The 243793-nt window shown below is 42.9% G+C and overlaps 6 protein-coding genes and 1 non-coding gene across 7 annotated transcripts; 4 read left to right on the forward strand and 3 right to left on the reverse strand.

The window, feature by feature from the left end:
- Window positions 1–45860: 45860 nt before the first annotated feature.
- LOC117055709 lies at window positions 45861–51976 on the reverse strand. Its single transcript, XM_033165472.1, is given in 11 exon segments — window positions 45861–46148; window positions 46974–47031; window positions 47950–48102; window positions 48189–48288; window positions 48291–48368; window positions 48371–48385; window positions 48556–48625; window positions 49898–49914; window positions 49917–49995; window positions 50885–51017; window positions 51904–51976. Coding segments are annotated over 10 exon segments (810 nt in total). The 5' UTR covers window position 51017; window positions 51904–51976; the 3' UTR covers window positions 45861–46040.
- A 4476-nt stretch (window positions 51977–56452) lies between these two features.
- LARS2 (leucyl-tRNA synthetase 2, mitochondrial) lies at window positions 56453–116889 on the forward strand. The gene is given in 21 exon segments (XM_033165104.1): window positions 56453–56703; window positions 57142–57270; window positions 61129–61220; window positions 61808–61868; window positions 63631–63643; window positions 63646–63719; window positions 67349–67492; window positions 73960–74067; window positions 74465–74624; window positions 77592–77696; window positions 79673–79788; window positions 81366–81649; window positions 84932–85030; window positions 87143–87280; window positions 90125–90228; window positions 91549–91731; window positions 92689–92858; window positions 96689–96766; window positions 99059–99170; window positions 114546–114673; window positions 116199–116889. Coding segments are annotated over 21 exon segments (2712 nt in total). The 5' UTR covers window positions 56453–56469; the 3' UTR covers window positions 116379–116889.
- A 23686-nt stretch (window positions 116890–140575) lies between these two features.
- Window positions 140576–178714, forward strand: LIMD1 (LIM domains containing 1). Its single transcript, XM_033165338.1, has 8 exons — window positions 140576–142079; window positions 162757–162858; window positions 170419–170486; window positions 172426–172488; window positions 173447–173577; window positions 174260–174311; window positions 175836–175904; window positions 176920–178714. Exons 1-8 carry the CDS (start codon window positions 140600–140602, stop codon window positions 177058–177060), a joined length of 2106 nt encoding a protein of 701 aa, XP_033021229.1. The 5' UTR covers window positions 140576–140599; the 3' UTR covers window positions 177061–178714.
- Window positions 178715–181641: 2927 nt separating this feature from the next.
- Window positions 181642–215057, reverse strand: SACM1L (SAC1 like phosphatidylinositide phosphatase). The gene is made up of 20 exons (XM_033166365.1): window positions 214849–215057; window positions 207460–207557; window positions 205262–205336; window positions 204305–204432; window positions 203600–203749; window positions 202788–202847; window positions 201285–201318; window positions 199839–199940; window positions 197346–197431; window positions 196575–196661; window positions 195235–195303; window positions 195075–195154; window positions 193868–193966; window positions 191706–191844; window positions 191406–191475; window positions 191237–191309; window positions 189824–189917; window positions 186762–186854; window positions 183492–183549; window positions 181642–182151 (listed from the first exon to the last, which is right to left on the reverse strand). The coding sequence occupies exons 1-20, from the start codon at window positions 214884–214886 to the stop codon at window positions 182015–182017; spliced, it is 1770 nt and encodes a 589-aa protein (XP_033022256.1). The 5' UTR covers window positions 214887–215057; the 3' UTR covers window positions 181642–182014.
- A 337-nt stretch (window positions 215058–215394) lies between these two features.
- TRNAR-ACG lies at window positions 215395–215467 on the forward strand. Its single transcript has one exon. It is a non-coding gene; the product is annotated as a tRNA-Arg (tRNA).
- A 3214-nt stretch (window positions 215468–218681) lies between these two features.
- SNRPD1 (small nuclear ribonucleoprotein D1 polypeptide) lies at window positions 218682–224391 on the forward strand. Its single transcript, XM_033165200.1, has 4 exons — window positions 218682–218888; window positions 222066–222142; window positions 222980–223171; window positions 223878–224391. Exons 1-4 carry the CDS (start codon window positions 218875–218877, stop codon window positions 223952–223954), a joined length of 360 nt encoding a protein of 119 aa, XP_033021091.1. The 5' UTR covers window positions 218682–218874; the 3' UTR covers window positions 223955–224391.
- Window positions 224392–224480: 89 nt separating this feature from the next.
- Window positions 224481–243549, reverse strand: SLC6A20 (solute carrier family 6 member 20). Its single transcript, XM_033165201.1, has 11 exons — window positions 243368–243549; window positions 236011–236151; window positions 233870–233961; window positions 232788–233015; window positions 232000–232110; window positions 230090–230331; window positions 229383–229545; window positions 227997–228201; window positions 227406–227565; window positions 226996–227161; window positions 224481–225579 (listed from the first exon to the last, which is right to left on the reverse strand). The coding sequence occupies exons 1-11, from the start codon at window positions 243486–243488 to the stop codon at window positions 225451–225453; spliced, it is 1758 nt and encodes a 585-aa protein (XP_033021092.1). The 5' UTR covers window positions 243489–243549; the 3' UTR covers window positions 224481–225450.
- Window positions 243550–243793: the final 244 nt, after the last annotated feature.

Here is a 243793-nt window from a genome sequence, read left to right on the forward strand (position 1 = left end):
GGAACATAAGAACACAAGATCAGACTGCTTGAACAACGGATCTCTTATCTGAGAGCCTACCAGGCATGTCCAAAGTCCGTTTTGGGGGCCTAACCCAGCCCACCGGTCGGTTTAATCCGGCCCCTGTGGGAGTTTATTTCCTGGGGTAAAATCCTAAAAAAAAACTCAACAACTTAAATTCTAAAAAAAGGTTAACAACTTTGGCTGGCCCTTTGGTCAGCCCTCACAGCCCTTCACTTCATCAAATCTGGGCCTCTTTGAAAAAAGTTTGGACACCACTTAACGCTCAGCGGGAATTATTTAAGCAGAGTTTTCATTGAAACAACAACAAAAAAAACTTTTATTAAGCTTAAAATAAACTTCTTCTTAAAAATAGATCACATATAGAATACAGGCTCTTCTCTATACTGGCACACCCTCTGAGAGAAACTAGTCACCACAGTCAAGGTAAGTAACTCTCACAGCACTGAAAGACAACTACAGACTAGAATGGCAGTTATGGCAGTTAGACTCCCAACAGCTGTTCCTGCTCTCATGCGTCTTTGTCACATGACACCACTACAGGGTTAAAGTCAAAGAGTTCTAGAGAAGCAGAGAAGGGGGTGCTGGATACTGACCCCCCCACGCCGCTTCCGTTGGAAAAGGGGCGTGGTTTAATCAGTCCGGTTGCCCCACCCCTTCCCATTGTGCCATGCCCCTTTCCCTGCAAGGGTTCAGGTGGGTGCAAAATGCCTTGGGGGCCAGCAACCTTTTGGAGAGGGGTTGGGGGGAGGATGCAATGCCAGTGGGATGATGGAGGGGGAGATAGCAGGCAGGGAAGCTGCTGGGAGCAACCTCCCCCCCACAAAATGAAGGGAGGTGGGTGTGCAGCTCCCCCCACCCCAGCTCTACCTCTCTTTCAAATCAGAACCAGTGAATGCGGCGAAGGTCCTGTGTGAGTGTCTGGAGGATGGATGGCGGCTAACAGATTGAGGTTGAATCCTGACATGACATAAGTACTGTTTTTGGGGGACAGGTGGAGGGCAGGTGTGGAGGACTCCCCGGTCCTGAATAGGGTAACTGTGCCCCTGAAGGACCACGTGCGCAGCCTGACAGTCATTTTGGATTCACAGCTGTCCATGGAGGCACAGGTTAATTCTGTGTCCAGGGCAGCTGTCTACCAGCTCCATCTGTTACGCAAGCTGAGACCCTACCTGCCCGCGGACTGTCTTGCCAGAATGGTGCATGCTCTAGTTATCTCTCACTTGGATTACTGCAATGCGCTCTATGTGGGGCTACCTTTGAAGGTGACCCGGAAACTACAACTAATCCAGAATGCGGCAGCTAGACTGGTGACTGGGAGTAGCCGCCGCGACCACATAACACCAGTCTTGAAAGACCTACATTGGCTCCCAGTACGTTTCCGAGCACATTTCAGTGTTGGTGCTGACCTTTAAAGCCCTAAATGGCCTCGGTCCGGTATACCTGAAGGAGCGTCTCCACCCCTATTGTTCTCCCCAGACACTGAGGTCCAGTGCCGAGGGCCTTCTGGTGGTTCCCTCGCTGCGAGAAACCAAGTTACAGGGAACCAGGCCTTCTCGGTAGTGGCACCCGCCCTGTGGAACGCCCTCTCACCAGATGTCAAAGAGAAAAACAACTACCTGACTTTTAGAAGACACCTGAAGGCAGCCCTGTTTAGGGAAGCTTTTAATGTTTAATAGACAATTGTATTTTAATATTCTGTTGGAAGCCGCCCAGAGTGGCTGGGGAAACCCAGCCAGATGGGGGTGGGTGTATGTATAAACAAACAAACAAACAAACAAATATTATTTTGAGTATTCCGAATAGCAATATGGATACTATAAACACACACACATATATTTTTACATATATTTTCCAAACATCATTTAACATTGCTTCACATCTTATACAATATTTTTGGACCTCCACCAACCATGTCTAAAGATTTCCAATCTTCATAACTTGATCTTGTAATTTAATAATTTCACTATTACTTTTAATAACCTATAACCAATTATCATTATCCTAAATTTTCTCTGTAATATTTCATATAGTTCTGCTTACAAAACTTCCTGCAAACCTACTAGTGAAATTTTTTGTTTACAATTGTTTTTCAAATAATTCTCGAATTTCTTCCAATCTTCTAAGAACCTCTGGTCCCACCGGTTTCAAATTTTTCCTTTCATCTTGTCCAATTCTGTGTAGTCCATTAACTTCGTCTGCCACTCTTCTATCGTTGGTAATTCTTCTTGTTTCCATTTCTGTGCCAATAGTACTCTTGCTGCTGTCGTCGCATATAAAAACAGTTTTTTATCTTGTCTGCTGATATCCTCATCTACAATGGATACTATAAACACATGTAGAAATACAAACTTTTCCTAAATTTCAGTGGAGTTTCCTGCATTCCAGGGTGTTGGGCAACCTATTTCTTAGGTCATTTCTTGTCACTAGGTCCAAGCTTGTTCCAAGGCTCTAGGTTGCTCTTTTTGTCCCAGCCAGGCAGAGAAATGTGACAAGAGGCAGAGAGCAAGGAGTACATCTTTGTAAGAAGAAGAAAAACATATGGGCGATACACATTTCATGCCAAGATGGCTTGCGTTGTGAAAATAAGCAATTGCATTGGGATTTTGTCATAATGGGTTCAGATAAGTGTGAATTCCAATTAAGAGTATCCATGGAATAAATGCCTTAATTGGGTAGCAAATGTTTCCTGGCATTGTTCCAGGAATTCTCTTAAGATTCCAGCTGAAGTGCTTGTTTGTCATGTGCAGGGCTTATATTTCAAAATAGTTACTTTTTTAATTGTTAGCCCCTCTAATCAATTAAAAAAAAATGTGTAAACTGATCAGTCTCAGCAATCAATGGATTGTGTGTTGCAATTGGCAAACCTCATTATTTAATTACAGGTAGGTAGCCGTGTTGGTCTGCCGTAGTCGAAACAAAAGAAAAAAGAAAAAAATTCCTTCCAGTAGCACCTTAGAGAGCAACTAAGTTTGTTATTGGTATGAGCTTTCGTGTGCATGCACACTTCTTCAGATACACTGAAAGAGAAGTCACCAGACCCTTATATATAGTGAGAGGGTGGGGAGGGGTATTACTCAGAAGGGTGGTGGGAATGGGTGATTGGCTGATAGGTGTGGAAAACCTGTTGACGACTGTTAACAACTGCAATTGGTCTATCAATGCACCAAGGAGATTCATTCACCCACTGTCTCTCATTCACTTGAATGGAGAAACAACCTTTCCATGGACACCGGGATAGGAGTGCAGAGCTGGCCCCTTCACTGATGTGAATGAGGAAGTTAGATTGTGGTGAAACTTCAGGTGTGGGGCAGATTACATTGTTTACAGCTGGATGAGGCTGGCTGGGGGCACAGATGAACACACATACGGTTGCCTTTAGCATTAGCCCAAACAGTTATTTCACAGCTCAGATCAAAATCCAATTAACAATTGGTCTTTTCAGTCTGCAGTTAACGAAATAACTGATTTACAGTGACTAGATGACACATGCTTTCAGCTCTCATCTTAGTGAGTACCAATTTACACCTGTGCAAGTGAAAGAAGAATGTTTCCTTGATATGCCAGTGAAGGACAGGCTTAATGTAATCCATACAGCAACAAAGTTCATCCCCCTCTTGTTATGCAAATACCCCTAGTGATCAAGAATTGAAAAACAGAAAGAGAAAAACATGGCAGGGACAGATTTTTCTTTTCTCTGAATAGCTTGTTATTCACAAGGCACTAGCTGCTCTCCAAATGCACTATTAAGGGGGAAAGCGTGGTTATATAAGCTACAATAACTCACCATCTTTAACTTCATTTGTTTGCATACTGTGAAAGGCTGGGCTTATTATGGAGCAGCCTTTAATTAAGGCTGAGACAAGTTTACTCGATTTTAATTGCAAGTTTTTAAAGTTGTTGGTGGGGTTTTTTTTGCCTTGACTTTTTCAGTTAGCAAAGCAAATTTAGGATTCTCACACATTCAGTAATTTCCAACATGAATAATTACACTAATGAAAGTCCTAGGTAGGCTACAACGCACATTCTCACATTTCAGAAGTGCATTTGCTTATTTTACTAAACTGTTTGGAGTGTGACAGCCAGACAGCCATGCCTTCTTTTAGCATACAGTGGGCTTTGAGGATACTTTCAGGTGGGCCTCAGTGCTACTACCTGTCCAGTACCTTCTTATTTGCAGTCACAACCTCTGCATCAGAAATATTTTGGGCATCAAATGGCAGGACAGAATCTGAAACAAAGTTGTGCTTTCCCAAGCCCACATTCCTAGCATGTTCACACTCCTGTCTCATCAACATCTACGCTCATCAACATCTATCGCCAAGGATGTGCTCCACGGGGAGCTGGCTTCAGGCACCAGGCCTGTTGGCAGACCAACTCTTGTGTTACAAAGGGATGTGACATGAAGGCTGGCACAACATCAGCCCCACCGTGTGGGAATCCCTTGCAGATTACCACAGTGCCCAGAGAAAGTCAGGTCATGTATCCATAGCAGTAACCAGAGGAGGAATGAACATTGGGAGGAGCTCAGAGAGAAAAAACGCCATGATTCATTCGCAACTGCACAACTGAATGCCTTCATCTGCCCCAGCTGCAACAAAACATGTCTCTCCCATATCGGTTTCTGCAGCCACAGCAGGCACTGTAATTCCAACAGTTTGACTTCACCCCCAAAGGCACAGTCCTCCATTGTCTCCTGAGAGATAGATGCCAACCCACATCCTCTAGCCATGCCATAGCTTTTGGAGTGGCCAATACCATCACTAGCATCTCCTTGGATGCCGAGTCAAGGTGGCTTTGAGATGGAGAAGTTCAGGGCTGGAAAGAGAGTGGAAGAATGTTCTCCCTTCCCCCTAAGGAAAAGGACCAGAGAAGGCGTTGAAGGAAATTTGGAAGTGAGAAAAATGGTTAACAACAAACTCCGGGGAATAAAAACAAGAGAGGAAAGCCGTAATAGGAAGAAGACATGAAAGTAAAAGGACCAGGGAAGAGAACAGAATCAGCAGTTTTGAGGTGGGGAGCTGAGTATGAAAGAAAAATGGATGAAGTTCTTGCAGGAGATGGATAAAAATACCCTGAAAGGTGTGTGTGGATGGGAAGGGGAAACTGTAAATGAAAAAGTAGCTGCCTCTGGATAAGCAAATTTTACCCACAGCAGGGAGGCTGATATACAATACTTCCACAGCAAATGTCTTCACTTGACACCCTGGGCACCTTGGGTGAAACTAAGTAAGTTTGCTTGATTTGCCATGAGGAAAATGTTGTGGTAAACAATTTAGCAACGGGTGGCGCTGTGGGTTAAACAGAAGAAGAAGAAGAAGAAGAAGAAGAAGAAGAAGAAGAAGAAGAAGAGGAGGAGTTTGGATTTGATATCCTGCTTTTCACTACCCGAAGGAGTCTCAAAGCGGCTAACATTCTCCTTTCCCTTCCTCCCCACAACAAACACTCTGTGAGGTGAGTGGGGCTGAGAGACTTCAGAGAAGTGTGACTGGCCCAAGGTCACCCAGCAGCTGCATGTGGAGGAGTGGAGACACGAACCCGGTTCACCAGATAACGAGTCTATGGTTCTTAACCACTACACCACACTGGCTCTAGGGCTTGCCAATCAGAAGGTCAGCGGTTCGAATCCCCACAATGGGGTGAGCTCCCATTGCTCAGTCCCTGCTCCTGCCCACCTAGCAGTTCGAAAGCACGTCAAAGTGCTTCCAGCGGGAAGGTTAACGGCGTTTCCGTGTGCTGCTATGGTTCACCAGAAGCGGCTTAGTCATGCTGGCCACATGACCCGGAAGCTGTACGCCAGCTCCCTCGGCCAATAAAGTGAGATGAGTGCCGCAACCCCAGAGTCGTTCGCGACTGAACCTAATGGTCAGGGGTCCCTTTACCCTTTACCTTTAAAGCAGGATTAGAGACCAGTAGAAAGTGGTCTCCATAATGTCTAGCTGCCCAACTGCCTCTCCGCCCTCATTTTGTGACTGGTGGGCATCTGTAATTCTCCACTGCCTCAAGGGCGCCCTGTGGGTATAAAGTTTGAGGACCCCATATCTATTCCATTCCTTCCTCCCTGTGGTGTTCCTTAGTTCCTTCTGCAAACCCTGTGGCTTCCTTGAACTGGCCGGCGCCTTGAGTATGGATGGTGCCATTTTTGCTACATTAATCTAATAAAATGACGAGGATGACAATGACAACGATATCTGAATGATGTCCCTTTCCTTTCATGGGCAGAATACTTTTCCACAGAGAGCAGGTAGGGATCGGTCACCACTGATGTGATGCCAACTCACTGCCAATCACTTGGCAGAGGACATTCGACCCACCAGTGTAGCTGCTATGTTTAATCTCCTCTGCCAAACTCCAATCCACGGCGTTAGTATACCTGAAGGAGCATCTCCACCCCCATCATTCAGCCCAGACACTGAGGTCCAGCGCTGAGGGCCTTCTGGCGCTTCCCTCCCTGCGAGAAGTGAGGTTAAAGGGAAGCAGGCAGAGGGCCTTCTCAGTAGTGGCACCTGCCCCGTGGAACACCCTCCCATCAGATGTCAAGAAAATAAATAACTACCTGACTTTTAGAAGACATCTGAAGGAGTTTTTAATGTTTGATGCTTTATCGTGTTTTTAATATTCTGTTGGGAGCCGCCCAGAGTGCCTGGGGAAACCCAGCCAGATGGCCGGGGTATAAATAACAAATTATTATTATTAAATTATTACAGTGTGATATCACAGTTCTCTAATGACAGAATACGTTGAAGAGGAGGCACTTTATAAAGGAGTAGCATTAACTAGATAAAACAGGGTTAACTGATAGCAGGCGTTTAAGGAAATAGAAAGCTTTGGAGATCCGGGGGGACGGACCAGAATAAACTCATTTCTCAGAGCAAACTTATTCACCTAGTATGGATCTTTATATCAAATCACAGAATGGTAAGGCTCAATTATAATATGGAGTGGTATGTTATCAGGTAGTTGGAAATGTCAGAGGCCAGCTCTACATTTTAGGGGGCATGCTTAACCCAAGGCGTCTTGTTAAACTCACACAAGCAAAAACAGGAATTGACAATAATCCCCTGCATTTTTATGGCATATCAGCAATGCCTAATTAGTCCCTGTGGGATTTCCAGCGCACAACGAGAGCAAGGATATACTGACTTTATTGGTGCACTACAACAGAAAAAAATATAATCCAACAGAAAGATAAGGGCATAATTGGCCAAATGCTTAATAGAAATATTTTCCTGTTGCTTGTTGTTTACACAGAGAATACTAAATACATCGTGTCAGAACTTCTATACACGATATCAGAGATGCAAGGCAGGGATGCTGTGTTCAAATTTACCCGCCTTAGTACTTTCAATAAAACGTTGAGCTCGACTTTTCCATTTGTTAAGGGTTTCTGGGGATAAACTACAGCGTTCATAATTCTTGGGGGGTGGGGTGTTTTAAAGGTAAAGCATGTTCATGGCCTGCTGGTTATTGAAACAGTGTTCACATGAAATTATCCTGAGTCCTTCTCTATCCTATACAGGGCCAGCCCAGGACGTTTCGCCACTGAAAACGCTACTGCCATCCTGTCCTCTACAGCCCCCCTCCAAGACAACGGGGAGGGACGGTGAGCAGGATCCACCTGCGTCTCATGGTCTCGATTCTATAGCTTCTTGAGAACTCCAGGTGTTTGATCCATTTTCCTTCATATCAGCCTGCACTTGAAAACAATCTGCAACTAAGCCGAGGTGTGCATGTTTGAGATAGCCGTTGCACATGTACAGATGACAGCTTCACGAATAGGAGTTGGGGGCATGCCAGACCCTCCATGTGCCCCTATTTTCCAGGGACACTCCCAGATTTAAAGAAGCCATCCCGGTTTCTGATTTGATCCCAGAATGTCCCACATTTCCTTAGGATGTCCCTAATTTCATTGGAGAAATGTTGGAGTTATGCAAACCCCGAGCCAAGGAGATAAGCAAATTACAACCTTTAGGAGACATCTGAAGACATCCCTGTCTAGGAAAGTTTTTTGTTAAAAAAAAAAAAGTTTGACATTTTATTAAGTTTTTATTTATGTTGGAAGCCACCCAGAGTGGCTGGGGCAAACCAGTCAGATGGGCGGGGTATAAATAAAAAAAATATTATCATGATGATGATGATGGAATAGGATGTTCCTATTTTCATCAGAGGGACACGGGTGGCGCTGTGGTCTAAACCACAGAGTCTAGGGCTTGACAATCAGGTTGGCGGTTCGAATCCCCGCGACGGGGTGAGCTCCCGTTGCTCGGTCCCTGCTCCTGCCAACCTAGCAGTTCGAAAGCACATCAAAGTGCAAGTAGATAAATAGGTACCACTCCGGCGGGAAGGTAAACAGCGTTTCCGTGTGCTGCTCTGGTTTCGCCAGAAGCGGCTTAGTCATGCTGGCCACATGACCAGGAAGCTGTACACCGGCTCCCTCGGCCAATAAAGCGGGATGAGTGCCGCAACCCCAGAGTCGTCTGCGACTGGACCTAACGGTCAGGGGTCCCTTTACCATTTTCTTTATTTCCATCGGAGAAATGTTGGAGGGTATGGCATGCATGCACAGAGAATGTAAACAGGCAATAAGCATTGGGTGAAGACATCTCCGCTGTTGTGTACACTGTACAGCAATGTGTCTTGGAATGCAGAATGGGCTGCATTTTTAAACCACTAATGTGTGCCTAGCCCAATTCCCTCTGATCAAAGCTGCTTATTTTTTTTCTTTTTGTTGAAAAACAAGACTGGGACCCTGCTACACTTATGTGCATGGAATATGTAGTTCTGCTTAAATAATGGGGAAAAACCTATCTTCTCCCTTTTGATTGTTTATCAGAGTCAGCAGGATCTATCCTAGTGGAGAGAATTTAAGCCCTGTATCCCAAAGACTGGTGATATGATTCATGCAGTTAGCAACAGGGCCTTGGGATCTCTCGTGGGAGGGAAGGTGCAAAATATATGCAAGATGATTTCCACAGTTTATGAATACATATTTCAATACATTATTGCTTGCTCTTTAGAAAAAGCTCATTACGAATCAAATCATCATTTCTTATTTTTAAATCATCGCTCTCTTTTCTCTAGAGCTAAAGAATGCAGCTGACGATTATAGATTGAACAAGACCGTTTCTGGGAACAAAGGTGGGAGAGCCGTTTTTTTGTTAACCTTTACAGGTTTCTGTTCAGCACAATCCTTTACATCCCTACTCAGAAGTACTACTGAATTTAATGGTATTTGCTCCCAGGTAATTGTGTACAGCCTAACACTGCAATCCAATACCCACTTACCAGGATGTAACTGGGCCTTATATCTGGGCAAGCTTGTACAGGATTGCACTGGAAATGTATTATGCAATCTGGAAATGAGCTGAAAACCCCACCATTCCCACCCAAAAGCTATGCAAGGGAGGTGAGGCTGCACAGAAACATAAATCAATATTTTTTCTGCTGTTATGCCCTCAGCTCTGAGATGCCATCTCATGGCAATGCAGGAAAATAATTTCATTGCCACATTCAAATCTCTACTCGCCCATGTTAAATATCTGCTTCTTAGCCTAAATTTCCTCATAGGGTCATTAGGAAATCATGTTCAAGCATTTTGCACAATGTAAAGATTTATAGAAATTATTAATAATGAAACAATACTGCACTTGAGGCTTGACACTAATTTATTATTGATTGATTGATTGATTGATTGATTGGATTTATATACTGCCCTATACCTGGGGGTCTCAGGGCAGTTCACAGAATAAAATAAAGATATAAAACCACAAAATACATAATAAAAATAAAAACAACCACCCAATAGCCCACCTCCAAAAAAAAACCAAATTTTAAAAAGGCATAAGATTTATAAATCAGATCAGCCCAAGGCCTGGTTAAAAAGGAGCGTTTTTGCCTGGCGCCTAACGGTGTATAATGAAGGCGCCAAGCAAACTTCCCTGGGGAGAGCATTCCACAGACGGGGAGCCACTGCAGAGAAGCCCTCTTCTCATGTTGCCAGCCTCTGGACCTCTGGAGGAGGAGGTACACAAAGAAGGGCCTCAGAAGATGATCTCAGGGTCCGGGTAGGTTCATATGGAAAGAGGCGGTCCTTGAGGTACTGGAAGCATGATCATAATAAAGCAGCCTAAGGCTGTGTGCACATTACCGCTTACTCAGCCTTAAGCATGTTCCCACCTCTGGTGTTTGAAGCTGAGTACACATGAAGTTAGCCACAATCCAGAGGCATCCTGTAACTTTTTGAGAAATGTTCCTGTTGACACTTTAAGGAATTGGACTTTGGTACAGGAAATGAATCCAGTAATGCAACTTGAAAGATAGCACATGGGCGAGGGACAACCTTGCTGCAATTCAAGCCACTGTCGTGTATATAGCCTAAGTTACAGGAAATATGGGGGGTGCTGTGGTCAAAACCACTGAGCCTCTTGGAGTTGCCGATCAGTAGGTCGGCAGTTCGAATCCCCACGACAGAGTAAGCTCCCGTTGCTCTGTCCCAGCTCCTGCCAACCTAGCAGTTCAAAAGCACACCAGTGCAAGTACCGGTAGATAAATAGGTAACGCTGCAGCAGGAAGGTAAATGGCATTTCCGTGCGCTCTGGCACTTGTCACGGTGTTCCGTTGCGCCAGAAGCGGTTTTTTTTTTTATAAGATTTTTATTATTTTACCAAAAAACAAAACAGAAACAACATTAATCATACATAAACACAACAAAAAACATAATGCACAATCAAACAATATAAAACACAACAATACCATACAAAAAAGAAAACTTATACAAACCTTACCAATCACTTATCTTTGTTTCTCAACTTATTTTTAACTTCTTGGGGGGGACTTCCCCTGGTCCCTCCTCTGTCTTCAAAAACATATATACTCTTTAGGTAGCTTCATTTCTTTTCCCATTAACTTATACTCAATTTCCTAATACTCCTTAAATTTACTTAAACCAATATATTTCTTAACTTGTATTCTATATTCTATATCTTAAAACCTTCTTATACAAATAAATCTATCACCTCAAAATTTCTTCTAAACCATTATCACTAACCTTAAACTTCTCAAGCCGATTCTTTTATATATTTCTGCACAAATATTCAGACATTCAATTTAGCATGCTTAACTAAATAGTCCTTAAATTTCTTCCAATCTTGCGACACCTTCTCCTCCCTCTGGTCTCGGATTCTGGCGGTCAGGTCTGCGAGCTCCATATACTCCATCAGCTTCGTCTGCCATTCTTCAATTGTCGGTATCTCTTCACCCTTCCAGGTTCTTGCCTATAAAATTCTAGCCGCTGTCGTGGCATACATGAAAAATACTCTATCCTGACTGGGTATCTCTTCGTTGGTCATGCTCAAAAGAAATGCCTCTGGTTTCTTACAAAAGGTAATTTTCATTACCTTCTTAAGCTCATTATAAATCTTATCCCAGAAGGCCTTTACCCCTGGACATGACCACCACATATGATAAAAGGTACCTTTCGACGATTTACATTTCCAACACACATCCGACATTTTAGAATTCATTCTAGCTAACTTAACTGGTGTCAGATACCATCTATATATCATTTTCATTACATTTTCTCTTAAGCTATTACATGCAGTAAAATTGATACCTTTCCGCCACAATCTCTCCCATTCATCCATCATAATGTTATGACCCACATCTTTTGCCCAATCTATCATTGTTGATTTAACCAATTCGTCTTTCGTATGCCACTCTAGCAACAAATTGTACATCTTGGAAAGGTTTTTAGAGTTCGATTCGATCAGTTCTGTTTCCAGTTTTGATTTTTCCACTTGAAAACCAATTTTTTTGTCTAATTTAAATGTTTCATGTACCTGGTGATATTGCAGCCAGTCAGGGACTTGACTTTTGACTTGATCATAGCTTTTCAATTTAAATGAGTCCCCTTCCTGCTGCAATATGTCCATATATCGTAACCAACTTGCAGACATGTTTGGTCTCTTATAGGCCTTAGCCTCCACTGGTGATATCCATCTAGGAGTCTTTCTCTCCAGCAAGTCTTTATACCTAATCCAAACCTGATACAAAGATTTCCTGATTATGTGACTCTTAAAGGTTCTGTGGATTTTAACTTTGTCATACCAAAGGTATGCATGCCAACCAAACATATTATCGTGTCCTTCCAAGTCCAGCACATCTACATTCTCTAATTTAAACCAGTCTTTTAACCAGCAAAAGGCAGCTGCTTCAAAATACAGTCTTAAATCTGGCAGGGCAAAGCCTCCTCTCTCTTTAGAGTCTGTCAAAACCTTAAACTTAATTCTCGGCTTTTTGCCCTGCCATATAAACTTCGATAAGTCCCTTTGCCATATCTTAAAACAGTCCATTTTATCCAAAATCGGTATGGCTTGGAATAAAAACAGCATCCTTGGTAGGACATTCATTTTAATCGCGGCTATTCTTCCCATTAACGACAGTTTCAATCTTGTCCATATCTCCAGATCTTTCTTTATCTCAGTCCACAGTTTTTCATAATTATCTTTGTACAGGTTCACATTTTTTGCTGTGAGATTGATACCTAGATATTTTACAGATTTAACAAAAGTGAGGCCTGTGCCCTCTTGTATTCTTTGTATCTTTTCTGCACTCATATTTTTACTTAAAACTTTGGTTTTCTGTTTGTTTAATTTGAAGCCAGCTACACGTCCAAATTGTTCGATTAATTCCAAAGCTTTGGGGACACTGCTTTCCGGTTCTTGTAGGGATAACATCAAATCATCTGCGAAGGCGCGTAATTTGTATTCTTTCTCTCCCACCCTGATTCCTTTTATCTGTTTCTCTTTTCGTAACATATTTAAAAGCACCTCCAGGACCGTAATAAATAATAAAGGGGAGATAGGGCACCCTTGTCTTGTTCCTTTTTCAACTTCAATTTCCTCCGATATCACACCATTTACTATTATTTTTGCTCTCTGTTCTGTATAAATGGCTTTAATACCATTTAAAAATCTTTCTCCAACTCCCATCTTTTCCAAATTCTTTTTCATAAACATCCAAGATACCTTGTCAAAGGCTTTCTCCGCATCAATGAATAATAGTGCTGCCTCTGTATTTATGTTTCTTTCCAGTTTTTCTAGAATATCCACAATAATTCTTGTATTGTTACTTATTTGTCTTCCTGGAAGGAAACCCGCTTGATCTTTATGTATATAGTCTTTCAGCACTCTTTTTAATCTTGTAGCCATGACATTTGCAAAAATTTTGTAATCCACGTTCAAAAGGGAAATTGGACGATAATTTTTCATTAACATTCTGTCTGTATCTGGTTTTGGGATCAGTGTGATAAAGGCTTCTTTCCACGTCTCTGGTGCCCTATCTCCTTCCAGAATTTTGTTGCAAATTTCTTTCAAAGGCTGCGAAAGCCAATCTTTAAGAGTCTTATAAAACTTTGCAGTTAGTCCATCTGGTCCTGGTGCCTTTCCTAGTTGCATGTTCTTAATTGCATCCTCGATCTCTTGGGTCGAAATTGGGTGGTTGAGGATTACTAGTTTATCCTCTGGGACTTTTTGCAGACTATTTTGTTGCAAAAATCGGTCTATCTCTTCTTCTTTTATCCTCTCCTCCTTGTACAGTTGCTTATAAAATTTTTGAAAGCACTTTCTGATTTCTTCCGGGTTCTCCACTATTTTTCCATTTACTGCTAAATTGCCGATGACATTTGCCTTTTGTCTTTTCTTCAATTGCCAAGCTAGTAGTTTTCCACATTTATTCGCAGATTCAAATGATCTTTGTTTCATCATTTTCAATTTCCATTCTATATCTTGGTTCATGATTTTAGCATACTGGGATTGCAAGTATTTAATTTCCTTTTGAATTCTTAAGGATTTGGGATGTCCTCTTAGCTCTTTTTCTTTAGCCTTAATTAATTTCAACAGTCTTTCCATTTCAGCATTTTGTAGTTTTTTCTTTTTTGCTTTTTCACTTATGAGGAATCCTCTCATTACCGCTTTACTTGCATCCCAGGCAATTCTTTTTTCTACTTCCGAATTCCAATTGATTTGAAAATACTCCTTCATCTTTTTCACAGCTCTTTCTACCAGCTTGGTGTCTCTCATCAACGCGTCATCCATTCTCCATCTAAAAGAACCCTTAGAAACCATTTTGAGAGTTACCTGTACAGGATCCGTTGCGCCAGAAGCGGTTTAGTCAGGCTGGCCACATGACCTAGAAAGCTGTCTGTGGACAAACACTGGCTCCTTCGGCCTGAAAGCGAGATGAGCGCCACAACCCCATAGTCGCCTTTGACTGGACTTAACCGTCCAGGGGTCCCTTTACCTTTTATCCTTTTGACATGAAACAATGTAGACCTGCCACCTTTTCTTACATTGCCAGATGGGAAGCTGCTCAAGAGATTTCCGAATCCAAACTCAGCTTTTTCTGCATCTTGATACACCTGGAAGGTGTTCTCCAACCAAAACAAGGAAGTCATCTTGCTTTTCTGCCATCGTGCTTTTGTGGTGCTATGGCAGACAGCAATAATGCAATAACACTGGGGAAACATAACAGAACAACTCTTAAAACAGACAGTCCAGTATAAATCCCACAAGACCAGGACATCCCTTTTTTTCCTCTGAGAGCCCATTTTGGGTGCCATGTTTTTGTGCTGAGATATTGCATGGAAAAAGCGCTTTTGGGGGGGCAGCGATCTCACAAGGCAGCCAAAACACACCTTTTCAGGTGTTGTGAAAGAACATATTTTGGGGCTCCGTGATGTCTCACAGGTCACGTGACTTGCACGGACAGGAAGACACCTGTCCCAGTTTTGGGATTCAACTTGTTGAAGGATATGATATAGTATGTTAATGACATGTTGCAGAATATCCTCCCCCCCCAAAAAAAAACCCCTCCACAACCCACCAGGGCTCTTAGAGTCAAAGGAAACAGACAAATAAAAGTGTTCTGCTCCAACGTAATGGTTCTGTTTTGCATCTCTCAATGCTTTCATATGTGTCTTTACTTGCCAGTGCTGTGTATGGTTCTCAAATTACTTGTCCCAGCACAGAAAACAGATTGTGAACTATTGCTGCAGACAGCTTGTCCTTTCATGTTCTGCATCATGCAGAACAGAAAGTATTTGTACTTTGTGCCTGAAAGCGATAATCACTTTCTGATCTGCAGCTGTTCCTCTGAGGAGTTCATCCTGCTCCCAATTTCCCCCTCATAATGCTTAGCCTTCGAATGATGCTAGGTTGAGCAAAGCTCTCCTAGTACTGATCGGCCCATCTCTGTGACTTTGTTGTTCAAATTCCAAAAACACATGCTTTGCTACCCAGTGTGAAGGGGAAACTATGGCTCAGCGCATGTTTCGCAGTCATATTTTAGTGTTATATAAATAAACATTAGTGGGGGGAATATTATTGGGGGGGGAAGCAAGGCGATGGATTTTGTTTCAAAGCAGTTCATCGTTTTGCAAGGCCATTCATTGCATGGCTAGGACTTCGCTTAAAGGTTGAAAACAACTTGCTTCCGTACTTAGATGGCATCAGAAATTTACTAACCTCACGAAGCAGAATTTATGTTAATATTTTGCCAGTTAAAGCAAAGTTTATGCCATTAGCTGTGATTAGGCTGAATCAGCTCCGTTAAATGTGACTCAGTTATGCAGATCTCTGGATAATAGCGTCTGTGGGAGAACCACAGGTAGAAAATTATGAGAACTTGAGACATTGTTAAAGACCTTTGACTCTTCATCTAAGCCAATTAAGAGTTCAGTTTGAGATCTTTACTACAAAAGTGTTTTGAATGGTTTGCGTATCATATGTAAAGCAAACATATCATATGGTGCAAAAGTATATATACAAAAAGGAGAATTCCCTGGATGCCAAAATCCAGTTTTGGGGCAAGTACTCTTTGGTGAGAGAACCTCAGAAGACAATTAAAGTCACAAAATATGCAGCAAAGTAAAAGGTGGAGATATAGTTTCACTTTTCCCCCAGCATAGGAAACTAATACACGTTTGGTAAGTTAAAAATTGGTTTACTTACACAGGGCATCCCCAAACTCGGCCCTCCAGCTGTTTTGGGACTACAATTCCCACCATCCCTGACCACTGGTCCTGTTAGCTAGGGATGATGGGAGTTGTAGTCCCAAAACAGCTGGAGGGCCAAGTTTGGGGAAGCCTGACTTACAAGCTCTTCAAATGTCAGATTCATGTGCTTTTCCATACATCAGTCAGAAAAGTTGCATAGGCAGTAAAACTTAGCTCAGTTACAAAGTGGTAAAAGCTCCTAGATTCTTGGTACAGGAATTCAAGAGTGGCTGGTGAGAGCCATGCGGTTGAGCTGGAGCAACTAGCTCAAACCTTCTCACACACTGAGTTTCTCAGGTAGACAGGGGGACACAATAGGTTTGATTACCTATTTCCTCCCAAAGTAAGGGGAAGTGACATAGCTAAACCTGACAGGACTTTAGACACTGTGGTGTTAACCCCTTCATGCATTAACTAGACTTAAGCAAGTTGGTTATATGAGGCTGATTTCTGAAAGCCCAGGAACATATTTTGAAGTCCTTTAGACAATAATTCAAACTTGCATTGAGTGTATGATTCAAATGTGTTAAATAATGCTATTATTCAATTTCTTACCTTCTCTTCATCATAAAGTCCCCAGGGCAGGTTACAACAATACATTAAAAAACAACATTGAAATCAGTTAAAACACTTACTTCACTTGCAAAGCACACAATTAACATTTATCTCCTCCCCGCACCCATGTTTCACAACCACTTCTACATTCCCATTATGTTAGAATAAAACACACACACACACTTCAGTGTGCCAGCCTTTTTGTTAAAAAGAATCACTCGGGATGAGCAGCATCACATTTTAAACTCAAATCATAGCACCATTATGATGTCAGGAACAAAATGAAATTTGCTTGGGCTGCCCTGCTGGTAAAAAAACACATTTACTGGGGAAGAAGTGAGATTTAGCTATAGATAAGGATAGTCTTTTTTAAAGGTACAAATAATAAAATGAGCATTTTATAGCCATATACTGTACATATTTAGCCAGCCGCCCCCGGACTACATAGACTATATTTTTTACAAACGAGAAGAAGAAAGAAAGGATGCTGTGGCAAACAATGCCAGTCCTGGTGGGCTTTTGCAGGCTCAGGTGCTGATGTTGGACCTGTTTGTCACTGCTGCCATGTCATCACCTGCCACGTTCTGGATGTCCATAGGTGGGACATGGACTTTAGCCCAGAGGTCCAGTCTTAGTTGCACCACGGACCAGAATACGAGGATGCAGCAAAGGTGGTATATGATGGGCTGTAGGTGGAGTTTCTGGTCAATCGCAGGTAAAGCTTCACAGAAACATTGTTTTACCTCAGACAACATACCATATATACTTGAGTATAAGCCTAGTTTTTCAGCACATTTTTTGTGCTGAAAAAGCTGCCCTCGGCTTATACTTGAGTGAGGCGGGCGGTGGGGGCGGCGAGAAAGAAGCCCTTTCTCTCCGCTTGTGCTGCCACCTGCTCTCCCCAGTCAACCATTCCTTAAGAAGCGTACAAGAACAGCGGTTCTTTACTCTCCTCAGGCAGCTTGTTCCATTCCTGAACTGCTCGCATAAATGCAAACTTGCCAAAGGAGGAAGAGGAAGGAGCAGCCCAAAGGGCTGCTTTCGGGCTGCTCGTTCCTCCTCCTCCTCCACAGCGGCAAAGGTGAACCGGCTTATACTCGAGTCAATAAGCTTTCCCAGGTTTTTGTGGGAAAATTAGGTGCCTCGGTTTATATTCGGGTCGGCTTATATTCGGGTATATACGGTAGGTGAAAATTAGCAAAGATGTATAGAACTGCTTCAAGTGTTTGTTGGAAATGCAAGGAGAAAGAAGGCACATTCTACCACATGTGGTGGACGTGCAAGATAACAAAAGCATTCTGGGAAATGATATATAATGAGATAAAAAAGTTTAAATTAACTTTTGTTTTAAAAAAACAAACAGAGGCATTTTTATTAGGAATTATAGGTGCTGATATTCCAAGGGAGCAGAAAAGACTTTTTATGTATGCCATGACAGCCGCTCGGATGCTATTAGCCCAGAGATGGAAAGAATCTTCTCTACCAGAGAAGAATGGCAAATTAAACTGTTGGATTATGCCCAAATGGCACAGCTGAATGGGAAGCTCAGGAACCAAGAAGATCCAAACTTTAACAAAGAATGGGGAAAATCTTGGAGACCACTGTAGGCAGATGAAAAAAAAATAGCAGGATTGCAATAACACTTGTAATGTAGCAAGTACTATGGAGACAATGGAGTTATATCAAACTTAGATTATTTGAAAAGATGCAGTAGAAAAGGTTTAATAATAGGACTCATGGAGGGAAGGTGAGAAGTCCAGAGATTCGGAGAAATCTGTAAATGTGTATGTGTATGATTGTATTGCTATAATTTTATACTTGTGAAACCAAATTATTATTATTATTATTATTATTATTATTATTATTATTATTATTTAAAAAGAACATCCCTGCACTGTCCCGAAACAATCCTGTTCTCATAGAGGCCGATAGGAAGGAAGCTGGCAAGCAGGACCTGAGTGCAACCATAGTCTCGTCGCCTTCAGTTTCCAGCAACTCGCATTCAGAGATACCCTGCTTCCAACAGTGATTGAACTTGCAACTAACAAGATTTCTGTGCAACTAACAAATCTTTTTGCATAACCAACAAGAAAAGGAGCACTCGCAAAACTGTTTTCCCAGCACCAGACAGAGCTCAAAATGAACAGTACCGCAGTGCTTGTTTTATTTATGCATGTATATTTTATAGAAGCTATCAAAATTGCAACGTTTCACATATTCGTTGCAGTGTCAAAAGCACATCTTTTAAAGAACGGTCTGTTGCAGCATTATCCTATCATAGAATCAATTCATACCACAGCTGGCTGCGTGTAGATCATCCAAAGCATTCAGCAATAGCTTTTAATACATTTGGCTAACGTTTCTATATTGAACACACTTGAAATTCATCGTGGGCCAAAAAAGCAGACAAGGATACTGTTACTATCTTAAATCTGGGATGTGCGTGTTTTGGGCACACAGATTTTTTTCCAGATTAGATCAACAATGCCAGCTACAACAATTTGGCACCTTTGTGCAAATCGAACCTCCCTAACCTGGAATTGGGACGCGGGTGGCGCTTTGGGTTAAACCACAGAGCCTAGGGCTTGCTGATCAGAAGGTCGGCAGTTCAAATCCCCGCAACAGGGTGAGCTCCCCTTGTTCAGTCCCAGCTCCTGCCCACCTAACAGAAGCAGCTTAGTCATGCTGGCCACATGACCCGGAAGCTGTCTGTGGACAAACGCCAGCTCCCTCGGCCTATAGAGCGAGATGAGCGCCGCAACCCCAGAGTTGTCTGCGACTGGACCTAATGGTCAGGGGTACCTTTACCTTTAACCTGGAATTAGCATATGCCCTCCAACATGTCCCTGATGGAAACAGGGACATCCTAGTCAACAACAAACAACAACAACAATTTTATTATTCATACTCCACCCTTCTGACTGTGTTGCCCCAGCCACTCTGGGTGGCTTCCAACATATATAAAAAACATAATAAAACATTAAGCATTAAAAAAAACCTTCCCTATACAGGGCTGTCCGAGACACTTCTGATCTTACGTTGGGTGAGAGACATAGCAGGTGAAGAGATGGAAAAAAATGCAGTTTTAAAAAATATATTGGCTGCTTCTTTTTCATGTAAATGCTGCCTCTTTCCAGGCACCAGGCATCTTCTAAACCTCTTTTGTGTTACATTTATTTCTCAGCTCTGAATAAGGGTAGGAAGTGAGTGAGCAGCATTTTCTTTCTCTCCAGCCACCTCCTTCTGCCACCCTGCAGAAGGTAAATAATCTACATTTTCTCCTTGAATGCAAGAGATTCCCTGCTGTTTTAGAAAAGGGTGAGAGGGAAATGACAGAAAATGTGTGAAACTGTAAAGGTTACAGGAACGAAGAGCACAGGCATAGATGTTTAGGTCTCTTCATATCATATATTTTTTTTAAAGCATGGGAGCAGATCATGTTTTCCTTCCTGTTCCCCGAGTTGCAATAGCCGTAAGAGCCAGTTGTAAATGCATAAGATAAATGCAACATAAATGCATGTTGTAATCTACAAAACAGCTGCAGATCTCAAAACTTGCACTATTTCCACAACTGGTGTTTAGGGGTGGTCCACCTAGACTTCTATCTGGGGGCAATAATGGCAATGAAACAAGCTATATCTTTAACTTATATGCAAAATTCATCATGCGAAAGGCTGGACTGGATGAATCCCAAGCCGGAATTAAGATTGCCGGAAAAAATATCAACAACTTCAGATATGCAGATGACACAACTTCGATGGCAGAAAGTGAGGAGGAATTAACCTCTTAATGAGGGTGAAAGAGGAGAGTGCAAAATATGGTCTGAAGCTCAACATAAAAAAACCCTAAGATCATGGCCACTGGTCCCATCACCTCCTGGCAAATAGAAGGGGAAGAAATGGGGGCAGTGAGAGATTTCACTTTCTTGGGTTCCATGATCACTGCAGATGGTGACAGCAGTCACGAAATTAGAAGACGCCTGCTTCTTGGGAGAAAAGCGATGACAAACCTAGACATCATCTTAAAAAGCAGCTTTGTCACCTTGTCGACAAAGGTCCGTATAGTTAAAGCTATGGTTTTCCCAGTACAGTAGTGATATATGGAAGTGAGAGCTGGACCATAAAGAAGACTGATCACCAAAGAATTGATGCTTTTGAATTATGGTGCTGGAGGAGAGTCTTGACTCAGAGTCCCTTGGACTGCGAGAAGATCAAACCTATCCATTCCTAAGGAAATCAGCTCACTGGAAAGACAGATCCTGAAGCTGAGGCTCCAATACTTTGGCCACCTCATGAGAAGAGAAGACTCCCTGGAAAAGACCCAGATGTTGGGAAAGATAGAGGGCACAAGGAGAAGGGGATGACAGAGGACGAGATAGTTGGACAGTGTTCTTGAAGCTACTAACATGAGTTTGACCAAACTGCGGGAGGCAGTGGAAGACTAGTGTGCCTGGCGTGCTCTGGTCCAAGGGGTCACGAAGAGTCAGACACGACTAAACAACAAATATTCTGCTGGAAGCTGCCCAGAGTGGGGAAACCCAGCCAGTTGGGCAGGGTATAAATAAAATTTTATTATTATTATTATTATTATTATTATTATTATTATCATCATTATTATTATTATACGATTTAGAGGGAAGCCTGTGTTGAGGCTCTCAATGCCCGGAGCTTGCAGTCTTTATTACAGGTGTCAAATCTAGACTTCAGCAAAGCCCCATGCCTGTCTAACAGAATCCACAGGAGCCTGCTTAGCTTGTGCGGTGTCATTTTGATAATAAATAGACCACGACTGCTGACAGTTATCTTTAAACTAATGTAAGGGAAAGAGCTGGACACACGTCAATGAAGGAGGAGAGGGATCATCCAACAGAGAAGAGAAACGGGCAAAAATTGCATTCACTGCGAAAGGAGGACTCCCTGCAGAGAGATGTGATTTGCTGCCTACGCTTCTACTTGCTTGTTCTGAGATTTGGGTAGAATCCAGAGTAATATAATTTGTTGTGTGTGTTCTGTTGTGTTTTTTGATTGGTTTTTTTTTTTTTACAGTAGGCTCTACACCCCAGTGTGAAAGGTAGAGAACATTATAGATTTGTGCCACAACTCCCACAGAAACTTAAGAGAACGAAAAGGAGAGGTACTGAATTCATTAGACCTCAACTCCTTATCTATAGTAACAGAGAGAAAGACAACAGTGACGTGACTTGGCAATTCAAAAGAGAAGAAAGAAATGGTCTAAATAACTTGTACTGATCGTGCATACCCTCCAACATTCCTCAGGTGAAAATAGAGACATCTCTCTCTCTCTCTCTCTCTCTCTCTCTCTCTCTCTCTCACACACACACACACACACACACACACACATACACCAACTAAATATCCTCAACCCCATTTTGGGTTCTCCCCCCCCCCCAGCAGAGCATTTCCTATCAAACACCAACAGGACACAGGACACATGCTCAACAGTCCAGAAATAAAACCCTAAATTCAGATTTTATTTTATCTTATTCTCTGGTAGATTTACGAAAAGAAAAGCACACACCAATAAATGAATTCTAGAAAATGGCAAGATTAGGTGCAGAAGCACAAAGTCTTTAATAATAATAATAATAATAATAATAATATCAAGACTCCTTGCACCCGTCTTTGTTCCCACTTTCTTCCTGCCCAGAGCTGCCCTGCCCCCTGCCTGCCCCACAGAGCCAGTGCGTCAAATGGGACCGGGCCTCTGTGGCCACAGCCTCTCCTCCTCTTCACCCGATTTCCCACAGCCGCTATGAGCAGCCTAACAGAGGAGGCCAAGCAAGGCGGCTATGGAGAGGCCATGGAGAGGCAACAGGTTGTTCCCTTGTGGCAGCAGCAGCAGCAGCAGCAGCCCCATTGCTTGGGACAAAAACCAGCTCATCCTCCTGCTCAGGCTTGGCAGCGGTGGCACTGGCAGGGGAAATAGAGACATTCTGCGATCAAATCTGTGGCCCTCCGAACGTTGCCAGACTACAACTCCCATCATCCTGGCCCTTTGTCACACTATGACTAATGGAAGTTGAAGTTCAACAACATCTGGCATGCTACAAATCCCCAACCCCTGCCACAGTTGTGTTGAAATACAACCTTTTGCACACCTGGAGAATGCACATACAAATATGCCAGTCGATTCACATAATTTGCTCAGAGATAATCGCACTGCACGAAGCTTAACACTGCACGAAGCATAACAGGTAGATAGCTAAGAGCTTAGGTGGCTTCAGAGGCAGGGGCCTTGCGCCCCCCAGAATTTGGCGCCCGGGTGCCCCGCACCCCTTGCACCCCGGGTAAAGATGGCCCTGTCTCTTCTCTACTGCATGGAATACATTCATTTAGTTTAGAGCCATATTTCCCTTCCCTTCCCCCACCTCCAAATTAAAGATGTGCCAGAGAGATGGTTTTTAATCTGTTGCCTTGGAGTTTCATTTGATGCTTCCTGGATCCTGTATTATTATATGAAAGAGTAAATAGCAGCAACTATTTACTTTCTCTGTGCCTTCCATTATATCCGACACCTCTGCCCTTTCTCTCTAAAACAAATAAGGTTCATCTTTTGAGTCTCGCAAATGCTTTCCCAACCCTTGTAGTTGCCATTACTTAACTCAGAGTGGGTGGCGCTGTGGTCTAAACCACAGAGCCTAGGGCTTGCTGATCAGAAGGTCGGCGGTTCAAATCCCTGTGACAGGGTGAGCTCCTGTTGCTTGGTACCTGCTCCTGCCAACCTAGCAGTTCGAAAGCACATCAGAGTGCATGTGGATAAATAGGTACCGCTCCGGTGTTTCTGTGCACTGCTCTGGTTCGCCAGAAGCGGCTTTGTTATGCTGGCCACATGACCCAGAAGCTGTATGCCGGCTCCCTTGGCCAGTAATGTGAGATGAGTGCCGCAACCCCAGAGACTGGACCTAATGGTCAGGGGTCCCTTTACCTTTACCTTTAACTCAGAGCCACTCATCAGCTCCTATTACAGGTAGGTAGCCGTGTTGGTCTGCCATAGTCAAAACAAAATAAAAAATAAAAAAATCCTTCCAGTAGCACCTTAGAGACCAACTAGTTTTCGTTTCTTAAAGGGTTTCGAATGATAGATCGAAGAAATCCATTAATACGTGCTTCCACTTTTCATGCCCCTCAGGGGAAGCGAGAGAAAATAAATGCATGCAGTAGGACCCACACCCTTTTAAGGGTTGGGCTCAACCACCGTTTTAATTTCCCACAATGCCCCACAACATTAAATGAGAGTCATTGTAGGAAATTTAAGATGTGGTTGAATCCAGACATCTGAACTTTCAGAGTATTTTTTTGGAGGTTCTGCCTTTAAAATTATGGCAAATGATGTAACCGTTTATTAAATATTGGTATTTAAAGGAGATTATATATTTGTGATCTTTTCACGATTAATGTAATCATAAAAATTTTACAAAGAAAAGAAGAGCATTTTTAACCAGAAAAAAATCCTCTCAAATATCACACTTCCATAGTTCATATCCCAGAAATTAACAAAACACATCCAACCCTCAGCAAATTTCATATTCCTTCTGTGTATCTAATCAGTCAGTTTATCCATTTCTGCAATCTCCAAACATTTAAATAATAACCATTCCCAAGTAGATGGAGCTTTTGAATTCCACTTACATGGCTACACTGCTGCAGTAATTAACAAAATCTTAATTAAATATTTCAGATCTCCTGGGAGATCCTCCATCCAGTTAACAAAATCAGCACCAGAGAGTGTCTGAACCCGGTTGTTGCTATTATTGTGCAAGGGATGAGGGTGGCGCTGCAGTCTAAACCACTGAGCCTCTTGGACTTGCCGATCAGAAGGTCGGCGGTTTGAATCCGCCCAACAGGTTGAGCTCCCGCTGCCTTTCCCAGCTCCTGCCAACCTAGCTGTTCGAAAGCACACCAGTGCAAGTAGATAAATAGGTACCATTGTGGTGGGAAGGTAAATGGCATTTCCATGCATTCTGGCTTCCGTCATGGTGTTCCATTGCGCCAGAAGCGGTTTAGTGATACTGGCCACATGACCCGGAAAGCTCCCCATGTCCACTGAAAGAGCTTCAATTTCCATAAGTCCTTGGGAAGAGGGATTGACTGTTGGCGGGGGACCATTACTGTTGAAAGTGGGATGATACTGCTTTAAATGCTTAGCGCAGATAGGGCCTAAGTGAGGAGCTGAACACCACATCTTCACCCATTTCCCTTCCAAGATAATGACACCCAATTCTATTTCCCACCACAGCCTAAGCTTTCACCTCCATCAGCATTTTGTAGTTTTTGGCCCGCAAACCATTGTGTGTTATTATTTCCCCCAGGTTGTCAGCTGCCTGCCCTACCATACAGGGCCCAGGGTGTCAGACAAAATGATTTTTTAGTGAAAATAATGAAACCATGGAAATACCCAGCCACAACCTTGTTGGAGCATTCAACCCTGAGATTAAGAGTCTCATGCTCTACCGACTGAGCTACCCCAGCTGCTTGCGCATAATGGAAGAGCGCAGCAGAACAGCCCCTCTCTACTGTCTGTGGAGAGGTGCCAACCTTACAGCCCATTATGCAGGAAAACGTAGAGTGATGCCAATGAAAGCTCTTGCTCAAAGAAAGCCTTCTTGGTTTTTTAATAGCTGTGAATCAAAGGATGCCGTGGGAATCTACCCCCACCTACCAGAATACTGACGTGGGTGATTTTTTTGAAAATAGGGGCACTCAGGTGGGGTCTTCCGTGCCAGGTGTTGGGGAACCTATCCAAGAGTTGGCTCTGAGCACAGAGCACAGGCTTCTCATCTCCTCGAAGCCAGTAGCAATTTGTGCTGGCTACCCACCAATAAAAACCAGAGACAGAAGAGAACCTAGAGTTTTTCATCCGCCTCTGCTCCTTAGAATGAAGTGTTCTGTGAATGACGAAGCTGTGTACCCCCTTCCCCTCCCCGCACCATACCAGCGCTAGGTATGTGCGAAGGTTGCATTCGGATACCATCTGTGCTTGTCTCTCTGCAGTCAGAACCTCCCATTCCAACGGGGAAAAATCAACTCCCACATTAGTGCTGCTGCAAACAGTTACCGATGGAGCATAAACGGATAACTGAAGAGAGGCGAGGTTATTTTTATTCATTATTTTTATTTATACAATTTCACTAACTTTAAAGGTAAAGGTAAAGGGACCCCTGACTGTTAGGTCCAGTTGCGGATGACTCTGGGGTTGCGGCACTCATCTTGCTTTATTGGCTGAGGGAGCCGGCGTACAGCTGACTAAGCCGCTTCTGGTGAACCAGAGCAGTACCCACCGGAGCAGTACCTATTTATCTACTTGCACTTTGATGTGCTTTTGAACTGCTAGGTGGACAGGAGCTGGGACCAAGCAATGGGAGCTCACCCCGTCATGGGGATTCGAACCGCTAACCTTCCAATTGGCAAGCCTTAGCCTCAGTGGTTTATGTTGAATTGTTTGTTTATATTTTAAGGTTCATTATTGTTTCACAAGATCTCTTTAAAAGCCAGAGTAAAAGTCATGACCTAGTTTTACAGCTGTTAAGGTGTGTTAATTATTATTTTTTTCATAATCTTTTTATTCAGTTTTACAAACATACAATATATTTACAATTCATTGCTTGTTGAACATTTTGTATTTTGGCCTCTCTGGGCCAGGACTTCCCTCAAGCCTTCCATATGGTTTCCAAAAAAATTCTTTCTTTGTTTTTATATTTATTCCATATATTATTGCTTTGATATTCATAACTAACATAATCATTGCTTATTTCATCATACAATAATATTTATTCTTTACTACAAAGCCTCCTGTAATCCTACTAACGTACTTAATTGTGTATTTTTCTTCAAAGAATTAACAAATTTTTTCCAATCCTCAATAAATTTCTGATCTCGCTGTTCTCTAACTCTCCCTGTCATTTTGTCTAACTCCACATATTCCAACATTTTCATAATCCATTCCTCTTTCGTCGGCAATATGTCCTGTTTCCATTTTTGTGCCATTAGAATTCTGGCTGCTGTTACCATGTATTAGAAAAGTTTTATATCATCTTTTTTAATTTCTGTACATGTAATGCCTAATAATAAAGCTTCTGGTTTTTTTGACAAAATTATATCCTAATATTTTTTTCAATTTGTTACATATTTCATTCCAATAATTTTTAACTTTTTTACATTCCCACCACATGTGGTAGAAAGTTCCAACATTTTCTTTGCACTTCCAGCATTTGTTGTCACCTTTATGCATTTTTGCCAATTTTGCTGGAGTTATGTACCACCTATATATCATTTTGAAAATATTTTCCTTTAACTCATTACATGCTGTGAATTTCATCCCTTCTCTCCACAATCCAGCCAAATCTTTTATTAATTATGACCACATGGGTGATCTATATCTATTTTCTTCCACAGGACCCAAGGCTCAGTATAAGGTAGCATGCTATGTTCCTATGTGTTTGCTGCCAACAATGCAGAAATCATAGGAAAAATGTTCTGTAACCATAACTCCAGGAAAGCCCAGTTTAATGAGAAGGTTGACATGTTTATTCATTTAGGCTTAACTAGTTCCTGTTTTAACTAAGAAAATGTGGAAGGCAGCTGCAATATGTCAAGCAGCTGGAAACTACCCAACCAGAATTATTCCAGCTGAGAAAAGGTTAAGAATTTCCAAACAAAACAACTGCACTTATTTTTCCCCCTTTGTTTATTAGAACATCATATGATATATGCCTTTTGGCAAGAAAGAGCAATTTTACAATCCTGAAAGAAGAAGAAGAAAACATATATACAAGCGGTACTATTTGTACAAAAGGGAAGCTTTTGATGAATTCCAGTCCCTTTGCCACCTACTGTCACATTTTAAATTATGCAACAAAACTAACTAATTTTACTGATAAATTATCAAGGTATTAACGTGTGCAAAAGCAATTCAAATGCCTGCTCAGAAACCCTCTCCGGAGACTTCCCCAACCATTTTCAGTATTCCAACATGTACAGTCAAAGCCTGCTAATTAATCAAAGTGCCTCCAAAGATTAGAACACTGCACCAAATAGATGCACAAAGCTTGAGTAATTCATCCTTAGTTGTGATCTTTGTTTCCTTTTGATGTCTTAATTCCCATCCCTGCCAGTGTCACTCATTTTTTTTTAAAAAAGCTGATAATAGCTAGGACCCTCAACCTGCTCCCGCAGTGATGCTTCTGCCAAACAGAAGAGAGGAGATACCATTAGTGATTCCCGCACCCACCCACAGTTCCTTGTAAAGGTAAAGGGACCCCTGACAGTTAAGTCCAGTTGCGAACGACCCTGGGGTTGCGGCACTCATCTTGCTTTACAGGCCGAGGGAGCCGGCGTTTGTCCGCTTCTGCAGACAGTTTTTCCGGGTCATGTGGCCAGTACAACGAAGCCGCTTCTGGCAAAGCCAGAGCACGCACGGAAACGCCATTTACCTTCCCGCCGGAGCGGTATCTATTTATCTACTTGCACTGGCGTGCTTTCAAACTGCTAGGTTGGCAGGAGCAGGGACCGAACAACGGGAGTTCACCCCGTTGTGGGGCCTCGAACCGCTGACCTTCCAATCGGCAAGTCCAAGCGGCAAAATGGTTTAAACCACAGTGCCACCTGTGTCCCTACAGTTCCTTGTGCTCCCCCTCAAATCTAGAGGAGGAGCACAATAATAGATCCCTCCTGGGCTACTTGGGAGGTGGCCTAAGGTGCTGTAGGAGGAAGAACTGATGATAAATGTCTCCCCTTTCTGCCATCAGGATTCTCAGGTCCCCCTGGATCTTGGTTCTGCCTGTGAATCTAGTTAGCATCAAAGCCATTGTGCTCAGAATCACTACCATTAAGGATCTGTTTCCATGTGGCTTCTTCCCATGCAGTCAAGGCTCACATCGTACATTTAAAGCAGTATGATATCGTGGCGTCCGCACAGAGCCTCCGGTCATTCCACGGACTATTGACCCTGCACCACCACGGCTTATCTTTTCCACTGCCACCAACCAGGTTTGCCCGGTAATATATTCAAACTCAGTCAGGTTGTAAGGTATTAACAAAGATTCCAGTTTATTGTGAACGCAAACAAGTTTTAAATCCTTTGAAACACTGTAATCTGATTCACTCTGTCTCCCCTCTGTCTCTACCTCACTCTGACTCCTATGCCTCTCACCCACAAGAAACCAGCCAAACCAACTGTCTCTCTATTTCCAACTGTCTTCCAACTGCTTTTCCAACTGCTTTCCCCCCAAGTGTCTAAACCTCTGGCTAAGCCTTTTAAAAACAGGTAGGCTCTGCCTCTGGGCTTTTCCATTGGTCTACCTATTAACCCTTTCTTTCCCCCTGTACAGACATTTCCAAAAGAACGCCACAGATACCAATTTAAACTGTCATGGCTTCCCCCAAAGAATTATGGGAGCTGTAGTCTGTTAAGGGTACTGACAGTCAGGGGTGGCCCGATACATTTTGGTCCTGAGGCAAAAATGCCCCCTCTACCTACATCACGATGGCAGCCTTGAATTCCGGCCGGGATGGATAGGAAAGCTTCAGAAAGCACGTCTCCTTGAGGAGAATCACTTTCTGAAGCTTCCTTCCTACCTGGCGGCAAAGCTGGGTGGTAGAACATTTCCACTCTCAACACTTTAATTTCCGCCGCCTGAGGCAGCTGCTTCATCTTGCCTCACGCTTGAGCCGGCTGTATTGAGAGTTGTTAGGAGACACTCTCTTCCCCTCACAGAGCTACAATTTCTCTCTCCTTTTTAAATATTCTTTATTGAGTTTTACATTGATTAATTATATACTTCTTCCATTTGTTCTTCAAAATATGTTAACTTATACATGAATGTAAACCAAAATAAATCAATACTTCTTCGCACGTGACTTCCCTCCACCTTATTGCGACTTCTTACTTCTTTTTTTATCTTTTTAACTGTGTTGTTTTCCTTATTTCACTTCTCTTACATAATATATGTTATCTATCTGTTATTTACTTTGCAAACTTTAGTCAAAACACATCAAATATTTTGTTTTAACAATGTTTTCCCAGGTACTCCTTAAAACAGTCCCACTCCTTTTTAAACCTTTGGGTTGGTTGATTTCTAATTACTTCTGTCATTTTTGCTAATTCCAAATATTCACACATTTTTATTTGCCATTCTTCCTTCGTGGGTGTCCTATAACCTTTCCAATTTTTAGTGATCAGCATTCTTACTGCAGCTGTAGCATATAGGAACACCCTCCTTTTATCATTTGAGATATCAGTTGTCAGAATACCCAGAAGAAAGGCTTCTGGCTTCTTCACAAATGTTTGTCTAAACATTATTTTTTTAAAATTCCTCATAGACAATGTCCCATATTAATTTATTTTTATCACAACCCCACCACATATGGTACATTGTTCCTTCCATTTGCTTACACCTCCAGCATGCATTTGAGTTTGTTTCATATATTTTGGCCAATTTGCTGGGGGGTCATGTACCATCTATGTAGCATTTTCACAAACATTTCCTTTATTGTGTAGCAAGCCGTGAATTTTAAGTCTTTTGCCATAATTTTCCCCAATTGTCCATCTGGATGGAATAACCAAAGTCCTTTGACCATCTGAACATCAGCTACAATTTCTCAAGTTCTCTGGGAAGAGAGACTGACTGCTAAATCATTCTGGGAAGTGTGGCTTCCAGAAGGTAGAAAGGTTGAGCCAGACTCAGCAGAGGGTCCACCACCCTCACATTGCTACCATTTCCACTTTGCATAGATTATCCAAGAAGACCAGCTGCAGCTTAAGAGAATTCTCAGTTTCCTTGCCCTACCTCTTCCAAGATGGGAGGCCCATTGAGGATTTAATGTCCACAGGCCCTGCAAAAGCCTGGTTACAGCGCTGGAGCAGAACTTACCCTAACATTTGACTTTCTCACATTCCCATACCCTCCAAAATTTATCTGATGGAAATAAGGATGTCCCATTTAATAATAATAATAATAATAATAATAATAATAATAATAATAATAATAATAATACTTATACCCCATCCATTTGCCCAAGCCACTCTGGGCAGCTTCCAACATATATAAACACACAATATAACATTAAACATTTTTTTAAAAAATCCCTTTACAGAGTTACAAATGTCATACACACACACCCTGCCAGGATGGTACCTGGGGCGCTCTGTCCCCTCCATACGCCACTGCTACAGATGTCTTCTAAAGGTTGTAGAGTTACTCATCTCCTTGGCTCAAGGGTTGCATAACTCCAAACCCTTCAACATTTCTCCGAGGAAAATATGGACGTCCTAAGGAAAAGTGGGACATTCCGGGATCAAATCAAATACCGGGATGGTTTCTGAAATCCGGGATTGTCCCTGGGAAATAGGGACACTTGGAGGGTCTGCACTACCCATGACACTTTTCTCTAACCCTACTACTCCGACATTGCCAGTGAGCAGAAAAGTTCCTGAAGTGATGAGGAAGGAATATGAGGAGATGCATTTGCCTGTGTGCTCTTTGTGACAGTAAATTAGACACACCCCACTTTATAAGTGACAATTAGCCTGTTCTGACTAGCTAGGCCCTAACACTTCAAGAGTGGCTTCCTTACTTTCTTGTTACTTCCAATAACCAACTCTCTAGACACCAAATATCCCAGGTTCGTTATGCTTATACTCAGTGCTGGATTTACGTATAAGCTAAACAAGCTATAGCTTAGGGCCCTACTCTCTTGGGGGCCCCAAAAAAATTTAAAGGGAAAAAGAACCTGGATCTACATTTCCAAAATAGAAGATAAAAAACAAATAAAATAAAACCTACATACAGTAACAGTGTTTTGTGTTGTGTAGGCTCCTATGATATACATATTTTGTTGTGTGCAAATGGCTTTAGATACCTATTAGGTCCATGAATTACCATATAGCATATATTCAACAACAAAAAAACCAGCGACAATTTGTTGTTGACAAAGGACAGCTGGACATATAAAGGGCCCCATTACCTTCAGTAGCTTAGGGCCTCATCAAACCTAAACCCTGCCCTGCTTATGCTCCAGTAAAAAAGCCTAGCAACACACACCTTTTTACAGCAGTATATCAGCACAGCAAATAGCTGTAAAATCTTTATCTTTCCAAAAGCACATTAGCCTTAAAAATCACTCAGGTTGTTTGTTGTTTTTTTTAAATCCCCCTGCTGGAATGACACAGACAGCGAGAGCTCTTCCCACTTCTGCTGTACGTAATTGCTGTATGCAGCTATGCAATTCACTTGAAAACAGGTCACTCTTTGCCATAAGAATAACCAAGAAGACCTGTGATTATTTGAATGGACATAATGTATTTCCTCACCACTCTCTACCCGTAGCTCAACTCCACTCCACTTGAAAGAGCTGGTGGGAAAGAGGGTATAATAGCTTACATTAGGCTTCAGCCTTGGCGTAGTTTTCCCAGAAACTAAACATTGCTATTGTTGTCATTGCTATTGTTGCGAACATGCGCTGGATTATGGAGAAAGCTAGAGAGTTCCAGAAAAACATCTACTTCTGCTTCATTGACTACGCAAAAGCATTTGACTGTGTTGACCACAGCAAACTATGGCAAGTTCTTAAAGAAATGGGAGTGCCTGACCACCTCATTTGTCTCCTGAGAAATCTCTATGTGGGACAAGAAGCTACAGTTAGAACTGGATATGGAACAACTGATTGGTTCAAAATTGGGAAAGGAGTACGACAAGGCTGTATATTGTCTCCCTGCTTATTTAACTTATATGCAGAATTCATCATGCGAAAGGCTGGACTGGATGAATCCCAAACCGGAATTAAGATTGCCGGAAAAAATATCAACAACCTCAGATATGCAGATGACACAATCTTGATGGCAGAAAGTGAGGAGGAATTAAAGAACCTTTTAATGAGGGGAAAGAGGAGAGCACAAAATATGGTTTGAAGCTCAACATAAAGAAAAAACTAAGATCATGGCCACTGGTCCCATCACCTTCTGGCAAATAGAAGGGGAAGAAATGGAGGCAGTGAGAGATTTTACTTTCTTGGGCTCCATGATCACTGCAGATGGTGACAGCAGTCATGAAATTAAAAGATGCCTGCTTCTTGGGAGGAAAGCAATGACAAACCTAGGCAGCATCTTAAAAAGCAGAGACATCACCTTGCCGACAAAGGTCCGTATAGTTAAAGCTATGGTTTTCCCAGTAGTGATGTATGGAAGTGAGAGCTGGACCATAAAGAAGACTGATCGCTGAAGAATTGATGCTTTTGAATTATGTTGCTGGAGGAGACTCTTGAGAGTCCCATGGACTGCAAAAAGATCAAACTTATCCATCCTTAAAGAAATCAGCCCTGAGTGCTCCCGGAAAGGACAGATCCTGAAGTGGAGGCTCCAGTATTTTGGCCACCTCATGAGAAGAGAAGACTCCCTAGAAAAGACCCTGATGTTGGGGGAAATGGAGGGCACAAGGAGAAGGGGACGACAGAGGATGAGATGGTTGGACAGTGTTCTCGAAGCGACTGGCATGAGTTTGGCCAAACTGCGGGAGGCAGTGGAGGATAGGCGTGCCTGGCGTACTCTGGTCCATGGGGTCACGAAGAGTCGGACATGACTGAACGACTGAACAACAAAATTGTTGTCATATCCACTATATGGAATAAAAAAGCTGCATTGTAAAGAAGTGTGCATGCACACGAAAGCTCATACCAAGAACAAACTCAGTTGGTCTCTAAGGTGCTACTGGAAAGAATTTCCTATTTTGTTTTGACTATGGCAGACCAACATGGCTACCCACCTGTAATTGTAAATCAAGCATTTCATTTACCGGTATATTTTTCATATTTTCTGAAGTGTTGCTTATGCAAAAATAAAAATAAACATTATTTCCACCAGATACAATCCAGTCCAAGTTAAAATGTGGTTGATTTCAGTAGGAACATTGAGAACATGCCTAGCTCCCTCTTCCACTGAAATCATTGAGACCCAAAACTCTTTAAATCTGGCTGGATCATTTCATTTCACTTTTACTTTGTATACTGCCTTTCTCTATTAGTATACACAAGGCGATTTATAGCAACAAAATAGGCGACAAAATATGCAACCTTATAATCTGATCCAATTCAAAAAATCACAACTAAACCTATGATCAATAAACAGGGATACGGGTGGCGCTGTGGTCTAAACCACAGAGCCTAGGGCTTGCCGATCAGAAGGTCGGCGGTTCGAATCCCCATGACAGGGTGAGCTCCCATCGCTCGGTCCCTGCTCCTGCCCACCTAGCAGTTCGAAAGCACGCCAAAGTGCAAGTAGATAAATAGGTACCGCTGTGGCGGGAAGGTAAGCGCCGTTTCCGTGCGCTGCTCTGGTTCGCCAGAAGCGGCTTAGTCATGCTGGCCACATGACCCGGGAGCTGTACACCGGCTCCCTCGGCCAATAAAGCGAGATGAGCGCCGCAACCCCAGAGTCGTCCGTGACTGGACCTAACGGTCAGGAGTCCCTTTACCTTTACCTTTTATGATCAATAAATATAACTTCAAGTGACAATGCAGAAAATACCGCAATACATACAATACAGTGGTACCTCAGGTTACAGATGCTTCGGGTTACAGATGCTTCAGGTTACAGACTCCACTAACCCAGAAATAGTACCTCGGGTTAAGAACTTTGCTTCAGGATGAGAACAGAAATTGCATGGCGGCGGCAGCAGGAGGCCCCATTAGCTAAAGTGGTGCTTCAGGTTAAGAACAGTTTCAGGTTAAGAACGGACCTCCACAACGAATTAAGTTCTTAACCCAAGGTACCACTGTACCATGAAAAAGGATCAAATTGAAAAGCAAAGGCACACAACTTATAAAACTATGGATCATGCCCTCTTTTGAACTAACAACACAGCTCTCTCTCTATCCACTAACCTAGTGCATAGAAAGTATTTGCTCAACATATAACCATTGGGTTTTCCTGTGAGGTTTCTCGTTCTGTTCAAGATGTTCTCTCTTGGACCTTCATGTGTTGCTTCTGTTTCAAGCCTGCATGATCTGAGAGAGTTTTATCTGTGCCGAGTTCAACCATGGAGTTCCCAATCAGGTCCTTTGGTGCAGAAAAGTGAACTGGCTCCTCACCTTTCTTGCCTTTCTTTGTGCATGTGCTTCCTTCGTAGGGCCAGGTATAAAAAGGGTACCTACTGTGTTGAAAACTGCAAGAAAACCCGACTCTCTCAATCTCCAATCAACATGAAATATTTAAGAACATCATTAAATCTCATCTGCTCTTTCCGACAGCTCTTTCCACCTGACCTCGGTACAGCTGCGGTGTAATCAAATAAAAGAGGCAACAAGAGATAATAATTTAGAGGCAATTAGGGAGTTTAGACATGGGAAATAATATGAAGGAGGAACAGTGTGATTGGACTCGAAACTCAGGATAATAGCAAATTAATTCCCAGCACAGCAGGATTAGCGGAAGGATTTCAGGTATTTGTGGCTGGTTTTGGTGGGGTGAGATCTGTAAGCAGCATCCGAAATTAGCCAAGCACATGGCACATTTAGCAACTAGCACGGGTCCAAGATGCTAGTGTTGTTCCTAAATCTGGGGTGATCCGGCCTGTGTGAGCAATGGCCTATCACAGCAAGTCTTCCATTGGTTATCTAGATCCAAAGGGTCTCTAAAGAGCGGTGGGAACCAGAAGAGTGATACACGGCAAAACTGACGTCTGTCACATGGCAGTTGTCATAGAATCATAGAATCATGGAGTTGGAAGGGACCCTGATGATCATCTAAGTCCAACCCCTTGCAATGCAAGAATATGCAACCATCCCATATGGGGATTGAACCTGCAACCTTGGCATCGTCAGCACCACACTCTAACCAACTCAGCTATTCTCCAACGTCGCTGTTGCCACAGTGGTGTAACAAGGGTTACCAGGGCCTGGGGCCATATGGAGGGGAAATGGATGGAGTATAAATGCACATTCAACTGTCCAATGGCATCCACATCACCTAGGACAGGGGTCAGCAAACTTTTTCATCAGGGGGCCAGTCCACCGTCCCTCAGACCTTGTGGGGGGGCCGACTATTTTTTTTGGAGGGGGGGAATGAACGATTTCCTACGCCCCACAAATAACCCAGAGATGCATTTTAAATAAAAGGACACTTTCTACTCATGTAAAAACACGCTGATTCCCAGACTGTCTGCGGGCCAGATTTAGAAGGCGATTGGGACGCATCCGGCCCCCGGGCCTTAGTTTGGGGACCCCTGACCTAGGACGTTGCAACCGCAGAGATAAGAAAAGAAGAGTCATTCCGTTGTCTGTAGAGGTCACTTCCTGGTTTGCATGGAGAAGCTGTTTTCAACAGAGCCCAGCAATGCAAACATGCAGCTATATTGAGGCAGCACCAGGTGTTGAAATTTTGCGCCCCTAATAATTTTGAGCCGGGGGCAACAGCCCCTGTGGCCCCTCCATGTTATACCACTGCATACAGGAGACAACCCTAGATACACGGTGATGAAGTAAAGAAGAGAAAAGTGAGGCAGACACATGTATGAGCCAGTATTCAGGAAACTGTGGCTATAGTCATATGATAAGGAATGTTCATCCTAGTTACAGAATATCTTGCGCAGTTGTCTGGAAGAGAATCTCTCTTCCAGAAAAAGGCTGTCAAAACAGTTGTTCCCTCCAGCTGCACATTCCACTAAGGAAAAGACTTATTTGAATGTGGCATGAAATTCAATAGAGCCCTGTGAAGCATTGTTGGAAGGCCTCCACTAAAAGAAACATGGAATGAAGGGGTGCTTAATATGGCATTTCTAATAAAGTGGTTTTTTAAAATCCACATTAGCTTAACCGTAGCACAAATATCCATGCCATCCAAACCTTAGGTCATGTCCCTTTATTTCCAATATCCTCTCATTTCTCAATGCCAGCCACTCCTTCATCCACATTAAACAACAAGCTGCAAAATACAGATTTAGATTTGGTACACTCAATCCTCCTCTTCCTTTGCATCTTGTAATAAGTTTAACACGTGTTTTTCTCCCTTGCCATAAAAACCTGGATAAATCTTTTGCTGCTGTTTAAACCATAAGTCATTAGCTATAACAGGCATTGTTTGGAACAAAAACATCATTCTGGGCAATATATTCATCTTTATCACAGATATTCTACCCAGTGCTGAAGTTCTGCCATTTATGAAATGGGTAACAGTCATTTAATGAAAGCATTAAATCAGCCTAGTTTATTTTTATGCTGACAATTCCACTTATACAGTACCCGGATTTACTTTGCAACCAGACAGGTGCTTTCAAATCTAAAGTTAGCACAATGACCTTTTCCATACAATAATAAGCTCTTCTCCCTAACTAGCCAATTGCAATCAAACACCAGCAATTGTATCGACTTTCCCATGGGATATGAGCCCTATCATTCGCAAAAAAACCTCTTGCTTGAAATTTGCATTTCCCATTAACAGTTGGCAGCTTGAAGACAATAATAGTCTCCAACTTCAGCTGTTACCAAATAATACAGTAGCTGCAACTTAAGCATAGAATTTTATCGGGGGGGGGGGGCTAAGCAAAACAAGATAATAGCACTCCCATCTACAAGTAATAATGCAGAAGCAATTCACAAGTTTATGATTGCAATGAACCAATCTATAGTTTCCATTTTCTTCCAGCTTCCATGGTACAGGGAGGTGTTCAGACGCTCTGCCCAAGTGAAATCAACAGCTTTTATCTCAAGATTTCAGTCGCTATAATTACTTTTGGGCAACGCTAGAACCCAAATATCTACTTTGGACAGCAACACTTAAAGTCAGAACTAGAGAGTACTGTATAGTAGAGCCAAAACAAAACAAAACAAAACAAAACACTGCAGCCCCACTTTTGCTGCTCATCTAGAGATACTCAGCATATGAAAGCACCAATTTGAGATTTTCCTTTCACTTAAGCCACTCTGTTGTCTGCCTCTTACACTTTGAGCACCCAGTCACACAGGAAAATGAGCCCAATGGAACACCATGATGGAAACCAGAGTGCACAGAAACGCCGTTTACGTTCCTGTTACAGTGCTACCTATTTATCTACAGTACTTGCACTGGCGTGCTTTCGAACTGCTAGGTTGGCAATTCTGTCACAGTGTCCTGTTGCGCCAGAAGCAGTTTAGTCATGCTGGCCACATGACCTGGAAAGCTGTCTGTGGACCAACGCTGGTTCCCTCAGCCTGAAAGCCTTGGGGGGCGGGGAGAGCATACCACGCAACATTAACCACAATCAACATCTACCCAGTTGTGTGTTTTTATAAAAATAAATTATTTACTTTTGGGGAGAGGCACTTGTGAGGTTTTCTAGCCTTGGGTCCTGTGGACCCTGACAGTTGTGAGTGTGTGGCTACCATTTGCTGTTCTACCCCAAGCCTGCTTGCCCTGGGGTGGGGGTGGGGTGCAGTTTTTGACAGTAGCTATGTGTCTGCTCAACCCAATGTAGAGTTCTAGCACCTGCTGTGTGCGTGGTTTGCCGCAGCAAATTCAGTCTGGCCAGGAAACAGACGGAAACCCCCATCCAATTTAATTTCTCTGCTATTTGCTTTTCTCCGTTCTTTTACGCCACCCTGCCATGTGTACTTATCAGAGAGGGAAGGTTGAACTTTATTTAGCATGTCTACTCTCCTCTTGAAAAGGTTACTCTACTTTTATTTTCACTGTGTGCCGTGTGCCAATGCAGGTGGAAGGACGGGCAAGCCTGGTGGAAAGGTTCTCTGTCACAGCACGGTCGTGCCTTGGAAGTCGAATGCAATCCGTTCCGGATGTCCGTTCGACTTCCAAAATGTTCAAAAACCAAATCGTGGTTTCTAATTGGCTGCAGGAAGCTCCTGCAGCCAATCAGAAGCCACGGAAGCCCCGTCAGATGTTTGGGTTCCAAAAGAACATTCACAAACCGGAACAATCACTTCCAGGTTTGCGGCGTTCAGGAGCCAAAACGTCCAAGTTCCAGGATGTTTGGGTAAGACTGTATTGCCTCCCCTGCATTCTCAGCTCTAACCCAATCTAGATACATATATTTGAACCAAACCCACATTGAGTGCAGCTACCCCACTGCGCTAGGTATGGCTAGTCGACACGAGTGTATTTTATTTGATCCAGCCATTAAGCCAGAGGTTCAGTAAGTCAACCATCAATGCTGATGGTGCTGCATTGCTTAATGTCAGGTTGATGCACAGGAAGTTCGCAGCCTTCTGAGATGATCTGGCTGGCATGCATCAAGAGCCAGGAGGAAAGAACAGAAAAAGAGATGGGGCAGGAAATGGTGTGTGGGGCAGTCTTAATGGGGAGAAGGCCCCTACATCAGCCATCATCGCACCACTGCTCAGAATGGAAGAGAGGGCGGGTGTCCAATCCTGGCATCCAATGAAATCTGGGCATGTTTGGCAGGGGTGTTTAGTGTAGCAAAATCAGAACCAGGCAGAGGGTTTTCTCGGTAGCGGTGCCCTCTATGTAGAACACCCTCCCTTCAGAGGTCAAGGAAATGAACAACTATCTGACTTTTAGAAGCTATCTGAAGGCAGCCCTGTAGCCAGGTGGGTGGGGTATAAATAATAAAATTGTTGTTGTTGTTGTTGTTGTGCAAACAGTAACAGAGCAAAAGGAACAAACAGTATTTTATGCATTGTGGATTTTTGAGGGCATATTTACTGAGATCTTTCATAGATGCCATAGGAAATGGTGGCAGGTACACTGACACCTTGAGGCCCCTGGCTGGTGACCCAGTTTCACCTGAATAAAGTCTCAGTTCCTTAACTGTCCCATTTACCAATACGAAGAAAAGGATGAGAAGGGAGGCAGGATTACACCATGTTGCAAAATGCTTTTGTGAAGGAATGTGAGGATTTGTGATGGGGCAAGGGCAAAAGGGAAAGCTAAGATAAGAAGCAGAATATTATTATTATTATTATTATTATTATTATTATTATTATTATTATTATTATTATTATTATATTTGTACCTCGCAGGTGGCACTGTGGTCTAAACCACTGAGTCTCTTGGGCTTGCCGATCAGAAGGTCGGTGGTTTGAATCCCCGCGACAGGGTGAGCTCCCGTTGCTCGGTCCCAGCTCCTGCCAACCTAGCAGTTCAAAAGCATGCCAAAAGGTGCTAGTAGATAAATAGGTACCGCTCCGGCAGGAAGGTAAATGGCGTTCCCGTGTGCTGCTCTGGTTTCGCCAGAAGCAGCTTAGTCATGCTGTCCACGCGACCCGGAAAAACTGTCTGCGGACAAACGGCGGCTCCCTCTGCCACTAAAGCGAGATGAGCGCCGCAACCCCAGAGTTGTCTGCGACTGGACTTATCTGTCAGGGCTCCCTTTACCTTCACCTCAGCTATCTGACTGGGTTGCCCCAGCCACTCTGGTCAGCTACCAACATATATAAAAGCATAACAAAACATTGAAGATTGAAAAGCTTTTTAGTGACTGTTGCCACTAGAATCCAGAAAGGACAAAGCAGATGTAGAAAATCCCGCACCAGGATTCTCCAAAAGCCACTCTTACACTTGATATTCTTATTTGTGAGTGTTCATATACAGATGCCTCAAGTGACCAGCTGACCTTTTGATCTACAAACCAGTTACTAAAGATTAGAGAGCCAAAGCTCAAAGCTTAAGAAGCAGAGCTTGTCATGTTTGGAGAGATTTTCCTTTTCCTCCCTCTCCTATGTACACAGCATTTTCCATTCTTATTATGCATACTAGCATCATCCACCCCCCACTGTCAAATCCTTGCCTCTCAAATCCTGCTACTCAGAGTACCACTACGGTCATTCTGCGTCACCTTTCAGAATCCAGAAATTGCTTGACCTTTTTTTTTCTGTTTACCGTCAGATCGGGGATCCTGCATTCCCTGCCCCTGGTGAGGGAGGACCAGGGGCAGGAACCAGGAAGCTCACTGGAAATGCCATTCAAATGTATTAAGGCCAGCAAAGGCAGTTTGTCAGCTGTGCATCCCGGTTGGTACAGTTAACTATAGAGACAAAAAAATGCATGCATCAAAATGTGAATGATGACTCAAACTATCAATGAGCATATTCAAAAGTAAATACACTGAAGCCATTGTGTTTTGTGATTTGGGGTAAAAAGAAGCAGTGCAACCTGTTAAAGACTAAATATTCTTTTTTTCAGCTTGTGTTTTTTTTATTTTTCTATAATTTATTTTTTTTTGTTTTACATTTTACAATATTCATTTAAACAACCTGCATAAATCCCTGCATATTTTTCATAAACTAAACCATTCAGTATTCCATTATAACACACATCAAAACTTATTTACACTGCTGAATTTATCTTAGTACTGTCATCATTTTCAAGTGTACACAATTCCCCATGTATTCAATAAACATTTTCCAATCTTCTCTAACGTATGTTCTTCTTGTTCTCTTATTCTATGTGTTAGGTCCACAAGCTGTGCATATTCCATCAGTTTAAGTTGCCATTCTTCTTTAGTTGGGACCTCACTCATTTTCCATTTTGGGCTAACAAAGCATGGGCCACAGTAGTGGCATACGAGACCTGGCAATTTCCATCTGAATTATCCCCAATAAAAAGGACTCTGATTTTTCTGTAAAAGTACTTTTAAACATTTTTTTCAATCATTATGAATTATTTCCCAATACTCTTTTACCCTTTTACAGGTCCACCACATTTGATAGAATGTACCCTGAGCCTCAGAAATATTCCTCTTTGCTTGAAATCTCCTCTTTCCATTTCTGTGCATATAAGATTCTGGCTGCAAGTTGTCGCATACATAAAAAAATTAATTCGCTTCTTCGGAACCTCCGTCCCAATTATCCTAAGCAAAAAGGCTTTGGGTGTTTTGGGAATCACCAATTTAAACACCTTTTAAAATTTATTATATATCAGGGCTGCCATACGTCCGGAAAATCCTGAACATTGACGAAATTTGGTTGCCGAAAGTTGCATCCGGGTGGAAATTTTGGCAGCCGTTTAAAATGTCTGGGGAAACCCGGGCATATGGCAACCCATTGTGCAAATTAAATGCTTGTGTGCAGCATAGACCTTCTCATATACCCAGCACTCAACTGCCCTGGGCAGGCAGCCTCCGCCATAGGCTCCACTGCCGTTGTGGTTGACCTCTCCCACCGTCATATTCACAGAAGTGGGCGCAGCACATCCAGATGATTGGGAAGAAGAAAGGGAAGGGGATTGGGAAGAAGAAAGGGAAGGGTTAGAATGGTTAGGAAAGGTATGGGGTGAAGAAGGATTGTTTAAAGGGGAAGGGGGGGGAAATAGCTGACCATGTAACTCCGGGACCGGAGGGGAAAAACGGTGTAAGAGGATTGGAAGAAATTTAAAAATTATTTGAAATGATGTGAGTAAATACACATTTAAAATTGGAATCAGAGGATATTTAAGGTTACAGTAATGTCAGAAGTGAGATAAAATAGGATATAAGAAGTAGTTAGAAATGTGTTATGCTTTTTTTTTTTAGAATTAAGATTTGGGTTATGATTATTGTTTATAAAGATTAAGATTAGATGAGGAGGAGGATTTTACAATGTTATAAAGTTACTAAAGAAGATTAGAAATGAACGCAGAAGAGAGGATGTGAGGAGGTCCCAATAGAATGTTAGGAATAGGATAAGAATAGATGAATAAGTGTGTGTTTGTAGTTTTGTAGTTTTTGTTGTTGTTCTGTAATGTGTGTTTTGTTTTTTTGTTAAAATTTAATAAATTCTTATAAAAAAAAGAAGGTGCCCCACTTTCGACAGCTGCAGTGAGGCTGCAATGCAAAGATTGTGCAGGCAGAAGATCAGCAGATCGGGAGGAGGGGGTGTTAAAAAGAGTGCAGGGTTGGGACAGGGCATGACAGAGTGCAGATCAGGTGTGGGGTGGGAGGAAAAGGGCAGATCGGGAGGAGGGAGTGTTTAAGGGAGGGCAAAAATGTTGAAATGTTTTTTTTGGGATACATTGGAAGTCCAACAGATATCCGTTCCGGAAGTCCGTTTGACTTCCGAAACGTTCGAATACCAAAGCACAGCTTCCGAAAATCCTGCAGCCAATCGGAAGCTGTGGATCCCCCCGCTGGACATGCAGCTTCCCAAATAGTTCGCAAACTGGAACGCTGACTTCCAGGGTTGCGGCGTTCGGGAGCCAAAACGTTCAAGGACGAAGCTGTTCGAAAACCAAGGTACGACAGCATTTGGCAAAAAAAAAAAAAAAGTGTGTGGGGGGGTCAACAACTGTTGTGTCCAATTTTTCACTTCCTGAGATATGGCAAGCCTATTATATATAATTTCCCAGAAGACCCTGGCCTTTTACAGGACCAGCACATATGAAAAAAGGGACCCTCCCATCTGTTTTCATTTCCAACACGTATTTGATACAGTCTTATCCATTTGGCTAATTTATATGGTGCAAAATACCGTTTTCATATAGTTTCCTTTCAAAGTATAACAGGCAGTAAATTTCATATCCACTTTCCATAACTTCTCTCATGCATACATATCAATGTTATGTCTTAAGTCGTTGGCGCACAGTATAATCTTAACCAAATCATCTTTCGTTTCCATTCTAATAATAATTTATACATTTTAGAAACCAGTTTTTCCTTTACTCTCCATCAATTTCATTTCAAAGTCTGATCTTTATAAGACAGAGAACCTAAAGCCCTTTTCTGATTACCTTTTAAGAGTGTTGGATCCATAGAACTCACCCTGAACTCATCTGTAATATTAGACCAGGACCACAGGGAGAAAACTGAAATTCTTTCCTATAGGAGTTTCATCCCTTGTCTGAAATTAGAATAGTACCATAGGCATACAGGGTGACCTAGACCCTGTGACATTTTAGGAGTGGTGTGGGAGAAGTCCACGTTGTAAAATTAGCCTTTGGGGCCGTTAGACAGCCATTTGTGTGATGCCATGCCCTCCAGGGTAGCCAATGTCTGACTGACACCCAAACTACCACATTTGTCTCCAGATCTATGCCACTTCATAATCCAGAATCTTGGCATTCCATCCACAAGCTTTTATCGGGTGGCGCTGTGGTCTAACCCACAGAGCCAAGGGCTTGCTGATCAGAAGGTCGGCGGTTCGAATCCCCATGACGGGGTGAGCTCCCACTTGTTTGGTCCCAGCTCCTTGCCCACCTAGCAGTTCATAAGAACGTCAAAGTGCAAGTAGATAAATAGGTACCGCTCCAGCGGGAAGGTAAACGACGTTTTCATGCCACTGCTCGGGTTCGCCAGAAGTGGCTTAGTCATGCTGGTCACATGACCCAGAAGCTGTCTGTGGACAAACGCCGGCTCCCTCGGCCTATAGAGCGAGTGAGCGCGCAACCCGAGTCATCCGCAACTGGACCTAACGGTCAGGGGTACCTTTACCTTTACAGAAGATGTACAAGCACAAGGCATATTCTACTGTCAGCTTAGCTGTTCAGTAGGTCTTTGGATGAAGCAGTTGTGAAGAATAGGAAGAGGTAGCCTGGAGCCATCTGCTATGAGGCTGATAAGCTTTCGGTGCAAAAATCTTAGCTCCTATTGTCAGATCATTCTCACAATTTTGAAAAAAAAAGGAAACTTCATATAAAGTGATTGGGGGGGGTAGGAAAACCCAAACTATTTTTTGGGACCTAAGAAGATACATTTTCATCTCCCTGTACCAGATGACATCCATTCCTTTCAAAGTTAACTTGTGATGCAACTTTTGCAGGGCTAAAAGGTAAGAAAGCACATACTCCTGGCCTCATACTAATAAGCGAGAAAAGTTTTTTTTATTATGGAAATTAAGTAAAACCAGTACTTTTTAAAAGTATGCACAATTCACTTGGCTTTTGATACCATGAAGAGAGAACTAATAAGCTACCCTGTGAACAATGGAGATACTACTCAAAACTTTCAGGCATCTTAAACATTTACTATCCATTGTCTTCAGTCTAAAACACCTAACAGCAGGTAGCATGTGATACAAAAAAGCCCTCTCTCCTCATACTCTGGATTGATGTTGTCCATGGATGATGGGTTATCAATAGTCTGATGGTCAATAAGGCAGCTTCCTACGTAAGTTTACTATCATAAACAATGAAGGCTGCATTGAATTGATAGATATAAGCAGAATCCATTGTTAAATGTTTGGTTATAAACAGGAAGTTGCTGGCTTTCACAACTGTAAAAAAGAAATGTTTGCTTTTGAAACCTGTAGTAAGGTAAAGGTAAAGGTAAAGGGACCCCTGACCATCAGGTCCAGTCGTGTCCGACTCTGGGGTTGCGGCGCTCATCTCGCTCTATAGGCCAAGGGAGCCGGCGTTTGTCCGTAGACAGCTTCCGGTTCATGTGGCCAGCATGACAAAGCCGCTTCTGGTGAACCAGAGCAGCGCACGGAAACGCCGTTTACTTTCCCGCCGGAGCGGTCCCTATTTATCTACTTGCACTTTGATGTGCTTTCGAACTGCTAGGTGGGCAGGAGCTGGGAGCCGAGCAACGGGAGCTCACCCGTGGCAGGGATTCGAACCGCCGACCTTCTGATCAGCAAGCCCTAGACTCTGTGGTTTAACCCACAGCGCCACCTCAAAATAAGGTGTTCTGGAAGTCTTAGAGAGCAACTGTGACCTATCCTCGGGATAGGTCACAGTTGCTCTCTGTGTACCTCGGGTTTCGAACGTAATCTGTTCGGAGACTGCTCGAGTTCCGAACGTTTGGAAACTGAGGCGCAAAGGGCAGTCTGCAAATTTAATAGAGAAAATTGAGAAAAATAACATATACACTCAGCGGGAGCCGTTAGACTTCAGAGGCGCGTTCAAAAACAGAAGCATTACTTCCGAGTTTATGGTGTTCAAAACCGAAATGTCTGCCAATGGAGACGTTCGGAAACCAAGGTACCAGAGAGCCAGTGTGGTGTAGTGGTTAAGAGCGGTAGACTCGTTATCTGGTGAACCGGGTTCGCGTCTCCACTCCTCCACATGCAGCTGCTGGATGACCTTGGGCTAGTCACACTTCTCTGAAGTCTCTCAGCCCCACTCACATCACAGAGTGTTTGTTGTGGGGGAGGAAGGGAAAGGAGAATGTTAGCCACTTTGAGACTCCTTTGGGTAGTGAAAAGCGGGATATCAAATTCAAACTCTTCTTCTTCTTCTTCTACCACTGTACTTCCTTCAAATTAGGGTGCTAGGCCTTGACGCAGAACTGTCAGCTAGCAGATGGGGATGGAACTCAACAGGCTACGCAGTCCTTTCTGTTCAGAATATGGTGGCAGGAATGATCCAGTATTTGTTTGCTATTTAGTTTATTACTAAATTTGTTTATTACAAAATTATTATTATTTTCTTTATTACTACATACGAACAAGGTTAAAAGGACACAGTGTAATAACATTTATCTGGTTATTATCCTTGGATCTCCCTAGTCCATCGCTGCCAGTTCCAACTTGCTAGGTTCTCCTCATCTCTCAAAAGGAGCTGGGGAATGAACAACCAAGGGACGGAGGGGACGCAAAACTCGGTCCATACCAAGCTCTCCACTGGCCATCTGGGAAAGGATCCCATCCACCTAAATGAAAAGAAAAGGGAAATGGGCAAAAGGTTGCCATTCACAAATGGAACAAATAATACTCTCATTCTGACTCAAGGAAAACCACCATTTTATAGTTCAAAATCGGGGGAAATAAATACAGTAAATGGACAAAAGTACAAAGATTCACAAAAGTATGTGTCCCCTGCATCCACCCGAGAAAAAGCACTGATAATAATAATAATAATAATATATAATAATAATAATTTATTATTTATACCCCGCCCATCTGGCTGGGTTTCCTCAGCCACTCTGGGCAGCTCCCACAGAATATTAAAAACACGATAGAACATCAAACATTAAAAACTTCCGTAAACAGACTGCCTTCAGGTGTCTTCTAAAGTCAGGTAGTTGCTTATTTCCTTGACATCTGATGGGAGTGCGGGGGGAGCCAAAATTATACAAAATGATCGGCAAATGCAACCATAAAATAATTAAACACCTTATGGTTGCAGCAAGTTAAAATTCCGTAGATTGCAATTTTAACACAGAGGTCTTTCGTTGTTGTTGATCAAGGCTGGCAAATTATTTGCGTGTATAAATCTTTTGCTGAGTGTGCTGTACCCGGGCACATCTTAGTTGATGATGATGGTATTTGTATCTTGATTTCCTCCCTGGAACTCAAGGCCATGGACACGGTCCTTCCTCTTCCCCCTTTTATCTTCCCCCAAAGACTGTATGGTAGGCCTTTTCCTCCTAAGCACCCTCAGCATGGATCAGCTTTCTACCACCTTGGCCTCTCATCCTGCGGCTGCACAACTGCATTTGTCAGATGGGTGCCAGCATTGCCTGCCAGGGACTCACCCGCTCCGCATAAGCCTGGTCCTCTTGGGGCTGGTACAGCCTTTTTATCTCAAAGGTCCTGCGGAGAATGGGGAGGGTGGAAGAGAGATGTTAAGCACTAGGTGAGTGGCAGGATGTGACCTCACAGATGTATCCTAAGCTAACTCCCCTCTACTTAACAACAACCATTTCCAAGCAAAAAAAAGGGAGGTGGAGGAGAAGAGACCGACTTGCCATTCTGCACACAAGGTCTCAGCTGTCTTGTGAAAGGAAGAGGAGCCACTAATAAAATAAAATAATAATAATAATATTTATTATTTATACCCTGCCCATTTGGCAGGGCCTCCCCAGGTACTCTGGGCAGCTTCCAATAGGATATTAAAAAAGCAATAAAACATCAAATATTAAAAACTTCCCTAAATAGGGCTGCCTTCAGATGTGTTTATTTCCTAGGCATCTGATGGAGGGCGTTCCACAGGGCAGGCGCCACTGTCGAGAAGGCCCTCTGCTGGTTCCCTGTAACCTCACTTCTCGCAGCCAGAAGGCCCTCGGCGCTGGACCTCAGTGTCTGGGCTGAACGATGGGAGTGGAGACGCTCTTCAAGTATACTAAGGCATTTTCTGATCACTATTCATTTTATCTGCAGGACGTGCGCGAAATCCAAGCTTCTCCTGGACAATGCACAGTTCTCAAGTACCAGCATTCTCAAACTTTGCATAGTTCATGCATCTCCCACTGTCCCATCCATCCATCCATCCCCCAAAAACCGAACCAGAGGCACTTGATCGCTTTACTGAAAGAGTCAGCCTCCTTTATATTTCCCCTGCAAGCATATAGTTTGGAATAATAATAATAATAATAATAATAATAATAATAATAATAATAATAATTTATACCCTGCCCATCTGGCTGGGTTTCCCCAGCCACTCTGGGCGGCTTCCAACAAAATATTAAAATACAATTGTGAAAAAGGCAGCTCTTGGATTCTCTGATTCACCTCCTTCTGTCTCTAGAGACGTCTCCACCTGCAAGGAATGATGACTGAGACATACTCCCCCGAAGAAGGGTCTGACCCTGGGACAAAGTAGCCCGGTTTCTTTTCGTTTGTATTTGCAGGCATGTGGGACACGTCTTTGGCTTCTCCTGTTCCTGTGACGGTGAAACAGAAAAGGGTTAAAGGTGGAATGGGGAAGGGGGGGTCCACAGGAAGGAGAGGAGCCAGTGATACCACGCTACCTGAGCACACAGCTCTCACAGATGTAGTTGTCGGAGAAGCCATCAGGGACAGGGGCCGTGAGAGGGGTCAGGTGAAAGGGGACAATGTCCTTCCCATCCGGACGCACACAGAACCTCCGCGGAGCAACAGAGGAGCCCAGCTGGACTCAGGGTGGTACAGCACCATGCCATGAACCACACCCAACCATGGATAACATCTAGAAAAACAGGGGAAAGTAGGGCTGGCTTAACCTTGCGCATCTCGGCAGGCCTGCCTTCACTGATATTCTTCAAACCCCGTTCTGCAGAGCCTCAGATTCCTCCCACCAGCCTGCTTTTATTTCAAGACTTAAGTAGAGCCCCTTCCTTAAAAAAAAAATCTAGTCACCTGCTTTCTCTGCAGAGGGTTCGGTTTTTACATCCTTGGTCAGGTCCAGATGAGGGACTGTCAGAGGGGTCTGGAAGGGTGTGGGTGTGTGTTAAGAGTTAGTGACAGTTCAGCTTCACCCCTTCACTCCAACTTTATGCTTTCCCTGATCTCCTAAAACCATTCACCCCATTGCTTCCCCCATGACTAAAGTAGGAAATTCCCCCTTTTTCTTTACGCTGTTTGGACACTTATCAGTCCCTTTCTACTCCCTTCAGCTTGTTCCACCTCAGAGGTAGGGAGCCTTCGGCCTACGGGCCAATCCTGGCCCGCCAGGGGTTCAATTGGCTTGCAAGGCCATTTTCCCAAGCCACACCACCTGTCAATCAGCTGATGTACAGCATTGATGGGCAGTTCAATTCTGCACATGCGGCCAAAACTATGCTGGCCTTTGGCTTGGTGTTGCCAGCCGAGGCCTGCAATGGCACTGTCCTGAGTTACAGGTAGGTAGCCTGTTGGTCGCCATAGTAAAAAAATAATAAAAATAAAAATAAAATCCTTCCAGTAGCACCTTAGAGACCAACTTATTTTTTATTTTGTTTTGACTTGTCCCGAGGTTAACTCTGCAGATGAGCCTGCGGTTCCTTACAATGCACCTTGGAACCCCACAGAAGGAGTTTTGACTGATGAGCAGGATAACCCACCTGTCAATCATGTTAATCCTCTCTGCATTTGCTCCTAAAGAAGTGTGCATGCACACGAAAGCTCATATAAGAACAAACTTAGTTGGTCTCTAAGGTGCTACTGGAAATAATTTTTTATTTTGTTTTGCTCCTAAAGGTTTAGGTTGCTGCACACTGCCTGACCAGATGTTTTGCAAGGGGGGTGGCATATAACACTTTTTCCAGATAAAATAAACAAAGTCACAATGACGTCAGGTGCTTGACGGGTGGGATGTCTCAGTCAAGTTTGGCCTGTAGGGAGGAATCAGATAAGATCTTGCCCTAAGAGCCAAGGAGGTTCCTCACCCCCATGTTCTACCTTCACTGTTAGAGGCAGTTTGCCTCTGGACACCAGTTACTGGAACTGCAGCTTGGGAGATTGCTGTTGGACTCCGATCTTGCTTTTGAGTTTCCCATTGACCTCTGGTTGGCCATTGAGAACAGAGTGCTGGACAAAACGGGCCTTTTAGCTGAACCAGCAGAGTTCTTCTTATGTTCCATACCTCTAATTTTCTTATCCCACCCAAGAAACCAGGATCTTATTTCTAAAATAGACTTCTATTTCCCCACTCCATCCGTGGCCGATCTATGCAACATATGGATATCTGAGGCCCCGCCATCTTTGACCTGGAGCTACTTACCTCAGGATCGTGGAGAGTCATGTCAGCCTACTTGTTTTGTCTGCTCTCGGCTCAGGGTCTCTGTGAAAGGTTTTGAGCCTTTCCACAAGTTCTGCATTCTGGGCGGGACAGGTGGAGAAAGGGAAATAAGTATGTTTTAACCCTAGATCTGGGCCAGTTCCAGGTTTGAGATATTCCTGGGCACAGTGGAAGGCTTGCCTGGCAAGAGAGGCTGGTAGCACTGGGAGCTGTCAGCTCCCCACAATACCACAAATTTGAGGGCATTGTGGAAAATAATATGGCAGCTAGTTCCACCTACTAAGGACACCGAGCTGGGAAAAGACCATATGTCAGTGTAGGGCTGCGACACGGCATTCGGCTCCCAACCCCTATTCAATAATGCCAGGTAAATGATGCCAGCTATTCAGGGATCTTTGGGTTAAGGACTATTTTAAAATATATTATAACAGCTGCAAAACACAGGTGGTTTTCTAAGTGCTGCACATGAGCTAAAATATAAGACAGACCTTGACCACAGGTTCATAATTTAACAGACAGAATACCAAAGGAAATAAGGTATAGGTAAGAGGAAAGCAACCTTTGGAGTAGTTGCTCGCTGTTATTAGTTTACTACTCATCTTCCTCACACACATCTGAAGGTGTTGTACAAGACACAATAAAAACAACTAAAAGGCAGCAGAAATATTTAAGAAATACTGTAATGGAGATATATGGCCAAAACCCATTCATCCAGCTGGGAAAGCATGTCAGAACACAAAATGTTTTTAATTCTTAGCAGCTAGATATTTCTGCCATAGGCTGAGAGAATGGCTGCTGCTGCTTGTGAATAGACAGGGATTCCTGTCTATTTCCTTCATCACTGTTCACAATAAGGATATAACCAAACAGAAATTTGGAAATGTGCAGCCTCTGTTCCCACTTAGCTTCCAATAGTGGGATGAAGACAGGGCAGGAAGTCCGGTATGAACTGTGGTGGCGTCCCCTCACCTTCCCTGTAGCACGAAGCCCAAACTTCTTACACCATTTTTGCAATTCCGTCCTTTTCAAGGTGTTGTAATCGAAGGAGGGGGAACCGCACGAAGCGTCCCCCTTGACAACTCTGCGGCTCTGTCGAGACATCCTAAGGAGAGAGAGAGAGAAATAGAAGGAAATAGCATAGCCAGCCTCCCTCTCTCCTCATCCAAGGTGGCTAGCATAAGGCAGCCTTTCTCCAAGCTCAGGTCCTCAGATGTTGTTGGACTACCCAACATCCCTAGCTAGCAGAACCAGCGGTCAAGGGCATAGCCAGGATTTTTGCGGGGGCAGAGCCGAGCTATCTGCGATGTGATTGGTCAGTTAGTTAAGTATTTTTATTTATTTACTGGATCTGTCCCCCTTCACCTCTGTGGCTAGGCCCGTGGTTCCCAACGTGGGGCGCACGGCCCACAGGGGGGCAATTTGATTTTTAAGGGGGGGCAATTTGAGAATGAGCCTTTAGGCTTCCTCCACATGAATAGGAGTTCACTTTTTGAATAATAAGAATTATATGTCACAAGGGGTGGGTGGCATTAGGATTTTAGAGATGCTTAGGTGGGACATGGCCAAAAAAAAGGGTTGGGAACCACCTATGCTAGCAGTCGGGGATGATAGGAATTGTAGACTAACAACATCTGGGGACCATAGCTGTCAACTTCCCCCTTTTTTAAAAAGGGAAATTTCCTTATTCCGAATAGGATTCCTCGCAAGAAAAGGGAAAAGTTGACAGCTATGCTGGGGACCCAAACTTGAGAAAAGCTGGTACCATGGGCACAACCAAGATTTTGTTGTGGGGGGGGCAGAATCTTATATTTGTATTGATTTTTTATTGATTAGAAGAACTGCCCCCTCTTGGCTACGCCCATGGCTGGTATGAGGCGCCGCTGAACTACAATTCTCACTATCTCACTATACATATCTAGGGAAATGCGAGCCCCACAACACACCAAGGAGGAACAGCACATATGCTTCCGCCCCACCCGCCAACTCACCTGGTCGCGTCTCCCTCCGAAACGCTCCGCAGCGGCCGGAATCTCCTTTTTCAAAGCTGCGCGCGCTGCCCCCCCCCCCGTCCCGCCCGATCGTCAGCTGGCTCCCCTTGACCACGCCCCCTCGCCGCCGGCTTGCCCGCGCGCCTGCGCACTCGCGAGGGCCTCGGGTTGCCCGCGAGGGGGAAGGGCCAAAGATGGCGGCGCCCAGCCGGTCCGAGGCGTGAGGGCACACGCGCGGCCGCCCCTTGGCTGGAACTCGGGCACCAAGCCTTCTTGTCTCTTTTCTCCTGGGTAGGCCACCAAGGAATTTATTATATTATTATTATTATTGGACACTTTTAAAGTTGCGAGGCAACAACTCCACCTCGCCCCCCAAACCTTCGTCTGAAACTGGGCTGCGGTAAGGAGGGAAGCCCTGTGGGGCGGGGAAGGGAAGCGGGGTGTGACAGGTTCGTGTGCCCCGTTGTGGTACTGGAAACAAAATTCCTTGGCTGGGGTATGCGCTCAAGAGGGGCCTTGTTTTCTTTAGATATGTGTATGCCCCCTCTACTTGCAGCTTAATTCGATTTTTATTAATTTTTCATTAATAACACTCCAATATGGGCCACATCATTACAATATAAAATCATATCAAATCACAGTTCAATTTATAAAGCCAGTTATACATTCCAAATTAAGCAAATTGTGTGGCTTCCCGTATTCTGGTCTTCCGGAGATAATCATTCTTTAAGTCCTGCATAATAATCCAAATACAGCAATTCTGATCTTAATCCTTTCTTCTCAGCCACTGGTGTATCGGGATCCTTTGCTCTTCACGTGTGGGGCAGATTCTCTGCAATATAATAATTTATAATAATTTATTATTTATACCCGCCCACCTGGCTGGCTTTCCCCAGCCACTCTGGGCAGCTCCCAACAGAATATTAAAACATGCTAAAACATCAAGCATTAAAAACTTCCCTAAACTGATATGAGTTTTCCGCCTCGCCCCCAAATAGCAGGTCTTTCATTTGAGCCTAGGCTTAGCTCATAGAACCTGTGTTTCAGTGTTAGAGTTCATCAGCTATCCCTGGAGCCAGTGAATAATAATAATCATAATAATAATAATTTTGTTATTTATACCCCGCCCATCTGGGCTGCGTTTCCCCAACCACTCTGGGCTGCTTCCAGCACATACAAAATGGTCAAACGTTAAAACATCCTGACACAGGGCTGCCTTCAGGTGTCTTCTAAAAGTTGAGTAGTTGTTTATCTGTTTGACATCTGATGAGAGGGCATTCCACAAGGCGGGTGCCACCACTGAGAAGGCCCTCTGCCTGGTTCCCTGTAGCTTCACTTCTCATAGGGAGGGAACCACCCAGGGTGGATTTGATTTAAATCAAACTGATTTAAATCACGATTTAAATCACTAGTCAGTAAGGCTTGATTTAAACCACAGTTTTCTACATAAAGACTAATTCTTGCTGGTATTTAATATGCAAGTAGATGAAGATTTTTAGAATAACAACTTATCATATCATTCATATTTGGACAACTTTTCTGTTGTACTTAGGAAGGAGAAAAATATCATTACCTTAATAATAACAATTTAAATAGATTTATTAGATCCTTTCCACTCCAAACAATCAGAAAAATATTGTTTCTATTCTGTTCACTGAACTTCTTGAAACTTAACACAGAAGGGGTTGATTCTGTATTCATAGGTTTGTAGAACAATAGGATTAAGGTCTTTTTCTCAACTCTGTTCATGTTATAACATTTTTGCTGTGAAGAAGAGGCATGTGATCTCTGCTGAGTCAAATTCAGTTTTGAGAACTGCAAAAGTAAACCAAGCTTCTGTGATAATATCTTGTAGGCAGAGAAACTGCCCAATAATCTTACAAAAACCTCAGGAAGAACATAAATGACATTGTGAATGGATTCATGGAATTTATTTACAAAAACTAAACATATACAGCCTTATTCTACATAATTAAAAACAAATCTTTATTTCATGATTGAATAACCTTTGGATGGTAAAATATTTTCCCCAAAAAGCATTTTATTTTAAAAAATCCAATTTAAATCAAAAAAATCTGATTTAAATAAAAAAAACCATTTTATTTATTTATTTATTTTAAAAAAATCATTGATTTTTATCCACCCTGGAACTACCAGAAGCCCCTCGGAGCTGGACCTCAGTGTCCAGGCTATACAATAGGGGTGCAGACACTCCTTCAGGTATACTGGGCCAAGGCCATTTTGGACTTGAAAGGTCAGCACCAACACTTTGAATTGTGTTCAGAAACATACTGGGAGCCAATGTAGGTCTTTCAGGACCGGTGTTATATGGTCCCAGTCACCTGTCTAGCTGCCACATTCTGTAGTAATAATGACTTTAATTCAAGAGAGTCTAGTAGCACAGTAAAGATAACGACACACAGTGGTGCGTCCTTGGTTTTCATGGGCTTCACTAGATAATGTTATAAAAATTAGGTTCAACCCCAGAAGGGAGTCCACGAACCCGAGGGAGAGCCTTAGTAGGGCTCCCCTCCTCTCAAGAGCACTTATGAATAAATAGAGACGATACAGAATCTCCCAAAGCAAGGTGATAGCCCTTATAAAAATAGCTAAATTGTAACCCAAAGTTGGTAGCTAGAAATACACATAGGCAGAGGGGGGAAATCATAAACAGGCCAAAAGGCATTTAAATCCCAGAATCATAGAATTGGAAGGGATCCCAGGGGTTATCTAATCCAATCCCCTGCAGTTCAGGAATATCAGCTACTTCATTTCGCTTTTAAGTTGTATGCTGCCTTTCTATATTATTATACACAAGGTGGTTTACAGCAACAAAATAACAAAGAACACACCTTATTATAATAATCTGATCCAATACGGAAATTCATAATAAAGCTTAAGTTTAAAATGGAACATGTAAAATAAATACCTGTATTCAATAATATATTAGAAAATAAGCACACAAAAAATTCTCAAAACATCAGCAAATAATGAAACAGAAATTCACTCTTAACAATCACAGTAAATAATTACTAAACAATAACTGCAAGTCACAATGCATAAAATACCACAATACATTCAAAACCATGTAAAAGGATCAAATTGAGAAACAAAGATACGCAATTTATAAAATTGTTATTAGAGTATTTTTAAATCCCTGAACTCCTCCCTTCCCAGCTGCTCCTGCTGTTCTTAAAGTCATGGCCTGAGAGAGGCCGATGGCTCATCTGGACTTCATTGAGCGTTGGGGTGGCAACAGGGGCGTACCCAGGATCAAAACTAGGGGGGGGGCAAGCCATGGTCGTTCAGGTTGTGACATTTCAGCACGAAAAGGTGAATGAAACCAAAATTTTAGGGAAATTATATATAATTATAGCAGTGCTTTATTACGGTAGTTATTACAATTATTTGCTTGAATTTTTTTTAAATTTTATTCTAGTTACATGTCTTATACCAGGGGTGGCCAGCTCCCGAGACTGTGATCTACTTTCAGAATTAAAATCTGGCAGTGATCTACCCCTGTTTGTTTGGGGTTCAGCTCAAAGCTCAAAACGTCCCTCCCCCCCCCAAACAGAAAGCCCCAAAATGGCTGAAAAACTCAGTTTCCCAGGATCCTCAGTCCTCGCAGAGGAACTACTCACTATGCAAGGGAACTCAGTTTCCCAAGCTCCATTACAACAATGAATCCCGGCAAATTCAGAAACTGTTCCTCTCTCGCCAGCATGATGTAGCGTGGATACAAAAAGCAGGCAGACGAGGAAGGATGAGAACCCATTGGTTGGGGTCCTGCCCTCTGGAGAAAACAAGCTTGCTCCATCTTCCATGTGGCATTCCTTTAGACCAACTCCCAAGAGACTGTGATCTACTCACAGAGTTAAAAACAGGGTTCAGGTCAAAGTTCTTGAGCTTTTTTTAGGAAGGAGGAAGGCCCATTTTTGGGAGGTTTGGGTCAAAGTTGTTGAGTTTTTTTCAGGGAGGAGGTAAAATGTTGAGCTTTTTTTAGGGGAGCCCAGTTCTTCATCTTCTTTGGGGGGAGCCAGTTATCTACCAGTGATCTACTGCAAACATCCAGTGATCTACCGGTACATCACGATCTAACTGTTGGACATGCCTGCTTTAGATATTTGAAGATGGCTGTCATATCTCCTCTTAGTCTCCTGTTATGCAGGCTCCTCTTATCCAGGCTTTCATCTTTATTGCTTTATTTTAAAGAATAAAAACACATCAGTTTTCTTTCCAGAGAGGTTTCTTCATAATAAAATAGAAATAACACTGGCTACTATGCTGTCATACAGCAGCAAACAATATCACGGTTCTGAACAATAAGACTCAAAATTCATTTTCCTGCTTCTATGCAGTCTTAGAGAAGTTTTCATGTGCCTCTTAAAAGCACAGAGGAATGCAACCTCATCAGTCTGTTGAGCCTACTGTTGTCTTTAAATGTGATTGTTTTAAATCCTAGAAGCCTTAAGAAAGGTTAACACTATTATGTTAAAATAGAGAACAAGGTTATCCAAGTTAAGATCATTCCATTTGTTTTACAGGGCCTTCAAATAAGCTGCAAAAATGTGGTTCATTTACCATAGATGTCTCATGTGTCCCAAACACTGGAGAAGACAATTACATGGATCATTCAACCCAGTTAAGTGGGAGAAAAGGCTAATTCCAAGATTCATTCGGTCCATATTCAGCGAAACAGGGAAGTGGGATACAAGCTATAAAGTGGAGACTAGGAAGGAAGTTGAAAGCTGGTGGCATTCCAGAATAAAGGAACAGTTCGACCAAACTTCAGAAATAGATGTAAGGATTATGGCAAAATTGAACATGCGCTCTTGAATTCCTTTTGTCCCTCTGTATTAGGTGCTCTTAGGAAAGTTAATGACCGTATACTGCAGCACAGCTTAATGGACTTAGGATTTTGCCCATTGCATTAAATTTAATAGCATATTACCTGCTTCTCAATGGAGGTGTCTTTTTAGAATACTGTATTGAATTAAATTATGAGAACTTGTAATTTAATAAACAAAGATTACTGCTCATAAGAAAGGACACATCCTTTTTGTTGCTATTTTCTGATTTGCTGGTTAAAGTGCAGTCCTAACTTTTAAGATTTTTTTAAAAAATTGGGGGGTTGAAAACAAAAGCGTGATTTGTAAAAAAAATTAAATGTGGTTTAAAATTTAAAAAATTTCCAAGTTCTATCTTGCAGACTTTGTTTTTGCTTATCATTTTGTCTAGAAATCAAGGCCAAAGTTTTATGTCCTGTCAATGTTTCCATATCCTTCTGGGAAGCTGCATATGGGCCATGTTCGAGTCTACACCATAAGTGACACGATAGCACGGTTTCAGAAAATGAGAGGATTTCAGGTATCTGTTAACTAGATGGTTCTATTGACATTTGTTTGGATAATATTTCAGGTGCTTGGAAATGAGTGGTCTGTTGCTTTTGAGGAGTCAAAACACACTTAGGAACAGGCTGAGCCTCAAACCTTTATTTAATGACAAGCTAATCACACGTGGGTGGCACTGTGGGTTAAACTACAGAGCCTAAGGCTTGCTGATCAGAAGGTCGGCGGTTCAAATCCCTGCAGCGGGGTGAGCTCCCGTTGCTTGGTCCCAGCTCCTGCCCACCTAGCAATTTGGAAGCACATCAAAGTGCAAGTAGATAAATAGGTACTGCTCCGGCGGGAAGGTGAACGGTGTTTCCGTGCACTGCTCCGGTTCGCCAGAAGCGGCTTAGTCCTGCTGGCCACATGACCCAGAAGCTGTATGCCGGCTCCCTTGGCCAGTAACACGAGATGAGCGCCGCAACCCCAGAGTCGGACATGACTGGACCTAATGGTCAGGGGTTCCTTTACCTTTACCTAATCACAAAGCGCAAATTGGGAGGACCTTAACCACTCCAGATTATAATGAAATTAGGGACTGTGTTATAAGTAATTATTCAGCATATTCCTCGCTTCAGATTGCTTGTGGTGTTCTCTGCCTCTCTACTCCACCCTGGCCCTTTCTGCTAAAAGTGGCATACTTATCCTAATATACATCAACCTGGCCATATAACAGATACTTTCCTCTTAGGTAATGCCTGATTAAAAATCTGTACAATTTGCAAACTTGCCGTATTTTACAACTAACTGGCACAAGAGGGAGAGCAGGCAGACCAGGAGAAGGTGGCTTTGCACCATCCCAGTCCCTGCGTGTTCTGCTCTGCCAGCTGGCAAGAGTGGTGTTTGCACTGCAATAGTTGCTTGACCTGTGCATCATCTGGCTGCAGGTAACAGTGTTGTTGTCATTTGTAGTGGGGGGGGGGGTTAGTGTTTAATTACTAGCCGAGTGAATGCAGCTGGGGTTGGGGTGTGGTCCAGGACCTGCCTTAATATAACAGCAGCCCTGCTGCAGGCAGTGAGGTCAGCCACTTTGGGGAGATGCAGGGGCAAGGGTGCTTCATGCTGTCAGTCAGGCGATAGAACTGTAGGCTAGTCGCTGCGTGAGACAGTCCTGTGACTCTCAACCGGGGTGAGAGCCTGGCTGGGGGAAAACTTGGTTTGCTGGAATTCCCCCTGAGTGTGAGAGTTAGGGGGAAGAAATCTTGACTTCTTTGGGAGCATCAAATTGGAACCTGAGGTTTGGACTATTGCTTCCTGCAAAGAGAGGAGCAAAGGAGCTGGGTACAGTAGCACACAGGACATTGTAATTTATGCAAGACGGGAGACATAGCTTAGCGCAGGGGTCAGCAAACTTTTTCAACAGGGGGCCAGTCCACTGTCCTTCAGACCTTGGGGGGGGGTGCCAGACTATTTTTTTTTGGGGGGGGGGGAATGAATGAAGTCCTATGCCCCATAAATAACCCAGAGATGCATTTTAAATAAAAGCACATTCTACTCATGTAAAAACAACAAGCAGGCCCCACAAATAACCCAGAGATGCATTTTAAGTAAAAGGACACATTCTACTCACGTAAAAACACGCTGATTCCCAGACCATCCATGGGCTGGATTTAGAAAGCGATTGGGCTGGAACCAGCCCCGGGCCTTAGGTTGCTTACCCATGGCTTAGCATGTGCAAATGTGCCCTTTGTCTATAACAGGAATAGCCCACGTGGGTCCCTCTGGACATGGCTACACCATCTCTGACCCTTGACCATGCTGCCTAGGGCTGATATGAGTTTGAATCCAACAATATCTGGGGATCACCACTTTGGTTATCCCTGGTCCATGCTGACATTAATTTAGCCGATCAGCTAAAGGTTTTAGCCCTAATACAAATTCAGTAGACTTCCTTACTTGCAGATCTATGTTACTAGATGACGATGCCAGTTCCAGTAGCGAGGAACAGTGATTCAGAAACTGAGGAACTGGTGGGAGCATTCCATATGTTGTCTTCTACATTTGTATTCCTCTTCCCCTTTGCTGCTTACAAATTAGGAAAAGAACTGTCTCTGTAACTTTGCCCACAATATTTTATTACTTGAAATTGAAGCATTGACACCCTCGGTTCCAGCACACCCCTGGTCTTATTTGCACTCCCATCTCTTTGAATATCGGCCTGTCACAAGTTCAGCAAAGTGCATTTTTATAACGCCTTTTAAATCTATTCACAATCTGGAGCTAAAAGACAATGCTCTTGAAATGATGTCTCTCCACCCCCACCCCACCCAAATGTATCTTGAAGGCTACATTAGTCTCCATGGTAACAGATAAATACATCTGCTTCTGAGATTAATCTATGGATAATTGAGAGTAGGCTTGAAATGGTTTTTTTTCCCTAATGTATTTGTTTCAATACAGTTAACTCTACAGTAACAGCTAAATACATCTGCTGCAGAGACTAAGGAGTGGGCAGTAGTCCTTCTTACACAAAGGTCCACAGGATGTATTTATATGATATACATAAGTGGCCACAAATCTGGGCTTAGTGTTCTAGTCAGCCATTTTTGTACCTTGTATTTCCATTATCCCTTTCCAGGTCTTTTTGACATGTGCAGAGAATTCAGAAGAGGGAGTGTATTTTATGTCTTTGTCCCGGAACTTTACGGGTGTTGGACAGTGCTTCACTCCATCTATTAACATGAATATTTACCGTATTAAGACGCTAAATGAAAGCAAGACACTGCTCAGTAGAAGCATTGGCTAAGAATAACAAAGTCGGCATGCAACTACTGTTGGCACCTACTTGTGCAGTGGAGAAAACCTTATTTGTGAGGCTTGTGACTGATTTGTGACATTGCACTTTGAATGTTGCTCATTAAATACTCGTCCTCAGTCTCTTGCGTGTGTCCCGAAAAAAAAAAAAAAAAAGAAAAAAAAAAAAAACAAGTGTGAGATGGACGCATTAGCAAAGAAGGTCTACAAGACAATACTAATACTTTATACACTGCTTAATATATCAAGATCACACTGCAAATTTGCTAAGATGGGGGTTAAATACAATAGCTAAAGTCTGTTCGGGTTTGTCTCCCCTTGCAAATACAGGCAAAGTACTGCATAAACATTCCATTAAATCTAATATTGGTTTTTTTTTTTTAGCATAATCAGTGTAGGCTTGGGCCTCACAGCCTAGTGAACTTTTCAAAGACCTGGAGATGTGATTGCCTGTCCTTGATAAATAGTAATTAATTCCTGCTGGTAATTGCTCTAAAAGTTTAATTGTAGTTATCTAATGTGCTTTACAGTACTGTTGCTCTCTTAAAACATTCATTGTTGTAATAGCAAAGTCTTCAACAGTAAAGTCTTTAACAGCACCAATGTCATGTCATAATAGAAGTGTTAATAAATGCACTTTGCACTGCTGGATACATTACTTCGATAAATATATCTTTTAATTTCATATAAAACATATCTATTTTAAGTTATGCTTTGTACCTATTTTAAATCATAGTCGTGATGTGCTCTACCTCTGCTCTTTCCAGCTTAATCAGATCTAATTTAAGTCCAACTCCAACCTATTATTATTAGTTAAATTTGTATACAGTACCACCTTTTTTGGAGGGGTGGTATGCATGCAGAGTACACGAAGGGCAGGCTTGATCCTTACTAGATTTTTTTTTAAGTATCCTGTACCTTGCACTTAAAGCTAAATTGTTTGTGACAGGCACAGTCTGGATGATTCAATGAAACAGCAAAGATGCTGAATTTTGAAAAATGCTTCATTATTTTGAGCCCTGAAGGCGTTGCTAAATCCGCTCTGGAAAGTGACAAAGGGTGACATTTCTTATTTTTGTTACAGGTGATAAATCCAATGGGATGGGATGCATTTGGATTACCTGCAGAGAATGCGGCAATTGATCATGGCTCGCATCCAGCAGACTGGACACAAAGGTGTTTGTTTTTCTTGCTGCTTTACGCGTGTGTCATTTCTGAAGCAGAATATTGCTGCTCTTGCTCCTTTCCATGTTCTTTTAGCCTCTGCTCTACAGAAAATGCCCCAGGTTAGAGAGATACACCTAGCAATGTCTCTGTCATTAGAATTTGTCTATAACTGTGCCTGGTACCAACACCTAGGATTGCGCATACTTTCTCTGGCTCATCAGGTATTAAGCCAAACTTTCTCCAAATGGGATGGTACAACTGTGTGAATGCATGAGGAGCATTAGTTACACACTATGTATGTAGGAATTTGTAGCTCACTCTTCCCATATTGGACCAGAAATAATATTTTTTTCCTTAAAATTGTGTCACTCACATTAATATTAAAAATGATTTGGTTTAATTAATCTGTAATTGAAATGGGGTTCAGTAAGTAGCAATCTTGCAAAGAATTTTTATAAAGTGAATGGTGGATGGAACTCTGAGGCTGTTTAAGTTGACCCAGTGCAAGTTGGAGGAGTTTAGGAGCTTTTTCTTGGGAACAGTTGTTTCTGAAATTTTATTTTCTGTTTAAATATGGATTTTATTTTGTCTTTCAGTAATATTCGGCACATGCGAAAGCAGCTTGAAGCATTAGGCTTGTATTTTAGTTGGGATCGGGTAAGCTTTTTTTCTTTTAAAATGTATACTTCATGAAACTTAATTGTCTGTGCATTATTGAAGTGTGTGTGTTATAAGTGTTTCATATTGTTAACATGCATGAATTTGAAGTCAGTTTTAAGAAAGTTCTTCTCTAGGATGAGTTTACTTACTATGTTTGTTTAAACCTATTAGTTTCTTGTCTCCAAGTAACTTACATTGATAAAAATATACATAATTGCATTATACCATAGACGAGGGCAGGAATTGTGTAACACATTAATATTCCGTACAACATTTTGAAACACACACACACAGCAACCCCCACATAATAATGGTGGAAAATATTGGCAGCATACTAACAATAAACAGAACAATATACCCACCCACTCACCAGTGGACAAAAATAGAAATCAGCGTTGACGTCGCCTCCCTAGCCAAGGAGTCACGCTTTATGACTTACGATTGATTATTTGTTACACGAAGCACCATCAATGTGCATGGCCCTTTGTAGGGCACAAACAGACAGGTCCCTGATGCAAGGAGCTTACAGTCTCAATTCAACACAGGGGAAGCAGTGGAGGGGTGAGAGAGGTGGGGCAGGGCTAAAATAAGCAATATGTTGCAGCAGGGCATGAGAACTAGGGGGCTAATCCGTAATGGTTGGCGAAAACGTGGGCATGAGTGATAATGATGACAATGTTATTTCTTAGCCTACCCACTGTGCGCTGCACAATACGAGATTAACAAAAGGGGAGCCCTGCCGTCAGGCTTGCAGTCTAAATAAGCGCATGAGCAAAAAGGCAGAGTATAAAAAATGGCCAGAGAATCACTTGGTAGCTGATCATCTGTGTCACTGGTGAGAAGCTTGACTTATTTCCTCTTCCCTGAACCTAGAAATCTATTTGTGCTGTTATGCTTTGCTCACAAGTGATATCAAGACTCTATCAGAGTTGCACATTAGTAGGCATTGGTGGCCGGTGCCCCTTGGTGCTGGTAGAGCAGAAGGGCACAGAGGCCAGCAGTACTTGGAGCCAGAGTCAATGACAGGCAGAGCCAACTATTTCCTACCTACTGAGCTCTGTGATGTAACACTGAGACTAAGGAAGCTGACAGCCAGTGCCAAACCCCTTGAACTGAATGTAAGTAAAGACAGCAGTCAGTTGGAAGCTGGCTAATGACAGCTGAGGTTGGTGGGCAAGTGCCGCATTCACACCTAATGAAACAGTCTCCTCTGTTAGTGAATGAACCACTTAGATTCATCGAATTGGAGGGAGACGTCTAGACCTTCTAGTCCAATCACCAGCTTGATGCAGGAAATCCAGAGCTGGAGCATTCTCCCAGCAGGTGGCTCATCATTGTCTGGTTCCATTGTCACACTGCTCTTACCTTCAAGAATGTCGGACCAAAGTGTACTCTCTTGTCACATAAGCCCATTAAGCTTGAGAAGATGTGTCTGTGCTGCCTGTCGTAGCCCTATACATCGAGCCCAGTAATATAAATATGCTGTAAAGGCTTAACTGGCTCTGCCAAGAAACTTACATTGCCCCCTGCTCTCGAATTGTGAAGCAACAGTGTATGGGTTTAGGCACAACAGTGACAGATTGTGCCCATGGATTCCCCTATCTACTTAAAATGGCTTCCTTGATTTAGTGGGTGATATACAGGACTGCTATGTATTCATTAGAGTGCACATGGAATATTGAATCAGGTGGTCATTTTTGAATGAACCACTTACTGTTTTGAGGAGCCAATACTGAAATTGCTCTTATTCTGTTTACAGGAAATAACCACTTGTTGCCAGAGTACTATAAGTGGACACAGTATCTTTTTATTAAGCTTTATGAAGCGGGGTTAGCCTATGAAAATGAAGTAAGTTGAACTGTGTCGTCTTATATTATGGATATGCCTTTAAAAGCCTTGGGTGATAATTGCTTGTGTGGTGACTTTCAGACATACAGCTGTAGAAAACAGTGTGTGTGTGTGTGTGAGAGAGAGAGAGAGAGAGAGAGAGAGAGAGCGCAGAGTGCCTGTGGTGTTCTATGTTGCATAAGATGATTATTATTTCTATAATTTTTTCTACCCCCCACTCTCTGAATTACTATTTCCAAAGCAGCTAATGATGCAAATAAAACACAAACAAAATAATAATAATAATAATAATAATAATAATAATAATAATATAATAAAGCAAATAAAATAGCACAGCAGTAAAATTGAAGTTACCACAGAAAACCAATTTAACCAGAATTTGAAGGCTAGCATGTCCAGTAGGTAGGGACACTGCAATCAATAAAGCTTTCTTCCTGGTTTCTGGTGCCTCAACTTTGAAGGAAGATGAGCATCTGGAGGAGGGCATTGGCAGACATATAAAGATATAGTGGAAATAGATGGTCCTTCAAGCTCCTGGATCCCCAAGCCTTTAAATGTGAGCATCTGAAATTTGAATCAGCTTGGAAACAGACTGCCATCCAGTAAACTTGTTTAAAAGCTAATGAGAGATGATCTGACTAGCCAGTCCTTGAACTAACAGAAACCATCTCAGAGGCAGCCTCATGTATAATGCATTTCAGTAGTCAAACCCAGAGAGTAATGGGAAGCCACCTTGCTGTGCCTGGTTTAGTTCTGTGACGGTAATAGTAACCTATATTAAAGTGACTTTTGTGGGCTTTGTGGGATAATTTTTTTTCCCCTGTAGGAGACTTTCTGATTTGGCAAATGAATCCTTTCACTCCATGGACTTCAGTGTCCCAAAGGAGGTCCTACATTCAAAAAGCAATATTCTTCCATTGTTGAAATCATTGGGGGACTTTTTTTGTTAATATAAAGCTACAATAGTTTGGAAGGGAAGATATGCCAGATACATGCTGGTGTTTTTTTGCAAGGCAGGACACGCACATGTAGTCATTCCTGTTATAGGAGTCTGTCGAAGTGAGGCTTTGCAACAGGTCAATCTCATAAAACCTTGAGCAGTAGTGGGTGTAGAAGCCAAAGGCAGGATTTTTTCAGTCTGTCTAGGAATCTGATTGAGAGGCAACCAAAAAGACTTTTCTATACCGTGCTTCTCATAAAATAAGACGTGCCTATAAAATAAGCCATGGCAAGATTATCAAGCATTCAAAAAATATAAGACATACCCCAAAAATAAGCCATACTGCTGGGCGCAGTTCTAGAGGGCGCCAAAGAAGAGGAAGAGGCCTGTCGGGTTGGCACCCAGACCCAGATGTTGCTGCTGGTGCAGCCCCGTCAAACGCCCAGCAACCCAGCAAGAGCCGCAGCGCGCGCCGCCTGGAGCCACGAGCCAGCGGGACCCAGCAAGAGCCGCCTCCTCCTCCTGTTGGCTTCCGGAGGCTCGGGGCGCTCAGCGCAGCACTGCTGGGCGCGACCCGGCAATCCGCCTCCTCCGCCTTCTGCCGCAAGGGCTCGGGGCGCTCCGTGCAGCGCTGCTGGGCGCCGACCCGGCAAGTCGCCTCCTCCGCCTTTTGCCGCCGCGGCTCGGGGCGCTCCGTGCAGCACTGCTGGGCGCCGACCCGGCAAGCTGCCTCTTCCACCTTCTGCCGCCGCGGCTTGGGGCGCTCCGTGCAGCGCTGCTGGGCGCCGACCCAGCAAGCCGCCTCCTCCGCCATTTGCCGCCGCGACTCGGGGCGCTCCGTGCAGCGCTGCTGGGCACTTTGTCAGTACTTCAGCAGCAGCAGCAACAGCCAGTTCCGGGCGCCAAGCCGCAGCAGGAAGAAGAGAAGGCTTGCCAGGTCGGCGCCCACCGCCCCGAGCCTCCGGGAGCCAGCAGGAAGAGGAGGTGGCCTGCCGGGTCGGCGCCAAGCAGGGCCGTGTGCCCCGAGACAGCTGGACCAAGCAGCAACAACGCCGGCCGCGGCAGGAGGAGGCAGGTGCCCAGAACTATACGGTACTTAATAATAAAAAAGACACCCCCGAAAATAAGCCATATGCTTATTTTCTTAAGTAAAATAAATATAAGACGGTGTCTTATTTTTGGAGAAACACGGTAGGATGGCTTCTTTTTATATACACACATCTGTAAAGAGAAGAGTCTGTGAAGGAATGAGTTTTAGAAGCAAGTGTAAAGGATGATGTGGTGAAGCAGGCAGAGACTTAATTTGAGTGAGGGATCAGTCGTGCAAGCTCTTTTCAAAAGCAGAGTTCAACTCCGCAGCACTCAAAAGAGTTGTACAGAAATAACTTCTTCTGAGAGTATGCAGATTGCATTTGCTGTCCTCCATCACAGACTGGCTGCTAGCAAACTCTGTGACTGATCAAATCATACTATGCAATTTGTGACAGATTATTCCTCTGCTTTTTGTAAAAAAAAAAAAAAAAAAAAGTAATGTTTTAGCCCCACAGTGTTTTGCTAGCAAGTTGTCCAATGCCTAATTTGTCCAATTCCTTTTATTTATTTTTTAAGAACAGTAAGATACCCCTCTTCTTAGGATATAATTTTAATACCACTCTATTCTGTGTATATGTCCATCTATTGGCACCCTCTGGAACAGCATAACAGTATGGATTGCCATGGTGGGAAGAGAACGTCAGTGAGCCACGCTCCTCACGTCTGAGTAGAGCTTTAGCTCACACAATCAAGGCTATGGATCCAAACCAATGCTTTGTTCAGTACTGAACAGAGTGGGCTTTTAATAATACGTGTAACCTTTAATTTCCCTTGGAAGGCAAAGGTTAAGATGCTGCTGCCACGGGAGAGATGAAAGGTGGTTCTGTTCTTCTATGATACATTCCCATTCATGTGGAGTTGGTTTAATTTATATTGTTATATTATCCTGCCAGCCATCGGATAATGCACAGGAGGCTGTGCATTGTACAGTAGCACCATGATACTTTCTGCACAGGGGTAATGTGAACAGTGAGGTCATTCGTGGCTTCAAATATGACTCTTCTCATTTATCTGTTATCAGATATAGCAATAGAAATGCCACCCAAGCCACCAAATAATTTCTACATGACTTACCTTCTCTTCTTTAAAATGATTTATTAATTTTATTTCATAAAATTTATATATTTCCTGAATGTAGAAAACCTCAAAGCAGTTTAAAACATGCTGCTATACAGTATATTTGTGTGAGTAGTTGTATACAGTAAGGCAGCAACTTATTCTCCGGGGATCGCGCCCAAAGGGTGCAGCGGTGGGTGGAATTGCCAAACCTTTTTTTCTGGATGCTTGCCCACTTTCTACACATTTTTTATTTAACTTATGTTTTTGCCAAGTGTGTAAAGCTGAATGTGCACGAGTTAAATGCGTGTAAGTTGCAAGCTTACTGTATCTTCATCCAGTGAATAGAAACAAGCACATTTAAAAGGGCATCGGTGTCAATCAGCCAAACGCCTGGTTAAAGAGGAACGTTTTCGCCTGGAGTCTCAAGGTGTATAATGAAGCGTATGTGTACCCAACAGCTCTCTAATAACTCTGAATTTTACTGACATGCTTATTAATGCCAGAATTCCCTCTCAATTGATTCCTGGCATCTTTTTAGGCAATGGTTAATTGGGACCCTGTGGATCAGACTGTTCTTGCTAATGAACAGGTGGATGAAAATGGCTGTTCGTGGCGTTCAGGAGCAAAAGTGGAAAAGAAATACCTCAAACAGTGGTTCATTAAAACATCTGCCTATGCAAAGGTGTGAGTATAAATTATTTTGCAGAGGGGACCCTCCCTTCAAAGTATTTTTTCCAGATCAGTAACAGGCTTGTAGGTTTTGGTGGTGGTAAGATCATTTTCTCTTCCTGCTGTCGATAAGTGTGTGTCATTATAACTATGGTGCCATTATAACTACGCTGCCACAAAAATGGATTGAGTTACATCATTATAATGTAACTACAGCACCATTTAGTTTTGGCCTGTTTCACCTTTCAAGAACATCTTGTGATGTAAATGTGTTCAGCTGGCAGGTCACACTAACATAACTTTTAGTATAATTCAATCTCCCCACCCGCCCCATCCCCGGTTTGTTCTATTGGACAAAAACATCTTTCTAAGTGTGAAGAAGAGAAACTGAATATGTGTAATACATGAACCCTTTTAGAACTATTTTTCTTGGCAATATTCCCCCCCTCACTCTAACAAATTGGGAAGATGACTGCAAATACAAAATTTAAAATATTTTTGGAGTAAGAATTCCTGAGCGAGTACCATAAGCCCTGTCAACATTTCACAACTTTACTTACTTCTACAGCCTCTCCAGTGCTTTCTACGGTGATTTTAACAGTTAGGATATATGGGTGGTTTAGTCAATGTAAGAGCCATGGGCTGCAGGTGTGTGGCCTTTTTTTCTGGAACTGCTAGCCTAAGAGATGTCTACAAATCAAAAGTCCCCAGTTTCCAACACGATTCTGCCATGAACTTACTAGGGAGCCTTAAGGAAACCTCTTCCTGACTTATATTAAAGGGTTGTTGTAAAGATTTCAATAAGATAATGCATGTGAAGCTCTTTGAACACTTGAAAATGCTACATAGATCTTGTTAATGGCATGAGACTGCGTGAAGTTAAAGGAAAGCCTTTAGCACGTTGCTTACAGCCTTTGGTGCTTGCATCGTCTTGATATGTTACGGAGAATTCAGCTCAGTTATTTGTGTATATGTATCTGCTCTGTGTCAACATAATCTTCTCTTTACTGGTTATTTTATTTTTGCTACCTTTTGCTAAAGCCACATAAATTATGCCCAAGTAGTTATGCTAACTATGTGCAGTTTTACTGGATTTGGGTGTTTTGTTTTTCAGGCTTATTTTTTTTAAAGAGTCTAATATTAATTATGTATCTTAAGACCGTAATTATTTTGTTTCCATAGTTACAAGAATAATGTATGCAGAATCCTTGAAAAGGCTCGTACTTCATACGGGTTTCTGCTTGGTTGTACAGTATTTGTGTGGAAAATACTCCCATTTTGTCTTGAAATCTTAAGAGTGGCTTATTTTGTTGCAAACTCTATGGGACAATTTCTTTTACAGTTACACACACACACACACACACACACACAGAGAGAGAGAGAGAGAGAGAAGGGGTTAATGTGCATATTTCTGTCTAGCCCTCTGTTGTTTAACGTTGGGGGACACATCCTTCATTACTCCTCACTGCTAGTGGTTCACTTAGCAGAAAGTTGCAATCAAGGGTCTGAGTGGCTCTGCATTTGAGTGAGCAAGTGCTCTCTTCTCTGTTTGTCAGGTGTGGGGAACGTGTTTCGGTTGAGAGCTGTATTCTGGTTTTTTTTGGGGGGGTGCATGCTAGTGGTGGGCAGGGCCAGAGCCCAAAATGGGTGGATCACCCTGTTTTCTTTCTCACTCTCTGCCACCACATTCCTCCCCCACCCCCTTGCCACCTGCATCATGAAATTAGGCAAGGTATAGGTCATTAATTCAGCAAATCAAATAGGGCCTCGGTAAGAGAAAGGCATATTGTACACATTGAGTACCATTGCCCACTGGAGCCTAGCGCAAGTAGTTTTCTTTCATACAATTTTCATTCATGCCGCTTCTGATTCAGTTAACACTTTAGCGCCGTTGGGGTTAGCAATAACCAGGCTTGGAAAGTACAGTAGATGGTTGAGCTGAAAATGTACAGCAACTTTTCTCTGTTAGTGAGGATCAATATGTGAATGAATTTCCAAGTCTGGGAGACTAATAGAAAAGATCTAATTCTTGAAGAGCCCTTGGGGATGGTGATTTTATAGTACACTAAATGATATAGACCAGTAATTCCGACACAGTGTGCTGCTCTCGAGCTTTTTTGTTGTTGTTGTACAGTTTACTTTACAAAAAAAGTTGTAAAAACCATTATAAAAATAAGCTTCATCCCTCTTGTTGGTAAGATAAGAGGAGGAAATATAAAAGGTTAAGGTCTCTGCTCATTGGCTGTGAACTGTAGCCAAGGTGTGTCCTTGGTAAGGAGAGGCCACAATCCTAAATGCTGGTACAGGCAACACACTAAAGAGAAAAAATGACTAGAGTGGAGCAAAGTGACAGGTGAGTTCCTCTCCAGGAGCCTCTCTAGGAGTGAGGAATTGGTGCTGCAGTCTGGCTAAGTCAAGGATTGGCGAAATAAGTTTGCTGAAATAAGTAGGGCTTTATTTCACAGTAAACTTGGGTGGGATTGTGGCATACTGTAAATCTATTTAAATTCAGCTGTTCATCAATTAGCTATCTCCATGATATGGTAGCCCCATCTTGTGGAATGAAACCTGTAGTTCACCTCTTCTCTCACAGTTAAAATCGGACTCATAGCTCTTTGGCAGACCATGTGCTACAGGTTGTAGGTCAGGCTGCAGACTGTGATACAAAAGGTGACAGAAAATAATTTTCTAGGCTATCAGATGGCTTCACTTCATTGCTGCCTTACTAATAAATATTTGTGTTAGATACGGTATGGTGTTTGGAGTGATCATTTTTCTGATGCTCGCCTTGTATTAATTAGTTTTTCAATTGACCTAAGAAATCGATTTAATGTGATTACTGTTAAGCTTTAAGGCTGCATATATAATGCCATGATTGTGTTAAAATTCTTATTTTCCGAGCAGGCTTTTTAACTATGATAAAACTCCTTTTTTTCAACCTGGTGTTTAAGGAAAGGGGATCTTTGGTATTCATCTCTATGATAAATGATACCTTTTTCTCTTCCATAGACTTCTACTGCTCATATTGTTTACGTGGGTTCTCATAATGCAAAGATCCTGAATAGAATTTGAGATATTCACTTCTGGACACGAATCTTTTCTCTTTGCAACATCTCAGATCTGTTTTCAATCTAGGTCATCCTTTTGCTAGGTTTGCCCAGCTCTGTAATTCCCTCATCTCTCTGTCTCTTAGCAACTGGTGCTGTTGACTGCCACTTCCAAACAATATCAAAATTTCCTCTTGTGTTTCTGGATTCTCTTTAATGGATGCTCATCTTCATAAATTTAATCATGGGCTGTTCTACTGCTGCCTCTTTTTGTAACGCTCAGTTGTAAATGCAATTCTCGTTTCTTCACTGTTAATGTAAATATGCCTGTCAGATCTGAAAAGTTGGCAAAAAAAATCCCCAACTTTTAAATTGTTTTGTACATTAAGATACTGTAGAGGTTTTTGCTTTATTTTTCTGCTGTGAGTTACTGTTTCCTTTTCCTGATTTGTTTAACATATTTGCATTTGAATCTGTAAGATTGTTGCTTTTATTGTTGGATACATTTGTAGCCATACTAACTACTTTGGCCTCAGAATGCTCATTTCTAGAGCTTTTTTTATTCTTAAGAAGAGTCATCATCTCAGTGTTATCTTGCTAAACGCAAGTTCATTTTTTGACCTGCATTTTGTTAACCTCAACTCAATTGCCTTCTTCACTAGTGCTGCTTCCTTGCTATCCTTCCTTGAGATAGGCGTATTGACTGTTGTGCTTCAGCATCTACACAGTTGAATGGAGAAGTTTGCTTTGTAGTTCCAGCCATTCTAAATTTTGGGTATTTTTTTCTGTGGCCCAGGTCAGAGAAAACAATCCCAGTCTAGTGAATCATGAACTATCAGTCCAGTAACCATCCAGTAATGTGCCTGTACACTCCTTCACCCCTTGACTCATCCCAAGCTCTGGTCAAACTATCTTGATGTCTTAAGCCACAGTATTCTGTGACTTCTGAACTGTGGTTTAAGGTCTCCCTCAAAACCAGGATTCTGGTTTAATTGTCTGACTCATAAGGGATCAATGAAACCCAAATTTCCTGGCTTGTATGTCCTACCGTAGGAACAGCAACTGTGGTTTCAGAGCTTGGGCACATGAGGACAAGAGACAGTGGAAATGGCAAGGAAGTAGTATATGGACACACTGATTGTTACCAGGCCAAGAAACATGCTGTTTTTTGGGGGACCAGGACCATTAATGTGGCAAATACATTTTCATTGTGTAATAATGTATATTTTGAAAAAGGACAATCATGTTATTTCCATATTCTGTCCTGATTACAAGTTTGGCACTGCAGCAGCTAGTCATGAAATCTGTTCCCAGAGCAATATAGACTCCTCTCTTCCTTTAAAAAAAAATAAATCTGCATGTTTTAAGCCAACTTGCGAACCCATTAATATTTTGAAGCACCATTTTAAAACATGGCTTGTCTTTTTAATGAATGGGTCACTCCTAGCCTCAACGTAGTCTGTGCAGTGTTCTGACTTCTTGACTCACCTTTGCACATAAAATCTTGGTGTTGGCTGTGGCTTCTTCTGCTTTCACGTACCCCCTGCCCGATGGTGTGGATTGCTGTGACATTCGTTGTTTTCATTTCTGAGAACAAATAATGACTTGCTGTTTCTTTTGCTCTCTTGGTAGATTATGTGAGTGCTTCTTACTGTTGATTTGCTCTTAATGTGTGCTAAATTACATTGTAACCTTTAGCTACATCCTTATTTCTCCGTCAGACTCATTTCCTTATATTGAATCTCTGCTCCTTTCATTTAGCTAGAATTTTATTTAGTGATTTGTGTGGGCTTACTAAGCTCTCACGAAGTACTATTTCTGCTTCTTTTCTTTCCACAGGATTAGATTGTATGCCCATTCCATTAAATTTACCCCCAGCGGTCAACCAGGTGCAGACTGACTTTAGTGGCCAGTTTCGTGCTCCCATTAAAGAGCAGCCAATTGTCTGTTTTTGAGGTGTTTTTTTTTTAAAAAAAAAATGCTATAGGGCAATGATAGCCTTACAGTTGTCATCGGCGTACAGCTCCCATCAAGCCCAGCCATCGTAGCCCATCGCCATGGGTAATGGGAATTGGTACCCTCCAGATCTTGAGCGGAGACTGCCTCTGCTGTAAGGGGATGCCTCAGGCACCAAAAAGTCATGGACCATATCTTTTGCTCTTCTTTTGCTTCTTTCGTCATGTGTTTAATGTTGAATAGTGTCAGGACATTATTCAAATTCCTTGTGCCTTTGTGCACACCATACATTTAAAACACATGCACCTGTGCCCCCAAGGAATCATGGGAACTGCAGTTCACACCACAGAGCAACAAATCCCATCACCCTTAACAAACTGCAGTTCCCATGACTATTGGGGGTTAGGGGGTTGGGTGCGCTTTAAATATATGGTGTGTCTGGAATTATTATTATTATTGTATTGCTGACTGTATTCATGCAGTTTCTCATTGAAAATGTACTGCATTTGAGTGACCCTGGACATATCTGTGTTATTTCAATGGTTTCACTGAAGGCTACATGACTCAACTCATTTACCTGATCCTTATTCCTTTTATTTAACGGGCTTGAGTCTGAACTGCTTTGCCTTTTTAAAAAACTGTGCAAGGCAGGTGTGTTCCATATTTGTGGAGACTTTTTTGAGCAAGCGCTTAGTCTCTTCAAACTTAGGATGGCCATCTATAGAAGAACCAGGGGTGGGCAACCTTTTTTCTGTTGAGGGTCACATCCCTTCATAGATAATCTGTCAGAGGTCACATGTTGACTGTGGGTGGAGCCAGAGCAAAAAAATACATGGACCCCTTTTTTCCTACCACCCTCACCCTATAGGCTACTATGGGAGAGACAGATCACTTCTACCACAACTCTGAACTGATTGTTTGCAGGGGGCTGAAGGCCATATGAGACCCTGGGACCACAGATTGCTTTATAGCAGGGTGGCCAACTCTCAAGAGACTGTGATCTACTCACAGAGTTAAAAAGTGGCAGTGATCTACCCCCTTTTGGGGGTTCAGGTCAAAGTTGCTGACCTTTTTAGGAAGGAGGAAGGGCCATTTGGGGGGGGGGGGTTGGGTCAAAGTTGTTGAGTTTTTTTCAGGGAGGAGGTAAAATGTCGAGATTTTTTAGGGGAGCCACGGTTGTTCAGCTTCTTGGGGGGAGCCAATGATTCTATCAGTGATCTATAGCAGACGTCCAGTGATCTACTGGTAGATCATGATCTACCTGTTGGACATGCCTGCTTTATAGCATGCCATGTCCTCCATGCAAATTCTTGGTGTCAGGGGAAACAAAGCAAATCCCGCTTTAAAAAAAAAGGAGTGGGGGAATATTCCTTCCTGTCAGGTGGAGGATGTCTGGAGGAAGTAACAGAGTCAGAATGGGGCAAACATCTTCCACCTCATGTTTGAATACCTACCATTTTCTCTGTTATTGTTGCAGGCTTTGCTCGATGGTTTGTCAGATCTCCCCAAGTGGTATGGAATAAAGGAAATGCAAGCTCATTGGTTAGGAGACTGTGTTGGATGTTATTTTGAGTTCATGCTAAAGGTGAGCAATTCCCTTCTTGGTGATGAGATATTCTCGCCATAATCCGCAGGAGACTGAAAACTGTTAAGAGTGAAACTAGAAATGTTAGCAATTACATGTGGGGTGTGGGTGCAAATGAAGGCTAGGGATCCTTTAGTCTGCTAGGCTGTTTTGCTCAGGACACACACACACACATCCCAATACCGTAAGTGACATTGGCGTGGGGCATGTAGAGACATGGCTGGATTGCCTGTGTGGCCAAATTCCCCATTGTATTCTCAGATGTGGACTGTGGCTTTTGGAACTGATTCTGAAAAATGTATGCAGAATTCATAAATGCAAGCTGGGGCCTGCAAGTGAAAATTGTGCATGTTGCTCTGGAAGAAATTGCAGTAACCCTTTCCCTGTCTTTTGTCAGACTAATAATAATCCTACAGGAGAGACGATATCAGCCTATGCATGTGCACCTGAAGCCATTTATGGTGCATCCCATTTACATATATTGCCTAATCATAGACTGTTACATGGAAATAGCTGTTTAAAGGAAATCTTCCGGAAGGAGCTTGTCCCAGGAAAAGGTGAATCTTTCTTTCTTTCTTTCTTTCTTTCTTTCTTTCTTCTGGTAGTGCTTGATTTACTAAGACTAGACAGTTGCTTGTGTAGCTTAACACGATCAAGTTTGCACAAAACAAGCCAATTCATTTGTAATATTTTTTAAACATTGTAGTATGCCTTTTAAATATATGGCAGCAGCCTGATCTTCTCTGTAAAGACAAGTTGCTTCGACTGAGAAACCAGACTAGAATCTTAAGGCCCTTATCGGATTAGTATCTTGTAGCAACTGAAAACTGCTGAACCACCAAACTACAGAATTTCCTTCCAGGAAAACAACAAAGTATTGTGACACCTTGAATATTAAGAAATTGCTGTGGTGTAAGGGTTTTCCCCCCCTGCGGAGTCCACTTCAGCATATGTATATCTTCAGTTGACAGGGGTTTGCGTGTGTGTGTCTATGTGCATTAGCTTGCTCAAACATGCACACACACATGCATGAGAAAAGCTTTGCAAACAGCGAAATCAAATGGCCGTTACATGCAAGACATACAGTTTTGAGCCAATTCAGTATAAAGCTGAAATGTATATAAACGGAGCATAATGACCATTCACAACAGGAGCAAAACAGCAACACAGTCATCCTAGTTTTGCTCTGTTAATTAACACTTGCGTCGGGAGAGGAGACCGTTGTCTGAATTCAGTGGAATCATAATGCAGGAATTGTATGCTGGAGTCTCCTGTTTGAAGTTTTATTTGTTGAAGAATGTAGCTCCTTCGGTGGTGCCCAAGTGCAGCAGATACCGTGCTAGCGGCTTTTTGCACGCTTCTGGCAAATTGGCACACAGTGTAAGATCTGACTACCAAGAATCCCTGACTTCAGACTTGCAGCACCCTACAGTGTACAACGAGAGGCAGTGTGTGGCAGCAGTGAAAAATGCAAAATGCAAATTTAATGTTTGAAAGTAAGATGGCTAGTATAATTATGCCTTGTGTGAATATGGTGATCCTGCATTTGAAATGCTGTGCACACTTGCAGTTGCCCCATTGTGAAAAGTACGTTGTAAGGCTAGAAAAGAGGAAGCAGCCAGAACAGTTAGGGCGCTGGATGACCAGCTCTGTGAGGTTTTCGTTTCCCCATTTAAAGACTTGCTAAGAGAGAAGATATTAAAAGTATATAAAATTACGCAATTTTGGAGAAAGAAGAGGGAGGGTGGGCACAGTCTTCTTCAGCCTGTGATAATATAAGAACTTTGGACCATGCAGTGAACTTGATTTGGAATAGCTAGGGGACATAGGAAAGGAAGTACTTTTTAACACATAACCCACTGTCACAGAATGCTGACTATTGGCTTAGATTCCTTTAGGGGGGGCTGCAGACGTTCATGAAAGAGAAATATATTGGCAGCGGTTGACAAAATAGAGCCTCCATGTGCAGAGGCAGTATACCACCAAATACTGCTTGCTGGGAAGCCAAGACTGTTGCCGTGGTCCCCTGCTTGTGGGCTTCGCTGAAGCATCTGGCTGGTCCCTGTTGGGAAATGGGAAGCTGAACTAAATTCAGCTTTGGCTATCGTATTGTGGTTCTTGGGCCTTGGCTGAGAGGAGCTGCAACCTTCCTATTAGGAAATAGAAATAAATATAGGAATAATAAATATTAGAGTACATGCTTGTCTAAACAACATGATCAGTAGTAATTGATGAACAAGGGAATCTGAGTATTTTTTTTGTCCGCTTTATCTCTTGGCAGCAATATATCCAGTGGCGGAGGAACTGCGTGTGCCCTCGGCGCTCTACAGCTGGGGAGAGGCAGGGGCCATCTTGTCAAAAAAAAAACCCCCCCAGTGGCACCCAGGGTGGCCTGCCCCCTTCGCCCCCCCCACTTCGTACGCCCCTGAATATATTAAAGGGAAGGGTGGGCTCAGTAATAAATAATAATTTATAATTTATTACTTATACCCCACCCTTCTGGCCGGGCCTCCTCAGCCACTCTGGGCGGCTCCCAACAGATCACGATAAAACATGAAACATTAAAAACTTCCCTAAACAGGGCTGCCTTCAGATGTCTTCCAAAAGTCAGATAGTCCTTTATTTTCTTGACATCTGGTGGGAGGGTGTTCCACAGGGTGGGTGCCACTACCGAGAAGGCCCTCTGCCTGGTTCCCTGTAAACCTCACTTCTCGCAGGGAGGGAACATCCAGAAAGCCCTCTGAGCTGGACCTCAATGTCCGGGCAGAACGATGGGGGTGGAGACACTCCTTCAGGTATACTAAGGCCATTTAGGGCTTGAAAGGTCAGCACCGACACTTTGAATTGTGCTCGGAGAGGGGTACACCCCCCCCCCCCAGAGGGCAACTGGATCCAGGGAGACTGGGAGATGACCATCACACTCCTGTTGGCTGGAATAGAGCATTGTACAGTACCCTTTTATCACTTAGAAGTCAAAAGGGCATAAAATAGCAGCACCTAGTGAGACACCACTGAATTGCATTTCCCTGAGAGAGAAATTGCAAATGCCAACTAGTGTTCAAATGTAGAATGAGATCTCTTAAAACCAAAGAATGGCAGACAATTCTGCAAAATGAAAAGAGACAATCTTTCAAAAATGGCATAAGAGGGAAAGCTTTCCAGTACAATGACAAAATATATGCTGCCCTTTACTTTTTTTGTTTTTGCTTTTATTTACGTATTCATTTCCTTGCACAAATATTTCATGTATCCTTGGAGAATGGTAATTATTTTTTCAGGGGGTGGGATAATTGAAGCGTGAGGTTCAGATTGTGAGAGAAATCTTTCAAAAGTGCAAGAAGCTTTGTTTCCATCAGAAACTAATTAAATTCAGAATTATTGCTATTGATTCAAGCAGGCTGACACCGGATCTTCAAAGGCTGCTTCATTAGGTTTTTAGTAGCACAAGAGAGCAGCAGGCTCTCTTAGCAGTAAGTGAACACTCTTGGCACAATGTTCCTATTATTATGATCTTTTTTTTGTAGAGTCTCTTACTTCAGTGACAGCTCTGAACTTGCTCACCAGTCAAGAGATTCCTGTAGTCATTTCTGCAAAATCTGAGTTTGAAGGCTCTGTCGATACAAAAATAGGTGAGTACAGGAAACATATTGAAAAAATAAGGCTTATGCAGCTGAAAATGTAAAAGTGGTTGTCTCTGGGTTCCAGAAGCATCCATGGAAGGGAAAATAAAGGTTGATGTATTAAGCACTGCTAGGGTTGCCAGATTCAAAGCTGGTAAACAGTCATATACTTTAAATTTTCCATGCAGCTGCTTCTGCCTGTTTCTCTGCTCCTGATTTGAAGGTTTGCAGCTATAGAATTTGCTACCAGAAGATGTAGATTAGCCACCAACTTGGATGCCTTTAACAGGGATTAGACTAATGGGAGATAAGGCTGTCATGGGGAAAATGAGTTTTGGCATGCCCCTAAATGTCGCCTGCTGGAGACAGAGGGCTGTTGTGCTCACGTCTTGCTGGTGGACTTCCCAGCAGAATCTAGTTGGCTACTGTGAGAAATGAGATGCTAGCCTAGAGGAGCCTTTGGTCTGATTGAGCAAGGCTGTTGTTCTGACTGTTCTCCAGCTTTCAGTCGGGCACATGTTTTTGTAACATTTAGAGCAATATTACCCAAACTTGGGCTGCCAGCTGTTTTTGGACTACTAGTCCTGCTGGCTAGGGATCATGGGAGTTGTAGTACAACAACAATTGGAGACCCAAGTTTGGGAAACACTAATTTATAGTGTATGCTGTCCACCTGTTATAATTTGTGTCCTGTATAGAAGATTAGCTTGGTATGTGTCTGAGTTCATTTCATAAACTTCTAAGTTGATTTATTTTCAGTGAAATAGTAAAACAGTACTTTTCCATTTTTAAACAACAATCATCTAAACTTGTTAACCTTTACCCTCTATTTATTGTTGTTTTCTAACTTTTGACATACACAAGAATGTAATTTGAAGCTTTGAGCCAACAGTTAAAATAGGGGTGGGGAAACCTGTGAAAATCCAGATGTTTCTGGACTTCAGTTCACATCATCCTTGACCTTTGGGCACAGTGTCCAAGGCTAATGACAGTAAGAGCCCCCCAACATATGGATGGCCACAAGCTCCCCTTGAATTAAAATGTTATATTCAAAATGGAAAGTAATAGAATTAAATTAATCAGTACCCAAACATCAACATTAATTCTGATTTTGATGACTGAGATCCAAAAATTCTCAGGAGTGTTTTGCCCTAGGAGGTGTGGGTTTTGGATTTTATTTCATTTTTAAAAACATCTCACCGCCCCCTGCAGTATTGCAAATGTCTTTGAAGCTTCCTTCATTTTCCAAAGCATATTTGTCATACAGCATGGGGAGCTGCTCTGTCAGAAAGATGCATCTCACCCACTTTCCTTCATCTCTCAGAAGTAATGTCACCATGCTTCTTTAGATCTAGCCTTTGCTTTGCAGCAAGAGGAAAACGTGCAAATGAACACGTTGAGATTGATTTCGCAGCAGGAATTTAAAGTTCCAGTGCTAGCTAATATGGAAACCAGGGTGAGAAAAGAGAGGTTGCATCTTGGAATATATAGAGCCAAGATGTCAATGACAAATTCATCTTATCAATATGTATTGAATTGAATCGGCCAAGGGCTAAAGAGTCGAATGCAGAGAGTATTGTTAAATGGAAGAGGAATTGGGAGTCAGTTTAGATACGTTTTGATTTGGAAGGTTGATTTGTAGGCTGAAAGAAATAGAGAAACATGGGTTGAAGAGGCTGAAAGTATATGCAAGAAGTATATACTGTATTTTTCAGTCTATAAGATGCCCCCTATTTTTGCGACAACAGCCAATCACCAGTCCACCCTTGGCACTATCCATGTATAAGACGCCCCCTAATTTTTGACATTATCTTTTAGGAAAAAAACCTAGTCTTATACATGGAAAAATATGGTAGTTAGCAATGCTGCCTGAACTCTGAATCAGAAAGCTGTTTGATTGTATTTTCATTTAAAAAACCCAAAGGTGTGAGAGTCTTATTTGAAATCTGTTTAAGAAACGCTTTCATTTTATTTTCCCTTCCAAGGAATCCCTTGCATTAAACCAGCTGATGCTGAAGTTGCTAGGAATTTGGGTCTGTCATTTGAAGAAGTTATTGAAACGCTGCCAGATGGTTCAGAGAGACTGATCAACTCCAGAGAGGTTAGTGTGTTCCTGTGAGTTTCTGCTTCCTCATCCCCACTCCTCCATGGGAACGAATGACAGCTTTAAAACTCACACACAAACATGTAACCAGATATTTGATTTTTAAATACAGGTAGGTAGCCGTGTTGGTCTGCCATAGTCAAAACAAAATAAAATAAAAAATTCCTTTCCAGTAGCACCTTAGAGACCAACTAAGTTTGTTCTTGGTATGAGCTTTCGTGTGCATCTGAAGAAGTGTGCATGCACACAAAAGCTCATACCAAGAACAAATTTAGTTGCTCTCTAAGGTGCTACTGGAAGGAATTTTTTATTTTATTTTGTTTTGATTTTTAAATGTTAGGCAATTTTTAAAATGTGCATAACAGAAAATGAAAGTGAAATTAATATAGATGCAGACATATGTGGTTTAGTTTAAATCAGGGGTCAGCAAACTTTTCCATCAGGGGGCCGGTCCACTGTCCCTCAGACCTTGTGGGGGGCCGGACTATATTTTTTTGGGGGGGGGGAATGAACAAATTCCTATGCCCCACAAATAACCCAGAGATGCATTTTAAATAAAAGCACATATTCTACTCATGTAAAAACACACGATTACCGGACTGTCCGCGGGCCGGATTTAGAAGGCGATTGGGCCGCATCTGGTCCCCAGGCCTTAGTTTGGGGGCCCCAGTTTAAATGCTTCAGGCTAATCCACTTCCAAACTGTGCAGGGTGTCGAAACACTACATGGATTCTGCTTCATATAGTTGGCACCAGAGAAAGAACTGAGCCAGTGCTGGCAGTCTGCGCTGCTGGCTTTTACCGTAGTCATCTGATACATACTAATAGAAGAGAGTGATTAGTATGAAAATACTGAACTCTGCTTTAGCACTACATGTATGAGCTAGAATGAGCCTGAGCAAAGCCTTGGTCTTGCAGACTTTCTCCTGCTGCATAGCTGGAACCAGGACTTCTGCCGCATGCATCCTAAAATACTTTTCTGAAATCCAGGTTTCTTGTTATGTACAAACATGTTTAAAACAAACCCTTAAGTTGCAAAGCTTCATACTATCGCTGCTCAGCCACCTGCCCAACAGAGACTTGCTTTTATTTTTAAAACCTGTTTAGTGCAAGACCAGAAACAAATTGAAACAATTGCTCTAGGGCAGTCATTTCTAACTGGTCGATCGCTGTGCATCCCTGGTTGATCCTAGTTGATCGCCCCCCCTTCAAAGCTCAACAGTAGATCACTGCCAGTTTTTTTTTATACTGGGAGTAGATCGCAGTCTCTTGGGAGTCGGACATCCCTGCTCTAGGAGATTAAAATAATTGTTCCAGGAAACTTATCTGAAAATGCACACCAGACCACCATGCCCAAATCTAACAGCAGCTGCTGGTAGTGGCCTGATCATTAGACTGCTGGTAACTGAGAGGCTTCAACAGAAGATGAAAATGGAGAAAATTTGAGAGACTATTAGGACTTTGGATAGAATTCCATTCTCTTGACTATGGGTGGTGGGATATATACATAGGAACATTGCTGTAACTACCATTGTAGTGAGACTATTGGAATACATCAACATCTGTCGTTCTCAGTTCACAGGTATGAGTAGACAACAAGCGTTAAATGCCATCACTCAACAAGCCAAAAATAAAGGAGTAGGAGGACACTTAACAAGCAGTAAATTGAAAGATTGGCTGGTCTCGCGACAGCGTTATTGGGGGACGCCTATTCCTATCATTCACTGCCAGAGTTGTGGTCCTGTCCCTGTCCCTTACGAAGACTTACCTGTGCAATTGCCCAGTGTCACCTCCTTTACAGGAAAGGGCGGCTCGCTTTTGGCTTCGGCTTCACACTGGGTAAACTGCTTGTGTCCAAGGTGAGTGCACAATATTGCACGTTTTCTTTACAGCTTCTGGTCAGTAATTTGGCTGGAAGAGGAGTAAATTTTGTTTCATTTTTATTATTATTACGGTTAAACATTAGGTTGATGCTGTGGCTCCTGGTTTTCTTTTTTTAAAGAAAGAGGACAGAAGACTAAAGCTTAATTGTCCTACAAATCTGACTATCTCACCCCAGTGTACCTTTGTGCTATTACTTCCCAAAGCATTGCCTTCTGTGAAAGTGGAGAGCAGCCTCAGGTTATTTCCTATTCACCAGATCTTTTTATGCAGGAGAAAGAGCTTAACTCTAAAAGACTGTGTGTCTGTTTCTTCCTACTGCTAGGCTCAGTCATTAGAGGAACAGGGTTTTTCATTGGAGTGAAGGCATTGTCTTCCTCTTTATAGCAAGGTTAGCTGTATTGCTATTGGAAACGGAGTTAAGGCAAGCTCTGTGGGCTGCTTTTCCTTGGGAAATGAGGAGATCTTAGTTCACTTCTCTTGCATGAGTCTGATGCCAGGGCTGCTTCACATATTTCTTCTTTTAAGGGCAAGGTGGTGGGGTCATTTGTTTTAATTTGCTGCAAATAAAGGGATCCGGAATCTGCTCCTCTGTGTACCAAAAGATTATCTCTGAAACTGGGAAAGTTTAAAGTCACCTAGGACCACTGCTTTTGGTTTAGATCTGAGCTTTTTGTTATTTATGTCAGGCAGCTATTTGTATTAGAAAGGAGTTTTATGCAGGCCAGATTTAAGCCTTTTGTTTGCTTGGTTCAACAGAATCTAATTCAGATTTAGAGAATTATATTTTCATTAGGGAAACTAGATCTGTATTCTCCAGGGTCTGGTGGATGGCTAATGCTTGGTGGAAAGGATCAGAATTTACCCGTATCCTTGAGAGACTGTTTCCTCATCACACGTATAATGGAACATTGCTCTCAGCAGAGTTGACATGATGAATTCTGTATTGTTAGGCTGCCTTGTTGGAGCCGTTAAGTGATCTCATGTTATTCACACTTCAGAATACAGAAGCAGTAAACCTGTCACTTTCTCTGGACATTCAAGAGCTAGTGAATACATTATTTTTGGTAATGTGGTACCTCAGTGATGTGACTCAGAAAGACTCGTTCCATTTTGTTGCTGTTGCAAAAGGCATTTGATGTAAACAACTATGCTCAGGCAAATCTCAGCCAAGAAATTCATCCTAATAAATGTATCACTTCAGAATGGAGCCATAAGTACAGTCGTACCTTGGAAGTCGAACAGCTTAGTTCCTGAACATTTTGACTCCCGGAAGTGACTGTACCAGTTTGCGAACTATTTTTGGAAGCCGAACATCCGACAGGGCTTCCGATTGGCTGCAGGAGCTTCCTGCAGCCAATCGGAAGCCATGCTTTGGTTTTCGAACATTTTGGAAGTTCCCTTTGACTTCCGAGGTTCGACTGTAATCCCTCTTCAAAAATGTACAAAAAGGTATCACTTGGTGATTCCTGTGTTCAGCAATGTCTAGGGATTAAGAATTGGAAATTGATTTCAATGCCACGTTCAACTTAGGCAATTTTGAGATGATAATAATGAACAGTTACTTTGAGCACTTGCCTTTTCTGACCATTCCATGTTTATATGCAAAAGAATCACATGATGTTGACATACTAGTTTTTGTGCACTGCTTGCTTTTTACATGGTGAAGCCTTCAAACTCGTCATTCTCCTCCCTCCAGCTTGGCTTCTGTATTTGTGTGTGCACATGGACACACACATACACAAGTAATCTTTTAGCAACCATGTTCAACCCACATGCTTTTGGGAAAGAGGATTGCCCAGAAAGGATTCATGCAAACAGAGAGACAAACTATGCCCTGGCTACTATGCCCTGGCTACATATCCATCTGAAAGCTACAAGAATCAAATGTTGGCTTTCTTCTCTGCCTACAGATGGATATCTCACTCACACAGCATTTTATTAATTAATAAAGCTCAAAATTCTGTAACTGTGCGAGTAGTCTCTTGTTTAGTCCAGTGGATCTTGGAATCAAAGAATCATAGAATTGCAGAGTTGTAAGGGAGTCTGTGGGTCGTATAGTCCAACCCACTGAAATGTGGGACTCTCAACTGCATCATACATGACAGATGGCCATCCAACTTATGCTTTAAAATCTCCAAGGAAGTAGGGACCACCACCTCTCGTGGGAGTCTATCCCACTGTCAAACACTGTCAGAAGGTTCTTTCTGAAGTTTAGTTGGAAGTTTAGTTGGAATCTCCTTTCTTGGAAGCCATTAATTCGGGTCCTAACCTCCAAAGCAGGAGCAAACAAGCTTGCTCCATCCTCCATGTGACAGCCCTTTAGATTTTTGACTATGTCTAGCCTATCTCCAATTTACCAGGCTAAACGTAAGCTGGGGCTTAAAGGAAAAAGAGAGCCATCTGCTCAGTATTTTGAATGAGCTTGAACCAGACTAAGTTTGTTGGTGAGACTTAAAATACTTCATCCAGATCCAAACTAATTATCGGTGTATTGTAAATCTACACACAAGTTTATATCCTTATAAAATGATAGCAAATCTTGAGTAATAGCATTTACGTTCCACATTTTACGGTTGTAAAAGGCTTCAGTGAACACTCAGCTGGGAGCAAGCATCCATCCATGTACCCATTCTCAGAGGAATAGATTTCTGCAATTACTTTTGAGTTTTCAGGGACCCTACAGTGTAATGCTGGTAAAAGGTATAAAGTACCTTGGTGCTTGGGAAATCTGGAGGGTTGACAGTAGTTTGAAAGAATAAGAGATCACTAAATTGACTCTTGAAAGGTTCATTCATTATGATTCATTCATGCAAGTTGTAAGGCTTAGGACCAATTTGAATTCCTATCCATTCAGATTAACTGGGGGGTTGCTGGATTTGACAGTAGGAATGAATGAATCGACCCATTTTGAATTCTCTTGGTTTTTCATTTTTCCATTTCATCAGATGTAAGAATTTAAAGAGAGAGAGAGAAGGTGTTCCTGGTTTATTCATATTTCTGATTTCTCACTTCTGATATGATTTGGAAAGCAGAGACTTGTAGATCCCGCCTCTGCTGAGATCTGTGAGCTTTGACTTCGCATGCCCAGTTAGAAGCTTGGCTTATACAACAAGTGAGCATCGCAGATCTGTAGTTGACTGTTAATGAGGCTTCAGACTCATAAGGGATATCATTTAAAAAATCATGCAAACAAAGCTCCCCAGATGACTCCCTTCTATCTCTGCAGAACCCTAATAATTATAATTTGTGTTCCTCAGGTGCAAGCAGCCTGCAAAAAGGGAAACGGACACCATGGATACATTTGTTGATTCAGCTTGGTATTATTTAAGGTACACTGATCCTCATAATTCTGAGAGGTAAGTAATTTAGGCAGCCTGCATTCAAGCAGAATAGTATGTAATCTTATAAGCTGGTCCTGTTATTCATAGCTCAGCTTGGAAGGAGTGGCAAGGCTCTCCTGTAGATAATCCTTAAATTCATACTGAACACAATAAAAAGATGATTCCTGTGAGTGGTCTGTTGTTGTTCTGCCAGTGGTGCCCTTTTCCCAGTGTACAAAGGCGTTAGCCTGTTGGCTGTTTTTTAAGTGCATCACTTAGCTCATCTTCTGACATGGTGCAGTCCTCTCACCACCTCAGAATGCAATGTATTTGAAACCTTCTTCTTGTCAAAACCTCCCAGGATCTAAAGAGATCATCATCTATATATTTTTGCAAGTGGTTTTTCTGCCTGTCCTTCTTTCTGTCTTGTCTGTTCATAGGTTTTGGAATGTCTCTCAAGTTATCGTTGGCAAATTTGGTATGAGGGTTCCCAAGGTGGGGCAGCATTTTTTCTTCAATGTTGGGACACTGGCCACCGTTTTGAATCAAGATGGTCAACCAAAATATGACTTTGCCTGTTTTTTGCCATAGGTTCAGCTGCCTCATCACCAAACATTGTCTGTGTTTGGACACTAGGCACCATTTTGAATCAAAATGCAGACCAAAGTAATCCTAGTTAAACATTGGCTCCCTCCACAGGTTGATTTCAGCATGTTTCAGATTGGAGTTGGTGCATGTGCAGCCCTAAAACTTCAAATTTACACTATCCATTTAAAAATCAAAGCCATGTTTTTTAGATGGCTTTTAGAGTGATAGCTGTCTCACTGAACACCTACAGGAATGTTAAGAGTAGGAATCAGAGTCCTTAAGTCTAGAGTTAATCTGTTTAGAGGGTTTATCACACTCCTACTGTTTAAACAATTGTTTGTTTCATTCAGAGTAGAACCTTTACGTTACAACAGCTTTGTAGTTTTAAGCACATAAAGGTATTCCTACATAACCTCACTGACTGTGACTGCAAACCTGAATAACCCCAACAGAGCTATCTGATTGTAAACAGATAAAAACATCAGCAGGATTATTGTAATAACCTGCAGTTTCACAAGAGTATATATTTACAGTAGATAATTAAATGAGCAAGTTAAATGAATTTGGATATGCAGAAGATACTAAAAAAATAAAAAATTAAGGAACCGCAGAAAGAGGAGGAAGGAAGTCAAATTTTGAAATGTTAAATTGATTGTAAAACTAATGAAATGTATAAATAAATAAATAAATAAATAAAAACTTAAATTTAAAAAACCAGAGCTATCTGATACCCTTTGCTGTCATTCAGTTGCACCTAAGCAATATGAAGATTTGATTTTATAATGAAGTGTTGTTTGGATTACTACAGCCACTGAATGTTCAGGATGGATTTTGTTTTAATATAATGAAGTCATGTTGCCCCCTGCTGGTAGCATCCAAATGTTTACTCCTGTAAGCCATTCAAATCCATTTGTATTGATTCTTATTACTGTATTTTTCGCTCCATAAGACGCACTTTTTTCCTCCTAAAAAGTAAGGTGAAATGTCTGTGCGTCTTATGGGGCGAATGCATGTTCCCTGGAGCTGAATTGCCTAGGGGCCAAAAGGAGATCGTGCTCTTTTTTTAACAAAGAGAGAAGGGGGTGTTGAAAGGAAGCCGCTTAACAGCTGTTCAGCAAGTGATGGGGAGAGAGATAAGGCTCCCTTTCCAGCCCCGCCCCCTTGCCCAGGCCTCCATTGTTGAATGCAAAGGGAGGCTGTTTGTTTCCCCAGTAACATGTGACTGGCTGATTAGATTATCTGTCTGGAAACTGTAGAAATGACTGTAGGACTAGAAGCTGCAGAGCTGTGAGTTGGACCCCATAAAAATGGGGCTTTTCCTCTTTGCAAAAAAAGCTGCACCACTTTCAGCTGATCCTCAAAAAAGCAGGGCTTTTCCCTTTGCAAAAAAAAAGCTGCACCACTTTCAGCTGATCCTCAAAAAAACAGGGCTTTCCCCCTTTCCTCCTCTATAAACTAGGTGCGTCTTATGGAGCGAAAAATACAGTAATCAGAATCACTCTGACTTTCCTTGGTCAGCTATGCTTCTTCTCATTATGCATTGGTTGTTTTCTCTATTAGACCTTTTCACAAAGACTTGGCAGATCACTGGATGCCTGTCGATTTGTACATTGGAGGAAAAGAGCATGCAGTTATGCATTTGTACTATGCTAGATTCTTCAGCCATTTTTGCCATAATCAGAAGATGACTAAACACAGGTAAGTGCAAGAACAGTGGCAGGCTTAAGTGTAATAAAAGCTTGCAGGGGAAGCAAGGTCACTTCTCATTGTAGTTAGGCTTTGTACACCTGGTAGATTTTCTGAGAACTGAAGGTAGTAGTATTGAAGAGCTACCAGTACCCATTTTTCGATATTGCAGTAGTCTCTATAGCGCTTCAGACAGCACCTGCAAAACAACGGCAACAAAAACCGGCTAGCTCCCAGCAGCACTTCCAGGACTACTGGAGAAAAGATACATGCATCTCAGGGTAACTGTTCCAAGACCCTATAGCTAGTGTCTATAATTGCCTCCCATCCTCAGATACTGCCACAGAGCAGGTATTCATCTATTTTAAAGCGTTATTTTTATTTTAAATGTAAGTACTGGTGGAGAGCATTTCATCCAGGAGTTCTGTTCCTGGCCCCCACGTGCATCAGCAGAGCCCAAATAAACACACCTCACCCCATTTTGCCCCCACACCCCCTGTTCTGCCTTCTTCTGGGTCCTAAAGGACCTGCGCATCGGCGATCACGTGTCAGTTGGACGCTCCTGAAACCGTTGCCGCCTGTAATGCTGTCTTCCTTATTGCAATCATGTTACCAGGTCTGTATCATGTGACTGATTGGGGTGTTTCCTGTTTCTCCTTAAAAATAATGAGCTGTACTTTTTGGTCCTTTCCCCCTCCGCAGAGTATTATTCAATTCATGTCCTACGGGGGGGGGGGGGGTATTTGAGCCCCAGTCATTGTTGCAGTGAGATTTTGGCAATAGAAGAAGATGAGGCCAGAAGAGTGTGGGGTAGCAGAACACTATGAACTGGGGAATAGATAGATAGAGGTCCAAGAATGACTGCTTGAAGAAATAACGGAATAGTACATTGCACTACAGTATGGATAATATCTCAGAATAAAACTGGAAGCATGCTCCGCCCAGTATATGATCTACAAAAGCAGCTAGTTTGTGCTTCTACATGTGGCCATGAGAGGGTGCTGTTACTGTTGGTGAATAACTGAGCAATAAATTTAGGAAAGATGTTGTAGAAGGTGGAATTCATTGTGACTCAGCACTGCTTGCTTTCCAGACTTTTGCAGGCTCTCCTTTCCACATTTCCCCCTTCTGTTTCTCCCCACTCCCTCCCAAATCTCCCATACTTACAAAGATCTGTCTTTCTTTTGTTTCTCCCATACATGGTAAAATATTTTGTGCTCCTAACTAACATCTGCCCCTGCAAACAAACATTAACCGAAATCTCATCTTGTATCAACAAGGGAACATTTGTGAATTAACACGATGTCATCAAACATAAACGTTCCCTGAAAAATTACCTCTGACCAGGAGACCTGCCCATTCCCCCTCACCCTTCTTTGCTTAAGTTGCATTTCCCATGTATGGTAAAATGTGGCCGTTTCAGATAAACGTAATTTTAGTGGAGAGGGACTTTTGCATTGGGTGAGCTCCTGTCCTTAAGCAGACCACATCTGGAATGCTGTCTCCAGTTCTGGGCACAATTCAAGAAGGATATTGACAAGCTGGAACGTGTGCAGAGGAGGGTTACCAGAATGATCAAGGGTCTGGAAACCAAGCCTTATGAGAAATGGTTGAGGGAGTTGGGTATGTATAGCCTGGAAAAGAGGAGACTGAGAAGGCAGTATGATAGCCATCTTCAAATATCTAAAGTGCTGTCATGTGGAAGACGAAGCAAGCTTGTTTTCTCCTGCTCTGGAGGGTAGGACCAAAACGAATGGATTAAAGTTACAAGAAAGGAGATTCCGACTAAACATCAGGAAGAACTTTATGACAAAGCCATTCAAAAGTGGAATGGACTCCCTCAGGAAGCAGTGGCCTCTTCCTTCCTTGGAGGTTTATAAGCAGCAGTTGAATGTCCATCTGTCCTGGACGCTTTAGTTAAAATTCTTGCATTGAAGGGGGTTCCAACTCTACATTTCTATGATTCTGTGAGTCCCCTGGTAGAAACCAGACTGATTCTTTGGGGAATCTGGCTCTTGGGTTGCTGTCCCCAGGGCTTTGCAACAGCTCCTACCTTTCTTTATCTAGGCAGCTACCTGTTCTCTCATTCATTTAGAACATGTATTTATATGTATTTACAAACAGGTTGTGAGCTGCTTGGGGAGACTCTTGGAGCAGGTCACAAAAGTTTGCTAAAGAGCAATACGCTGAAACATATTAAAGCAACAGCAATACAAAATCAAATTTATAACAGAGCCAGTATTACAGTGGTTGAAACACAGTACTAAAACATAAGAATAGCCTTGTTGGATCAGACCAAAGTCCTGCCTCTAGCTGAGCGTTTTGCTCCCTAAGTGGCCAACCAAATACCTATGGGAAGGCCGTGAGCAGGGCAAGAGCTCTCTCCCATTCATAATCTTCAGCAGTTGATATTCAGAGGCAGACAGAAGATGGAAAAGGCTGGGCAAATTAAAAGGGCTTCTCCTTGCCCCAAAAGTCATTGTGCTTGGTACCAGGCAGTTTTCCCTAGGGAAGATATTCCAAATTTGGGGAACGGCCACCAAGGAGGCTTGATCTTCAGTCACTAACTGCCTCTCCTCCAGAGGCAGGGGACCCAAAGGAGGGTCCATGCAGGTTGTCTTGGGGGGGGGGGAGAGGTGGTCCCAAGCCATTTGACTGCCATGCTCCCTTTGGTTGACACATAGAGAACAAAAATAGAGTGAGGCCAGCTTTTTGAAGGAGATGGGTGCAAATTTCAGGGTGGCTCAAGATCTCTGCTCCTGGAGTATTCAGCCATCACCAAAACTTACATGTATTCAGTATGTTGAAAGTATGTTTCAACTGTTATTTTCAGCAGAATTTTTATTTGTCCTCTAGAGAGCCTTTTCATAAACTCTTAGTTCAAGGTATTGTCAAGAATCGGACTTTCAGGCTAGCAACAACTGGGCAGTATTTGAAGAGAGAAGAAATTGATATTACTGGTAAGTGAGTCTGTTAAGGGAATTGCATTCCTCTAGCTATATCCTAAAAATCAAATGACCAGTTTTGGGAAAGATCATTATTTGGCAGAGTACATAGAACTTGGTAACAATAGGTAGCTGGTTCTATCAATTATAGTGGTGGTACCGTGGCTCAAAAACCAATATTTGTTCTTACTATGCTGAGTTTCCCACAGTGAGATCACAGACCCCCAAGCTAGTCCATTAAACCTCTGAATAATTTCTGCAATATTTCTGTGGACAAGGCTTTCTCTCTAGTTTCCCAAATCTCACTGTATTCATATTAAGGGAAGAAATAGACTGCACACACTGATGCTAGAACTGAGTTGATCGGGGTTAGCAACCTTTTTCAGCCGTGGGCCGGTCCACTGTCCCTCAGACCATGTGGGGGGGCCAGACTTTTTTTTTTTAAAAAAAATGAACGAATTCCTATGACCCACAAATAACCCAGAGATGCATTTTAAATAAAAGGACACATTCTACTCATGTAAAAACACGCTGATTCCCTGACCGTCCGTGGGCCGGATTGAGAACACGATTGGGCCTTAGGGTACTGGAGTTGACTGTAACAATATTTGATGCTGTTTTGGTCAGTGGAATAGGCAAGGCTAAAATATATCTAGCAAGGTATTCCCAGTAGATGATTGTGGATAGCTGAATAGCATTTTATTTGTTTATCTGGAAAAGAGTACTGCATATTTTGGTCTGATGTCTGTGCAGGAGTGTTCCTATGTTTTATGTATGGATGAAGCAGATGTAAATTATTCGGGGTGTTCATGCATTGAACCGGAAGCGTGATAAGTGGAATTGAAACTCATTTGCTCTTCCGCTCCCTGCTACTTCCTTCTAACATCCGAAGCCCTGACTTACATAAAGGCATTGTTTTGTGAAGGACATTCACCGGGATGTTTGACAGATGTTGCTCTTCTCAGTCCCTAGAAGACAATCGCTTTGGATCAGGGAGAGCTAACCCTGGGGAGACCATTCCACAAACAGGGAGCCCTGGTGCCTTTAAGGATTATAGGTCAAAGCCAGCATTTTTAATTGAGCCTGGAAACTAATTAGCAGCCAGTGCCTGTCAGGCCAGGATTGGCGCTATATGCTCAAACTGTCCTGCCCCTGAGAGCAACCTGGCCACCAAATTCTGTACCGCCTGAAGTTTCAGGACCGTCTTCATAGGCAGCCCCACATACAACACGTTGCAGCAATCTAATTGTGTGAGAAGGGATTGAAAGCAACCAGTTCTTCCTTTAGTCATGTAGAGCAAAAGCAGTCGTTTTTTCTGTGTCGTTCTGTGTTTAGGTCCTGAACCTGTTCACATAAAAACCAAAGAGAAGCTACAAGTGACGTGGGAAAAAATGAGTAAATCCAAGCACAATGGTATAGAGCCTGAAGAAATGGTCCAGAAGTATGGAATTGATACAGTCAGACTCTACATCCTGTTTGCTTCCCCTCCAGAGCAGGACATCTTGTGGGATGCAAAGAGTAAGGCACCCTCCCGGCACCCAAATTCTTCTTTTGCCTTGATTTGTGTTTGTACAAAATGCCTTTGAGGACTTAGATGGTTGACAAAACTCGCGGACTGATCTAGGCAGTGCTTTTCACTTTGGGCAAAATATCTCTTTTGGGGGGGGGGGTTTATAGTTAAAGTGGTACCTTGGTTCTCAAATTTAATCCATTCTGGAAGTCCATTTCAAAACCAAACCGTTGCAAAAATCAATCAATCAATCAATAGCTGAACTGGGTTCAACACAGTCACAAAAACAAAGCAAAAAAGCTGCAAAAACAAAACAAAAAATTAGCAAAAATAGACAGACCTCAGCGTAACACTCAAAACAGAAGTGTGGCGCTCAAAACGGAAGTGTGGCACTCAGAACTGAGCACGTTCGGCTTCCAAAAAAAAGTTCGCAAACTGGAACACTTCCGGGTTTGCAGTGTTTGGGTTCCAAGTTGTTTGAGAACCAAGGCATAGAGCCCACATATGGGAGAGAAGCAGGATTGCACCCATGCTCTGGTGAGCAACCTGGCTGCTGAATTCTGCACCAGCAGCCTCTTATCTTTGTTCTTTGAGTTGCACCACTTGAAGCTGCATCTTCTTCTTTGACCTCTCTGGTGAGAGAGCACTTGTGTTTGTCATCACTTTACGTCAACGCTGGAACGGACCTTCTCTGTTAAGGCATTTCTGTCACTAGGCATTCAGCCTAAAGGGAAAGTACTTCTGAATATTTCAAATATAAAGTGTAGCTGCCGTAGCATTAAGGTAGTGAATTTATTTTACTCCGTTTGCAAGTTGTATGTTAAAGTATTGCTAGCTTCAAAACTGTTAAATGCTGACTCATTAAAAGGGGGAGGACTTTTTGTCTAACTTCTTTTTCTCCCTCTGAAAATGTTATCTTAACTCGTGCTAATGAAAACCTCTCTCTCCTGCCATTTTTCATTCAGCTGATGCAATCCCTGGGGTGGAAAGATGGCAATCTCGCCTCTGGAACTTAGCAACCAAATTTATTGAAGCTAGGAATTCTGGAACTCTGCCAAGTCCACAGCTACTGAATCAGAAAGAGAAAGCTGAAGCCAAGCGTATCTGGGAGCAGCAGAACATCACTGTCTCTGAGGTTAGAAAGAATTCTGGCTATTCTAAAAATGATGGAGTCATTTTTGTTTTTAGTGATGTTTTGTCCGTTGTCACACTAAGCTTTAACAATGTAATGTCCTTTTTATTTTAATAGAATATAGTGGGGAGTGCTATAACCCACTCACCCTCGTTACCGTTAAATGGATAGTGGTAATATGTAAGTTTGGACCCATCTTGATTCAGAATGGTGACCTTCATGCCAGGTTTGGTGACAGTATCTCAAGAGGCAGCCAAACCTATACCCCCAAATGGGTAAAGTCACACCAAAGTGATGTGTCAGTCTACCATCTTGATTCAAAATGGCAGACGGCATCCAAACATCAACAAAAAGTGCTGTCCCCACTTCAGAAACCTTTGTGCCAAGTTTGGTGACAATCTCTTAAGATTGAACCCATAGAGAACAAACAAATGGACAGACATGACAATTCACTTTCCAAAATATATATAGTAGATTAGTCTTCTGGTTACTTTTCTCTACTGCTTTTAAAACTCCCTCCTTTTTAAGCCGAGAAAAGTAAAATGTGACTCCATAATGGCATATCCCCAGATGTGAAAAAGCTAGAAGTGATATAAAGCAATATAGAAGAATTGTCTCTCTGCATTCATAAAGACTCAGTTGTTGCTCTGCAGGTAATATACCAATGTTACGCTCTATAAATTCCTTAAGTGCTTCCATTTCTTCTGTTTTGTGTGGCACAGCTTGAAGCACTGATAAAGAAACCAAGAAAAATTTCTAAAATGCTGCTGGATAGCGATAATCCTTCTCCCGCTGCACAGCCAGGCACACTTAGATCTACCATACATCATCTTTATTTTAAAAGCGGAAGATAAACATCTAGCAGTAGCTTCCTTGGAAGCCTACTCGGTGTTAATTATTTGAGACAATTTCCAGAGGGGTTAGTTTTCTTCACCAGAAACAGATTCTTGTGGCACCTTAAAGACCAACAAATTTATTGTGGCATAAACTTTCACAAACTAATATCAACATAGGCTTTCATAAACTACGGTCCACTTAGATTATGTCATAATGAATTTGTTAGGCCCTATGGTGCCACAAGAGACTGTTTGAGAAAAGACACAGCCATTCTGCCTCTTCCAGCACCTACTGGAGAACAAATGATTTAATAAGGCACAATGTTTTCACATTTAATACATTCAGCTTTCACTTCTACATCTTCCTCCGACCTGCGCACGTTATGCCAGACCCCACCCAAAAGGAAATCATTTGGTCCAGATACCTGTGGCTGTGGCATGGTCTCCTACTAGTGTGTGAAGAATTAAAGGGTGCCATACAATATAGCTTTTGGTAGCATAACATTGGATCTTGGCTGTATGGGCGAGACAAAACCATCAAGAAGAGATCTGATTCTTGAGGATGACAACAGTTCCAAACTACACTAGAAAGAATTACTGGTTTGATAAACTGAGTAAGGATTTTTCAGTGGTGAATCCTGAGGAGATGAATGAGCACCACCACCATCATTATTCATAATAATATTTATTCCCCAGCCACTCTGGGCGGCTCCCAACAGAATATTAAAAACACGATAAAACATCAAACGTTAAAAACTTCCCTAAACAGGGCTGCCTTCAGATGTCCTCTGAAAGTCAGATACAGTGGTACCTCTGGTTATGTACTTAATTCGTTCTGGAGGTCCGTTCTTAACCTGAAACTGTTCTTAACCTGAAGCACCACTTTAGCTAATGGGTCCTCTCGCTGCTGCCGCGCCGCAAAGTTCTTAACCTGAAGCGTTATTTCTGGGTTAGCGGAGTATGTAACCTGAAGCGTCTGTAACCCTAGATACCACTGTAGTTGTTTCTTTCCTTGACACCTGGTGGAAGAGCATTCCACAGGGTGGGTGCCACTACTGAGAAGGCCCTCTGCCTGTTTCCCTGTAACCTCGCTTCTCGCAGTGAGGGAACCACTGGAAGGCCCTTGGCACTGGACCTCAGTGTCTGGGCTGAAAGATGGGGGTGGAGACGCTCCCTCAGGTATATTGGGCCGAGGCTGTTTAGGGCTTTAAAGGTCAGCACCAACACTTTGAATTGTACTTGGGAACGTATTGGGAGCCAATGTAGATCTTTCAAGACCGGTGTTATATGGTCTCAGCAGCCACTCCCAGTCACCAGTCTAGCTGCTGCATTCTGGATTAGTTGCAGTTTCCAGGTCACCTTTAATGCGTAGAGCGCATTGCAATAGTCCAAGCGGGAGATATCCAGAGCATGCACCATTCTGGCGAGTGAGTCTGCAGGCAGATAGGGTCTCAGCCTGCGTACTAGATGGAGCTGGTAAACAGCTGCCCTGGACACAGAATTGACCTGCGCCTCCATGGACAGCTGCGAGTCCAAAATGACTTCCAGGCTGCGCACCTGGTCCTTCAGGGGCACAGTTACCCCATTCAGAACCAGGGAGTCCCTGATAGCCACCCGCCCCCTGTCCCCCCAAAAAAGTACTTCGTCTTGTCAGGTTTCAACCTATGAAGCCTATCAAAGATGTGCATTCTGTCAGTTTGTGGTTAAAGCCTCATGATTGTTTATGCCTATGTGCATATGTATTGTACCTATACTTTGTACCTATAATAATACATAATTTATCTACAATAATATATATTTTACACAAAATTGTACTTGAGGCTAGTCTGTAATCGGGAATCTTCTTATGAAGCAAGTCTTTCCAGGGAGGCACAAGTAGTTGTTTTTGACTGTCCAAATCCATGTTTGTGAACGTTTTGCTAGGATTCAAAGAACCAATTCAGGTTTGCCCAGATTTCTTTAGAGAAATTTTCTGTAGAAATTTGTCTTGAGAAATAGTCAAGCTTAATTAAAATGAAAATGCTATAGCTCAAGCTGCTTTTGTAACCTCCCTCCACTTCAGAATTATTTTGCACATTTGCTAGTATGGGACTAATCCTAGTCATACATTCTAGGTATATTCATAATAGTCGTTCATCTGAGATCTTAGGATGAAGGACAGATTATAAATACTTTTAATAAATAAGTATGAATATACTAATGTCTATAACAGAACTATTATGACTTTCATACAGATTGTCTGTTAAGATAGTTTTATGCAATTCATGCAGTTTCCGCTATCAGACTGCTTGTTATCCGAACACAAAGGATTATCCAAACCTTGCTCCACAAAGGGTTGACTCAGATATCCAAACAGCTGGGGTTTGCCCATTTCCTTACTTGTTTCTGTTTTGCTGGTCGACAGCAGCTATTTTTAGGCAGAAACCATTGGTAGGAGAGAGATTGGACATAACCATTTTTCTTGTTGGGCTCTTGTGAATTGGCTGCAGCAGTTTCAGGCAGAAAGCATGGAGAGAGGAAGCATGGATGAGAAATGTGTTCTGATAGTGGGACCTGCGTGTACAGTGGTACCCCGTGTTACGCATGTGATCCGTTCTGGATTGCGCTGTGTAACACGGGCATGCTTAACACGAACGCCCGGAAAAAAAGAAAAAAGAAAAAAAGAAAAAACCCAGAAGTTCGCGCGTTTTTGCACTTCTGTGCACCCGCGCATTGCGCGTGCTCTAGGAAGTGTACACAACCCGAGGTATGACTGTATATAGAACCAGTTCTGTAATAAAAAATGGATAGAAGGACTAATCGGGTCAAAAATGCGTTGGATCAATAAATTTCTATTTTGACTACTCCATTGCATTTCTACTTCCAGCCTTTATGCAGCACCCTGTTTATTTCAGTAAAGGGATTCCTAGACATTGTTTACCGTAAATAAGCAAAAATTGCAGAGGTGTAGTAAATTGAATTAACCAAAGAGAGAACATTTTTCTTTTGTGCAATTAGGTAACTGAATTCTTCCAGAATGATTTCTCATTTCATACAGCAGTTGCTCGACTGATGGGCCTCAGTAACACGTTGTCAGTGAGTATACCATGTAAATTATCATATTTTAATAACTTCTTTTATGGTACTGATGTGCACTACAGATCCATGCTTAGCAGCAAGCTTTTAGTTTTTGCATTTCCCTAAGATCATTTGTTTGGTCCCATCTCCTGCCAACCTAGCAGTTCGAAAGCACATCAAAGTGGAAGTAGATAAATAGGTACCGCTCCGGCAGGAAGGTAAACGGCGTTTCTGTGCGCTGCTCTGGTTCGCCAGAAGCGGCTTAGTCATGCTGGCCACATGACCCGGAAGCTGCACGCTGGCTCCCTTGGCCAATGAAGCGAGATGAGCGTCGGAACTCCAGAGTCGTCAGCGGTCCCTTTACCTTTAAGATCATTTTTATCCATAGTGCATTTTTCCCTGTTGATTTGGAATGTTTGAAATCCTCCTTTTTAGAATTGCTTAAATATGGCATTCCCAGTATCATGAAGACTAGTAATAATTAATCTAATATCTAACAAATCTTCACCCTTGTTAATATTGTAAATTAGAACATATATTACGGTCTGTTTTGTTTCCCCTACCTTGGAAAATAATTGTTTTGTTTTGCCTTTTGAAGAAAATTGAAATTTAACTGAGCTAAGACAGCTGTTGACTATATCACCTGGCAAAGAAGCTTTACTTCATCAGAAAGCAGTGAAATCTGTTCTTATTTCACTTTTGAAATGATCCTTTTGTGTTAACTGCAGTAGACACACACAGTGTTACTTAAAGGAGTCTGATGATGAATGCTTCTGATAGATCTGTAGGCAGCTGTCAAACAAGTTGTTGGTGTGATAGGATTCCTAGGAGGAATGTCAACCTGCCAACGAGGCTTTTCACAGGATGAGGGCTTGCTGTGCGGTTAGGTGGGAGACTATGTGCATTTAATAAATGGATTTTATTTCTTAATTGTTGCACACAACCTGCATACCTTGGCAGGGGGTTGGACTGGATGGCCCTTGTGCTCTCTTCCAACTCTATGATTCTATGATTCTAACCTCCTTTTGAAGCTAACCATTTGGGAACTTCACTTTTCCATGTACTTGGTCACGGCACAATATTATGCACCTGGGGAAAACGTGCGTCTTCAACCAATCAGAACTTCTCTTGCTATTCTTATTATTGAGTGGAATACAGTTGCAGAGTATCAGAGGCACCTATTGTTTTCATGTTAATTACAAGCAAGACAACTGTCTATTCCAGTCACTCTTTGAACTTTTTAATTGTATTTATTTAGGACTGGAGAGCACAACAGGATACATTTAACCACAAACATCTGACTGATTGATTAGTTTATATACAGCCCTTCATCCAAAGATCTCAGGATGGTTTACAGTATAAAATGCAAAAAAACCCCACAAAGTACATACCATAATAAAAACAAGAACAAAACCAAAACAAACCCATAATCCCACCCCCAGGTAGCAAGCAAGGCTATTGCCCTGCAGCAATGCCTTTCCCCTCTTCCTGTGCATTCTTTAGAATGGGCTTGTATATCTTCAAATCCCCACTTTGCCATGAAGCTCACTGGGTGACCTGGGGCCGCTTAGTGTCTCTTAAGCTATCCTATCTTACAGAATTATTGTAATGCTAAAAGGGGGAACCTCAAGCTTCTTTGAGCAAAGGTGAGATATAAATGTAATAAAGTAATAATGCCCAACAACTAACATTTGTTTTCCATTGCCAAAAGAAATGGTGACCCTTGGAAAACTCCCTCTCCTACAGCTTTGCATCTGGTTGTTTGTTTGTTTTTTAAAGGCTAACCCTATAGCTTTATCTTGGGGGAAAAGAGCTGTAATTCTGACAAAGAGTCCAAGCAAAGCACAGACCCAGCCAGAGTTATCCATCTTGTCTAGCTTATCTCTCTCATTTACAAATGGAATTTTGAATTTATTTAGTGCTACAGCAGTGAATTCCAGTTTCCAATGTACTTTTTGAGGCTCTAATCCTATAAGCTGATCTTCATAAGCATTCTCTGGCATCCGTGCAGAATCCCAAGGGCTTGCTTTTGCTGAATGCTTAGCAGTATCCATTAACTTTTCTGAATTTTCTGTATGCGTGCGCGTTATGCATATAGCTCTCTTTCTCCATGGTTTTGCTGGCAGAAACATTACGGCTGTCTTTAACATCTTACTGTGAAAAGGAAATACTGTTTTTCAAGGCACAACTATTAATTCCCCCCCCCCCTTTTACTTTCATACTGTCATTTTTCTTCATGAGTGGCTGCTTTATCAAGTGTTTACATTTTACAATCCATTTTTCTTCCTCCCTTTCTTTTTCCCCCTGCAGCAAGCCTCACAGCCGGTTGTTATTCACAGCGCAGAATTTGAAGATGCTTTGGCAACACTCTTTGTCATGCTTGCCCCGATGGCCCCCCACATAAGTTCAGAGATCTGGAAAGGTAACTTACCCAGTTGTGGACTTGTTTGTTTTTTGTTGCCACTGTGATGAAGAAGGAAAAAACTGCAAGGAAAGCTCTGCATTCATGACTTAAACCATTTGATTGTGCCTGAATGAAACGGTTTGGGGTTAGAGGCAACTAGTATCTGTGAATAATTGTCATGTTTAGCCTTTTTGACATAAGGGTGTTGTTCATAGTATGAAATCGTTTTAAAATAAACAAAAGATAGTGTTTGAATATACTACTGTGAAGGGGGACAGGGAGCAGGCACTCTCTGTGCAAAGCAGAGGTGTCTGTCCAGGAAGTCAGGTTGCACAGAGACACTGGGCATTGGAAGGATGCTGAGAGCATTTCAGAGCATAGCAAAGGCAGCTTTCGGGAGCATTTGCTCTCGGGCGCAGAGGAGGCAAAGAGAAAATGAGGATCATGAGGGGCAGGGGTGCCAACTTGAATAAAATATTGGGGGGGGGAGTGTTCTGCCAAGGGGCAGGGTTCTCCTTTTTTTTGAATCTGGATCCAATAAAACACACAGATGGAAGAAGAACACAAAAAAAAGTATGCTTTAATTTTCTAGATACAATCAGACAAACGTAGCGTACCTGACCAACGCCCAAACACAAATCTCCTCCTCTTCTGCCGCCCGGGGCTTCAAGAGAGCAGCGGGAGAGATCCCTCACACCAGAAACCCCACAGCACCCAAGACCTAGTCTGTGGCGAAGCCCCAATCTGTCCCCTCCATTCCCTTGCTTATATAGCTGACTTAAGTTTGATTGTTTTCACCTGGCTATCAGGCACCATTCCCGAATGGTCAGGGAATCAGGCACCTGAGTGTGGCTTGGCCAAGGTCATTGGCAGCTGAAGGTGTTCTCGACTAATTGCATCCTCCTCACAAGCAACCTTACTTTGCTAATTAGAGGAGGAAAAGGGAATAGGACATGTAACCTGACTCCTCGTGATTACAAAGATCTTCCGCGAGTTTCCACTACACTCCACCCCTTAACATATCCTATTTCCTTTTCATCCTCGGTGTCATTTGATTGAGTATAGCCCACATAGGTTGCACCTTTGCATACAGCTGCTTAATTTTAACAAACAAAAAACAAGTGAAGATCATGGAAATACATATAATCACCAAAACAATGATAACCGGATGCAAGGCCAGGTTCAAAATATTGGTCATGGTGGGACTCCATCCGGAGAATATGTCCCACCAATGATGCACAGTGAGATCCCCAACATCTCGCATCACCCGCACTAACTCTGCTCCCTCATGTTTAATTTTTAACATCATTCCTTTAATCAAATTTACAAAGAAAAAACTATACTCATGACTATCTATATGATCCCCCCTCAATCTGCCCTCTCTGGAATCTTTCCACCTAGTGATATCCTGCCAACTCCCCTGCGTTATCCATCGTTGGCCATTAAAATATTGGAAAGTGACATTCCATGTGATGGACCATGACAGCGTAAAATTATCATACGTCCATGGGATGGAGAAGTACAGTCGTTTGCCAGACATCATCCATGTCCCCTGTCCAGTCACATTCATACATCTGCCATGGATGCCGGGGAGCCATCGCCTTTGAGACAGAGCTGGTTGTTCACACAGCAGCAGCGTAGTCGTGTTCAACTCAGGAGGATTCGATTGATCATAGATGTGCGCACAGAGGCAGACTATTACCCACCACCACCAATTCATGGTGTCCTAGAAGCATATAATAAGAAAATTATTATGGCGTATTACAAAGAAATAGAAGAGTCATTATTCTCGCCGCTTCAGCTTGGCTGCATCTAAACATATGGGTGCAGTAGCATTTGCCAAAAGCACCCAGTAGGTGGCCCCAGGTCCCTTACTAACAATCTCTCCAGGTCTGTTTGGCTGATCGGGGTATACCACCCATACCTTCTGTCCAGAGGTGAGAGTGGTATCTGTAGATCCAAACTCTCCTCTCCTCCTGACAGTAGATGGAGGTGGACCTGGTGCTTCCTGAATATCGGGTACACTGATACGCTCGCAAATGAGTTGCGCTATTCGTTGTCCTGTTAGCAGAGATGCATCTTGAGTGCTGACATTATGGAGGAGCACCTTTACTTCTCCTTGGTAGTCGGCGTCCACCACCCCTCCTAAAACCTGCAAGCCTTTTAAGGCTAGGCTGGATCGAGGTGCGATGCGCCCATAGGTTCCATGGGGAACGGTGACCCTAATCCCCAAGGGTACTAGTACCTGCCCTCCGGCTGGTACCACCACATCCTTAGGGGTTATGAGGTCAGCCCCAGCACTATCGGGCGTCGCTCGGAGGGGTGGCTGGCCATAAGGTTGGAGTTTCCAGACCTTTAGGTACTCCACTGGTGCTGGCGCTGGCAAACTTATCATTCGTTGCAATGGTGTTTGGCCAGCGCATAGTGGACGGCTATTTAGTTCAAATTCCGCCTGATCTAGAACTTTACCCCACCCCTTCAGGGTATGGGTGGGGGTCAACTGTTTAAGCTTTTGCTTTAGTAACCCATTTAGCCGTTCTACCAACCCAGAAGCCTGTGGGTGGTGAGGAATATGATATATCCACTGGATATTCCATTCATTTGCCCAATCTTTTACCTCTCCCCCTGCAAAATGACTCCCATTGTCACTCTGTACCTGAAGGGGCGCTCCATACCTCCGTATTAACATCTCCAACCCCTTTATGGTGTTCTGCTGGTTCGCTCGTGCGCAGGGGTAAGTCAAAAGATACCCTGAAAAGGTGTCTACCATGGTTAATGCATACTGCCAACGTCCACATTTGGGTAAGGGCCCTATATAATCAATCTGCCATATTTGCCCAGGACCACTTCCCCGATGTAATTTTCCCATGGGTGTCTTAGACAGAGGCATCTGTCTCACCTGGGAGCACACTTGACAATTAGCGACCACTGTGGCAGCGGCACTCACTGAACATGGAATGCCTCTCTTGATGGCCCATTCTTTGGTGGCTTTGGCCCCCAGATGCCCTGCCTTGACATGCGCCCAGCGTGCTAATACCAATAACTCTTCTTCTTCGTCTTCTGGAGTAGCTGTCCGTACTCTTGCTAACCGATCAGCAGCCTGATTGTACAGGGCAACAGGTGTCCCTGTTGTATGTCCATCTACATGTCCAATGTGCATTTGTACTTTTGAGAGCATTTGATCCAGTTTTATCCAGAGGTCCTGCCCCCACAATGGTCGGTTGTGGATGCAAAAGCCATCCTGTTTCCACTTTGGAAACCATACAGTCAGCCCTTTAAACACAGCCCAAGAATCAGTATAGATATATACAACATCCCCTCCTTGCTCAATTGCATGTTCCATGACCATTAATACAGCCATTAACTCAGCATATTGGCTGGACTTCCCTTTTCCTCCTCTGGTCAGAGTAATTTGTTTTCGAGGATTTAAAGCGGCGGCACGCCAGACTCGCTCATTTCCCTGGTAACGGGCGGAGCCATCGGTGAACCAGACTTCGTCATGAGTAACCTGCTCATACGGGGGAGCTTCCTGTGCTGGGGGATCTTTAAGTTCTAAGCTAGGAATTTCTTGGATTTCTTCCCCTGTAGGAGTCACAGCCAACACTTGCTCCTGCAGTGCGCTCACCCCATGAGAACCAGGTCTAGCTCTTTCTGCAATATACCACTTCCACTTTATAAGGGAAGATTGTTGAGCTCTCCCTACCCTGGGACTGGTAGAATTATCATTCACCCAAGCCATGATAGGAATGGCTGGTCGTAATACAACAGGGTCGGATCCAGTTAGCCTAGCAGTTTCAACCAAGGCCCAATAGCATGCTAAAAGCTGCTTTTCAAAAGGGGTGTACTGAACGGTGGGCAATTTACGAGACCAAAATCCTAGGGGGACGCGCTTCCCCTGCAGGCTTTTCTGCCACAAGCTCCAGACTGCAACTTCCTTATTTGCAGAGACTTGTAACTCAAATGGTTGCCCTTTAAGGTAAGGACCTAAAGGAATAGCAGCTGCCACGGCCGCTTTGGCATCAGACAGAGCTTTCTCCTGCAGCTCCCCCCATTCAAACTGAGCCTTCTTTCGTGTCACGTTATACACGGGTCTTAGTATCTGGGCTAGATGTGGTATATGCTGTCTCCAGTACCCCATCAGTCCTACCAGCCGCTGGGCTTCGGTTTTGGACGTAGGAGCCTGGAGGGTAGCGATTACATTCAGAACTTTTTCAGGGATATGCCTCACTGGTCCAGCCCACACCACCCCTAGGAATTGTACCTGCTGAGCAGGGCCCTGAATTTTCTTGGGGTTGATCTCCCACCCTCGGGACCGCATATGGTCAATCACTGTTATTAACCCTTGCTGCACATCTTCTTCCGTGGGTCCCGACATAAAGACATCATCAATGTAGTGGGCTAAAAACAGGGCTAGGCTCAGTGTAATCTGCTGCAGGTCCCTAGCCACTAGCCCATGACATAAGGTGGGACTATGCAGATACCCTTGCGGTAAGACTTGGAAAGTATACTGTCTTCCCTCCCATGTAAAAGCAAACTGATCTTGCGATTCTGCATCAATTGGGATAGAGAAGAAGGCATTTGCTAAGTCAATTACCGCATGCCACACCCCGGCGTTCTTCTCAATATGTTCTAACAAAGTTACCATATCAGGTACAGCTACGGCCAGGGGCGGGGCATGTTTGTTCAGTTGACGATAATCTACCGTCATCCTCCATGTACCGTCAGGCTTTTTCACTGGCCACACGGGGGCGTTAAAGGGAGATGCAGCCGGCCTTAATATCCCCACCTCAAGGAGCCCTTGGATTGTACGAGATATTTCTTCATGGCCACCTGGAAGCCGATATTGTTTAACATTTACAGGCTTGGCAGGTGGTGGTATCTTGAGTGGGGTCCACTTGGCCCTACCTACTGTGATTGCTCTGACCCCAAAAACGTATCTTCCTAGCGGGGTATAAAACTCCCGACCTTGCAACAGGTCTATCCCAATGATGTACTCTGGTACATGGGATATGTAGACTCTTGCCCAAAAGGGGAGCGAATCCCCCAAAGCCACACGCAGTCTTACTCGGGTGGTGAGTTCTTCCCCATCCCCATACGCGTTAATATATACAATCTCTCCCTTATGTTTTGCTGGATTACCATATATCAGAGTGACCTCAGCTCCAGTATCCATGAGAGCTAACACTCGCTGCACATTTGCTTTGGACCAATGAATGGTTAAGGGAATGTGTGGGCGCGGGTCCCCAGGGATAGCCGTCTTTATTGGCCTCACCGCTGGAGCCCTGCCACACCCCTATCCAGTAGGTTGGGGTATTTCCCACCTATGTTCTGACAAAGAGGGGTACAGTGACTCCGGGGGTGGGGCAGTCGGCGTAACCGTGCCCCTGACCCGGGGGCCAGTCCCCTCCTTTTTAATTTTCCCTGCACATTTTTGCTTCCACAAGTTGTACATTTCTGCAGTGGGAATGCCATCTATATCTTCCTTGCGAACCCCTGCTTCCAATAATTCCAAAAACATCTGCTTCCTCGTCACCTTAGGGGTGGAGGATGTTTTATCTGTCCTGGTGAAGGACTTCTTATCAGTCCCTGACTTTCCCTTCTCCTGTGCTATTCGGGCGCGGGGTTTAGCGACATTTTCTCTCTCTGCCTCCCCTAATTGTCCTATCAAGAGAGCAACTTCACCAACAGGTCTCCCTTGGGCGGGGCCCAGCAGCGCTAACAATGGGCCACGCATATGTGAAGGTGCGCCCTTTAACAGCCGCGCCCTCATGCCGGCAGTGAGACGCTGACTCTCTGGTCCCTGGAACCCTTGCTGATAGATCCCAGCCTGCAAAGCCATGCCACGCAGCTGTTCTATGGCTTCCTCAATGGTTTGCCAGGGGCCTGGCTGTTCTTCCCAATCCATTGGGGCGGGGTATCTGGCGTATACAGCCTCTACACACCACTGAAATAGGGAACCTGTTGCACCCAAATTAGGCATGCGCAAAAACTGATTAACCAATGTATCACGAGATAGGGTCCCCAATTTTACCAACTCCTCCCCCGTCAAGTAAAGACTGGTAGTTCCCTGGTCCCACAACCTAACCAGCCATTGGCTCAACCCCTCCCCGGGTTTTTGCCTGTTTGTCTTTGCCATTTCCGCCAACTCCTGCTGAGTGTAATCCCGTACTATCCGGGTGGCCTGGGCCGCTTGTGGGTTACCTGGCGGTCCCTTACTCTTGTTGGTCACTAGAGGACGTGCCTCAGCAACCCATTCCTCTTCATTCCCCTCATCTTCTCCCTCTGTCCATTCTGACTCCTCATCACTAGAATCCCAAATGTCCCCACTCCATGTCTTGGGGTCCCATTCCCGGGAAGCAATGAGGGCTCTAACCTTCCGAGGGTTAGGGATACACTTCTTTCTTACCCGCTTTGGGCGTTTCATTTTAGCGAAGCGAATAGCCATAGTGGCAGCCCGCTCCTTAGCCAGTTCTTCCCTCCCCCGAGCGCTTTCTAGCACCTCCTTAAGAATTGCCTGCTGGTCCTTTAAAGCAGCGATGTCCTCTAATTGCTGCTGTACCTTCCTCTGAGAGGCTTCTAATTGCTCCCAAACACTCCGGAGCGCAGTGAGTAGGACCCATCCAAGCCCCCCCACTGTCTTCTGCCCCGCACCTTTCTCTATCCCCATTAGCTGCAAACACTTAGACACAGCCATAGGGGTAGCACCTCCAAACCCAGCCATCTCAGCATCCCATGACACTGGTGGGGTCAACTGGTTCAAAATTTGAGCCACTGGTGCCCAAGCACTAGTGCTGGGCCAACCAGGGATGTGGCTCTGGCCATCCTCCTGCCTAGGGCTTTTCTTCTTCCACCAGGGCATTGTCTCCAGATCCTGCTCACAGCGCCAAATGTTCTGCCAAGGGGCAGGGTTCTCCTTTTTTTTGAATCTGGATCCAATAAAACACACAGATGGAAGAAGAACACAAAAAAAAGTATGCTTTAATTTTCTAGATACAATCAGACAAACGTAGCGTACCTGACCAACGCCCAAACACAAATCTCCTCCTCTTCTGCCGCCCGGGGCTTCAAGAGAGCAGCGGGAGAGATCCCTCACACCAGAAACCCCACAGCACCCAAGACCTAGTCTGTGGCGAAGCCCCAATCTGTCCCCTCCATTCCCTTGCTTATATAGCTGACTTAAGTTTGATTGTTTTCACCTGGCTATCAGGCACCATTCCCGAATGGTCAGGGAATCAGGCACCTGAGTGTGGCTTGGCCAAGGTCATTGGCAGCTGAAGGTGTTCTCGACTAATTGCATCCTCCTCACAAGCAACCTTACTTTGCTAATTAGAGGAGGAAAAGGGAATAGGACATGTAACCTGACTCCTCGTGATTACAAAGATCTTCCGCGAGTTTCCACTACAGGGAGCCAGGTAAGCCATGCCCCGCATAAACGATCACAAGATGCGGTGCCCGGGCACCATTTGAATGGGCACACCCATCAACTTGGGGGGCGGACCCCTCAAATATTTCATGGGGGGGCGAAGGGACCTCATCCCTTAGGAGTTGGTTTCTATGATGAGGGAGGGAGGAGGAAGTGTTAGAGAGAAAAGAAGAGCACTAATTATTATTATTATTATTATTATTATTATTATTATTATTATTATTATTATTATTAATTTCTACCCTGCCCTTCCCGATCCAAAAACCGGGCTCAGGGCGGCTAACAACAAATGTAAGACAATGATTAAAACAACTTAAGAAACAGCATAAAAAACAAACATCCATGGGATCACCAGGGCTAACTGGCCGAGTTAGTCATGCTAGGCCAGTAGGGAGACCAGGGAGGAATTGTAATGTGGGGACCCAGAAGGGTTTCTTCAGAAAAAAGGGAAAGGGGGAAAGGAATAGGGGATCAGGCTAGATTAAAGGCCAGGCAGAATAACTCTGTCTTACAGGCCCTGCGGAAGGAGGTCAGGTCCCGCAGGGCCCTAGTCTCGTTGGACAGAGTATTCCACCAGGTCGGAGCCAACACTGAAAAAGCCCTGGCCCTTGTGGAGGATAATCTGGCTTCTTTTGGGCCTGGGACCCTTAAGCTATTGTTATTTGTGGACCTTAAGGTCCTCTGTGAGGCATACCAGGAGAGGCAGTCCCATAAGTACAAGGGTCCTAAGGGAGATTTGAGGTGAAGGAAAGGAAAGGAAAGGAAAGGAAAGGAGTGAAAAGTGGTCTGAGACTATGTACCACCAGTGGTGGGGCCAGTAAAAGAGGGGAAGGAAAAATGGAATGGGCAGGGATGCTGAATCATAAAAAGCAGGAGGCTGTCCAGTGACGAAAAGGGGGTAACAAAACCCTTAGTTGGGCCCTCAATAGAAGGTCCTTTACAAAGAAGGGACCACCTAGGGTCTGGGATCTTAGGTAGGGGAATGTTGACAACCACTTTATCATATTAATGTGAAGAGTGGTTCTTGAACAAACAGCAACACTGAAGCATCCATAAAATTAATACAGCCGCATGAACTAAACCAACAAATAAACAGGAAAGGAACAAAGCCCACATAAGAACCAGAACAGACAAGAGCTAAATTATGAACCTTTGTCAGTACGGGTCTTTGTCACAGTAAAAACGACAGAATCTGTTGGTGCTTTAAAGACTGGCACATTAGTTTGGCCTCCGCTTTTATTGAATATTCACTTTATCGGAGTGTGGGTTCTGGTCTGCAAAACTTTGGCACAGTAAATGTGTTAGTCTTTAAAGGGCTTTAGATTCTGTTGTTGTTGATGATGATGCTGATGCTGCTACAGACCAACGCAGTTATCCCTCTGGGTACTGTAGCTGCAGAAGTTCTTGCAAAACCCACGTTTTCCCGTTCTTTTGGACATCCCGGCCCGCCCTTCCCCTTCTCCAGTGGCTCTTTCACATCCATATTGGCTTGGTCTAATCATTTAATGTAATGTGGAAGCTCTGTTTTGTTGCCCCTTTGACTTCTCGGCGTCCCTTCAGGGATAGGGAAGTAGACCAAAATAAGTAAAAGAAAATAATGAAGTAGCTGTACAGGAAATATTGTAGTGTAAGAATAAAACATCTGTCTCCTTAAAACCCAGTGGCATAAATACTTTGCCTTCCGCATTAGGTAGAGACTTTCTTGCTGCATGTCAAGCACCCTCCTGGTGCACAGCCTCGATTTGTTCTGTCGTCCAGGAGTAGATGAAAAAACTGTCTCATTTCACGTCTTTTCTTTTTCTGGTGTTATGAGAACCACTGGTGTCCCACTCCAGCAGCTCCTTGTCTATGTGATGGATGTGCTGAGCATCTAAAACTCTGTGCTTAAGAGGGGTCCCAAGCACACATGGACCTATTTAATTGGAAGATCCTGCCACATCCATACACACCCATTCCATGAGTAAAATGGGGGTTATTCCCCATTTGTTGTCATCGGCCATTGTTGTCATCTTTGCTCATCACAAAATACATTTGAGATTGACCAGCTAGCACAAGCGATTTAAAGAGAAATCTTAAAAGAGGAATCTCAAATGGATTTTTTTGTGATGAGCAAAGATTACCCGTGACGCTAGCGAGACCACCTTAGAGAGGGAATTGTTTCGTTTGTGTTTTACGCCACCTATTGTTTTTCTCCTTCCTCCCATACATCTTCATCACTAATCTTAATGTAGCTTCTTTCTTTGGGGGCCCTGGTTTGACTGTATATTTCGAACAACCCACAGATCTTGTATGCTCTGGCCATGCAGAGGCAGGGGTGAAACGGGCTGAATTCGCTCAATATTCTATTTATTTAAATTTCTCAACCCAAGGATCCCAGGTCGATTTACAGTATAAAAACACAAAAATACACACCATCGTAAGCAACACAAACAATACCCCCTCCCCAGTTTAAAAGGCCACAGATGGCTTAAGTAGCCAAAGGAATTAACTGGTAGTTTCTGTGCCCCCCACTCCACCCTGCTCCCATGTGGAAAATGAACCCACCAATCTTGGTGTTCTTCTTGTGCAAGAGTTAGGTCACAAAGGGAATGGAGATGGCAGGTGTTAACAGCGATGCTGCAGGCTGGCTTTGCCTTTAAGGTAGCTGGGCACTTCTCAACATCTTTATGTATAATTTTATTTATTCAGAAATACTTATTTCACTCACATCAATCTCTGACTTTTGTCTTCGGGGTTTCTGGGGGGTTTTCCTGTTGTTATTCTGTCTCTCACAGCTACAATAAACCTACCATTAAAATTATGGACTGATCATTTCTTCGTCAGAGGGCAAACGGGCAAATTTAGCAGGGGATCAAATACTTCCCCCCCCTCACTGTATATAAAATCAGCCCATTGGTCCATCTAGCTCAGTATCGCCTATGCTGATTGGCAGCGGCTTTCCAGGGTTTCAGGCAGGGAGTCTCCCTCATACCTACCTGGACATGCAGGTGATCGATAACCTGGGACCTTCTGCACACAAAGCAGATGCTGTGCCACTGAGCTGACCTTTCCTTTGCCATGTGCTTCAAAGTGGTTTGTGCCTTTGAATGACACATGCCAGTCAAGCAGCTTACCAGTTAGAAGCACCTATCTTTTAATGCAAGAAGACAGATTCTTAGGTCTGTCTAGCAGTTCTCGTAGGAAATAACTGATCACTGCATTTGTTATTTTTTATTTAAAAATCTGCTGGCTGAGAGAAATAGCAAACAGGAAAGCATACACTGGCATTTATCCAATCTCATATTAAGTTCTTTGAACTGCCCTCAAGATAAATGACTTTTTTGTCTTCCTAGGATTTTGTGGCGGGGAAGTGTTTACTGCATAATTCTTACATTCCCAGCACATTAATAGGCAGGGGGCTATGGGAGTGCATTATGTTTAGTACTTATTTACCCTGAGTTCCCCTTGGCTGAATTATTTTTTAAGTGCTATAACGGCCTTTGAGGACTTATTTCATGTTACCTTTGTGTCTTGCTCTGTTCTAGTAGCCTGCCTTGAGCTAATAGTTTTTAGTGCCCCTTGTTATCCCTAGGTTATTAGGAGCTTCAAATCATATTTCAAAAAGCAGCCAAGCATAGCTTCTGCATAAAAAAATATTTTAGTTGCCCATGATAAGTGGGCCTAATATATGGACAGATTCCCTCCTCTGCTAGGAAGAAGGAAATTCTTCAAGATAAGCCTTTCTTTTCATTTTCTGGTCATGGTATGCATCAGAAGAGCTTATGTAAACCCATTATTGAATTTCCCAGAGTCCTGTTCTTACCTACCATAATATAGGGTTTAAGGCATTGTTGCTGGCATTTAAAACCCTAAACCACTAGGGGAAAGCATACCTTTCAGACCACCTCCCCCAGTGCAATCAAATCTTTCCTGAAATCTTAATTTTTAATTCTCCATTTTGTACATGTCTCAGTTTTATTTGTGGTAGTTTGTTTTGCTTTTAAACTTGTGCTTATCTAATTTTTAGAAATCTTACTGAATGTCACTGTCACATTTATATTTTTACAGTCGTACCTTGGAAGTCAAACGGAATCTGTTCTCGAAGTCCGTTCGACTTCCAAAACCAAATCACGGCTTCTGATTAGCTGCAGGAAGCTCCTGCAGATCGGAACAATCACTTCCGGGTTTACGGTGTTCGGAAGCCAAAATGTTCGAGTTCCAGGGCGTTCAATAACCAAGATAGGACTGTATTTCAATTGTTTAGAAATTTTTGTAATATTAAGCAATGATAAATAAATAAATAAATGTGTAGTTTTCAGCTAGAAAAAACTATGCAAGTTTTCTTAGTGATAGTAAAGCTTTTCAAGGAGGTTGACCATTTTGTTCAAACCGTAACTGTACCATTGTTCAATTTAGTTGTAGAAAAGTACTTGTAACCCCCAATCCACTTCAACCAGTGAAACTTGAGAGGTTTAGAGTGTCCTGATATTTCGTATTTTGCGGAGTCCAATTGTTCTGATAATCTACCTCAGCAATGTTTTCTCGTTTGCTCTTCGTGTCTCCTTTTAAATTCAGAGTGCTCCACTAGCCCACATGTCATCCCTTCTGCATATGCACTGCCAAAACATGTCACTCAGCCTTTTACTGCTGGCCAGAGTTCACCAGACTGATAACTTGGCAATTTGCAAACATGAACAGGATGAGGAAATCTGTTTCCTTCCTGGAACCTTGCATCTGAGTAACATTCAGACACCACATATAAGATACTTGACTGTTTGTGAAATAAAATATATTTTCTATCCAGATAAGGATGTAAGATTACTGGATCTGGAAGGCTTTATGTTATGCTAGGAGTCCCATCAAGAAAAGTTATCTTGCAAAAGATACATTAACAAGAGTGAAGTCTTCTTTACTTTCATTTAAGATTTTCCTGTTTGTTTTGTGTCGGTTATGTTGCCTCGCCAGTTTTCACAGTCCTCCCACATGTAGACACAACAAATGAAGGGCATTAGAAGTACTGTGCAGAGAATATATTTGTCATGTATATATCCCATATAAGTGATTTATCTGCTTTAAGTTCACACTTATTTTGCAGGGATGTGGGGCTCTGCTAAAGGTAAAGGTAAAGGGACCCCTGACCATCAGGTCCAGTCGTGTCCGACTCTGGGGTTGCGGCGCTCATCTCGCTCTATAGGCCGAGGGAGCCGGCGTTTGTCCGCAGACAGCTTCCGGGTCATGTGGCCAGCATGACAAAGCTGCTTCTGGCTAACCAGAGCAGCACACGGAAACGCCGTTTACCTTCCCGCTGGAGCGGTCCCTATTTATCTACTTGCACTTTTGACGTGCTTTCGAACTGCTAGGTGGGCAGGAGCTAGGACCGAACAACAGGAGCTCACTCCGTCGCAGGGATTCGAACCGCCGACCTTCTGATCGGCAAGCCCTAGACTCTGTGGTTTAACCCACAGTGCTATCTTTGCCTAAATAATAAAGAAAGTTCCCTTTGTGCACACTATACTGTTTTGCTGTGTTTGGTGGTGATTCTTGTTCTTTCTAGATGGTGTAAAAGCCCCTCCGTATGATTTGTGGCCTTGGTCAGAAAACTAGTTTAATTATCTGAATTCCCCCCTACCCGCAAAGAATATATTCTGTGGAGTTCAGTCACTGATGTTGTCCTTCACATTGTGAAGTTATCAAGTTCCTGGAACAAAACCCAACGTTTCAGCTATATCTAGGTATATGGAAGGAGGTTTTGGAATCTGGAAACTTTTAAAATATTTTTAAGAAGTTTGACAAGTGATTCCTATTTCTGTAAAATCTTTCTTTCTGTTGGTTTCAGCCAGGGTAGAGAATCTGTGGCCTTGCAGATCTCGTTAGACTACAAATCCCATCACCCCTGGAGCATTGGTCATGCTGGCTGGGATTGATGGGGAAACAATACCTGGAGGGCTACATTTTGCCCATCCCTGGTTTAAGCAGATGGAGCTGCTTTTGGATCATAAACAGTGCTCTCCTATACAGGTCTACTTCAAAGTAAACCCTCAAACACTCCCAGATATGTGTACAGTCAAACCTCGGTTCTTGAATGGCTCCGTTTTGGAACATTTTGTTTCTTGAATGCCGAAAAACCAGAAGTAAATGCTCCGGTTTTCTAACGTTCCTCAGAACTTGAACGTCTGACACAGCTTCTGTTTGAGTGCAAGAAGCTCTTGCAACCAATCAGAAGCCATGCATCCATTGTCAAACATTTTCGGAAGTCGAACAATCTTCCAAATCAGATTACGTTCAACAACCGAAGTTTGACTGTATAGGATTGTGACTTTTTTATAATGTTTATGAATATGGGAAGTACTGAAAACTCCATTCACCTTGGAGCTACGGATGGTAACGATGGCTTCTATTTGGGTTCCAAAAGTGAGAATTGGCACAGAAAAGCAAATAAGCTAAATAAACAGAAACTTCCAAGTTTTGAAAACAACTTTGTTTTAGCTTTCCTGCCCAAGGAATTCTAAGTGGCGTCGTTTCACAATTTTGTATAGTATGCCTTCAGTTAGCAATTCCTCGTCAACAAATCTCAATTTTGCAGTATTGCTATTGTCCCAGAGTTCTCCTCCTCTGAGGTTGTTTTTTTTTAAATGTTATATATCTGGATCCGCCATGTCACTTATTTGTTATTTTTTTCAGAAAGGTGAGGGATGGAGGATTTGTTATGTTGTGAGAAATCCCTGTTGAACAGGAAAATAAGGAGTGGCCTATAATTGCATGTTTTCTGCTTTCCCATGTAACCTGTGATGTCTAGGAAAGAACTGAGCTCATTTACAAACGGAAAAGTCCTAACCAGAAAGGGCCAGCAAGAAAAATGAATCACTGTTCAAGTAGCTTATTACTTTCCTTTACACTTTGAAAGGTTTCACGCATGTACTTGCGATTGAGACTGCTTAATTTTGCCACCTAAGTACATTGTTGGAGAACTACTCCACACAAAGAAGACCACGTGTTGTGGCTGCACAGAGAACTTGTTTCTAATGAATATTATCATTATGTTTTTGTTTTTATTGTTTTGGTTTGTTGCACACTGCCTTGGTTGAGTTACAAAAAAAGTGGTTTAAAATATTAAAATGGGTAAAATAAAATTGGCTGCCACACACACACACACAAACACACATCTTTTGTGTCAGGCTACGGACTCTGTGTCCAAAACCATTTCTGTGATTTACAAAAAGCTGAGTATCTAGCTTTTTGTCCAACAGACTGTGGTCATGAGCCAGCTAACATTAAGTAGTTCATTTCAGCACGACAGAAGATTAGCATGTGTCTAACTTTGACTGGATAATGCACTATATTTTGAAAGTATTATAGTTTTCTTTTATTATCATAACTGTCTCTTGCAGTGCAATCCTGTAAATATATACACAGAATATAGTCCCCATTATGTTTGGGGCTCACTCCCAAATCTATCTGTTATGCAGTCTAAATTAAGCTTTAATGAGTAGATATATTTGTCATGTTCCTTGTGTGCTGTGACTTCTAGTGGGGTGGTTTTGTTCTGTTTTTATGGTATCATGTACCATAATGTACTGAGACCTGCAGGTATAGGGCATATATAAATTCAATAAATAAGTAAATATATTAGATTGTTTTTAAATGTGTAAGTCACCTGGAGACAAGCTTCATGTGACAAGCAGCTAACAAATCTAAGATGATGATGATGATTAAATCTCCTGTCCCCATCTGTTTTTAAGCCCCTTAAGAATAGCATAAGACTATTTTTCTCATCTTCCCTTAACCTGTTGCTTGAATTTCAGACAGCAGAGCTTTCTTTGGTTTGTGATGCGCAATCTGGTACACATTCAGCTTACTGGATATCAGCAGTTCTGTGCTAAAACAAACTCCCAACGGTTCTGCTCTCTGGGCAGTGCTCAAACGGAGCAAGCAAACTGCGAAAACAAATGTTTCATTTTAAGTACAAGCAATCCATTGATGTTGTGTTTCAGGCTTGTCTCACGCTCAAAACAAACTTTGTACTCATCATCTCTGGCACATGGACGTATTGCAGCAGTCCTGGCCTACGGTGGACCCAAAGTCTGAACAGCTGCCAGAAATAGTGCAAGTCTCCGTTCTGGTGAGAACATGTACTCTTCCTTTGGTTGCGATCGTAAGACTTGTAAATATTCTTGCATCACCTATGGGGGGGGGGGTTAATTTTGCTGCTGTTAAGGCCCAGCAGATTGTCTTGGAAATAAACTCAGCAATGGCAGAAGCGTAGGTTTCAAAGCAACAGAAGCCCTTGCCTCAATCCCGCCTCCCCAGTTGGTTCAGTTAGTGATTACTCTGTGTTTTCTACTTGGAAAGTTAGAGCTGGCCGCCTTAATACAGAGTCAGGAATAGCTGGCATGGAAGGGCTGCAGCGTGTAACCACTCCTGGTGGCAGCATTTCTGCAACTTACCAGGACCATGTGGGGACTGGGCAGTAGCAAGGACGTACCAGTGCAGAATTGGCTCTGCCGGTGTGCTGACATCACCCCAATCTTGCCTGCTGCTGCACCAAACTGGTAAGCAGTAGTGATGCCACTGTCAAAGGACCAACACACCTCCTCCATCTCAGTCACTCCTACTCAGTACATTGGTCCACCTGGTTTAGTATTACCTGCCCTCACTGGGAATGGCTGTCTGGGGTTTCAGGCAGAAATCTCTCCCAGCCATACCTGGAGAGCTATTCCCAGCTTGGTTTGCGTACAGAGAGTTTGTGTAACACCACTGCACTGCAGCCCGTCCTTTTAGCAGCCCTAGATCTAGTTGATGTGACCTCGGGAGTGGAAGTGGCCCATACCCAGGATGGGACCATAATTCAGAGACATGGGGTGGGAGTTGGGCAGTGACAAGAGACTGTGTGGAAACAAGAGGACCTGATTGGGCCTGGGACATTCCTCCACTGGTACAAAACCCTACAGAGAAGTCTAATCACAGTCTGACATGAAAATAATTAGAGCAGAACTACATGACACGGAGCTGCTGCTACAAATGGTATTCCTCTGCCAAGTCCCCCCCCCCAAAGGCATAGATTCTGCTTAGACTGTGTTCCGATACCTGGTCCTGTGTTTACCTGCTCACATTGCACACCTTTGTTGCCACTGTTTGGGGCAGGAAAGTGACCTGCTTGGTCATGTAGAGGCACATTATTGGTGGGGAAGCTGACACTGGCGGTAGTTTCATGTATACAAACCAAGATCAGCTGGTGAAATAAAATCTTGTTCCAGATTTTGCATTTACAAAGCTCCACAAGTGTACTGACATTGGGCAAAAGATTCCGGACTAGATGACCCTCATGGCGCCTTCCAACTCTGTGATTCTGTTCTATGATTCATTTATTCCATAAGGCAGCCTCTCTGACCTTTTATGTGTAACTTATTTTTAAAACAAAACCCAGCTAGATTGGCTAAGTTAGCATAGGGCTATACATATGATAACATACAGGGACAAAAAGCAGACTGACGCAAGGTAACAGAAGTCTAATGAATGGATTGAAAGTTCTAAATAATAACTGAATTATTTATCTAGCAAATAGGGGTAAATGGACAAGAAACTTGAGGGCCCATTTGTAGACATCTCCTTTTGATTCTCATCTCTGTCTCCTTTTCGCCTTCCAGATCAACAACAAACCCTGTGGAAAAGTTGGTGTACCTCAACAAGTGTCCCGAGACGCAGAAGTAGTTCGTGAACTGGTTGTTCAAAGTAAGCTGGGGACTGAATATCTCCAAGGACGCACCATTACAAAGTTCATATTGTCTCCTAGAACTGCGCTTGTCAACTTCCTTATCCAGGAATAGTTGGTAGCCGTATTTTCTTAAAACTGCCTGTTTATCACTTTCCATTAAAGTGGGGAAAAAGAAACTCGGCCGTATTCTCCAACCAAGATGCTGCAGAGGGCAGAAAAATTAAAGCGCTGAGTGATAAAGAAGCAAAAGCTAACTTGTATATAATCAATGAACATGAGCACTTCTGCAAATATTTCTCTGGAAATCATGTACAAAAGCTGGCTTTTGTTTTTATCACTGTTGCCACATACAAGCAAAAGTGTTGCTGTGAGTATTTGGTGCAGGGATAAGCTGTAATGCAGTAAAATGCATCCTTATTCTTGTTTCCCTGTGCAGAAATATTTTGGGAGGGGGTGTTTTTTAAAATAAATAATAATGAAATATATTTTCAGTGTATTGTTACTGAAAGTAATGTACACTGTTGTAATCAATCATCCCTTTCACTGATCCTAGTGACAACCATTCAACTTAGTTAATCAGTCTCAGCATTCATAATAAAATGTGTTTTCTACTTTCTTGTTTATTCCGAGTACATCTTTGCTATATTTTCCACCAATTCCCACAGAGTTCACCAGCCTTAAACAAGCTAATGAAAATTAATTCTAGGCAACAACAACAAAACAACTCTGTTTAAATTATTGTCTCCATGTTTCAAAGCAGCATGCTGGTAGTAGATCGAGTCCCAAGTATTGCAGACTTGCCAAGGGACATCCATACATGCCAGTTTTGGTCTTTTGTTTAGCTCTGATTCTCACACAGATTTAGATGTTTGGCTAGAATGGAAGTTGTTATCTTGTCTGTGCACTTTATAAAGTGGAAATAAAAAACAAGGTGCCTTTCAAATACGGAGAGTCAATGATGAACTTCCATAGCATGTATAGCTGTTCTCTTGAACCAGTTCAGCCACTTGGTTAGTACAGTAAGTCAGTTGTTCTAGGCACCGGAAATTTCTGTAACAAAAAGGAACAGGTTTCCTGGCTTCACTTCTTTGCCATCTCAGTTCAAAGAGCTTAGTGTGCAATCGTCTTGGCAAACCATGAGTCACAAGTCAGCTCTCTGTCTTGACAATTTGGAAATCAGCCCAATAATGTATGGCCAATATTTATAAGCCTTTAATCCATGAACTCCAAAGGGCAAATACTACAAGTAGATATTATTTTCGGGGGGGAACCCAGTTAGAGCTATCAAAACCAGATTCTCACAGTAGCTGAATTTAAACAGCTGTTTACCTTGAACAGCATTTCAGAAGCTCCAGGAAACACAGACTAGTGTGTAGCCCAACATTGCCCGGCTGTTGCCGTGCCACAAACTTCAATATATTTACTGACCTGAGCATGTGTAATTAACCTTTTTGCATTTTGTATTATTGTCAGGAGTTAGCTCATCCTTCAGCATCTCCGGTCCAATTCCATCTTGAGCATGGCTCTTAAAGAATTATATTTGGTTTATTGACATTTTCATTTTAATGAAGATTTACTTAAACCTGTCGACTTGGGCATTCAAAAATCTGATCCAAAAGTCTCTGGTGTCAAAGTTGAGTCAACGTTGAAAAGGTGACCCATAAGCACAGGTTGCACCTGTTAAGCAGTGTATACCTAGTTTCATCTAGTTTCATTGAAGAACTGTTCAGCCTTTCTGTCTGGCTTATAGATAAGGAACCATAAGAACTAAGGGCAGGAGAGACCAGTTTCCAGTTGGACAACAGACTGAGCCAGCTGCAGTCTTCCTCACTTTTGGTGAGATCTTTTGTAGCTCTGTTTACAATTTAATAATTCTAAATATATATCCATACATACAAGTCGACATGCAGGTGTTATGCAAATCTCTTCTTTTCGCCTTCTTTTTTGACGATGCATAATTTGCCACCCTAATTTTAGCTGGAATTTAAATAATGTGTTTTTCACTGTGTGCATTTGCATACAGAAACTCAATTAGCCATCAAGCGTAATTGTTATAAAATAATAAGCCAGTCTTACATTTTGATTTATATACACTCTAGAACGGTGGTGATTTAACAAAATATCTTCACTGTTCGGGTGGGGAAGGAAAAAGGATCTTAAGCTGTCAGCCATCCAAGTGTTGGATGCAATCAGAATTATATAGAGAGAAATGAAACAAGGCTCTGCCCTTTACACTATTTAGAAGTAAATTAGAGGATCATTTAAAGTGTTTTATATCCCCCTATTGCAAAGGCTTATTGCAGGCTACAATATAAGAACAATAGAAATAAATATTAAAACATGCAGTATGAATAAAGTGCCAAAATTCCTGAAACTGAAAGTTAATTATAAACCCCCTTGATACATGTTGGGGGTTAAATTATTGGAGATGGGGAAAGGACTGGCTCTTTGTGCTATGGGAAGAATGGAGAAAGAATTGTCAACACCATTGTCAACACCATTGGTTGATATTGACTGCTATATATGTGATGACTTTTTCCCCTTGCAGATTTGTTACGGGTCGTTAGAATTGAGAATTGAATTTAGATCTGCCCTAAAAAGATAATTCCTATGCTTCAGAAGCCGTAAATTATTAATGGTGCTAAAATAACAATACCCCATTGTTACAATAACTCCCTCCACCCTGAGCTTATCCATGTGCATGGTTGTTTAAGCCTCTATTCGCACAACCAGTTTTCCCCCATTAGAAAATACTTCCCCTTGTGTGTAATCTAATATCTTGTTCACCATTCCAGGGGAGGGGAGGGGAATGCTAGACAAGCATGCTTTGCTTTCTCTGTCTCCAACTTGGAGTGAAAACAACAGCACACAAGCTATTTGAAAAGTTAGGGAATTTAATTTCTTTTTAGTAACCGTAGCAAATAGCCTTGTAAAAACTAATTCCCTTGGGAAGCTTCCTCCTCTGCCAATTCTCCACAAAAGGAGAAATGTTGGAGATGGTTGTTGGGGCCAAATAAGAGTTTGCTTTCCACTATAGGACGTTTCCCTAAACCCGGTCCTTTTTTTTTTGCAAAACCTTTTTCAATAATCGAAATAAACTTGGAAAGGGTGTCAATCAGCACTTTGGCAGTGCTTTGCCGAAAGTTCCAGAATTTCTCGCATGCTGTATTGTCCTGGGGCTTGGACTTGCCTCGTAAGCAGCACGCTTGATTAGAGAAGGCTGAAAGTTCACAAAATTGCCTTGATGCATTTCTGTTGTTTGCAGCACAAACAAGGAAGAGGGGTTGGGGGGAGGAGGGGCTCAACACCCTGGACTTACTGCTCCAAATGCGTGGAAGATAAAATACGCTCTCGGGAAAGAGGAATTATCATTGGCCAGTTCAACATTACCCCAACGTTCCTAGACCAACCTAGGGTCCATATAGATAGAAGCCTCCTAGTACACCTGGCTACTCAAGAGTTTCTCACAAGCATCTGATTGGCCACTGTGAGAACAGGATGCTAGACTAGATGGACCACTGGCCTGGTCCAGCAGGCTGTTCTTATGTTCTTGTAGGATGCAGGCAGAAGCAAGGTTGCCCAAAGAGGAGCAAAAGCTGGCTTGGAAATGACTAGGTGTACTCCTCACTTCTCGAGCATCTACCACCAGTATCCTAAAGAGAGGGCCGCGTGTGAAAAGACAATAATGCAATATGTACAAGGTAAGCTGGTCAAATGTAATGGTTAGTAGAATGATTGGAGAGACAGGCAACCACCAGTTCAGCCTTCACATCAACAGCCAACATGCTAGATGGCCTTACTAGGGTGTGAACACATCTGATGTGATTTTGGTAAATAATGCTCTGAACCAGGGGTCGGCAACCTTTTTGAGCCATGGGCCAGTCCACCATCCCTCAGACCATGTGGTGGGCCGGACTATTTTTTTTTGGGGGGGGGGGGTTGAACAAATTCCTATGCCCCACAAATAACCCAGAGATGCATTTTAAATAATAGGACACATTCTACTCATGTAAAAACATGCCGATTCCCGGACTGTCCACGGGCCAGATTGAGAAGGCGATTGGGCCACATCCGGCCCCCGGGCCTTAGGTTGCCTATCCCTGCAAAAAATCAGGGGAAGTGCTACAGAATACTACAGCTGCAATTTTAAGTGCACTTTCTGGGACATAAGTGAGTGCGGTCATACCTTGGTTTTCAAACAGCTTAGTTCTCGAATGTTTTGGCTCCTGAACGCAGCAAACCCTGAAGTGACTTCCGGTTTGCAAACTATTTTTAGAAGCCAAACATCCAACGGGGCTTCCGATTGGCTGCAGGAGCTTTGGTTTCTGAACATTTTAGAAGTCAAATGGACTTCCGGAACGGATTCCGTTCGACTTCCAAGGTACGACTGTACTGCATTCAGCTTTAAATTAAGGAGATCACAGATGCCCAGAGTTGTAGAGTTGGAAGGAACCACAAAGATAATCCATTCCAACCCACTGCATTGCAGGAATCTTTCACCCAACATGGGAATCGAACCCACGACCCTGTGATTAAGAGTCTCATGCTCCATCCCTTGAAGGGCTGTTGTTAAACCTGATTTGCCCATTTATTCACTCTTCCAAGATGGGGTGGGAAAATCTGTCAAATCTCAAAATATAAAGTATTTTTAAAAGCTGATTTTATTTTTTAAAAATCCAGAAACATCAAGGTCTACTTCCTACTATAGCAGCTTAAGAAATAAAAATAAATTTATTCTACTTTTTTTTAAAGCCCCAACAACTAGTATTAGCAATAATGTACCAGGCAAGTGACAAAGACATGTTAGCTTGTGATTAAGGAAAGACAAGTGGCCGTCAATAGAAATTACATTTTACAAGTGGGTCCTGCAACAAATTTCTGCAAAGTGTTCAGGATTTCAGCCACTCCTGAAATCCGTCTGTCCCTTGTCCTCCTTTCAGTATTCTATGGCCATTTGAGCATGTTCGGTTATCACTGAGCTGTTTCTAAAGTTCCCACTGATTTTTATTTTTTTAACAGTTTTAGGGATTCTCCCAAGCCTATTGCTCTTGGTCCATGGGTGATACCATTCTGACCACGTAAGCAGCAACACCCAAATCCTGAACATCAGAAGTAAAGGGAACAACAGTGGCCCAAAAGGGCATCACTGGTCTCAGCAAAGGGTTCAAAACTTCCTACAAAAATAATTAGCAGAATCTACCAGGAAATTTTGTCCGTGCTCCATTTAAATAACTACTTTTCTGGTGGATTGTGCTTTTTGTGTGTGGAGACCTATGGGAGTTGTGTGAAAATATCAAGGAAAACGTTAGCTCTAAAAATATCCTTTGCGTGGGAGGCGTGGTATCAACAACTGATCGGCACAAATCTTCCCAGGCCCCCAATGTATTAACAATGTCTCTCAAGTCCATGCGGACTGTTAAGTTGAATTAACAACAGGATGACAATGTTGCCTGACAGCCCTTTCAGCCAAGGACTGTTGCAAGAAAGAAATCACGGCAGTATGTTATTTACAAAATGTAGATAACACGGAATGGAATTGGCACGATTTTCCAAAACCATGTAATTCTGGGAAATGTTTAGCTGAATTCTCCACTCCCTCAGATCTATTCTATAAATTGGCATTTCCCTGAATGCCACAGATGTCAAGTTCAGCGAGTGCAAACTGGGATTGGTGGAGGAAAAGGATCTGCCCTAATGAAGTGATGGGGCTGTTAAGTGAGAGCCCAGTTGATCCAGCTGCTATTGTTGGCGGAAAGTTGGAACAAGCCCATGGAGAAGCAGAAAGATGATACAGGGCAAGTCTCAAAAGATGAAGCAGCTTGTTGCTTAGCGTTCAATACAAGGTTTCCCTGCCAGGAATGCTACCATCCACAGTTTATACAACTGGGTAAACAGTTACAGGTAGGTAGCTGTGTTGGTCTGCCATGGTCCAAACAAAATAAAAAATAAAAAAATTCCTTCCAGTAGCACCTTAGAGACCAACTAAGTTTGTTCTTGGTATGAGCTTTTTTTCTAAGGAAATGCAGGGCGTTCCAGGATCAAATCAGAAACCGGGACAGCTTCTATAAATCTGTATCAGTCCCTGGAAAATAGGGACACTTGGAGGGTCTGCATTTTATCCTCACAATAACCCTTTGAGGTTAGGTTAGGCTGAGTGATGGTTATTGGCTCAAGGTGAGCTTCATGTCTGAGTTGGAGTCTGAATCCTTGTCTCCCAAGGTCATAGTCCAATACTCTAATCATTACACTACACTGGCTCTTTTATTTTGCACTTCAGGTGTGATTAAACCCTGGAGAAAACTAGCACATTATAATGGAAAATGTCTAAATATAGCCCTTTTATTTGGAATAGGCAAAATCACAGTTCTTTTTTTTTTTTAAGAACATTGTTGGGGGCATTGTCATTGGGAGCATTTTGCAATGAACCTCACCCTTCCAAGAAGCAAAAAATGTAAATTTTCCTCATCTACAATTAAGAATTGAGGCGTTATAAAAGGCTTGTTCCAAGGTAGACTTTTTATGTTGCTTATACGAGAATAACTCAATATGATGATTCCAAATTAAACAGCAGTTGTTTGGACAAGTGCTTGGAGTTTAATTTATTCTGATGAATGTTCAAGACTTGGTTCTACCTCATTTGAACTCCAAATTGCAATCTGCCTGTGCAGATTGACAGAACTGCAGCTGCAAATGAGTTTATTTAGCAGTCGGAGGAGCGTGGCAGAGAATCCTTTTATGCCCAAATAAACAGGTGAAAATTGGTCAAGAAATTGCTCAAGGAGTAATCTGCCCAGTGATTGGAGCAATAGGAACAAGGCCTTAGAGCTGTTTAATGAGTGAGAGAATTGGCACAGTTTCTATAGTAATTTGGTCAGTGTCTAAGGTGGCCACTTAATGCACTGGAGAAAGAGAGAGAGATGCGGGGGGGGGGGGAGGGAGAGAGAGAGAGAGAGAGAATGCATCATAAAAAAGAGGATAGATATTTGCATAACATCTGCATGTGCTGCTTTATATGTATAACTTTCAATTTAGAAATAATTGCTATGGTAGATGCTTAAGCAGTGGATATACATCTCACCACAGACCCTTTTCCAAGAACAGTCCCAGATTTACAGAAGCCATCCTGGTTTCTTATTTGATCCCAGAATGTCCCACTTTTCCTTAGGGGGGTCCCTATTTTCATTGGTGAAATGTTGGAAGGTATGGAATTATGTGGCCCCGAGCCACGGAAATACAACCTTTAGAAGACCTCTGTATATGGAAGGTTTTTTTGAAGGTGACCCGGAAACTACAATTAATCCAGAATGTGGCACCTAGACTGGTGACTGGGAATGGCCGCCGAGACCATATAACACCGGCCCTGAAAGACCTAAATTGGCTCCCAGTACATTTCTGAGCACAATTCAAAGTGTTGGTGCTGACCTTTAAAGCCCTAAAAGGCCTTGGCCAGGTATACCTGAAGATGCTCCTCCACCCCCATTGTTCAGCTGAGGTCTAGCAATGAGGGCCTTTTGGCAGTTTCCTCCCTGTGAGTCATGAGGTGACACGGAGCCAGGCAGAGGGCCTTCTCGGTGGTGGCACCTGCCCTGTGGAATGCCCTCCCATCAGATGTCAAGGAAATAAACAACTATCTGACTTTTAGAAGAAGAGTTTGGATTTGATATTCCGCTTTATCACTAGCCTAAGGAGTCTCAAAGCGGCTAACATTCCCCTTTCCCTTCCTCCCTCACAACAAACACTCTGTGAGGTGAGTGGGGCTGAGAGACTTCAAAGAAGTGTGACTAGCCCAAGGTCACCCAGCAGCTGCATGTGGAGGAGCGGAGAAGTGAACCTGGTTCACCAGATTACAAATCTACCACTTTTAAACACTACACCACACTGGCTCTCTCTTTTAGAAGACATCTGAAGGCAGCCCTGTTTAGGGAAGCTTGTAATGTTGGATGTTTTATCGCTTTATTTATTATTTATTTATTTATTTATTTATTTATTTATTTATTTATTTATTTATTTATTTATTTATTTATTATCATCATTAATTCTGTTGGGAGCTGCCCAGAGTGGCTGGGGAAACCCTGCCAGATGGGCGAGGTATAAATAATGAAATTGTTGTTGTTGTTTTATTATGTTTTTTATATTGGTTGAGAGCATAGCTGTCAACTTTCCCTTTTTTGCGGGAAATTCCCTTATTCCAGCGCCGTTTCCCATTGCAAAAAAAGGGAAAGTTAACATCTATGGCCGCCCCCCCCCCCAAAGGAAGGTTGACAGCTCTGGTTGGGACCGCATTATTGTCATGAACTGGCAGGATGATGGAGGAAGAGGAGAAGGAAGAGGATCCTGGTGAGGGGTGTAGCTGGGACTGGGACACACCAGGGCAAGCAGGGGGCAGGGAAGGAAATATTCACTGGGTGACGGAGAATGGCAAGGGGATGGGGGTCAGTTCACAAGAACCAGAGCAGCAGGACTCATCAGCAGAGCCAGAGGGACCCCTGTCTCCACAAACACGGTGGGCTCTGAGGCATAGGGAGTGTGAGAAGGGCAGTCCAGGAGGTTGAGGCAGCCAAGGGCCTACAGCCCAGCTTCCTAGCTGGCCAGGTGAGGCTCGCTAGATCTGGGAGGAGGAATTCCTCTGCTGGATTAGGCTTGGGACAGGTGAGGGTCATAGGCCTCATCAAGCCCAGATGCTGCAATCAGCAAGCACAATGTAAAGGGGGAGCAGAGCGGAAGCGCTGTGTCTGCACTAACACCCATGTTGGTGGACTTCAGCTTGGATCAGTGCCGGATTAAACCCTGGGGAGGCCCCTAAGTGGTAAGAATCTCAGTCCCCCCCCCCCCATGAACTAGGAAAGCTTGTTTGCAATTTGCTTTCCAGGTCAAATCAGTGTTATTTTGATTTATTGTTGCAGGACTCCTAAAAGGCGTGGGGCCTGCAGGCTGCTGCCTATTTGGTAATCTGGCATTGGCCTGAATGCTCCAGGATTTCTGCAGGACTGTGCTTCAGTTTGGACTTTGGACATGTGGATTGACCCTGGACTGGGAATTTTCCACCAGGTAGACCAGGGGTTCAGTATTATTATTGTTGTTGTTGTTGTTGTTTGTTGAATAAGACACCCCTATTTTCATTGGAGAAATGTTGGAGGGTGTGTTGCCATAGTAAGCAAGAGTTTGCCCGCATGACCTAGGTGCCAGCGCTCTTCTGTCCAGGAGCTAAACTAGTGTGGGCTGGCCATGTTCCCTAAATTCACAATCTTATCTATTAATTTAGGTATGGTTTTAGCTGTGCTCAAGGCCGGGGTGGGGGTGGGGACACAACTATTTTGAGTGGCAGTGTGCATTTTGGAATTTTTTTTTTTTAATTCCCATTCCAGGCACTTAGCAACAGCAACAGAGTGGCTGGGGAAACCCAGCCAGATAGGTGGGGTATAAATAAATTAATATTATTATTATTATTTATTATTATTTATTGGGTCTATGTCACATAAGGGGTTAAACTTGGGCCCTGTCTGTCTTCTAAAGCAGTGTCATACCACTTTAAACAGCCATGGCTTCCCCAAAAGGATTCTGGGAACAGTAGTTGAAGGATGCTAAGAAGCCTTACCTCCTATTCCCCTCACAAGAGCTATGCAATTTTCAGAGTGGTTTAACAACCAATCCCTCTTACCAGGGAACTCCAGGAATTGTAGCTCTGTGAGAGGAATAGCGGCCTCCTAACAACTTCACAGCACCCGTAACAGACTACAGTTCACAGGATTCTTTGGGAGGGGGGAAGCCATGGTTTTGAAAAGAGGAATTGAGGGCCTCTGGGCCAGGCTTCTCCACCCATTCCTGTTGATTTTGGGGCAGGTCAGATACTCTCCTTCGCAGCCTTGATAAGCAGCAAAGAGCCCAGTGGCATCTGCTCACGTCTCGTTTTGCAATCCTTCCCTTTGCTTTTTATTCCATTCTTTGAAAAAAAAAAAAAACCACCACCAGTATACAGTGGTTCTCAAACGCCTTGGTACTCAAACATTTCAGCTCCTGAACGCCGAACACCTGGAAATAAGTGTTCCGGTTTTCAAACGTTTTTCAGAAGCCGAACATCTGATGCGGCTGTCGACTATTGTTTCCGGGGCGCCGGAATTACGAATTACGTTTGAGAACCGGTACCACTGCATGTTTATTTGTAGGCCGCTCATAACATATCATATGAACAGCAACAAATGTAACAATTCCACCCCAACACACAAATGAAGAACAATTACACATGTCAATAAATACAGAATATACATCCACGCAACGTAATAGAAAGCAATATAAATAAGCTAACAAAATCCTTGCTCATCTCCTGACTTCTCTCCTTAACAAACGGAAGTTAAGCATTTAATGTTGTTTATCCCATGCTTTGGAAAACGCTTTCACCAGAGATTTGACAGGCACCCTTGCTCTTGGCTTTCAGGCTTCTCTTGAGTCCTCCATAGCTGTTTACTATCTTCTTGAGAAGCCAGGCATTTTATGAGTTATTTCATACTCTTCCCCCCCCCCAATGGTTTTTCATGTTTTATTGTCTGCGTATAGTTGTACAACACCCTGAAATTTTACGAGATGGCAGTATATAAATGCTTTTTATAGATAAATAAATCCTTTACCCACAGCATAAACAATGCAACCCCACATTACATGCCAGGGTGAAGTTTTGGGGTTGTTTGGGTGGAGTTTGTTGAGTCCTCTGGTATGCCAAGGTACAATTTCACTTTGTCTCAGTGGCAACTGGAGCTAATAAGACAGAGCAATCACTTGGTCTTCAGGAAACCAGATAAATTCTTCAAATTCCTCTCTGGGAAAAAGGGTCACATTTGTTCATTCAAGGTTGGAATGAAAATATTGCCCCCCTCCACCGCAACCCCACCCCCAAATCCTCCTTTAGGCTGTTTTTTATTTTATTTTTTGCTCTGTGTAGATTTGCACTGTACATGAGCGGATAGATTATTTGCACTAATCAGAAGAGGATTTAAGTTTCAGCTAGTCACTATGGCAATCAGGGGGGAAATGTTTGAGTGAGACAAACAGGAGGAGGACCAGAAATAGCAGGGAGGTAATAGGGCTTCTGATTGTTGCGTCTTGAGGTCAGAGTGAGATTGTATACTCTGCTTCTTAAAAAAAAAAATTTTTGCACTCCTTATTTTGTAGTGGGGATATGAGCAATCTGCCAAGCAGTGGTCCCAGTTCTTTGCTTTAATGAAGCCTAAGAGTGGTCTACTTCCCATCTTACTTTAAACCAAGGGTAGGCAAACTAAGGCCCGGCAGCCGGATCCAGCCCAACTGCCTTCTGGATCCGGCCTGTGGACAGTCTGGGAATCACCGCATGGATCGGCGTGGGGATTCTGATCGATCGGCCTGTGCCAATTCCCCCGCGCGCACACACACACACTCTGCGGCGGCGCCTCTTCCCTCCCTCCTCCTGGCTTCTCCCCGCCCTGCCTAGAGGAGGAAGGGGGCTGGGCTTTGTTGAGCCGCAGTTGGCTGAGTGCCATTTTAAGCAGCCCCTCTCTGGAGCCAGCCCTTTCGTGCCAATCATCGTCCCTCTGCTGCCGCCACCAGCCCCTACCGCTCGCAAGGCACAGGTACGCGGCCACTGGGGCTCATCCGGTGCTGTGGAAAAGGGAGGGGAGAGTCGTGGGGGGGGGGTATTATTATTTTTTAAAATATAGTCCGGCCCACCACAAGGTCTGAGGGACAGTGTACCAGCCCCCCGCTGAAAAAGTTTGCTGACCCCTGCTTAAACCATAGCTAAAAACAGGTGATGGTTTAATGTGAATGTGCAGCATACTAGTAGCTGTCAACCCTCCCTGCTGTTTCCCAATGCTATAATAAGGGAATTTACTGCAAAAAAGGGGGGAAAGGTTGACAGCCACACTGCTGGAAAGTTCCCACTCTACTCCTCTTCCAGGAACAAGCAAGACTCTGGCTTGCCTTAATGTTGGAACCTGGTCTCAAGGTTCTTTTCTACATGGGAGTTTTGCATTGATACCTCCTCAAGGCGGGGTCTGTCCTCCTATACAGTCGTACCTTGGATCCTGAACGCCTTGCGAGTTGAACGTTTTGGCTCCCAAACGCCGCAAACCCGGAAGTAAGTGTTCCAGTTTGTGGGTGTTATTTGGAACCTGAACGTCCAATGGGGCTTCCATGGCTTCTGATTGGCTGCGGGAGCTTCCTGAAGCCAATCGGTAGCCGCGCCTTGGTTTCCGAACATTTTGGAAGTCGAATGGACTTCCGGAACGGATTCCATTCGATTTCCGAGGTACCACTGTACTTTGGAAACTATAATGGGCGTAATGATAATGCGTTGTTACAGCATTCAACCTGATCAGTCCCATTTAATCCAAGCCTGCAACATTTTGTTTGCTTGTAAGACACTTTGGGTTACCCTGGGCAAGAAAAAGCAACTAACAGTTTTAATAATTTCAAAATAAGAATTAACACGTTTTAATTGTGCAAACGTAAATATCCGGTAAGTGCTTGAATCTCTCTCGATATCCTTAAAGCAGTCATCCTAAAAGACGGAAGACTGGCAAAACTCTAAAACAGACTTCTAGGTCAAATGTGAAGCGATGGAGTGTTTTCTGTATTGTCTGTGCACGTATTGTTTTACCCATTGCTGATCTAATCCTTTGTGAACAGGAAGGAAACGTATTTTACATTGTTAACGAAGGCCAAGGGGGTCAGCAAGAGACAGAAAATAAGATGGCTGTTTCCTCCACACAAATGATGCAACCTTGCAAAGGTTACTCATTCAAGCTCTCTCCGCATGATATGTCAGATGGAGAGAAGGTGGAGGGGAGGGGAGGGGAGATGTGTAAAGTGGAGAATGATTCAAAGCAAACAAAAATAGAGGAAATGATTCTACAAGAAGCCAAGGGTTTTTTCGTGTGGGTGTGGGTGGCGGTTATTTTTTGCTTTTTTTGTTTCAAGGTGGGGCAAATTGTGTAACGCCACCCTTCCAGCAAGCCAAGGCAGTTTGCAATCCAATTAATGCTAGGTATGACCTAACTAAAACGAAACATTTAAAGAGGTCCGCTAATTTCAATGGGGCAGACGTACAACCTGGTCCTATGTATGCTTACACAGAAGATGCCCCATCATGTTTAATGGGGGACTCATTCACAAATATGTTTTTTTAAAGCATGACACACTTCTTTTAAAGGAATAATAGCCGTGGGGACCTGATCCAGCACCGATCTCACTCAGGTTTCCCACTGACAATTCTGGCTGCAAATGTGCAGGAATGAACAGCAACTGGGGTGGGGGGTATTCAGCAGGGAACCTATCCAGAACTGGGGGGGGGGCATGCTGGATTGGGGCCCCACAGTTACATTTCCTTGAAAATAAACATAGCAGCATTAAGCACCCCTTTTTAAAAAGCGGGATTTGTGCAATGTTTAATTTGACCCTTAATGCAAAGCAGAACTTTCCTGTTGATCTAAATGGAATTTAAAAGGGCTTACCTAAAGTCCTCCTCGAAGCATTTATATGTTTACATGCAGAGACATGTAGCAAAAGCCCAGTGGAGATGCTTTAGTTGGGAGAAACTTGAGGAAGGGGAAGGGGTAAAGATATATAGCCTGCAGCCCCTGTCACTCCAAACCAGCCTTTCCTGAGGCTGCTTTTGCTTTGGCTGGAATGTGCCAAAAATCCTGATTCAAACCTTCAATTTTAACCAGGTGGATATCGGTCCATACATGCAACACCGGCCAGCATCTAAGGAAGCGTGAAGCTTCAGGGTTGTTGTTTTCCTTGATCAACAGCTTGTCATGCTTTGACAACCTGCTTCTGAACGGGAGCAGAGTATCATTTTGCGATACAGAAAGGATGAGCATTAACAGTTCAAAGTTGACAAAGTTAAGCATTCCACTGGGCGTGCCCAAGCTCTTTGCAAGGTACTACGCAGCTTTCATTTTGCCCCTTGGGTGGTTGTATCCATGGTGCCGTAGCTGTAGCAGAAAGCACTTCCCCTCAGCCTCAAGAGAGGGTGATCTGGAGAGAGAAAGTCTGGAGACCTGCTTTTCCCCCAATCCCTCTTTCCAACCACTGCCCTTTGTCCTCTATCCCAGTTTCTTCTGGGGAGTTCCTGCAGCCTTTCAGGTGGGATGAAAGGTCTATGTGTGGTTAGAGGAGAAACTGGGTGGAATAAAGGCAAAGCCACCATTGGATATGACCCATCATAGAATAATAACAATAATTTATTATTTATACCCCACCCATCTGGTTGCGTTTCCCCAGCCACTCTGAGCGGCTCCCATCAGAATAATAATAATTATAATAATTATAATAATAATGTGATAAAACATCAAACATTAAAAACTTTCCTAAACAGGGCTGCCTTAAATGTCTTCTAAAAGTCAGATAGTTGTTTATAGCATTGTAGAGTTGGAAGGGACCCTAAGGGTCATCTAGTCCAGCCCCCTGCAATGCAGGAATCTCAGCTAAAGCATCCGTGACATATGGCCATCCAACCTCTGCTTAAAAACCTTCTGAGTGCGACCATTCCACTGTCAAACAGCCCTTATTGTCAGAAAGTTCTTCTTGATGTGTAGTCGGAATCTCCTTTCTTGCAACTTGAAGCTGTTGGTTCGAGTCCTACCCTCCAGAGCAGGAGGAAACAAGCATGCTTCCTCTTCCATTGTGACAACCTTGAGATATCTGAAGGTGGCTATCATGTCTCCTCTCAGTCTCCTCTTTTCCAGGCTAAACATACCCAGCTCCTTCAACCATTCCTCATAAGGCTTTTGCTTTCTGCTTTCAGCAACCACTCCCATAGAAAAGGCTATAAATAGCCCATAACGAAACAAGCAAAACCAAAATTAAATATCAGAGTAAAAATACTGCAATACACACTTGCGTGACATCATGTCACATGCTTAGTGTATCAATAGGACAGACTAGACGACGCTGGATTACAGTTGGAGGCCCTGATGATTAAAAGGTAATCTAGAAAAAATAGTCATGAGGGAGAAGATTGGGAGGAAAAGGTTTTTATCCTTTCCCCACATGGCATTTTGCTGTTATAAATTGGGTTCCTTGTCCACATAGAATCATAGAGTTGGAAGAGACCACAAGGGCCATCCAGTCCAACCCCCTGCCAAGCAGGAAACACCATCAAAGCATTCCTGACAGATGGCTGTCAAGCCTCTGCTTAAAGACCTCCAAAGAAGGAGACTCCACCACACTCCTTGGTAGCAAATTCCACTGCCGAACAGCTCTCACTGTCAGGAAGTTCTTCCTAGTGTTTAGGTGGAATCTTCTTTCTTGTAGTTTGAATCCATTGCCCCGTGTCCGCTTCTCTGGAGCAGCAGAAAACAACCTTTCACCCTCCTCTATATGACATCCTTTTATATATTTGAACCTGGCTATCATATCACCCCTTAACCTTCTCTTCTCCAGGCTAAACATACCCAGCTCCCTAAGCCGTTCCTCATAAGGCATCATTTCCAGGCCTTTGACCATTTTGGTTGCCCTCTTCTGGACACGTTCCACACTTCCGCTTGTTCTGTGTTCCACACTTCCGCATAGTTCCAAGTGGCTTTCTGCTTGTTCAGGACTTTCTAGGCATAGGTCCATACAGTTTTAGGACATGGTTGGCGCTGTGGTCTAAACCACTGAGCCTCTTGGGCTTGCCGATCAGAAGGTCGGCGGTTCGAATCCCTGCATTGTTCTGTCCCAGTTCTTGCCAACCTAGCAGTTTGAAAGCATACCAGTGCAAGTAGATAAATAGGTACCGCTGCGGCGAAAAGGTAAACGGCATTTCCATGCACTCTGGTTTCCGTCACGGTGTCCCGTTGTGCCAGAAGCAGGTTAGTCATGCTCACCACATGACCCGGAAAGCTGTCTGTGGACAAACGCCAGCTCCCTCGGCCTGAAAGCGAGATGAGCGGCGCAACATCATAGTCACCTTTGACTGGACTTAACTGTTCAGAGGCCTTTTACCTTTTTTCTTTACCATGCGGTTTTGCCTTTGGCCCACCGTTTCCCCCAGGAAACCTGACATTTAGCGCTAAAATGGAGCGAACATCCAACCGGAGAAAACCCAGTTGTTGTTTGCTCCGGTTCAGTGGTAAAAAGCAAGTTTTCCCAAGGGAAAGTGGCAGGGCAGGTGGAAGTCTGGATGAGCCCTAAGTTTTACTCAAACCCACCTGGATCAACAGACATGGCTCACTTTTGGCCTGCTGGTTTTAATAAGTCTACTCTGAGTAAAACTTAGTTGGATGCGACCCACCGCTTCCCATCGACTGCTGCTATTTACCCTGTTTGAGCCAACACCTGTGTCGTGTACCTCTGTACGTTACCAAATTGAGCAGGTACCTATTTGTGGGGGGGCAACAGCAATTCACCTCAGGAAAACGGCACTGAGAAATTCCCTTGAGCTATGGTCCCAGCTCCCCCCCTTCCTGCTGTTTTATAAAAGGAAGCTCGAGAGACATCTAATTTGCCTTTCTGTGTGCCCTGATGGTGGCTATTTTTAAACCATGACATGCCCCTGTTCTCCTCAGAAATGTAAAGATCCTCTGTTCGGGTTTTGTGGCAGGGAAGAAAGAAAAGTGTTTCCTGAGTGTTTGGAGGGTGGCGGGGGTGGAGGAGAAGGCATTCCGCTTATGGAATAAGCTTGCTTTTCCTTCGTTATTCTTAGTTGTTTCGGAGTAAGGGGGGGGAGGACTGTGTAATTACTCTACTGCTTGCTTAGTTTTTTTTTACGTGCATCTTTGAAGAAATTGCTCAGTCTGTGGCATTAGTCCTGCTGCTTTTGTGGAAGAACCGGTTTCTCAATAGAAGCCTTTTATTGCCAAATGCAAATCGCTACGCCACTCTGTATTTGAGTGCCTGGCAATATAATCTCTCTGCCCAATGAAGTAAACACGTAAAACAGGAAGTCTGTTATGTACTGGGTTGAATAGGTTCCAGAATGCAGCAGTCTGATTGGTCCTAGAACAATAGGATCCAGAATGCAGCAGTCTGATTGGTCCTGGAACAATAGGATCCAGAATGCAGCAGTCTGATTGGTCCTAGAACAATAGGATCCAGAATGCAGCAGTCTGATTGGTCCTAGAACAATAGGATCCAGAATGCAGCAGTCTGATTGGTCCTAGAACAACAGGACCATTTGTGTGGTTACGGGCCTTAGGGGCCACCATGAGCCACACCCGAAACCTGTAGAAGTCCTGATAATTTTTATTTTTATTTATTTAAGTCATTTGTATGTCATTGGGGGGCGGGGCAAGGTCATGAAAGAAAGAAAGAAATACATCAACAAATTAGAAGAATGAAGATAATGATTGAAATAATGAGCTTAACTGGCTGGAACGTGCATTCCATGTTTATTCTGTCAATAAATAATAAATTGCAATGGTTGCAGCATTCATTAATAATATTACAGGTTTGTGAGTGCCAGGTTTCTAATGCCTATAATCCTAACAAATGGATCGCCTAGCGGGGTGAACCATTAAGAGAACCAAGGAAAAGGGGGCTCTGTGCTAGATGACAAATGGGTGTCACATCTTTTCTCTTTTAGATAGTTTGAGGGCAGAGTTTGCTGTTTTGTGAGCAAGATGCTGGGGCGGGGAACACCTGCAGTCCAGAGCAGTGTTCAAAACTCTCATTGTTCTAAGCGCATTTTGTGACATTAATGCAAGCAGTTTCTGAGCTCTGGGCGCCTAAGATTTCAGATTAAAACTGCAGAGTGGAAGGAAAGGAGGACCTTTTTCTGCCTCTCCACGTCCAGCTGAAGACTGGAGAAGAGACCTGCTTAGGGGTGGTGGGCAGGACCATGTGAAAAACGAACAAAATATTTTAGCTGCAGTTCATTCATTTTCTGCTTTGTATTATTGTTATAAAAAAGTGTGCCTAGACCTTCCGTTGTTGCGCCTATAACTCAGGTTTAAGGTGCCGTTTAGCTCTTAGCTTTCATATCTCGGTTTCTAACACTGACCCAGAGGCAGGAGTTGTGGCTGTATATGGGCTGGCAGTCAGGTATCAGATCAAGTAAACAGGAATTGGAGCCTAGAGGCAGTAGATGCAGTAATGGGCAAGCTGAAGGTAAGAGAGCAGGCTGGACAGGTGAAGTGCAGGTGTTGCGATTTCTTGGAACAAGTTGCTTATACTTGAAAGGAAGGGGTGGTAAGGTGTTAGAAGAAATTGCATGCTTGAAGCTAAAAGCAGTAAAGCAGGGAGAGATGTGTTGATTTTTATAACAGTAGACATTTCTCCTATGTTCGGTGCATTGCGCTTTATTAAAACGCCAGGTCTTTTAATGTCAAAATCCATCAGGACTTATAAAAGATGATCAGCCCTTGCAAACTTCTCAATATCTGTGCATGCCTTTAGTACTTTCAGGTAAAACTTCACAAAACATATATGAAGCTTTATGTATGACAACCTGATTCATCAACCCACCGTAATCCTGAATCTTTCTGCCTCTGTCAGCTGCTAGTCCCTATTTATGCTCTCATGTTTGGCAAGGATAAACTAGACAGGGGGCCACCTGGCCCTTCCTGTTGGAATGGAATCCTAGTGGGCTTGTCGGATGAGATGGGGTATCCTTTTCCTATCCTGTCTTCCCTAAAATCACGGGTAGCCAATGTGGTGATTTCCATATGTTGTTGGGACAGAACTCCCATCAACACCAGATAACGGAAACTGTAGTCTACCAAAATCTAGAGGGCATCTACCCCTGCTTTGTCATGTTCCTCACAAGCCACTTTTCTTCTGTCATATGCTATGCTGCTACATCTGTGGACAAAAGTGTTTTGTGTGCATGATGGAAATTGTCCCAAGAACTTTTCAGAGTTGCTTGCAATTGTTGTGTTCGTTTTTATCAGGAAAGGAAAGCTGCAGCTTTAGAGAACTCTGAGGGGTAAACCCTGCTGCATATGTATTTGAGCAGGTTTCATTTTAGTTGTGCAGACATCAGCTTCATTTTCCCCCCACTGAGACAGATTCACAGAGGGCGCTAAATGTCCTCATGGTTTTCAAGCACAGTCCTGCAGGCAGCTTTGTTCTCTTGACAAATCAGAGCAGGATTAAACCAGGTGGTTGCTGGGTTTTTTCTTCCTTTCCTCCATTAGCAATTCAGTGCATGGGAAATTCCTTTGTTCAAAGCTTCAGTCTGATTAATCAGGCAGGTTTCTTAATAAAATCAGTAATGTTTGATTTAAGGGTAGCAATTATTATGTGAAACAAAATATCGCTGAGTAGTACATAAAACAGATGGGAAAAATAAACAAGCATGTTTGCACACTGAGCACACTCATAATTTGCTTATATATTGAAGGAAATACTTTATTTCTGAAAACAGTTTTATCATCTGGACACGACAGGATCAATTCAGATGTGCATATATACCACGTTTTGGATTACAGCTCTGGCTGCAACCCTAACTCAATTTACCGTGGAATAAGCTCCACTGAATTCAATCGGACTTACTTCTGAGTAGACATGGTTAGGCTGGAGCTGTTAATTTCTTATCCCTTCCTTTCCTTGGTTATCTGATGATGTGCATATGTGCATATGAGCTGACTCAGTTGGAAATCTGTTAAAGAGCGTTCGCATTTCTGCGGAATTTGAAAAAGGATGCATCGATCATAATGAACATGCACATGGGAATCAGACCATTGCAATAAATGGCATTGTCAATGCGATATTCTCTTCGTGTTGGTCCCAGCACCGGCCCAATACATTTTGGCACCTGAGGCGAACCACAATATGGTTGCATTTTAATGTTCTGTTGGAAGCCCCCCAGAGTGGCTGGGGAAACCCAGCCAGATGGGCAGGGTATAAATAATAAATCATCATTATTATTGTTATGGTGCCTTCTCCAGGGAAGAAGGGATGAGTGAAGATTCGCATCAGGAACAAGGCACAGCAGGGATCAAGCCAACCTGACTTGATGGTTGAACTGAGAATCAAAGGGTGTCATGGGGACAAGGAAGGGGACTGCTCTGAATCATGTTAGGTATTGATAACCCCCACCTCCACAAATTTGTCTGTTTTAAAGCCATCCAAGTTGTTGGCCATCACTACCTCCTGGGGAAGGGAGTTCCACAGTTTGACTACTTTCTTTTATCTATCCTGAATATTCCAACATTCAGTTTTGTTGGATATCTAGGAGTTCTACTGTCATGAGACACACAGAGAGAAACTGTTCTCTAGCCACTAGGGAATCAAACATGTAGACAGAATGTGAGGGAACCACAAGGCTTTGTTACTGTAGACGGAATGCATTCTGAACATTTTGTCTGATGCTTTGTACTTGGCAAAATGTCATGTCCATAAAAATAAAAGTACAAGGGAATATGGGAACCAGCCAAAGGAATAATGAGAATGTAGGCGACCTAGTCATTCAAATCTCTGCTCAGCTTTGCACAAGTAACGCTCACAGTTCCCTAGTACCGGTATGTAAAATGTGGTTATTTCAGTACAATCCTGTACCTGTCTACCCAGAAGTACCGGTAAGTCCCACTGACTTTAAGGGGACTCAGCTTCATGTGTGACTCTAGAATTGCAGCCTTAATGACCTGCCATACATCTTTCTTTTGAGAAAAAACTATAGAACACTTTTTCCTAATTAAAGTTACTGTAGAAATAAACACAAACAGATTCAGGGCTGTCATACTGAGAGCTTAGTTTGGCATATTCAAGTTTTGTTTGGGCAAATGAAAATTCTCTATTTTTGATTTGTGCTTTGTTTTAATCTAGTTTTTAGGGAAAATATTAAATGATTTGTTTATTTTTGCTGGAAAAGCACATGGAGATCTTTTTTACTGAATTGAGCGTTATAATGTTTTTATTATAAATAAAAACATATATTCATGGAGCCCTGGTACTGTACTAAAGTTCCCACTCTGGGCAGCGAACAATCAAGAGGTTCCTAGTTGTTCCTTCGCATCCATGTCTCTACCTACCCCACACCTTAAGTCACAGATCAATGACATCAGCTGTAGGGCAGGTGAGCAGTTTGGGGGTGAAATGGCCTCATAGGCCAAATTAGGGCCTGTGCCAGTCCTAACTTGGTCCATAGGCTCGAGGGTCCCTGCTTGTGTTTTAAGGAATGAAAGCTTTACTAATTACTATAAACCGAAGCAGTGTGAATTACAATTTCTGAGCGAGGGTCAGGGGGCATGACTCGGATGGTCTCCGGACAGCATATGCCCCAGGGACTTCCAAAAGAGACACTAATGTCTCTTCACACTCCATGAACAATATGTGTTGCTCCTGGTGGGTGTCAGGTTGCCCACAACTCAATTCCACAAAACAGCATGCTCAACACAAGACCTTGGTGGACCTTCTTCTTGGTCTTGGTCCTTAGCATCACATTCATCCTATACCCCTTTGCAGGGCTATTTTTTTTTTATAGAAAAAGAGGTGCTCACGACAAACTTCTCCCTTGTTCTCTTAGAAAGGCAATGGCACTCACCTGAGAGGTGCAGGAGCTGAGCTCCAGCTGGGGGGGGGGAAACCCTGCCCTTTTGGATTCGGAAGTCAGTGTGACTAATTCTGCATCCATAAAAATGCAGTTCATAAGGGACGCAGAAGGAGGAGATAGGAGGAAGTCCTACCAAGATGGGAGGGAAAATTGAAGTATTTTTAATAGAAGTAATAAGTTGTTATTTTGTTGTGTTTTTTGTTAATGTTTGTTGTTATTGTAGTTTTTATGTTATTTTTTTGTTATGTTAAAAAAAATATTATTTAAAAAATAAAAATAAAAATAAAAATGCAGTTCATGGATAGAAAAATGTGAGGGAAGGAAGCATTGTTCCCATGCGCTCAAAATCAGCGCCTTGTTAGTGCAGTGGTTCTCAAACTTTGTTTTCTGGGCCAAACTTTTGTAATACTATTTATGTATTTGTTTAATTTAGATACCGCCCTAAACCCGGGGGTCTCAGGGCGGTTCACAGAATAAAATCAAGATACAAAACCACAAAATACATAATAAAAATAAAAATAACAACCCAATACCCCCCCCCAAAAAAACACCTTTTAAAAGGGCATAGGATGAAAATCATTTTAAAAGGGCATAGGATGTAATAAAAATCTGCTTGCGCCACACCAATTTTAAAATTATTATTATTGTTAAGAAATACATTGATTGGAAAACAGGAACAACTCCTGGCATTGTCCTGGGACTGCCTACAGTTAGCACTCGATGCTCTTGCTCTCGTTTTTGGAAAGATACCGTGTCTCTCCTAAAATAAGACACCGGCTTATATTTTTTTTCGCTCAACAAAACACAGTATGGCTTATTTTCAGGGGATGTCTTATTTTAACCGTGTCGCATCGGTACGCTGCATAGCCACGTCTCTCCAGGCTGTTTTAATGGGAGGTACCACATCACTATGGCTTATTTTCGGGGTATGGCTTATTTTTGGGGAACGGCTTATATTTCGCAAATGCATAGAAATCCTGCTATGGCTTATTTTAGGAGAAACAGGGTACCTATCCATATTCGGAGTGAAGCCAGACATGTTTACACTGCACTGACATGTTTAAACGTTTCTTTGATTGTCCTTGAATCTTCCTGCCACACTTGCCATTCCCCCCCCCCCCCGCCATCACCAGGGTGATTTGCCATCCTTGGAGAACCACTGAGTTAAAGTGTCAAAAGGCCAGCGGCCCTGACAGCGAGCCAGGCACCGCCATTCAGCCCGGACTACCTCGCAGGGTTGTTTTGAAGGCAGAAGCGCCACCCATGCAGGGACTACTACTGCTGCTACTGATAGTATTTCGGGACGGGCACTGAGAACCGTTTTCCGTGCTGGCTCAGAGGAAAATCACCAGAGGCTGGAGGCTGCAAGCGCTGGGAGGAGAGCAGGGCGGTTTTGGTCCCGCTCCAGATCCAGCGCTGACTAACCCGGGTCTCCCTCTCTCTCTCTCTCTTTCCCTTTCAACCACGTTGCAAAGACCTGTTCGCAACTCCTCCCCGCCGGCCTCGGCTCCTCCTCCTCCCTCCTCCTCCTCTAGCCTGGCACGGGAAGGCGAAGGGTTGTCGAGCGAGCGAGCGAGAAAGGGAAGAGGAGGAGGCCGAAGTGCCTCGGCGGCCCAAAAAGAGCGACGTTTCGGAAGGTAGGAAGGAAACCTCGCGGTTGCGCGGAGAGCAAGGGCGAGCGGCGCCGCCACGGCCGTTGGCGAAGACGCAGCAGCGCGCCGTCCTCCCCGCTAGCGCAGCCGCGAGAACTTTTCGTCGGGGGGGAAGGAAGGCGAGAGCTCGTCTGCCCCCCCGGAGCAGGCGGAGTCCGCCCTCGGGTGAGTGAGTCAGGCGGAGAAGCACCGCAGCAAAGGGTTGGCGCTGCCCGCTCCCTGCGCGCAAACTAGCAAGCGAGCAAGCAGAGCCGCCGCGCGTAAAAAGTTTGCGCGCGCGCGCTGCTCCAAGTGGCCTCTTTCCCCCAGAGGGAGCGGGAAGGAGGGGGACATTCTTGAGGAAGGCGGGGTGGCGAGGAGAGAAATCTCCTTTTCCAAGTTTGAGTCGGGTGGGTGGGCGGCGAAGGAGTGGCGAAGGTTTCCCCTCTGCTTTGGCGGGGGCCGGAATCTGGAAAGCGCGCGTTTGTTTCCTTCCTTCCTCCTCAGTGGATAGGAACCTGCGCGCGGCTTCCCCGAAGCTGCTCCTGTTTCCTCTGGGCATTGGTTGGAGGGCTTTTCCTGTTTACTCCACGCGCGGCGAAGCCGTGGGAACCATAGAGTCTCGCATGGTTGGAAGGGACCCCACCCCAGGGTCATCTAGTCTAACCCCCTGCAAGGCAGGAATCTCAACTAAAAGCATCCACGAGAGATCCTCTGTTTAGAAACTTCCTGGCACCACCCTGACCTGACCCAAACAACACTTGCTGACCCAGTTTGTCTGCCCCCAAGGTTAGCCCAAGAGGTAATCTCCTCTGGCATTAGCAGGGGAGAGAACGTGTAAGTTTTGGTGAGATTTGTGCTAAAACACCCCTTTGTCCTCTATTTATTATTTCAGTATTTTCCACCAAAGTGAATAAAAGCCAGGGGAGCCTGAAGAAACATTTCTATCAGATTAAAAGCACAAAGAATTGAATCTTGCCATTTTTGGGGAGATACTTCCGCACTTAAAGTTATTTTGTATAACCTGAGGAAGAGGAAATGTTTTAACAGGTTTGGGGATCTGCATTATTGTTGTTTTTCTCCTTTTTCTCACAAAAAATATTAATTATGTTTTACATGGGATGTTTTGGATGCCTTAAATAGCCCCATTGGTTGCTGAGTGGAAATCTTGAGCTGACTTAAGCACTTAAAATACCATCGCTTTGGTTTTTCCATCTTCTTGGATAGTGCTTGTAGGCACAAGTGAATCTTTACAAAATGGACAAATACGATGACCTGGGTCTGGAGGCAAGTAAATTTATAGAAGATCTCAATATGTATGAAGCCTCCAAAGATGGGCTCTTTCGAGTAGACAAAGCGGTTGGGAACAACCCAGAGTTTGAAGAAACAAGGAGGGTTTTTGCTACAAAAATGGCCAAAATTCACCTTCAGAAACAGCGAGAACAAGAGGAATCCATGAACTCAGCCTCGGGGGCTCCAAATGGTGGGGCTGGTTTTGGCATTCAGCATCTGATCCCAGGCCATCCTGTGGCTAGAAGCACTGCAGGAACAAATAAACTGCATTCAGGAGAAAATATAGCAAAGCCCCCTCTGGCTACCCCGTCAACAGTGTGTGCAGGCCATCAACTTGCCTTCCCAAACCAACCCCAAGCGCATGCAGATGGAGAGCGAGCAAAGTTATACCAAGATGACAAGAGGTCCAGCGATGATTACGGATACAGTGAAAATCTTGGGGGTTCAGACATTTCTGGAGGACATAGTTATCAGAGAGCAGGTCAACTGAAGAACCCATGTAATCCTAAGACATCTTTTTGTTCTCTTTCTCACGAGGAGCCCAGTAACAGTGATAACCGGGCAAGCCTTCAAAGTTGGGGAAGAGATGCTGGCAAGTTTTCCAGCCTGAAACCCAACATGGGCCCCCATTTATGGTCCAACGTTAATCACGACGAGTCGTTGCAGAGAAGTCCTACGAAACCTCAGGCAGATCTCCATTCATACCAGCAGCCACGAAACTCCTACAGGTCTTCAGAAAGCGGGTATGGAAGTCAGGAAAGCAGTGGTGAAGGCCCGGGGCTTAGCCAAAGCTATGAGCCGATTCCAGGTTGCCCGAGATCATCGTCCTTCTCTAAGGCCTGTTCCCCGTTAACCTCTTCCACTGGGTTTGGTGATGAGTTGCCTGCGGAATATTCGCAGCAGAGGTCTCCATCGTTCTCTGCACGCCCTTCCAATCGACCTGATGATTTTAACCCAAACTGTGGCATGGAATTGTGGGCTTCTGGTACTCCAAACAAAAGCAATGGCAATATTCAGTCGAGACATAGTGACAGTACTCAGCCTTCAGTTTCCGGCCTCCTTCCTGCTTCCCTACCTCCAAGTGTAGATTATCAGCAAACTAACACTCACCCGAAACCGACAGGTCATTTTGTAGTCCACGGTCAAAATCACAGGCTCAATTGTGCTGGGTCTGGCATGAGTCCCGAGCAGAATTCCGTCTGCTCAACATCTCATGGGCCAATGATTTCTGATGTTCCGAAATCTCCTTTTAAAGAGGGCACCGCCACTCTGCGGCATGACTCTGGTCACCAAGAAACCACCGCTTCTGCAAAAATAAAGCTACCCTGCCAGACACTCCTTCCTCAGCAGGAACAGGGACCATCCACAGCTGAATTAAAATTAGAAGCTCTTACCCAGCGCCTGGAGCAGGAGATGGATGTCTGTCCAAAGGCTGACTACTTTGGTAGGTATATATGTTTTTACACTTAACAACTCATTGGGTTTTTATTTATATGTTCATTGATAAATGCTACAGTCTTTTGCACCTGCAGGCATATTTCTTCTTGTGTTGTTCTTTTCGGTGTCCGTAATCATGGGGAGCAGCTAATACTTTTCAAATTATGTTTACTGAAAGCTACAATTTTAATATAAAAACTTCAGTAGAAAATGATAAGCTAGAGAAAAAGGAATGGAAAGCATATTTTAGGAGCAAGTTGATATACCAATTTTAATGTCTCAATGGCTGCAGTTAATTTATGCTGTGTGTCTGATTATAGCTATTATTATTATTATTATTATTATTATTATTATTATTATTTATTTATTTTAGTCACTGGCTTTAAAATAATCTGATGGGGAAATTGATTAAATAGTGTTGCATTCTCGCCCCAAAAAGGCCGACTAGGTTTGCCCAAAGCAGTTGCCAGTTTGGGTGACAACCTGGAAAAATGCTGTGTGAAAGAAACTGGCCAGTTGTAAGTGGCCTTTAGTTCCATGGAAGTGAATCAAGGATCTTGGCCCCAATGCCACATAATATTGTATCTTGTAGCTTTTACCCGGTGAACCCAAAAGTACTAGGATTTAAGATGAATTGTTGGGAAATTGTATTTAAATCCCTCGTTGGCAACTAACTTGTAGGCCACTCTGAACGGTTGATGGGGCGAGGAGTCAAGTCTCATCCCTGCCACTCTATTACCAAGGAAAGCTGCTACCTCTCACGCTCCCCACTCTCTGGAAGAGGTGGGGTGATACAGAACAATAGAAATGGGTCAGCATGTAAACGGAGAACTCTCCCCAGAGAGGGTGCCCTTTTGAACGAACCCGAGACTTTGTGTGTATGGGGCAGCCAGCTGGGCCAAAAAGGATTCTATGGGGCACTTTCACAATGCATGTCCCTTGCCTTGTTCTTCTGCAGCCAGACTGCAGCCTCTCACATGCAGGAGGACTTGCTCCCTTGCCAGTAGACCAGCTGAGTGCCCAGTTAGATTCAGTGCCCAGGCTGCCACTTGTTGAACCCCAGGTTAAAGAAGTAATTGGACCGTTGGCTCGCCTTATTTAGTCGTCCTCCTTGGTTTTCTACTAGCCAGTGCTCAGCATCTTTGGTGTTTTCTCATTAGGGAGCGTTCTTGACGAGGCTTTAAATGGGTTATCATGGTATGCTCATGATGCAATTCTGACAGTAGTAGCCTCATGCGTTTTTCCATTTGCCAGGTGGGGCACTGACCTTTAGAGAAGTTGAACAGCTGGCCTGTAGCTTAATGAGTAGAGGTTGCCCGTATGATCGCAAATGGTAGATCTGCTGCTGGTTTTATTGAAAACGGGAGATAATTTTGCCACTAATTACACATGCCTCTTTTACTTTTCCTGTGGTAGATCGTAGGGCTAGGTGTCCCAAATGTAACAGCATCAGTACAGTGAATCTACCGCTCTTCTATCCTACTTGATTCTTATATTTAAAATGCTTCCAAGAGCATGCAGATAAGAGAACAACACCACATTGCTGTTTACATTTTTTTCCTAGCCTTACTGTTGCTGCCTCTTGCCAGGGCAGTGGCATAGCGTGGGTTGCCAGCCCCCAGGGCCGTCAGGAGGAGTGGGTGGGAGGGTGTGCATTCAACTGCCTAATGGTAGCCTACATGTTGGACTACAGGCCCTATCAGGCCCAGCTACCATGGCCAGTGGTAACAGATGATGGGAGATGTGATCCAACAACTTCTGTTTCTGAAAGCATGTAATTCCTGCCCTATAATTGTCAGGAACTTTCAAGAAATCATTTTCTTGAGAACATAAGGACATAATGGGTCGGGCCAAGGTTTGTCATCCTCTCTAGCATTCTGTGGCAAGCTGGATGTCTCTAGCAGTTCACAAGCGGGCCATGAGAGTACAGTGGTACCCCGCTAGACGAATGCTTCGCTAGACGAAAAACTCGCTAGACGAAAGCATTTGTCTAGCGGGAGGCTGCCCCGCTAGACGAAAAAGTCTATGGGGCTGCCTCGCAAGACGAAAAAATTTCGTCTTTTTTTTTTTTCGTTTTGCGGAGCGCGGCTCCCATTGCCGCTCCGCAAGACGAAAACCCCGCTAGACGAAAATTTTCGCGGGACGAATTATTTTCGTCTAGCGGGGCACCACTGTAGAGGTCTTTCCCTGTTGTCTCCAGCTGTAGACATGATAGGTGGAGAAGCCAATCAGTGTTCTTGAGGTTTAAATTTAGGATTTCCCTGCTCATACGTTAATGTTCATAACCACTATGCTATGCCAGCTTTCTTTTGGTGATGGACTTAAAAAATAATTTTTTTTAGCGTTAAGACAAAATAGTTCCTATCTCAGGAAGGTGCTAATTTGTAATTAGGAGGTTTATGGGGCTGCACAGTTTAGCTCTTGTCTAGGTAAAATTGAAACTAGGGCATACCAGATGAGGCAGGGGCTGTGATTTAATATTCTTAGTTATTTCCTAGAACTTTCTGTCTTAACCTGAAAGCCTAAATTCACAGAGGACAGCCACATTAATGGTGGGGTAGGCCCCAATTCACACAGTTGCTTTTGGATTTTACTTGTGCGTGCAGTTAGTCATCCATGCTGAGGTTTGGTTGTGTTTTTGGGGGGGCAGCAAGCTGAAAAAAATTGTCTTGAGCGCAAGATTCAGTTGTTTCAGACAGTCTTCTTTGTAATCATGGGCACAGTAAGAATCACCTGGCATCAAGAAGTGGTCATTCACGTGAACTGTATTTTGGATTTTGCTTTTCTGAGGGGTGAAGCTACACATTGTGCGGAAACCAATCAGGCTGAATGACAGTGTATAAATGTGCTCTGGAGAAACGGACGTTTACCAATATAGCGCGTCTAAACTTGGGGAGTGGGTTTTGACTTTTGCCCTTCACTAAATAGCATTGCGAGCGGTATACTTTGATCTCCTTGAAAGCATGTAATGAAACACAATAGTAATTTTGGCAACAGAAGGTCTAGACAGTGGGTGTGTAAGATTATTTTAATTAATGTACTTGTGGGAAAGAGGAAAGCTGAGGCTACTTCAAGTCCCTGTGGAATCCAATAATAGACCCCCACCACCTCAGGAAAAGCCTGAGAAGGATGTAGGGGGCACCGTCACTGCTGAAATATTGGAGAATGTATACAGTTGACTCCAGGCCTCTCCCAACATAAGGCTTTGCTCTATAGGACTATTTTCAGAACGATTCTGCCAAAGGAAAGGAGCATGGGAAACATTCTTTTGGAATTGAAATCCTCTTTGTGTTTGTTTTCTTCGGGAGCTGCAAAGAATGATCACACTCTCTCTCTTTTTTTCCTTCTTCCCTGGTGCAGGGTGGGGAATCCACATACATTTAATTTCTGAAAGAATATTTTTCTGTGGCTAGGTTCCAGACATGAATGGCAGGACTCTTTGCATCCGCAGAAGTCTTTGGATCCAGAGAAGGAATGCCAGTGGTCGATGTGCGCTCATTTTCCCCACCCCTTTGCCCCCTAAATATGTGCTCCTGAGAGTTGGAGCAGCCTGAAAGGCGGTGCTGGATGCTGCAGGTGGGAGTTGCAAAAATGGGCTTTCTGCTCTGCCTGTCTTGTGCTTTCCTGGGCAGAACTCCACTAGGGATGCTACGGCCGGGGGGGGGGGGGCAGTGGTCCTGGATCCAACCCAATGTGTACTTTTCTGGTCTAGTAATTCTAAAGGCACACCCATGAAGAAAATGTAACGTAGGAATTGCTTCCTGGTGACATATATTTGCATGGAATACATTGGGAAATACGTCGCTGTAGAATATTGTCTCCCCACCCCCCCACCCCATTAATCTCCTGATAGTTATTTAAATGTAAGTGGCGGAATTGGCTTTGAGCCACGATAAGAGCATTGAGTTATCCAGAGCTTTGGAATACGTTGCGCATGTGGGAATTTTCAGAGGAAGCCTACTCTTTAGTTTGTGAAAATCAGGAAATGGAAACATGAGCGGTTTGAAAGACATAGCTGAAATGATTTTATAATAATAAATAAATAAATAAATTATTATATACAGTGGCGGAGGAAGGGGGTGCAGGCCACCCTCGGTGTCAACACTGAGGGGGTGTGTGAAAATGACAAAAATGTGAGTTTTAAAAATTGAGATCATGAAACTTTTTAGTTCAAATGTAACGAAACACAGCTGGGACTGGGCGCCACACTGTGGGGGCCGGCACTTACCGCGGGGCCCACAGCGTGCCTGAGCCACGCGTCTCTCCTGGGAGTGAGGTAGTAGCTTGGGCGCCTGCAACCTCCGCGCTGCCTGAAATGGCAGTGTGGGGCTTGCGTCTGTCCACCGCCGCTCCCTCAGCTGCCCTACAGCTGAGGGGGAGCTAGCAGAGAGCATGTCCCGCCCCCATGGGTGGCTCACCCCAGCCACGGCTGCGGGATGCGCACACCGCAACCGGGCACCCGAATGGCTAGCTACGCCGCTGATTATTTATACCCCGCCCATCTGGCTGGGTTTCCCCAGCCACTCTGGGCAGCTGCCAACAGAACATTAAAAACACGACAAAACACCAGACATGAAAAACTTCCCTAAACAGGGCTGCCTTCAGGTGTCTTCTAAAAGTCAGGTAGTTGTTCATTTCCTTGACATCTGATGGGAGGGTGTTCCACAGGGCGGGCGCCACTACCAAGAAGGCCCTCTGCCTGGTTCCCTGTGACCTCACTTCTCGCAGTGAGGGAACCGCCAGAAGGCCCTCGGAGCTGGACCTCAGTGTCCGGGCTGAGTGATGGGGATGGAGACGCTCCTTCAGGTATACTGGGCCGAGTCTGTTTAGGGTTTGAAAGGTCAGTACCAACACTTTGAATTGTGCTCAGAGACGTACTGGGAGCCAATGCAGGTCTTTCAGGCCCAGTGTTATATGGCCTCGGCGGCCCCTCTCAGTCACCAGTGTAGTTGCCGGGTTTTAGCTTTTATTAGTGTGTTAGTTGCAAAAGGCAACACATTTGAAAACAGTAGTTTTATATCTTGCCAGTGTCCCTTTTTAACTCTTAGGCTGTTTTTATTTGGAACTAAAGATGGGAAGAGAATGGCGTGATGGAAAGCTCCTGTTCCCCTGTCAACATTTACTTCCCACAATCTTGTGAAAAACCAGACTTTAAGGTACATTTCTGTGTAAACACATGTGCGGTCTAATCCAAAGAATATTTGAGATGCATACAATTTCTTTTGAGGTCTAGCATGCTAAACCTACCTGCCAGCTCAGCTGCAACCCACACAAGCTTGCCAGTTCTTAAACCCTGTGCGGTAGGGCGAAAGGATGGAAACACCAAATGAAGTCAATGTTTGTGATAACTGGGTTAGAAGAAAGAACCACGGTTCGCTCTTGCATGATTTCGGCTGCTTTGTTGTCACGAAGGAGTCATTTTCATAAAAAGTCTTGCAAGAAGGCTTAGAATCATAGAACCATAGGCTTGTAAGAGAGGATTTGTGGAACCAGTTGTCTCAGCACTTGGAGCAGGGGGTCAGCAAACTTTTTCAGCAGTGGGTTGGTCTACTGTCCCTCAGACCTTGTGGGGGGCCAGATTATATTTTGAAGAAGAAAAAAATGAACGAATTCCTATGCCCCACAAATAACCCAGAGATGCATTTTAAATAAAAGCACACATTCTACTCATGTAAAAACACGCCGATTCCCGGGCCAGATTTAGAAGGCGATTGAGCCGGATCTGGCCCCTCGGCCTTAGTTTGCCTACCCATGACTTGGAGCCTTAGTTCATGCAAGTACGCTTGAATTTGTTGCCTCCAAAGTGCAGATAAGCTCTAGTGACATCACTGCATGGCAGGTGGGCTCTGTTCCATCATTTGTAGATAGTAGATTTGAAGATGTATGTTGGCCTTGCTAGATATTAGATTTGAAGATGTATGTTGGCATATATATCTTCGCTGACACCAGATTCCTTTAGGATGGCAAATAGGTGAGTTGTTCCCAGTTTGATTTTATCCTTGATAGATACCATGACTTAGGGTTGCCATACGTCTGGAATTTCCTGGACATAGCAGGGATCTGGCCATTGGAAACTGTCTAGGTGGAAATAGCTGAAATGTCTGGGAAAATCCAGACATACGGCAATCCATGTCGGTAGTGTAGAATTCTGTCTGTGATATTTTATCTGTACAATCAGAAGGAGTTTCAGGAACCCAAAAGTCGTATTGAAAAATACAACTTTCGAACCGTCTGGCTCAAAAATGGCAATGAGGCATTCTGTTTTGGCAACTGTAACTGTGGTTTAAGCAGCCATTTGGCGCCTAGCTTATATATCTGAATTTCTAACACTGGCTCCAATGGAATGTCTAGGCGCTGTCCCGTCCCCGCCCCCCCGCCCCCGGATTTATTATTTTTATTTTTATTCGTTCCATTTCTGTACCACTTCCTATTTTGAAAAATAAAATTCAAATCAGTTTGCAACACATTAAAGCATCAAATAAAACCAATCCAGAATAAAACTAATTCAAGCTTCAAAGAAAATATTTCAAATCCTTCTCTAAGTGACATTTTGGCCTTCCACAGTTGCCAACCTGGCGTCCAGAGATTGCCAAGTGGTTGCAATTGGACACGCTCCGAGGACAAAATGCGCCTGACTAATTTCAAACACTGGCCCTGCCTCTTCTTAGCCAATCCTACCTGTGTTTACACAGAATGGTAGTGCAGCATGAGGTTTGTAGAGTATGTTTTTACTTTTGGTATAAATCTGAGAGCATGTAATATGCATTTCTGCATTTTGTGTACGTTCAATAAAGTAGAAACCAACAATTTGGTTCACTTTAGCTCATTGATGACCTGTGGAGCCTCCAGATGTGTTTGGACTCCCAGTCAGCATAATAACCAACAGTAAGGAATGATAGGAGTTGAAGCCCAAAAGGGAAAAATCTTGATGATGATGATGATGATGATGATGATAATAATAATAATAATAATAATAATAATAATAATAATAATAATAATAATAATAAACTTTTATTTATATCCTGCCCTCCCCAGCCAAAGTTGGGCTCAGGGCGGCTAACATCAAATATATAACATTAGTATAAAATCAAACAATAATTAAATTACCTCCTAAAAACAGGTCAAAATCAAATTAAAGGCTAATTAGATGGCTTTCTGCAGGGTTAGTGCTGGGAACAGTAAGTGCTCGTCTTACATTGTTGTTGTTCAGTCGTTCAGTCGTGTCCGACTCTTCGTGACCCCATGGACCAGAGCACGCCAGGCACGCCTATCCTTCACTGCCTCTCGCAGTTTGGCCAAACTCATGTTAGTAGCTTCAAGAACACTGTCCAACCATCTCATCCTCTGTCGTCCCCTTCTCCTTGTGCCCTCCATCTTTCCCAACATCAGGGTCTTTTCTAGGGAGTCTTCTCTTCTCATGAGGTGGCCAAAGTACTGGAGCCTCAACTTCAGGATCTGTCCTTCTAGTGAGCACTCAGGGCTGATTTCTTTGAGAATGGATAGGTTTGATCTTCTTGCAGTCCATGGGACTCTCAAGAGTCTCCTCCAGCACCATAATTCAAAAGCATCAATTCTACGGCGATCAGCCTTCTTTATGGTCCAGCTCTCACTTCCGGACATTACTACTGGGAAAACCATAGCTTTAACTATACGGACCTTTGTCGGCAAGGTGATGTCTTTGCTTTTTAAGATGCTGTCTAGGTTTGTCATTGCTTTTCTCCCAAGAAGCAGGCGTCTTCTAATTTCGTGACTGCTGTCACCATCTGCAGTGATCATGGAACTTACATTAGCAAGAGTTTAATGAGCAGGCTACCACAATGGTCAGACACACCCAGGCAGACATTTCAACCTTGTTAGTAACTCAGAACGACTAGAGTTCGTTTAATTTATTATAATTTTTTAAATGACGATAGACTGTTCTTTTTGCGAGCTTTCTTGAGCGCTTCAGAAAGCCACGAAGCTGAAATAAAGTTGTTGGTTTTGTCAGCGCTGCGAGTGGGACTTGTTGGCATTTTGAATCGTTTCAGAGGATCAAGTTTCCATTACTGACGGCTCCTAAGCTTCTGACGCGTGGGCCTCGTGAGGTGGGGTTTTCCCCCGGCGACAACATTTCTTGTGATTTATGACGAAGAAACCAAGCCTGATAAGAGCCGAGGCATGGCTCACAAGGCGTGTTTTCAGTCCTGCTGTGCTCCAAAGATTCCTTGTTCAGAAGCTAAGATGCAAGTCAGGCATTTACTTTCCACATGATGCTAAAGGGGAACAGAGGAATCTTTGTGCAGGGACAAATTGCCCTACAACTAGAAAACCAAAGTGAAAATTATGAGTTGCTTCTGTTTTCCTCTTCAGACATTGTGGCCATTCTACCAGGGCTCTGAAGAGTCTGAATGTATTAACTGCCCGTCCATTCAGATGCAGGAGTTTTGTTCTGCCATGTAAACAAGTATTGCGGGTTGCACAGAATACTAGTACAGATTTGCATGTCTTGCTTCCAGCTGCTGCTTTTATGATGTATTGCAGAGGACTATAACCTCGATCCAAGAAGAGAGTCATACTGACCCAGGCACAGGGCGGGGGACACACAATATTTTTGCACACACATGTGAACTGTCACCAGTAAGTGGAGGACACAAAGATTGCTAGAGCCAGTGTGGTGTAGTGGTTAAGAGCGGTAGACTCGTAATCTGGTGAACTGGGTTTGCGGCTCCGCTCCTCCACATGCAGCTGCTGGGTGACCTTGGGCTAGTCACACTTCTCTGAAGTCTCTTGGCATCACTCACCTCACAGAGTGTTTGTTGTGGGGGAGGAAGGGAAAGGAGAATGTTAGCCGCTTTGAGACTCCTTCGGGTAGTGATAAAGCGGGATATCAAATCCAAACTCTTCTTCTTCTTCTAGTTCTTAGAAGCTGTGTGCATGCGCATAACCCTTTCACCAAATCATTCTCTGCTGGGTTTCCTTGGATCCTGGGTAAGGGGTTGCCCTTGTTTTAAGAAATAGCTTGTTTCCTTTATTCACCTTGACCGTGACACTATTGTTCATATTACTATTTATTTATGGCAAGTTATTTAATAATAATAATAATAATAATTTTTTATTTATACCCCGCCAAACCAGGCTCAGGGCGGCTAACACCAATAAAATCACAACAAAAACATAAAACAATTCATTAAAATACAGATTAAAATACAATTTAAAATTTAATCTAGACTGCAGCCTCATTTTTAAGTAGCCCACCAATCACACCAAAAGAATGAAACATCAGGGTTAAACTGAAACCAACCCAAAGGCCAGGTGGAACAGCTCCGTCTTGCAGGCCCTGCGGAAAGATGAAAAACCTCCTCACAACAGCTTCCATTGATCGGCATACAGTATAAATAATGATAATCTTCAAAAAGCAATACGGCCATATTACTAAAAATTAGTATAAGAACCAGCACTAAGAGCACATCAAGCTCGGCAAGAACACTCTTACTGATCAATAATTGTAGCTACAACCACTTCATAAGTTCAACAATCTGAGCAAAGCATCCCATTTAAGAGAATGCAGAAATTCTTAAAGGCCTTCACTGATGGGGCAAAGCATCCCACAAATATATAGAGTCATTGCCGAAAACGCCCTCTCCCTAATGCCTGCCAGTCTGGCTGTTTTCACAGATGGGCATGTGAGCAGGATGCATGATGGACAGGAGTTGTTTTTTTAACTATGGTAATTTTGTAATATAGAAAATATTTGCAACAGATACAATCTAAGAAGGGAGAGAATTAAATGAAAATAATACAAATCGGGGGGAAAAAACAAGAAGAACCATATGAAATAAAAGTGCAGAGAGGTTTATGTGGTCCTTCCAAGTACATACTGGACTGCAGGTTCTTTAGCAGACTGCAGAACTACACATGATTACGCTCTGTAATGTACTTCCATATGCAGTGGTGCCTCGCAAGACGAAATTAATTCGTTCCGCGAGTGTTGTCGTATAGCGGAAATTTCGTCTTGCGAAGCACGGTCAGAGGAAGCGCGGTCTTACGGGGGGGGAATCGCAAAACGTTTTCGTTTTGCAAGTCACGGCCATAGGAAAATTCGTCTTGCGAGTCACCCTTCCGTTAGCGAATGCCTTTCGTCTAGCGAGTTTTTCGTCTAGTGAGGCATTTGTCTTGTGAGGTACCACTGCAATGGCATGCAAAATAAGGATGTCCTCTCAAAACGAATGGGCTCAAAAATTAAATGCCCTTGTATTGTTCATACTTCAGTTTGGAAGGAGGGAGAATACACAGTGTTGATGATAGAGGTGAGCAATTGAACACAACTTGTTAGCCGTTGCAGAGCATGAGATACTGCTCTGAGCAAGTCTCAAATTTAAACGTGCTCAAGAGCAGGATTTCATTGAACTTCTTTTTATTTATTTTTTAAAAACATTGCTCCTGCTGTTGGCAGCTCAACTGTGGTCAGCACAAACTCTGAGGTCTTGTGTTGCTGAGACCCTCTACTAGCAGTGTTCAGTTTATTTTCGGTGTAGATAGGTTGGGAAGTGTGCATTCCTCATGAGAATGAGGTGTGGTCTGTGGATGATGAGAAATCCATGTAAGGGTTAGTTGAAAAGAGCCCATTGTGAGTTCTTGACCGAAGGCATTAATGTAGAGAAACGGCTGCACTGACGCCTTGAAAAGATGAAGAGGTCTGGGGTTGTATGAAAAAAGCTGTGCTTCGTTGCATTCTGAATTTGTGAGCTCACTGTGTGGCTCATGATGACTGTGTTTTAATCCGTTTAGTCGTTTTAGAAATGGCTGCCCTTCAGAAACGAATAGGTTCAGTCTTTAATTTTTTAAAAAATCTCTGCACTGCAAAGGATTATTGAATCTCTTGCCTATATATGATGGGGGTTAATTAAAAAGAAAGAGGGCCCACAAACCTTATTTACCTGGTGGGACAATGATTTATAAATAGCCGACTTGTATCAAAAGTAATTTTAACCATAATTACAATTAAGCCCACGGGGTTGCGGGTGGCGCTGTGGTCTAAACCACTGAGCCTCTTGGGCTTGCCGATCAGAAGGTCAGCGGTTCGAGCTCCTGCTTCGAAAGCACGCCAAAAAGTGCAAGTAGATAAGTAGGTACCACTCCGGTGGGAAGGTAAACGGCATTTCCATGCGCTGCTCTGGTTTCTGTGTTCCATTGCGCCAGAAGCGGCTTAGTCATGCTGACCACATGACCCAGAAAATGAGCGCCAAAACCCCAGAGTCGTTCGCGACTGGACTGAACTGTCAGGGGTCCTTTACCTTTACAATTAAGCCTATTGTGTTTTGTTCAACAGAACAGGTGTGAAATTAATAAAAATTGAGGTTTTGCAGGGTTTGCTGTCAGCTATAGACACAGGATAGTTGAAAGCAGGGCGTTTATGCTAGATAACTGCTTTAGAAGCTGGCTTGAAGTCATTATTGCAGTCTAATAGAGAATACATCATTGCTACTCACACTGCTGGTCATGTTTAAATAGCCTCACCTACGTTTGGCTCCTGAGGTTTAAATAACTTTGACTTAGGAGCAGAGGTTCTGGTTTTCGTCTTTTTTTAGTTGTGTGAATGGAAACAGCTTGGCGGTTTCAGAAGAAGAAGAAGAAGATTTGCTGCTGAATTAATATGCCATGCCAACATTCTTTTGGTGCTCAGTCACTTTCGCAGAGATGCTCCGATTATGTGTGGCAGCGAGGAAGGTATGTTCCCTCTCACATGCTTAATGTATGAGGCAGCATTGCAGTAGTCAAGGCATCATCTGGGCTGAAGATTCCTCTATTAAGATGGGCCACAGCTGGAGAATTGGCCAGAGAGACAAGACGGCAGACAGTAGATCGGAAGGGGAGAGCATGTTTAATATTCCTGACCATGTTGGAAAAAAATACCTATCCTGTGTAGGAATTTAAATTGGCATGGCGTCATTGGCTATGATTAAAGTCAATTGTGTTATCACTTAAGACAAGTAGAGTAAGGGCCAAGATGCAACTGGTAGACATGCCAACCAATACCTGCCCTGGCTCCCACATGTGAATACAGGCTTTTCAACCTCCCTGCTCAAGTACCGCATTCCCAGTGATTTTAATCACTACACAGTTTAAGGATAGGTCAGGTTGCAGATTACATGAATAGGAATAGGAATAGGAATAATTTATTATTGGCCAAGTACACTTTCCAACATACTTGGAATTTGTTTCGGCTACATTGCAATGTAAACATACAGACACTGTTCCTCTCACAATACAAAGAAGTAAAGAAACCCCACCCATATTTTACCTCCCCTTAAGCTATACAACTACGAATTTAACAATTTAATGGCACAAGGGAAAAAACTATTCTTGTGCCTGGCCGATTTTGTATATGAAGTCCTGTAGCGACGTCCAGATGGAAGTAAATCAAGCAGATGATGACCGGGATGTAAAGGATCTGCTACAATTCTCTCTGCTCTCTTCCTTACTCGGGTAGCATAAATTGTTTCTATTGAAGGCAAGCTAACACCAATTACCCTTTCTGCAATTCTTACAGCTCGTTGGAGCTTTTTCTTGTCTCTCTTAGAGGCTGTACCGTACCAAGCTGTTATAGAATTACAGAGAACAGTTTCAATGATGCCTCTGTAGAATTGAATCAACATGCTTCGGGAGTTCAAAGCAGAGCTCTCAGCTTAGGCACAAGCCAAGACATTGTCTCAAAAACCTGACATGGCCCCCTTTTGCTGTCTTTTTGAAGAGCAAGGTGGGCACAATCATTTGCTTGTTTTGCTTTCAGGATGATGGGGCTGAAAAAGCCGAGGGTTGTTAGGAGCCCCATATCCCCCTTCACAGGGCTACAATTTCCAGAGGAGAAATCTGGGAACTGTAGCTCTTTGAGGGAAAGCCGTGGCAGTTTAAAACGGCGCGATACTGCTTTAAATCAAGGAATCAGTTATATAGAATCATAGCATTGTAGAGTTGGATGGGGACCCTGAGGGTCATCTAGCCTAGGCCCCTGCAAGGCAGGAATATGCCTGCAGCCATGGCGTTACCTGCACCATACTCTAACCAACTGAGCCATCCAGTAAATAGTGCAGATGGGGGTTCTCAGTCTCGGGTATTTTCTCTGGAGAATGGTGTGGGTTTTGTTTTTGAAGTTGACGGTATCCCCTGTGCCCTCTGAAGCCATCAGCACTACTTCTGCATTTAAGAAAAATCACTGTAACCTTTTTGGGCAAAATTCCCTGTTTGGTGGTTGACTCAATTATTGAACAACAACAATATTGCATTGTTTTGATAAAAGTAGCAGACAGTCCCCCATCCCCCCCGTAGTGCTATTCAAAACCCTAGTGAGCCTTATTTCTCTTATCAGAATAAATTTGTTTTCAGATAAAAAGGGCACACAGTGTTTGGACAAAGCTGTATGCATGTAGTGGAGCTGCAAAATACGGTATGCAGTTTCACTTTGTCGCTGTGTTGGGACAAAACTAGAGATGGATAGATCAGTTTATTTCCGGTCAATGACAATTTTGCATATATTAATTCAGAGTTTTGCTTTATTTCCACATTTATGTGCATTTTATTATTACTGTTTTTTTAAAGCCTTCACAGAAATTTGTATTTAAAAATGTTTTTTATCCTGAAAAGCACATTTTAAAATGCATTTTGGCACTTGTTGCTGAGAACTGTGTCGCAGATTTCTGGTGCATACAAAACCTGAAGAATAATTACATCTCAACCTGCATATTAGTCTGGGAGGTGTGGATCAGGCCACCGCTTCAAAATACACATAAATTAAATTCCTCAAGCATCTTTACTCAGAAGCTGGTGTTCACGTTGTTTTATAAAGTGCCTAATCATACTTGATGCTTGTAAGCATCTAAAAATAAACTTGTCCTGCCTGTAGGCTTGCAGTCTAATCAAGGACAAGGAACATTGAGAAATAAAGGAAAGAGAAGGTGGAAGAAGAGTCAGATTTGAAGAAAAGTCAAAGTAAACACATGTCAAAGGACACGCTTGATTGTAGGAAAATCAGGTGTTGGGTGAGAGGGTATTCTAATGGCAGGAAGCTGGTATGGACAAAGAAATGCAAGCAGAGAGTAGAGAAAGTCCGGTTGCTTATCATTAAGCTTTGATTCTGAGAAGAAGCATATAAAGATGGGAAAGAAGAGGGTATGCTGTATAGGAGAATACTGTGGTGGAATTAAGGAGTGCTAGTAGAATCTCTGGAGGAGACTCTTGAGAGTCCCATGGCCTGCAAAAAGATCAAACTTATCCATCCTTAAAGAAATCAGCCCTGAGTGCTCACTGGAAGGACAGATCCTTGAGGCTCCAATACTTTGGCCACCTCATGAGAAGAGAAGACTCCCTGGAAAAGACCCTGGTGTTGGGAAAGATGGAGGGCACAAGGAGAAGGGGATGACAGAGGATGATATGGTTGGACAGTGTTCTCGAAGCAACTAGTATGAGTTTGGCCAAACTGCGGGAGGCAGTGAAAGATAGGCGTGCCTGGCGTGCTCTGGTCCATGGGGTCACGAAGAGTCGGACATGACTGAACGACTCAACAACAACAACAAGTAGAATTTAGGAGTGCTAGTAGAATTAAGGCCCGTTCTACACAGAGATACTATTTTTCTTTTCTCCCCCCCCCCTTTTTGGTTGCAAAGGATGTAAAAGGTATATATATTAATTTGACTCTTAACAATACATAAAAATACTCAGCTTGAAGTGGTTCTTTCAGGCCATATTCCAAGTTACATGATTGATCTGCGTACTTCACAAGAGCAGATTTCCTGCACGCTACTAATCCTGAGATTGCACGGCACGGCTTCCTCCTCAAATCTTGGTCGGCCTTCTTTCACTTGGCTGATATAAACAATGGTGAGATGGCTGGTTTCCCCCCTGCTCTTTATTGGAGAAATTGCGGGGTGGACTCTAGTGTACGACAGAATACATAGCTGTCCTCTGCCTGCCACTTAACTGTTTAATTTGAAAACCCTCGTAACGAGCATACGGTCGAGTTGCATCACACGCACGTTTAACTTGCAATAATTCAGGTATACACTCTTGGCTGTAGCTCCATCCCAGTCTCCTGCCTATGACTCTTTCTGACTGCCTCCTTTCTCCTCTGGTCTCTTGATCGCAGCAGAAACAAGGGGGCTTTCCCTTAGCTGCCAGGTAAAAAGAAAAGTAATTTTGGCTATCTGCAATTTTTGCATATACATGCTGCTTCTGGAATGTAACCTGCACATGTGACTAGACTGTAATTGTACTTGTTCGTGCGCAATATGTGACTGAATATACCACTGCAAAGTGCCCTAGATTTTGGTACTTCTTAGGAACGGATTGATGATAAATCTGGCACAGTGGAAATCCTGAACGTCCAAAGGGAGCCATGATGGCAGCCCAGTGCAGGGATCCCCAAACTAAGGCCCAGGGGCCGGATGCGGCCCAATCACCTTCTAAATCCAGCCCGCGGACGGTCCGGGAATCAGTGTGTTTTTACATGAGTAGAATGAGTGCTTTTATTTAAAATGCATCTCTGGGTTATTTGTGGGGCATAGGAATTTGTTCATATTTTTTTTCAAAATATAGTCCGCCCCCCCCCCACAAGGTCTGAGGGACAGTGGACCGGCCCCCTGCTGAAAAAGTTTGCTGACCCCTGGCCCAGTGGGATTTGGCATATTTATTTCCTTCCTTAATGGACTTATTTACCTCCAGAATGCTTATCAAACAAAGAACTTACTTATTACTGGTTCCATTAAGTCTGTTTCCAGTGTAACACATGAGGAGGAGAGAAACAACTGCAATGGTAAAGTGAAAACGGTGTGCAGGCACTTAGTAGAAGAGTGGAATTTGGTGTATGTCCATTTTTGGGTGGAAGGAAAATAAAGCGAATGCGCTGTCTTGTGACAACGTCTTCTGCAGTCACAAGATGCAAGGTTCTTGCCGTTCAGCTCAACACATCATATGAATGCTGGGTCTGTGTCCTTTTAGTAAATGGCCCTGAGAATCGGGTCCACCCTAATTCTCTGCATTGCCACCAGCAGAAAACATCTGTTCTTCGATCTGGAAATTACTGCAGGAAACCAATCTGGCATGGGATACTGAGTCATATTGAAACTTCATTTCAAGAAATAGTCTGGGAAAGGGAAGAACTGTGGACTTGGTACTCTTCCCAGTAGCTGATTTATTGAGAAATATCCAGTGCTGGAGAGAAATAAATCATGATTTAAATTAGCTGCCTCTCTGGAGGGATCTTATTGCCACTCCCCAGATTATGATTTCATGTCTTGGGATGTTCTCCCAAGTTACTTGTGAGAAACAGATGAGTAAGCAGAGCAGTCCCTAGGTTTTCTTTGATATCCACATCTGCCTTCCGATAAGTCATTATGCATTATGATTTGGAAAAGTACTTGCAATTAAAAAAAACCATTGGAAGCAGCTCTTGTTTTGCTTTATTGTTTTGATGAATCAACATGTGCATGAGAAAAATCTGAGTTTCTCATATATTACATAGCAGCACACTCATTGGAAACCACAGCGAATCCCTGCTCTCTGGTGAGTGTGACCTGTAATGATACACATCTTTCCAAAAACCTGTTCCTCATATTCACACTTCACAGTTGAAGAGGTATAGTTAAAATTCTCTCTCTCGATCGCATTGAGTGTAACAACTCATAGAAAAAGCCATTTTGTAAGTGCCGGTATGTTTATCCATAGCGGTAGCATGAAATAACCATGGGTGAGTTCAGCTTGAATATCTTCTGGAGTTATTTAACCAAGTTTTACTCAGAGTAGACCTGTTGAACTCAATGGCCCTAAGATGGTCACATTCATTAATTTCATTATAATGTGCATAAAATTGTCCAAATGAGTGTTTTCCGTGGCTCATACAGAGTTCATTGGAACGAAGTAAACAAAGCAGTAGGATTGTAAAGGTGATAGTAACTTCTGCTACAGTATCTAGGCTCAATATTAAGGGTGTTTTCCATAATTGCATTCCCCCCCCCCTTTTTGCAATTTATGACCAATAATGAAAAAGAAAAATCACAACAATATGTTCTTTTGGAAACAGCCAAACAATAACAAGGGAGTATCAACAACAACACATGTGGATTTCAACAGATCTTGTTCAGAGAAGCAGATTTTATACAACAGCAAAATTAAACGAAGGCAGATGCCCTCCTAGATATGTTGTGTATTGCAATACTGTGTGCGACTGCGATCCTATGCACTTTTACCTGGAAGCAAGCCCCACTGAGCACAGTTGATGCCATCGGCAGCCATGCATAGCTGTGCTGTTAGTGTTCACGTACACAACCCTTTACAATGTAAAGTTTGCATAACAGGCACGGTATCGACACTGGAAACGATCTTACCGTTTGCTTATTTTAGCAAGCACTTGGATGCAGAGTAAATTACCGCAAGTCAGAACTGATTAATGTCAGTTTATTTGCGGTTGCACAAGCCACTCTGGAAAGGAAGCATCTCTCTTACCACTGTCTAAGTAATATACCGTAGTCCCAGGCGTTGACCCCAGTGATAGAGCTCCAGAACTACCCTACCAAGAGCAACGCCACTAAGCTTAGCCGAAGAACAGCAGCAAGGATGAGGCTCCAGTGATGCGCTGGGGGAGCCCATCTGGTCCTCATGCCGTTGGGTCCATGCAGCCTCGATCTTGCTGCCACCCTGCCAAGCCCCATCCAGGTAACTCAAACAATATTGCTGTCGTTAGGACAACCTCACGCATCTGCCCCACTGCCCACTAACCATCATAATCCGCGAGTTCCTTCCTTTAGTGACCTTGTTACATTATGTGTGCTCTTCGTTGTTGCCTATACAGCCTATACCTTGGTTCCCGAATCAGCTCACGAACACCGCAAACCTGGAAGTGAGTGTTCCGTTTTGTGGCTGTTTTTCGGAAACTGAACATCCAACGCAGCTTCTGCTTGAGTGCAAGAAGCTCTTGTAGCCACTCAGAAGCTGCGCCTTGGTTTTCAAATGTTTCGAGAGTCAAACGGACTCCCGGAACAAATTAAGTTCGAGAACCAAGGTACCACTGTGCTAAAAAAAATAAATAGAATTCCTAAATAGAATTCCATGAGATTAGGTGGGAGCGGCTGCCAGCACACAGAGACTAATAAGGCTACTTACATTTCGTTGCTAGGCTCAAGCAGTTAAGTCTAAAAAAAATTAAGAAGGCATGTTAAACATTTTAAAAGTGCACGTTCTTTAAGTATTCTGCTAAAATGACCTTTGCCAAATGCTTGTCCGGATAAACATCTGAGTGAGCAAGCAGATGCAACACAGAGAAATCCTTGGTTGGGTCTGTATGTGCCTTAAAGGTTTAATAGTAGCTGCCAGTGGGCAGGGAGAGGGATTGGGGGAATCTGTCAAAGGGAGAAGAGTGCCTAACCCTGCCCCCTATTCCAGTAATAATAATAATAATAATAAATTTATTTATACCCTTCCCATCTGTCTGGGTTTCCCCAGCCACTCGGGTGGCTTCCAGGAAAATATTAAAATACAATAATTCATCAAATATTAAAAGCTTCCCTAAACAGGGCTGCCTTCAGATGTCTTCTAAAAGTCAGATAGTTTATTTCCTTGACATCTGATGGGAGGGCATTCCACACGGCGGGCGCCTCTGCCGAAAAGGCCCTCTGCCTGCTTCCCTTTAACCTCACTTCTCACAGGGAGGAAATGGCCAGAAGGCCCTCAGAGCTGGAACTCAGTGTTCGGGCTGAACGATGGAGGTGGAGATGCTCCTTCAGGTGTACAGGGCGAGGCTGTTTGCTGCTATTTGCTCCATGAGACAAAAAAAATTCAAATACCCACCTGCTATTTTTTTTAAGAAGGCGAGATCCTATCACAAAGATCATAGTGTCATAACTATTCTTTATACAGTATGTGTAAAATAGCACTCCTGTTGAGATATGACAGAGGCCCATCATTTGTGCTTTGTGGAAACAGTTGAAGTCCTATTTCCCAGTTGGATGAATGGGTCTCCACCATTTTGATTTGGTTTGTTCAACATATCTGCTGGTTTTTGTGTTGTCTTGAGCTGTTCTTAGCTATTTTTACTGGACATTACCTTGTGATGCTTGCATGGAATGATGACGACGACGATAAATACATAGCCTTAGAAGCAAAACTCAGTACTTTTATTCAGGGCAAAATACCGGTGGTGCTATTAAGAGGGGAAAGGGTTGTAGCACCTTTCACAGACTTAATTCGAAGACCATACTTTCGCAACCCCTCCTTCCTCCATACCTTTTAGCTGTAGAATATTCATTGTAAACTGAGGAGGCAAGTTTTGCCAAAAGCGTAGGGTGTTTAAAAAAATGGTGTTGAATGCAAACATTTTTTTAAAAAATCACACGGTTTTTCAACACGTGACTCCTGCAGAGGATCTTTGAGGAAAACCTCAAGAGTAGCAAATTAACATAGGGTTCGTTCTTATTATTATCGTGCAACACCACAGATTCCCACGGTTTTTGCAAAAGAGAGATTTGAAAGCTGTTCCCACAACTGCTGAATCTCTCCACGCTGCTGACAAAGCAAAACTCTACAAAGCATCTTAACTGCTTGCCTTGTTTTGCATGTTGTTTTGCCCATAGGTGCACAAGCATCTCAACCAGTACTGTTAATTGGAAACTCCGTAGAAGAGCCATTTCTGCCTTTGACCGTATTCTCTCTGCCTTACTCCTGCTGACCTAGTGTCTTGATGTCATAGGTGCCCTAGTCTGGCGGATTTGGGCCTACCTGTCTGATGTCAGAGCAGTTAGCTTTGACCAGAAGAGCAATTGGACAGGGACTTTTGAAACTTGTAACTTCTGAATTTTGAGGTCTGCGATCAAGCTGCATTAAAATAAAGCCCTAGAATGGCATGGGTTTTCAAAACAGGCCCTTCTGGTTCTATTTGTTTTGGAGCTTCCGGGTCAGTGTTTCCCAAACTCGGGTTTCCAGCTGTTTTTCTGACTACAGTTCCCATCACCCCTGACCACTGGTCTTGCTAGCTAGGGATGATGGGATTTGTAGTCCAAAAACAGCTGGAGACCCAAGTATTGGAATACAGTGTTCCAGGTGGAAATGGGTAAGAACATACCATATGTATTTGTGAAAGCAAAAACCAGAATACAGAAACTGTCAGTCTGTATCTATCTACCTGTCTATTCATTTTTATTGAATTTATATACTGTCCTATAACCACAGGGTATATGAAACGCTTCCTAATGTGGCCTTGAAATGAGGATAAACATGTGATTTTGAAGGAAGAAAAATCCCCTTATAGTTGAGCCACTTTGTTTTTTTGGCAACTGGCAAAAAGAAAAGAAAAAAGGGTGCGACTTTCTACTTGTTCACATCAAGCTGCCTAAGATAGTAATTTAAAATAAATAAATCTGTGAGCACTATTAGGGTAAACAGATTATAGAAATGAACAGAATGTGCTTCAGATAAGTGAAACAATTTTACCTCCTAAAAGTATGTTTGCTTGTTCCCAGCTATCTGCCTTTATAAATAAACTAGTACATTGAACACCCATATGCTTTTATGTTTGGAACTATGTTTTTCCACCAGCTTGGTTTCTCAACCAAACCATAATATACACCTGTCTGTCGTGGGTGTACTCTATTTCTCCCATGCTTGGATTACTACTTAAGTGTTATGGAGTCTTCATCTGACCTGTCTTTGTGTGTCTTTTTTAGGAACCTGCGTGAAGTGCAACAAAGGTGTATATGGTGCAAACCAAGCTTGCCAGGCAATGGGGAATCTCTACCACGACGGATGCTTTACCTGTGGGGCATGTAGTAAGTATCTGTTATATCAAGGAAAAGCTTCTCTGTTTACAGGCTGGAGGAGATTTGCAGAAAACGTGTGCCTTGCCCAGAAAAAAAAATGGGCACAGACCTGATGTCAGAGGTCAGCAAAGTCAGGCATCAGCTGAGCTCCAACACTTAGCAGAGCCTCCTAAAACGCTGCCTTAACTCTTCGTGAGAGCCAGTGTGGTGTAGTGGTTAAGAGCGGCAGACTCGTAATCTGGGGAACCGGGTTCGTGTCTCCGCTCCTCCACATGCAGCTGCTGGGTGACCTTGGGCTAGTCACACTTCTTTGAAGTCTCTCAGCCCCACTCACCTCACAGAGTGTGTTTGTTGTGGGGGAGGAAGGGAAAGGAGAATGTTAGCCGCTTTGAGACTCCTTTGGGTAGTGAAAAGCGGGATATCAAATCCAAACTCTTCTTCTTCTTCTTCTTCTTCTTCTTCTTCTTCTTCTTCTTCTTCTTCGTCTTTTTTTTCTTTCACGTGTGCACTTCTACAGGGAGTTAGTAAGTGTTTAGAGTCCTATAATAATAGGTTTATGGTTCTGCTGGAAATAGAGAGTGTCCCACTCTCATGGTCTCTGTCTCTTTCCATGAGACAACTATTTTAGTCATACCTGTTTATATTTAGAGGGATGTTCATTAGTGGTGTTCAGTGGCAGTAAAGGCCACCTGGCTCTTTACTCAGGACCTCGTACCTCACTTCCCAAAATAGGGATTCCATTCTTTCTTGTACTCAGAGTTACAATAAATGCATCAGTGTTTCCGGGAATGCGTTTTATATAAATCTCTAAATTTACTCCTGCCTTGCAGGCTTATATAAGCATCTCTTCAATAATAGTTGAAACACAAGCGCTTGTCATCTTACACCGGTTTCGAAGGCTTAGCACACAGGCTTTTCAGATTTCTGCTTTCAGAGAGCCTTTTCATAGCAACTTATCCAATGGAGAACCTCTGAAACTTGAAAAGCGTTCCAGTGTGAGATGTGGGGATTCAGCTGGGTGTGTTGAACTTGACACCTCATGCAAACCGAATGTGTGCCGAATGGCTGGCATTTTGGAGGGGAAGGATGTAGCTCAGAGGTAGAGAATCAGATTTGCAAACCAAAAGCTTCAGGTTCAATCCCTGTGTCCGGCAGCAGAGGATCCAACCCCCACCGCAGGTTTCCAGGAACGGATAATACAAGGGAAAGTCCTTACCAACTGCTTTTTATTCAATATTCACAGAGAGAGGCATGGAGATGCAGCCTTTTGGAATAATGGTGTTGCTCCGAGTGAGTCTCCACCATCTCCCTCCCCTTCTTCATGTATCATCACTATGGATTCTGAGAAGTACCCTCTGCCTTTGAGCTCTTTGCTCTCCTACTTTCAATGGTCGCTGGGTTCTGGGAGAAGGGGGTCTGGAATGCTTTCTAAAGACCATTCTGTGTCTATTAGCTGTCCCCCCTCTGGTGCCTCTTCCTCCTCCTCTCCCATTATTTCCCAGCTTCCCCCCTCATCTGCCTCTAAGCTGTGATCTCCCTCAAACCCCTGTTGTAATTCTGAACTGTCATCTTCTTCCCTGGAAGGGTCAGGCTGGGGAGGTGGTCTCCACCCTGGCGTCTCCAGCTAAGGCTAAGAGAAAGCCCTTCCTCAAACCCTAGAGAGCTGCCAGGCAGTATAGACCTGGTGTGGGGAACCTTAGGCCCGCCATAGGTTCCTGAACTACAAATCCCATAATCCCTAACTGTTGGCCAGGTCCTTTGGGGCTAATGGGAATTGTAGCTCAGCAACATTTGGAGAGCCAAAGGTCACACCAGGTGTAGACAGTACTAAGCTAGATGGGGGAAAGGGTTCTGACTCCATTTAAGCTTCCCATGTTCCTATGAACACCGCTACTGGTGGACAAACTGTCTTCCCAAGGGGCTTGTCTGCTTTTAGTGACCTTCTCATTTGGGAAACTGCCATGTCCCAGGCAAGACGACTTGCCCAATGGATCCAAGTTACAAGAAAGGAGATGCTGACTAAACACCAGGAAGAACATGACAGTGGACCACGTTGGCATGAATGACGTTATAGATTCCCTTTTAAACCTAAACTGCTCCCATGTCCCTCATCTTGATTAGGCCTCTGTTTAAAAATATTTAAATGAGCGGGCTTAGCTGCCCAGAGCTACAAATGTTCTAAATTCTACACTATAAATAGGTTGTACCCTTGGAAGCAAACCCCATTTATTTCAGTCGCACTTGCTTGCAAAAAAAAGTATGCTTAGGTATGGTATTTATATGGGGATTTGTATTTTGGCATTAAGGATAAATGCACTGCATATATAATTAGTATCATTCCGTATCAAATGAATGTCAGAGTTAATCCTCTCTAGGTGGGTGGGACTCTGCCATATTTTGCTAGCCATTACAAGGGTGTTGCATTGTCATTGCCCTCAGTAAAAATGCAAATGATAGATCTGCGACCTTAAAATGCCCAAGGAGTCAACAATCAAATTGGAGCTCTCAGGCATATTTACATGGGTTTATTGTGAAGGACATCTGTCCTTCCTACTTCATATGTTTTCTACAGAAGATTGCATTCTGTAGAATGCACCTAACTCAGTGGCCACATAAACATGTGTCGCCATCCTATATACAGGAAGTCATTTTGTATTCTCTCTCGGACAGGCTTTTATAACTTGAGGAATGGTTTAGGAGGCAAGAGCTATGGCTGACGACTCCAGTACTTGGGTTTGCTTCAGGAATAGCTCATGGGACTGTCTGTAACACACGATGCCTCATCAGCTTTCCTCTGACGCAAACCCTTTGCACAAGAGAAATGAGGTCACATCCCTTTTTACATGTGGCTCCAGAAGCAGTTTTTGCAGTTCAGCAACTTGGACATACGGCTTGCTGAAGGATCAGTAGAACCGCTCTTCTGGATGCAGGCCATAATTCATAAGACAGGTACACTTTACTGCGTCACAGAAATAAGCACTGAAAACCATGCAGTATATCGTTTCACCTGCCAGAGACCCTTTGTCCCTTTGATACTTGTAGTCCAATTTCACACATTTGTTTGGAACGCAAACTCGCCACATAGACTTGGCATTTTCGTGTCATATGTTTCTCATATTTTGAGCTGTCTTGAACCATGAGGTCACGATAGGAACGACGAGAGCCAAATAAAAGAAGTGCAGAGGAAGTACTTTAAATGACTGGAAGAAATTAGGAGAGGTATAAGGCTTAAAAACGAAAAAGAAGACGTTTGACATGCAGGGGAACTGATGTTCCAGATGTTAGGTAAATCATAAAATCCACATTTGGAGCCTGAAGTTTTACACATTTTGGAAAGGGGGTGAGTTATGCCAACAAAGAGAAATGGTAGAATTTTGTTCCTTTGGTGTTCTGTCCTTAATAACAGAGGTGAGAATGATTGTTGAGGAAAGGGATAGTACCTTCATCAGAGGAGGGTTGGAGGTTTTTTTGTAACGTAGTTCTTATTCATTTTCATCTTTAAACATTTTAACATGGTTGTATTGAGGTATCTTTGTTGACCTTAGAGCGTTATACTTTTGTAGCATTACACATGGCTTCTGATGTAATGCTTATACGTAGGTTCAGGTGAGTTTCCAGGAAAACGTTGGAGAATGTGAGATAAGCAACGGACCTGGTTTTGTTTCACTGAACAACCCCCCCCCCAATATACTTCTGAGGTGGATAAGTGGATTTAAATGCTTTTAATTAATGGAAAGCTCCTTCACTCCCCCCCCACCCCCCGGAGATGTCGACTCAAAGGCAAAGCTAAAGCTAGATTCACCATAAAACTCATATCATTCCAGGGACCTACAGTTGGGATGATTGCCATAAGAATTAATATTTAAAATACTATTTTCACAGTTTCCATGAACTTCAAACTTTTCCCAAATCCCCGCTGTACGATTTTTGTTTTGTTTTTTGGGGAAATGTATTGAGTACCTAGCTAGTTACGTTAAAATCTCCGGAGATCTAACTCAAAGGCTGTCGAGAGACATGTTATCTTGTCTGCCTCGTTGGCTTGGGCTTGTTGCCTTGGTTTCTTTTTGAACTAGGATAATAAGCATGGGCAGAACCGGTACAAAAATAGGAAACAGTCAAAAGTGCAAGGGATTGATGCCGACCACAGGGAGGCTGGCAACTAATTTGCTGTTTGCCTGATGTGGGTTCCAGGAGCATGTTCAGAACGAATAAAACAGCTCCTTTGACGTAAGTGAAACTGAGTGCCACAGTGTTCAGTGGAGTTAGGTTCTTGCTGGTAATCTGAATTTTATATTACAGAGGTCCAAAGTCCAAAATTCATTTTGATTATATGGGCCCTGCTGTCCACTGGATGATAATAAAGAGTGGCATCTAGAAGATAAAAAACATGCTACTGTTAAGTCTTAAGTATGAGGGAATGAGAACCGTTGCTTCAATGGATCGGCCATGCACAAACGACAGGCATCAAATCTTTAATTACAAACTGCAAAGGGAAAACGCATCCTGTAATTTACAGTCAGTAAAAAAAGGACAGTAGAAATACCAACGTGGTTATTTCGTGCATGAACTCTGGCTGGCAGTGAAATGGATGAGTATAGCAGACAGTGGACTTGGAAGTATTGCTAGGAACCAAGAGTTCAGGACCAGCCTCTCTGTAGTAGTAATTAGCTGTCTCTGGAGAAGCCCATAAATTAAGCCGTCTGACATTTCTATGAGAGGACATCATAGTAAGCAGAATTTACCCTCAGTGCATGTCTTCAAAGAGGTATGCAGGTGGTCTGATGCAATAAAGCACAACCTCTGTCTCTTGAGAACCGTATTACGTCTCTCAAGTAAGAGAGTGTCTTATATTTCAGAATATCACAGCTTCAAAAAAATAAAAAGAACCTTATTGGAATCCTTCAGCTCCACACATCACATTGCTTTAGGCTGAAATCCTATAACCACTTACTTGGGAGTAAGCTCCGTTCAATTTAGTGGTGCATATTCTGAGTAGGCTTGCACTGCCTTTTTTAATTTTATTTTTAACTGTTAATCTGGCAGCTGCGTTGGCTCCAGTCGTCTGCACTTTAATTTTTACATTCAGACATATTTATGCGAGACAGCACAGTGAAGCAAAAAGACTCTTGGGATTAGCCCCTTATAAAGCTGTAGGCACCTTTCATCCAAGATTTGGTATTCTGTTAAGCAGTAACAGAACATAATAAACAGTGCAAACTTGCATCGTTCTGTCATAGTCACATCATTGCTGCCAAGTTTTAAGACAGGCACAATGCAGAATTTCTGTTAGGTGACTTGTGTCTGACACATAGGTGGTAGCTATCCAATATAAGTCCTTTTTTCCTAGTGAGAGCTTTCATCACCCAGAAAAATAACCGCTTGGGCTTTTTAAACCATTGAATTGAGACCCAACTGGCTTGGGTTCCTGAGGCACATTTTCGTTTGTGACTCGCAGGCTAGTCCTTGAGATTTAGACTTCAGGGACATCTTGTAACGTTCCAGTAAAACTTCTTCCCCAAGCGATGTAACTGTAGCCCTGCTTTTCCTTATTATCAGTAACAGGAGGGTTGTTTCAAATGTTACCCATTTCTCTGCATAGAGGGATGGAGAAGTTCTCTGTAAATATGGAATTCAGTGCCCAGCACACATGGACCTTAGCAGAATATGACCCATACACATTATCGGGGGATAATTTGAGCTATAGTTTCATGAGAGGTGAGCCCAGGAATCAATTATAAAACCAAATAATATGTAAAGTGATAAAATGGCTATGTGCGGGTCCAGTTTGCTTCTGATTGCTCAGTGATTTCGAATATCCCAATAACTGAGATATTCTGGAAGAGCACTGTTAGTCACCCCCCATGTTTCAGAGGCCAGATTGGCCTCAACCAGAAGTGGGACATTTATTGCTGTGGAACAATCCTCACAGGCATAGGCAGGTGTTTAAAATGTCTCTTGAGTGGCCAGTCGTTTTAATGATCGTTTTGGCTTGCTTTTAAATGTTTTCATGTTGTTGTACACTGCTCTGGTGTTTTGCAAGGGGACGGGGTATATAAATACTTGTATAAACAAACGAGCATGCATCCTTTCCTTCATTGGTCAGTCAGCATTCCTAGAGTTTCTTACGAAAGGGTTTTGTTTTAAAATTACAAACGTTGCGAAACAAAACCACAAAATAGCACGACTTCTGATAAAGAATTGAAGCAATAAAACACACACACACAGCAGCTTCAAACCGTGCAGCTTGAAAAGTTGGCAGTGTATAAAAGCTTAGGAAGATATTTTTTAAAAAAGAAAAAGTTTTGCCCGGTACTGAAATGATAGTTAGGTGTCGAGGCAAGTTCCCTGGGGAGCACATTCCCCAAGCAGGATGTTATCGTCAGAAGGGCTTTCCCCTGGTTTGGTACCTACCTTGGGCAGCAATCCTAACCCTGGCTCCTGACCAGCAGGGCTACCCTGCTGAGTGTGCCCAATGGGGAAGAAGGTACCGAGGAACCAACACATTGCAGGTCACGTGACAGCAGTGGGTCCAGCTTGGGTCCAAAGCATCGTGCCCTGGAGCTCTGCACTGAGAGAGTCAGGCTAGCTTCCTTCTGCAGGACGAGGCTGGCAGTGACCAGCAGGGATGGGCAGAGGGACAGCTGTGCCCAGTGCAAACCACCCTTCCCTGGGACAAAGGATTTTTGAGGCTTCCACCTGCTGCATCCTCTGCTTGGATATATTCAGATCCAACGCTTCTAAGCTCCTTCCTTATTCAGAAGGCTTACTGTCAGTGGAGCAACGCCAGATACAACCTATGCAATTTGGGTCTTGCATTGGGAATATTTAAAATTGCTATCCATTGGTAAGGTGGACATTTACAGAATCATTTTATCCCACAAGGACTGAACATCTATTTTTTCCCCTGCCTTGGCGAGAGGCGCCATCTGGTGTTAATGCGATGAGCTAGGTTTAGGGAAATGTTTTATCTCCTGCTATCGCCACCTCTGTATACTTTAATGCATTGTGACCGAAATATTTGGTCACAGGCCTTGCCTAAAATGGATTGCGATAGTAGTGCCGCTCCCATTTTATTTATTTATTTTTAAATGCGCTTTTCACATTTTCTAAGATGAGGAGAAAGTTGAGAGTGGGAAGGAAGAGTAAGATGGACAGAAGTGTGGGGCTGATGTTACAGGTTAGAGTTACAATGCAGGAATATGCAGCTGCCCCATACGGAGATCGAACCTGCAACCTTGGCGTTATCAGTACCACAGTCTTAGCAACTGAGCTATCGGAGCAAATATTTTCTGCGTGCATCTGTGCAGTATAATGACAGCACAGGTCCCAGCTTGGAGTTATGCTATAAATTAAAAAGCCCTGAATGGTATATAACCTTTGCTTCTCCATGCTACAGTTCTGCAGTAAGGAATTGTGGGTGCACACCAAAACACAGGGCAGGATCGCGGCATCTGTCCTAGCGTTTACTTGCATCGAAACTGCACCTTTATTCCTGACTTCCATGGTGGCATTCAAATGTTTTATTTATTGGTCTTTGATCATTCCCCCCCCCCCTTTTTCCACTTGCAGGTCGAAAGCTGAGAGGAAAAGCCTTTTATTTTGTTAATGGGAAAGTGTTTTGTGAAGAAGACTTCCTGGTGAGTAAGCTACAGGCTCTTGCATGCTGTTGCTCATGGAGGGAATGCTAAATGAGATCGAGGAATGCAGGGTGGAGAACCCACTGGCAATGGGTCCGGTTATGTGTCCTACATGTTGCTAGAGTGATGGATTTTTAATAATAATAATAATAATAATAATAATAATAATATAGTTTATTATTGATACCCCGCCCATCTGGCTGGGTTTCCACAGCCACTCTGGGCGGCTCCCAACAGAATATTAAAAACACAACGAAACATCAAACATTAAAAAACTTCCCTAAACAGGGCTGCCTTCAGATATCTTCAGGTGTCTTCTAATTGTCAGATAGTTGTTTATTTCCTTGACATCTGATGAGTAAGGCATGAATTAACACCACTTATCTGTTGTGTCTGATTAAGCACCTTTGTGAAATCAGAGAGGATCTTAAATGAGGCAATCAGTGCTGATCACTTCCCCTCCCCCCAAAAAAAGAATTGCAGCATTGTGATTTGCATTTCCCCCTTACTTAGAATCATAGAATCATAGAGTTGGAAGAGACCACAAGGGCCATCCAGTCCAACCCCCTGCCAAGCAGGAAACAAGGAAATACTTGTCCTTACGGACTGAAATGCATGTGCAAGATTCAAGTGTAGACTCTAGATTTTTGTTCACACGGTACTCATGCGTACCTGTTAGCTGGGAAATGAATGAATGAATGAATGATTTGTACATCTAGGTGTATTGCAGATATTAATATTGCACAGTTTAAAGCGACTGGATGCATGAAAACTAACTCCTTTTTGGAAATGAAACATTGTCAAGGCCCATATGTTTAATTAAAACTTCACTTGCTGAACTTTCTCCAAATCAAAACCAAGACATCTAATGTTACATCCAGACAGTTCCGTAAGACATAATGCCAGTCCAAGGCATAGTCTCAGCATCTTATAAGTTACGAAATATTCCAAACAGGGGTCTGTCTCTCCTTTCAGCATCCATTTTGCCTGGAGCTGTTTTCCTGGAGAGCTTCATTTGCATCCTCACTATGGCTGAGTCTGAGAAGAAAGACTTCAGCAACCACCCTTTTGAGATAACAAACTTGACATTTGACCACTCTCATGTGTTCTGGGTCAGAGCTACCTAAGAGCAACAACACTTCTGAAGAAGTGTGCATGCACACGAAAGCTCATACCAAGAACAAACTTAGTTGGTCTCTAAGGTGCTACTGGAAGGAATTTTTTAATTTTTAATTTTGTTTTAACAACAACGACAGTTAATGATCAACCCATTAAGGAGCCCGGAGACCAACTGCTCTTAATTTAGCTTCAATGGAATCTTACAGTTAAACCCTTTCACCAAGTCCCATTTCAGTGCGAATTAAACCAGTTATACTTAACATAGCTTACTGTTTATTCATGTTACTTTTGCTACACATGATTGGGCTTTATCTATAAACTGAGTGGCAGTAATTGGACAGTCATATATTGGCTACATAATATATAATTATGAGATTATGTCTGAGATATAAAGCAGCCTCATAAGCATGCGCTTGTGCACAAGGGTTGTTTATACACCATGTTATTAAGCTGACAAGTGGTTTTGGAGCCAGCCCTAGTGTTCGCATATGTTATTTCAGCAACACTTAATCCAACCTACTGAGGCAAATGAGGGTCTGAGGGTCTTTGTTGCTAAAATGAGGTTAGAACTGGGGAATTTGCCGTTCGTTCTCATTGTCTCTTCATTGCGCTAGCACTTGGGAGTGTTTAGGGGGGAAAATGGAAGGAAGGAAGCTTTTAAAGAAAGTAATAAAAGCTGTTGGGGGGGCGTCATGTGCCCAGAGACATTATAGTGGCTATGCACCCTGGTCAGCTGGCCTTATTCCAGTTAAGACAGTAGGAAAAGGTTTCTCATGCTTTTACTCAAAGGGTTTCAGCATACCTTCTTTTCCCACTACAGTATTCAGGCTTCCAGCAGTCAGCTGACAGATGTTTCATTTGTGGCCATTTGATCATGGACATGGTAAGTGACCTTTGTGTACGGAACACACACCATGGAGGGAACATCCCAGTAATTTTAGAATGACGTCTCAAATGGAAAATATCAGAAGGAAATGTTGCTGCTATATGCCATCTACTTCTTATTGTATGAGGAATAAGGAAAATGAGGAAAGCAAACTAAACCCAGTTGTGTGCTTTTTGTCTTGTTTATAATCTTTGTGTGTGCATTTTTTAAAGGTATGCAGATGCTCACATCCTGTAAAGCAGGATACATGGGAGAGCGCTGATTTTGTTTTTCTGTAATCTCTTGTGATTGCACATGACTCTTAATGCTTCCTCTGTAGCCTCTCTAACAATGGCGAGGGCTTTTGGAATACAAAGGAGGGTGAAACCCTAGTCAAGGAATCAGACAGGTTTTAGTCAATCACTTAACTAAATGGTTCTGCATAAACTTGTATGTCAGGGAAAAAAAACAATCTAAACCCAGGTGCCGGGTGCAACTTCCAGCCTAACTTGAACCAGCGAACAGCTGGTTGCTGTAATGAAGAGCAGCCCTTTGGGGCATAAAAATAAATTTAAAAAATTAAATCTTACCTGACTTTTCTCGCAATAGTTGTTTGGAACTTCTATTCTCTTTTTCTGTGTCCTGATTGAATTTACTCTTGCTGCCTGCAGACTGGATGCTGTTTCGCTTGCTTCAAATTCCGTCAGAATTACGGCGACAGAAATTTGCTTTGTCATTTCTGCCTCTTGCCAGTAATTTCCTACCAAAATTGCTCAAATTAATTACAGGATTCCTGATGTTATGGCATGGTTACTGTGAAGCAGAGCACCATTAAAGGAACAATTTACAAGCATCCTTATGTTGTTGTAATCGTGATATATTCCTTACACTCCTTTGCAATTGCTTCTGTATTGCATTTTTTTTAAGAAAAACCCTGAATGCTCATTCAGAAGCATTTTCCTGTTTCTTATTGCAGATTTTGCAAGCTCTGGGGAAGTCGTACCATCCTGGCTGCTTTCGTTGTGTGATCTGCAATGAATGTCTGGATGGAGTGCCGTTCACGGTAGACAGTGAGAACAAAATCTACTGTGTCCGAGATTACCACAAGTAAGGGAGTGGGAATCGAAACAGACTTGGCTGTAAGCAATAGCTGCTGGAATCAGTGTGGTTTGCTTGCAAGTAAACATGTGTATTCACAGGAAGGCAGTAATGCTTGCTAATAATGAAGGTCCATTAAGTAATGTAAAAATTCTAGCAACCTGTATTCTCGTCATCTTCTGCCCTTAGGACAGAGATGAGCAGATTTCAGGCTTCTCAGATCTGCTAGAATCCCAAGATCCAGCAACCAGTCAGGTGCAAATGACACACAGTTAGAATTAAACAACAGGGCCTATTCGTTTTGAAAACCAAATCTGCTCATAGTCACACAACTGGCTAGTTTTCTTGATTTGCACAGCCTAATTTAGGTGCAAGAAGTAGTTTGCTGTTCTCAAAACAATTTGGAGTCGGGGAAACCCTTGCCCAATCTATTTCAGCAAATCGCTCAAGAGATTCCCAGTAGATTCCAACCTCCTCCTTGCCCCCTTCTCCTCTAGGAGTCCCTCTGCACCAACCCTTTCCCACGCTCCCATTTTCACTAGAACTGGGGAAATGCGATGTTGGGACCTCAGTGTGCTTGGGAGAATTTGCAAAAAGTGTTCCGTGCCCATTGAAACAATATTTTTAAATGATTCAAATCTGGATTCTCTTACATGTTTGTAACTTGCCCCTTTTATTTTTTTTTATAAAGGGTTTTGGCGCCAAAATGTGCAGCCTGTGGTCTTCCTATTCTGCCAAGTGAGGTAGGTGATTTATATTTTTTGCTTCTACCTTTTCTCATTAATGCTACAGCCCCCCAGTTATTTGAAGTAGTCTTATTCTAAGCTCTGTGTTGAAGCATGGCTAGACCACCTGCCCTTAGATCAGATCATCTGAAGAACTTCTACTTATGGCACTGCCCCCCTGCAGAATATCCTAGGGTGGTGACCTGGAAACTGGCATTTTTTTGCCCATGTCCCTCCTACATTGTGGAAGGCCCTCCCCTCTGCCATGTGACACAGCAACCATCTGTTGCTTACCTTTTTCTCTCGGCTTTCCTTGACCCATAGGATTGGACCCATTTTTATGGATATGAACCCCCCCTAAATCTGTTTTATTTGCTTTTTTACTGTTTTCATTAGTTTTAGGTTGCTTTTTTTAAGGGGTGTGTGTTGGGTTTTTATATTGCACAAAGTGTGTGCCACTAAAAAACAACAACAACCCTAAGTGCTTTAGAAATGCTTTTAGATAAACAAATCTCTGTGAGTGGAGTATTAGCAAGGCCCCCAGTTTTGTGAAAGATAGTTGTGAAGAGCTCCTAACTGGAGTCATAGATTTGGCAAAGGCTGCTGTGTGGCACTTGAAAAACTACAGATTCCTTGAGGCATGAGGTTTTATAGATGGATCTCTGTAGACAAGTCTTTAAGGTGCCATTCCTCTGGGAAGGGGACTTTGCCATAGTTAATGGTTTCCATTGCTTTTGATGGAATTTAGCCAAAATCCAAACTTCTACTGGTTTGGATCCTAAGGATACAATCCAACAAAAGTTTGTGGCACCTAACCCCCACTTAAATAAATGGAACTGCAGAGCTGAGTTACAATCCTGTAACCGCAATCCTAAGGAAACTTGCTAGAGGGTAAGGCACATTTTAACTCAGTGGTACTTGCTTCTGAGTAAACATGCTAAGGATCATCCAGAAAGCTGTGCTGATTTTAGTGAGACTTGGGTGCACCTAACACATCTTTGATTGCATCCAAAATCCTCATGCCCTTCCACCTCCAATTTGGAAAGAAAAATCTTCCTCAAAACCAGAATAAGTTATGTACAGCAATCAAATGTATGTTCAGAGCCTTATGTCACATAAAAAAAACTATTTTACATGGGTGTTCCTTTGCACAGAACTTTGAATGCATGACTCTCCTCCCCCTTTTTGCTATTTGCTGACCTAAAATATGTGAGCTATGCTTGGGATCGCTGTTCCAAGCAATAACACTTGAGAATGTTTAAATGCTGTGGGTTATCTCCTGTAAAATTTTGTCTTTGCTTAAATCAGTGTGATCAGGGATTTTTCTTTTTAGCGTGTAGACATTTGGTTTGTCTCACTTGGGGAGGCTGCCAGAGGTTTGCACAAACCTTTGTGTTTAGGCATTCGCTTCATCCTTCACTTTGCCCTAAGAAAGTTTCATGTGGCCCAGAGCAAATTCCATATTAGTTCATTTCAGCCCATCTCTCCTTTAAAAAAACCCAAAAAAACTTTTGTCTTTGTTTTGTGCTTTAATGTTCCCAGGGTTCCGATGAGACTATACGTGTTGTGTCAATGCACAAGGATTACCATGTGGAATGTTACTGCTGTGAGGTAGGCCAGCTGTCCATTATAGACACAATATAAAGTAAATACAAGCAGCAAATATATGTAGTTTTAAGACAGTTGTTTCTTAAGCACCAGAGGATATCCTGCACTGACCATTGTTTGATGGGAGTTGTAGTCCAACACTATCTGGAGAGGGACCAAATTGGACACCCTTGATCTGAAATAACTCGAAAGCAGTAGTTTGTCATTCATTTCCAGGTGGGACACCAGTAAATAAGGAGGTGATCCTTCTCACATGAATAGGATGTACGACGGGCAGTTCTTATGCATTTCCACAATGATTTATATATTTTTTTGCTTCGTATGGAGTTATTATGGATGTCAGGACCTTGATTCCACCCCCACCTCCCAAGAGGCTCTGTTGATTTTAGCTTGACTAGCTCAAGTTAAGGCATAAACAGAAATAACACTGCCAGTGTCATAAAAACAAGAGATTGTCTTCAGTAGCCAGTTTGACATGCCTTTCAATAAGCCACAGAAATTCTGTCTAACCCCAAGCCATGACAGTTGTTAAAATAACACCAAGATTAAAGATGTACCCCCTGGTATATCGCTCAATTTTACTCAGACTTAAGTTAGTCCATGAATTTCAGTGGGCCTAATCTAAATAGGACTAACTTGGGATACAACTCTCTGTAGTTTTTTCCATGTGTAAAGTCCAAAACTCGCATGTTCATAACCTCCCGAGAGGTTTTCCAGCCTAGGCTTCCTTGCTGAGTTTAGAATTACTGGTAAAAAACACATACATCTGTTTCAGCATAGGGCAGTTGTGCGGAATCTCACTTGGAGCGAACTGTTTTAAAACCTCATGCTGTTTTGTTTCATGGGGACAGAATCAAGTTTTCCTTAACTGACAGCTAGGAATTGACTATTAATCTATACTGACACTCTGGGCTGGGGCTGCTGATCAGAATATTGTACGTACATAAACCTCGGAAAGGCCTCGTTTTATGGCTGATGCATGTCCTGAATAGTCCTGTCCCTTTTGTTTCTTACGTAGGACTGCGGCATGGAACTCAACGACGAAGACGGACATCGGTGTTACCCCCTAGATGACCACCTGCTCTGCCATTCCTGCCACCTTAAACATATAGAGAAAGGCACAACAACTCATGCAGATGCCTACCTACATCATTTCTAGCCAGTTCTGCCAAACTTCCCAGAAGCCTGCCAAGGGAAGGGTTATCGCAGCTATTGTTTTTGAGGTGCGTATCTACCTCAGCTGGCGATTTGCAGTGAGAAGATGAAGGAAGAGGATCTCTTTTTTTTTCCTTCTTTCTTTTTGGCCTTGTGCATTGTGTGTGTGGCAATTGCACAAAACAAAGGATTTGTTTTCGTTTCGGACAAAAACTTACAGTATTAGCTGGAGTGATTTGTGGCTCCTTGTGTGCGTCCCCCCCCCCTTTTTTTTTTTTTTGCTGGGAGAAAGTGGTGAGATAGACTGTTTTCTTCTCGAGTCATTTGAGAGGAATCTTTAGCAAGTAAAATCACAACAAATAGCCTTTAAAGGACACAAGAAAGTGCCACAAATAAGTGACAATACACCTGCATGTCTCATCTTGTGGCTTCTTGTTCTGACAGTCCCTCTATATGCCAATCAGGGAAACACAATGTCCAGCCCGCCAGCAAGTCTACATACTGAGCAGACTCTTGTGATCTTTTTAATTTGTGGTGACTGAGACATAATCACCCGCCTTTCCTTACATTGGTGGAAGTTATCCTGTTGTCCTATCCTGTTGCGTGCGGGTTGGAGGGGCTGATCCGCCCTCACCATTCGTTTTAGAAACCCACCTCTACTTTCTACCTGTTCCCACAGCTCAGCCACCAGCAAGTGTTGTTGTGGAGTAGGGACAAAACATTGCCGCTTAACTTCACAACAGGGATGGTGGTGATATCATCTCCCGGGTTGCTGCTATTCGCTAATCCTTCGCATGTCAGATAAATAAGCTTTTCTGTGAGAAAAAACCCGCTGAACAAGGCAAGCCGAAGAAGAGGCAGATAACTTCAGCATGCAAAGTGAAGGGTAAAACTGCCACTCCTGTTTTGAAAAACCCCATAGCTCTGTTGTTGTGGCCAACTAAAATGTCACAAAATAGGGAGCCAAAAGTTCACTCTTCCATCAGGCTGGATAGTAAACAAGGTAGCAGGGGATGTGAAAAATGCTGGCTTGGTATTGAAGCAATAATGTCTGCATTGGTCAAATACTAGTTTTTGTTCTATCGCCTTAGAAGAGGTTGGCTGCGGAGGCTGTCACGAAGAGGGCCTGCACTTCAGAGTTTACTACGCCACTGGCATTGCTGTGAAATAAATAGTCACAGTGACTCAAGAGCACAAATTTAAGGTTAGCGCAGCTCGCTGCTCTTTAATAGCCTCACTTATTTTGAGCACTTGGAACAATTTGAGTCTGGGTAGAGCTTTAGGGTCTGTTCTACCGGCCACTGCCTGATTGGGCTGCCAAATAATCAGATTATTTTCAAGAGTAGGATCTTCTATACTGTTTAGGAATAACACCTGTTTTTGACTTAGAACTCCTGTGCCTTAAATCTTAACTTTTACAATTAAAGTATGTGTTTAATACATTTGACATGGGCTGTGGAATGTGTGTGTGTGTGTTTGTATACTTTAGTTACTAATTTTGGGGATAAACTGAAGCGGATGTTAATTTAACTAATGTTAATTTTAAAATGTTTGCCCCAGAAGCCCAAGGAGTTGATCACCCCAATGCAACCCAAGCTTACCGAGTGCCAATAAACTAATTCTGCATCAGCGCTTTGATGTGTGCTCAACTTTTGAAAGGCCGTTGTAAATATTTTTTTTTCCACTGTGAACTTATAATTGCTGTTATAGCTGATTTTCCTCCAAGCTCTACCCTCTTTTAATGAGGCTAGTAAGCCCTGGTGTTGTTTTAAATACTTGGGTTTTCTGGTTAAGCTGTAGCACCTGATTGAGCTCCATATGCAAACTTGTGGATCACAGATCTTGAATTCTCTCCCTTAGGTTGCACAGTCACTATTGTGTTAAAAATAATCAGAGTGATTTCCTATAGCGAAAGCAGTCAGGCATCATGACAGCAGGTGGGTCTGGTTTCCCTTATTACTTTCAACACACCAGCTGTTGTATCTGAGAAGGCAACAGTTCTGCCCAGATGGAGTTTGGATGCCAACGGTGTAGCAGGCCATGTCATGGAAAATGTTCACTACAGTTGTGATGGGACGCTCTTTATTTCCACCTTCAACTGCTTGCCATCTTACTCCTTTGGGCTGGGGATAGGCAAGCAGCAGTCTGTATGCTCAGCCTAGTGCCCATGAACTTAACTCTCTGGCTCCCATTCTCGATCCTCACATTGGAGTCCTATAGATCAGTGTTTTTCAACCTTTTTTTGGGCAAAGGCACACTTGTTTCATGAAAAAAATCACGAGGCACACCACCATTAGAAAATGTTAAAAAAATTAACTCTGTGCCTATATTGACTATATATAAAGTATATAGTCACACCCACGGCACACCAGGCAACATCTCGCGGCACACTAGTGTGCCGCGGAACAGTGGTTGAAAAACACTGCTATAGATACAGTTGTATGGTGTAGTTTAGCAAAGCAGAACCCACAAGGAAGGAAGGAGTCACTGTGATTTCAGGGGGAACACAAGCAGTTCATACTTTCATTTTCAGATATTTCATAAATCCATGCAACATGAGCTTCAGCTGTTTGGACACCGTGCTGCAGATGAGGTACACTTTGTATTTCAACTTTAAACATGATTTAAAAGGTATGTGCTTTATTTTCTTTCCTTCACATTTTAACTTAGATCCTAAATGCATATAAGCTACTGTTTGTTTTTATTTCAGTCCTTCAGCTAAAGTCCTCCATATTAGCTAAACATATTGGGTATTTTGCAGCACACATTAAAATGCTTAAAAGGGCTGCATGTGGAAACAGGGTAAGTTGGAGGTCATGCAGAGCATTAAAAATAACTAAGAGTCCATGAGTATTTTCACAACAGTTCTCTCCCCCCCACAATGGCTAAGAATTACGTAATACAATCCAATGATGTCTAGCAGAATATAGCTAGTCTGTAGCTGTTCATCTTCATTCTGCCTTTAATCACAATCCCAATACACATTTTGTCCGTTAATCAATCAGGATTCAGAGACAGAATTCAGTATTTAGAAAAGATGGAATTTTTATTATTGTTTGAGTACACTGTGTGGACTTAGAAACGCAACCTCTTTGCAAAGCAATGGAATACAGACATCCTTCCAAATCTCAAGCCTACAGAAATTTAGTTCTCTTCTAACAATGCTAGCTGCCCAAACTTTCTTCTTTGTTGCAACAAGTTCTTAATGGGAAGTGCATCAGAAGGACAAAAGCAGGAGTAACTTAAAAAAAATCTGCTAATGAACATTAAATTAATGCAAGACCTTTTTTATGTTTTCCACTCATTGGAGTGGATGACTTGGATTTTAGTTTTTGAACTCTGCTGACTCTTCATTCCTCTGCATTATTAAAAAGCAAACCAAAACTGCATGTTATTACAAGGACTGTGAGAATATTGAAACGAACTCAGACCCTCGAACATTCAAAGGTTAAAATGAACACTTGCTGTTTCCATACTGTACAGTATGTTCAATTGTCATACAATGAAAAACTGCAGCAGCAAGTTGTGTTTTAGCTTGGAATGACCAACTGTATTAACCCTAGTTGTCTACATGTCATCCTAATACTTAAATTCATAATTGCAATCTCGACTATACACTGTAATTACAGGAAGTATAATTAAACAATTCACAGTACCTGAAGCTGATCCATGTCTGGTTCTGAACGCAAGTAATTAGAAAATGGTTGACAAAGTAGTTTAAAATTGGTCCTTGGATTTAGATCATCTAGTTTTTAATATAAAGCTTGGAAGCACTAAAGTTGAGACACACATTTATTGATAACCAGCACAAGGCTATTCTTAGAGCTTAGCAGTTTCCAGAGAAAGTTACAATTGTAGAGAAATATAATTACGGCATGCACAAAAAGCAAGCTGATGTTGATCCCAAGTGCAAATATGGAATTAACTTCACCCCCCCCAGCAAAATGCATCAAATGTATATTATCTTCCACAGATTAACCCCTCCTAAAACCAAGGCAGCATAAAGCAGCAGGTGGTTTGCCAAATTAATAAGAAATACCTTCTGCGTTTGAGACTCTTCGGAAAGAAGCAAATACTTTGGACCTTTAGCGTAAAAGGGTTCAGATAAGTAGCTTTACATTCTTTGATTCCATTTACATCTTCTTAAAAGACAAAACAAATCTTTAATCACACTGAAGTTTGTCATCTAAGTCTTCTAAGGACTGTAGTCATTAAAGCAGCACAAGACATGTTCAAACATCGAGTCAATCCTCCCAACAATGATTTAAACAAATATTGCATCAGCAGTCCCAGAAATGGCAGGAGAGACTTGCCTTTAGATAAGGGAGCACAAGGAAAAAAATATATTTGGGGGGGGGGGGAGAGAGAGAGAGACACACAAATACATACAGCCCTGCACTCGATACATCGACTTTTCTCCTAGCTACAAGGGCACTAAACTAGAAGTATAATTAAGCAGCAATTGTTGATATTGTTAATAAGCAAGGCTTTTTTTTTTTACTAGTATCAGATAATGTAACCTGGTTGTACCCTAGTAGTGGCTAGATCGCTAAGTAACAGCAGGAGAACAGCATCTTTTTTTAAAAAAAGGCTGAGACATCTCAAAAGATTTTACAATACTACATTCATGGGTTGTGAAGCTTGGCACACCCTTTTTGTGAATCCAGTTAACACCCTGTGGGACCACGGTGCAAACTGGCTTTCACCTCTTAATCCTCCTAATGGTTATGTGTGCAAGCTCTCCAGTAAATGCAATACTCCTAAGATCATTGTGACTATAGAATCAAAACGGCCAATCCCCTCCACCAAGTAACAAGTTCAATTCACTTTTTCACCCTGCAAAGATGAAAGCTAAAAAGAAAAAAAGACCACGAGCTTGTGTGGAAAACAGATCAGTAGAGGCTCCAGGTACTGGTTGAGGAGCCATCCCTACCAAGCTGTTTTCCACACACACAAATTCAGTCCATCTTCTCCTTCTGAACCAGCCTGGGCGCATCTACAAAATCCTTGCCGTTGTAAAGGATGATAGCAAGAGTTCCAAAGCTTGCGCTTCCCCAGAAAACCACGTAGGCCAGGGTCTCTGTCCAGGTGTCACCTGTGGACGTAATAAATTGCTTTCAGCTACGTACAAGGACTATTAAGAAACCAAATTAGCGACCAGAAAAGGAGAAGCCTGCTAGAATTCTGAAGTACAATTTCAGATCTACAAATCCGGGTATTCTTCCCCACACGCCGCCAACATATTTATTAGCAGAAGTGGTGAGAATATTTTGATATATATGAGAGTGACATTTGGGAACCTGAAGGGCGGCGGAGAGTATTAGGAAAACATACAGCGGGTGGTATGGGCTTTTTCAGAAAATGTACTGTGAAAGACATGGCACAGCAAAACACTGGAATGCAAGTGGGGCCTCCCACAGCATTAAGGGCGAGGAAATGGGGGGCTGCATGCAAAAGCAGCCAACCCTCCGTGGGCCATTTTTGACAGACAAGTGGGTCCACCTACCTAGCAATCACCTGTTACCGGGTGATCTTAATTTCAGCCCGCAGCTGCAAAGGAAGAACCTGGTGCACACTAAGGGCACTCCCCATTCTTCTACTGCAGGCACTTTGCAGCAGCCATGGTTTGAATTTCCCACTGATTGATGACATCAGGCACAGTAAAGGTGTCCGTCATTTGGACGCACCTGAAATGCTCCAGCCCCTTTAGCTTATGAGGGAGAATATTTGATTCAGCAGGGGGATGCCGTTAAGTGGCCCGTAAGCCATTGTATATTATCATTATAATGCATCATCACTGCAATTCCTCCCGTCTTCCCTTCTATTTTAAAGGAATACTAACTTTCTTTAGGAAACATTATTTTGGTCTAGGAAATAGCACTGATAATATGTATCTGAAAAGGTAATGGGCCTCTGCTTATTTGGCCACCTAATCATTTTTACTAAGACATTGCAAATACAGAGGTTAAAACTGGCCCTGCTGTAGTTGAAATTCAGCTCCTAATACTTGAACAATATGAATTCTTGGCTACAAAAGTTTTTCCTGCGTGCAAATAGGATGTGATACCCTTTGTTCTTGCTCTACATTTTCAGCAAATGAGGATTCAAACTATAGGCAATCTCAGTGTAGAAGATTCTGCTTTGGAGCAGAGGACAAGCTTAGGCAGCCTGCTGGTCCAATGATCCTATGCTTCTTCAAGGGGTTTTTCCTGGAGTACACTGAACTCCTCATAAACACGAGGCTAGCCATCAGATTGTGTGGTTTGTTTGCTACGATGCTTGTAAATTCTCACCCACATACTGCCCACGTCTAGCTTTGACAATACCCAACTGCAGAAAGGGCTCCTATAAAAACCTCTCGTTAACTTCCAAGGAGCCACTGCCATCAACTTAAGTACAATATTGCTGTGACGCACAGGTCAGATGATCACTTACCAGCCATAAGCAAACAGATAATGCACATTGAGAAAGCCACCACCATAATAATAGGCAACTGAGAAAGAAAATGGGGGGAAAAAACAGAATTAAGAGGCAATACATAATACTGTTTCATAGCTCAGTTATACACAAAGTAGAGAGTGTGGTGCTAGCGCATCAGTAATCTTAACATGCCAATCTGATCAGAAACAGGAGTTATTCCGAGCATACCCCATTTTCAGAAATGCTTCATACGCCAACAAATTTATTGTGGCGTAACTCTCAGGGTTGTTTCGTCAGATGCAATCAGCTTCAGCCAACAAAACCTTATGCCACAATTTGGAAGCCTTTAAAATACAGGAGGAATCCTCCGTTGTAGGAAAAGCTAGTCGCCGCATCTAACTTGCTGCAATGTATTAATCCTGTAAGAATAAAACCCTTTTGTGCAGCACAAAGGATATTGTATGGGACTTTTGGACATTAAACGTGTGCTACAAAGAATGTTCTTTTCTGAAAGGTTTGCATCAGTTGCAGAAACAGGGTTGAACAGGTGCGGACACTGGGGTACGACACATTCCTGGTGGAAGCCGTTTGGTTTCAGAACAGCTTGGTTGTATTTGGCTCTATGAAAACTTAGTGAAGTTGGGAGAGGAACGGGATTTTTGCCCTCTAAAGTTCTGCCAGCCCTTCTGATTCCTGCTCATTTCCTCCCTGTGCTATTTTCACCAGAGTCCATCTCACTCCCACTGTTTCTTGCATTACCTGCTGAGCTCACAAACCGTATTCCAAGCATCAAAGAACAGCTCTGTTGGTGGAACAGGAAACTGTTGATCTCGGCGTGATAGGTTTGAGCCCCACATTGGGCAAAAGATTCCTAGCATTGGAGGGGGTGGAATAGATGCCCCTCGTGGTATCTGCCAACTCTACAATTCTGATTCCCTGGCGTGGCCACGCAGGCATTACTTCACACCACCTTTCTATGCCTGGCAGGATTGTGATGAGCCTTGGGCTTGCATGCTTCCTCTTACGCTATGCAGAAATGAACCCTGCATACGCCTAGGAACCCTGCATACGCCATATTGACTTCTGAAGAAAGGTAACATGTATAACAAACAAAAAACAGTGTGTCTGACTTCCCCCTGCTCCTTAGATGTATAGAAAAGTTTCAGTATTGCAGTTTACTGCCTGGTGCCTGTAAAGGTAAAGGACCCCTGGACGGTTAAGTCCAGTCAAAGGCGACTATGGGGTGAGGTGTGGTGCTCATCTCACTTCAGGCCAAAGGAGCCAGCGTTTGTCCACAGACAGCTTTCCAGGTCATGTGGCCAGCAGGACTAAACTGCTTCTGGCACAACGGAACACTGTGAAACACCATTTACCTTCCCGCCACGGCGGTACCTATTTATCTATGTGCACTGGCATGCTTTCGAACTGCTAGGTTCGCAGGAGCTGGGACCGAGCAACGGGCGCTCACCCCATCGCAGGGGCTTGAACCGCCGACCTTCTGATAGGCAAGCCCAAGAGGCTCAGTGGTTTAGACCACAGCTCCACCCGCACCCCACTGGTGCCTGTAAATGTGTAGGAAGATGTCTGTCTTTAGCCCATGACAGCAAAAACTAAAGCACAGCATCCTCCTGCCTCCACTTGCCTGGATTTCCAGGGGGCTACGGAGAGGTCACAGCACTAGGGTTAGCCAAGTGGACAGAGGCTACAGATGACCCATCACCTTCTTATCTTCATTTGGTTGCAAGTGGCTGATAGCCAGGTGCAAAATGTGCTAATTACAGTCACAGAAATCATGTGGGTCAGGAAAGCACACATCTCAGGCATCACAGACAGGGGTAAAGAGGTGGTCTTTAGGAGACGTGTGCAGACTAGGCCTTGCTAACCTGGCGTCCTCCAGATGTTTTACATGACATCTCTGCAAGCACAGCTGGCTGAGAATTGGGAATTATAGTCCAAAACATCTGGAAGGCACCAGTCTGCTTAAAGCTGATCCCTGTTCTGCCTGCCACACGTTCTGCAGCGTTAACAGCAGCCATTGTGAAATTCACACATGCAAAAACCCCTTTCCTGGCTTCTCCATGCAGAAATCTCTAGAGAACAGCTGTTAATACTTGCCCACAATTCCAAGCGCACCTGAAGTTTTGCTAATAGCGCTTCTATTTTTAGCTTCCTTATTGATCACGAGCAGAAAACAACAGCTAGCTCCCGGGTGCTCACACAAGTACCGCAACAGCTGTGAAAAGCTGTCTGCGGGATGCCAGCTGAGGAAGAGCTGGGCCCTCAGTCCCATCTTTGTTAAAGTCACACCTGCAATTCCACTTGCTGCACCATCAGAAAACTGCCCATGTGGCAGGGGAGAGTGTGGGGGTTCAAAGAGGCTCACAGGTAGCTCACTCCCCCCCCCCCCCAGTACACTTTACATCTCTGAGGCTTATTTGGAGCGCCGGTGAAACAGCGCAGGCAGTTACTGCCTCAGATTACGGTACAGGGAGCAGCACCAAAACAACAGGGGAGAGGCGCCTCTTGTGCCAGGAGCCTAGCACTCCATCCTATTCTGCTCAGCTGCAGAGAACAGGATCAGTTCTATTTATCACAGCCACTGTATATTGTAGGATGGTGTCATAGCTAGGTTTTACATGCATGAAATCAGAGTTCAAATCCCTGCTGGACTGCTTTGCGCATAACACTAAGCCATGGTCTAGTGCTATATGGAAAAGTTCTGGGCTTGCGCACTCCACACTCCCAGCCAGCCAGGAGGAAGATTTATGCCCAGTTAACTTTCAGCTTCAAAGAATGCCAGCATTGCATGCAAACCAGAAATCCTTGTTTAAAACCAACAATGGGTTCCTGATAAACAAGCCAACATCATTTGTTTAGCAATTAACCGCTGTTTGTTTTTCAACCAGGATTTGGGGTTTATGCGAAGCCAAGATTCTGTTTCGAAGAAAATAAACTCAGTAAAAATCTTCCCCATAGTTATGCAAGGGGAGGAGAGAACATTAGGTGAGAAGCCATCCTTTGGACAGCAAGTAACTATCTCTCAAGTCTGCTTGAGAGCCCAGGAACAGAGGGATACAAATCTAATACTGGACACACTTCACTAGCCCCAAATGTAAGCCATGAAAGTTGCTCCACTCTTTGCAAACGCCAAACCAGGGCTTCGGTTCCAGTAAGTAAAAAGTAAAATACATGCAACCACAACACTTTGTTAATCTTAGCCTGATTCAACAAAGTTTAAATAGTGTTATATAAAGATTAAGCTCACAAAAATGGGAAAACCCTTACAGCCAAAAATTTCCAGTCTTTCTGCACACGAAGAGGACTGAGAGAATCTACTTCATCCACCGAATAGTTTCCAAGAAATAGATCTATAGCGTCCTGCAAATCAATCCAGAGTTAAACGGTTAAGAATAAAGTCCCATATTAGCCCATTCAGCACCGCCAAAACCCACCCTCCAGTTACTGTACTCTGCCCATTTGTCATCTAAAAAGTTGCAACTTCTCTTCTGACAGCTTTCCTTCCCCACTTGCAGGCCATCTTTCCAGTGACTTCAAGGTGCCTCTGATGAAAGGTCTCCTCTCCCAGTTCTATACCTTAAAGCTATGCTTCTCCGAACGCCGGGATCTGCTTGCCATTTGCTGGCTTGTCAAATGTCACGTCCCTCTCCTTTGTTGCCTCCCTCCTTCCACTCCTTGGAATCCTTTTCAACATGACAGTAGCCAAGTCCTCAGTGCAATTTTTCAGGGCAGTCGTAGCCGGACGCCGGCGGGGCAAGGAGGACTACCGGCGGCGGCGGAAGGCGCGAGTGGGGCGGCGGGCAGCGGCCTGACGAGAAGACAGGATCTCTCTCTTCCCCTCCCTTTATCCCTTTCACCCCCACCCGGAGATATCTGTGGCCGAGGACTAGAAAGAGCCTGACCCCTTTATTTCGACCCGTTTTAGGGTCTATTGCCTTGACTTTTATTTTTGTGGGGGTGGGAAAGAGCTTTTGGAAGCCCTTCAGGCCGGTAACGAGGTGTGGGGGGCACAATGTAAGAAGGCCGTGATGAGGGACCCCTGAGGGGGGCCGGAACCCCCTCCCCCAATTCCCCATTCCCAATTTACAGGCCTTCTGTATTTATCTCTATCCGCCGCCCCCCATTAAAAAGGGTTGGTAGGCTTTCCACCATCCCCTCTTAAAAGGCTTTAAAAAAAAAGCAGAATCCACCTTTCTCCCTATCACCACTCAGGGATATGCCTCTTCCCCTTTCCCTTTTTTAATTAAAGAAATAGGTATCTTAATTCCTCACCTCCCCATTTTTAAGGGGTGTCTCTGTATTCTATATACCGTATTTTTTGCTCCATAAGACGCACTTTTTTCCTCCTAAAAAGTAAGGGGAAATGCCTGTGCGTCTTATGGAGCGAATGGTGGTCCCTGGAGCTGAATTGCCCAGGGGCCAAAAGAGGATCATGCTTTTTATTTTACAAAGAGAAAAGGGAGTGTTGAAAGGACCCCGCTCAGCAGCTGATCAGCAAGAGATCGGGAGAGAGATAAGAGTCCCGGCTCCCTTTCAGCCCCGCCCTCCTTTGTTGAATGTGCTGCAGAGGGAGGTTGTTTGTTTCCCCAGGACATGTGACTGGCTGATTAGATTATCTGTCTGGAAACTGTAGAAATGGCTCCCTTTCCTTAAGATTTTTCAGAAATGTGAGTTAAACCTCATAAAAATGGGGCTTTTCCTCTTTGCTTTTCCCCCTTTGCAAAAGGAGCTTTGCTTTTCCCCCTTTGCAAAAAAAGCTGCAAAACCTAGCTGATCCTCGGGAAAAAAACCCCAGGGCTTTTCCCTTTGCAAAAAAAGCTGCAAAACTTTTAGCTGATCCTAAAAAAAGCCTTGTGCCTTTGCAAAAACAGCTGCAAAACTTTTAGCTGATCCTCAAAAAAGCCAGGGCTTTTCCCTTTGCAAAAAAGCTGCAAAACTTTTAGCTGATCCTCAAAAAACAACAACACAAAAAAGGGCTTTTAGAGGAGGAAAACCAGAAAAAATTTTTTTCCCTTGTTTCCTCCTCTAAAAATGAGGTGCGCCGTATGGTCCGGTGCGTTCTATGGAGCGAAAAATACGGTAATTTACCCCAGGATACAATTCATTCTTCCCACCCTGATATAGATTGTCACTACCCTTTTTAAAATTCCTTTATTATATGGAACCCCATTTGGGCATGTTATTAAATTGTGATCCCCTTTCTTTTCAAGGGTCTTTGATTTTGTTTCTCTCCCCACCTTTTTAGGCTTTATTGCTCCCCCCCCCGTAAAAGCTTAGATAAGCCCTCTACTCATATTTAAACAAACCATTAAAGGTGCTAACACCTCCTTTTATTTCTGAAGCCTTAAAACTCACCTGTGCCACCTTTACCCAGCGACCTGTGCTTGCACATCTCTGGCCTTTACTATTACATAAGTAACAATAATTTATATAGGGCCCAAAGGAACCTAAATGCTCACTCTTCCCTTCTGTGGTCCCTCTTTCCTCTTCTCCCCTTCAGAGGAGGATTAATCTCCCTGTCCTCCTTTCCTTCTTCCTTTCCCCCATGCCAGAAAACGCTCATCGCCTTTGGGACGCCGGAGCAGCCAGCCAGTATCCCCCGACCCCCTTCGCCTAGGGACCCCCGGCCTGTGCCTCCCCAAGCAACATGCCCGCAGCTGCCTCCCGTCCTTGGAGGCGGGCAGGAGGAAGGGAGACGGACAGACCCACCCTATTCAACCTGCTTGGTGCCTCATCTTTTTCTTGCTCCCCTCCACAGCCTGGGTTGCTGATGTGAGCTTAATATTTTTGAAAGCCTTTGCTGTGGCGGCCCCTTCTCTCCAGCTGGTCTCCCTTTATCCTCCCTGCCCGTTGGGCTTCATGCCCCCTTGAAGGAGGATGGAGGTGGTGGGAGACTTTGAATATAGCAAGAAGGACCTCATAGGACATGGAGCGTTCGCTGTGGTCTTTAAAGGTCGCCACCGCAAGAAAACTGACTGGGAAGTGGCCATCAAAAGCATCAACAAGAAGAACTTGTCGAAATCTCAGCTCCTCCTTGGGAAAGAAATAAAAATTTTGAAGGAACTTCAGCATGAGAACATTGTAGCTCTCTATGATGTCCAGGAGATGCCCAATTCTGTCTTTCTGGAGTGCAATTTTTACGACCACCTGACCTTCTCACCACAAGCCAGAATCTCTCGCTTCTCCCGAATTAACTGCCTTGTGCCTACATGCCCCATAAGCCCTGCGGCAGAGTGACCACGGTGCTTTTCGTTCCGTTCAACGCACAGCACGCTTTTCAAGCTAAATAAAAAGCAACAGGAAAAGCCAAATGGCTAGGAAGTTCTTACCTGTCTGAATCCATCAGAAAAGTTGTTTTTGTAGTAGCGAATGAGTGAGTTCCAACCATCCATCAGGAGGCCCCACTGAGTTCTCTTCCCAGTTCTATTAAAAATAAAAAGACGCCTTTAAGCATTACAGAAAAATATAATAAAAGCAGACATTTCCAACAGGGAAAATTGAAATCTGTTGCTTATAAGGAACTGGTCTAATACTAGTAGTGGTAGGAGTGCCGGGGGGGGGGGAGTGTCTTCAACCTCTACCCCTAAATTGAAAAGGTAGGCCTCAAATCCTCTAGCCTTTCTTTTACAACCAAAACACCTTTTCCAGTTCAACCCAATTCCCCCACCACCACCACCACCACAAAGAGTTACCAAGGGCTCCACAGTAAGGCCTTGTGATTTCAAAAACAAACCCTTCAGAAAGTTCCTCCCTTTCACACATTTGCACAAATAGTCCAGATACTAGCATGGACTCTATAGCAATGTTTTATCCTCGTTTATTCAGAATCAGGACAAACGATTCTTATCAAGGTTGTATTTAGCCTGAGAAAATATGAAACTGATGGAGGAATTTAGCTGTGGAAAAGCTGCCTGTATAAACAGCATACGGCAAAGATACTATTTTCATTTAAGATTGTAGCAAGGGAAGTTGCCAAGAGCAGTAAAAATTTGGAAAGTTACAGCCATTCACATTGTAAGCCTAAATCAGGGGAGTGCAACATGCGGCCCCCAAGGCCTTTTGGATGGCCCTCGGTAGCATTTGACAACCTCTCTTCCTCCCCACCCCCGCAGCCCTCATGCTGCCTTCCCAAAGCTGAGAAAGCATGTAGCTGGGATTTGGGAAGGAGGCTTGAGGGCTCTGACAGGGTCCTAGAGTCCACCTCCTTCCCAAAGTCTAATTAGCGCTTTGCCAGCTTTGGGAAGAAGGTTGGAGGGCTCTAGGACCCTGCCAGAGGTATGTGTCAAATTTTGGCCTCGCTCTCTACCCCACAGGACAAGGCAGTGTGCAGCCTATGGGTTCCATGTCAAAAAAAAACCTCTTGTGGCCGACTTGGTATGAAATGTTCCACCGCCCTGGCCTAGACAATTTTTATTTAAAAAAACAGAAGCACTAGTAACAGAGATAGCATTTTCTACACAGCATATCTGCTTTGCTGGCTTTATACTATTTTGTAGTTTTATTCTGCTTTTATTTTAGTGATTAACGGCTGTACACTGCTTTCAGAATCCCAATAGCTTGGGTTGAATGAGATACAATTTTTCAAATTATTTCTAGATAAGCCTCAGGGTCCCTTCCCACTCTATGATTCTATGTAATACACAGCAACTATGGAAGCAAGTTCAGAGTGTCTGAACAACAGGTAACTGGTTTTAGTGAAGTTACAATACATTTTCTCCCAAGAAAGATTGGTTCAAACTTGCCTCGTGTAGTCTGTCTTTAAGGCACCCGTTCCAGCGTATTGTTTGGCACATGCATTTGCATTATCGGCCCACGCTATGAACAGAGAACATTTTTTTTTCTTTAAAAAGAGACTCCAAATAAGATGCTCATAAAAGTAAGGTCAACTTGGTGACGAAAACAAAAACCTACCGTTTTTATAAAGCTTCTCAAATTCTGCTTGTTCTTCAATTCTCTGGCCAACATGCAAAACGCCTAATCTCTACAATGACAACAGAAACCGTTACTGTATGAAAACTGGGCCATTTTAATATGCCAGAAAAAGCATGCTCCAGAAACCTATGAACTTGAAATAGGAGCTATACATCGATGTAGACATTTGCACCATGTATATATAGAATATTTTGCTTTATCAAGTTTCTAGAAGGCCAGCAACATCGCTTTACACACAGTTTTTAATGGGAAACTGAGAGACTAGGAGGCAATCATAACCTGAAGTTGTGCTTGGAGAGAGCGCCGTGCCAGAAGGCTTTGAATCACATTCGTCCGGTCCAGGCAGTCCATACAATTACTGCGGAATGTCCCTTCTTGCTGCAACACCACCTTCCCGTCAGAATCAACCAGAAAGTAGCTGAAATACACAAGGGAGCTTGCCTAAGAACTCACAAAATACCACTTTTACATTTTTTGTTGAAACACTACTACAGCTGTGGCATCAGCAAAGAAAAATATTTACGATGGTTTTCCAGAATTTTAATTTAAAAAATAATAATAATAATAATCCCAAAACAATCTCCTTGTTTTCCCACAGATTCTGAAGTATCGCTGCTGGTTAAATGCACCATGGACTTGTTTCTTGAAAGCAGCCTCCAGGCCATGTTCAAAATCGAGGAGACCCAAAAACTGCTTGCAATACAGCATAAATGTCTGCAGATTAAAGTAAAAAGATCACATGCTCTTGGACTCTAGACCTTGGTTCACTAATACTCAGAGCCTGTTTTAGAGGAGAGAGAAACTAGGGCAAGGCAATAGTTGGCTGTTGCCCACAATGCATCTGGAAAATGCATTTTCGCATTCTCATGAGAAAATGAGGTTGTCATTGCAGAACCTTGGTTAACGTTTCATCCTTTTCCTTCCATTGAAATTTGTAAGATGTCCTACTAAAAGCTATGTGGATTATTTATTATGACTGATCTTGAACATCCAGAGTAAATTCTTATTCAAAGAGCAGTATTTTTAAAACAAAGTGTTCCGTTAATAATAAACATGTCCCAGGAAATCAAAGGGCTTCCTGTTCCGTAGAGATGTTTTAATCTTGTTAAGACAAGGAATTCAATTCTGAGTTTTCTGCTGGTTAGCCTTTGGAGATTTATCCATTCTCAGAAATCAAAATGTGCTAGCTTTGTAACCAAGTGCAGTTGTCTCTGGTTTAAGATTTTAAATGGAACAGATCTTTGCAGTGAACACCAGCTTTATATTTAAAAAATGGCCAACTATAATGATGCCATACTATCAAGATCATTATACTGTTGTGTAGAAATGGAAAGAGAAGCCACACAAGATCAGAGGAACTAGTTTAGGTAAATCCAAAGGGAGGTCAAGTTTCTATTAAATCAATGCAGTTAATTTCAGCCCAGATCACTGACTGTTCATATAATTTTCCTCAGGAATCACTACAGCCATGCCAATTTCTTTTGGACTAAGGCAGCAGTTTACTTTCAGTGTCTGCTGTGTACAAATCAAATTTTTATGTAATGTCCACTAACCACAACTAAATGCCTGCACAGTGCTGTTGCATATGACATGACATTTTTTGTTGTTGTTTAGTCGTTTATATTACCGTATTTTTTGCTCCACAAGACGCACTTTTTTCCTCCTAAAAAGTAAGGGGAAATACCTGTGCGTCTTATGGAGCGAATGGTGGTCCCTGGAGCTGAATTGCCCAGGGGCCAAAAGCAGATTGTGCTTTTTATTTTACAAAGAGAAAAGGGAGTGTTGAAAGGACCCCGCTCAGCAGCTGATCAGCAGGAGATCGGGAGAGAGATAAGAGTCCCCGGCTCCCTTTCAGCCCCGCCCTCCTTTGTTGAATGTGCTGCAGAGGGAGGTTGTTTGTTTCCCTAGGACATGTGACTGGCTGATTAGATTATCTGTCTGAAAACAGTAGAAATGGCTCCCTTTCCTTAAGATTTTTCAGAAATGTGAGTTAAACCCCATAAAAATGGGGCTTTTCCTCTTTGCTTTTCCCCCTTTGCAAAAGGAGCTTTGCTTTCCCCCTTTGCAAAAAAAGCTGCAAAACCTTTAGCTGATCCTCAAAACAAAAACAAAAACAAAAAAACCCCTAGGGCTTTTCCCTTTGCAAAAAAAGCTGCAAAACTTTTAGCTGATTCTCAAAAAAGGCCTTTTGCCTTTGCAAAAACAGCAGCAAAACCTTTAGCTGATCCTCCAAAAAAAAAACCCCAAACCCCAGGGCTTTTCCCTTTGCAAAAAAAGCTGCAAAACTTTTAGCTGATCCTCAAAAACAAAACAAAAAACAAAACAAAACAGGGCTTTTAGAGGAGGAAAACCAGAAAAATATTTTTTTCCCTTGTTTCCTCCTCTAAAAATGAGGTGCGCCCTATGGTCCGGAGCGTCCTATGGAGCGAAAAATACGGTACCTCAATTCATCTTGCTGTTCAGCTAGTTGATCCATTAAAATCTGGAGCCGATCCCACCTCATATGACTGCATTCTTTGTGGAAATCGAATGCTACATATCTGGGCAAATAAAGCACATTTGTGTTAGGAAGCTATTCACCAGTATCTGAATCAGGATCCGGGCAGTAGAGAGGGTGGGGGAATGGAAGGAGAGGGACTACAGCAAATAAAAGGTCAGCAAAATAAAAAAAATGCATTATTAAGCAGCATGAGTTCCCCTTATAAAGCTTTTTCTCAAGAGGTACCAAGCATCATATCTAACTATGAAACAGGATTTTGCCTTTGCGATGAACAAAGGTCTCTGTTAGCAGGGGAGAAAAATGGAGCTCGGAACTGTACAAAAGTTTTTAAAAAGCATGCTCTGCCCACCTAAAAGGGTCAATTGTTGAAAGATAACTCTTGCCAGCTTCACATGAAAGTGTAATGTGTTTTTTTCCTTAAAGGTTTTTGTTAGGTGTTTTTTTAAAAAACTGCAAACTGCCCAGTGAACTTAGGCCTTTTAGGTTGCGTCTTGTCTCTCCTACCATATGACATGACAGTTTGCTTTGAGGGGATCCCAGGACAGCCAGCCACCTACCATCTTTCATGGATCCCCCACCCAGCCAACCATGAACTCTCGTAACAACCATTCTACTTCCTTTCTTCCGTCTCTCATCTTTGAACTCCGATGGTGCTCTTAGTATGGACATGCTTAAAATTTGCACAGGCTTATTCTTTATTTGCCGTGGTCCAGAAAAGGGATTCAAACTTCCTGGAGCAAGCTTTGCCCTAGCACATTTGTGTATTTGTGTGTGTGTGTGCGCGCACACGTGCACATGCAAACACATCTCTTTATCCTGTCCTTTGACAACAGAGAGGTGTGTTTAGGGGCCCACACAATTCCTGTGACTGTGACCTGTTTCAACTGTTTTTAATTTCTGCTTTTAAATTATTGTAACCTGCTCTGGGACCTGTGGTGAAGAATGGGTGATACACAAATTAAAAAGAGGGACAGTAGTAAGCCGTGCAGTTTCATTTAAAGTCCTAAATAAAATCTGTGCAACTACAGGAAGCATGTTATCATTGCATTCACATAGAACTTGACATCTTCACATGCAGGTACTATTCTATGTCTAAACCAGGCAGCTTTTCTGATACTGATGCAAATACTGTTTCGTTTAGCATGTACCTGACCATTCCATTTCCCAAGCTGTTTACCATTTTTGAAAACGTTTGCTCAAGCGGCTTTTCTGAGCCCTTCTGGTTAACCTGCAAAGGAAGAAAAAGGTCACACGCAGCAGCGGTAACATTTTCCTGAACTCAAATGTACAATTAAATTCAAATCTTACCAGGTTAACAATTACTTGCTTTCCATAGCTAATAATCTGACTGTCAAAGTGTCTTTGAAAGCCATCCATCTGTAAAAGAACATGGTACACTCTTTATTCAAAGTATGGGCCAAAGCGTCGTGTTTTTGAGAATTTGTATTAAAAAGGGGGGGGGGCCTTGCTCAATATTCTCAGTGAACATAGCAAAGGAATATTTAAAAAGTTCAATATGCACCTTTAGCTGTGCAGTTAAAAGCAAATGACTACTACAGATGTTAGATCATGCATTCATTGTTGTTATATTCTGAAATTAGCCAGAAGACTCATCAACCATCTCTGCCAGCCTACAGATTTTTATTCCCTCCCCCCTCCACAGCTCTACGTATACCTGCCCTGCCTCTCTCGATGTTGCTGTTGAGCCAAACAGAAGACTGTCGGCCCAGGGGGCAGGGGCAGAAAGACTGACAATAGGGGGAATCTTTTGATTTTGAACTCCTAGCTCTATCGACAGTTTAAGTCACTACCTAATGTGCTTTACACAACGTTCCAATGGCTCTTTGTTGGAACAGATCACTAGGACTGGGTGATATCTGGTTTTCAACATCGCAATATATCAGCAGCTAAAAATTATATACTGATATCACAATGTCTAAAGGATGGAACTATGTGGAGGCATTGGCTGGCTTCATGGTTTTTCCCACATTGTGATTTTTGCATAGCATACACACACACACACACACACACACACACACATCATGATTTGCAATATATTGCCAGATCAAAAATTATGAAACCAATATGGATTTCAAACCGCTTTGGGACAATACAATGATGTATCTCCCAGCCCTATAGATCACTTTTGGAGCATTTCCCAGAAACCACTTGCTGCTTACAAAAGATTCGTTAGCCTTTCAATGAGCAAACAATTAAGCAGGTGAAGTTCTTGAGTCCACATTAAATGGCCCGGCCAAGTGTTTGGTCTTGGTCTTACCAGGCACTCTTGCCTGGTAATTGGCATGCATCAAGGTTCAGGCATTCCCAACCAAAGGACCTTGTGAGGCAATGCCAGCCATCCCGTTCTTGACCTATGTACTGGACCCAAGCTTTCTTGGATTAAAAAAAACTCTTCAGTATGGAGTGGTTCAGGGAAAACTAAGGACTGGAGTCTGTCTTTGAAGATGAGAGCACTGCTGCTTCAAGAGCAAACCTTCAAACCATACTGAGGAATACCTTAGGGAAAAAACACTCGGCGGAAGAGCAGCAACTACCTTAGGGATTTTTGCAAATGCATATAGCCATTAGCACCATATTAATATTAAACCCTCACTGTAGAGGGATAGGAAAAAATTAATAAAACATACATGATTTACTGTTTTGCTGATCTGTGGCTTTGGTTTATATTTGAGGTTTGGTCTCTGCGACCAGAAAAACGGAATTGATCCACGTGTCTGGAAAACAAATGGAACAGGAAAGTGAAACATACAATGTTGTTATCAACACAACCTCCCAAATAACCTCTGCATCACATCTTTGAGCAGACTTGCATTAAGAAGGTAGAGGCAAAGACTAGTTATAAAAACCAAAATATAGGGCCTTCACTTTACTGGGCTTTCTACACCAGATCAAAATGTTATCTGTCTACCCAGGCTTTTGGTTAAATTTTTCAAGCTGTCTCCTGTGCCCCTTTTAAAATATCATTTGACTAAAGGTAAAGGGACCCCTTACCATTAGGTCCAGTCGCAAATGACTCTGGGGTTGTGCCGCTCATCTCGCTTTATTGGCCGAGGGAGCTGGCATACAGCTTCTGGGTCATGTGGCCAGCAGGACTTAAGCCACTTCTGGCGAACCAGAGCAGCGCACAGAAACGCCGTTTACCTTCCCGCCAGAGCGGTACCTATTTATCTACTTGCACTTTGACGTGCTTTCAAACTGCTAGGTGGGCAGGAGCTGGAACCGAACAACGGGAGCTCACCCCGTCACGGGGATTCAAACAGCCAACCTTCTGATCGGCAAGCGCTAGGCTCTGTGGTTTAACCCACAGCGCCATAGTCATTTGACTGTGTTCCCTTAACTGTACTGTTCACCTTGATTCCTTTCTGATGAAGGGCTACTGAGAAATTTCATAAACGTACCTGAACAAAAGATGCTTTGCTCCCATTGTAATGTACTATCTGTTCCGTTTCTACGAAGTTAGCCGCATGTCCTTCAGAATCAATACCTGTGAGATTAAGCAATTCAGTTATACCAATAGCTCAAAGCCTTATTATTCACATCCTTCCATTTCATCATTTCTGCAAACTTCAAGTACAAGGAAACCAAGAACTTCCAGTAGGATACCGTGTCCTGCGGAGGATTATTTATGTTGCGTTTTTGTGCATTCATAAAATGCTGCCTAGGCAGTGTGTTTCTGTTGCTGGGTGCAGCAGCTCTCTAAGCATTAAAGGACAAGTAGTGGAAGATACTTTGCCACCAATGAATCCACTTCAAGGTGATAATCATAATCCAGGGGGGAAAACATGCAGTTAGCTCTCTGTATCCACTGGGGCTTTTTGTTTCACAAAAACAGTTTGTTAAATAGCAGCAATTGCAGAATTTTGAGGGGTGCTGTTCCAAGGTGGGTTGGGGGAGGTCACTGCATTGAGTTGCACTTGGCATGGAGGGACAGAGAGAGAATGAACCACCCCTTCCTTCCTTCCCCAAACAGCAACTATACAAACTCCCCATTTATGTGTGTTCAAGGCACACACACACATCACCACAAACTGGCATGAAAAGGGGCAAAAACGGCACAAAAATAGCAACCCCATAAGCCTTTGCACCGACCTTTGAGGCCTGTAGAGAGTTGGCGTTTGAGCAAGGAGGTTTGGAGGGAGAGACTGTGGTGGATTTTTTGTTTTTTAAAGGGTTTTTCAAGGGTTTTTTTAAAGAGGGTGTTTGCAGGATTTTTTTAAAAAAATGTTTTTTTAATTAATTTTCACAATTAAACATTACCATCACATAAGTATAAAAGAATAAACCACACAAAAATAGAAAATAAAACATTTTCACACAATATTAAATCCATATTTTGGGATTACTCAGATCCCTCAACAAAATGCAGGCTTTTTCAATGGTGTTCCCAATATACACAATTTTACTTAAACGTGCTGTGCCTCAGAATGTAACCCCTGTGTAAATGGATATTTGCCTGTAGATTGTGTGTGTGTACACTATTTGCTGTTTTGTTTATTTTTACATGTGCATTTTCCTTCCTCCAAAGAGATAAACTTTTATACACAAGCAACTTGAATCTGCATCAACGTGTGGAGATATTAGAGGCACTTGGAGAACTTTTCAAAACTAAATCTGCATAGTACGTGGTAAAACACAACAAGAGTTTCAGCCTGTTAACAAGGCTGCCTTTGGGGGCCTGTCCCACTCAAGGCAACTTATGCTGGCTTTTCAGCAGATGGTTTACTGTTGCTTACCAAAAGGGGAAGAAAGCAAAGAGGTCGGTGCAGTGCAAATGCACTAGCAGGAGCACTGGATTGGCTCTGCTGGAACATTTGCACCCTACCAACCTCCTTGCCCCTCCCCCTTCTGGTAAGCAACAGGGACTCACTTGCCAGGGAACTAGTATAGCGGTTCGTTGCCACTCAGTGAGTCATTTCTGGCCTTATGCATCATTAATATACACCTTCCCATTACCGAGGTAGCACTATTAACAATCATTTGCGGTGCACAAGTCTTTTTTTTTTCCCAAGTGTTTTTTATTGCTTTTGTTCGTTACATCAACAAATTCACATAAAGATAATAAAGACAGTTCCAAAACTTATTACAAACCATTATGAATTCAGACATTTTCTTTGTATATCCCTATACTCTGCTGAGTATTGTGACTTCCCTCCCTTCCATCCCTGGGTTTCAATCTTCCCATCCTTCTCTCGCTTTAGTTATTGTCCATTCACCATTGATATATACATTTTTAATTTATTCTTATCTACATCTATTATCGAATGTTCTCACATTGCAAGTATTTTGTTAAATCCTGTTGGTGTTGTCATTTTATTACCAGACTTTTTAAAATACTCAATAAATTTACTCCAATCTGTCATGACCTTTTGATCTCTCTGGTTTCTTATCCTCCCTGTTAATCTAGCCAATTCCAAATATTCTACTAATTTATTTCGCCACTCTTTAATTGTAGGTAAGTCCGGTGTTTTCCATTTTTGAGCCAGCAAGATTCTGGCCGCTGTGGTGGCGTAAAGGAATATCTTCTGGTCATTTTTTGTAATATCACTTCCCATTAGTCCTAGTAAAAAGGCTTCAGGTATTTTGTGGAATGTGTATTGCAACATCTTTTTTAGTTCATTGTATATTGCTTCCCAGTATTGCTTTACTTTCTCGCACCCCCACCACATATGGAAAAAGTCCCCGTCTTTCGTCTTACACTTCCAACATTTCTTATTTCCTGTTCTGTACATTTTAGCTAATTTGGTTGGGGTTATATACCAACGGTATAACATTTTCATCAGATTCTCTTTTAATACTATACATGCCGTAAATTTAATGTTATAGTTCCATAATTTCTGCCATCTATCATACTGAATGTTATACCCCAAATCAATGCGGTGCACATGTCTTACCTCTTACATAGTAGCGCACGCCTGCTCTGAAACAACTTCTTCGGGAAATAAGAATCCAGTCAAAATATTTCCCATTGATGGAACAAGAGTGCATGATAATAACTGATCGAAGGAGATGTGTTAAGGAATACACATGTGCACATTGACAACAACAGTAAATCCAAGAAGGGATCGATATCACCAACCTTTCTCATAATGGTTCAGATACAGGAATATGGACACAGAGTTGGAACACACACCATTACTTCCTTGACAGTAAAGCTTTCATCAGCTAAACGAGGAGAGAGGCAATATTCAGGTATTCCCTCTTCTCTGAACTTCCAGATCTGCTCCAGAGGATTGTGGGACTCTCCAGAGCAGATTTAGTGGGTGAGGGGATTGCAGCAGGGAGAGTGAATCACTGAAAATTGCTTATCTCCCCTTTCCACTGATGGGAGCCTTATCATCAGCTAAGAATCAATGTTGGATACAATCCATGGAGAACACATTTTCTCTATTTCAAACTTAACACTGAAGTTAAGAGCAAGCAACTTAATATCTATGAGTGCATGCATGATTTAAAAATACTGGGGGTTTTTGTGTGTGTGTGTGTGCTTTAGTTAGGAATAGAGGGGAAGAGAAATTTGCATTTCCCCTCAATTTCCAACTGGTAGGGAAAAAGAGATCTGTATAAACATTTTTATGAAGAAGCCATTATGCTGGGACTTCAAACCAAACCCGATAAATATTATTTACTGCACTGAGCATACACACACTAACTAAAGTGAACTCCAAGGGCATATTATGTAGCCAAAATACCACACTGCACACAGAAGCAGGTGGTGCAACCATGCTCGGGGGATCCTGCAATACTTGCAAAGTTCAGAAAATCTGCAGGAAAAACCCTAAGAGGGATCCCACCCCATTCCAAAAAAAACCCCAACAAACAAACCCAATGAACACTACTGAATGGCCATGTAATGCTGGTCAATTGTTTGGGGGAGAGGAGGGGAAGCCAACTGAAAGCTAGAGAAATGAAAAGCAATGTAGTTTTATGGAAGAAGGCTTGGCTCAACACTGAACAGGAGCACTCCACACGTCAGCATTTTGGTCTCACTGGCTAATATCTTAAACACAAATCATGACTCCTCATTATATTGGCACTGAACAGCACAAACTTTTTATGTTCTAGTCAAGAAACAGTAAATAGTATTACTCAGCAAGCTCCTTTTCTCCCAGTCCCTGCAGTGCCTGGATGTTGATGTGTTTTTTTTTTTTTGAGGGGGTAGCTTTTAGGGTGAATTTGGAAGTTTTAGAGGAGGTATTCAAGATTGTATATGCTAAAAAGCTTTGGCATTTCCACCTTCAAGTTGCTCAGGTACCTCATTTTGTAGAACTAGTGTGGAAGCAGCACTCTGCCAAGGCTCTAAATATTAATCAAATTGTGACAGAATCATGAAAAGATACATCCATGCATCACTGGAGTAGCAAACCTATGGATCTGTAAAACAAACATTTCACAGTTGAACCACCATATTTGAGTATTTAAAGACTTGCCCAAGCACTGGACATTGGAATGTCAAGCAATACGGAACTTGGACAAACTAACAATACAGCATTTACAGCATTTGTAAATGTGCTTAGTGCCACCTACTCAGATGTTTTGGCTCCCGAACGCCGCAATCCCGAACAATTGTTTCGGTTTGTGCACGTTCTTTGGAACACGAATGTCCGTTGAGGCTTCCATGGCTTCCGATTAGCTGCAGGAAGCTCCTGCAGCCAATCAGAAGCCATGCTTTGGTTTCCAAACATTTTGGAAGTCGGATGGACTTCTGGAATGGATTCCATTCGACTACCAAGGTATGACTGTATATGTACTCCACTTTGAGCACTTTGGAGGAAAAGTGGGATATAAATGGAATAATAAATAAAACAAGTGGCTTTGATGCTTGCATTTTCTTCTCTCTGAAGTGAAATTTAGACTAAGAGTTTCCCCAATTCACTGCTCAGGTTCTTAGCTACAATGCTACACTAGCTCTTGGTTTAAGAAAAGGTTTCCTATTACCTACCAAACGTACGGCTCAGGTAAAACTTCAACCGGGGACTTCAAAACTCTTAGCCCACCCTCTTAGTCATTGGTGGTTAAATGCTGTTGGCTCAAAGCGTTAATTGTTGGATCGTACCATAAGGCAGCTAATCGCAAAAGGAAGCATTCGTAAGAACATAAAGAGCACAGAATAGGTGAGGTTTTCCCCCCTCCAACTGATAATAAAGCTGCAGGCTAGAAAGAGATTGTTTTCATCACTAACAGTTTCACAAGCTGCTATTTTGTTAAGCCGACAGTCTTAATGAATTGTTTGGCTGTCAGCAGCTGCTGTGACATCTCAAGGGAGATTTGTAGTATCTCTTGTAAAGGCAACATTCTGGGAGCCACTTCATCCAGATCCAATGGCAAACACTGTATTTGCAACTTGCTTACTGCCTGTTCACTGCTGAAAGGAATTAGGGTGGTTAGCTGACCTGCGAGGAATTAATACCGCGTCTTGGCGAGGAAAAACTGTATCCTGCATGCATAATTGAGGACTCTTCTTATTGAGCTGTGCAAGACGTCAATTGAGTGAATTTGCTCTACACACGTCTTAATACGAGGATGGCTGACAAATTTAAGTTGTGAACCAGGCATCTGCCAAACACGTCTGGTTGGGAAAAGATGCCTAGCAACCCCCCACTTTATTAAGAATGTATTTTTCAACTAGCACAAACACTAGAGTTTCTGCTCCATTTAAAATAAAGGCTATTGGTTTCTGTAACAGTTATTACTATATAGTTTGCTACAACCATAAGAGACTTCACATTTTATCACCAGCTGTACTGGTCACACGAACCCAAAAGCAGGCCAACTTTTATAGCTGTGTTTTCACTATCTTCAACATTATGGAGATTATTCTCAACAAAATGCATATACATTACCTCAGGCTGAGCAGCAAATTCTCTAAGGAGGTGCCCATTCCATACAAACCGAGGATCTGCCTGTAAGGAGTTGCATCATAGGGTAAATTTTAAACACCAAGGGTCTTGTTTGCTTTCAGACAATGCTTTCCTGAAATGTGGCAGTAAACCAATCCCTTTCCCCTACCACCTAACAATTAAACATACATGCCTCTCTTCCCCCAAAACAGTAAAAGAAATCAGGTGGTATACCAGTGGTTCGCAGAAGAAATTCACAAACTATCAATCTAAATTTAAGATCAAATGGATTCTGTTGCAAACAGGATATTACATAATAATACATTGGAACTTTTACAGTTTAAATAAATATTAAAAAGATAAAAGGACCCCTGGAAGGTTAAGTCCAGTCAAAGGCAACTATGCTGAGGGAGCCGGCGTTTGTCCACAGACAGCTTTCCAGGTCATGTGGCCAGCATGACTAAACCGCTTCTGGCACAACACAACACCGTGACGGAAACCACAGCGCACGGAAAAGCCGATTACCTTCCCGCCGCAGCGGTGCCTGTTTATCTAACTTGCACTGGCATGCTTTCGAACTGCTAGGCTGGCAGGAGCTGGGACAGAGCAACGGGAGCTCACCCCGTTGCGGGGATTCGAACTGCCGACCTTCTGATCGGCAAGCCCAAGAGACTCAGTGGTTTAGACCACAGTGCCACCCGCATCCCTACAGTCTCTATTTACAGTTTAAATAAACACACTATCATTCAGGTACTGAAAGACATATATTTTTGTGTGTGTATTTACAGTTGGCAATAAAATGTATCCTTTCTTACCCTTTCAAGCAAGCTCATTTCTTGGAACTCCGGGCTGGTATTAGCCAACCGTTGTAAAGTGTGTGTTAAGTCGTATGTCGTAGAGAAATAAAATCCGTCCACACTCAATACATGGCTAATCATTGATAAAAAGACTTTATTGTCCTGTAACTGTTAAAGATAGAAAAGCATTGTTATTTGCCACACTGTCTCTGACTTCCCCTCCCGGTGGATACAAGTTTCCTACAATATCCGTCAAAGAGCTTACACAGAAAGGGTTTCAAGGTTCTTCTTTTCAAGATAAAGCATTCTGTTGCTAAAATATAACCCAGCTCCACCATACCAATGCACAGCTGTTTATGAGGAGTTAAGAACTTACGGTCAGGAGTAAAAGAACTCCTTGTGCTATTAACAAGAGCTCTAGGTGCAAGCAAGAAGGAATGGGCATGCATCAATTTTATCCTCTTAACTGCACTAAATTTTGTTCTGGAGGATGTCTTGGCCTTCAGAAGCAGCTCTACAGAGAAAGCAACATGCTGCAATGAGAAGGTATCCTCCGAGAAAATGTGTCCCTTTGGACCCCAGCCTTTTTTGAATTCATAAAAATACTTCATAAAAATAATGCTTGAACAAGTCATATTTTTAACAAAGAGATCTATGTTCATTTCATTTCAAACATATTTCAAAGTGGCCAAAAGGTGTTTCTATGATCAAATCTATTCCTACCTGAATATCAGTTAAATGTAGCATTGTCTTTTTGTAAGAGAGGATGTCAAAGTCTGTTGCTTTCCAAACAACATGATTGAAAAATTCACCTACTTTTCTCTTTTTTGTTATTACAATAAGATACGTGCCTGTAAAACAGGAGGACTCTGGTTAGCAATACAGTACTGATTTGTCTTCTACTAAGGAAAGACAGTTCTAGGAAAAAGGAAGCAAACTTGGTGGGGACACTGAACTTTATGCCTTGCTTCAAATAGCTTACAATTTTTGTTTGCCCCACTACAAACTTGAGGGCTGGACTTAATTCTCTTCTATCGCGAAACATGACGAAGCATGTTTCTGTTGTACTGCTCCATGTACCAGGTTTTCAGGAGATTTATGGACATCGTGGTTTTTAAACGATATTCCGGCTGCATGTACTCATCACAAATCACCATTCCCAAAGACTGTCAAGTAGGCAACTACAAGTTTGAATGCTCTTTCACTTCAAAAACCATCATGGGGACAGACGGACTGTGGCTGAGCCCTCAACATAATGTGCAAGACTTAAAACACAAAGAGGGAACATTAAAATATGCAATGCGACACATGCAGCCTGAAATGACATCCCAGCAGAGTGGTACCATATAAGAAGAATAATAATTTGGATTTGATATCCCGCTTTATCACTACCCTAAGGAATCTCAAAGCGGCTAGCATTCTCCTTTCCCTTCCTCCCCCACAACAAGCACTCTGTGAGGTAAGTGGGGCTGAAAGACTTCAAAGAAGTGTGACTAGCCCAAGGTCACCCAGCAGCTGCATGTGGAGGAGCGGAGACACGAACCCGGTTCACCAGATTACTAGTCTACCACTCTTAACCACTACACCACACTGAATGTGCACCAGGCTCTTATTATAAGATCTCAAAATATCTGTGTTGACATCATAAATAATACTTCTTCATAACTGAAATTCTCATACCTGCCACTAGACGGATTGTCCCCAAAATGCCATATATTTGCCTGGTAACTGCTGAAGGCGGAATATCTTTCTTAACTGCAAAGGAAAAACAGGATACACTGTCTCAGTATACCAGTATTAGATGTATCACATGCAGCCAAACACAATCCAATAAGATTTAAATGACCCTGTGTGCATAATAGTTTAACATTACTAAGATCAAAACTAAAAACTTGAAAATTTAAACACATGGAACTAACACTAATGTTTATTAGATGAATTTATAATCATTCACACATTAGATGAGATTCTCCCCCCCCCCCGCTCCCAAAAAAATACAGACTTGATTTACTGAAGCCTCAAGATCAGTGCTCTATTTGGCAGTTCCTGACTTCAATACTTTTACCTGTCTCTGCAGGTAAAAAGTCTCAGCAAAGGATTTGTGAGTATGGGAAGGTCATTTATTTTAGAAGAATTACCATCAACACTGGGGGCTACGGAGTCATAAGAACCAAAACACAACCAGGAAAATGATGGGGATGGGGGAGAATTATTTGTTACCATCAACAGAAAGTAGGAAATCAAAACTATGCAGCAATGCCACTGCTTTTAAAGGATGCAGATAGCCGGGTGGCGGGTAGGATGTTAGAACCACCTACACCTACAGTCAATCCCAGGGAATTACTAGTTCAGCAGTGGGTCTGGGAATCTCTAACTACTGTATATTGTTATCTCATCAGACTGCAATTCCTAAAATTCTTTGGTGGAAGCCACAACAGTTATATGATAGAAATTAATGTAATGTACCAAAGATTTTTGAAATTACTTTTTTATTATTAAAGATTTTCTTGGTTTACAAAGTGTATATAATGTCTCTTGTATTTTTCCATAAAACATTTTTACAGATCAATTTTAGTCGTTGAGACATTAGGGAGAGGGGGGGGAAGGAAGTGGGTGGGAGATGATGTTTCTATTTTCCTTAATATATGTAGGAGTTGGTATCAGCATCGCTTGTGTTGGTTCTCTGTTGTTTGTATGTGTTTCTTTGGCAGTGAGAGGTCGCGATCAGTATAGGGTTTGATTGTTCATTTGTGGTTGGCTGTGGTGATCTTTGGTTTCCTGTGTGAGTGGGGTGGGTGGATGTTTTGGGTCAGGTTAGCCATATTGATTTGTATGCTGTTGGTAGATTTTTGTCATTGTCTTGTTGGGCTGTGTGTGCGATGAAGGGTGACCATACGGGGGTGAAGGTGTCTTCTTCTGTTTGTCCCCGTGCTAGTTTTAGGTTGCTGGTTAATTTTTCTAGTAGGGCTGTTTCCCATACTACTTGGTACCATTGGTCCATATTGACTCCTGATAGGTCTTTCCAGTGTCTGGTTATGATGTTTCTGGTTGCTGAGAGTAGATGGATTATAAGTTCCTTGTGTTGTAAGTGGGCATGAAATTACTTTTAATTGTTGGAATAGATTTGGTTTTCTTACGTCCCACCTCCCTTTTTAGTGGCTGTGTGGAGTGGTAGGATTACATTGTTTCTGTTCATTGTTTGTTTTGGTTGGTCTTTTTTGCCGTTGTTGCTAATGTAATGTCGTATATGTTTTTAACTGATTATATCAGATACTGTAAATCACCTTTTTGAATAAACAAATAAATAAAGATGTTCCACAAGAGCTGACAGGAAGCAAAATTCACCTAGCAGGTTTTAAGCTTATTCTACCATGGAGCATCTCTGCCACCATTTGATACGTACAGGAAAAACGTAAACACAAAAAAGTTCTGAGTCATCACTGCTTCTTTCCTTCCTTCACCAAATATTGATTCAGTATTGAATTGTTTCTTCTACTAGAGACGTATCACAACCAGGAAGTGTGGTGTTTGTACACCTAAATCCAATTGGATTCATATACCGCTACACAATAAACAGAATTTCCTACAAGTTTCTATTCCAAAGCTCATTGCTTGAATATAAGCTTGAGAAACTTGAATTTACATAATAATTTTCACAGACACACACTAAATTTTCAGAATTTGCAGGTAAATGAAAATAAATTTGATCAGTCAAGAAATGTATAAAGATACAGTATTACGAAGGAGGAAGGGTAACTGATGGGTTTATGAGCCAGATTTGTGATGATTTTCAGGTTGCTGCCTAATTTACTGTGTAGCTTAAAGGAAAATAATTTAAGGCTAAACTACAGCATTTCCAAAGTGATGATGAAAAATACCTGTAAGAGTGACCTCTGTGGAGACTCTGTCAATGGAAAGTACGTCATTGGCTCCATCATCACAAGCTTCCACATAAAACCTTTCTGGCGTTATGTGCCTAAAATGCAAGAAATGTGCAAGATCACCACCAGACAAGCAACATCACTTTAAATACGATCACCCATAGGAAGAAAAGCTATATACCTATTATGCAAGACAGTAAACAAAGACAGCAAGTAATAAGCTCTGGTTTGGGGAAGAGCTGTAGTGGTAGAGCATCTTCTTGGAATGCAAAAAGTGCCAGGTTCAAACCCCAATATCTCTAGGTATGGCTGGAAAAGACTCTCTGTTTGAAACCATGAGAGTGTTTCATAAATGTACTGTAAGGCAGCTTCCTATGTTTAGCATCAAGGTAGTCAAACCTCAAATCTTACTACTTTGAGGAAACTTTGAAAAGAAGAAGCAGTCTTCCTAAAAGAGGAAGATCTCTCACATGTGTAACATTCAATTTCTGGTGTAGCTGAATTACCGTATACACTCGAGTATAAGTCGAACCAAATATAAGCCGAGGCACCTAATTTCCCTACAAAAATGTGGGAAAGCTTATTGACTCAAGTATAAGCCGGTTCACCTTTGCCACTGTGGCAGAGGAGGAACGAGCAGCCCAAAGCAGCCCTTTGGGCTGCTCCTTCCTCTTCCTCCTTTGCTGATGTGGAGCTCACCCCGTCGCAGGGTTTCGAACCGCCATTCTTCTGATCAGCAAGCCCTAGGGCTCTGTGGTTTAACCCACAGCGCAATGTTCCCTTGTGTTATACAGAGAAGGCTGGGATCCTGTCCTGTTTAAGCAGGAGCCAGGGAAAGTGAGCACCTGTGGGGTTTTAATACTTCCTTAACTGATAGGCTTTCTGCCTTCTGGGGTCTAAAGTTTGCATTTATGTGAGCAGTTCAGGAATGGAACAAGCTGCTTGGGGAGAGTAAAGAACCACCGTTCTTGTACACTTCTTAAGGAATGGTTGACTTGAGTATAAGCCGAGGGCAGCTTTTAAAGCACAAAAAGTGTGCTGAAAAACTAGGCTTATACTCAAGTATATACGGTATCTCTGCACCTTCCAGTCCATCTCCCAATGCTTCATTGTGCTTCTCTTGCTTCTTCCTATACCTCCCCACTTTTGCCAAGTGTTCTGGGAACTGGGCAGAACATACAAATTACAGGACACACCACAAAACACGCAACTAAATGGAGATACCACAGTGGATGAGAAATATGAGTTGAGAAGTCTGTAGTTTAAATATAACTTCATAGTAAGACACCAAGAATTTAAAAAATCTACTTTAAATGCATTTGCTTTCTAATGTTTTCTTTAAAAGAAAAAAGACATTCTGCTCAGAATGGCACGTGGCTAATAACCTAACTAAATTACATTATTAGGCACAGATCACTGCGAGATCAAACAATGGAATCACATTTCCATATTCACAGCAAATGGCAGCTATCCAGCAAAAGGAAAGAGCAACCAATTCACTTTCATTTTCAGCAAGGAAAGCATATGGGAGCCCATATTTTCTTTTGTTAGCAAAACAACTTGACAGCTTCAAACAGAGCAATGCAAGATAAGAAGTGGGGAAAAGCTGCCTTTGTACAGCTGATTTACAAGAAGGGACAAGATACCAGTATCTATGCGCTGTTAAGCAATGAGATTGGCAAAACAGGGTGAGAGGAGAGAAAGGGAGCACAAGCCTCAGGTGCAGTCATCCATTATGCTGGCAAAGGCTCATTACAAGGCACTCAAAACTATGGAATGACAACAGGGAGGATCTCTGAGCAGGGTGACTAAAGTAGGCAAGCCATTTCCATGCTTATCAGCTGGAAAATAGGTAGGGCCCCTTGTTGCTTGATGTTTCAGCCACCTCACTCCACACACTGTTTTCACAGCAGCAAGGTTCTACCCCCACAGATAGAAATCTTGGAAGCTCAGAAGTGTTAACTCCCCCCAGACACCTTTTTCCATTCCTTAGTCTAAGGTAACAGATATTGCTAGAACTTTAAACTTTAGATCAAATAGAGATACAAAGAAGAATGAGGAAAACCTGCAGAGCATCTTACATAAAAAAGCACTAAAGAAGGATAAACTAAAATGTGAAACTGGCTGGTGGGTCTAAAGACTGAAGCCTCTTAAACTACTTGAGTATTTAGACTGTTCCATGTTCAGATCCTGTTTCTATAGATGCAGTACAGCTTAGGGCTAATTCCAACACACATACCTCGCTTACAGTCTAGCACTGGAACTATTGCAACTGAAAAGACAAGTGCTGCTTATGGTGCTATTAGGCATAGGAGCATCTTATCCAATGTTTAGCCATGCCAACCAATTCACAAATGCACATCGTTTAATGCTGGCATTATCAAATAAATGATTGTGTATGAGCAAACACACATTCCATCTGCTTTGCTCTTTGATTGCAACACACTATGATCGGATGCAGGGCCCTCTTAAGCATATCAGGCGCCCTGGCGTGGCCAGCCAACTCGCGCTCCGCTGGGCAGCCGGAGGGCGCAGCCAGCGAACTCGCGCTCCCGTGCTCCGCCGGGCAGCCGGAGTGCGCTGCCAGAGTGCGCTGCTGGCGGGACTGGAGGGCGGAGGCGCCCTCCAGGCCATTGCACCCTGGCGCCTTGTGCCAGTAGGCTCAATGGTTAAGACGGCCCTGATCAGATGGATTAATACTCATGACTCCTTAGTTAGAGGAGAACGTAACATTGCCAGGAATCCTAAAGTTTGGCTCACTGCTCTCTCTCCCAGCTTGATCACCCAAACTCCAAAACCACATAACCCTCCTAACTAATGATCAATTAGCATAACACAGGGCATTTACAAACTCTCTTTAAAATCTACATAGTTATTTTCTCAATCAATTGTACTGCAATCACTCTCTGGGTTAATTACTGCTATAAATTTGATTCAGCTTGCATTTAAAGCCAAACATGCAACTTCTGAAACAATGAGAATAGAACTATAGCCATCCTTCAAAATTTGCACTTATCACAGTTTTGCAATGCCAACCAATGTTTATAAAAATGCATCAGCAAAAGAGGATGTCCTGCCACCCTAGTGCAACCTAGTGCCTAGTTCTCCTCTTCCTTCACACTTCACCGAAATTTCCAGGTTATGGCCCTTTTCTGCCTTTCCACTCTATCTGACTAAAATGAATCCATCTCCAAAGTTATCCAGCAACAAGAAAGTTAAATAAATAAATAAATAAATAAAAACATTAACAAGATACCATCAAAGGCTTGCTTTAAAACCAAAATAAAAATAAATCAACATTTGTTTCTTTTAGCAACATAACAGGGGCAAACATGTTCTTTAAAAATGAAAACTCAAAGTTATTCAATCTTGAGTTACCTAGATGAGCCTGTTTATATTTGAGATAAAGATCTTGCATGCAATGAGGTCTTGTTTAGTTTTATGGTTTATTTTCATAGGCTGCCAAACATATCTGGACACATTTCAAATCACAAAATCCACATATTGTTTTCTCGCTTGCAACCATCTCACAGAACGGGTAGACAGTTCAGAGACAGACCTTACGGAATGCTTAATACTTATTTGGGATTTGCAGATATACGTCTTCTCCACAAAAGCACCTTGCTCTTTTTCCAATTAGGGGGAAAGACATTATGCACTTAGTATTTGATGTTCTAATGGCATCCAAAGTTAGCATTGCATTCAGCATCCACTATCATTTCAGAAATCTTTTTTACAGTTTCACTGCTCCAACCTTGATTTCAGTAATGTACATATTTCCATCATGAATTCTTAATATTATTCTAATACAGGAAGCTACTCAACGCCAGCAACCACAGATTGTCAAGAGAAGTATCCAAAAAGGCACACATACTGTGCTGAGCACTCATCCATCTTGACATGCTCCTCAAACTAAAACGAGAATGAGGGCAGACAGGCGACATTACACTAACATTTATGCAGCACCCTGAACAGAGGCGATTCTGCAAATTGTATAAAATGTTACATTTCAGTTCTACTTATGCTGTTCTGTGCTTCAAGTTGCCTCAAGCCCCAATCAAATAAATTTCAATTGCATAACCCTTCTAAGTATCCCTATTAACATAACTAATCATTTTTAAAGCAAAGCAGCAACAGCTTTCTTTAAAGAGAAAAAAAATCATTTCTGCATGTTCTCACTCACTATTCATCTGATTTTATTAAAGTTGAGGTGCTGCCTGTCAAATATACCATGATCAAAAGAATGCCTTTTTCTATATGTCAGCCTACATTACTAAAAGGCAAAGGAAAAAGTGATAGCTCCCTGTTCCCAGTCATGCAGGATCTGGGTAGACACCTACTTGAGAAGACACCATCTACACTTCATGAGGACTACATTTAAAAGTGAATTTTCATCTTCTATAATTGATCTGCTCACATTTCAGACACAAAACCTGCAATTGTTTGGGTTGTCCTTGGGGTTTCAACTAAGAGCCAAAGGTGAAATCTCTTGAATATCATTCAAAAAGTGAAGGTCGTAAGATAAAAATTCCATATTAAGACAATACCTTTATCACTGACATTCATCCATATTTACATAACATACTTATAATAAATGATTGCAATACTTTCAAATTTTCATATTACTGGTTTTCCAACAGTTAATTCTGTTTCTGTAAGTTTCTCTTTATTTGCGTGCCTACTATTTAAATACAAAAGACTTTGGTTATTAAACAGTATATAAATATTTTTAATAAGTAAGTAGATCGCTGCTGTTTGGTTTTATTAATGTGTCCTACTGAGCTGTCTTAGTTATAAGCTTCATTGTTAAACTAATAGCAGCTAGGTGGACACTTGCATATATTTTTGTATGCTCTCATCCTCATTTCTGCTCCACAAAGCAGCCCATCAACTGATTAATCGACATGCTCTCTTGAAAGACAAAACATTCCACTCCAAGATTTCACAGCAGAATGCAAACATGGCTTGAGAAAATATGAACAGTAAACATCATTCCTGAGGAACCTGTAGCTGGTCAGGGGTACTGCAACAATGAAACAATATTTCTACACTTTGCTTTAATGTTGGCACTCTAAAGTCAAGGATGGGGAAGCTGGTGTCCTCCGTATGTCATTGGTCTGGGATGACAGGGGTTGAGGGCACCCACCCCTGCTCTAAAGGAAAAGCAGGATAGCCAAGGAACAACTGAATTAGTTAGCTGAAATTAAACTAAGGACACATGCAAGATGAGGCCTGCATGCTCCTACCACTTGATCAGATAATGTCACAACTGAAACACATACCAGGTTACACAAGAATTAAATGCCAACAGAAAAAGTGACTTTAAACCCTCTTCTAATCCCTGTAGAAGTTGCAGGAAATTTTGCAATCCCCAAAGTACTGGAAAGGTCTATTTGAAAACACAACCACTTATTATTATCTTGCAGTAATACAAAAGACGACCCAGGAACAGAGTTCGATATTGAACGATCCCCATAGCGATTAGGTACTTAATTATTAAACACACAGAAGACTGCGGAAATTAAATGTAACAGCATCAATGTACCTGTGAATTTAAACTCTAACCTTCTAATTGTGCATATTTAGAAGAAAGTTCCACTAATTCCATAGGTTTTATTTCCATGTAGGTATTTTTTAAGATGAGGATGCTAGATCTCTTTTAACCAACACTAAGGGTGTTTACAAAAGAATCTCCCTGGAGTGTCCTGAGTCATCTTTCCGCCCAGAACCATATGTTCCCTTCCTTGGCATTTCTCATTTTGCTAGGCTAACCTTCACTTCAGACATGTTATCTTGTTCCTGCAGGCTATAGCGTTAGGCAGAATGCAACTGATCCCCCCTTTAACTTCATTATGAATAATGCAATTACTAGAAAGACTGGCAGAGGTTGTTCTACTTTTCAGGAGCCACAGTAAAGGCAGAATCACATTTGCAAAGAAACAATGACAGGAGAAAACAAAGAATGCACATGCAGAATGAAAGTAAAGAGGAAGTTTAGGTAAACCCAAAAGCTGCTTCCCTGTAAGAATTTACAGGAACTGTATGCATTGCAACGAGAGGACAGACAACAAAACCCTGAAATTACTATTTCTTATACAATGTAAATTTGTACATGGAAGAGCCTCCATATTTGTAAGGAATTATGTTTGCTTTGCTTTTTTTTTTCTTTTACTGTCTATTACCCACCTTGCCTCTCCTTGGAGAAACAGGCAGGACAGGCATTCAAAAAATAAAATACAGTAAGCAACTCATTTCTACCGGGAAGTACCGGTAGTTAGTTAGTCCCCAATATGTTGCAGCCTAGTTGTTAATCAGAGTAGATATTATTCAGGTGCAGGACCCAGGATGAGAAGAGCAGGTGTGTGATTAGTGATCTGAGGGTCAGATTCGAGGCCTGGGATACCTGGGTTCAAATCCTCACTCAGCCATGAAACTCTCTGGGTGACCTTGGACCAAACACCGTCACCTTCTCCTCAGCCTCTCCTATTCACAGAGTTATTGGCGAGCGTAAAAAAAGGTGGATGGGAGAGACCTTGCATGCAACCTATAGGCTGAGGATATAGTTCAGTGGAAGACTCAATATCAGGGTTGTAAAATGGGGGGGGATCCCTAAATTGCAAGGGATTTATTACCCTCACACAGTCCCTTCCAACTCTACAGTTCTATGAACACTCTGGAGGAAAAACTGCACCAGAAAAGAAAGGAATAAATGTTGGTGTTGTGGAGAGGTGGGGGGGAAATACCCACTGAGAGGACAAATGTAGGAAAGGCAATGTGACCCTGTGGAAACGCCCTCAATGAGATGAGCAACTATATAACCTTTAGAAGATGCGCAATGATGTGATGTGCGATGTTTTATTTATGTGTGTGTGTGTGTGTTAGAAGCTGCCCAGTGTGGCTGAGGCGACTCGGAGGAGCGGGGTACAAACAATAAAATTGCTGCTGTTGTTGTTGTTATTTAAGCAACATGGGGTGAGAGGGGTCGGAAATAGGAAAATAACCCGAGCTAGTCTGGGATGGGATGGTCGCGTCAGAGGAGAGGCAGAAGAAATTTTTGGCGGGCAAATGAAGCGACAGGGAAGGTGAGGCGAGTGGAAGGAATTGTTTTGCCTGTGCAAAGCGGGGGGCAATTTGGGGCGGGGCGGAGGGGGCGTCGTCGGAAAGAGGGGCAGCCAAGGAGGAGGCCAAGGGAAGCTCGGGAAATGGCCACGGAAGGGGTGGAGGAGGAGGACAACGACGAGGAGAGGCCGGCGGGTGGACATTGCGGGTCTGCCATTGGGACGGGGGCTCCGGTGGTCTGCACTACAGGGAGGGTTTTTTTTTTCCCGCCCCCTCCCTCCCTCCCTCCCTCCTTCCTTCCCTCCTTCCTTCTCGCCGTCCACTCACAGCTTCAAGTTCTCGTAGGCTCCTGCCGCCGCCGCCATGGCCCCCTCAGCCTGCCTCTCGCCTCTTAAGCACCGCCCGGCTCCTCCGCGTCCAGGACTCTCGCCTCACCTCTCACCTGACGCGCCTGGGCCTTTCGGGACGGAGCGCCGCTTGGGACAAAGCTACTCGGAAAGCATTTCGGCGTCCGGCGAAGGCGGAGGCGCGGCGGCTGATTGGAGGAGGCCGTCGCTCAAGGCCACGCCGGCCTTACGCTCGCGGAGAGGGAGGGGGAAGAGGGAGGGCAGGAGCTCGGAATTGTGACGCTGCTAAGGCGCGAGCTGCGGGCGACGCCGAACGCACCCCGAGCTCGGATTGGCCGCGAGTTTCGTTTGGGCTCCGCCTCCGCATTAAAAAAAAGAAACTTCTCGCGGGCTGCTGGCCGAAGCGAAGGCGCCTGGGAGGCTTTTGATTGGCTGGCTATCCCCCCCGCCCATCCGGCTGAGAGAGGAGTAACATTCTGCGGCAGAGGAATTTAGAATATGGGCAGAGAAGAAATCTCCACCAGCGGGGCCAGTGGCGCAATGGATAACGCGTCTGACTACGGATCAGAAGATTCTAGGTTCGACTCCTGGCTGGCTCGGCTTTGTTTTTTCCCCCCCCTCCTGCTTCCTTAATTCAGGTTGGAGTTTTGAGCAGTGGGATCGCAGAATTCACAACACTTTCTGATTCAGTTGGCTGTAGATCCACTGTCCCAACTTCAGTCATGAAACTCATGGTGCATTTGTTTTTATTTGATTTGATATTTCTATGACGCTTTTCATTCAAATGAACCCCAAAGCAGCTTACAAACATTATAGCACTTACATAACATAATAGAACAGAAATGCAGCATAGACTAATTAACAAATAGTCAAACAATTGCAATCTATATACACTGTTAACAAAGCAACAACAAAAAATAAGCTGAAACATCACAATTAAAGCAAAAGTCATATGATTAGCAAAGCAATACTGCATTTGTAATCCATAAAACAATATTAACTTTAGCAAAATACATATGCACACTCTCCACACTCCCATGACTTTTTATTGTACTGTATGACATACCAAATTTCTGATCCAAAATAAAGCTATTAACTTTTGCCTAAAGTGCAGGTTTTGCAAATTGCAATGTGATAATTTTCTCAAAACTATGAGCACTGTATTAACTACTATGTTGCACTATTAGTTTATGAGTACCACCTGGCTTTATTTAGGGGTAGTTCTTCCACTGTTGGAGACTTGGCGTTGGGGGGGATGGGACAATAAAAGTTCCAGCAGTTATCATTTTCCTAAAATGCCTCATGTCAGCTGCACACCTGAGCTTTCCTACTGTAACACCCTTATAACAGCCAGGCAGGAGAAGGAGCCTGAGCGTGCACTTAAACACTGAAGAAGTCAGCAAAGACCCAAATCTTTAAGTAGCACTCTGTGGATCGGTGCAGAACTGTGGGGTAAAATGAATTTTCTGTGTGTCTTGTTCCGTCTATAACTCTTGGATTCTGAGACAAACCTCCTTTCTGCAAAACTTTTTAGGGCCGCCTAACAGTAGTAAGTGAATGTGGCTTTGCAGGAGATGTATGTTCTCCTTAGCAGGAACCTCAAGACCTCGGACCTGCAATCCAAATATGGCACCCAGGAGAAGATTGTGGAAGCTGGCAGTGTCATCTGTATTATTTTCAGGAACACACATGAATCTTTATGTTTTCCCTAAAGGAGACCTGTCTTTGTGGATGTTCCATGCAGAGCACACCCAAAGGTCTGAGCGGGTTTTCTGGACACACCCCACAAAAAGCTCTCACAGCATCTATAGCTTTGTGGGTGCCCTTGATCAAATGCTTGCAGAATGCCTGGAGTTCACTGTTAATAAGCAGTAGCTCATAAGAGGTCCCAAGATACACGGTTCAGATATAGATGGAGAAACACAAATAGTGTTTTGTGCAGAGCACACTGCAGAGAAGATCTAAGTGGAAACCACTTGAGGCTGAGCTGGTTTAACTAAGGCAGACAGGAAGCTGGGAGCAGAAGGTCACTGGCTCAGAGGCCATAGTACTACCTCCATGCAGGTAGAAAACCAACCCTCAGAAAGCTCAAGGGCTTTTTAGCCAGGGCCTGTTTGCACAACAGCCATTGCAGTTTGCTTTGCGCAATGTTTGCAAGTGGTTGCTGCAATTTATATATTTTTTTATTTTTGCAAAAGGGTGTTCCCCTTAGCAGAAGTGCACTGTGTGCAAAGCGAAAATGCAATTAGGGCTTGCTTTAAGCATTCTTATTGTATTTGATAGCTATTTATAGACACTGAACTCCACCTTGTTGCACCTTTGTGCACACAGTGCAGGGACCGTGAGAATGGTGAGCAGGCAGCAGTAGCAGGAGCAGGAGCAGGAGCAAGTGACAACCACAGGAGGAGCCCATGTTGTCCTAGGAGAGACAGCAGGATCCTGAAAAGGGACCTTTGAAGGAGCTTCAAAACAGCATCAAGTTGTACTCACCCTACATAGGTCCCCCTTGATGAATGTTGAGACCAACAGTGAGCAGATGCTGCAAGTGACACGAGCGTCTTGTATTTCTGCTTATGTGTGTACGGCATGCATGTTTATTAGTGCAAACCTATCAGTGAAATCCCCATGCAGGGAATCATCAGAAAACTTGCAGTGTGTGCACTTTGCATGATGCCACAAAGTTACAGTGGAATAATCTGATGAAAGCCAATCCTGTTATAGGTAACTTTCTTTCCATGTAATAACAGTTCTGTTGACATCTATTTTATGGGTTAGCCCCCACAGCTGAACAGTTTGTGGCCCTCACTGTGGACCTATTACCGGTATGTCAGCTTTCACTCTTTAGAAGGAGTAAAAGGTAAAGGGACTCCTGACCGTTAGATCCAGTCGTGTCCGACTCTGGGGTTGTGGCACTCATCTCGCTTTATTGGCCAAGGGAGCCGGCGTACAGCTTCCGGGTCATGTGGCCAGCATGACTAAGCTGCTTCTGGTGAACCAGAGCAGCGCACGGAAACGCCATTTACCTTCCCGCTGGAGCGGTACCTATTTTTCTACTTGCACTTTGACGTGCTTTTGAACTGCTAGGTGGACAGGAGCTGGGACCGAGCAACGGGAGCTCACCCCATTGTGGGGATTCGAACCGCCGACCTTCTGATCAGCAAGCCCTAGGCTCTGTGGTTTAACCCACAACAAATTCAACTGGTTGAACTGAAGATCAACCAGAGATGGGTGGGGTACTACTACTACCACTATTTCTACTAGCAATAATAATGATATGTCATCTACTATGTTCATTAGAAATAATACTTTTTAAAGGCTTGGTTTTGTGTTGATGGCTGTTGGAAATGCAGCTTGTTTTTAGTTAGTATTTTGATTGTGCGAGTGAGATTAATTTGGACAGGTGGTTCAATTGTTTTAACTCATTTTGCTGTTCATTTATTAGCTGCCTTGTGTTTCTTAGGTTGCACAGATTTTTAAAAAATCAGTAAGATGGATCTAAAGATTGCTCAAGGCTCAGTACCAAGTTTATTCAAGTGACAGTTTACTCCTTTATTTAATAACGCATCTGTCATGCGAGGGGACAAACCGGTGAGGTTCAAAACTTGCCCTAGTCGTGATGGCAGGCGGCTACTCTGCTCCCTCTTCAGATTCAAAAGTCTACTTTTTCTTCAGCTTCCTCCTCGGCATCCTCTCCTTCCACTCGCGACGACTCCTCCGAGCCTGAAGGTGGCGATCGCTCCCGACAAACTTCCCCTTCCCGCCCATGTGCTTTCCACTTCCGGGGCCTAGAACAGAGCAAGGGGCGGAGCTTCCGGCCATTCACAGCGCGCTCCTGAGGGAAACGCCACTCGGGGTTTCTCTTCGGCGGCGTCGTGAGCGGCCTAGTTTTCGGCTGCCAGCCGCTGCTCCTCCGCGCTCGGTTCTCTTCCGTTCCCCCCCCTCTCCTTTTCGCCTTCGCCCCGGGAGAAGCTGCGGCCTCAGGTTCGCGCCCGACGCCTTTGCCGCCATGAAGCTCGTGAGGTAAAAGGGCGAGCGCGTGGCCGGGGAGGGAAGGAGCGGGAAAAGACGTTGGGCAGACGCGGCTCGGGACGCGGCGCGCTCCTCCCAAGCACCTTTGCGCCCCATTGCTGCTGCTACAACGCCCCCGCCCCCACGCAGCATCATCTCACGCGACGGTCCCCCCCCCCGCGCCTTTTCCCGCCTCTGGCCTTTGTCATATAGCAGGTGTGGACGGTGGGGTGTTGCTTGCTTTGTTTGTTTGTGTTTTTTAGGGGTGATGTGCTTAGGGTCGTCCTATTCCTTTTTAAAATAATAATTTTAATAATAATAATAATAATTTATTATTTGTACCCCGCCCATCTGGCTGGGCTTCCCCAGCCACTCTGGGCGGCTCCCAAACGAATGTTAAAGCAATACAGCGTTAGATATTAAAAACGTCCCTAAACAGGGCTGCCTTCAGATGTCTCTTAAAAATAGGATAGCTGCTTATTTCTTTGACATCTGATGGAAGTTTTAGTTTTCAATTACAACAATCCAATAATAGCCTCATCATAACAATGCCAAATCATAATACAGTTAATAATATCAATCATTGAGATGGCAAATTAAACAATTTAGGTGCCCCCCCCCACGTACTGGAATTTACGGTTTGATTATTTTCTTTGTTTCTGCGTTCCAAGGTCTTATAAATTTCAATTACGCTCCAGTCCAAATACCAATCTGGGATGTCCTATTCCATAATAATAATAGTCATGGTAATAATAATTTCATTATTCATACCCTGCCCATCTGGCTTGCAGTTGCCTTAGCCACTCTGGGAAGTTTCCAGAATGTAGGGGGGGGTGGCGGGACAAAAAAAACTCCTTATCTATACAGGGATTTCTTCTGAAGGTTGAAAGGTAAAGGGACGGTTAGGTCCAGTTGCAGACGACTGGGGTTTCGGCATACATCTCGCTCTATACGCCGAGGGACCTGGCCCTTGTCCGCAGACAGCTTCCAGGTCATGCGGCCAGCATGACTAAGCCGCTTCTGGCGAACCAGAGCAGCGCATGGAAACGTCTGAAAGTTGTATAGCTACTTATTTCCTTGGCCTGGGGGGTTGCACAACTCCATGCCCTTCAATATTTATCCCATGAAAATAGGGACGTTCTGTTCCATAATAATAGAAATAATAATTTTATTATATAATAATAATAATTTATTATTTATACCCCGCCCATCTGGCCGGGTCTCCCCAGCCACTCTGGGCGGCCTCCAACAAATACAAAAATACAATACAAAGTCACAGTTTAAAAACTTCCCTAAACAGGGCTGCCTTTAGGTATTTTCTGAATGTCAGGTAGTTGTTTATTCCCTTGACTTCTGATGGGAGGGCGTTCCACAGGGCGGGCGCCACTACCGAGAAGGCCCTCTGCCTGGTTCCCTGTTACTTATATCCCGCCCATCTGACTGTGTTGCCCCAGCTGCTCTGGGCAGCTTTTAAATGTAGGGGGGAAAACCATAATAAAACATTAGATATTAAAAAACTTCCCTATACAGGGGTGTTCTCAAATGTATTCTAAAAGTTATTTAGTTACATAACTCCTTGATTCAGGACAGGAGTCACATAACTCCATACCCTCCAATCAAAATAGGGGTGTCCTAAGGAAAAGTGGGACATTCCAGGATCAAATCAGAAACCAGGGCGGCTTCTGTAAATCCAGGACTGTCCCTGGAAAATAGGGGCAATTGGGGGGTCTGGAGGTGGGGTTGGGATTGAGATATCTTTGAAAGGTGGGACCCCTACCCCCAAATGTATAAATGATAATTTGCAGTGCTTCCTTCCCCCTTTGTAGTTTTAGGTTATGAACCTCCATGAGACATATGGATGAAGGGCACTGTATAAATTTAGTAAATACTAATCAATAATCGACAAGTTGTCTAATAGAAACTGTTCTCTGGGCAGCAGTAAAACAGCTAGCACATTTGCAAAACTAAGCAGGATCCGGCATGGTTTCAGGTGGGAAGGGGGAATCCCCATGTGTTGAGATTCCTGCACCACAGGAGGTTGTACTAGGTGACCCTCAGAGTCCCTTCCAATTCTGTGATTTTAGGATTCTGTGTTTAGTAAACCTGAAATGAGGAGGAAGAAGAAAATTGTAAATTAACCACTTCCAGCCAGAAGTGGCACAAGAATAAAATTAGTTGTGGACAGGCACAAATCAATCAAACTGTTCTAGTTAGCATAACAACAAGAACCTGCTAATGATAAGCCAAAACTGGCCAGGTTGCTGTGGTTTTGCAGAGACTGTAATAAAATACTGCTGATAACAAAATATGTATTTTAAAGGCCTGGGAGAATATAAAATCCCTGCCTGGTGCTGATAGGAGCTGAGGTAAGCCTTTCCGGGGAGAATATTCCACAGGTGGGGGCACTGCGAGAAAGGCCATCCCACTTGTAACTTGTCTTCTAGGCTTCTTCATGAGGGGACGTTTGGAGAAAGGCCAGTTCATCAACTGTCCAACAAGTCCATCTTGTGGAGGGTGGGCTCAGGCTGGGCTGTCCATAGGGGAGGGAGGGGCCCCAGGGCAAATTGCACTTGTTGCAGGGCTCTCCAGAGCACCTGCTTCCGCCCCTCCTCTTCATGGCAAACCCCTCTTTACTTAAAATTGTTCTGTTGCAGCTTTCTCTCCAAGGAAGTGGGGGGTCCTTTTTCAGGGCAAGACATTCTGGATGAAGTGGTTCTGAGGAAGGACCCCCTTCTTGAGAGCAAGGGGGAGTGAGTGTCACTGCTGCCTCTGCATTACCAGTAGGAAAACAAATGTAATCCAGAGCAGGTGTGCAGTGCATTGCCCTGACCCTATGCAGGGCTCCTTGAAACATGGATATCAGAACAGTTGTCCTGATTTGACGTACCATGGAGTCAACATTGGATATGGGAGTTTAGATACTCTGTGCTCTCATAAACTTCCACGGCTGCCTCTCCTTTTTTTAAAACCATATCCACTTAACCATACTTGCTGGACTGGAGAATCCCTAATTTCCACAGATAGGTCTCATTGGGACTAATATGAGGAGCTGCTTGCCTGTCGTTAAGTTATCCATTGGCTGGTGGGGTGCTCCAGAAATAATTGTGCATTTTTAAAATGTAGCAGACAAAGGTCTCTACTTTTAGCGCATTGAGCTGGAAATGTTATTGTTTAATTTATGCATTGCAGGTTTCTAATGAAACTCAGTCATGAAACTGTAACCATAGAACTGAAGAATGGGACCCAAGTACATGGAACTATCACAGGTATGGGATTTGGGATATCTTAAATGCTAAATTCCTTTTGTGAAACATTAGGCAGTTCTTCTAGTCTTTCATTTAAATGTTTGATTAGTCCACCTTTCTCAAGAAATTCAGATATGCCTAGGTGCACCATCCCATCTTCTTCCCCCAAATATGTGAATCAGGTTAGGTTAATGAAGGCTACTTCATTGGGTTTCATAGCACAGCAGAGGGGAGGTTTTTCCTTATTGAAATCCAGTGCATTGAAACTATATCACACTGGCTCTCAGAGTATGCATTTTTTGCTCTGCTATAATGGTTGCATAGCTGATGTTAAATAGAGCTAAGTGATGGGGGATGAGAGGTGGTTGTTTAATGACTTATAACTTGTTTGTGCAAACAGTGTAACTTGCCTAGGTGGCATCTGTCTGTATATATTGACATCTTCATTTATATCATCACCAGAATAAGGGAAAGGGATAATGCTTTGAACTATGAGTGCATGCATTAGTTATATCTAAGTACTGTTGCAGTGGGCAGAGGTAATAGTCAATTACCTCTGCACTGACTGAATACTGAAAGGTTCCGGAGGTCTGGGCAATGCAGATAAAATGATTTAAATATAATTAGCTTTTTAGGAAGTTATTTTTTCTTCTGGCTTTGAGTAGCACTTTTTCTACAGCTGTGCTATGATGACTACACATGTAGGACATTCATTTTGCTTTCCCAGTGTAAAGCATTTAGATGGCATGGCAAATGTAGTACAGTACCTTATACTACTCTCCATTTAGAAACTCTGTAATTATTAATGTAAGTCTCTTTGAAAACAGTGTAGAGGAAGCTTTCTGTTCTTTGTTTCAGGAGTGGATGTCAGTATGAATACACATCTTAAAGCTGTAAAGATGACTCTGAAGAACAGAGAACCTGTCCAGCTGGAGACATTAAGTATTCGAGGCAACAACATTAGGTATTTCATTCTGCCAGATAGTTTGCCTCTGGATACCTTGCTGGTGGATGTTGAACCAAAAGTCAAATCCAAGAAAAGGGAAGCAGGTTAGTGATTTGATTTCAAACCACCAAGAATGTATTTGCTGTCTATACATGAACACTTCAATTTGCCCTTAATTGCAATATGAATTCTCATGAGGGGCTTGGGGGGGGTAGTGGCTTGTTGTGCAGGAGGGAGCAAGCATATGACTGGATCTAACTCTGAACTTTTGTTGCGCATCCATATGTTACCCATTTCATATTGCCAGGTTTAAAATTATTTGGTAGGGAGGGATATTAAAATTTGCATGTTGAACAATAGAGTTGTTCATGTTACACTCTGAAGCCACCAGTTTCCTGTATGCAAAATTCTTAATTCTGTTGCTCTTAAAACAATGAAATCTACAGGAAGAACTAATCTGTTCTGGAATCTATCCTTGTCCCCAAAAGGAGATGTGGAATTTACAGACTTTATTCCTGCTTAACGTATTTGGGCTTTGACAAAAACTGCAACAGTAACCTGCCTTACTTGTAATGGCGCTCACAACACTTAACAAATCAATTTATTAAAGAACTCAAAAAGATGTGTTATCGAAAGTGGGAAACAGAACAGTAGCTGTATACCATTTTGCAACCAAATTACTAAGATTACTTTAATAAAAAGTTAAAACAAAATGTTTAAATGATAGATGTTTTGAGTCCAAAATCTGGCGTGACCTTTATATACTGCAATTCCAAGTTTTTGAAGGAAGTTTTTTGTGTCTGTGTTCAGTTGCAGGGAGAGGACGTGGCAGAGGACGTGGGAGAGGCAGAGCCCGTGGCAGGGGGAGAGGAGGTCCAAGACGATAATTTCTTTATAGCCACTAAAAATGTCGGGCAACTTTGGATATTTTTTGTACAGGTTTTGTTTCATTGTCATTTTTAATAAACAAATGTGGGAAATGTGTCAGTTAAGGTCAAATTATATACTTCAATCTTATTGGAATTTTGATTATACATGCCTTTGTAACCTCTAGTACTGTTCAACCCAAACGTTAACTTCCTTAAATTGGTATATACTAAAATTTATTCAAAATTCCCACAAAGATATGGAATGTGCTCATTGTGGCGTAGTCCTTATTCCTGCCACATATTCTGTTATAACAAAAGAGCTTGCATTTTTTGTGTTTTCAACGTTGCTTGAAATTACATACACCTTCAACTAATATTTTGAGTATATTTCTTTTAAGTTTTTGCCTGGAAGAATGGATGTAGGCTGTTAAATATGAAATCAGCATTTACATACATTGGTGAATTTAATTGAAAGGAGTTTGGCAAGGAAAGTGAAACTGCGTTACTGATGGAAAAACCTACCGGTATATAACTTCCAGGAACTTCTAAATTTCACACCAATAGCTTTTTGAATTCAAAGTACTCTTTCAGCCTTGCTGATAATACATAGAATGCATAACCTACAAGCATTTGTTAGAAGCCTGAGAACATCCACTTTCGTTTTAAAAAATGTTCAGCTTTTACTCTTTTAGAGATTAAAACTTTGTCAACACTTGATCATGGTTCAGGAAAAGAAATCCAGTAAAAAGAACATCTGACTTCTTAAATCTCTTGTGGCTTTTCTGCACTCATGTTTAGCCTATGGCTGAAGGTAATGTTAAAAATATTGAATAATGTGCTACTGAGAACATTAATGCGCACATTACCTTGATACAACTAAAATGTCCAGTCTTGAGTTCCCCAGCTCGTGAAACAGCTCCAGCATAGCTCTTCCTTACTTTTAACAGCCCAACCCCACTCTCCCCTTTAAGGCATCTCTAGAAAAGTGGGGAAATTCAGTTGAGTGATACATCTTGGAAACTGCTTCTTACATTGCATATAAACATTGCTAGCTGATTACTGAGCTTATGTCGCTTCTAAAGAAGCCTCCAAGCACCTACTAAAATATAGATCCCATGAATAATACAAATAACTTGGTCAAACTGCATTATACATGGAAAAAAAATTTGTGAACATTGCAGCTTTCTTGCAGTGCAAGACTTTCTCCGTGTACTTCAGATGCAGTAGGAATACACTTCTACTAAAGTGAAGGTTGTTCAGAAGAAGGCAGAGTGAATTGACCAGTATATACAGTGCACAGCTCAAGGTGTTTGTAAGCTACTGTGTTGTGTCCGTACCCCTCAGAAACAATCTTAAATCTTCCATCTGCTATAGGACAGTTCTCTTAACCATTCATTGGTAAGGCAGTAGTAAAATTCTGCGTGCTTGTTAATCGTTGCAGGTTATTGCTGTTAGAGTCTTCAAGTGGGTTTGCAAAAGTTGCGGCTGTTGATGAAGTTCTCGTAAGTCCAGAACTAAGGATTTGTTCTTTTAATTATAAAAGTTACTAATGCTCCCAGTGGTATGCACAAAGTGGAGGATGCTACAAGCAGCCCAATAACTGCTAGGGCACCACTTGGGTAATCTTTTGTGACCAGCTGACCCTGCAAGAGAGAGATGACCAGATGTAAAACAAAAGTCTATTAATGCAGATGTGTGCTACTGTGCAAATTTAGGATTGGTGGGAACCACTTTTTTCAGAGCTCACTGTGCATTGCTTTCACAGTGAGCATCTCATCTTCGATGCTTCCTAGCAGAAATACTTAAAATGTTATCCAAATGCTAGTTTCTCATAACTAGCATATTTAAGTGATTGCTTTGACACATAGGTTTGAGCCAAAGGCACAGCAGCTGAAATCCATACTGCTACAGGGCTATGTACAGTGAGCAGAGGGCATGTAAAGTTTCATCTGACCACTGCATTGGGGGGACGGGGGACTTGACAATGACCACTGTTCTCTAATATGCAACATGCCAACAGCTAATGCTTCTGTAACATACGTTTCGTATCTACAGCTGTGTTCTGATTTTTTAAAATTAAAACTTAAAAATTACATTTCTGTAGAGATGTTGCAACAAATTACATATTAACTGCAAAACCTTGATTTGGTTCATCTCATGACAAACCTAGTTTGTCTTAGGAACATCTCTTCTTGCCCATGCTGTGTAGGTCTTAATGCATCTTCTCTCCTTTCCCCTCCCAGAGACAACTCAGACAACAAGTATGGGTTGTTATTCCTTCCTAACCAGTATTGATTTTTCATTGAAAGAAATGAACCCCGATCCAGGTTTGGATAACTTGACAAGCCATAGCATGTCTTGTTTGAATCACATGGGAGGAAGGAAAGTCGTGCAGAGGCTCTCATGTTCATGATTAAGCCAATGACATGCAACGCAGCACTGTCAATTATAGCTTTCCTCGTTTTGCAAAACTTCAGATGGAGATTTGAATTGTAATCATTGAACCTGAACACATGTATGCTGTTTCAGCGGTTGGGGGGGGCACCTTCAAATTGTATTATATCCTACATGCTAAGCTTATTTGAAGCTTACTGGGCCTGTTTTTATCAATGCTCCTCAAAAGTGGCTGTGGTGTAAGCCATTCCACAACCCTGGCTGCTAATCTATCTTTTCTGCAAGAGGACATGAAAACAGCTGCAGTATGGTCTAAAGATAGCTAGAACAGTGCTTTCTGTAGAAGATTGTGATTATTTAACTTGACAAGCATTCAGCATATGTCTCATACTCATACTTTAAGTCTAATAGATTGAGTAAAACTTAACATGACTAAAGCCTATTGAGATCTATTATAAAGGGTAGTTTTCTAACCTTGTTAATACCATAAGAAACCATTTTGGAATTCTGATTATTAACACTTGCCATGAAATTTATACCTTTAACGTAGTTAAATGCAGCAGTTGATTTTTTGAAAGTCACCAATTATGAGTGCCTTCCTCCCCCCTCCTACTTGTATTTCCAGCTACCAGTGGGTAAGGAAAAAATTGCGATGAGTAAAATACCTCTGTTGCATCCCATGCTTGGTATTGCAATGTCCCTGTTCTGATGTAGTCTGTGATGTAAAATATAAAGAGGCTTACAATCAACACAGGACTAACGAAAGCCCACATAATCTTCCAGTACCAACTTGGTTTATGTCCGCTCATCACAGAAAGGTCTTTAGAAAATCTATCAAAGAAAGAAAAGCACACACCTTAATTGGTTAGTTTTTTTTTTTTTAACGATGCATTGTTTGGGATCGAAATTGTAACTGCCAAGGAAAACAAGTTCTGTGGTGAAGATTGTTGAAATAACGTAGGCGGAGTATGGTTCTGGTGTGCAGAAAGTGTTGCACAGGTTTGAGGTAACAGCTGCTGAATCTACTGGATAAGTTATGGCAATAAAATGTGATAGGATGTTCCCAAGTTCTTACCTTCTGAGTCCATATACGTAACAGACGGCCATGGTTTCCACCAGTACTATAAGTAGCAAGGAGAGTGTAGCTGCGTACTCGTTGAAGATATCAAACCAGTAGTTGCCAGCTTCCAGGGTGAATGCTAGGCCAACTAAAAAGTTAATGATGCATACACCTCCTGTAAGAAAAATGTAGTTTGAGTTTAGGCTGTAAATTAAATAAAGCATGGATTTGTGCTTTTGAGGTCAACTAATTTTAGGCTGGCTTTACTGCAGCGCAGTGGTGGAAAGTCACTTGTTCATACGCCTAATTTTACATTCCCTCATTGGGACCAAGTGGCCATTTCTACTACCATGTCAGGCGCATGCTAGTCTTCAGATTCAAGCTGAGTACAGTATGAATTTTAGCATCTTTCGCTGCTTTTGAAGGGAATCTGATACACTGTACTTGGGCACTCCCCATTCCTTCTGAAAGCACAGCAGGGAAAGGTGCCAATGGTAAAGCCATAGCTGCAAAGGGACATTGTTCTTTTGCAACTGCAGATTTACCTTTCCTACACCTTGGTTGACTTTCCCTTGAAGTCCATTGGTGCACTTAATTGGTAATCACCTGATATCATCTCTCTAGGCACATGGGAGGTAATGAACTTGCTGTCAGTCAAAGGAGTAAGAATGGCTGCTGTGTTCCCCAGCATGCTGCCTATTCCCAACATCAGCAGCATAAAGAAATACAGCACTGAGTACAGCTGCGAGACTTCCATGTTCTTTATTGCTTCAGAATACACGATGAATGCCAGTCCGGTACCCTGAACAGCCTGTTGGAGAGAGAAAACAGAAAATAACCAGACTTGCAGAGAATGCATTGCCATGCAGAAAACAGAAATGGCGCACACAAAAAGGGAGAGTCATGTATGCAATTCTTTGCTGTGTCAACCACTGCTTTCCGTCATTCACATCAATGGCTTGTACACAAGTTCATCACAAATCAAGATTTCTGAAGCTCTGGTCATGAGCATAATAGGTACAGGAGTAGATGAGATTGTTATCACGTTGAGAGAGATCTAGCTATCCATCCCAGTCGGGGAGATTTTGCGTCATATCACCACATTTGTTTCAGTTACAATAGCTTCCGATTAACTTCCAGGCTTTTCATTCACTCTAAAGCTCTAAATGCTGAGCATCAGCTTGCTTCTATATGTGCAACTCTGGCAATGACACATTCCAACTGCAATCAGTCGAACTTAACTGCTTAGGCATACAACACATACCTTGTTCACCATTGATTTCTATAGAACTGAGTTGCTGCTAAGTGTTGGGTGACTCCTATCCAGTCCTGTTACATAGGCAGCCCCATATGGGAATCCCCTGCATTGTCATTCAACAGGCCTTTGAACATTATGACATGTAAGCAAAATAGCTATGTAGGTTGTTGCTAAACAAAAATGGCTTGGCACTTCTGCAGTCAGCACTTGCAATGACAGCTGTAGGAACATTTGCTCAAGCTAGGTCCCAGGTTGCCATATGTGGAAGAATCTATAGGCAGATTTTTAAGCTATTAAAAAACAGGCAGAATAATTAAATGGTGCATGCCATAAACAATTTTCACCAGAGGCGCTCTGTCTCTCTCTCTCTCTCTCTCTCTGTGTGTGTGTAATATTTATGTCCTGCCTTTCTTCCACAGAATGAAAGAAGGCATACCTAGATTTCCTAGGTATTCATTATTTTTATTTGTTACATTTGCATATTTCTTTTCTACCAAACACCTCAAGGTGGCATGTATGTTCTACCTTTTGAAGTAGGCTATCCTGAGAAGTGACAGGTCACCCAATGAACATTTTGCCTAAGTGAGGATTTGAACTCCAGACTCCTGTCCAGACCTGACTCCACGCTAACCACTACACCATTCAAGCACTGACCACAAGGTTCTTTCATTGTGTCCCTCGGTTCTCAAAATAGGTGCCGAGTCAAAACTATTTTTTAAAAAGTTGCAGCTCACTGTGTCTAATTCTGCTTCCAAACTGCAGTTCTTAATCTGCGGCAACAGTTCTGCATATTCACTGGGGTGAGTGGATGCTAGGAAATGCTTCATATCTTCAAGATTTTCTATTGTTAATGATCCTTCTTCCAAGTCGAAAAAATTTGTCAGCATCAATATCACCCTGCACAATAGAATGAAATACAATTATTTTAAATAAAGCAACAATATATTCAACAACAACAACACATTAATATTTTCAAATTGTAATTTCTGGCAGATGGGGGAAATAGCCTTTTTTAAAAAGTGCATTTTAAGAAACACAAAATTTGAAGGAAATGTGGTACCTAGTTGAAACCAGATTATTTCCTAAATTCATTTTAAAGACATTGGGGCCAGATTTGAACTAAGATTAATAAATTGTAAAGCAATTGTCAATTGAGTAGTGTCTAAGCAGGCAATTGTTTCTTTTAGCACCATTATTATAACATTTACTAAACAGTGTAACTGAAAGATCTTCTGCATGGGATCCTGAACCATCACCCCCAGTCAGACAAAACTCAAAAATCATATGGGATGAACCCATTCACAGAAAAAAGATTTCAGATGAATGCCAGTCATGTCTAGTAACAGTTAAAAAGAAAATCCTGGGGTAAAAAGAAAAATTGACTACAATGCATTTTCAGGTACAAAGAAAAGAAGGTAATTGAATTAGACTCCACACTTACTTGCTCATGCACTTTTCGTAATTGAAAGTTGCCTTAAAGCCATAAATGGAGAAAGTCACGATACTGGCAAATATCGAGGTGGTGCTGTTAATCAATGAAACGATGATGGCATGCCGTTCACAGTTGTTTTTTGGATCATTGTAGCTGGCAAATGCTATCAAGCTGCCAAAACCAAGTCCAAGGGAGAAAAAGATCTGAGTAGCTGCATTTATCCAGGTTTTGGGATTTGCTAGTTGCTCTAGCTGCAAGTCATAAACCAAGAAGATGAACTGTGTAGCATTTTTAGACTTTTATTCATCTTACTAACATGCCTGCAAGGTGGGACATTATGACACCCATTTTAATGGTTGTCGAACGGACAAAGAAAGCTTTCCATCCTATCCAGGTATATCCTGTTACTTTTATGTGTTATGATCAGGCAACACCTCTGTTGAATCAGACACACCTTCCATTTTCTCAGTGTTTCCAGCTGAACAACCATTAACAAAATACTGAACAGCACACCTCAAAAGTCCAGTTGAAAATGTTTGCTGCAAATGGGCCAAGGAAAATCAATTGCTAAAATGTGTTTAACTCTTTCTGAAGTAAAAAGAGAACTATTACAGCCAACATACAGAAGAAAATGGGGGAAGGAATCTAATTAAAGACAAGCTTACAATGCAACAAACTGAATGGGAATGGTTGCTCAAATTTGTCCCAGCAACATTAATTGGTGCTAATTTTTTTCTGCCTCTTCATTTTCACACCTTTTCTGTTTCATAAGCAAATTATAAAAATACAGTGATGAAACAATGTCATTTGAATTTGCTTTTAAGCAGAAAAGCAGAGATGGTTTCTGAGCGTAAAAAAAAGAAAGAAATCCAGTTTGTTTGTTTTTAAAATATTTGGCCTGTTGGTATGCTGGGTTCAATGGGTCTTACTGCAAAGTAAGGTTAAGTTTGCAGCCATAAGGCCAGTATAATTAGGTTGGTCCCAGATATCTGAGCATGGTGGGCAGTAAACAGTCCAGATCTGTAATCTTTCCTGAGGACCCTTTTGCTTCTACCATTACCAACCAATAATATTTAATGCAAATCAGTTGTCATAGAGCCAATGTTATGTTTTCCAAGTGATGTAGGACTTTAGCTCTCATCAGAGAGGTAGGACTGGAGGAGTTTTAGTCCCAAAACATCTGGAAGACAACACATTGGATCTCCCTGCTGTATAATCTTTTGTAATTAAAGTTGCTCCGATTCTAAATTTCATGCCAACGGAGCTGCATATGATTCCTTGTGTACATTTATCTTCCAAGAGGATTATATTTCAAAGTGTAACACAAAGTTAATTTCCAATGGATGTCAAATAGCTGGTCTCGCGTATCTGGAGTAACGTAATTATTATAAAATAATAATAATAATAATAATAGTAATAGTAATAATAGTAATAATAATAATTTATATCACACCCATCTGGCTGGGTTTCCCCAGCCACTGGGTGGCTTCCAACAAAATATTAAAATACAATAGTCTGCCAAACATTAAAAGCTTCCCTAAACAGGGCTGCCTTCAGATGTCTTCTAAAATACAATACAATATAGATAAAAGTGGAGTTGCCTGTATTACTATCTATCTTGTGTTCCGTATAGATCAGGGTTTCCCCAAACTTGGGTCTCCAGCTGTTTTGGGACTACAATTCCCATCATCCCTGACAACTGTTCCTGCCAGCTTGGGATGATGGGCGTTGTAGTCCGAAAACAGCTGGAGACCCAAGTTTGAGAAACCCTGTTGTAATCATATTCACATGTACACCGTTGTATCTGGGCTCCTTGTTGGCCTAAACTTCCATTATGAAAATACACATTTGTGAAGAACCTGCCTCAGTTTGTACAGTATAAGCATTTGTCTATCTATAGCCATTTAGGGCATAGGTACCTTGGGTGTAAACATGTAGGTCAGCCCATTCGCAGCTCCATGGAGAGTTAAGCCTCTGATTAAGTATATGATGAGGACTACATAGGGCAGAGTAGCTGTCACGTAAACAACCTGCAAATGAACAACGAAAGGCTTTATTTAGTAGAGCTGTGTGACACACTTAAACTTTAGACTTTAAGGGTGCTTGGGACCCAGGTGGTGCTGTGGGTTAAACCACAGAGCCTAGGGCTTGCTGATCAGAAGGTCGGCAGTTCAAAGCCCTGCGACGGGGTGAGCTCCCATTGCTCTGTCCCTGCTCCTGCCAACCTAGCAGTTTGAAAGCACGTCAAAGTGCAAGTAGATAAATAGGTGCCGCTCCAGCGGGAAGGTTAACGGTGTTTCCGTGCGCTGCTCTGGTTCGCCAGAAGTGGCTTGTCATGCTGGCCACTTGACCTGGAAGTTGTACACCGGCTCCCTCGGCCAGTAATTCAAGTTGAGCGCCGCAACCCCAGAGTCGGACACGACTGGACCTAATGGTCAGGGGTCCCTTTACCTTTTACCTTTAGGGGTGCTTACATTACATTTGACAAGTGCACAATCTGTGTATCAGTGTACTTTACTGTACACAGTTGCCCTGTACACTCATACAGAGTCACACCTCGCCTGTTGAAAAGCAATGTTTTTTCATCTGAGGAGAATTAAACCCAAAGCTAGTTTGAATTTTTTTTTTTTTAAGAGATGCTTCCCTTCCGTCACTTTTTACTCAGTAAAGCTTATTTCTTCAAGAATAGCAGCAATAATCCTCTTACCTTGCCTGTGTGTTCTGTTCCTCTTAGAATACACAGGTAGACCACCAGCCAAGCCAGTACCAGACAGGCTGCTTGTTCCCACTGGATGTTCCCACTTTCCTCGATGGACGGAGAAATGTTGAGGGTTTTTCGGTACCAAAAATACTGCGTGGGTGTTGCCTTCTCGCACTCTTCCATGTAATCCGTGTGGTTAAGATTGAGCGGACAGTTTGCCCACGGCAAAGGGTCCTTTGGATGCGAAGCAGACATTATTCTGTACATTGAATTTCCCAAGTACCATGAGTCAGATTGCGAAAAGGTCAGGTCACCGATGGGGGAAGCCATGGCCCTCAAGGTGGTGTTGGACTAAAGTTCCCCGCCTGCACGGCCAGCAATCAGGGATTATGGGAACTGTAGTCCAACAATTTATGAAGGGCAACAGTTTCCCTGTCTGTGGGTTAAGGTGGCATAAAACTGTGGGCAATGCTCCACACCAATGTGAGGTTATTGTGGGGAGGGGAGCATTAAACCATAAATCTCTTTCTCGTCGAGCAATCTCCCTGCAGTGCAGTTTTCCAATCTGTATTATTGCTAAGCATTTCTGGTACACACAGAGCAAATTGTAAAAGTATAACATCAACTCAGGTGTCTTCTAGGTGTCAATAGATGCCTCTGCTGCAGGGGTGATTGAAGCACCAATGCCAAAAGCAAATCGACTGCTGGCTTGGACATGGCTGTTGTACATTATTGTACAATGAAATTTCCAAGTTCAGTGACACTGCGCAACTAGGCCGCCTCAGGAACATCATAAAATGTGCTCCTTATCGCACGAGCAAAATCCAACATGTGATTCCAGGATAAATAATCTGAGAACACTTTAATTCCATAATTGCCCCCAATTAGAAAAGCTTTTTACAAGAGGATGCATCAACATTCTGCCCTGCTGCTGCTCATAAAACAGGTTTCGTTTTCGGCCAACATTTTACCAGAGAAGGCTTCTGCAATGACAGCTGCCAGACAGATTGGCTGAATTTTTGCAATCCTGGAGAGGAGGGAAACCATTGTGTGCAGCACTCTACTGCTGAAAGCATTTTCTTACCCACCTGAAATGAATGGAAGAGGTACCAGAATGCCCAGGCGTTTATAACGTTGTAGTACATAGAGAGGAAAAATGAAACAATGACACTGGCAATTCCTAAAAATAAAAGGAAAAAAAGAGCTATGGAAATGGGCATCAGTTTTGCAGCTATATCTTCCCCCATCAGAACCAACTAATTAACTAACTTAAGGAAGGTCCACACATATCACACTATGTCCTCACAAAACCACGTCTAGGTTTAAATTTTACTCTCCAACATTTATCTGATGAAAATAAGGACATCCTATTCTACATCAGGGTGAAAGCTCAGGAACATAGCAGAGTTTAAATCCTATTGAACTCAGTGGGACTTAGTCCTGAGTAAAAATGCTTAGGATTGCAGTGTAAGGCTGCACAGTTTCTGCCCTCCATATGTTTTGGGACTACAACTCCCATCATCCCTAGCTAACAGGACCAGTTTTCAGGGATGATGGGAGTTGTAGTCCCAAAACATCTGGAGGGCCAAGTTTGCCTATGCCTGGTTTAGGCTGTAGATGCTGTTGCTTATCTATCCAAAACTGCGCCATCCATACACAAGAGAACATGGAGATTTAGGAACATAGGAAGCTGCCAAATACTGCATCAGACCATTGAGGACTGACTTTAGGAGGGGAATAGGAAATGGGGGTAGGGAGAATTTGGAACAGCCCTCCATGTTGCAATATTCTGTTGCAGTTCAACTTGTAAAACGTATTACCCTATATATGCTGGCTACACACACCTTTACGGGTTTTTTTGCCAGCAAGTCAAAGCATACCTGTAAATTTGTACTACTTGATTGATGAGTTGATGGTGGATGTGCCTACACTAGCTTCCAATTTGTTTCTGGCCCAATTCAGTCTCCTGATTTCAAGTTTGCATGCCAAAGATTACAAAATGGCTTCGCTGCAAAGATTGCCAGTTTGTTCTCTCTTGGTATTTGGATTGCAATTATTATATGCCTTTAAGAACATAGAAAAGAACCACAGCTATCTGAAATGGGCTGGTTGTTTTTGAATTTGGTAAGAATGAAAGATTGACACCTTGAGATTTCCAGAAGTGGGAAGCCCTATTCCTTCTCCCCTCCAGAAAAGCTTAGGAGGGGGAAGGTGAAAAGGGCAAGACACTCACTCTTTTGGGGGACAGGAGAATAGAGCAAATACTCCAAGCCTGGAACACAGAAGGGCCACTTGTCATTCTTGGTTCAGCTTCACATTTGGTGTTTTTAGTTGATTATGAAACACGTAAAAGGGTCTTACATGCAGAAAGACAGTAGTGGTCATATGCACAGCAAACATATGAATTATATTTAAACCACATGACTTCACTCAAAGAATCATGGGAACTGTAGTTTGATTAGTGTGCTGGGAATTGGGGTAAACTACAGTTCCCAAGATTATTTGAGAGAATCTATTTCAGGGGTCAGCAACATTTTTCAGCCGTGGGCTGGTCCACTGTCCCTCAGACCATGTGGGGGGCCGGACGATATTTTTTTTTTGGGGGGGGGGGAATGAACGAATTCCTATGCCCCACAAATAACCCAGAGATGCATTTTAAATAAAAGGACACATTCTACTCATGTAAAAACACGCTGATTCCTAGAGTGTCCGTGGGCCGGATTGAGAAGGCGATTGGGCCGCATCCGGCCCACGGGTGTTAGGTTGCCCACCCCTGATCTATGTGTTTCAAACGCAGGGTGTGAATGTGACACACTATACTGTAAGTGAATCAAACATACTTTTTTCTGTCTTTCAATTTTAGAGACATGGAAGCTTAAAACGCTGCTTCCGATGTCCAAGACAGGGATTGCCCGGCTCCTCGCGAGGAGAGGGCGAGGGGAGGTCCTACTCGGGAGGAGCCGGGCAATCCCTGACAGAATCATATGCATATTTAGATTCCTTTCACCTGAGGGGGTAAATGGCACCAACACAGGGTGAACTGAGTAGAAGGGGGGGAAGTCTCTATTCTTAAAAACATTCTGGTCTCTCAATATTCTTAAAAAAGATCCGACAAGTTGTGTGCGTGTCATGAAGAGGTCGTCTTTGTAGCGCATCAAATAAGCAATAATAATTTGACGGGGATAGGGGAAATAGATGCATAGATTAAAAAAAAAAAAAACCAACGCACCAACCCCACAAAGGTAAGGACTTATCGATCTCCATGCCCCGATACTCCCTTGTCGCATGTGCTGTCCCACTGCCAACTCCAGGTACAATAGGGGCATGCCTTCCACAATTAACATGATCAGGTAGGGGATTAGAAATCCACCTGTGAGAGGAACAAAAGGTTATACTTATTAAGCAAATGGGTTTCGGAATGCGCTCACAAATATTTTAATTAGAGGTGCTTGCAATACAACCAGTCAGGTCTAATATATCGCACCAATAGTTTTGTACAGTGTGGTGTAGTGGTTAAGAGCGGTAGACTAGTAATCTGGGGAACCGGGTTCGCGTCTCCACTCCTCCACATGCAGCTGCTGGTTGACCTTGGGCTAGTCACACTTCTCTGAAGTCTCTCAGCCCCACTCACCTCACAGAGTGTTTGTTGTGGGGGAGGAAGGGAAAGGAGAATGTTAGCCACTTTGAGACTCCTTCGGGTAGTGAAAAGCAGGATATCAAATCCAAACTCTTCTTCTTTCACATTCCCGCCACATGTAAAAAAAAAAAAGGAAGCTCCCTTACGCTTTCACCATCTTCAGAATAAACTGCTTTCTGGTTTAAAACACAGACAAAGGGTCTTACCACACTATCTAGAGAGGAATACAGGAATGCTGATAATAAATGGGAGGAAATACAAAAGAAGCTATTTCATCCAAACCATTGCTGCGCTAGTAACGGAACGTGTGAGGGTATACACACTCCAAATGAACAAAATTCCAATTCCTACTATATTTCAGATCCCATGCAATTATAAGATTAAAGTGCAATATGATACATGTTTCCTAAGAAGGAAACCCTAAGGAGTTTCATGGGGCTTATTCCCAGGAAAATGACTGTAGCCTAAGTTGCGTAAGTTTATGTAAGAATTGCTTTTTCTTTTCTCGCCACATTTTTCTTTTGTACTATGTCTGTTAGATTATAAGTCTATGGATAAGGCTTGTTTATTAAAAAGTATTATTATTTTGAACAGCGCCTCAGAAATTTTAGGCGATGATGATATCTCCCACACCCTGTTTTGGTCGCCACTGCCAGAATCATTTCCTGTAAACGAATTTGTACTCCAGATATGATTAAGGAAAGTCTTTCGCACAGTTCAGACTAGTGACTGTTAAAGGATAACTAATTGCTTTAAAAAGCATTAAAATGTAACCAAGGGAAGAGAAAAAAAGATCAAGAGTACGGTGGCACTTAGAAGTCAACTAAAACTTCCAAAGGAAGTTTCTCCTTTAAATCAATGGATCTGACTTGTAGGGATGGGCCAATCTATCATTTTCAGTTTCCAGTCCTAAATTCATTTAACCAGATTTCCCACATCAGTTTGTGATGTAAATTCACTGGCACTCCAGTGCAAATTTATCCTGATAGGCTCACGTTCGCATACAATTTTGCCCGATAATACTGTACAACTTTTTTTTTTTGCAAAGCAATTTTCCCCAAATATAATGAATTTTTTGTATGTTATTTTCAGTCATAGTTTCATGTATATGCATTCTTCACCCTAGAATATCCAGTTTTGTACACATTACTGGGCCAGAGAACTGCATTGCAAAATTCAGAGAGGTGTGAATTTCAAACACCAGCAGTGTTTTGTTTCTTTTATTGTTCTGGAAAGTATAAATTAGGTGGGTTTGCCTAAAGTGATGGGCAAACTTGCCAGGTGTATGCTTTCCTCAGAAAACTTATAGTCCAAGCTTCTGTGTGTGACTTGGAGTCGCCATGTCTGACCAAATTAAAAACAGGGTTGTGGTTGGTTTTGCTGGGTGGGAGATTGTATAGAAAGGTTTCCCCAGGTTTCTTTTCAGAGCAGGCCAAAGTATTTCTGTAAATATCTATCATTTGGTGTTTAATCTCCAGCATTAACATTCCTTGAAGCGGGGGGACTGTTGAGCACTAGAAATGAATGCAATCTGCATAGTAGCCGACGGAGAAAGTGAGGTGAACGCTCAGCCATAATCCGTTTCCCCCCCCAGGGAATTAATATTTGCACTGCTTGTGCCTTTTTATTAACAGCCCCTTTGTTTGAAACTTAGGTAACTTCTTCCTTGCAAGGGGAATTCTCAAGCGCCCAAGAGCCTTGGCATTGTAGCAGAACCCTTTTATAGCAGCAGGACCCTAAAAGAACGAAGTAACAGTTTGGAGAGGGTTATCAGCTTCAAAATTTTGGAAATCAGCGACAAGTTACACTCAGCCTCTCTTGTTAAAAAGAAATCATGGACCCTCTCCCCATCTGGACTTGGATTACATAGCTAGGAATAGGAATAGGAATAGGAATAATTTATTATTGGCCAAGTACACTTTCCAACATACTTGGAATTTGTTTCGGCTACATTGCAATGTAAACATACAGACACTGTTCCTCTCACAATACAAAGAAGCAAAGAAACCCCACCCATATGTTACCTCCCCTTAAGCTATACAACTATGAATTTAACAATTTAATGGCACAAGGGAAAAAACTATTCTTGTGCCTGGCCGATTTTGTATATGAAGTCCTGTAGCGATGTCCAGATGGAAGTAAATCAAGCAGATGATGACCGGGATGTAAAGGATCTGCTACAATTCTCTCTGCTCTCTTCCTAACTCGGGTAGCATAAATTGTCTCTATTGAAGGCAAGCTAACACCAATTACCCTTTCTGCAATTCTTACAGTTCGTTTGAGCCTTTTCCTGTCTCTCTTGGAGGCTGTACCATACCAAGCTAGGAGAGGAGGCTAACCTTCGCACCATACTGCTTTCCCAATGCAAACTGAAGCTGAAGCTGCTGTTTGCCCCAGTCAGGAAAGCTTTCAGGTAGGAAAGACCAGAAGCTGTTTTATACCGATTCAGACCATCTAGTTCAGTCTACACAAGTGTTTCCCAAACATGGGTCTCCAGCTGCTTTTGGACTACAATTCCTATCATCCCTGATCACTGGTCTGGCTAGATAGGGATGATGGGAGTTTTAGTCCCAAAAGCAGCTGAAGACCCAAGTTTGGGAAACACTGGTCAACCCCGATTGGAAATGGCTCTCCAGGGTTTCAGGCAGAGGTTTCTTCCAACCCTACCTGGGAGTTATGATAGCCATCTTCAAATATCTGGAGGGCTGTCAAATAGAAGATGGTACGAATTCCTATGCCCCACAAAGAACGAATTCCTATGCCCCACAAATAACCCAGAGATGCATTTTAAATAAAAGGACACATTCTACTCATGTAAAAACACGCTGATTCCCGGACCGTCTGCAGGCCAGATTGGGAAGGCAATTGGGCCGCATCTGGCCCACGGGCCTTAGGTTGCCTACTCCTGCTTTATAGGTAAAAACTAGCACTTGGAATTGGGCCCTGGAATTAATTGGTAGCCAGTGCAGTTGGGCCACAGTTGGTGTAATATGTTCAAACCATCTTGCCCTGATGAGCAACCTGGCCGCTGAATTCTGCACCAGCTGAAGTTTCCGAACCATCTTCAGAGGCAGCCCCACACATCACCTGTTGCAGTAATCTAACCTTGACGTTACCAGAGCATAGATGATAGAAGTTAGGCTATCCCTGTACAGATAGAGGAGCACCTGGACCACCAACCAAAGCTGATGGAAGCCACTCTGTGCCAATGAGACCCCATGAGCCTCAAGCAACAGCAAAGGATCCAGAAGTAACCCCACACTGTGTACCAGCTCCTTCAGAGGGAATGTAACCCCATCAAGAGCAGGTCACCTCCCAGCCATCTGGTCTAGGGAACCACCCACTAACAGCCCCCCCCCCAGTCTTATCTGGATTGAGCTTCAGTTTGTTGGCTCTCATCCAGTCCATTACTGAGGCAAGTCCAGCACACCCACTGCCTCACCTGCAGATGTAAAGGAGAAGTTGTATGTCATCAGCATATTGCTGACAACATACTCCAAAACTCTGGAAGATCCCCCCCCTTAGTGGTTTCATGTAGATGTTAAACAGCATAGGGGTTAAAATTGAGCCCTGAGGAACTCCACACTGAAGGCTTCATGGGGCTGAAAAGTACCCCCCAAGCATCACCCCCCTGGGAACAACCGTCCAAGTAGGACAGGAACCACCGCAAAGTGATGCCACCCACGTGTCACTCGGACAGCTTCTCCAGAAGGATACCATGCTTGATTGTATCAAAAACCACTGAAAGGTTGCAGAGAATTAAGGGACACATTTTCCTTGTTCGTCACCTGAAAGAGGCCTTTATACAGGGTGACCAAAGCAGTTACTGGGCCTAAACCCTGATAGAAATGGATCTAGAAATTCAGTTTCCTCCAAGAGAACCTGGATCTGCTCCACTATTGCCACACCCTGACCTTGTAAGGCACTATACAGCACAAATGGCTGTTATGACACCTCAGTGTGGTGTTGCAGGGCTGCCTTCAGATGGGCAAATCTGTCCTGGTTTATCATTTTTCCAGTTCTAAGCTCTGTTCTCCACATTTCTGCAACAGTTTGCATTTAAACAAAAAAAGTCCTAATGAAAACAGCAGTTTAGCAAATACTTTTGTATGCAATTTTGCCTGATACGCAATTATGTGCAAGCAATTCCCCCCATTGTAATGATTCGCTATGTTATTTTCACGAACATATACAATTTTCGAAATGCACAGTTTAAATGCAAATTGTGTAGGTTTGCATTGAAATCCAAAGTGAACTGAATTTCCCCCTCGTCCCTTGGACTTGCACACAGGAATTTTCCCCTCATCCCTTGGACTTGCATCGCATCTCCAAAACATGTTTGGTGTTTTTTCTTCCCTGCAGAGTACAAGTTGGATGCCTTTGAAGCTTCGCTTCAGCAGGTCAGGGCTGTGATCTGGTGTGCTTGAAGTACTGGGCTGGACAGGACGGGCTGTGTTGGCCCAGCAAAGATATAGCTCACTCCCAGCATCAGAAAACAAAGCCTCCTGGTGGGATGTTATAACTTGATGCAATCCAGATCACAGGAGTGGATGAAGCAATCACTCAAGGCTGACACAAGATGTCACAGTCCACCAACAGATACTTTTTAAGGGCAATCGATACCAATGGGAATGTTGTCCCTGAATGCAGATGGAAGATGCATTGCTCTCCTTGTCATCACATACCCTCCCAACATTTCTCCGATGAAAATAGGGACACCCTATTCAATAATAATAATAATTTTAGTATTTATACCCTGCCCATCTGACTGGGTTGCCCCAGCCACTCTGGGCGGCTTCCAACATATATAAAAACATAATAAAACATTTAAAAACTTCCCTATACAGGGCTGCCTTCAGATGTCTTCTAAAGGTATAGTTACTTTTCTCTTTGGCTCAGGGGTCACATAGCTCCATACACTCCAACATTTCTCTGCTCAAACTATGGACATACTAAGGAAAAGTGGGACATTCTGGGATCAAAGCAGAAACCGGGATGGCTTCTGTAAATCCAGGGCTGTCCCTGGAAAACAGGGGCAATTGGAGGGTCTGTCATCATTCCAATTTATTTTTTTATTTTTTAAAGGTTCCCAGCATACAACCATATTCACTGAAATTCAACAATGACGAAAGAATCAAAACTCAGGATACAGACAGAAGCAAGTGATTCTCAGGGCGAAATGATGCTTGAGATTCACGATATTGACACAGCCTTTTTTTGCCTGGATCAGTGATAGTGGTGGAGTGGACTTTCATGCTGTTTCCCTCAGCGCACTCCAACAGAAGAAACCAACACAGGCAAAATACAGGTGCTGGTTGCTCTTATTGGGCAATTCGGAGCAGCAATGTCAAGTGAAAAGGTTAACTATTCCTCCTGTGGTGTCACAGCTTTGATCAAAATGGAGACCCCAATGGATGTCTTAAAGCATGATGGGGAATCTCACACGGGTGGTCCTCCAGGCCAATGTACCCCTCAGGACTCTCCCCAGGCCATGCCCCCTCTCGGTTGGTCCTGCTTTGCATCCTCATTGAGTGTTTTTGCCTGGCTGGAATATACCATTGGACAGAGAGAGGGGCATCTTAGTGTGTGCAAGAACTACCCTACCGTACAAAGGCAAAATTTGCTTTCATTGTTTGACCCCTTTTTGCCTCTGACTGGTCACCAGAAGTCTTCCCAGAAGGAAATGCAGCCCTTGAACTGAAAATGGGCTGCCCCCTCCCTGCTTTGAAGTTAAAAAAAAAAGTCAGCTCTGATCATAGCTCCCTCATACCATCACCATACATGGTTTGGCCCTCAGCAGTTTCCCCCATGTTAGTATGACTGGCTGCTATTCTATCCTAGGTAAAAGTCCTGCATTTGGGGACATCTGTACAAAACTCAAGGCAGTACAGCTCAGCGATGCCCCTTCTCCTTCATAACCTTCAGGACCCGATTTGGTGACCTGCAGGGGAAGGGAGCAATGCAGAATGGGATGAACAGAAAGGCCTGCAGAGAAGGGGCATGAGAACCACACTTGAGAAGTTTCACGGGCCTTTCTTTCGTCATGTATAGAATGAGCTATTGGCTTCCATCCCTTGTTTGTCATGAATAATGGGATTCTGCTGCAATATGTCTTCTTGTTCCCTATGTCAGGGACTGTCAACTTTTTGGGACGTATGCGGACCAGATAAACTGGGCACTGTGCACACATTGCAACCGCACTCTATGTTCTCCCCCCACCTGCAATTAGTCTTGAAAAACTGTATTTTTGCCGCCCCCCCCCCGGCCAAACTGTGTGTGTGAGAGGGAGAAACAATCTTCTGGGAGAGGATAACTGGGATGGGAATAGAACTTTCTTCCAAGTCTAATTGTCAGGGGAGAAGGGGGCTCCTAGGTGCAACCCCTCAAATTGCTGCTCCTCTGATTAAACTATTGATGTCAACAGATGGGTTTCTGTCAATCCTAATTTCTGTCGCGAGTAGTTGATAGGTACAGGACTCCGTAGAAGCCATGGAAGGCCTCTCTGGGCGCATGTGCCATACTGGGAACCCATGCAATGACATGCATCTGTAATAAAGAAAAGTGGCTCTCCACTGGCACGTAAAAACCATCCATGACTTTAGGAGCATGCAGCTGTCCAGCTCACCTCAGTTACGGCGAGAGACTGTGTCAGAACTGACAGCGTAACGGTAATATACCTCAGGCACCAGGTTAAAGTTTAAAGGAACAAAACCTTGGCTGCAGACTTAACATTTTTAAGTCCTACTCTGGAACTCAACTGAGGAAGGAAAGAGTATGTGGAAAGGAGAGCTGGCGAACATCAGAGGATGCTGAGACCTTTGGCTATTGCTCTTGACCCACCTTAAAATATAACATCTTATTTCTTTCTCAACCTGAGGCAATCCTATCCGGCACTATTCTGAAAAAGACGATTCTATGCTCAGAGTAAACTCCAGGAACTCACGCTTACCTCCTCCGTGCATCTGGCATAAATAGGGAAAGCGCCATACGTTCCCCAGTCCCACTGCGTAAGAAATGCAGGCAAAGACAAACTGAAAGGGGTTGTCCCATAACGGCCGGGCTTTCTCCATTTCTGCTCTGTGGTGCTGGGTTGTGTATGGCGGAGCGTGCCTTTGCCTTCTTCCCCTCTTTCAGGTGCTCCTCAAGCCTTGCTGGAGACGCACACAAGCGCCTCGAACCAACTCCGAGGAGAACATGCTTGCCAATTGCCAGCCAAGCTTTTTAATTGCTAATCTTATTAACAGGCACTTTGTGAAGTGGGAATGCCAGTTAGGTAAATAGGGAGGCGGAAAAGCAAGCTGTAAAAACCAGCAAATAATTGTTTGGTTTTCAACTCAGCATTTCTGGGAAAGATCTGAAATGCGGTTGTTTGGTT

This window comes from Lacerta agilis, chromosome 12 (genome assembly GCF_009819535.1).
Source record: "Lacerta agilis isolate rLacAgi1 chromosome 12, rLacAgi1.pri, whole genome shotgun sequence".
Taxonomy (NCBI): domain Eukaryota; kingdom Metazoa; phylum Chordata; class Lepidosauria; order Squamata; family Lacertidae; genus Lacerta; species Lacerta agilis.

Coding starts and splice junctions, on each gene's coding strand:
- LIMD1 (XM_033165338.1), top strand. CDS start 140,600: ATGGACAAATACGATGACCTGGGTCTGGAGGCAAGTAAATTTATAGAA. Junction 142,080..162,756: donor TCCAAAGGCTGACTACTTTG/GTAGGTATATAT, acceptor TGTCTTTTTTAG/GAACCTGCGTGAAGTGCAAC. Junction 162,859..170,418: donor CTTTACCTGTGGGGCATGTA/GTAAGTATCTGT, acceptor TTCCACTTGCAG/GTCGAAAGCTGAGAGGAAAA.
- SACM1L (XM_033166365.1), bottom strand. CDS start 214,886: ATGGCGGCGGCGGCAGGAGCCTACGAGAACTTGAAGCT. Junction 205,337..207,459: donor CACAGAGGTCACTCTTACAG/GTATTTTTCATC, acceptor TTTCCTTTGCAG/TTAAGAAAGATATTCCGCCT. Junction 191,476..191,705: donor CTCTCCAAGCACAACTTCAG/GTTATGATTGCC, acceptor TTGTCATTGTAG/AGATTAGGCGTTTTGCATGT.
- SNRPD1 (XM_033165200.1), top strand. Junction 222,143..222,979: donor AGTACATGGAACTATCACAG/GTATGGGATTTG, acceptor TCTTTGTTTCAG/GAGTGGATGTCAGTATGAAT. Junction 223,172..223,877: donor ATCCAAGAAAAGGGAAGCAG/GTTAGTGATTTG, acceptor GTCTGTGTTCAG/TTGCAGGGAGAGGACGTGGC.
- SLC6A20 (XM_033165201.1), bottom strand. CDS start 243,488: ATGGAGAAAGCCCGGCCGTTATGGGACAACCCCTTTCAGTTTGTCTTT. Junction 236,152..243,367: donor ATGCCAGATGCACGGAGGAG/GTAAGCGTGAGT, acceptor TTCCTCTCACAG/GTGGATTTCTAATCCCCTAC. Junction 232,111..232,787: donor GAACAGAACACACAGGCAAG/GTAAGAGGATTA, acceptor GTTCATTTGCAG/GTTGTTTACGTGACAGCTAC.